The 245,000-nt window shown below is 38.4% G+C and overlaps 8 protein-coding genes and 5 long non-coding RNA genes across 23 annotated transcripts in view; 9 read left to right on the top strand and 4 right to left on the bottom strand.

Annotated features, from left to right (window-relative positions):
- LOC139984374 (sodium-dependent phosphate transporter 1-like) overlaps window positions 1–10,904 on the top strand; it is a 17,302-nt gene extending 6,398 nt beyond the window's left edge. Inside the window, exons 3-9 of one of the 2 annotated variants that reach the window (XM_071998266.1) lie at window positions 129–269; window positions 1,207–1,292; window positions 1,629–1,725; window positions 2,024–2,191; window positions 2,883–3,033; window positions 3,585–3,770; window positions 3,989–10,904. In XM_071998266.1, coding sequence (XP_071854367.1) covers window positions 129–269; window positions 1,207–1,292; window positions 1,629–1,725; window positions 2,024–2,191; window positions 2,883–3,033; window positions 3,585–3,770; window positions 3,989–4,235 — 1,076 coding nt within the window. In that variant the 3' untranslated portion in view covers window positions 4,236–10,904. The remainder of the gene's footprint in view (window positions 1–128; window positions 270–1,206; window positions 1,293–1,628; window positions 1,726–2,023; window positions 2,192–2,882; window positions 3,034–3,584; window positions 3,771–3,988) is intronic. The other variant, XM_071998267.1, reaches the window with a different exon arrangement.
- LOC139984375 (uncharacterized) lies at window positions 10,204–61,369 on the bottom strand. Of its 2 annotated transcripts, none has more exons than XM_071998268.1 (7): window positions 61,226–61,369; window positions 50,461–50,903; window positions 36,629–36,726; window positions 24,727–24,887; window positions 21,670–21,909; window positions 14,020–16,634; window positions 10,204–12,882 (listed from the first exon to the last, which is right to left on the bottom strand). In XM_071998268.1, exons 2-6 carry the CDS (start codon window positions 50,790–50,792, stop codon window positions 16,536–16,538), a joined length of 930 nt encoding a protein of 309 aa, XP_071854369.1. In that variant the 5' UTR covers window positions 50,793–50,903; window positions 61,226–61,369; the 3' UTR covers window positions 10,204–12,882; window positions 14,020–16,535. The 2 variants fall into 2 exon arrangements, with proteins under 2 accessions (XP_071854369.1, XP_071854371.1); XM_071998270.1 differs by lacking the exon at window positions 61,226–61,369 and adding an exon at window positions 51,862–52,196.
- LOC139984376 (uncharacterized) lies at window positions 21,937–24,695 on the bottom strand. The gene is made up of 3 exons (XR_011799062.1): window positions 23,297–24,695; window positions 23,189–23,224; window positions 21,937–23,154 (listed from the first exon to the last, which is right to left on the bottom strand). It is a non-coding gene; the product is annotated as an uncharacterized lncRNA (long non-coding RNA).
- Window positions 61,370–76,800: 15,431 nt separating the features above from the next.
- Window positions 76,801–134,529, bottom strand: LOC139984291 (uncharacterized). Of its 4 annotated transcripts, XM_071998140.1 has the most exons (20): window positions 134,243–134,529; window positions 130,298–131,051; window positions 127,467–127,736; window positions 127,257–127,315; window positions 126,633–126,744; window positions 125,148–125,309; window positions 123,306–123,398; window positions 117,473–117,647; window positions 117,204–117,264; window positions 112,338–112,424; window positions 105,323–105,456; window positions 104,563–104,749; window positions 103,834–104,171; window positions 100,781–100,909; window positions 89,223–89,388; window positions 87,442–87,526; window positions 87,016–87,138; window positions 83,202–85,703; window positions 80,905–81,012; window positions 76,801–78,278 (listed from the first exon to the last, which is right to left on the bottom strand). In XM_071998140.1, the coding sequence occupies exons 1-20, from the start codon at window positions 134,254–134,256 to the stop codon at window positions 78,186–78,188; spliced, it is 5,652 nt and encodes a 1,883-aa protein (XP_071854241.1). In that variant the 5' UTR covers window positions 134,257–134,529; the 3' UTR covers window positions 76,801–78,185. The 4 variants fall into 4 exon arrangements, with proteins under 4 accessions (XP_071854241.1, XP_071854240.1, XP_071854242.1 ...); XM_071998139.1 differs by lacking the exon at window positions 127,257–127,315 and having other exon boundaries at window positions 127,405–127,736; window positions 134,243–134,528; XM_071998141.1 differs by lacking the exon at window positions 127,257–127,315 and having other exon boundaries at window positions 127,405–127,736; window positions 134,299–134,528.
- A 5,212-nt stretch (window positions 134,530–139,741) lies between these two features.
- LOC139984417 (T-complex protein 1 subunit alpha-like) lies at window positions 139,742–165,909 on the top strand. The gene is made up of 12 exons (XM_071998331.1): window positions 139,742–139,987; window positions 142,717–142,802; window positions 143,604–143,732; window positions 145,175–145,272; window positions 153,069–153,179; window positions 154,877–155,058; window positions 156,382–156,508; window positions 157,124–157,299; window positions 158,678–158,801; window positions 160,583–160,775; window positions 162,190–162,353; window positions 165,553–165,909. The coding sequence occupies exons 1-12, from the start codon at window positions 139,921–139,923 to the stop codon at window positions 165,725–165,727; spliced, it is 1,632 nt and encodes a 543-aa protein (XP_071854432.1). The 5' UTR covers window positions 139,742–139,920; the 3' UTR covers window positions 165,728–165,909.
- On the top strand, window positions 160,782–162,183 carry LOC139984419 (uncharacterized). Its single transcript, XR_011799075.1, has 3 exons — window positions 160,782–161,536; window positions 161,735–161,916; window positions 161,947–162,183. It is a non-coding gene; the product is annotated as an uncharacterized lncRNA (long non-coding RNA).
- A 459-nt stretch (window positions 165,910–166,368) lies between the features above and the next one.
- On the top strand, window positions 166,369–167,980 carry LOC139984418 (uncharacterized). Of its 2 annotated transcripts, none has more exons than XR_011799074.1 (2): window positions 166,369–166,503; window positions 166,768–167,980. It is a non-coding gene; the product is annotated as an uncharacterized lncRNA (long non-coding RNA). The 2 variants fall into 2 exon arrangements; XR_011799073.1 differs by having other exon boundaries at window positions 166,592–167,980.
- A 285-nt stretch (window positions 167,981–168,265) lies between these two features.
- LOC139984285 (uncharacterized) lies at window positions 168,266–175,955 on the top strand. The gene is made up of 3 exons (XM_071998131.1): window positions 168,266–170,807; window positions 174,260–174,550; window positions 175,160–175,955. Exons 1-3 carry the CDS (start codon window positions 170,805–170,807, stop codon window positions 175,673–175,675), a joined length of 810 nt encoding a protein of 269 aa, XP_071854232.1. The 5' UTR covers window positions 168,266–170,804; the 3' UTR covers window positions 175,676–175,955.
- A 3,040-nt stretch (window positions 175,956–178,995) lies between these two features.
- LOC139984284 (uncharacterized) lies at window positions 178,996–182,975 on the top strand. The gene is made up of 3 exons (XR_011799031.1): window positions 178,996–180,618; window positions 180,706–182,756; window positions 182,906–182,975. It is a non-coding gene; the product is annotated as an uncharacterized lncRNA (long non-coding RNA).
- Window positions 182,855–197,264, bottom strand: LOC139984283 (mediator of RNA polymerase II transcription subunit 30-like). Its single transcript, XM_071998130.1, has 5 exons — window positions 197,122–197,264; window positions 193,532–193,678; window positions 190,036–190,194; window positions 187,473–187,580; window positions 182,855–183,008 (listed from the first exon to the last, which is right to left on the bottom strand). The coding sequence occupies exons 2-5, from the start codon at window positions 193,661–193,663 to the stop codon at window positions 182,901–182,903; spliced, it is 507 nt and encodes a 168-aa protein (XP_071854231.1). The 5' UTR covers window positions 193,664–193,678; window positions 197,122–197,264; the 3' UTR covers window positions 182,855–182,900.
- LOC139984503 (uncharacterized) lies at window positions 195,819–196,685 on the top strand. Its single transcript, XM_071998417.1, has one exon. It carries the CDS (start codon window positions 195,819–195,821, stop codon window positions 196,683–196,685), a length of 867 nt encoding a protein of 288 aa, XP_071854518.1.
- Window positions 197,265–197,625: 361 nt separating the features above from the next.
- LOC139984281 (heparan sulfate 2-O-sulfotransferase hst-2-like) lies at window positions 197,626–228,097 on the top strand. Of its 5 annotated transcripts, none has more exons than XM_071998126.1 (10): window positions 197,626–197,763; window positions 206,841–207,002; window positions 207,714–207,817; window positions 208,202–208,342; window positions 212,053–212,135; window positions 213,487–213,637; window positions 215,930–216,030; window positions 217,308–217,465; window positions 220,716–220,900; window positions 225,255–228,097. In XM_071998126.1, the coding sequence occupies exons 2-9, from the start codon at window positions 206,858–206,860 to the stop codon at window positions 220,883–220,885; spliced, it is 1,053 nt and encodes a 350-aa protein (XP_071854227.1). In that variant the 5' UTR covers window positions 197,626–197,763; window positions 206,841–206,857; the 3' UTR covers window positions 220,886–220,900; window positions 225,255–228,097. The 5 variants fall into 5 exon arrangements, with proteins under 5 accessions (XP_071854227.1, XP_071854228.1, XP_071854226.1 ...); XM_071998127.1 differs by having other exon boundaries at window positions 197,639–197,763; window positions 206,822–207,002; XM_071998125.1 differs by having other exon boundaries at window positions 197,684–197,728; window positions 206,822–207,002.
- Window positions 228,098–239,922: 11,825 nt separating this feature from the next.
- The window catches only part of LOC139984746 (uncharacterized), a 14,945-nt gene continuing 9,867 nt past the window's right edge, over window positions 239,923–245,000 (top strand). The window contains exon 1 of the long non-coding RNA XR_011799174.1: window positions 239,923–240,226. This is a non-coding gene — a long non-coding RNA (uncharacterized lncRNA). The remainder of the gene's footprint in view (window positions 240,227–245,000) is intronic.

Genomic DNA, 245,000 nt, shown 5'->3' with positions numbered 1-245,000 from the left:
TTTTAGAACAACTTCTTTATGCCCTGATTGAGAATATTCGTGTATAGTACCATGACAGCAGTATTTGTATATTAATACAGGATGATGACGATAATGATGACGATTATCATAATTTTATCTCATTACAGCTAGTGGTACGTGGGTCATTATAGCTACTGTAATGCAGCTACCTGTTGCAGCTACTCACGGTGTAGTGGGGGCCATTATTGGTTCTCATGCGGTTGTTATGGGCTTTAACGGTATTAATTGGGAGACGCTTGGATATATTGGTGAGACAAATCAACATGTGATGTTAACTTTAGTCAGTCTGTATATATATTCTGCAAAATCTAAAGGGGTCTTTGTCTACCGACGAATTCAGATACGAAGATTGAGCAAAATCCTTGACGTTACCACTGATACAACTAGAAAGAAGGGGGAATACCGATAAATAATGTACATATAGGGTCTAAGGTTCATGTAATGTCTAACTATACCAAACATAGAATGTATAGTGCTGCTAGATAGTATACAAATATGGTCTAGGGTTCATGAGATGTCTAACTACCAATCATAGAATGTAGTGCGGCCATAGTATATATATAGGGTCTAGGGTTCATGAAATGTCTAACTACCAAACATAGAATGTATAGTGCGGCTAGATAGTATACATATAGGGTGTAGGGTTCATGAAATGTATAGTGCGGCTAGTAGAGTCATACCGAGCCGTCGGATTCACGTGTCTCTTGAATCATTGCTCTTTAGTACAGACTGCAAAATACGGTTAGAGTTACTTTACAAAATCTTAGCTGGCTAAATATCTTAGGATTCTTGGAGAGTTTCTTTCTCTCAAAGGATTATTGTAGCTGAAACTTTTGACTATTCAATGCACTTATAATAATTCTGAAAAATCAGTGTTTACAGAACAGTACAGTATTTTTACAGTATGCACCTACAGTATACAGTACCTCAGTTAACATTGCAATAAGTTCGCGAACATGCATGGAGTTGGGAAGAGGGGAGGGGGAGGGGGCAGGGAGTTGGGAAGAGGGGAGTAAAACCACGATATGTCCCAGAAAGGTATTGGTATATGAATTTTGACCCGGAAAGATAAAACAGCTTTTTAAACAGATTTCTCAACATATTTGGGAGTAGTGAGTAGGAATTCATCGGTTATTTTTACTGTTCAGTGAGTAATTTCAACCAAATATGTGGTTCTGATTTCAGCGTTAGCTTGGGCTGCATCGCCATTCCTATCCGGGATCCTGGCCATTGTATTTTACAATGTAATTCTATACACAGTGCTCAGAAGGGTAAGTTAATGCGATGTCTTTTAGAACGGTAGGCCTATAGTGTACTGTTAGCTAAATTTATTTATGTGAAGGTAAGTACAGTTCGGTTAATACGCATAAAGTAACAAACAATAATAACGTAAAGCCAGCAGTCCAGTTATTCTCCTTGTCTTACTATCATTGTATTAACTTATCTTGTATAACATTAATTGTTTTATGCTCAATATGACTGCCGTTGTAAGACCAGGGAGCTCCCTGGTGATATTTTCCATTTATGAATATTATGAGAGGTTACTTTCTAATAATTTAATAATACCATGAGAGACTATTTCATTGACTGTGGTTTTACTTCCTTAGAACAGTCCATACAAGGCAATGGTAATGAGTTTGCCAGCTTGGTACTTTTTGGCGATTTTCTTCAATCTCTTGATGGCCTCCGTACTTAACAAAGCATGTAAGTGGTGGCTCAGTCTCTTTGGAAACTAAACAAATAGCGATGGGGGGGGGGGGGGGCTGGGGAGGTAGGCCACCATCGCCTGCTGTGATAGAGCTTTTAATAACCGTTTCGCTCTCAAAAACATATCATCGCTTATTAATCTTGTCCTCTCCTTATTGTGTAACATTAACATTGTGACATTAGCAGGAGTATTATTTTCATATTTTAATACATCTTTCGGGAGAAGGTCAGGGATACTACTTGTCTTTATCAACCACATCTTAATTTCTAGCATCTTCTCTTTCTTTCTTTTCAGGGTTTGACCTAGTAGGCATTTCTTGGTATTCGGCGTTAGTTTGTAGTCTGTTTATTGCCATGGTGATCGCTTTGTTTGTAAGACTTGTTATTATACCGAGGAGTTATCCAGGAAGCAAAAACAACGCTGCGGAGATGGCCTCTCTCGTTCAATTAAACGACGCTCCCAGTAAGGAAATTAAAAAAAAAACAGTTCATCAGGCTCGTTAAGTCAGTACATTCTCCTTATTTTTATGGATACCAAGTTTTGAATGGTTACAGTTGGTTAGTTTAAGTTGTTAAAGAAAGCGGTGGAATCACCCAAAGAGTGCTAAAAGAACCTGTCACTGCTTTACAACATACAACAACTAATATTGTGTGTGATGGCCTTTATTTATTCTTACACTAATCCTGCAGCATACATGTGTTTATATGTATTGAGGCAGACAATAAACGATATTACTATTTGTTCATAATAAATTTGTGATTATTATCAGATAATAAATTCAAAATTCAGTTTATTAACTGCATCAGAAAAGATTTCACGCGTTAGAGATACCAAGGAGATCAAAAATATGAAAATAGTTTTAATGCTTGCATGTTTTCATACTAAAACGAAAATGTTGCTTAGACAACCAATTTGCTTTAGTCATCTGAAATCATTAATAAGTTGCTAATTTATCTTCATTAGGTGAAACACTTTCGAAATGTGTTTTACTTTGATTAAATTTCATACTCTGTAGGTTTAACTACTGGGGGCCAAAAAAAAAATTAACCACGGTAGATGTATATAGAGACTTCATTACAATTGATTGATATATTGTAACGGTGTCCACAGAAACAAACAAAATACTCAAATTATCGTTATTTTTCTTCCGTAGAATCTGACGAAAGCACAAAATCTAAGGACAGAGGATTTCAAAAGGAAGAAGTAAACGAGGCTGACGATGAAGATGTAGAGGGAGTTTTTAAACCTTTACTAATTATGGTTGTTGTTTTATCTTCATTTGCATACGGCAGTATCATAGTAAGGTAAAACTGTTCCTATTTACTACAATTTAATTTCATTATAAAACCAGTGAATTTCATAACGAATCTATTCGTCTGTCGGTCTAATAGCTTATAAATTGTTTCGTACGAACGCTGACACATTGGAACTTAAGGAATAGAGCAGAATTGTGTCAATCAAGAATAACAAGCAATCGTCAGTTTGTTGGTTACTTAGTGAAAGTCAGGCTTAGATTAATAGTAGCATTGTGTGTATGCCGTCGGATTCGTGATAGGTCTTAACCAAAACTAGTAATACAACAACAGAGAGATTATACGCTCTTAGAAGACCTGCGAATGCCAATCATGGTCCTCATGGTGAAAAGAAAGGCAAGCCTGGGCACGATAAAAAAAAACTTTATTCATTGTTCACCTCAATTTCCTTATATTGAAACTGTAACCGAATCCAATCAATTCCTCAATTTCCGTATACAGAGACTATAACATACACCAATCAATGCCTCAATTCCCTTATATAGATACTGTAACAGACACCAATCAATGGTAGTCTTCTTCTTCTTCTTCTTCTTCTTCAGTATCTCCGTAGAACCCCTCATCACCATCTGGAACGTGTATCAAGAAGCGGATGGTCAAGCTAATATAGAGGTCCCCTTTTGGATGTTTCTCTTCGGAAGCATTGGTGTGTCGTTTGGATATGTGGTGGGTGGCAGAGAAGTTACCAAGACCATGGGAGAACGCCTTACTCCCATTGTGCCATCAAGGTAAGCAGCTGATATATGTTATCTGCATGCTTAATCTGTCACTACAATAATTAAAACTTTGGTGTTCTGCATAGCAGATCATTGTAACTTGTTATTGGGGTTGGGGGCGGTATCGGCAAAACAAACAGAGGTGGCTTGTTTCTCAATATACCTACATTCAAGAAGACTATAGACGAAGGGAAAATCATGTTGTTATCTTTCTTCTTATATTTCGCCAGTGCTTTCCCGATGGAGCTTGGTGCTACCACCATCATATTGTTGGGGTCTAATCTAGGCTTGCCAATTAGTTCCACACAATGTAAGGTTGGTGCTATAGCTGCTGTGGGTTTGTTTGATAATATTTCAGCTGTTGACTACAGAATAATGCGTGATACTCTTCTGGCGTGGATTGTTACGCTGCCAGTTTCGGGTGTACTAGCCGCTGGAATAACGGCCCTTCTCGTGTTATTCGAGCCTTTATTATGAAACTTGAAAGGGTCCTGGTTGACGAAATGGAGAATAGAGAGGCGTGTTTTCATTTGGCAAATAACAGCCGGCACTCAGCAAAATTCTAGGTCTTTGGTCCGCTGTTAATATTTAATTCACAGGCTGTTCCCTTAGTTTTGTTACGGCAAAACTGAGTAAACTTACATGACCAATCGACCAGTTCAGAATATTACCAGTCATAGAACTCCAGTTCTAACTGCTCGGGCAATGAATGACTGGCGCCTCCGTGTATGTTATCTACATATCGGTCAAGCAAACTATCGATGGACGATTCACCAAATAGTAATAATGTAACAGGAACATAACGTTCTAGTCATCACCGGATCTCATCCCATTTTGAAGATGATAGTGTGGCTCAGTGTTTTAGTATTAAATTGACACCCCGTATGACTCACACTCCTGCCACCCTTGTCGATCAATTCGAGGACCAGGCGAAGGACCGTAAATATGGTAATTTAATCCGGTCTCTACTATTCGCTTTACAATGTAGCGTGGCAGTGAGAAACTGTCTCAGCTTGGCTGTGCTCAACTTTAACATCGATGTACTGTTCTATAGCGCCTACTGTTGTTACAAAGCGAAGGAAAAACGCTTTGTATAACGCAAACACGTAGTATCGTATTGCACATGAAATGCAAATACGTAGTACCGTATTGCACATGCAATTCAAATACGTAGTATCAATACTGGACACTGGAATATGAATCCATTAGATATCTCGACATATATGAAATTAATTTTTCGTACAATTGTGATCATTTTGTAAGGATTATAGCCTTATGATTTTGTGAAGTTTGGGTCAAAATCACGACATTTTAAGATTTTCTTAAACTGATGAGGAAAAGTAATGGTGCCATGTAGGATTTACATCAAACTATAATTGTGTAATATTAGTGCCATATTCTTTAAAGGGACAGTTCAACATGTTGATGTGATAATTCAAGGTGTAATATATATATTCGGAGCAGAAAAAATCGATTTGAATGCGCTATTAACATGAAAAATTTGTCTTATTAATTTCAATTATCCCATTATAAGGCATCGTCAATGGAATATGAGAAAATTGATTGTGCGTATAAATTTTATCAATTTGTAAGCCTTATGATTTTGTCAAATTTCGGTCCAAATCACCACTTTGTAAAATCTTCTCAAATGATTATTCGGAACAGAAAATAATCGAGCATATTTTCGCTTTTAACATGAACAAATTGTCTTATCAATTCCATTTATCCCATTATTAGCTTCGACAATGGAATATGAGAAAATTGATTGTTCGTATGAATTTTATCAATTTGTAAGCCTTATGATTTTGTCAAATTTCGGTCCAAATCACCACTTTGTAAAATCTTCTCAAAATGATGAGGAAAAGTAACGGCGCCATTTTGGGATTACATCAAACTATAATCGTGTAATATAAGTGCCATATTCTTTGAAGAGAGAGTTTAATATGAGTATTAAATCTTCATGTCATTATTGATGTATAGTGTATTCGGAGCATAATAAAATCAAGTAGAATTTCGCTTTTTACACGAGAAAATTGTCTTGTTGATTGGAATTTATATATAAAAAATATAGGCACTGGAAAATGATTATATTAATTTTTCGTACAAATTTGATCATTTTGTAAGGCTATATCCTAATGATTTTGTCAAATTTCGCCCAAATTCACGACTTTTTAAAATCTCTTCAAACTGATGAGGAAATGTTATGGCGCCTTTTAGGATTTACATCAAACTATAATTGTGTAAAATTAATGCCATATTCTTTCAATGGACAGTTTAATATAAATATTAGATCTTGATCATAATTGATGTATAGTGTATTCGGAATATAATAAAATCAAGTAAAATTTCAATTTAACACGAGAAATTGTCTTGTTGGTTTTAAATAATGTATAAAAACAAAACTGGCACTGGAATATAAAAAAAAAATAGATTTTTCGTACAAATTTGATCATTTATCCCATAATTAGCTTCGACAATGGAATATGAGAAAAATTGATTGTTCGCATAAATTTGATCATTTTTTAAGGCTATAGCCTAATGATTTTGTCAAATTTCGGCCAAATCTCTTCAAACTGATGAGGAAATGTTATGGCTCCTTTTAGGATTTACATCAAACTATAATTGTGTAAAATTAGTGCCATATTCTTTCAATGGACAGTTTAATATAAATATTAAATCTTGATCATAATTGATGTATAGTGTATTCGGAATATAATAAAAAGTGGTTTGAAAAGTGGATTTATATCAAACTATAATCGTGTAATATTGGAGCCATATTCTTTAAAGGCACAGGGACAGTTTAACATCTTGATGTCATTATTTAATGTGAAAACAATCGATTTGAATTCGCTTTTTACATGAAAAAATTGTCTTATCAATTTCAATTATCCCATTACAGGCATCGTCAATGTAATATGAGAAAATTGATTGTTCGTATGAATTTTATCAATTTGTAAGCCTTATGATTTTGTCAAATTTCGGTCCAAATCACCACTTTGTAAAATCTTCTCAAAATGATGAGGAAAAGTGACGGCGCCATTTTGGGATTACATCAAACTATAATCGTGTAATATAAGTGCCATATTCTTTGAAGAGAGAGTTTAATATGAGTATTAAATCTTCATGTCATTATTGATGTATAGTGTATTCGGAGCATGTATTCGGAGCATTTTGTACAAATTTAATCATTTGTAAGGCTTATAGCCTCATGATTTTGTGAAATTTGGGTCCAAATCATGACTTTTGAAAATCTCCTGAAACTGACGAGAAAACTTATGGCGCCTTTTGGGGTTTACATCACACTATAATCGTGTAACATTACTAGTGCCATGTTCTTTAAAGGGACAGTTTAACATCTTGATGCCATAATTTAAGGTGTAATATATTCCGAGCAGAAAAAAATCGATTTGAATTCGCTTTTACATGAACGAATAGTCCCATCAATTTCAATTAACCCATAATAGGCATCGACAATGGTATATGAAAAAATAGATTTTTCGTATAAATTTGATCATTTTGTAAGGCTATAGCCTTATGATTTTGTCAAATTTCGGTCCAAATCACCACTTTGTAAAATCTTCTCAAAATGATGAGGAAAGTGATGGTGCCATTTTGGGATTACATCAAACTATAAAAATCGTGTAATATAAGAGCCATATTCTTTAAAGGCACAGTTATCTTGATGTCATAATTTAATGTTTAATGTATTCGGCACAGAAAAAATCGAGCATATTTTCGCTTTTAACATGAACAAATTGTCTTATAAAATTCCATTTATCCCATTATTAGCTTCGACAATGGAATATGAGAAAATTGATTGTTCATGTAAATTTGATCATTTTGTAAGGCTATAGCCTTATGAATTTGTGAAATTCCGGACCAAATCCACGACTTTCCAAATCTTCTCAAACTGGTGAGAAAAGTTTATGGCGCTTTTCTGGATTTATATCAAACTATAATCTTGTAATATTAGAGCCATATTCTTTAAAGACACAGGGACAGTTCAACATCTTGATGACATAATTTAATGTGTGATGTATTCGGCACAGAAAATATTGAGTACAGTTTCACTTTAAAACGAGAGAATACTCCTGATTCCAATGAATCTTTGATAAACATCGACACTGGAATATGAGAAAATGGATTTTTCGTACAAATTTGATCCTTTTGTGAGACCATAGCCTTGTGATTTTTTGTTCTTCAAATTTCGGCCCAAATCACGACGTTTTAATATCTTCTTAAACTAATGCGGAACAGGGATGGCGCCTTTTTGAATTTACATCAGTCTTTGGTCGTGTAAAGCCGGGACATAAACATCGAGAATTTCACTTTAGCATGAGAAAATTGTCTTGTTGATACCAATGAAGACATTATAAACATCGTGATAAACGCGAAAACGAATTTCTTCTGTCAAGATAGAGCCTGGGCACGAAAACCAAATACCCTGATCCACTCTCAACCCCAGTCCCCATAGTGTTACCCGAAGAGAAACCAACAACTAATAAATGCATGAAAAGTATGACAATAGAGAAAGTACGCAATTTTCGGAATAACTTGATCGTTTATTGCGACATTGGCAGTAGATCGCTGGTAATATCGAAGTATTTCTCGTAATTTCTCGTAATAACTCAAAATTCAACATTTTATCTTGAAGTCCTCTTTATCATATTAGAAAATATTTATGAAAATAGATTTGAAATTCTTATTCTTAATTTGTTTGAATCTCCTTTCTGCTCTACTTAATAAGCAATTGTCTTATTTATAATTCTCCCCTTTCTGCTCTGCAATTGTCTATTATATAATTCTTTCCTTTCTGCTCTACAATTGTCTATTATATAATTCTCTCCTTTCTGCTCTAAAATTGTCAATTTTATAATTCTCTCCTTTCTGTTCTGCAATTGTCTATTTTATAATTCTCTCCTTTCTGCTCTACAATTGTCTATTTAATAATTCTCTCCTTTCTGCTCTACAATTGTCTATTATATAATTCTTTCCTTTCTGCTCTACAATTGTCTATTATATAATTCTCTCCTTTCTGCTCTGCATTTGTCTTATTTATAATTCTCTCCTTTCTGCTCTACAATTGTCTATATTATAATTCTCTCCTTTCTGCTCTACAATTGTCTATTATATAATTCTCTCCTTTTTGCTCTAAAATTGTCAATTTTATAATTCTCTCCTTTCTGCTCTGCAATTGTCTATTTAATAATTCTCTCCTTTCTGCTCTACAATTGTCTATTTTATAATTCTCTCCTTTCTGCTCTACAATTGTCTATTATATCATTCTTTCCTTTCTGCTCTACAATTGTCTATTATATAATTCTCTCATTTCTGCTCTGCAATCGTCATATTTATAATTCTCTCCTTTCTGCTCTGCAATTGTCTATTTTATAATTCTCTCCTTTCTGCTCTACAATTGTCTATTATATAATTCTCTCCTTTCTGCTCTGCAATTGTGTTATTTATAATTCTCTCCTTTCTGCTCTGCAATTGTCTATTTTATAATTCTCTCCTTTCTGCTCTACAATTGTCTATTATATAATTCTCTCCTTTCTGCTCTAAAATTGTCAATTTTATAATTCTCTCCTTTCTGCTCTAAAATTGTCAATTTTATAATTCTCTCCTTTCTGCTCTACAATTGTCTATTTTATAATTCTCTCCTTTCTGCTCTACAATTGTCTATTATATCACTCTTTCCTTTCTGCTCTACAATTGTCTATTAAATAATTCTCTCCTTTCTGCTCTAAAATTGTCTATTATATAATTCTCTCCTTTCTGCTCTGCAATCGTCATATTTATAATTCTCTCCTTTCTGCTCTGCAATTGTCTATTTTATAATTCCCTTCATTCTGCTCTACAATTGTCTATTATATAATTCTCTCCTTTCTGCTCTGCTAGTCTTATTATAATTCTCTACTTTCTGCTCTGCAATTGTCTATTATATAATTCTCTCCTTTCTGCTCTGCAATCGTCATATTTATAATTCTCTCCTTTCTGCTCTGCAATTGTCTATTTTATAATTCTCTCCTTTCTGCTCTACAATTGTCTATTATATAATTCTCTCCTTTCTGCTCTGCAATTGTCTTATTTATAATTCTCTCCTTTCTGCTCTACAATTGTCTATAATATAATTCTCCCCTTTCTGCTCTGCAATCGTCATATTTATAATTCTCTCCTTCTGCTCTGCAATTGTCTTTTTTATAATTCTCTCCTTTCTGCTCTACAATTGTCTATTTTATAATTCTCTCCTTCTGAGGCCACTTTACGTAAATGTCAATTTGTCTTTTTCATAAGTTTATAGTAATTCTCTTAAATTGTATTAATCAATAACTTAATATTCTCCAGTATTTACACCTATGCCAATAATGTGGACAATTTGGCAAAGCTCCATTCTTGTGCGGTGTCATATTGTATTCTCAAAACACTGAAACAAATACTAACCAAGGACAATTTTTATTTTTTATTCTCTCCAAGTTGCCATGGTAATAATTAATTATACACAAATTACAAGACAATGATACAGTGTGGACATTAAAATGATTCTGAGTGATTCTGTTACAGATCTGGCTTAAAGCCATTAGTTAGGCAAATAACAAAATACCTTTCACAATAATAAGAATGATACACTAAAATCTTGATAAGAAGTATTGACCATTATGTCAGCCATACATCATTAGGCAGTCATGCTTTGCAAAACATCAGTGAATATTGTTTTAATATTTAGATCAGCTCCGTCTTCATTACAATCACGAATCTTTTGTACATTCAAAAATACTTTTATTACACAGAAGTTATTCAGCATTATTCTGATGGTGCTCTCACACCACAGTTCTACTCATGGTTCAAATATAGAACTCCACTCCTGCACACCACAGTTCTGCTCATGGTTCAAATATAGAATTCCACTCGTGCACACCACAGTTCTACTCATGGTTTAAATATACAATTCCACTCGTGCACACCATAGTTCTACTCATGGTTTAAATATAGAATTCCACTCGTGCACACCACAGTTCTGCTCATGGTTCAAATATAGAATTCCACTCGTGCACAAGAAAAGTTCTGATCATGGTTTAAATATAGAATTCCACTCCTGCACACCACAGTTCTACTCATGGTTTAAAGATAGAAGTCCAATCGTGCACACCACAGTTCTACTCATGGTTCAAATATAGAATTGCACTCATGAACAACATAGTTCTACTCATGCACTCTACTCATGCACTCTACTCGTGCACACCACAGTTCTACTCATGGTTTAAATATAGAAGTCCAATCGTGCACACCACAGTTCTACTCATGGTTTAAATATAGAATTCCACTCGCGCACACCACAGTTCTACTCATGATTTAAATATAGAATTTCACTTGTGCACACCACAGTTCTGCTCATGGTTTAAATATAGAATTCCACTCCTGCACACCACAGTTCTGCTCATGGTTTAAATATAGAATTCCACTCGTGCACACCACAGTTCTACTCATGGTTCAAATATAGAATTGCACTCATGCACAACATAGTTCTACTCATGGTTCAAATATAGAATTGCACTCGTGCACACCACAGTTCTGATCATGGTTTAAATATAGAATTGCACTCCAGCACACCGTAGTTCTACTCAGCAACATTCCCTTCCTATCAACCCTTCCCTAGCAACACTCATATTAAAACGAAATATTTTCAAAAGATGAAGAAGAATCTGAAGTTATTATTTACAATGATTTAAACATAGATTGAAAGCAACAATAAAATTCAAATGAAAGAAAAATTAAAATATGAAGTGGACCTCCCCATCACCTTGAATTTAAGTCACATTAAATAGCACTACTACATATGTACATGGATTTCCAGCTATCGATTTTATTGATATTATACATATTTTTACTTAGAAATATCGAATGAATAAAATTGCACTAAATAATTTAAATAAAAACAATTTGTGATGCAACAATCAACTTTCACTATTTATATTTGTGTTTGTTTCAAGCTATGGAAACACTGCAAGTTTGTGAACTTAATTTAATGGCTTCAAACATTAGTCTGAAAGTTTTGTTTCAGGTCTGTTGCTATAGGAGAAGAAATATCATTATAGAAACTGGCTGACACAATAACAGACAAAATCTGTCATTCTGTCATAACACGGAAACTGTCATGTAACTTATGGTAGATATACAACAAGTTGAACCGATACACTGGAACCCCAAACCTCTGGACATCTCTGATATCCTGTGCATAACACTGGTTCGTCACCCCTAACCTCTGGACATCTCTGATAACCTGTGCACAACACTGGTCCGTCACCCCAAACCTCTGGACATCTCTGATATCCTGTGCACAACACTGGTTCGTCACCCAAACCTCTGGACATGTCTGATAACCTGTGCACAACACTGGTCCGTTACCCCAAACCTCTGGACATCTCTGATAACCTGTGCACAACACTGGTCCGTCACCCCAAACCGCTGGACATCTCTGATATCCTGTGCACAACACTGGTCCGTCACCCCAAACCTCTGGACATCTCTGATAACCTGTGCACAACACTGGTCCGTCACCCCAAACCTCTGGACATCTCTGATAACCTGTGCACAACACTGGTCCGTCACCCCAAACCTCTGGACATCTCTGATATCCTGTGCACAACACTGGTCCGTCACCCCAAACCTCTGGACATCTCTGATAACCTGTGCACAACACTGGTCTGTCACCCCAAACCTCTGGACATCTCTGATAACCTGTGCACAACACTGGTCCGTCACCCCAAACCTCTGGACATCTCTGATATCCTGTGCACAACACTGGTCCGTCACCCCAAACCTCTGGACATCTCTGATATCCTGTGCACAACACTGGTCCGTCACCCCAAACCTCTGGACATCTCTGATATCCTGTGCACAACACTGGTCCGTCACCCCAAACCTCTGGACATCTCTGATATCCTGTGCACAACACTGGTCCGTCACCCCAAACCTCTGGACATCTCTGATATCCTGTGCACAACACTGGTCCGTCACCCCAAACCTCTGGACATCTCTGATATCCTGTGCACAACACTGGTCCGTCACCCCAAACCTCTGGACATCTCTGATAACCTGTGCACAACACTGGTCCGTCACCCCAAACCTCTGGACATCTCTGATATCCTGTGCACAACGCTGGTCCGTCACCCAAAACCTCTGGACATCTTTGATAACCTGTGCACAACGCTGGTCCGTCACCCCAAACCTCTGGACATCTCTGATAGTTATCCTGTGCACAACACTGGTCCGTCACCCCAAACCTCTGGACATCTCTGATAACCTGTGCACAACGCTGGTCCGTCACCCCAAACCTCTGGACATCTCTGATAGTTATCCTGTGCACAACACTGGTTCGTCACCCCAAACCTCTGGACATCTCTGATAACCTGTGCACAACACTGATCCGTCACCCCAAACCTCTGGACATCTCTGATATCCTGTGCACAACGCTGGTCCGTCACCCCAAACCTCTGGACATCTCTGATATCCTGTGCAGAACGCTGGTCCGTCACCCCAAACCTCTGGACATCTCTGATATCCTGTGCATAACGCTGGTCCGTCCCCCCAAACCTCTGGACATCTCTGATATCCTGTGCACAACACTGGTCCGTCACCCCAAACCTCTGGACATCTTTGATAACCTGTGCACAACACTGGTCCGTCACCCCAAACCTCTGGACATCTCTGATATCCTGTGCACAACACTGGTCCGTCACCCCAAACCTCTGGACATCTTTGATAACCTGTGCACAACGCTGGTCCGTCACCCCTAACCTCTGGACATCTCTGATAGTTATCCTGTGCACAACACTGGTCCGTCACCCCTAACCTCTGGACATCTCTGATATCCTGTGCACAACGCTGGTCCGTCACCCCAAACCTCTGGACATCTCTGATAGTTATCCTGTGCACAACACTGGTCCGTCACCCCAAACCTCTGGACATCTCTGATATCCTGTGCACAACACTGGTCCGTCACCCCAAACCTCTGGACATCTCTGATATCCTGTGCATAACGCTGATCCGTCACCCCTAACCTCTGGACATCTCTGATATCCTGTGCACAACACTGGTCCGTCCCCCCTAACCTCTGGACATCTCTGATATCCTGTGCACAACACTGGTCCGTCACCCCAAACCTCTGGACATCTCTGATATCCTGTGCACAACACTGGTCCGTCACCCCAAACCTCTGGACATCTCGATATCCTGTGCACAACGCTGGTCCATCACCCCTAACCTCTGGACATCTCTGATATCCTGTGCACAACACTGGTTCGTCAATTTATTCCCAGTGTGTTGCATGGGAACTGAAAAGTTGACATCTCCATTACTTTATTAACGTTAGTACCAACAGGTGACTGCTAACATTGAAGGGGATGATGTCACATTGAGCAAGTAAGTCAGTTCATTAGCACTTTGACTAGTAATATACTTGAAAAGAATAGATAGGTAAAACTACATGTTGAAAGCAGTCATACCAAGATTCTCCTTTGACTTTACTTTCTGTAAGGGAAGCCTCCCAAATCTAACCGCCATGTCCAGGCCATTGTAATCTCGCACCACTTGCTCATTATGCATGTGCATAGTGGTCCCATGGCTGAATGCACACCAGCTGATAGCCAGCCTGAGTAATGTGGACAGCATCATGCCATCACAAAGCTGCTTATTGTTCACAAACAATGAGCAAAGAACTTTTGGCGATTTGACTGTTTTTGTCAGTAGCGCTGTAGTTTATGTACGCCACTACCAAACTGTCTGAGATTCACTACTTTATATTATTCATGAAAATCTTCCACGTTAGCAAACCTCACAAATAAAATTTCTTGGTTATTTATGGACGATCGTGATAATCGGCTACTCAAAAGCTTGATAAAAAAGCACATAATTATAGCCTTTACCCTGGCCTGTACATTATTAGCCTTGATCAACGAGTGGTAGGTCTATGTAACTAAAATTAAAAAAGTGAATCAGCCATTGCATTAAAAATATGCGTACCAAGAACTTCGGAAAACCCATATTGACATACCAAAAGTCAAGCAAAACAATAATTAAGGACGTTACACATGTATGCTATCTACAAAGACCATCGACTGTAACGTTGATCTCTGCATAACAGTAGTACATCCCTCTAAACTGTGGATAATTTTAGTGCCAGCAAACTGCGATTCAATTTTAGCGAATAAACAAATGGTTAGGCTTGATTTTGCCATTGACTTAGTTTGTTGTTAGGCTGCCATGTGGTTAGAAATATAAGACATTTATTCCGTGAGAAATCTAGTGCGAGCTAACTGCGACACAAATTCAGCAAATAACAGATGGTTAGGCTTGATTTTATTTCCATTGGCTAGTGCGCTGTTAGGCTGCCACATGGTTAGAGATATAAGTAACAGTATTCAGTGAGAACTCTAGTGCAAGCTTATTCTCCATATAAGTTGAGCGAACAAACAGGGGTTAGACTAGACTGCTCCCATTTTTTTTTGCTCTACTGCCAAAATATATTTTCACCTGCTAGGGATTTCAGGTCTTGTTCTTCACATGTAGGATTATGCTAGAGCCTTCCTGTATGATAGACTCTGGTTCACGCTAATGTGCAAAATAAAATATGGCTTATAAACACACTATCTTTGCGGACCGTTTGGACACCTTTTAAATCTTAATTAAGAGTGCTCTTTTGTTCAACTCGCTATTGTGTTCAAATCGGCTTAGTAAAAGCTTGACAGCGGTGGTGAATGTAACTGTATAGCAAGGAGGGTAGTTTGGAGACAGTGTGCACTCAAGTGCTTCCCTAAGTTTCATTTTATATTCTGATTAGTATATTGGCTAGCATTTGGCTTTTTGTCTCATATCTTTAGAACATTAATTATTCCCTAAGAGCACCATCTCTCATTTTTCCCTTCTTATTATTACATCAATCAACGAACAATTGATCGTTCAATTGATAGATTGATTAAATAAGTCCCACTCAGTGGAACAACATTTTCACTGTTTAAATATTTTCTAGTAGGCGACTCAAAGGTGGTGATGTTACTGTGGTTTGTCTTTCCAAATGTATTTTTGTAAATTGAATTCCTAGAATGAGAAACTTCCAAAGAATGGCAGGAAAGCCCTGTGTTCACTTTAGAGCCGAACATACTTCACCGAACAGTATTTGGCGTGTTTAATACCACTTGAAGGATCCTTACATATATTCTAGGATGATCCCAATACCCTGCGAAGGCCTGTCCACTTTAGTACCACTTGCATCACAATAACATTAACTTTTGGAAGACCCTATTCATACCTCTTGGAGGATCGCTAGCTTTAATACTACTCACATTAACTCCGAGATGATCCTCTGATATCCAATCAAGAAGCTAATGCCTCAATACAATTATACAGATCCTATCACCAAGATCGTTACTGACTCCAAGATGGATACAGCCTCCAAGATGGTTACTGACTCTAAGATGGATGCAGCCTCCAAGATGGTTACTGCCTCCAAGATGGTTACTGCCTCTAAGATGGTTACTGCCTCCAAGATGGTTACTGCCTCTAAGATGGTTACTGTCTCTAAGATGGTTACCGCCTCTAAGATGGTTACTGCCTCCAAGATGGTTACTGCCTCCAAGATGGTTACTGCCTCTAAAATGGTTAATATCTCTGTCATGAGCAGCTACATTGAGAAGTGTACTATGTACTATTATATAGCTCCTTTCTTGTGGTAAGGTATGTAGGGAAGTGAAATATCATTTTCATTGGTCTTTTCCCAGCTTCCTAGCAGACTGCAGGAGTACTCAAGTGGAATGCATACACACACATTTCATTTTCTGCTAAGGACAGTATTTCATTGGTAACACCACAGACAAAGTAAATCTGTAGAAAAAGAAAAGACAGAAATGATGGCATATAGTGGTTCAGACATGTTGGTATACATATTATGGATTGTAGATGGCTGGATACTAGATATAGTGGTTCAGACATGTTGGTATACATATTATGGATTGTAGATGGCTGGATACTAGATATAGTGGTTCAGACATGTTGGTATACATATTATGGATTGTAGATGGCTGGATACTAGATATAGTGGTTCAGACATGTTGGTATACATATTATGGATTGTAGATGGCTGGATACTAGATATAGTGGTTCAGACATGTTGGTATACATATTAGGGATTGTAGATGGCTGGATACTAGATATAGTGGTTCAGACATGTTGGTATACATATTAGGGATTGTAGATGGCTGGATACTAGATATAGTGGTTCAGACATGTTGGTATACATATTAGGGATTGTAGATGGCTGGATACTAGATATAGTGGTTCAGACATGTTGGTATACATATTATGGATTGTAGATGGCTGGATACTAGATATAGTGGTTCAGGCATGTTGGTATACATATTATGGATTGTAGATGGCTGGATACTAGATATAGTGGTTCGGACATGTTGGTATACATATTATGGATTGTAGATGGCTGGATACTAGATATAGTGGTTCGGACATGTTGGTATACATATTATGGATTGTAGATGGCTGGATACTAGATATAGTGGTTCAGACATGTTGGTATACATGTTATGGATTGTAGATGGCTGGATACTAGATATAGTGGTTCAGACATGTTGGTATACATATTATGGATTGTAGATGGCTGGATACTAGATATAGTGGTTCAGACATGTTGGTATACATATTATGGATTGTAGATGGCTGGATACTAGATATAGTGGTTCAGACATGTTGGTATACATATTATGGATTGTAGATGGCTGGATACTAGATATAGTGGTTCAGACATGTTGGTATACATATATTAGGGATTGTAGATGGCTGGATACTAGATATAGTGGTTCAGACATGTTGGTATACATATATTAGGGATTGTAGATGGCTGGATACTAGATATAGTGGTTCAGACATGTTGGTATACATATTATGGATTGTAGATGGCTGGATACTAGATATAGTGGTTCAGACATGTTGGTATACATATTATGGATTGTAGATGGCTGGATACTAGATATGGTGGTTCAGACATGTTGGTATACATATTATGGATTGTAGATGGCTGGATACTAGATATGGTGGTTCAGGCATGTTGGTATACATATTATGGATTGTAGATGGCTGGATACTAGATATAGTGGTTCAGACATGTTGGTATACATATTAGGGATTGTAGATGGCTGGATACTAGATATAGTGGTTCAGACATGTTGGTATACATATTAGGGATTGTAGATGGCTGGATACTAGATATAGTGGTTCAGACATGTTGGTATACATATTATGGATTGTAGATGGCTGGATACTAGATATGGTGGTTCAGACATGTTGGTATAGATATTATGGATTGTAGATGGCTGGATACTAGATATGGTGGTTCAGACATGTTGGTATAGATATTATGGATTGTAGATGGCTGGATACTAGATATGGTGGTTCAGACATGTTGGTATACATATTATGGATTGTAGATGGCTGGATACTAGATATGGTGGTTCAGACATGTTGGTATACATATTATGGATTGTAGATGGCTGGATACTAGATATGGTGGTTCAGGCATGTTGGTATACATATTATGGATTGTAGATGGCTGGATACTAGATATGGTGGTTCAGACATGTTGGTATACATATTAGGGATTGTAGATGGCTGGATACTAGATATAGTGGTTCAGACATGTTGGTATACATATTAGGGATTGTAGATGGCTGGATACTAGATATAGTGGTTCAGGCATGTTGGTATACATATTATGGATTGTAGATGGCTGGATACTAGATATAGTGGTTCAGGCATGTTGGTATACATATTATGGATTGTAGATGGCTGGATACTAGATATAGTGGTTCAGACATGTTGGTATACATATTATGGATTGTAGATGGCTGGATACTAGATATAGTGGTTCAGACATGTTGGTATACATATTATGGATTGTAGATGGCTGGATACTAGATATAGTGGTTCAGACATGTTGGTATACATATTAGGGATTGTAGATGGCTGGATACTAGATATAGTGGTTCAGACATGTTGGTATACATATTAGGGATTGTAGATGGCTGGATACTAGATATAGTGGTTCAGGCATGTTGGTATACATATTATGGATTGTAGATGGCTGGATACTAGATATAGTGGTTCAGGCATGTTGGTATACATATATTAGGGATTGTAGATGGCTGGATACTAGATATAGTGGTTCAGACATGTTGGTATACATATATTATGGATTGTAGATGGCTGGATACTAGATATAGTGGTTCAGACATGTTGGTATACATATTATGGATTGTAGATGGCTGGATACTAGATATAGTGGTTCAGACATGTTGGTATACATATTATGGATTGTAGATGGCTGGATACTAGATATAGTGGTTCAGACATGTTGGTATACATATTATGGATTGTAGATGGCTGGATACTAGATATAGTGGTTCAGACATGTTGGTATACATATTATGGATTGTAGATGGCTGGATACTAGATATAGTGGTTCAGACATGTTGGTATACATATTATGGATTGTAGATGGCTGGATACTAGATATAGTGGTTCAGACATGTTGGTATACATATTATGGATTGTAGATGGCTGGATACTAGATATAGTGGTTCAGACATGTTGGTATACATATATTAGGGATTGTAGATGGCTGGATACTAGATATAGTGGTTCAGACATGTTGGTATACATATATTAGGGATTGTAGATGGCTGGATACTAGATATAGTGGTTCAGACATGTTGGTATACATATATTAGGGATTGTAGATGGCTGGATACTAGATATAGTGGTTCAGACATGTTGGTATACATATATTAGGGATTGTAGATGGCTGGATACTAGATATAGTGGTTCAGACATGTTGGTATACATATTATGGATTGTAGATGGCTGGATACTAGATATAGTGGTTCAGACATGTTGGTATACATATTATGGATTGTAGATGGCTGGATACTAGATATGGTGGTTCAGACATGTTGGTATACATATTATGGATTGTAGATGGCTGGATACTAGATATGGTGGTTCAGACATGTTGGTATACATATTATGGATTGTAGATGGCTGGATACTAGATATGGTGGTTCAGGCATGTTGGTATACATATTATGGATTGTAGATGGCTGGATACTAGATATAGTGGTTCAGACATGTTGGTATACATATTATGGATTGTAGATGGCTGGATACTAGATATAGTGGTTCAGGCATGTTGGTATACATATTATGGATTGTAGATGGCTGGATACTAGATATAGTGGTTCAGGCATGTTGGTATACATATTATGGATTGTAGATGGCTGGATACTAGATATAGTGGTTCAGACATGTTGGTATACATATTATGGATTGTAGATGGCTGGATACTAGATATAGTGGTTCAGGCATGTTGGTATACATATTATGGATTGTAGATGGCTGGATACTAGATATGGTGGTTCAGACATGTTGGTATACATATTATGGATTGTAGATGGCTGGATACTAGATATGGTGGTTCAGACATGTTGGTATACATATTATGGATTGCAGATGGCTGGATACTAGATATGGTGGTTCGGACATGTTGGTATACATATTATGGATTGCAGATGGCTGGATACTAGATATGGTGGTTCGGACATGTTGGTATACATATTATGGATTGTAGATGGCTGGATACTAGATATGGTGGTTCGGACATGTTGGTATACATATTATGGATTGTAGATGGCTGGATACTAGATATGGTGGTTCGGACATGTTGGTATACATATTATGGATTAGATGGTTGGATACTAGATATGGTGGTTCGGACATGTTGGTATACATATTATGGATTGTAGATGGCTGGATACTAGATATGGTGGTTCCGACATGTTGGTATACTTATTATGGGTTGTAGATGGCTGGATACTAGATATAGTGGTTCGGACATGTTGGTATACATATTATGGATTGTAGATGGCTGGATACTAGATATAGTGGTTCAGACATGTTGGTATACATATTATGGATTGTAGATGGCTGGATACTAGATATAGTGGTTCAGACATGTTGGTATACTTATTATGGATTGTCAATGGCTAGATACTTGATGGCAATCAGCAATACCAACTGACAATATATCTCATATTTTAATAAAAAAAATATGGATTATTGCTGGCTTACAGACCTGCATTAGTCTGCCATATGATTACATATGGCATACCTGTATGCACTACCACACCATAAAGCAGGCATGTTATTACAGTAAGTAGTATTTAAATATATCTCCTATGTAGTGTTAACAATATATTAATTGTATGTTAGTACAGTAAGTAGTATTTAAGTATATCTCCTATGTAGTGTTAACAATATATTAATTGCATGTTAGTACAGTAAGTAGTATTTAAGTATATCTCCTATGTAGTGTTAACAATATATTAATTGTACCATGCATGTTAGTACAGTAAGTAGTATTGAAGTATATCTCCTATGTAGTGTTAACAATATATTAATTGCATGTTAGTACAGTAAGTAGTATTTAAGTATATCTCCTATGTAGTGTTAACAATATATTAATTGCATGTTAGTACAGTAAGTAGTATTTAAGTATATCTCCTATGTAGTGTTAACAATATATTAATTGTACCATGCATGTTAGTACAGTAAGTAGTATTGAAGTATATCTCCTATGTAGTGTTAACAATATATTAATTGCATGTTAGTACAGTAAGTAGTATTTAAGTATATCTCCTATGTAGTGTTAACAATATATTAATTGCATGTTAGTACAGTAAGTAGTATTTAAGTATATCTCCTATGTAGTGTTAACAATATATTAATTGCATGTTAGTACAGTAAGTACTTATTTAAGTATATCTCCTATGTAGTGTTAACAATATATTAATTGTACCATTGTTCTTCTTTTCTTTCCCTGCGGGCAACGACTTCTCTCTCCTCCATTCATGACCAGGATGTCATCTCCCGTCTGTGGATCAGTTATCCAACTCCCTCCTTCTCCGATCAGAAATGAGTTACCCTCTGATTCTTGCATGCTCTCTTTATATGGACATACAGTGTACCTGATCCTTTCCTTCTTAAAGTAGAAACACTCTTGGCTTAGTAGATAGAATTCTCCTTGTTTACCATAAAGCTGAAATGAAAATAAAAAACTTACTCATTTAAACAGGTGTAAAACCAAATGGGGACCCATTTACGAAGCAAAGTTGGTAATTGGTGTGGTTAGTAGGTGTCAATGTGGTTAGTAGTAGATCGTGTGGTTAGTAGGTGCTGGTGTGGTTAGTAGTAGTCGGTGTGGTTAGTAGGTGTTGGTGTGGTTAGTAGGTACTTGGTGTGGTTAGTAGACCTGTAATTGGTGTGGTTAGTAGACCGGTAATTGGTGTGGTAAGTAGGTGTTGGTGTGGTTAGTACAGTAGGTAATTGGTGTGGTTAGTAGGTAATTGGTGTGATGAGTAGGTAATTGGTGTGGTTAGTAGTAGTTGGTGTGGTTTAGTAGGTAATTGTTTTGGTTAGTAGGTAACTGGTGTGGTTAATAGGTAATTGGTGTGGTTAATAGGTTATTGGTGTGGTGAGTACTTAATTGGTGTGGTAAGTAGGTACTTGGTGTTGTTAGTAGGTAATTGGTGTGGTTAGTAGGTATTTGGTGTAGTTAGTAGGTCATTGGTGTGGATAGTAGGTAATTGGTGTGGTAAGTAGTATACTGCGACACCAATGTTTTGAGTGAAGTCTGGGAAACACTCAAATCAAAGATACACCCTACTCCACCAACAGGGTAGTTTTATCTGTGAGACAAAAGAACATATTAAACATATAACCCTTGATTCTAAAACCACAACAGAGATTATTAAAACATATAACCCTTGAGTCTAAAACCACAACACAGATTAAACATGTAAACCTTGACTCTAAAACCAACTACACAGATTAAACATATAAACCTTGATTCTTATACAACAACACACATTATTAAAACATATAACCCTTGAGTCTAAAACCTCAACACAGCCAAAGCATAAAACCCTTGATTCCAAACTCTCAACACAGATAAAACAATAACCATTGATTCTAAAACCCAAACACAGACTAAACATATAACCACTGTTTCTAAACCTGAACACAGGCTGAACATATAACCACTGTTTCTAAACCTGAACACAGACTGAACATACTGTATAACCACTGTTTCTAAATCTGAACACAGACTAAACATATTACACTGTTTCTAAACCTGATATCACAGACTGAACATGTAACCACTGTTTCTAAACCTGAACACAGACTGAGCATAAAACCAGTTTCTAAACCTGAACACAGACTGAACATATAACCATTGTTTCTAAACCTGAACACAGACTGAACATATAACCAGTTTCTAAACCTGAACAGACTGAACATGTAACCAGTTTCTAAACCTGAACACAAGCTGAACATATAACCAGTTTCTAAACCTGAACACAGACTGAACATGTAACCAGTTTCTAAACCTGAACACAGACTGAACATATAACCAGTTTCTAAACCTGAACACAGACTGAACATATAACCACTATTTCTAAACCTGAACACAGACTGAACATACTGTATAACCACTGTTTCTAAACCTGAACACAGACTGAGCATATAACCACTGTTTCTAAATCTGAACACAGACTAAACATATAACCAGTTTCTAAACCTGAACACAGACTGAACATATAACCACTGTTTCTAAACCTGAACACAGACTGAACATACTGTATAACCACTGTTTCTAAATCTGAACACAGACTAAACATATAACCAGTTTCTAAACCTGAACACAGGCTGAACACATTTCTAAACCTGAACACAGACTAAATATATAACCAGTTTCTAAACCTGAACACAGGCTGAACATATATAACCACTGTTTCTATAAATGAACACAGATTAAACATATAACCATTAAAACCTCAAGACCTCATGAATCTGTAGAATTGTGATTCGTAAACTGCCAACATGCAGAACATTTTGTGACTCATCACTTGCCAACAATTATAAAAGCCACCCTCAATCCTGGCAACATACCAAACATGTATATCCATTATAACGCTACTGAGATAGCGTAGACAACATAAACATAATGTAGACAACATAAACATAATGTAGGAAAGAGGGGGTCGATAAATGGATACATCAACATAGCAAACAGCTCTTCCCAAACAAAGATTTCCTTATCTGGTGCCTTGAGAGGAAACAATCATCAGCCACTTGTACTGATAGCTTTGAGTATCAATGTTCAGAAAACAAGAGAATCTAGTCAACAGAAACAATACAAAAATGTTAATGCTAAAGCACTATTAATTATAATGTGGTGTGTAGCCTGAGTACTTAATCATATTGACAAAAGCACAATTGAATGGCTACACATCAGGTTTTTAGACTACTGTCATGTGTGAGGTGTTTGAATACAATGAGTGGCAATTTATATTAGAAGTACATTAAAACAAAGAGTAGAGCTATGGTCATGTGTGATATATAACAACACAATACCTATCATTATTTGTGTGGTATATTTTAACAGTCAAGATGAAAGAAAAACAATAACCTAATGTAACAAAGCTTAATGCTGTAGTGTAATCATGTATTTATCAGCCCTGGTTATACCTCTGTCTTAAGGTCTGGTAACAAGACAACGTAAGTACTACACAATACTAGTTTCAGCATGGAGGTAAAAACACCTCCTTGGTTGCAGTGAGGTCTGCTAACAAGGTTATATAATTAACTACTTAATGCTGTGTAGTGTAATGATATATGTAACAGGGTACGTGACACCTCTTTCTTAAGGTCTGGTAATACGCTTGGACTGAGTTGTGTAACAAGGTATAAAACAGGTGGAATTGTTCAAGGCCGCAAAAAGCTTGAAGTTTGTTACTGGAGTCTACTTGACATAAAGGTTGGAAGCAGGAGTCTAGTAGCTGAAACCACTTACACCATTTTTATATCCGATGTACGGCCTGCCTGCTTCAAGATATTCTTCTTTGACCTTTGAACCGTCTCTGATTATCATCTTCTTCCTTTCTAAAGCCAGATATATATCTTTACAAACATCCACACAAGGTACACTGCGGGCATTCCCCATAGCAGGGGGGGCTGAAATGAGATTAACAAAAATTATCTATTAATAAAGAATCCAAATTAAACAAACTAACTAGCACACTGCTTATCCACTGAAGAGCCTGTGAAAGAGAATGTGTAAAAAGTAAGTGGGCTGACATTTTGATCGTAGCAGGATCTTCTTCAAGAGGCTGAACACAAACAACATTGATGTAAGAGGAGTAGTTGACAAAGGGTGGAGAGAAAAAAGAAAAGAATATAATCAATAGAGGGAAGAGGAGAGGTAGGAGATAAACTGTAGAAGAACAAAGAGAAGATTAAAGGAAGAGAGTACAGTAGGGAGTAAATTCTTTAGTGTTCACCCTGCTCATTAACCTGCCTGTGTTCACCCTGATCATTAACCTATAGATCTGTATTCATTGCTTGTATTTTGTCCCTTGTAGTTTCTGTTACTTGTCATTCAGCCTATGAAGAAGATCCTGCTAGGATCAAAAGTCAGAACCACCTACTTTTACACATAAAAAAAATCCACCCTAAGTGAAACAGACTTTAGTGGCAATGATTTCATAAAACAATACCATCTAGTGAAACTGTGCATATGTTAAAACCTGATTCCATAGTTTGGGGAAATTCAGTGTGCTCAAAATATGACAAGGCTAACAAAGTGCAACACAGTAAAGATGTGTACTGCCCTGATGCATCAGCTGATTATACCTCCTTTGTGAGGTCTGATAATATTGATGCAACTAGTGACATATTTGTTTGTGTACTGCCCTGAAGCATCAGCTGATTATACCTCCTTTGTGAGGTCTGATAGTATTGATGCAACTAGTGACATATTTGTTTGTGTACTGCCCTGAAGCATCAGCTGATTATACCTCCTTTGTGAGGTCTGATAATATTGATGCAACTAGTGACATATTTGTTTGTGTACTGCCCTGATGCATCAGCTGATTATACCTCCTTTGTGAGGTCTGATAATATTGATGCAACTAGTGACATATTTGTTTGTGTACTGCCCTGATGCATCAGCTGGTTTATACCTCCTTTGTGAGGTCTGATAATATTGATGCAACTAGTGACATATTTGTTTGTGTACTGCCCTGATGCATCAGCTGATTATACCTCCTTTGTGAGGTCTGATAATATTGATGCAACTAGTAATATATTTGTTGGGTCTGATTTATACCTCCTTTGTGGGGATTGGTAACATGTAAAGCTGGTAATTGCTACTATACTGTAGAATGAATCACGGACTGTATCACTGTAACCTTGGTTACTATATTTACTAAACTCTTGAAAGTAGCAATGAGATTACTATAGAACTCTGCCATGTAAGTGCTTTTATCACAGTGGATAGAATCATATGGAAAACCAGCTGCTAAGGGAAAGGTCACAGCTTGTTTGATCCTGAGCCAAAGAATCAGCACATGAATGGAATCTTCATCTCCTTACAAACTGTTGTAAGTGATAAACCAATAAACCACTTAGGAATAACTTCCACCAACAGGTCTGATAAATCCATAGAGCAAAGATTTCCACAGTAATATCTGAATTGACCTAGCTAAAACAATAGGTAATTAAAACCTGGCACAAGCAGCAATTACTTAAGGATTAATGTGTTTTGTATATAACTACTGACATTATCAGTATATCATACCTAGACTGTTTACTTAATTTGCCATGTGTAGTAGTAGGATCAGCAGTGGACTATATATTACCTGTACATAAATACTAAACCATGCTTAAGAAGTACCACTGGATTGGGTACAGTAGCTCACTACCTGCAATGATCATTATAGGATTGATCTGCTATTCACCTCATCTAACGGTCAAAGGTCAGATATTCTCTGTTGAGACTTTATCAGTATCAGGTGTAGCAGATACAGTAGGCTACAATACTTGATATTCATGGTGATGTGTTGTTAATGAGGTGATGTGTTGGTCATGAGATGGTCATGTGTGGGCCATGAGATAGTCGAACTGGTCATGTGTTGTTAATGAGATGGTCATGTGTGGGCCATGAGATGGTCGAACTGGTCATGTGTTGACCAACACATGAATGACAACACATTGTCATGTAGTTTCACTGACCTAGGAAAAACAAGAGCTTCACTGAGCAGCATGGCAAACCTGTTTGAAGAGCAGTAGCAAAATTGGATCAATATCCCTTTTGGATTTGGAAATACTTCCACAGTGAGCTACAATTGGGGAATGCATACTGTATACTCAATAGTTGTGGTGGATTGGAAAGTATCTTTGTAGTCAGTTTGGATTTGATAATGCCTGGGTCACTTGATTCATCTCTTACTTGCATCTTTAAAGTTTGAGGTAGCTCAAATTTGACTTCAAACCAATACAAAATGCTCCAACCTATTTGCAACAGATGAATTGGTGTACTTTCTCACTTAATCCACCCTAAAAAAATCAAACTGTGGTCGGCTATGGAGATAAGTGCTTGTTATCCAGAGCTTCCTAAAACCAACAATACAGGAAGCATATCACAATGCAATTGAACTGAAGAACTAGTAATAAATAGCGAAGTATAAAAGGTAACCTCTTGTCAAACAAACCCTAACAAATATCAAACGGTTTCCATTTTCATGTCAACAAATATCATGCAATATATCCAATGCCTTTCAATGGGAGGAGGGAGAGGGGGTCAGGGACTCAGGGGTGATGCTGCTACTAAGAAAATGGTCTTGTACGTCAGGTGACATAAAGATGACGATGCCATTGGTTCGTAGGGGTTACTTGCCATGTCTCTGAGGTACGTTCATGCTCCAGGAGTGTGTTACTGTAGCTTCTGGACAACAGGTCTTAGATTAGTCATACCCCTGATTGGCCGCAGTTATAACATTGTTTGAAGCCATGATGGACCCGTCTGGGAACACTGAAAGGACTGCAGTAATTGCTGAACGATGATCGAACTGCTAGGCTAAACTTGGAGTCCTCACACCATCGGTAGAAGCTATCAAGTCTACATCATTCAGTCTGTGATCTGACTTATAGACGTTGAAGGTGGATCAACCTGGGAGTCCTCACACCATCGGTAGAAGCTACCAAGTCTACATCATTCAGTCTGTGATCTGACTAATAGATGTTGAAGGTGGATCAACCTGGGAGTCCCCACACCATCTGTAGAAGCTACCAAGTCTACATCATTCAGTCTGTGAACTGACTTATAGACGTTGAAGGTGGATCAACCTGGGAGTCCTCACACCATCGGTAGAAGCTACCAAGTCTACATCATTCAGTCTGTGATCTGACTTATAGACGTTGAAGGTGGATCAACCTGGAAGTCCTCACACCATTGGTAGAAGCTACCAAGTCTACATCATTCAGTCTGTGATCTGACTAATATATGTTGAAGGTGGATCAACCTGGGAGTCCTCACACCATCGGTAGAAGCTACCAAGTCTACATCATTCAGTCTGTGATCTGACTAATAGATGTTGAAGGTGGATCAACCTGGGAGTCCCCACACCATCTGTAGAAGCTACCAAGTCTACATCATTCAGTCTGTGATCTGACTAATAGATGTTGAAGGTGGGTCAACCTGGGAGTCCTCACACCATCGGTAGAAGCTACCAAGTCTACATCATTCAGTCTGTGATCTGACTAATAGACGATCAACCTGGGAGTCCACACACCATCAGTAAGCTATTAAGTCTACAAGAATAAGTTCTGACGGTGCCAGGCTTTCTTGCTGCTGCTGCCATATCAGTAACCTCCTCTTAAAATCCTTGTGCTCTGATGCAAGACTTGACAAGGGCCACACAGTCAGGTCAAGAGATCAGATATTGGGGTGGAAGATTCTCCCCATGGCTTGGGTAAGTAGGTGTGGGCAATGTAGGGTGTCTGGTACTTGGCAGAGATGGTTGAGGAGAAGGGGGTACCATGATCTCCTGTGGCACGTGGGAGCTATGAGGAGTAATCTTGTTCTGGACTTCTGCAGCTTTAGCAATATTTTGTGAATGAAGCACAGGGATGGTAAGACATACGCTTGCATTCTGTCCCATGATATTGCCATCTACCTGTTGCCCAGGCTTGTGGGTGGAACATCCTGGAACAGAAGGTTGGAAGTTTGGTACTCTGGACTGATGCGAAGTGGTCGATGTTCAGACATCTGAAAATGTTGAAGATTTTGTTTGCATGTCCGATGTTCTAGAGACCACCCTTTCGGGCTCATGCTTCTTCTGGAGAGGGCACAAGTCAGCTAATTTCTTTCCCTGCAATGGTAGAGGCCCACAGCAGGATATCATTCCCTGCAACGTCGGAGGGCCTGAGCAGGACCATGTAATATGGGAGGCTGTGAGCATGATATCGTTCCCTGCAATGTGGGAGGCCCTGAGCAGGATATCATACCCTGAGCAGGACCCTGCAATATGGGAGGCTGTGAGCATGATATCGATCCCTGCAATGTGGGAGGCCCTAGGCAGGATATCGATCCCTGCAATTTGGGAGTCCCTGAGCAGGATCCTGCAATATGGGAGGCTGTGAGCAGGAAATCCTTCCCTGCAATGTGGGAGGCCCTGAGCAGGATATCGTTCCCTGCAATGTGGGATGCCCTGTGCAGGATATTGTTCTGTCTGCACCAGTGAAGGAGGTTCCATGTTGCTTGACATAGCAGCATTGACCTGGTGCCCCCTGTTTGTTGATGTAAGTGACCACTATTGTGTTGTTGGTGACACTGATCGTGTAGCCTGAGCTGCTCCTGGAAGCGGTGTAGTGCTCTTGCTACTGCTTCGAGTTCAAGCTCATTGATTTATGGAGATTTTTGTAAGCTCAAAACCAGGCCCTGATACTGTGAGTGTCTGCCAAAACGCCTGTCAGCCTATCAATGACGCGTCCGATGTAAGAGGTTTTTCTTGGTGAAATGGCCTTCCCTTGGCCCAATTCTTGGAGGTTGCCCACCATAGAAGGTGTTGTGGGTCTAGTGGGGAAATTTGAACCTGCATTTCTAGGTCTGGTCTGTAGAATCTCCACAAATATATATCTGGATTGGTCTCATCCACAGCCGGCAGAATGGAATAATCTCTATTAGGCTGGCCATCAACCCTAAAAGTCATAAACAAGTCTTTGCCTTCGATGAACACTTGTGCATACATAGAGCTAGCGCTGTAAGTTGGGCAATGTTTTCTGGTGACAGGCAGGTGGTTCCCTTGGTGAGATCTAGTTGGGCCCGAGGTACTTGTTAACTCGGTATTAAGTTCCATTTCTCGTTGTTGATCTTCCATCCCAGGTGTGTCAGGAGATCTACTGTGGGCAACCCTTTCTGGTGATGGGCAGGTGGTTCCCTTGGTGAGATCTAGTTGGGCCCTAGGTATTCAGTTCTATTTCTTGTTGTTGATCTTCCATCCCAGGTGTGTCAGGAGATCTACTGTGGGCAACCCTTTCTGGTGATGGGCAGGTGGTTCCCTTGGTGAGATCTAGTTGGGCCCTAGGTATTCAGTTCTATTTCTCATTGTTGATCTTCCATCCCAGGTGTGTCAGGAGATCTACTGTGGGCAACTCTTTCTTGTGACTGGCAGGTCTCTCATCAACATAGACCCACAGGACTCATAATTAATAACTATAGAGTCGATCGTGTTGATAGTTTCAAGTATTTAGACCTGTGTTATAATTTATATTGATCACAAACTGGATTGGTCTGTTCATGTCAATAGCGTCTTTACAATATTAAAATCTAGATTGTATTGCTTGAGGAAATAGAATTCTTTCAATGTAGATACCACATTTTTTAAAAGTCTGTTTTGTGTGGGGTTTGGCATTATTGCCTAATTTGCTGGGGAGGCAATGCCACAATTAGTGGAAAGGAGGGTATTAATAAATGAATAAGAAGGGTGGGGAGGGTGATTGGTGAGGTACGGGAGGACGTGTACTGTGTTTACCATTGCCTTGTACATAGCAAGCTGGAGTCCCTTGGACTGACAGTAATCACCCCCTCCATGTCCAGCATATCAGACAAGTAACCCCGTGCAGTGGTAGGCTTAGGAAGTCTTCTTCTGTTACCAAAATCAGCTAGTCATCTTACACTTGTAAATTAAAAGTTCCACTTTATGAAATAAACACAAAGCTTAAAATGTGTTTGTCTTAAATGTTTAAAATACTGTAAGATCCAGAAGTTAGTGTGTGGATCAACCCCAGAGAATAAGGCATAAAGGACATGTATAAAACCATTGTCAACGTTACCACTAAAACGTAAACAATGAAATGCAAACTTGAAGGTGTATTGAAAAGTCAATAGACTTTAAAGTTTAAGGGTCGTTCTTCATGTTCAATGTTTAAATAAGAACACAAGCTGAGCAGCTTTATTAGTTCCAAGGCAGTTTCTCAGCTTAGAGTGGACCAGACCATATGATGGTTCAATTTTCTGCAGAATAGCCTGTACTTATATGTACACTATATCCAGGTTGTAGGTGTGCACATGTTTATCAGTGAGGTCAATATCTTTTTTGTATGGAGAGCAGGATTTAATTTAAAGAAAATAGGAAATCAAGCAGACATCCTATTGTTACTGTATGTAAAAAGTTGATTATGTTTTGTAACAAGATATTGAAAATACAGTAATACACATCAAGAATAATGTAAGTTTGTTGTATACTCTAGAACATCTAGTTGGTTCGCTACATATATTTAAACTAAAGTGTCATAAAAATATTGAAAATCATAAGATTTTTTCTTTCTCTAAATTGCATAATACATCCTGTAGGTTCACACCACTCATGGTAGTAATTTAGAGACTCTTAACTGCCTCAAAAGTTAAGTTACCTTGAAATTTGCATTCATCAAACACATGTGTATTACAAGACTAAAAATAAATCCGATATAAATTAAAAAAAATCCCATTTAAAATAAAATAATTTGATCCCCTTCCACTTTTTTTTTTAATTATAAAAAAATTACCAACCCTGGTAGGAGGAAATACAGCATGTTAGTTTCTGAACGCTGTTTGATTGTGTTTGAGTTTCACCCTATTTCTATATGCTTACAGCAGTCAGTTGGCACCATTAACAAGGCCATGAGAGGCAAGCTAGATGTGCCAAGCTGGGTGCTGTTTGCGATTTTAATTTGATCCAATAAATGATATACTTCATTCGTACATAATTTTACCCTCTATGTGAATTCCTACCTAGAAGGGAACAGACTACCACCAAACAACTTAGTCCCCCCCTGACTGATTCCAATGATCTCACCCTCATTGATTCAGCATACTGACTGATTACAATGATCTCACCCTCATTGATTCAGCATACTGCTGTCACACACTGACTGATTACAATGATCTCACCCTCATTGATTGAGCATACTGCTGTTACACACTGACTGATTACAATGATCTCACCCTCATTGATTGAGCATACTGCTGTTACACACTGACTGATTACAATGATCTCACCCTCATTGATTCAGCATACTGCTGTCACACACTGACTGATTACAATGATCTCACCCTCATTGATTCAGCATACTGCTGTTACACACTGACTGATTACAATGATCTCACCCTCATTGATTCAGCATACTGCTGTCACACACTGACTGATTACAATGATCTCACCCTCATTGATTCAGCATACTGCTGTTACACACTGACTGATTACAATGATCTCACCCTCATTGACTGAGTGTACTGCTGTTACACACCGACTGATTACAATGATCTCACCCTCATTGATTCAGCATACTGCTGTTACACACTGACTGATTACAATGATCTCACCCTCATTGATTCAGCATACTGCTGTCACACACTGACTGATTACAATGATCTCACCCCTCATTGACTGAGCATACTGCTGTTACACACCGACTGATTACAATGATCTCACCCTCATTGATTGAGCATACTGCTGTCACACACTGACTGATTACAATGATCTCACCCTCATTGATTCAGCATACTGCTGTTACACACTGACTGATTACAATGATCTCACCCTCATTGATTCAGCATACTGCTGTTACACACTGACTGATTACAATGATCTCACCCTCATTGATTCAGCATACTGCTGTCACACACTGACTGATTACAATGATCTCACCCTCATTGATTCAGCATACTGCTGTCACACACTGACTGATTACAATGATCTCACCCTCATTGATTCAGCATACTGCTGTCACACACTGACTGATTACAATGATCTCACCCTCATTGATTCAGCATACTGCTGTTACACACTGACTGATTACAATGATCTCACCCTCATTGATTCAGCATACTGCTGTTACACACTGACTGATTACAATGATCTCACCCTCATTGATTCAGCATACTGCTGTTACACACTGACTGATTACAATGATCTCACCCTCATTGATTCAGCATACTGCTGTTACACACTGACTGATTACAATGATCTCACCCTCATTGATTCAGCATACTGCTGTTACACACTGACTGATTACAATGATCTCACCCTCATTGATTCAGCATACTGCTGTTACACACTGACTGATTACAATGATCTCACCCTCATTGATTCAGCATACTGCTGTTACACACTGACTGATTACAATGATCTCACCCTCATTGATTCAGCATACTGCTGTTACACACTGACTGATTACAATGATCTCACCCTCATTGCTTCAGCATACTGCTGTCACACACTGACTGATTACAATGATCTCACCCTCATTGATTCAGCATACTGCTGTTACACACTGACTGATTACAATGATCTCACCCTCATTGATTCAGCATACTGCTGTTACACACTGACTGATTACAATGATCTCACCCTCATTGATTCAGCATACTGCTGTTACACACTGACTGATTACAATGATCTCACCCTCATTGATTCAGCATACTGCTGTTACACACTGACTGATTACAATGATCTCACCCTCATTGATTCAGCATACTGCTGTCACACACTGACTGATTACAATGATCTCACCCTCATTGATTCAGCATACTGCTGTTACACACTGACTGATTACAATGATCTCACCCTCATTGATTCAGCATACTGCTGTTACACACTGACTGATTACAATGATCTCACCCTCATTGATTCAGCATACTGCTGTTACACACTGACTGATTACAATGATCTCACCCTCATTGATTCAGCATACTGCTGTTACACACTGACTGATTACAATGATCTCACCCTCATTGATTCAGCATACTGCTGTCACACACTGACTGATTACAATGATCTCACCCTCATTGATTCAGCATACTGCTGTCACACACTGACTGATTACAATGATCTCACCCTCATTGATTCAGCATACTGCTGTTACACACTGACTGATTACAATGATCTCACCCTCATTGATTCAGCATACTGCTGTTACACACTGACTGATTACAATGATCTCACCCTCATTGATTCAGCATACTGCTGTTGAACACTGACTGATTACAATGATCTCACCCTCATTGATTCAGCATACTGCTGTTACACACTGACTGATTACAATGATCTCACCCTCATTGATTCAGCATACTGCTGTTACACACTGACTGATTACAATGATCTCACCCTCATTGATTCAGCATACTGCTGTCACACACTGACTGATTACAATTATCTCACCCTCATTGATTCAGCATACTGCTGTTACACACTGACTGATTACAATGATCTCACCCTCATTGATTCAGCATACTGCTGTTACACACTGACTGATTACAATGATCTCACCCTCATTGATTCAGCATACTGCTGTTACACACTGACTGATTACAATGATCTCACCCTCATTGATTCAGCATACTGCTGTTACACACTGACTGATTACAATGATCTCACCCTCATTGATTGAGTATACTGCTGTTACACACTGACTGATTACAATGATCTCACCCTCATTGATTCAGCATACTGCTGTTACACACTGACTGAATACAATGATCTCACCCTCATTGATTCAGCATACTGCTGTTACACACTGACTGATTACAATGATCTCACCCTCATTGATTCAGCATACTGCTGTTACACACTGACTGATTACAATGATCTCACCCTCATTGACTGAGTATACTGCTGTTACACACTGACTGAATACAATGATCTCACCCTCAATGACTGAGCATACTGCTGTTACACACCGACTGATTACAATGATCTCACCCTCATTGATTGAGTATACTGCTGTTACACACTGACTGATTACAATGATCTCACCCTCATTGACTGAGTATACTGCTGTTACACACTGACTGATTACAATGATCTCACCCTCATTGACTGAGCATACTGCTGTTACACACCGACTGATTACAATGATCTCACCCTCATTGATTGAGCATACTGCTGTTACACACCGACTGATTACAATGATCTCACCCTCATTGACTGAGCATACTGCTGTTACACACCGACTGATTACAATGATCTCACCCTCATTGACTGAGCATACTGCTGTTACACACCGACTGATTACAATGATCTCACCCTCATTGATTGAGCATACTGCTGTTACACACCGACTGATTACAATGATCTCACCCTCATTGATTCAGCATACTGCTGTTACACACCGACTGATTACAATGATCTCACCCTCATTGATTGAGCATACTGCTGTTACACACTGACTGATTACAATGATCTCACCCTCATTGATTGAGCATACTGCTGTTACACACTGACTGATTACAATGATCTCACCCTCATTGATTAAGCATACTGCTGTTACACACTGACTGATTACAATGATCTCACCCTCATTGATTGAGCATACTGCTGTCACACACTGACTGATTACAATGATCTCACCCTCATTGATTGAGCATACTGCTGTCACACACTGACTGATTACAATGATCTCACCCTCATTGATTGAGCATACTGCTGTCACACACTGACTGATTACAATGATCTCACCCTCATTGATTCAGCATACTGCTGTTACACACTGACTGATTACAATGATCTCACCCTCATTGATTCAGCATACTGCTGTTACACACTGACTGATTACAATGATCTCACCCTCATTGATTCAGCATACTGCTGTCACACACTGACTGATTACAATGATCTCACCCTCATTGATTCAGCATACTGCTGTTACACACTGACTGATTACAATGATCTCACCCTCATTGATTCAGCATACTGCTGTTACACACTGACTGATTACAATGATCTCACCCTCATTGATTAAGCATACTGCTGTCACACACTGACTGATTACAATGATCTCACCCTCATTGATTCAGCATACTGCTGTTACACACTGACTGATTACAATGATCTCACCCTCATTGATTCAGCATACTGCTGTTACACACTGACTGATTACAATGATCTCACCCTCATTGATTCAGCATACTGCTGTTACACACTGACTGATTACAATGATCTCACCCTCATTGATTCAGCATACTGCTGTTACACACTGACTGATTACAATGATCTCACCCTCATTGATTCAGCATACTGCTGTTACACACTGACTGATTACAATGATCTCACCCTCATTGATTCAGCATACTGCTGTTACACACTGACTGATTACAATGATCTCACCCTCATTGATTGAGCATACTGCTGTTACACACTGACTGATTACAATGATCTCACCCTCATTGATTCAGCATACTGCTGTTACACACTGACTGATTACAATGATCTCACCCTCATTGATTCAGCATACTGCTGTCACACACTGACTGATTACAATGATCTCACCCTCATTGATTCAGCATACTGCTGTTACACACTGACTGATTACAATGATCTCACCCTCATTGATTCAGCATACTGCTGTTACACACTGACTGATTACAATGATCTCACCCTCTGCTCTCCATTCGTCACTTCCATCACAGCAGTCACAGATGCCATCATTCACTCGATTTGATGGTAAGAGACGCTCCTCAGGTAGGCAGAAAAATCTGGAAAGTAGATCAACCTCAATACATTATTACCATGCCGAATAGGGTGGTGTTGAATGGCATAAACTTTCCTATTACCCCCACTAACACCTGCCCTCCCCCCAACCATACCCACTGTATGCATGCCGTTCACGACTACAACTTCTGGTCAAGTGTGAAGTATGATCTACGCAGGCAATCCCCAATTACAAAAACTGGTGGAGTGTGAAGTATAACCTATATGTGCTTCTACTACTGGTGGAGTGTATAGTATGACATATGTATGCCATCCCTGACTACTACTGTACTACTGGTGGAGTGTATAGTATGACCTATGAATGCCATCCCTGACTACTACTACTGGTGGATTGTGTAGTATGACCTATGAATGCCATCCCTGACTACTACTACAGGTGGAGTGTATAGTATGACCTATGAATGCCATCCCTGACTACTACTACTGGTGGAGTGTATAGTATGACCTATGTATACCATCCCTGACTACTACTACTATGACCTATGCATGCCATCCCTGACTACTACTACTGGTGGATTGTGTAGTATGACCTATGTATGCCATCCATGACTACTACTACTGGTGGATTGTGTAGTATGACCTATGAATGCCATCCCTGACTACTAATACTGGTGGAGTGTATAGTATGACCTATGAATGCCATCCATGACTACTACTACTGGTGGATTGTGTAGTATGACCTATGAATGCCATCCCTGACTACTACTACTGGTGGAGTGTATAGTATGACCTATGAATGCCATCCCTGACTACTACTACAGGTGGAGTGTATAGTATGACCTATGAATGCCATCCCTGACTACTACTACAGGTGGAGTGTATAGTATGACCTATGTATACCATCCCTGACTACTACTACTATGACCTATGCATGCCATCCCTGACTACTACTACTGGTGGAGTGTATAGAATGACCTATGTATGCCATCCCTGACTACTACTACTGGTGGAGTGTATAGTATGACCTAAGAATGCCATCCCTGACTACTACTACAGGTGGAGTGTATAGTATGACCTATGTATGCCATCCCTGACTACTACTACTGGTGGAGTGTATAGTATGACCTATGTATGCCATCCCTGACTACTACTACTGTTGGAGTGTATAGTATGACCTATGCATGCCATCCCTGACTACTACTACAGGTGGAGTGTATAGTATGACCTATGTATGCCATCCCTGACTACTACTACTGGTGGAGTGTATAGTATGACCTATGTATGCCATCCCTGACTACTACTACAGGTGGAGTGTATAGTATGACCTATGTATGCCATCCCTGACTACTACTACTGGTGGAGTGTATAGTATGACCTATGTATGCCATCCCTGACTACTACTACAGGTGGAGTGTATAGTATGACCTATGTATGCCATCCCTGACTACTACTACTGGTGGAGTGTATAGTATGACCTATGCATGCCATCCCTGACTACTACTACAGGTGGAGTGTATAGTATGACCTATGCATGCCATCCCTGACTACTACTACAGGTGGAGTGTATAGTATGACCTATGTATGCCATCCATGACTACTACTACAGGTGGAGTGTATAGTATGACCTATGAATGCCATCCCTGACTACTACTACTGGTGGAGTGTATAGTATGACCTATGTATGCCATCCCTGACTACTACTACTGGTGGAGTGTATAGTATGACCTATGTATGCCATCCCTGACTACTACTACTGGTGGAGTGTATAGTATGACCTATGCATGCCATCCCTGACTACTAATACTGGTGGAGTGTATAGTATGACCTATGCATGCCATCCCTGACTACTACTACTGGTGGAGTGTATAGTATGACCTATGCATGCCATCCCTGACTACTAATACTGGTGGAGTGTATAGTATGACCTATGCATGCCATCCCTGACTACTAATACAGGTGGAGTGTATAGTATGACCTATGCATGCCATCCCTGACTACTACTACTGGTGGAGTGCATAGTATGACCTATGCATGCCATCCCTGACTACTACTACCGGTGGAGTGCATAGTATGACCTATGCATGCCATCCCTGACTACTACTACCGGTGGAGTGCATAGTATGACCTATGCATGCCATCCCTGACTACTACTACCGGTGGAGTGTATAGTATGACCTATGCATGCCATCCCTGACTACTACTACCGGTGGAGTGCATAGTATGACCTATGCATGCCATCCCTGACTACTACTACCGGTGGAGTGTATAGTATGACCTATGCATGCCATCCCTGACTACTACTACCGGTGGAGTGCATAGTATGACCTATGCATGCCATCCCTGACTACTACTACCGGTGGAGTGTATAGTATGACCTATGCATGCCATCCCTGACTACTACTACCGGTGGAGTGTATAGTATGACCTATGCATGCCATCCCTGACTACTACTACTGGTGGAGTGTATAGTATGACCTATGCATGCCATCCCTGACTACTATTACTGGTGGAGTGTATAGTATGACCTATGTATGCCATCCCTGACTACTACTACTGGTGGAGTGTATAGTATGACCTATGTATGCCATCCCTGACTACTACTACTGGTGGAGTGTATAGTATGACCTATGTATGCCATCCCTGACTACTACTACTGGTGGAGTGTATAGTATGACCTATGAATGCCATCCCTGACTACTACTACAGGTGGAGTGTGTAGTATGACCTATGAATGCCATCCCTGACTACTACTACTGGTGGAGTGTATAGTATGACCTATGTATGCCATCCCTGACTACTACTACTGGTGGAGTGTATAGTATGACCTATGAATGCCATCCCTGACTACTACTACTGGTGGAGTGTATAGTATGACCTATGTATGCCAACCCTGACTACTACTACTGGTGGAGTGTATAGTATGACCTATGTATGCCATCCCTGACTACTACTACAGATGGAGTGTATAGTATGACCTATGTATGCCATCCCTGACTACTACTACTGGTGGAGTGTATAGTATGACCTATGTATGCCATCCCTGACTACTACTACTGGTGGAGTGTATAGTATGACCTATGAATGCCATCCCTGACTACTACTACTGGTGGAGTGTGTAGTACGACCTATGTATGCCATCCCTGACTACTACTACTGGTGGAGTGTATAGTATGACCTATGTATGCCATCCCTGACTACTACTACAGGTGGAGTGTGTAGTACGACCTATGTATGCCATCCATGACTACTACTACTGGTGGAGTGTATAGTATGACCTATGTATGCCATCCCTGACTACTACTACAGGTGGAGTGTGTAGTATGACCTATGTATGCCATCCATGACTACTACTACTGGTGGAGTGTATAGTATGACCTATGTATGGCATCCCTGACTACTACTACAGGTGGAGTGTATAGTATGACCTATGTATGCCATCCATGACTACTACTACTGGTGGAGTGTATAGTATGACCTATGTATGCCATCCCTGACTACTACTACAGGTGGAGTGTGTAGTATGACCTATGTATGCCATCCATGACTACTACTACTGGTGGAGTGTATAGTATGACCTATGTATGCCATCCCTGACTACTACTACAGGTGGAGTGTGTAGTATGACCTATGTATGCCATCCATGACAACTACTACAGGTGGAGTGTATAGTATGACCTATGTATGCCATCCCTGACTACTACTACAGGTGGAGTGTATAGTATGACCTATGTATGCCATCCATGACTACTACTACAGGTGGAGTGTATAGTATGACCTATGTATGCCATCCCTGACTACTACTACAGGTGGAGTGTATAGTATGACCTATGTATGCCATCCATGACTACTACTACAGGTGGAGTGTGTAGTATGACCTATGTATGCCATCCCTGACTACTACTACTGGTGGAGTGTATAGTATGACCTATGTATGCCATCCCTGACTACTACTACAGGTGGAGTGTGTAGTATGACCTATGTATGCCATCCCTGACTACTACTACTGGTGGAGTGTATAGTATGACCTATGTATGCCATCCCTGACTACTACTACAGGTGGAGTGTGTAGTATGACCTATGTATGCCATCCCTGACTACTACTACTGGTGGAGTGTATAGTATGACCTATGTATGCCATCCCTGACTACTACTACAGGTGGAGTGTGTAGTATGACCTATGTATGCCATCCCTGACTACTACTACTGGTGGAGTGTATAGTATGACCTATGTATGCCATCCCTGACTACTACTACAGGTGGAGTGTGTAGTATGACCTATGTATGCCATCCCTGACTACTACTACTGGTGGAGTGTATAGTATGACCTATGTATGCCATCCCTGACTACTACTACAGGTGGAGTGTGTAGTATGACCTATGTATGCCATCCCTGACTACTACTACTGGTGGAGTGTATAGTATGACCTATGTATGCCATCCCTGACTACTACTACAGGTGGAGTGTGTAGTATGACCTATGTATGCCATCCCTGACTACTACTACTGGTGGAATGTATAGTATGACCTATGTATGCCATCCCTGACTACTACTACAGGTGGAGTGTGTAGTATGACCTATGTATGCCATCCCTGACTACTACTACTGGTGGAGTGTATAGTATGACCTATGTATGCCATCCCTGACTACTACTACAGGTGGAGTGTGTAGTATGACCTATGTATGCCATCCCTGACTACTACTACTGGTGGAGTGTATAGTATGACCTATGTATGCCATCCCTGACTACTACTACAGATGGAGTGTGTAGTATGACCTATGTATGCCATCCCTGACTACTACTACTGGTGGAGTGTATAGTATGACCTATGTATGCCATCCCTGACTACTACTACAGATGGAGTGTATAGTATGACCTATGTATGCCATCCCTGACTACTACTACTGGTGGAGTGTATAGTATGACCTATGAATGCCATCCCTGACTACTACTACTGGTGGAGTGTATAGTATGACCTATGAATGCCATCCCTGACTACTACTACTGGTGGAGTGTGTAGTATGACCTATGTATGCCATCCCTGACAACTACTACTGGTGGAGTGTATAGTATGACCTATGAATGCCATCCCTGACTACTACTACTGGTGGAGTGTGTAGTATGACCTATGTATGCCATCCCTGACTACTACTACTGGTGGAGTGTATAGTATGACCTATGAATGCCATCCCTGACTACTACTACTGGTGGAGTGTGTAGTACGACCTATGTATGCCATCCCCTGACTACTACTACAGATGGAGTGTATAGTATGACCTGTGTATGCCATCCCTGACTACTACTACTGGTGGAGTGTGTAGTACGACCTATGTATGCCATCCCTGACTACTACTACTGGTGGAGTGTATAGTATGACCTATGAATGCCATCCCTGACTACTACTACTGGTGGAGTGTGTAGTACGACCTATGTATGCCATCCCTGACTACTACTACTGGTGGAGTGTATAGTATGACCTATGAATGCCATCCCTGACTACTACTACTGGTGGAGTGTGTAGTACGACCTATGTATGCCATCCCTGACTACTACTACTGGTGGAGTGTATAGTATGACCTATGAATGCCATCCCTGACTACTACTACTGGTGGAGTGTGTAGTACGACCTATGTATGCCATCCCTGACTACTACTACTGGTGGAGTGTATAGTATGACCTATGTATGCCATCCCTGACTACTACTACAGGTGGAGTGTGTAGTATGACCTATGTATGCCATCCATGACTACTACTACTGGTGGAGTGTATAGTATGACCTATGTATGCCATCCCTGACTACTACTACAGGTGGAGTGTATAGTATGACCTATGTATGCCATCCATGACTACTACTACTGGTGGAGTGTATAGTATGACCTATGTATGCCATCCCTGACTACTACTACAGGTGGAGTGTGTAGTATGACCTATGTATGCCATCCATGACTACTACTACTGGTGGAGTGTATAGTATGACCTATGTATGCCATCCCTGACTACTACTACAGGTGGAGTGTGTAGTATGACCTATGTATGCCATCCATGACTACTACTACTGGTGGAGTGTATAGTATGACCTATGTATGCCATCCCTGACTACTACTACAGGTGGAGTGTGTAGTATGACCTATGTATGCCATCCATGACTACTACTACTGGTGGAGTGTATAGTATGACCTATGTATGCCATCCCTGACTACTACTACAGGTGGAGTGTGTAGTATGACCTATGTATGCCATCCATGACTACTACTACTGGTGGAGTGTATAGTATGACCTATGTATGCCATCCCTGACTACTACTACAGGTGGAGTGTGTAGTATGACCTATGTATGCCATCCATGACTACTACTACTGGTGGAGTGTATAGTATGACCTATGTATGCCATCCCTGACTACTACTACAGGTGGAGTGTGTAGTATGACCTATGTATGCCATCCATGACTACTACTACTGGTGGAGTGTATAGTATGACCTATGTATGCCATCCCTGACTACTACTACAGGTGGAGTGTATAGTATGACCTATGTATGCCATCCATGACTACTACTACAGGTGGAGTGTATAGTATGACCTATGTATGCCATCCCTGACTACTACTACTGGTGGAGTGTATAGTATGACCTATGTATGCCATCCATGACTACTACTACAGGTGGAGTGTGTAGTATGACCTATGTATGCCATCCCTGACTACTACTACTGGTGGAGTGTATAGTATGACCTATGTATGCCATCCATGACTACTACTACAGGTGGAGTGTGTAGTATGACCTATGTATGCCATCCCTGACTACTACTACTGGTGGAGTGTATAGTATGACCTATGTATGCCATCCATGACTACTACTACAGGTGGAGTGTGTAGTATGACCTATGTATGCCATCCCTGACTACTACTACTGGTGGAGTGTATAGTATGACCTATGTATGCCATCCATGACTACTACTACAGGTGGAGTGTGTAGTATGACCTATGTATGCCATCCCTGACTACTACTACTGGTGGAGTGTATAGTATGACCTATGTATGCCATCCCTGACTACTACTACAGGTGGAGTGTGTAGTATGACCTATGTATGCCATCCCTGACTACTACTACTGGTGGAGTGTATAGTATGACCTATGTATGCCATCCCTGACTACTACTACAGGTGGAGTGTGTAGTATGACCTATGTATGCCATCCCTGACTACTACTACTGGTGGAGTGTATAGTATGACCTATGTATGCCATCCCTGACTACTACTACAGATGGAGTGTGTAGTATGACCTATGTATGCCATCCCTGACTACTACTACTGGTGGAGTGTATAGTATGACCTATGTATGCCATCCCTGACTACTACTACAGATGGAGTGTATAGTATGACCTATGAATGCCATCCCTGACTACTACTACTGGTGGAGTGTATAGTATGACCTATGAATGCCATCCCTGACTACTACTACTGGTGGAGTGTATAGTATGACCTATGAATGCCATCCCTGACTACTACTACTGGTGGAGTGTGTAGTATGACCTATGTATGCCATCCCTGACTACTACTACTGGTGGAGTGTATAGTATGACCTATGAATGCCATCCCTGACTACTACTACTGGTGGAGTGTGTAGTATGACCTATGTATGCCATCCCTGACTACTACTACTGGTGGAGTGTATAGTATGACCTATGAATGCCATCCCTGACTACTACTACTGGTGGAGTGTGTAGTATGACCTATGTATGCCATCCCTGACTACTACTACTGGTGGAGTGTATAGTATGACCTATGAATGCCATCCCTGACTACTACTACTGGTGGAGTGTATAGTATGACCTATGAATGCCATCCCTGACTACTACTACAGATGGAGTGTGTAGTATGACCTACGTATGCCATCCCTGACTACTACTACTGGTGGAGTGTATAGTATGACCTATGAATGCCATCCCTGACTACTACTACTGGTGGAGTGTATAGTATGACCTATGAATGCCATCCCTGACTACTACTACTGGTGGAGTGTGTAGTATGACCTATGAATGCCATCCCTGACTACTACTACTGGTGGAGTGTGTAGTATGACCTATGAATGCCATCCCTGACTACTACTACTGGTGGAGTGTATAGTATGACCTATGAATGCCATCCCTGACTACTACTACTGGTGGAGTGTATAGTGTGACCTATGAATGCCATCCCTGACTACTACTACTGGTGGAGTGTATAGTATGACCTATGAATGCCATCCCTGACTACTACTACTGGTGGAGTGTATAGTGTGACCTATGAATGCCATCCCTGACTACTACTACTGGTGGAGTGTATAGTGTGACCTATGAATACCATCCCTGACTACTACTACTGGTGGAGTGTATAGTGTGACCTATGAATGCCATCCCTGACTACTACTACTGGTGGAGTGTATAGTATGACCTATGAATGCCATCCCTGACTACTACTACAGATGGAGTGTGTAGTATGACCTACGTATGCCATCCCTGACTACTACTACTGGTGGAGTGTATAGTATGACCTATGAATGCCATCCCTGACTACTACTACTGGTGGAGTGTATAGTATGACCTATGAATGCCATCCCTGACTACTACTACTGGTGGAGTGTGTAGTATGACCTATGAATGCCATCCCTGACTACTACTACTGGTGGAGTGTGTAGTATGACCTATGAATGCCATCCCTGACTACTACTACTGGTGGAGTGTATAGTATGACCTATGAATGCCATCCCTGACTACTACTACTGGTGGAGTGTATAGTGTGACCTATGAATGCCATCCCTGACTACTACTACTGGTGGAGTGTATAGTATGACCTATGAATGCCATCCCTGACTACTACTACTGGTGGAGTGTATAGTGTGACCTATGAATGCCATCCCTGACTACTACTACTGGTGGAGTGTATAGTGTGACCTATGAATACCATCCCTGACTACTACTACTGGTGGAGTGTATAGTACGACCTATGAATACCATCCCTGACTACTACTACTGGTGGAGTGTATAGTGTGACCTATGTATGCCATCCCTGACTACTACTACTGGTGGAGTGTATAGTACGACCTATGTATGCCATCCCTGACTACTACTACTGGTGGAGTGTATAGTGTGACCTATGTATGCCATCCCTGACTACTACTACTGGTGGAGTGTATAGTACGACCTATGTATGCCATCCCTGACTACTACTACTGGTGGAGTGTATAGTATGACCTATGAATGCCATCCCTGACTACTACTACTGGTGGAGTGTGTAGTACGACCTATGTATGCCATCCCTGACTACTACTACTGGTGGAGTGTATAGTATGACCTATGTATGCCATCCCTGACTACTACTACAGATGGAGTGTGTAGTATGACCTATGTATGCCATCCATGACTACTACTACTGGTGGAGTGTATAGTATGACCTATGTATGCCATCCCTGACTACTACTACAGGTGGAGTGTGTAGTATGACCTATGTATGCCATCCCTGACTATTACTACTGGTGGAGTGTATAGTATGACCTATGTATGCCATCCCTGACTACTACTACTACTGCTGGTGGAGTGTGTAGTATGACCTATGTATGCCATCCCTGACTACTACTACTGGTGGAGTGTATAGTATGACCTATGTATGCCATCCCTGACTACTACTACAGGTGGAGTGTGTAGTATGACCTATGTATGCCATCCCTGACTACTACTACTGGTGGAGTGTATAGTATGACCTATGTATGCCATCCCTGACTACTACTACAGATGGAGTGTGTAGTATGACCTATGTATGCCATCCCTGACTACTACTACTGGTGGAGTGTATAGTATGACCTATGTATGCCATCCCTGACTACTACTACAGATGGAGTGTATAGTATGACCTATGTATGCCATCCCTGACTACTACTACTGGTGGAGTGTATAGTATGACCTATGAATGCCATCCCTGACTACTACTACTGGTGGAGTGTATAGTATGACCTATGAATGCCATCCCTGACTACTACTACTGGTGGAGTGTGTAGTATGACCTATGTATGCCATCCCTGACTACTACTACTGGTGGAGTGTATAGTATGACCTATGAATGCCATCCCTGACTACTACTACTGGTGGAGTGTATAGTATGACCTATGAATGCCATCCCTGACTACTACTACAGATGGAGTGTGTAGTATGACCTATGTATGCCATCCCTGACTACTACTACTGGTGGAGTGTATAGTATGACCTATGAATGCCATCCCTGACTACTACTACAGATGGAGTGTGTAGTATGACCTATGTATGCCATCCCTGACTACTACTACTGGTGGAGTGTGTAGTATGACCTATGAATGCCATCCCTGACTACTACTACTGGTGGAGTGTGTAGTATGACCTATGAATGCCATCCCTGACTACTACTACTGGTGGAGTGTGTAGTATGACCTATGAATGCCATCCCTGACTACTACTACTGGTGGAGTGTGTAGTATGACCTATGAATGCCATCCCTGACTACTACTACTGGTGGAGTGTATAGTATGACCTATGAATGCCATCCCTGACTACTACTACTGGTGGAGTGTATAGTATGACCTATGAATACCATCCCTGACTACTACTACTGGTGGAGTGTATAGTGTGACCTATGAATACCATCCCTGACTACTACTACTGGTGGAGTGTATAGTATGACCTATGAATGCCATCCCTGACTACTACTACTGGTGGAGTGTATAGTGTGACCTATGAATACCATCCCTGACTACTACTACTGGTGGAGTGTATAGTGTGACCTATCCCTGACTACTACTACTGGTGGAGTGTATAGTATGACCTATGAATGCCATCCCTGACTACTACTACCGGTGGAGTGTGTAGTATGACCTATGTATGCCATCCCTGACTACTACTACTGGTGGAGTGTATAGTGTGACCTATGAATACCATCCCTGACTACTACTACCGGTGGAGTGTATAGTATGACCTATGAATGCCATCCCTGACTACTACTACTGGTGGAGTGTATAGTGTGACCTATGAATACCATCCCTGACTACTACTACTGGTGGAGTGTATAGTATGACCTATGAATGCCATCCCTGACTACTAATACTGGTGGAGTGTATAGTATGACCTATGTATGCCATCCATGACTACTACTACTGGTGGAGTGTATAGTATGACCCATCCCTGACTACTACTACTGGTGGAGTGTATAGTATGACCTATGAATGCCATCCCTGACTACTACTACCGGTGGAGTGTGTAGTATGACCTATGTATGCCATCCCTGACTACTACTACCGGTGGAGTGTATAGTATGACCTATGAATGCCATCCCTGACTACTACTACCGGTGGAGTGTATAGTATGACCTATGTATGCCATCCCTGACTATTAATACTGGTGGAGTGTATAGTATGACCTATGCATGCCATCCCTGACTACTACTACTGGTGGAGTGTATAGTATGACCTATGTATGCCATCCCTGACTATTAATACTGGTGGAGTGTATAGTATGACCTATGTATGCCATCCCTGACTACTACTACTGGTGGAGTGTATAGTATGACCTATGCATGCCATCCCTGACTACTACTACTGGTGGAGTGTATAGTATGACCTATGAATGCCATCCCTGACTACTACTACTGGTGGAGTGTATAGTATGACCTATGAATGCCATCCCTGACTACTACTACTGGTGGAGTGTATAGAATGACCTATGCATGCCATCCCTGACTACTACTACTGGTGGAGTGTATAGTATGACCTATGAATGCCATCCCTGACTACTACTACTGGTGGAGTGTATAGTATGACCTATGAATGCCATCCCTGACTACTACTACTGGTGGAGTGTATAGAATGACCTATGCATGCCATCCCTGACTACTACTACTGGTGGAGTGTATAGTATGACCTATGAATGCCATCCCTGACTACTAATACTGGTGGAGTGTATAGTATGACCTATGTATGCCATCCATGACTACTACTACTGGTGGAGTGTATAGTATGACCCATCCCTGACTACTACTACTGGTGGAGTGTATAGTATGACCTATGAATGCCATCCCTGACTACTACTACCGGTGGAGTGTGTAGTATGACCTATGTATGCCATCCCTGACTACTACTACCGGTGGAGTGTATAGTATGACCTATGAATGCCATCCCTGACTACTACTACCGGTGGAGTGTATAGTATGACCTATGTATGCCATCCCTGACTATTAATACTGGTGGAGTGTATAGTATGACCTATGCATGCCATCCCTGACTACTACTACTGGTGGAGTGTATAGTATGACCTATGTATGCCATCCCTGACTATTAATACTGGTGGAGTGTATAGTATGACCTATGTATGCCATCCCTGACTACTACTACTGGTGGAGTGTATAGTATGACCTATGCATGCCATCCCTGACTACTACTACTGGTGGAGTGTATAGTATGACCTATGAATGCCATCCCTGACTACTACTACTGGTGGAGTGTATAGTATGACCTATGAATGCCATCCCTGACTACTACTACTGGTGGAGTGTATAGAATGACCTATGCATGCCATCCCTGACTACTACTACTGGTGGAGTGTATAGTATGACCTATGAATGCCATCCCTGACTACTACTACTGGTGGAGTGTATAGTATGACCTATGAATGCCATCCCTGACTACTACTACTGGTGGAGTGTATAGAATGACCTATGCATGCCATCCCTGACTACTACTACTGGTGGAGTGTATAGTATGACCTATGAATGCCATCCCTGACTACTACTACTGGTGGAGTGTATAGAATGACCTATGCATGCCATCCCTGACTACTACTACTGGTGGAGTGTATAGTATGACCTATGAATGCCATCCCTGACTACTACTACTGGTGGAGTGTGTAGTATGACCTATGTATGCCATCCCTGACTACTACTACTGGTGGAGTGTATAGCAGTGGCGTAGGAAGGTACTTTTGAGTGGGGGGGCTGAAGACTGACGGCCGGCATGGGGGAGGGGTCTAAGGGGAGGGGGTGTCCCCCTCCCCTTTGGAATTTTTTTGCATTTACAGGTGGCCATCCATGACTACTACTACTGGTGGAGTGTATAGTATGACCTATGTATGCCATCCCTGACTACTACTACTGGTGGAGTGTATAGTATTTCCTAGATGCATGCCATACCCCTATCTTAATGATGTACCGTATGGGTCTATTTTTGCTGGCTGATAGTCCCATCCAGTAATTACCTGCTGCTCATCACCTCACAGCTTTCACTGCATTGGCTGGTGTGTTACTGGTTGTTAATACCATACAGTAGTCAGTAAACATCCCCTCCTCCTGCCCTTGTAATTACCATTTAATCCTACTTTAACACTTACTTGCCATTAGGGCAGGCTTCTGTCCCTGGTTCATCAGTAGTCAGTAAACATCCCCTCCTCCTGCCCTTGTAATTACCATTTAATCCTACTTTAACACTTACTTGCCATTAGGGCAGGCTTCTGTCCCTGGTTCATCAGTACTCAGTAACATCCCCTCCTCCTGCCCTTGTAATTACCATTTAATCCTACTTTAACACTTACTTGCCATTAGGGCAGGCTTCTGTCCCTGGTTCATCAGTAGTCAGTAAACATCCCCTCCTCCTGCCCTTGTAATTACCATTTAATCCTACTTTAACACTTACTTGCCATTAGGGCAGGCCTCTGTCCCTGGTTCATCAGTACTCAGTAAACATCCCCTCCTCCTGCCCTTGTAATTACCATTTAATCCTACTTAAACACTTACTTGCCATTAGGGCAGGCCTCTGTCCCTGGTTCATCTGATCCATCAGACTGGCAATCACAGTAGTCATCATTTATCTGATTCAAGCGGATCACCGCGGACCCATCCGTACATTTGAAAGTATTTTCATTCTCTAAAATGTAGTGTTGTCTGTCTTTTGTTCGGACTCCACGAATCCGTTCATTTGGTGTGGTCTTTCTGTTTAGTGAGTTGCTGCTTGATAAGTTGATCAAACTGACACTAAGGAACTGAAGTAGGGCACATATTAGAAGTAATATGACCACTGATATGAAGTAACGGTAAAACTTGCGCGGTGGTAACATCAGTTTCCTCATGCTAAGCTGTCCTAATAACTAAAATTCTACCTTCTAACAAAGTCATAGTGCTATGGAGCACATATTAATGGTCTCTCGATATGGCAAGTACAGTATCTGTCATTCACTGATCTGAAAAATGAAAGAGATTGTAAAAATAAGTATAATTGAAGCACAATACATCCAGGGACACAGTGACACTATATTACTGTCCTCTTATTGCCCACTCGACAGTGCACCACATTCATGCCAATGATGTTAACTTAATATGCTGGTAATTATAATGCATGCATGACCATAAGGGCACACATCTATAAAACTAGTGTATGTAGGACCATAAGGGCACACATCTATAAACTAGTGTATGTAGGACGATTAATGGCACACATCTATATAGCTCTGTACGTTGGACCATGGAGGTAAAAACAGACCATAAGGGCACACATCTATAAACTAGTGTATGTAGGACCACAAGGGCACACATCTATAAACTAGTGTATGTAGGACGATTAATGGCACACATCTTTATAGAGCTCTACTGTACGTTGGGCTATGGAGGTAAAAACAGACCATAAGGGCACACATCTATAAACTAGTGTATGTAGGACCATAAGGGCACACATCTATAAACTAGTGTATGTAGGACCATAAGGGCACACATCTATAAACTAGTGTATGTAGGACCATAAGGGCACACATCTACAAACTAGTGTATGTAGGACCATAAGGGCACACATCTACAAACTAGTGTATGTAGGACCATAAGGGCACACATCTATATAGCTACTGTTCGTTGGGCTATGGATGTAAAAACAGACCATAAGGGCACACATATAAGCTAGTGTATGTAGGACCATAAGGGCACACATCTATAAGCTGTATGTAGGACCATAAGGGCACACATCTATATAGCTCTGTACGTTGGACCATGGAGGTAAAAACAGACCATAAGGGCACACATATAAGCTAGTGCATGTAGGACCATAAGAGCACACATCTATAAGCTAGTGTATTTAGGACCATAAGGGCACACAAATATAAGAATATTCATAAAACAGTATTAAGCCAGCAAAATCAAGATTAAACTCACCTTAAGTTTCTACTATAAAACTTGTTATATATACTGACTGGTTAGATAAACAGATACACAGCTCAAACGTAAATTAATTCCAGGTCTTCAACATTCAACTTGTAATTAAAAATTGAATATTGGTAATAAGTTGGCTTCATTTACTATTGAAGAATGTCTTCCAAGCAGATACATTGTCAAATGATTACATGTTTGACAGATCTGATGAGTCACATGACCAGAGGGAATAAATCCACAACAAACACTTGCACATGAATGTATCCTTTAGCCTTGATAATGAACCATTGATTGATACAAATCAAACTCCTTCCTTTAGTCTCTCTCCGTGCTCTGTTATTTTCCATCCACAACTAAGACAACTGGAGTTGCATACAACTCTCCAGTTATATGTTCTGGTAAATACGTAATTGATGTGTACGATCTTTGATCACTTCCTATAATAGTTACGATAACATCAACGAAGGGGAATCGGAAGCAGTAGGAGGTCGATAACTTCAGAGTAAATAAACTTGTCCCGCAAACTTGCTGTTGCTACTACGATAGTATTAACATGTAAACAAAGAGGTGCTAGAAGGCTGGAGCTGATTAATGTGCTTCTACTACTATAGCACTAAAACATGTATACATAGAGGTGTGCTAGAAGGCTTGGAGCTGATTAATGTGCTTCTACTACTATAGCACTAAAACATGTAAACACAGAGGTGTGCTAGAAGGTTTGGAGCTGATTAATGTGCTTCTACTACTATAACACTATAACATGTAAACATAGAGGTGTGAGCTAGAAGGCTTGGAGCTGATTAATGTGATTCTACTAAAATAACACTATAACATGTATACATAGAGGTGTGCTACAGTACAAGGCTTGGAGCTGATTAATGTGCTTCTACTACTATAACATGTAAACAAATAGAGGTGTGCTAGAAGGCTTGGAGCTGATTAGTGTGCTTCTACTACTATAACACTATCACATGTAAACATAGAGGTGTGAGCTAGAAGGCTTGGAGCTGATTAATGTGATTCTACTAAAATAACACTATAACATGTAAACATAGAGGGGTGATAGAAGGTTTGGAGCTGATTAATGTGCTTCTACTACTATAACACTATCACATGTAAACATAGAGGTGTGAGCTAGAAGGCTTGGAGCTGATTAATGTGCTTCTACTACTATAACACTATAACATGTATACATAGAGGTGTGCTACAGTACAAGGCTTGGAGCTGATTAATGTGCTTCTACTACTATAACATGTAAACAAATAGAGGTGTGCTAGAAGGCTTGGAGCTGATTAGTGTGCTTCTACTACTATAACACTATAACATGTATACATAGAGGTGTGCTACAGTACAAGGCTTGGAGCTGATTAATGTGCTTCTCCTACTATAACACTATAACATGTAAACACAGAGGTGTGCTAGAAGGCTTGGAGCTGATTAATGTGCTTCTACTACTATAACACTATCACATGTAAACATAGAGGTGTGCTAGACGGCTTGGAGCTGATTAATGTGCTTCTACTACTATAACACTATAACATGTATACATAGAGGTGTGCTACAGTACAAGGCTTGGAGCTGATTAATGTGCTTCTCCTACTATAACACTATAACATGTAAACACAGAGGTGTGCTAGAAGGCTTGGAGCTGATTAATGTGCTTCTACTACTATAACACTATCACATGTAAACATAGAGGTGTGCTAGAAGGCTTGGAGCTGATTAATGTGCTTCTACTACTATAACACTATCACATGTAAACATAGAGGTGTGCTAGAAGGCTTGGAGCTGATTAATGTGCTTCTACTACTATAACACTATCACATGTAAACATAGAGGTGTGAGCTAGAAGGCTTGGAGCTGATTAATGTGCTTCTCCTACTATAACACCATCACCATTGCATAGATTCCACTTACCTTTGGCAAGGATTCAATGAATGGGCCAGGTTGCATTCAAATATTATTTACCGGCTTTAACAATAATTAACTCTCTTTATGAAGTTTAGTGAACCCTATCTAACTTCTTTAATATTCTGTTTAAAAGCTCAGTGCTAAACAATATCTATGTAGAGTTACTTACAGAGGGCAGGATATAGGGGAACTGATAAAGTGATTCTGAGATGTCATAACAGTGTTCCTAAGATCTGCAAAATGTTGCTCAATTTGTAAAATTATATATTCTAAGCAGATACTGTACAATAGTTTGAAGTCACTGGTAGGCAAAGTCTAGATGATACCTTAGTGAAGTAATTAATGGCACCGATACCATGTACAGCACCGATACCATGTACGGCACCGATACCATGTACAGCACCGATACCATGTACGGCTCTTCAGAACATCCACCCAGAAAATACATCGACTCTGGCAACATTGGTCATATAGTAATTAATGGCACCGATACCATGTACAGCTCTTTAGAACATCCACCCAGAATATACATCGAATCTGGCAACATTGGTCATATAGTAATTAATGGCACCGATACCATGTACAGCTCTTTAGAACATCCACCCAGAATATACATCGAATCTGGCAACATTGGTCATATAGTAATTAATGGCACCGATACCATGTACAGCACCGATACCATGTACGGCACCAATACCATGTACAGCACCGATACCATGTACAGCTCTTCAGAACATCCACCCAGAAAGTACATCAAATCTAGCAACATTGGTCATATAGGAAATCAGCCATTGGAAAGAGTAGTATTTATTGAGGTAACCAAGTTTGTGGTTACATGTTTCTGACCCATTATTAAACACCAAGGTGAATTACTCCAATGTTGTGAACATGGACAAGTAGCTTCCACTTTGCATGCAAACAATCAATTGGTTGGGGAATGTCTCCTGATATTTAACCTTTCATCTTGAGCACAGCAATACTTAAGGGACTGAATTGCCTAGGCACAAAAACACTGTAACTACCCAGTATATATGCTGCAATGCTAATATATGGAATGCCTTTTCTTAAGTTTCATAAACTAAATAATGTTAAGCACAATATAATATTGAATTGCTTTCCCTTCAAAGAATACACTCTTGTAGTAAACTACATTCCAGGTTAAGTCATCTGTGCTGATAATTACAAACAAGTTTGTTTGTATTTCTGCCATCTGTTCTTTCATTTAATAACATTTTATTATCAATGTTTGGCATAAAATAAATCAAAAGGAAATGGCATTTCCATGACTTTTGTTTAATTTATTTATATCATTTACATACAGTATATATCCTTCCTTCATAAACAAAATGATTTCCTATTGACGTTTAAGAGTGAGGATGTGGATCATAACGTGGGTACTATTGAATGTTATAAGTATGGATTATTGGGAACTATTGAATGCTATACTATGGATAATTGGGAACTATTGAATGCTATACTATGGATAATTGGGAACTATTGAATGCTATACTATGGATAATTAGGAACTATTGAATGCTATACTATGGATAATTGGGAACTATTGAATATACTATATGATAATTGGGAACTATTGAATGTTATACTATGGATAATTGGGAACTATTGAATGCTATACTATGGATAATTGGGAAATATTGAATGCTATACTATGGATAATTGGGAACTATTGAATGCTATACTATGGATAATTGGGAACTATTGAATGCTATACTATGGATAATTGGGAACTATTGAATTACTATATGATAATTGGGAACTATTGAATGCTATACTATGGATAATTGGAAACTATTGAATGCTATACTATGGATAATTGGGAACTATTGAATATACTATAGATAATTGGGTACTATTGAATGTTATAAGTATGGATAATTGGGAAGTATTGAATGCTATACTATGGATAATTGGGTATTATACAACACCTAATTGTATTCTGGTCATTTGATTGGTCAATTGCTCATTGATTGCATGCAAAATCAGCTCTATTGCACTCTATGAAATAGAACCATGAGTTATATTCTTTTGGTAGCACTTTTATCAATGGTAAGAGAGCAGAGAAACCTGTCTGTTCAAAAATTCGTTGAAAGATGTAATTTGTTCCATTCTCTCTTTGAATGGGACATTCCATCTTTCAACTCATGAAATATTTGCACTACTGCACTCATAACCATTCATTATTTGTATACTATTGAATGCTATAATAGCATCAGTAGCATTTCACTATATCTGCACATGTTAGTAGAGATTGTACAAGTACATGTGTGTAAATCTAAGAAGGAATTGCTTTCCTGTGTAGTACAGAATGTCAATGTTAGGGTTTGTTGCTTAGTAATTTATCTTGTAAAGGTATTGGTCAAGCGGTTGAAAGAGCATTTTACTGTATGCAGTAGTTTTAAGATGATAGCCTGTAGAGCATGTTACCTTATATTATTTGGGGCTATCACATCTCTGTCTATAAAAGGAACTCTGTTATTAATTTACAATTTGTGAAGTGAAAACATGTCTTATCATTCACCTCTGTTGTCAGACAGCTGGTTTACAGTAACACTGTCAAATTCACATACAGTTTAATAAGTCTGTGATTATTGTACCAAACAAGAATCTCAAATGGAACTTAGGTATCTTATTGCATTTGGCTTGTATACACCTGGCAGATTGATTATTACCAACATGGTCTGACTTCAACTGACCTGAAATGATCACATGCAAAAACATGTAGTCAATGTTGCCATGTTTACTTCCTCAGTTACCAAGCAAAACTCTCTCTATATGAGTTCTTTGTACTTTCACAGGCTTTGTACACCAATTGTCTGTTAACAAAATAAAGGTTTGGCTGCTTAACTAATCATCTGCCCTAAATACAGAATGACCAAATGGAGCTAGAAGCAGCAGGTGAAGACTGCATAGTGGTCCAAGGCATGTTTGCTAACAGGCTAGCATATAGCAATATTGTAACGAGGCTACTACTGTATATATATACATGAAGTTACTACTGTACTGTGTATGGTATGGTTATGTTGTAAACAGACTACTATACATGAAGTTACTACTGTACATGGTATCGTTATGTGGTAAACACACCAAAGTTACTACTGTACATGGTATGGTTATGTTGTAAACAGACTACATGAAGTTACTACTGTACATATAGCAATATTGTAAAGAGGCTACTTTATATACATGAAGTTACTACTGTACATGGTATCGTTATGTTGTAAACAGACTACTATACATGTAGTTACTACTGTACATGGTATCGTTATGTTGTAAACAGACTACTATACATGAAGTTACTACTGTACATGGTATCATTATGTTGTAAACACACTAAAGTTACTACTGTACATGGTATCATTATGTTGTAAATAGACTACTATACATGAAGTTACTATTGTACATGGTATGGTTATGTTGTAAACAGACTACTATACATGAAGTTACTATTGTACAAGGTATCGTTATGTTGTAAAGAGACTACTATACATGAAGTTACTACTGTACATGGTATCGTTATGTTGTAAAGAGACTACTATACATGAAGTTACTACTGTACATGGTATCGTTATGTGGTAAACAGACTACTATACATGAAGTTACTACTGTAGATGGTATCGTTATGTGGTAAACAGACTACTATACATGAAGTTACTACTGTACATGGTATCGTTATGTGGTAAACAGACTACTATACATGAAGTTACTACTGTAGATGGTATCGTTATGTGGTAAACAGACTACTATACATGAAGTTACTACTGTACATGGTATCGTTATGTGGTAAACAGACTACTATACATGAAGTTACTACTGTACATGGTATTGTTATGTTATAAAGAGACTACTATACATGAAGTTACTACTGTACATGGTATCGTTATGTGGTAAACAGACTACTATACATGAAGTTACTACTGTACATGGTATCGTTATGTTATAAAGAGACTACTACATGAAGTTACTACTGTACATGGTATCGTTATGTTATAAAGAGACTACTATACATGAAGTTACTACTGTACATGGTATCGTTATGTTATAAAGAGACTACTATACATGAAGTTACTACTGTACATGGTATCGTTATGTTATAAAGAGACTACTATACATGAAGTTACTACTGCACATGGTATCGTTATGTTGTAAAGAGACTACTATACATGAAGTTACTACTGTACATGGTATCATTATGTTATAAAGAGACTACTATACATGAAGTTACTACTGTACATGGTATCGTTATGTTATAAAGAGACTACTATACATGAAGTTACTACTGTACATGGTATCGTTATGTAAAGATTAGATTTTGGGGAAGTTTATGGTTGAAATTTCTCCAACCATCCTCCTTGCATGTTTAGAGCACCATGAAATATGCATAACTCTTCTCATTGTTGAATAATTGTTTGATTTATGACCATTTGAAATTTAACAATTTACCGGCATTTTAGCAAAACTTTCTTGACTTTTGAAGTTGTATTACCGAAACATATAGAGCTTACAACATCACACTATCTTCCTATTACAGAAACATAAAGAGCCTACTCCATAGAAAGGATAACTAATTTAAGATTCTAACATTGCACTGTGGAGTTAGTTCAACTACAAATGCCAAATATTTGATTTTTGTATTTTTCACTACTGTGTGCCATTTTGGGTGATTAATTCCTGCCAAAGTAATGCTTTTTGAATGGTTATTATGTACTACCCAGACATCACCAGCACAAGTATATGATTTCCTGTCTTATAGTATAAGTATGCAACTGCTAATTTATGCAGTGATTCAGTACAGTGAAGGGTTTATCATGCCCAATTATCTCCAACATAGCCATGTGATAGCTGTGCATTTTTTCTACTTTAACTGTAAGGTTCAACATTTTTCCATCATTATTGAATTTATTATGTTGCAAAGTTGTTCTAATGTGCTCATAAGTTGAAATAGGTCAGGTTAATAACAGCTTTTTTTCTAGAACAGGTCTAGTACCACCCTGTGTGTACAATAAATTTCAGGAGGTTATTTTGCCAAAACACTTAATGGCAAATCCTCAAAGTTTCAGACTTTGACTGTACAATTTTGTCGGTTGTACTGTTTACACAGGCTTTTGAGCCCTGGTAATGTACGTCAAGGTCAACCGGTGAACCCTTTTCATGCTTTTTTCTGACTTATCCTTGACACCTCACAAAGTTCCAGGACTACTTGTTTAGTTTTAAATTAATGTTCAAGTTTAAAGGCACACATGACTTTTAAAATGTTCAGTTGTCAAGGTTCTCTATATTAAGAATTTCACAAAATGCAACTGTCTGGTAGAAATAGCATTTGCTCTGCCGAAAGATTTAGGCTATTCCAACTTTGTATTTTCAAATTACAACTTAGGTCAAGTTCAAAATGTATAAATATTTTATTATTTAAGTATTTTCGCTAAAAAATGTGCCATTTTTGGTGAGTAATTGCTTCTAAGGTATTGCGTCAGGAACTCAGGATGCTTGAGTTTTTATAGATTATTATGCTTCTTTAGCCAATCTATGGGAAAGGCATTATAAGTTTCTGTAAGAGGGTAGTACAGTAAGATGCTCAATTGCTGAGAAATAAGACCTCAAAAATCAAGAAAATGCCAAAATACAAATTTTCAGTGTATGCTTATTTCATGGTGTCCTAATCATATAAGGAGGATGGTAATTTTGGAAGTTGAACTACAAACTTTCCAAAATCTGTTATGACCCTATGGTATGAAAAAAGGCATCACTGTGGCCTGCATTAAAACAAACCACTAAGTTATACTGGGGCTATTGTTAGTGATGGGCTGAAGTGGATATAAGTTTATTGTACACCTAGCAGTTGCTACAGTATAAGGTTTTCAGAAAGAACTCCCAGTTTAAGACATTTGGTTCCAAAAAAAATTTTAATCATACGAAATCTAATAAATGTCCATGTAATATTTTCACAGCTAATCATGGCAATCATTTGGACAATTAATATTTTCACAATATATTCACCACCTGACTGTAAAGTAGGCCTTGCCCGGAAAACGCATCACCCTGCGTAAACATATCGTGCCAGTCTTCTGCCAGAGGCATAGTTTGTCTGTTTGCACAGCATTCCCCACACACTAATGTTTGTTTAAGTGAACAGTTTTGTTCTTGTTCAGTACCTGATCACGTTCATCAGCAGCCTCAAGACATGTTAGTAAGAGCATTTGCCACATGCCTACATGCAGACTCACTACGTGCGTGATACATGTTATCAGGGGGTCACTGTTGTACAGCCACTCTATGCATCCAGTCTACCATTATTTGCTTGCTGATAATATCCAGGACAACGAGTTCCATAGCCGGCAGCAGTCATAGTGATAGCCTTAGACTGTACAGTACATCCCTGTTAGGGGCATGACTAGGCACTTCTATACTAGTTGTGTATTAGGCATGTACATCCCTGTTAGGGGCAAGACTAGGCACTTTTTTTTTTCCTAATTTTTTTTCTCCAGCCAGGCTGGATTTACTGCGAGCATTAAGGATTTCCCGCGAACCTGGTTCGCACGGTTCGAAAGGTTTTCCAGCCCTGCACTCCTCTTCTCATACTGTAGCTCTCCTCCACCCTTTTTTCTCCACACCTTTCTGTCTTTGTCCTTCTCCAGTTTATACCTTACCCCTTCCCTTAATCCTCTCTTTGTCCCTCCACTGTTTATCTCCTACCTCTCCTCTTCCCCTGTTAGTTTCTTTCTTTCTTCTCTCTATCCCTTGTCTACTAATCCCCTTACATCTATCTCTTTGTGTTCACCGTGCTCATTAACCTGTCTGTATTCTGTGCGTGTTTTGTCCCTTCTGTTACAGTTACTTGTCATTTAGCCTTTGAAGAAAATCCTGCTAGGATCAAAACGTCAGGCCAACGTATTTTTACACATTCTCCTACACCGGCTCTCTAGTGGATAAGCAGTTTGCTAACAGTTTTATTTTACTTTTTGTTGGTATCAGATTGTCTTTATTAATTGATACAAGATTTTTAATGATTTTATAAAGCATTTGTAGACATGTGTGCACTCTTCTTGTTTTTAGCAGGGGCCAATCTAATTCCTCAAGCATATTTGTCACACTGGATTTATAAGAGTAGTCTGCCATTCAGTTAGTACTGCAGCTTAACTTAAAAGCGTAACGTCAGGCCCTACCTCAGTTTATAGGCCTACATATGTTCAGCTTTACATTTCATGCTAACTAAACCGTGATCCACCTACTGTAGTGTAATCTAGGGAAATGTATCCTAGGCCTAACCTAGGCCTACTAACTCTAGTCTAGATAGGCCTAGCCTATGCATGTATGGCTTAACCTTAGGGGCCTAGTTCTGCGACAGTGCTTTATGTCATACGACTTAGGCTACGGGTGGATTTCATAATTGTTTTTCCTTTTTATTGTATAATAACGAAGCATGCGCATAGGAACTTACACTTGTATCTCATTTTAAGAGCGCTTTATGATAATTGTTAACATGAAGGTGATTCGGTTGGGAAAATACTGGCACCTTGCTGTTCACGGGGTAGAGCCCAGCGTCTCCGATCTGTTTTTTAAGTTTGGTACGATATGTACTATGCCCTCTCTATAATCGCCATCCCCACACGTACTACCCACAAGGCTTACGGCGGGCCATCAGTCTCAAATGGTGGGAATAGACTTATACCGATTTAAATCGACATATACCAATTTCCTTCGACTTATACCAGTTTCCAGCAGCTTAAATTGACTCATACCGATTTAAATCGACATATACCAGTTTAGTTCGACATATCATCGATTTAAATCGACATATATAGGCCTACCAATTTAAATGGACATAGGCTATACCAAATTAAATCGACATATATCAGTTTTAATCGATGATATGTCAAAATAAATCGGTATATGTCATTTTAAATCGACATATAGCAATTTAATTCGACTTATACCAGTTTAAATTGACATATACCGATTTAAATCGACATATATCAATTTAAATCGATGATATGTAAAATAAATCGGTATATGTCAATTTAAATCGACATCTACCAGTTTAAATCGATCATACCGTATGTCTTATTAAATGGGTAGAAGTCAATTTCCTTGGACTTATACCAGTTTCTAGCAACTCAAATTGATATATCCCTATTTAAATAGACATATCATCGATTGACATATACCGATTTAATTTGACATATCATCGATTTAAACTGGTACCGTATATGTCGATTTAAATTGGTATATGTCGATTTAAATTGGTATATGTCGATTTAAATCGATGATATGTCGAATGAAACTGGTATATGTCGATTTAAATCGTTAGAAGTCAATTTAAGCTGGTGGAAACTGGTATAAGTCGAAGGAAATTTGTATATGTCGATTAAAATCGGTATAAGTCGATTCCCCATGATTTGAGACTGATGGCCCGCCATACATATCATCGATTTAAACTGGTACAAGTCGATTGAGATTGGTATATGTCGATTTAAATTGGTATATGTCGATTTAAACTGGTATATGTCGACTTAAATTGACATATACCGATTTAAATTGACATATCATCGATTTAAACTGGTACCGTATATGTCGATTTAAATTGGTATATGTCGATTTAAATCGGTATAAGTCAATTTAAGTTGCTGGAAACTGGTTTAAGTGGAAGGAAATTGGTATATGTCGATTTAAATCGGTATAAGTCAATTCGCCACGATTTGAGACTGATGGCAGAAGTATATAAGCCAGGGGAAAAGGGAAGGGTAATAAGGTTACCAGCGTTAGCGTTTTTACACTAGATCTAGCGTTTTTTCTTTCAGTTTTCTAGGTTCTAGCGTACGCTTTTTCAAATTTGGCGGAATCGAGCGTTTTTCGCCCAAAATTGGTAATTCACAAAATAATTACTTGTTAAACTTTCGAGACCAAATTACCACTTGGCAACCTAATAAAATCTATTTATAGGTTTCCGTGGCTTTAACACTATAATACCGCAAAAACATATTAATCATGAGAGACCTACCCGACCAATGGCTCATTACTTTTCACGGATCAATAGGCAAGATCTGCGTAATGCCAAGGGCAGCACCCCCCCCCCTTACCTTTATCAAATCCTTGACTCGCCGTTGGTCTTTCCATACTAGGTTCAGGCTTCTACCTCAATTAGTCGAGCAGGGAACTCTGAGTCCCCCTTCCACTCATTATCCTGTGAAGACCTTGGCAGTTAAGACAAATCGTTCTTTCGTCATACCAGGGTTCGAGCTACTCTAGCAGCGCCCTGATCATGGATCATCGATCGCAGCACCAGCGTACTGGGAGCTAAACTTGCAACTGACAATGTCATGATTCCATTCACCTGAGGTAGGATCATATGTAAGACAATGCCATATAACCTATGGTATATGACAATGTCTCTCATCCCATGTAAGACAATGCCATATAACATATGGTATATGACAATGTCTCTCATCCCATGTAAGACAATGCAACATAACCTATGGTATATGACAATTAATGTCTCTCATCCCATGTAAGACAATGCAACATAACCTATAGTATATTATAATGTCTCTCAACCCATGTTAGACAATGCCACATAACCTATGGTATATGACAATGTCTCGCATCCCATGTAAGACAATGCCACATAACCTATGGTATATTACAATGTCTCTCGTCCCAGGTACTGTATGTCATTCACCACAGGTATGCCATTGACAATGGTAATCACCGAAGGTAATTCCATCAACTTTTGTAGGTTATTACTATTGAGTAGGATTAAATCATTTCCCTTTCTAGTGATGTTAGACAGCATAAAATTGATTGATCATTACACGAATTTAACAACTTCCGGTCACTTTTTGATTTTCAAACAAGGACTTTTTAATAAGAGGTCAACGAAAAGTTGTCTGTTAAAATCATCTAACCAATTGATTTGTGACGGGTGGTATGCATATGAGATTATGAGTGCAAAACAGTAAAACCAAACATGAGATGGAAGGTGGGAAGGGGGGGGGGGGTGCAGCATACTATTTAAGGGACAAAAGAAGCATGGTAAGTACGTCCGTACACCCATAGCATCATATGTGTCATGGTGACAGGCTGACGTAGCATCACGTGCTACAAACTTTGTTAGGCCAGGGATGGGGATGTTTCTAATTATAGGGATTTTCATAACGATCCTTGAGCACTTTCAGCATATTTTGATGCTCTCATGGCGATTTTGAGGCATAAAGATACATTTCAGAAGAGGAATTATTCTGAAATTTCTCTGGAATGTAGACATATAAGAGGAGAATCATGGTCAATGGTTTGATATGCTTTGTATTCGTTTTATTCAGTAGTGCTCTATTTCTCTTACGTTCATTACACGTGTAAAATCACGTTGAATTCGATTCCGGTTTGAAACTGATCGACTTGCTATTGATTTGGGTAAGACTTGACAGATTTTCATCCCGATTGCAATCTTAAACCCACAATAAGCCCACTTATACTTAAACCCACAATAAGCCCACTTATACTTAAACCCACAATAAGCCCACTTATACTTAAGCCCACAAAACTTCAGAATTTGCCCGAACACCATTTTGAGATATCTAGTTTGACCTTTAACGTAGCAGTGGAGATGTTTTTGTTTCAATTTCTTGCTCATTCCTCAAAAATACACCAGTCCCGAAAGGGCTCCATTGTTTTGTTTTTTACCAAATAATAAAGATTATCTAAATAATCCCTTGATCGTCCGAATATCTTTAAGTTTAACTTAGGTACATCCGCGTAAGGAAGGGGGAAAGGTGGGAGAGGGCGATGGAGGAGGGTCTTAGTTGCCTCCAACAATGCGAGTGTTAGTCACCTGCAGTCGTTCCTCAATTGTGTTTCTGTCTCGTATGACTTTGTTATATCCTTTCTGTCTTAGAGGTCTCACATTCCAATATTTTATGTTTTGTGTTTGTGAATGTTGTCTGGCGTCAGTTTTGTTTAAATCGTGTTTAGTACTTCGGCCGGGAGACTAACTGCCGATTTTTACTCTCATAATATATTCCTGCTGCTAAATGAGTACCGCATATTAATTTATATCATCACTGTTAAATGATCAGATCCGCTACTGCGAGTGCCGATCTTGTTCCAATTTTCCATTAACAAAGGGATACATGAAAGTTATCTATTGGTGGTTAGTACCATCCAGTCAGTCCGTCTTCCTCAGACCTTAAACAAATTAATGCAAATCGGCACATTCAGCCGGATTGCCAAAAGTACAGAAATTATGAAACAGTATTGTTTGATTTTCCTTTATCTGGAATAAATTAAGAAAACATAACCTAACCCGGTAAATACATTTGGCGTCCAGAATCGATGTGCCCCAAAAAAACAAAACAAAAAACACGAGCGGGTTGACAGGAAGAGAGAACGTCCTGTTGTGTAGCGACTTGGAGAGAGCTGTTTCTTTCACTGAAACACACGTTTGCATAGCGTGCAAGTGTAGGAGCATATGGTAAATATTTATAGTGAAGGATCCGAAATGAAAGCATGTTGAATTAATATCTGTAGTAAGCGATTACACAGCCGTGAGCTATTTTAATACAATCAAGTAAGGCTCGCATGTGGATGGTGAATTAGCTTACAGGAACTATCAGTATATGAATATGCATAACCACGTGATATTCCTTCATATGACACCCATCATCATATGACACACTGCATCATATGACACCCAGCATCATATGAAACCCAGTATGATATGACACCCAGCATCATATGACACCCAGCATCATATGACACCCAGAATGATATGACACCAAGCATCATATGACACACAGCATCATATGATACCCAGCATGATATGACACCCAACATCATATGATACCAAGCATAATATGACACCCAGCATCATATGACACCCAGCATCATATGACACCCAGCATCATATGACACACTGCATCATATGACACCCAGCATCATATGACACCCAGCATGATATGATACCCAGCATGACATGACACCCAGCATGATATGACACCCAGCATGATATGATACCCAGCATGACATGACACCCAGCATCATATGACACACTGCATCATATTATACCCAGCATCATATGCCACCCAGCATGACATGACACCCAGCATCATATGACACCCAGCATGATATGATACCCAGCATGATATGACACCCAGCATGATATGAAACCCAGAATGATATGACACCCAGCATCATATGACACCCAGCTTCATATGACACCCAGCATCATATGACACCCAGCATCATATGACACCCAGCATGATATGACACCCAGCATCATATGATACCCAGCATGATATGACACCCAGCATGACATGACACCCAGCATCATATGACACACTGCATCAGATGACACCCAGCATCATATGACACCCAGCATGATATGCCACCCAGCATGACATGACACCCAGCATCATATGACACCCAGCATGACATGACACCCAGCATCATATGACACACTGCATCAGATGACACCCAGCATGATATGACACCCAGCATGATATGACACCCAGCATGATATGACACCCAGCATGACATGACACCCAGCATCATATGACACCCAGCATCATATGACACCCAGCATCATATGACACCCAGCATCATATGACACCCAGCATGATATGACACCCAGCATGATATGACACCCAGCATGATATGACACCCAGCATGATATGACACCCAGCATGATATGACACCCAGCATCATATGATACCCAGCATGACATGACACCCAGCATCATATGACACACTGCATCATATGACACCCAGCATCATATGACACCCAGCATCATATGATACCCAGCATCATATGACACCCAGCATCATATGACACCCAGCATCATATGACACCCAGCATGATATGATACCCAGCATCATATGATACCCAGCATCATATGACACCCAGCATCATATGACACCCAGCATCATATGACACACTGCATGATGTGACACCCAGCATCATATGACACCCAGCATGATATGACACCCAGCATGATATGACACCCAGCATGATATGACACACTGCATGATGTGACACCCAGCATCATATGACACCCAGCATCATATGACACCCAGCATCATATGACACCCAGCATCATATGACACCCAGCATCATATGACACACTGCATGATGTGACACCCAGCATCATATGACACCCAGCATGATATGACACCCAGCATGATATGACACCCAGCATGATATGACACACTGCATGATGTGACACCCAGCATCATATGACACCAAGCATCATATGACACCCAGCATCATATGACACCCAGCATCATATGACACCCAGCATCATATGATACCCATGGGTGACAGTTCAATACTTGATGGTTAATCATGTATGGCATGGTACGCTTGAGTATGGTGAATAATAGAACAGGTTATACTGTCAAAAACAGATAAAAACAACAGCATGCTCAAAACAAAGCAGACTGACGAAGAAAACTTTCATAGTAGATGGCGCTAGATTCAACTCACTGACATCTCGTAATATTTCAATTGATAATACACTGAAGCTTTATCGCATACCAACTCTACGGTGATTGATGGTGCGGGAGGTGGAGGATAGGTTCGGCACTGCTACATCTCAGCAGTGGCGCGTAGCCAGCCATCACGGCTTAGTTTAGTTTAGTTTAGTAGAAAAAAGGATCAGGAGGGACACTTAAGTCCCCCATCAAGGACCCTATAAAGAGAGGGGAAAAACTGAAGACACAAACACTCAGACCCGATTACAATGCTTAAAGTGCTTGCCCAAAGCATTCTTAAACCCATTGACACTACTTGCAAGTACAACTTTCTCAGGCAAACCATTCCACTCATTCACAACCCTATTAGAAAAAAAGTTATGCCGAATATTAATCCTACTATGCGACTTTTGAAGTTTAAGACAATGACCTCTAGTACAACTACTGTTTGCAAACATGAAAAAGTCGGTAAAGGATAAATTGTCGAAACCATACACAATCTTGAAAACCTGGATCAAGTCCCCACGTAACCTCCTAAGCACCAGTGTTGTGAGATTCAACAGTTGTAACCGCCTATAGGCAAAGTGAGAGGCAAAGTGAAACCTTTGTCCCCATTTTATCAGTCAGGAAATATAATTAATGCCAGCTGTATCGACATGACCTTTCCTAAAACCATATAGCCTTTACTCTCTGTTACGATTCGATTTAAAAGGGGGAGGGGGTGTACAACAGTTGGCTGAGGAAGTTTTGTTTTGGTACCAGGTTTACGTGCAAAAAGGTGCTATCAATTCGATAATGTAAACTACATTGTGTGTTCTTGCTCCATGTGTAATAAAATCTAAGGCCCATGGGAGGTAGTTTAGGTTTTGGGGAGGGTACGTGGTGGCACATATCCCAATTATCGCCCAGTGGCTAAAAGTCTCTGTATATATTGCCGATGGAAGACATTTTCAAGTACATACTAGTAGGCTATATGTGACTAGGTATTTCATATCTCTATATATTATAACATATTTCTTTTTCCTTTGTAATTTAATTATTGCCATGCCAGTGTTGTCCCTGATTTTTTCTGAGGTAATGTCCCCTTCTTCTCTGGCCACGCCACTGCCTCAGCATGTAATTTCAGATTGGAAATTATAAACCAGTGGATTAAAGAATCACCAGCCCTATACTTAAACTGTGAGTGTAATAGAAAAATGTATTCACCGTAAAATGGCATCGATCTTGTGTTCATTGATCTTTACAATTACTACTTTTACGACAGCGAAGAGTACTCAGTGGTCAGCCCATGCTCAGTGGCTCTCCGTTTGCCGATAGGACGATTCTTAATCCTCAGTGGTGACTGGTGGCAGAGTTGTCAAGATATTTAACTCAAGAAAATGTTAAAATGTCTGGAATGCTGCTTTACACCGGTACTTAGCCTAATGTTTGTTCAACAACTTCAGCAAACTGGCAGAGTAATATTCAATATGAGCAATTCACCGCACTAGCACAAGATCATTTTGTCCACAAAGTAAGCAACATGTCACTTTCTTTTGTCAGTATCATAAAATTCAAAGATAAGAAAACTTCAGAATCATTCGCTTTTTTCTTCATTATCTGAACTGAAGCTGGTGAACTATACTGTTATTGGCTATTGGTCTACTTCAAAACAAGGAGTCCACATCAAATATATGTTGGCCTTCACCACACAAGAGAAGTTTTTTAATTCATATTTGAGTTACTGTATCCTCATAATAAGAATAAGAACCACACAGAATTTACAAACTTGATACGTTATAGTTTTCACTAACTCCCCTAACAATATCAGACTTCGTTTGATATGGGAAAGATGACAATTATGAGATGCATTAAATTGTATCCATTAACAATATCATACTTCGTTTGATATGGGAAAGATGACAATCATGAGATGCATTAAATTGTATCCACTAACAATATCAGACTTTGTTTGATATGGGAAAGATGACAATGATGAGATGCATTAAATTGTATCCACTTACAATATCAGACTTCGTTTGATATGGGAAAGATGACAATTATGAGATGCATTAAATTGTATCCACTAACAATATCAGACTTCGTTTGATATGGGAAAGATGACAATGATGAGATGCATTAAATTGTATCCACTTACAATATCAGACTTCGTTTGATATGGGAAAGATGACAATTATGAGATGCATTAAATTGTATCCACTAACAATATCAGACTTCGTTTGATATGGGAAAGATGACAATGATGAGATGCATTAAATTGTATCCACTTACAATATCAGACTTCGTTTGATATGGGAAAGATGACAATCATGAGATGCATTGAATTGTATCCACTTACAATATCAGACTTCGTTTGATATGGGAAAGATGACAATCATGAGATGCATTAAATTGTATCCACTTACAATATCAGACTTCGTTTGATATGGGAAAGATGACAATGATGAGATGCATTAAATTGTATCCACTTACAATATCAGACTTCGTTTGATATGGGAAAGATGACAATTATGAGATGCATTAAATTGTATCCACTAACAATATCAGACTTCGTTTGATATGGGAAAGATGACAATTATGAGATGCATTAAATTGTATCCACTAACAATATCAGACTTCGTTTGATATGGGAAAGATGACAATGATGAGATGCATTAAATTGTATCCACTTACAATATCAGACTTCGTTTGATATGGGAAAGATGACAATTATGAGATGCATTAAATTGTATCCATTAACAATATCAGACTTCGTTTGATATGGGAAAGATGACAATGATGAGATGCATTACATTGTATCCATTAACAATATCAGACTTCGTTTGATATGGGAAAGATTACAATTATGAGATGCATTAAATTGTATCCACTTACAATATCAGACTTCGTTTGATATGGGAAAGATGACAATGATGAGATGCATTAAATTGTATCCATTAACAATATCAGACTTCGTTTGATATGGGAAAGATGACAATTATGAGATGCATTAAATTGTATCCATTAACAATATCAGACTTCGTTTGATATGGGAAAGATGACAATCATGAGATGCATTAAATTGTATCCATTAACAATATCAGACTTCGTTTGATATGGGAAAGATGACAATTATGAGATGCATTAAATTGTATCCATTAACAATATCAGACTTCGTTTGATATGGGAAAGATGACAATCATGAGATGCATTAAATTGTATCCATTAACAATATCATACTTCGTTTGATATGGGAAAGATGACAATTATGAGATGCATTAAATTGTATCCACTTACAATATCAGACTTCGTTTGATATGGGAAAGATGACAATGATGAGATGCATTAAATTGTATCCATTAACAATATCAGACTTCGTTTGATATGGGAAAGATGACAATTATGAGATGCATTAAATTGTATCCATTAACAATATCAGACTTCGTTTGATATGGGAAAGATGACAATCATGAGATGCATTAAATTGTATCCACTTACAATATCAGACTTCGTTTGATATGGGAAAGATGACAATCATGAGATGCATTAAATTGTATCCATTAACAATATCAGACTTCGTTTGATATGGGAAAGATGACAATTATGAGATGCATTAAATTGTATCCATTAACAATATCAGACTTCGTTTGATATGGGAAAGATGACAATTATGAGATGCATTAAATTGTATCCATTAACAATATCAGACTTCGTTTGGTATGGGAAAGATGACAATCATGAGATGCATTAAATTGTATCCATTAACAATATCAGACTTCGTTTGATATGGGAAAGATGACAATTATGAGATGCATTAAGTTGTATCCATTAACAATATCAGACTTCGTTTGATATGGGAAAGATGACAATCATGAGATGCATTAAATTGTATCCACTTACAATATCAGACTTCGTTTGATATGGGAAAGATGACAATTATGAGATGCATTAAATTGTATCCATTAACAATATCAGACTTCGTTTGGTATGGGAAAGATGACAATCATGAGATGCATTAAATTGTATCCATTAACAATATCAGACTTCGTTTGATATGGGAAAGATGACAATTATGAGATGCATTAAATTGTATCCATTAACAATATCAGACTTCGTTTGATATGGGAAAGATGACAATCATGAGATGCATTAAATTGTATCCACTTACAATATCAGACTTCGTTTGATATGGGAAAGATGACAATTATGAGATGCATTAAATTGTATCCATTAACAATATCAGACTTCGTTTGATATGGGAAAGATGACAATTATGAGATGCATTAAATTGTATCCACTAACAATATCAGACTTCGTTTGATATGGGAAAGATGACAATTATGAGATGCATTAAATTGTATCCATTAACAATATCAGACTTCGTTTGATATGGGAAAGATGACAATTATGAGATGCATTAAATTGTATCCATTAACAATATCAGACTTCGTTTGATATGGGAAAGATGACAATGATGAGATGCATTAAATTGTATCCACTAACAATATCAGACTTCGTTTGATATGGGAAAGATGACAATTATGAGATGCATTAAATTGTATCCACTTACAATATCAGACTTCGTTTGATATGGGAAAGATGACAATTATGAGATGCATTAAATTGTATCCATTAACAATATCAGACTTCGTTTGATATGGGAAAGATGACAATTATGAGATGCATTAAATTGTATCCACTAACAATATCAGACTTCGTTTGATATGGGAAAGATGACAATTATGAGATGCATTAAATTGTATCCATTAACAATATCAGACTTCGTTTGATATGGGAAAGATGACAATTATGAGATGCATTAAATTGTATCCATTAACAATATCAGACTTCGTTTGATATGGGAAAGATGACAATGATGAGATGCATTAAATTGTATCCACTAACAATATCAGACTTCGTTTGATATGGGAAAGATGACAATTATGAGATGCATTAAATTGTATCCACTTACAATATCAGACTTCGTTTGATATGGGAAAGATGACAATTATGAGATGCATTAAATTGTATCCATTAACAATATCAGACTTCGTTTGATATGGGAAAGATGACAATTATGAGATGCATTAAATTGTATCCACTAACAATATCAGACTTCGTTTGATATGGGAAAGATGACAATGATGAGATGCATTAAATTGTATCCATTAACAATATCAGACTTCGTTTGATATGGGAAAGATGACAATGATGAGATGCATTAAATTGTATCCATTAACAATATCATACTTCGTTTGATATGGGAAAGATGACAATTATGAGATGCATTAAATTGTATCCACTTACAATATCAGACTTCGTTTGATATGGGAAAGATGACAATCATGAGATGCATTAAATTGTATCCATTAACAATATCAGACTTCGTTTGGTATGGGAAAGATGACAATTATGAGATGCATTAAATTGTATCCACTAACAATATCAGACTTCGTTTGATATGGGAAAGATGACAATCATGAGATGCATTAAATTGTATCCATTAACAATATCAGACTTCGTTTGATATGGGAAAGATGACAATTATGAGATGCATTAAATTGTATCCACTTACAATATCAGACTTCGTTTGATATGGGAAAGATGACAATTATGAGATGCAGTGAAGTTCTCTTCTAAGACTTCAATGTTTTGTCGACATATTTTCTCCATGACGAGTGGGCCAGCCTGCCTGTTGTGATGAGGCAATGACAAATTTATGTCCCCATTTTAAGTCAAGAAATTAAAATCACATAAAGGCTGTACCTTCTCTTACGCTGCAATAATTGTAATGGAAAATTACAACTAAAATGCTCATCCTACAGCCCAGTTGGGTGAAAACACCACTCTCACTATAATTTATCAAGAACAAACATTTTGTGTCTACACAATGTATATCAACATATTAAGTAGTATTCCTGTTTATATACCACATACATTATAATCACTTTGTTTGTATATATTCAGGCACGCAGTCAGAGAGGGTGAGGTGGGGGTGGGGGGGTCAAAATTTGGCAGACTTCCATCCTGGGGGAGGGGTCTCCTCTTATTTGAGAAGCCTTTCGGTATTAAGGGGCATTAGATGGAAAATGTTGCCATTTGTTCCATCAGTTTGACTACACGTGTCGTGTGTAGTACTTTCAAATGTTGACAGTGCGTGTGACTGTGTGTGCGTGTTTGGGTCCGTGTTTGCATTTGTCTGCGTGTTAGTGTGTGTGTTATCTAAGCCATTTGGAAGAGAGTAAAGAAATATATGATACATTGACGTTTCTGGTTACTCCTATTTTATTGATGACAATATTTACAAGATTTCTGGGTTCTATGTTTTATTATATTTCTTCGTACTTTTAACTGGGTTTCCTGTTAACATATTATATATTGACACAATATTTACAGGGTTTCTGGGTTATATGTTTTATTATGTTTCCTCATATGATCCACCTTTTCCTGTTAACATATTTTATACATTGACCAATATTTACAGGGTTTGGGGGTTCTGTGTTTTATTATGTTTCTTCATATGATCCACCTTTTCCTGTTAACATATTTGATATATTGACACAATATTTACAGGGTTTCTGGGTTATATGTTTTATTATGTTCCTGTAGATGATCCAACCTTAACTGTGTATCTGGGTACTTTATTTTACATTTCAACAGGTGACACCACATTAGGAATGTTATGGAGCATGATTTGTTGTACTATAGAAGCAAAGTAACATCATTTCTAGATAAATTAGACAAAAGTGTTCCTGTGATTGTGTCCTAACATACAAGATCTCATGGCAAATGGTGCAAATATTGATTTTGGACACTCACAGAGGCACAACAACATGCTCAGGCATACATGCACCATGTTTAAGTGCATGAGACTTGAAGTTATGAGTTAACAACACACATTTCTGAACCCTTGACCTTATAAACTTGAGATATTACATTAATGTGATCAGTGGTGTAGGAAGGTACTTTTGAGTGGGGGGGGGGGGCTGAAAACTGATGGCCGGCCTGGGGGAGGGGTCTAAGGGGAGGGGGTATCCCCCTCCCCTTGGAATTTTTTGCATTTCCAGGTGGCCTCAGATGCAATTTGGTGCAATATAGCACACTTCAACACCCACTCCATTTTGTAAAGAATTTTGCATTTTCACCTGGCCTTAGATGCAATTTGGTGCTTCAAATGAGATTTTTTTCTCATTTGGAAATGAAAAAGGGGTTTTCTGACTTGCTGAGCGGGGGGGCGGGGACATACTCACAACAACTCATACCAAGGGACATACTCACATCAAAAGATGTCAACAACTCATACCAAGGGACATACAACAAAAGATGTCAACAACTCATACCAACAACTCATACCAAGGGACATACTCACAACAAAAGATGTCAACAACTCATACCAAGGGACATACTCACAACAAAAGATGTCAACAACTCATACCAAGGGACATACAACAAAAGATGTCAACAACTCATACCAACAACTCATACCAAGGGACATACTCACAACAAAAGATGTCAACAACTCATACCAAGGGACATACTCACAACAACTCATACCAAGGGACATACTCACAACAAAAGATGTCAACAACTCATACCAAGGGACATACTCACAACAACTCATACCAAGGGACATACTCACAACAAAATATGTCAACAACTCATACCAAGGGACATACACACAACAACTCATACCAAGGGACATACTCACAACAAAAGATGTCAACAACTCATACCAAGGGACATACTCACATCAAAAGATGTCAACAACTCATACCAAGGGACATACTCACATCAAAAGATGTCAACAACTCATACCAAGGGACATACTCACAACAACTCATACCAAGGGACATACTCACAACAAAATATGTCAACAACTCATACCAAGGGACATACACACAACAACTCATACCAAGGGACATACTCACATCAAAAGATGTCAACAACTCATACCAAGGGACATACAACAAAAGATGTCAACAACTCATACCAACAACTCATACCAAGGGACATACTCACATCAAAAGATGTCAACAACTCATACCAAGGGACATACTCACATCAAAAGATGTCAACAACTCATACCAAGGGACATACTCACAACAACTCATACCAAGGGACATACTCACAACAAAATATGTCAACAACTCATACCAAGGGACATACACACAACAACTCATACCAAGGGACATACTCACATCAAAAGATGTCAACAACTCATACCAAGGGACATACTCACATCAAAAGATGTCAACAACTCATACCAAGGGACATACTCGCAACAAAAGATGTCAACAACTCATACCAAGGGACATACAACAAAAGATGTCAACAACTCATACCAACAACTCATACCAAGGGACATACTCACAACAAAAGATGTCAACAACTCATACCAAGGGACATACTCACAACAAAAGATGTCAACAACTCATACCAAGTGACATACTCACAACAAAAGATGTCAACAACTCATACCAAGGGACATACTCACAACAACTCATACCAAGGGACATACTCACAACAACTCATACCAAGGGACATACTCACATCAAAAGATGTCAACAACTCATACCAAGGGACATACTCACAACAAAAGATGTCAACAACTCATACCAAGGGACATACTCACAACAACTCATACCAAGGGACATACTCACAACAAAAGATGTCAACAACTCATACCAAGGGACATACTCACAACAACTCATACCAAGGGACATACTCACAACAAAATATGTCAACAACTCATACCAAGGGACATACACACAACAACTCATACCAAGGGACATACTCACAACAACTCATACCAAGGGACATACTCACATCAAAAGATGTCAACAACTCATACCAAGGGACATACTCACAACAACTCATACCAAGGGACATACTCACAACAAAATATGTCAACAACTCATACCAAGGGACATACTCACAACAACTCATACCAAGGGGCATACTCACATCAAAAGATGTCAACAACTCATACCAAGGGACATACTCACATCAAAAGATGTCAACAACTCATACCAAGGGACATACTCGCAACAAAAGATGTCAACAACTCATACCAAGGGACATACAACAAAAGATGTCAACAACTCATACCAACAACTCATACCAAGGGACATACTCACAACAAAAGATGTCAACAACTCATACCAAGGGACATACTCACAACAAAAGATGTCAACAACTCATACCAAGTGACATACTCACAACAAAAGATGTCAACAACTCATACCAAGGGACATACTCACAACAACTCATACCAAGGGACATACTCACAACAACTCATACCAAGGGACATACTCACATCAAAAGATGTCAACAACTCATACCAAGGGACATACTCACAACAAAAGATGTCAACAACTCATACCAAGGGACATACTCACAACAAAAGATGTCAACAACTCATACCAAGGGACATACTCACATCAAAAGATGTCAATTGGACTAAAGAAGAAATCTTATCTCCATTAAGGATGTGACCTATCAATGTCAAATAAATGCTTCTTACATTAATGGTGCTTCCTAAAGTTCTCTAAATAAGGAAAGAGTGAATGACAGCTTCAATTTACTTTAATTCAAACTACAAGCAAAATAGAACTAAAATGTTATGTTTATATTTATAACTTGATGAATTGGCAAAGAAACTGATGAAGAAATAAATTATTTGTAAAGAAATGACTATTGTATACAAAAATACAAATAATGCAAATACATTCCATCTGATGACTTGTTTGAAATTTAAAACTGCAGTAAGCAAACAAGGACATACCCACATGCAATAAACATATTACCCGCAGAGTCCCACATGCAATTAACATATTACCCGCAGAGTCCCACATGCAATTAATATTACCCGCAGAGTCCCACATGTAATTAACATATTACCGCAGAGTCCCACATGCAGTAAACATATTACACGCAGAGTCCCACATGCAATTAACATATTACCCGCAGAGTCCCACATGTAATTAACATATTACCCGCAGAGTCCCACATGTAATTAACATATTACCGCAGAGTCCCACATGCAGTAAACATATTACACGCAGAGTCCCACATGCAATTAACATATTACCCGCAGAGTCCCACATGTAATTAACATATTACCCGCAGAGTCCCACATGTAATTAACATATTACCCGCAGAGTCCCACATGTAATTAACATATTACCCGCAGAGTCCCACATGTAATTAAAATATTACCCGCAGAGTCCCACATGTAATTAACATATTACCCGCAGAGTCCCACCACCAAGGTAGGCAAACTCATCATTGATATGAGCAATTGATCACTAGTATCTCTAGTATATCACTAGGTATCACTAATAGATCAATAGGTAAATTACTAGTACCAATGCTGTATGCCAAGGTTAGGCACATTATGTGATATACTACTCAATATAGTCAATACTACATAGACTAGTTGACAATACCTTTGGCTGCTTAGCAATTAACATATTCTTGTACACATACTCAGCTAGTTATATACAAGCCACAGCTGTTTGTCAGAGCTGTCAGAGTGGGAATGTCAAAGGCCTACAAGTACAACTGGTAGGATACTATAAAGGACACAGCCTTGCACAACTAAAGCAATAGTAGAGATGTAGTTAATAACATATAAATATATTATTGAGAGTGAGTACACTACTATCACCTAACCAGGCAGGAGTACTGCCAGTACTTCTTACTCAATGATACTACACTAGATTGGACACTGCTCTACATAGCAACAGCATTAGTCAATGTAGTGAATTTCAACTCAGGTTAATGTTAATATGAAGCAAATAACACTGTACAGTCTGACTGCGGATGTTCACACTGTCTGCTCCTTTCTGTGGGATTGTACAGTAGAGTATTGAACATGGCCCATGTTACCATGTGTGTAGATGGTAGAAACAGCTGAGGAATCTAACTACAGAGTTACCAATTGATAAAATAATAGACTCAAAAGCAATGGAACTGGATTGCTCTGATGATACCATTTCTGCCAGCGACAAGAAGCCATTTACGGGAACGGTAGTTAGGACTCCATACAAGCTGCAGGAAGAAACAGAAGAAACCTTTACATATAACATAAAGTATTACATAATCATTCAGGTCACTAGTACATGAAACATAGCAATGATACAGTATTACATAATCAGTCAGCTCACTAGTACATGATACATAGCAATGATACAGTATTACATAATCAGTCAGCTCACTAGTACATGACACATAGCAATGATACAGTATTACATAATCATTCAGGTCACTAGTACATGAAACAGTGTTACATAATCATTCAGCTCACTGGTACATGAAACAGTGTTACATAATCATTCAGCTCACTGGTACATGAAACAGTATTACATAATCAGTCAGCTCACCGTGTACATGATACAGTATTACATAATCAATCAGCTCACTAGTACATGATACATAGCAATGATACAGTATTACATAATCATTCAGCTCACTAGTACATGATACAGTATTACATAATCAGTCAGCTCACTAGTACATGATACATAGCAATGATACAGTATTACATAATCAGTCAGCTCACTAGTACATGATACATAGCAATGATACAGTATTACATAATCAATCAGCTCACTAGTACATGATACAGTATTACATAATCAGTCAGCTCACTAGTACATGATACAGTATTACATAATCATTCAGCTCACTGGTACATGACACAGTATTACATAATCAGTCAGCTCACTGGTACATGATACATAGCAATGATACAGTATTACATAATCAATCAGCTCACTAGTACATGATACAGTATTACATAATCATTCAGCTCACTGGTACATGATACAGTATTACATAATCATTCAGCTCACTGGTACATGACACAGTATTACATAATCATTCAGCTCACTGGTACATGATACATAGCAATGATACAGTATTACATAATCAGTCAGCTCACTAGTACATGATACATAGCAATGATACAGTATTACATAATCAATCAGCTCACTAGTACATGATACATAGCAATGATACAATATTACATAATCAGTCAGCTCACTAGTACATGATACATAGCAATGATACAGTATTACATAATCAGTCAGCTCACTAGTACATGATACATAGCAATGATACAGTATTACATAATCAGTCAGCTCACTAGTACATGATACATAGCAATGATACAGTATTACATAATCAATCAGCTCACTAGTACATGATACAGTATTACATAATCAGTCAGCTCACTAGTACATGATACATAGCAATGATACAGTATTACATAATCAGTCAGCTCACTAGTACATGATACATAGCAATGATACAGTATTACATAATCAATCAGCTCACTAGTACATGATACAGTATTACATAATCAGTCAGCTCACTAGTACATGATACAGTATTACATAATCAGTCAGCTCACTAGTACATGATACAGTATTACATAATCAGTCAGCTCACTGGTACATGATACATAGCAATGATACAGTATTACATAATCAATCAGCTCACTAGTACATGATACAGTATTACATAATCAGTCAGCTCACTAGTACATGATACAGTATTACATAATCATTCAGCTCACTGGTACATGATACAGTATTACATAATCAGTCAGCTCACTAGTACATGATACATAGCAATGATACAGTATTACATAATCAATCAGCTCACTAGTACATGATACAGTATTACATAATCAGTCAGCTCACTAGTACATGATACAGTATTACATAATCAGTCAGCTCACTAGTACATGATACAGTATTACATAATCAATCAGCTCACTAGTACATGATACAGTATTACATAATCAGTCAGCTCACTAGTACATGATACAGTATTACATAATCATTCAGCTCACTGGTACATGATACAGTATTACATAATCAGTCAGCTCACTAGTACATGATACATAGCAATGATACAGTATTACATAATCAGTCAGCTCACTAGTACATGATACATAGCAATGATACAGTATTACATAATCAATCAGCTCACTAGTACATGATACAATATTACATAATCAGTCAGCTCACTAGTACATGATACAGTATTACATAATCAGTCAGCTCACTAGTACATGATACAGTATTACATAATCAGTCAGCTCACTAGTACATGATACAGTATTACATAATCATTCAGCTCACTGGTACATGATACAGTATTACATAATCAGTCAGCTCACTAGTATATGATACATAGCAATGATACAGTATTACATAATCATTCAGCTCACTAGTACATGATACAGATCAATATTTCAAAAAGGACCATTACAACCTAAATTTTTGGTTACTGTAATATTGTGCAGTTTCAAATTTATATTTTTTCTAGTAAGTTTAAGGCTTGTAAGCTAGCACAGCCTAACCATGCCCCTCCTCCCCCACTGTATAATTACTGCATAGAAAGGATCTGCTCAGCTGCACAATTAATTTAAATTGAAAGGAATGTCACTACCACTGAGCTTTTCTGTTAGGTAGTGTACAGGCTTCCTTACTTGACAAATGGTGACATCTCCTTGTTTACAAGCATAACGCTCAGTTCACACATATAGTTACCTTAGCGACAGCGTTCTAATATGCAATTCACATATATATTACCGTGTTACAGTATTCAAATAAGGAATTCAAACTTATAGTTACCATAGTGATATGGAGTTCTCCCATATATTTACCTTAGTGACAGCATTCAGAGGATATTCCTCTGAGGACTTTTGAATATCCAGATGTTTGGTCAGAACCATCTTAGACGAAGTTTTCCAAGACTCACTCAGAAAATACCTCTGCAAACGAAACACAAGTTGGGAAATTATCACTCAATTTCCATTTATTTAATCAATGGTAATGTTTGGTGGTTTGACTGAAAGAAAGAGTTTTGTTATCAATGCTACTGTTTTGGTGGTTTGACTGTATGATAGTGTTTTGTCATCAATGTACCTGTTATAGTGGTTTGACTGTATGACAGTGTTTTGTCAACAATGTACCTGTTTTGATGGTTAGACTGTATGACAGTGTTTTGTATCAATGTACCTGTTTCGGTGGTTTGACTGTATAACAGTGTTTTGTCATCAATGTACCTGTTTTTGGTGGTTTGACTGTATGACAGTGTTTTGTATCAATGTACCTGTTTAGGTGGTTTGACTGTATGATAGTGTTTTGTCATCAATGTACCTGTTTTTGGTGGCTTGACTGTATGACAGTGTTTTGTATCAATGTACCTGTGATAGTGGTTTGACTGTATGATAGTGTTTTGTCATCAATGTACCTGTTATGATGGTTAGACTGTATGACAGTGTTTTGTCATCAATGTACCTGTTATGGTGGTTTGACTGTATGACAGTGTTTTGTCATCAATGTACCTGTTATGGTGGTTTGACTGTATGACAGTGTTTTGTCATCAATGTACCTGTTATGATGGTTAGACTGTATGACAGTGTTTTGTCATCAATGTACCTGTTATAGTGGTTAGACTGTATGACAGTGTTTTGTCATCAATGTACCTGTTATGGTGGTTTGACTGTATGACAGTGTTTTGTCATCAATGTACCTGTTATGATGGTTAGACTGTATGACAGTGTTTTGTCATCAATGTACCTATTATAGTGGTTTGACTGTATGTCACTGTTTTGTCATCAATGTACCTGTTTTAGTGGTTTGACTGTATGACAGTGTTTTGTCATCAATGTACCTGTTATAGTGGTTTGACTGTATGACAGTGTTTTGTCATCACTGTACCTGTTATGGTGGTTTGACTGTATGACAGTGTTTTGTATCAATTTACTGTTATGGAGGTTTGACTGTATGACAGTGTTTTGTCATCAATGTACCTGTTATAGTGGTTAGACTGTATGACAGTGTTTTGTCATCAATGTACCTGTTATGGTGGTTTGACTGTATGACAGTGTTTTGTCATCAATGTACCTGTTATGGTGGTTTGACTGTATGACAGTGTTTTGTATCAATGTACCTGTTATAGTGGTTTGACTGTATGACAGTGTTTTGTCATCAATGTACCTGTTATAGTGGTTTGACTGTATGACAGTGTTTTGTCATCAATGTACCTGTTTTGATGGTTAGACTGTATGACAGTGTTTGTATCAATGTACCTGTTATAGTGGTTTGACTGTATGACAGTGTTTTGTCATCAATGTACCTGTTATAGTGGTTTGACTGTATGACAGTTTTGTCATCAATGTACCTGTTATAGTGGTTTGACTGTATGATAGTGTTTTGTCATCAATGTACCTGTTATGGTGGTTTGACTGTATGACAGTGTTTTGTCTTCAATGTACCTGTTATGGTGGTTTGACTGTATGACATTGTTTTGTATCAATGTACCTGTTTTGATGGTTTGACTGTATGACAGTGTTTTGTCATCAATGTACCTGTTTTGATGGTTTGACTGTATGATAGTGTTTTGTATCAATGTACCTGTTTTGATGGTTTGACTGTATGACAGTGTTTTGTCATTAATGTACCTGTTATGATGGTTTGACTGTATGACAGTGTTTTGTCATCAATGTACCTGTTATGATGGTTAGACAGTATGACAGTGTTTTGTATCAATGTACCTGTTTTGATGGTTTGACTGTATGACAGTGTTTTGTCATCAATGTACCTGTTTTGATGGTTTGACTGTATGATAGTGTTTTGTATCAATGTACCTGTTTCGGTGGTTTGACTGTATGACAGTGTTTTGTCATCAATGTACCTGTTATGGTGGTTTGACTGTATGATAGTGTTTTGTATCAATGTATCTGTTATGGTGGTTAGACAGTTACAATGTGACTGTTTAGGTGCTTTGACTATATGCCAGTGTCTTGTTATCAATGAACCTGTTTCAGTGGTTATATGACAGTGTCTTGTTATCAATGAACCTGTTTCAGTGGTTATATGACAGTGTCTTGTTATCAATGTACCTGTTTCAGTGATTATATGACAGTGTCTTGTAGATTAGATTCTGCACACTTACCTCAAAGTAATCTCTGTATATCACACACTTCTCTGCGACAGCGCTCTCATATTTCTGTCTGTATCTTTCAATTTTTGATCTCAGATTATCTGCTTTGTCATCTTCTCCCATCTTCCAGTTTAGTCTCTGTGTGTCTTTTGAGTAATCACCCAGAATATCCTTCATGTTAAATTCTTTATCTTCAATACAAAGTTTCTTTTCCAGTGGATATTGCATTTGACTTAATTGCTTCCTCTTTGGAGTCATTGATCCTTTCTTTGTCATGGACTCATCCTTGGCTTGCTTTCCCTGCAAATTCTCCAAGGAATCTTCCAGTATAGTACGGCAAGAGAGCATTAAGTTGTCAATTTTATGCCGCAGTTGTCCAGGGTCAGCATCAGGGTTTTCTGTGTTTATCTTTTCATGTTTCTGGCTTTGGTTGTTCAGTGATGTTCCATTTTCCTGGTTAGATATCAATATCCTTTCATCTTTCATCTTTTCATATTTCCTCCTGCCAATGACTGAATTAGTATTATCTTCATCTTCGTTGGGATGAAGTTGGTTTACAGCATCAGCTGCTTGATATGTCAATTCCTCTTCATTACTCTCTTCATCTTCTGGTTCATTCTCTACAATTTCATCATCTTCATCAGATAGTAACTTATTCCACCTCTTTCCTATCTCAGTCCTTAGTGGATCTTCCTTACTTTCATGCATATGACTTAAATTTTCCATTTGTTCACTAACATGAATAGACTCCATGGCTTCTATAACATCCTTTTGGGATGCACTGTCCACATTATCATGAGGTATGTTACTATGAGGGTAAGTAAGGTCTCCATCACCCTGCTGCAACCTATCTTGCTCCTCCACAGACTCCCTGGCTTCTGTAACATCCTTTTGGGATGCACTGTCCACATTATCATGAAGTACGTTACTATGAGGGTAAGTAGGGTCTCCATCACCCTGCTGCAACCTCTCTTGCTCCTCCACCACAGACTCCCTGGCTTCTGTAACATCCTTTTGGGATGCACTGTCCACATTATCATGAGGTATGTTACTATGAGGGTAAGTAGGGTCTCCATCACCCTGCTGCAACCTCTCTTGCTCCTCCACAGACTCCCTGGCTTCTATAACATCCTTTTTTGAAGCACTGTCCACATTATCATGAAGTATGTTACTATGAGGGTAAGTAGGGTCTCCATCACCCTGCTGCAACCTCTCTTGCTCCTCCACAGACTCCCTGGCTTCTATAACATCCTTTTTTGAAGCACTGTCCACATTATCATGAAGTATGTTACTATGAGGGTAAGTAGGGTCTCCATCACCCTGCTGCAACCTCTCTTGCTCCTCCACCACAGACTCCCTGGATTCTGTAACATCCTTTTGGGATGCACTGTCCACATTATCATGAGGTATGTTACTATGAGGGTAAGTAGGGTCTCCATCACCCTGCTGCAACCTCTCTTGCTTCTCCACAGACTCCCTGGCTTCTGTAACATCTTTTTGGGATGCACTGTCCACATTATCATGAAGTATGTTACTATGAGGGTAAGTAGGGTCTCCATCACCCTGCTGCAACCTCTCTTGCTCCTCCACCACAGACTCCCTGGATTCTGTAACATCCATTTGGGATGCACTGTCCACATTATCATGAGGTATGTTACTATGAGGGTAAGTAGGGTCTCCATCACCCTGCTGCAACCTCTCTTGCTCCTCCACAGACTCCCTGGCTTCTGTAACATCCTTTTGGGATACACTGTCCACATTATCATGAGGTATGTTACTATGAGGGTAAGTAGGGTCTCCATCACCCTGCTGCAACCTCTCTTGCTCCTCCACAGACTCCCTGGCTTCTGTAACATCTTTTTGGGATGCACTGTCCACATTATCATGAAGTATGTTACTATGAGGGTAAGTAGGGTCTCCATCACCCTGCTGCAACCTCTCTTGCTCCTCCACCACAGACTCCCTGGATTCTGTAACATCCATTTGGGTTGCACTGTCCACATTATCATGAGGTATGTTACTATGAGGGTAAGTAGGGTCTCCATCACCCTGCTGCAACCTCTCTTGCTCCTCCACAGACTCCCTGGCTTCTGTAACATCCTTTTGGGATGCACTGTCCACATTATCATGAGGTATGTTACTATGAGGGTAAGTAGGGTCTCCATCACCCTGCTGCAACCTCTCTTGCTCCTCCACAGACTCCCTGGCTTCTGTAACATCCATTTGGGATGCACTGTCCACATTATCATGAGGTATGTTACTATGAGGGTAAGTATGGTCTCCATCAACCTTTTGAAACCTTTCAATTGACACATTTCTCTCTTCAAAGTCAATCAATGGTGGTAGTATTGCACTGTTATTACTTTTTAGACAGTTGTCTTTGGTTTCTAGGATAACCTGATTCAGCTCCTCCTTCAAATTCTCCTCATTAACTTCCCCATCTTTCATACTTTCATATGTGTGCTTCATCTGCAGTATTGCAGATTTATTCTCCATAAGTATGTGGGTTACAACCTGCAGAAAACAAATTGTGGTTATTACTGGTAAGTTTATTATTCTGTGTGAGTAAACCAACAACAACAAAATCATTGGGAAATTATATAAGAAAAGAGTTGAAAAGAGCAAATAAATTTAAGCTAGAACAGGATTGGAACCAGTGACCTGAAGATAACAAATCCTGTGCTATACCAACTTAGCTATTCAGTCATGAGTTGGAAGCAGCCCATGTAGGGATATAAGGGTGAGGATAATAGAATAGGAACCAGTGACCTGAAGATAACAAATCCTGTGCTATACCAACTGAGCTATTCAGTCATGAGTTGGAAGCAGTCCCTGTAGGGATATAAGGGTGAGGATCATAGAATTGGAACCAGTGACCTGAAGATAACAAATCCCGTGCTATACCAACTGAGCTATTAAGTCATGAGTTGGAAGCAGTCCCTGTAGGGATATAAGGGTGAGGATCATAGAACTTGATGATAACAAATCCTGTACTATACCAACTGAGCTATTCAGTCATGAGTTGGAAGCAGTCCCTGTAGGGATATAAGGGTGAGGATCATAGAATTGGAACCAGTGACCTGAAGATAACAAATCCTGTGCTATACCAACTGAGCTATTCAGTCATGAGTTGGAAGCAGTCCCTGTAGGGATATAAGGGTGAGGATCATAGAACTTGATGATAACAAATCCTGTGCTATACCAACTTAACTATTCAGTCATGAGTTGGAAGCAGTCCCTGTAGGGATATAAGGGTGAGGATCATAGAACTTGATGATAACAAATCCTGTGCTATACCAACTGAGCTATTCAGTCATGAGTTGGAAGCAGTCCCTGTAGGGTTATATGGGTGAGGATCATAGAATTGGAACCAGTGACCTGAAGATAACAAATCCTGTGCTATACCAACTTAACTATTCAGTCATGAGTTGGAAGCAGTCCCTGTAGGGATATAAGGGTGAGGATCATAGAACTTGATGATAACAAATCCTGTACTATACCAACTGAGCTATTCAGTCATGAGTTGGAAGCAGTCCCTGTAGGGATATAAGGGTGAGGATCATAGAATTGGAACCAGTGACCTGAAGATAACAAATCCTGTGTTATACCAACTGAGCTATTCAGTCATGAGTTGGAAGCAGTCCCTGTAGGGATATAAGGGTGAGGATCATAGAACTTGATGTGATTCAAGGAAACTTACATTGTTTTTATGGCATAACAGGTACAAGAATAGGGAGCTAGTATTTAGCTGGAAGTGATAGAAATCATGTCAATGAAGAGATTACAATAAAGTGAGGAAAGAACCTTAAAAGTCCAGCAGACTTACCGCAACCTTACTACGTGGCTTATAGATCCTCATCCCAGTATCTGCATTGTTCAATGTAATTGCAAGTTTACCATCTTCATCACCAGCTGCCACACATTGAATCCAATCAGATATGCTGATTGACTAAGGACAAAGAAAGCAATAGCATGAAAGACTTGCAGAGATCAAGGTGGGATGAGGGTCATGAAAGGATGGGGATGGAAGAGGGGAAGGAGAAGAGAGGAGAAGTGAGCAGGACAGGCAAAAATAATACTTAGCTGTCTTTCACAACCATGTTAACAAAGAGAGCAGTAATTGTACTCTGAACCATATTCTTATTGGTTCTATTCACACACAATTTGACTGAGATACAAGTTTATGTTTGAACTTTGAGTCTCTTCAAAGTCTACCAAGGGCATGCAATGAGAACAACAAGAATTTGCTTACCCAAATGATATCATGCAAGGGAAGTATAGTAGATCTATATTTCAGTAAGCCAGCATCAAGCATGTACACATTACAGCCTTTGGAACTGGAAAATCAGAAACAAAAGAAAGTAATATCGTGTTATAAACTTCAGTTCATAGTGTTACCATTGTGATCTGCCACATCATGCAACAATCTTCTGATATCAACATAATGTTCCCGCACAGTATACAACAATCTCCTGATATCAACATGTTCCCGCACAGTATACAACAATGTCCTGATATCAACATAATGTTCCCACACAGTATACAACAATCTCCTGATATCAACATAATGTTCCCGCACAGTATGCAACAATCTCCTGATATCAACATAATGTTCCCGCACAGTATGCAACAATCTCCTGATATCAACATAATGTTCCTGCACAGTATACAACAATGTCCTGATATCAACATAATGTTCCCGCACAGTATGCAACAATCTCCTGATATCAACATAATGTTCCCGCACAGTATGCAACAATCTCCTGATATCAACATAATGTTCCCACACAGTATACAACAATCTCCTGATATCAACATAATGTTCCCACACAGTATACAACAATCTCCTGATATCAACATAATGTTCCCGCACAGTATGCAACAATCTCCTGATATCAACATAATGTTCCTGCACAGTATACAACAATCTCCTGATATCAACATAATGTTCCCACACAGTATACAACAATCTCCTGATATCAACATAATGTTCCCACACAGTATACAACAATCTCCTGATATCAACATAATGTTCCCACACAGTATACAACAATCTCCTGATATCAACATAATGTTCCCGCACAGTATGCAACAATCTCCTGATATCAACATAATGTTCCTGCACAGTATACAACAATGTCCTGATATCAACATAATGTTCCTGCACAGTATACAACAATGTCCTGATATCAACATAATGTTCCTGCACAGTATACAACAATGTCCTGATATCAACATAATTTTCTGGCACAATATATGTGCAATGTCCTGATATCAACATTATGATCTGCCACATTATGCAAAAATGTCCTGATATCAACAGAATGTTCCCGCACAGTATACAACAATGTCCTGATATCAACATAGCATTCTGTCACACCATACAACAATGTCCTGATATCAACTATATGATCTGTCACACCATACAATAATGTCATGATATCATCAACATGTTTTGTCACACCAAACAACAATGTCCTGATATCACCAATATGATCTGTCACACCATACAACAATGTCCTGATATCAACATTATGTTCTGTCACACCATACAACAATGTCCTGATATCAACATTATGTTCTGTCACACCATACAATAATGTCCTGATATCATCAATATGATCTGTCCCACCATACAACAATGTCCTGATATCATAAACATGTTTTGTCACACCATACAATAATGCCATGATATCACCAATATGATCTGTCACACCATACAACAATGTCATGATATCATCAACATGTTCTGCCACATCATCCAACAATGTCCTGATATCATCAATATGATCTGTCACACCATACAACAATGTCCTGATATCAACATTATATTCGGTCACACCATACAACAATGTCCTGATATCATCATGATCTGTCACATTATACAATGTTTTTTCTTTAATATTATTTCTGTGAATGCATAGACATCCAATTACCACTTAGTTTTGTTCCTACAGAAACACAGTCATGTCATATTGCTGCTGCACCACTCTGAAGATGCTGCAGATGTTTTAATAATTCCCATAGTATTACCTTTCACTTGTCTTCTCTGTGGAAACAAAGCCAACATTATGATAGAGAGGCCAATGGCAGTCCACAGAAGTACAGTATGAAACATCATTAAGGGCACAGTCAGGGTTCCTTGTATCCCATATAGAGGTGAGTCTATCAGAACCAACCACTAACAGGTAGTGATCATCTGTGGACAAAATTAGAACATCAACATATTGTAGCGCAATTGACTTTTACAAAGTGACTTTCACAAACTTTTATAGTTCAAACACCATGTTGTCTGTGTGTAACAAAATGATAAACCAATTTGAGCCATTGCTGCTTGTCACAACAGTGCCATTCCATGTTGTCTGTGTGCAACAGATAATAAACCAATTTGAGATACTGTTGCTTGTCACAACAGTGCCATTCCATGTTGTCTGTGTGCAACAGGTAATAAACCAATTTGAGATACTACTGCTTGTCACAACACTGCCATTCCATGTTGTCTGTGTGCAACAGGTAATAAACCAATTTGATATACTACTGCTTGTCACAACACTGCCATTCCATGTTGTCTGTGTGCAACAGATATTAAACCAATTTGAGATACTGTTGCTTGTCACAACAGTGCCATTCCATGTTGTCTGTGTGCAACAGGTAATAAACCAATTTGAGATACTACTGCTTGTCACAACACTGCCATTCCATGTTGTCTGTGTGCAACAGGTAATAAACCAATTTGATATACTACTGCTTGTCACAACAGTGCCATTCCATGTTGTCTGTGTGCAACAGGTAATAAACCAATTTGATATACTGTTGCTTGTCACAACACTGCCATTCCATGTTGTCTGTGTGCAACAGGTAATAAACCAATTTGAGATCCTGTTGCTTGTCACAACACTGCCATTCCATGTTGTCTGTGTGCAACAGATAATAAACCAATTTGATATACTGTTGCTTGTCACAACAGTGCCATTCCATGTTGTCTGTGTGCAACAGATAATAAACCAATTTGATATACTGTTGCTTGTCACAACACTGCCATTCCATGTTGTCTGTGTGCAACAGATAATAAACCAATTTGATATACTACTGCTTGTCACAACACTGCCATTCCATGTTGTCTGTGTGCAACAGGTAATAAACCAATTTGATATACTGTTGCTTGTCACAACACTGCCATTCCATGTTGTCTGTGTGTAACAGGTAATAAACCAATTTGAGATACTACTGCTTGTCACAACAGTGCCATTCCATGTTGTCTGTGTGCAACAGGTAATAAACCAATTTGAGATACTGTTGCTTGTCACAACACTGCCATTCCATGTTGTCTGTGTGTAACAGGTGATAAACCAATTTGAGATACTGTTGCTTGTCACAACACTGCCATTCCATGTTGTCCGTGTGCAACAGATAATAAACCAATTTGATATACTGTTGCTTGTCACAACACTGCCATTCCATGTTGTCTGTGTGCAACAGGTAATAAACCAATTTGAGATACTACTGCTTGTCACAACAGTGCCATTCCATGTTGTCTGTGTGTAACAGGTAATAAACCAATTGGAGATCCTGTTGCTTGTCACAACACTGCCATTCCATGTTGTCTGTGTGTAACAGGTAATAAACCAATTTGAGATACTACTGCTTGTCACAACAGTGCCATTCCATGTTGTCTGTGTGCAACAGGTAATAAACCAATTTGATATACTGTTGCTTGTCACAACACTGCCATTCCATGTTGTCTGTGTGTAACAGGTGATAAACCAATTTGAGATACTGTTGCTTGTCACAACACTGCCATTCCATGTTGTCTGTGTGCAACAGATAATAAACCAATTTGATATACTGTTGCTTGTCACAACAGTGCCATTCCATGTTGTCTGTGTGCAACAGGTAATAAACCAATTTGATATACTGTTGCTTGTCACAACACTGCCATTCCATGTTGTCTGTGTGCAACAGATAATAAACCAATTTGATATGCTGTTGCTTATCACGACAGTGCCATTCCATGTTGTCTGTGTGTAACAGGTAATAAACCAATTTGAGATACTGTTGCTTATCACGACAGTGCCATTCCATGTTGTCTGTGTGCAACAGATAATAAACCAATTGGAGATACCGTTGCTTATCACGACAGTGCCATTCCATGTTGTATGTCTGTAACAGGTAATAAACCAATTTGAGATACCGTTGCTTATCACAACAGTGCCATTCCATGTTGTCTGTGTGCAACAGGTAATAAACCAATTTGATATACTGTTGCTTATCACGACAGTGTCCTCTTTCAGGTGATGGAATCTTGTCAGTAACTTCCAACATAAATATTCTCTTTGGAATCTGAAAATGATTTAGTTTAGTTTCATTCTGAAGAGAAATGAGCTTGGCCTCCTTCTCCAAGTTTATCATTTCCAAATTTGTGCAGACATGAAACAATTGTCTTATATCCAGCAAGGAAAACATTTGTTGCAATTGACAGAATCCATCCACTGCATTGCAACTAACTCCTAATGTAGACCACTTAACTAATACAGTAGATGGGCTCAAACCCATTCTTCACTTAAATGTTTGACAGTTAATAACCCATAAAGATAAATTTTCATTTGATTGACATCAAACCTGGGCAGTTTGACCACTGGATTTAACTTATCTATGGGTAATGCTTTGGTTCCCTTGACAAATTTTGACCCTGTTGACCTCAACAAAGTGAAGAGTCTGTCAAAGAGAGGCACAACGACTGAGATAACTTGCCATGTACTGTAACCAATGTCATGTGTCCGCCTGTATCATTTCCAAATGAGCTCTGAACTATATTGCATACTGCTTAAGACAGGGATCAGACTCAAAGAGCTTGGTTTATTTCTGGTTCCTCTACTTCCATTTACATGACTTATTTCTGGTTCCTCTACTTCCATTTACATTTATATCAATTGTATTATTTGCTGTTCAATTTTCTGTTCAACTGTGGTGAATTCAATTGTTACTCCTATGCACTGTTATGGTAGCATTCATATGGAATTGATATGGAATGTAGAAATAAATAATCTTCTTCTTCATATTGTTCCACTTGAAGACTGAATTGTTTAGATCAAGGTTGCGAAAGTCTGAGCAAGCCTCCACAAAAAATGCAGGTTAAAGCCACCTTCCGTTTGCCAGCTTATAGCATCATATAATCTTTGAACTTCCATTACTGCACACTTTCTTTTAACCCACTATCAGCTGACTATTGTTACCAACTTAGGTCAAAGTTAGATTTACCCCAAACAAAGAATATTTGTTTGAAAAATAATTCACTATTTCATTTAATAACTTTGTGAAATGACCTTGGACCTGTTACCATTGTACAACTGTTGTGCCCCTTCATCAACTGACCAACTGACACAAATTTTCATCCAGATCAGATTACACCATAGGAAAATAAGCATTTTAAAGGATTTAAAGTTGGATCTGCCTTGACCCCAAATGACATTGACCTACTTTATGTGTAAACGTAAGCAAAAGCCCCTATGATCTTGACTGAGCATATGGCCTGTAAGCAACATACTTTTAGGTACTGTTGACAGACAGACAGACAATAAATAGATAGATAGATAGATAGACAATAGATAGATAGATAGATAGACACTGTGTATTAGCTCCACTGGCTGTGCCAATTATGCTAACAATTAGATCATCAATGATATTGCAGCTAAATTCTTACACAATATGGTAGCATAGACACCATCAAGGATCTGAAAGTGTAACCCTTCTCTTAAATGGAGGACAGTTATAGAACTGATACAGTTAAGTAATCCAGTTAACTAATACAGTAATCTAATCCAACTTAATTCTTACACAATATGGTAGCATAGACACCATCAAGGATCTGAAAGTGTAACCAACTCTAAAATGGAGGACAGTTATAGAACTAATACAGTTAAGTTATCCAGTTAACTAATACAGTTAAGTAATCCAACTTAATTCTTACACAATATGGTAGTATAGCAAGTGTTGCAACCATCAAGGAACTGAAAGTGTAACCCTTCTCTTAAATGGAGGACAGTTATAGAACTGATACAGTTAAGTAATCCAGTTAACTAATACAGTTAAGTAATCCAACTTAATTCTGACACAATATGGTAGTATAGCAAGTGTTGCAACCATCAAGGAACTGAAAGTGTAACCTTCTCTTAAATGGAGGACAGTTATAGAACTGATACAGTTAAGTAATCCAGTTAACTAATACAGTGAGGTAATCCAACTTAATTCTTACACAATATGGTAGTATAGCAAGTGTTGCAACCATCAAGGAACTGAAAGTGTAACCCTTCTCTTAAATGGAGGACAGAACTATAGAACTGATACAGTTAAGTAATCCAGTTAACTAATACAGTTAAGTAATCCAACTTAATTCTTACACAATATGGTAGTATAGCAAGTGTTGCAACCATCAAGGAACTGAAAGTGTAACCCTTCTCTTAAATGGAGGACAGTTATAGAACTGATACAGTTAAGTAATCCAGTTAACTAATACAGTTAAGTAATCCAACTTAATTCTTACACAATATGGTAGTATAGCAAGTGTTGCAACCATCAAGGAACTGAAAGTGTAACCCTTCTCTTAAATGGAGGACAGTTATAGAACTGATACAGTTAAGTAATCCAGTTAACTAATACAGTTAAGTAATCCAACTTAATTCTTACACAATATGGTAGTATAGCAAGTGTTGCAACCATCAAGGAACTGAAAGTGTAACCCTTCTCTTAAATGGAGGACAGTTATAAAACTGATACAGTTAAGTAATCCAGTTAACTAATACAGTTAAGTAATCCAACTTAATTCTTACACAATATGGTAGTATAGCAAGTGTTGCAACCATCAAGGAACTGAAAGTGTAACCTTCTCTAAAATGGAGGACAGTTATAGAACTGATACAGTTAAGTAATCCACTTAACTCATACAGTTAGGTAATCCAACTTAATTCTTACACAATATGGTAGTATAGCAAGTGTTGCAACCACCAAGGAACTGAAAGTGTAACCCTTCTCTAAAATGGAGGACAGTTATAGAACTGATACAGTTAAGTAATCCAGTTAACTAATACAGTTAAGTAATCCAACTTAATTCTTACACAATATGGTAGTATAGCAAGTGTTGCAACCATCAAGGAACTGAAAGTGTAACCCTTCTTTAAAATGGAGGACAGTTATAGAACTGATACAGTTAAGTAATCCAGTTAACTAATACAGTAATCTAATCCAACTTAATTCTTACACAATATGGTAGTATAGCAAGTGTTGCAACCATCAAGGAACTGACAGTGTAACCCTTCTCTAAAATGGAGGACAGTTATAGAACTGATACAGTTAAGTAATCCAGTTAACTAATACAGTTAAGTAATCCAACTTAATTCTTACACAATATGGTAGTATAGCAAGTGTTGCAACCATCAAGGAACTGAAAGTGTAACCCTTCTCTAAAATGGAGGACAGTTATAGAACTGATACAGTTAAGTAATCCAGTTAACTAATACAGTTAAGTAATCCAACTTAATTCTTACACAATATGGTAGTATAGCAAGTGTTGCAACCATCAAGGAACTGAAAGTGTAACCCTTCTCTTAAATGGAGGACAGTTATAAAACTGATACAGTTAAGTAATCCAGTTAACTAATACAGTTAAGTAATCCAACTTAATTCTTACACAATATGGTAGTATAGCAAGTGTTGCAACCATCAAGGAACTGAAAGTGTAACCCTTCTCTTAAATGGAGGACAGTTATAGAACTGATACAGTTAAGTAATCCAGTTAACTAATACAGTTAGGTAATCCAACTTAATTCTTACACAATATGGTACTATAGCAAGTGTTGCAACCATCAAGGAACTGAAAGTGTAACCCTTCTCTTAAATGGAGGACAGTTATAGAACTGATACAGTTAAGTAATCCAGTTAACTAATACAGTTAAGTAATCCAACTTAATTCTTACACAATATGGTAGTATAGCAAGTGTTGCAACCATCAAGGAACTGAAAGTGTAACCCTTCTCTTAAATGGAGGACAGTTATAGAACTGATACAATTAAGTAATCCAGTTAACTAATACAGTTAAGTAATCCAACTTAATTCTTACACAATATGGTAGTATAGCAAGTGTTGCAACCATCAAGGAACTGAAAGTGTAACCCTTCTCTTAAATGGAGGACAGTTATAGAACTGATACAATTAAGTAATCCAGTTAACTAATACAGTTAAGTAATCCAACTTAATTCTTACACAATATGGTAGTATAGCAAGTGTTGCAACCATCAAGGAACTGAAAGTGTAACCCTTCTTTAAAATGGAGGACAGTTATAGAACTGATACAGTTAAGTAATCCAGTTAACTAATACAGTTAAGTAATCCAACTTAATTCTTACACAATATGGTAGTATAGCAAGTGTTACAACCACCAAGGAACTGAAAGTGTAACCCTTCTCTTAAATGGAGGACAGTTATAGAGCTGATACAGTTAAGTAATCCAGTTAACTAATACAGTTAAGTAATCCAACTTAATTCTTACACAATATGGTAGTATAGCAAGTGTTGCAACCATCAAGGAACTGAAAGTGTAACCCTTCTCTTAAATGGAGGACAGTTATAGAACTGATACAGTTAAGTAATCCAGTTAACTAATACAGTTAAGTAATCCAACTTAATTCTTACACAATATGGTAGTATAGCAAGTGTTACAACCACCAAGGAACTGAAAGTGTAACCCTTCTCTTAAATGGAGGACAGTTATAGAACTGATACAGTTAAGTAATCCAGTTAACTAATACAGTTAAGTAATCCAACTTAATTCTTACACAATATGGTAGTATAGCAAGTGTTGCAACCATCAAGGAACTGAAAGTGTAACCCTTCTCTAAAATGGAGGACAGTTATAGAACTGATACAGTTAAGTAATCCAGTTAACTAATACAGTTAAGTAATCCAACTTAATTCTTACACAATATGGTAGTATTGCAAGTGTTGCAACCATCAAGGAACTGAAAGTGTAACCCTTCTCTTAAATGGAGGACAGTTATAGAACTGATACAGTTAAGTAATCCAGTTAACTAATACAGTTAAGTAATCCAACTTAATTCTTACACAATATGGTAGTATAGCAAGTGTTACAACCATCAAGGAACTGAAAGTGTAACCCTTCTCTTAAATGGAGGACAGTTATAGAGCTGATACAGTTAAGTAATCCAGTTAACTAATACAGTTGAGTAATCCAACTTAATTCTTACACAATATGGTAGTATAGCAAGTGTTGCAACCATCAAGGAACTGAAAGTGTAACCCTTCTCTTAAATGGAGGACAGTTATAGAGCTGATACAGTTAAGTAATCCAGTTAACTAATACAGTTGAGTAATCCAACTTAATTCTTACACAATATGGTAGTATAGCAAGTGTTGCAACCATCAAGGAACTGAAAGTGTAACCCTTCTCTTAAATGGAGGACAGTTATAGAACTGATACAGTTAAGTAATCCAGTTAACTAATACAGTTAGGTAATCCAACTTAATTCTTACACAATATGGTACTATAGCAAGTGTTGCAACCATCAAGGAACTGAAAGTGTAACCCTTCTCTTAAATGGAGGACAGTTATAGAACTGATACAGTTAAGTAATCCAGTTAACTAATACAGTTAAGTAATCCAACTTAATTCTTACACAATATGGTAGTATAGCAAGTGTTGCAACCATCAAGGAACTGAAAGTGTAACCCTTCTCTTAAATGGAGGACAGTTATAGAACTGATACAATTAAGTAATCCAGTTAACTAATACAGTTAAGTAATCCAACTTAATTCTTACACAATATGGTAGTATAGCAAGTGTTGCAACCATCAAGGAACTGAAAGTGTAACCCTTCTCTAAAATGGAGGACAGTTATAGAACTGATACAGTTAAGTAATCCAGTTAACTAATACAGTTAAGTAATCCAACTTAATTCTTACACAATATGGTAGTATAGCAAGTGTTGCAACCACCAAGGAACTGAAAGTGTAACCCTTCTCTAAAATGGAGGACAGTTATAGTACTGATACAGTTAAGTGGCTGCAATCTACAGAAAAGTTGACAAACGGAAATAGTGCATGAATCTTTTATAGATTACTGTACATGTGTGGTACCAGGCTAGAGTTGGAAAAATGATTTCATGAACTGGGTATGTGGGAAACAAAGATATAACAACAGAATACTGTACATGTGTGGTATCTACAAGAATTGGACATTTTTGCACTGATTTGGGTGTGATATTGTAGCTGACTGGGGAAAAGCATCCAACTGATCAAAGATCAACTACTTAATCACTGAAACCATGATTTTATGATCCCTCTGACAAGGTTTAACAGCATCATACACAAAGTGTAAGAAATGTATGTTTTTAACTAACCTTTTACCGCCTTGATTATGTGAACTTTGGCATTTTATATTCATTGACTTGCAGTCTGATAAACCACATTGGTTATAGGATTTCGGCTATTCTATCATATGGGCATAATGGTTGTTTGACCTGTGAACCGTGACAGTATGACATCATAAGTCACCAAGGCACTATATCCCACACCCATGGATGCCCACCATGTTTGAAGGCAATGGGCATCAGGATTTGCTTGACACACTTTTCTTTTTCACACACATACACATCTTATCTTATTATCTTATAAGAAACAAAGATTCCTTTTGCCTCAATAACAGCCAGGAATCAATTACAACCAGGAATCAATAACAGCCAGGAATCAAAAACAGCCAGGAATCAAAAACACCTAAAACAAAATTCAAAGTATCAATCTGGTATTGAGCTTGTTGAATTACAAAACAAGAATAATTTCATAAATATTGAAGGTACTGTATAAACAAAGCCAGAAAAGGAGCAACAAATAGTGCATGATACTGTTAAAGAAAGAAACAACAAACAGTGAGTTTCTTAAAGGAACAAAGGGAAGTAACAGTTAATCATCAATCCCTATTTGAAACAAAGAGAATAAACAACCAACAGTGATTCTCTAATAGAAACAAAGAAACAAACAACCAACAAGGATTCTCTAATAGTAACAAAGAACAAACAACCAACAGTGATTCTCTAATAGAAACAAAGAAAGAAACAACCAACAGTGATTCTCTAATAGTAACAAAGAAACAAACAACCAACAGTGATTCTCTAATAGAAACAAAGAAACAAACAACCAACAGTGATTCTCTAAATAGAAACAAAGAAACAAACAACCAACAAGGATTCTCTAATAGTAACAAAGAAACAAACAACCAACAGTGATTCTCTAATAGAAACAAAGAAACAAACAACCAACAGTGATTCTCTAATAGAAACAAAGAAACAAACAACCAACAGTGATTCTCTAATAGAAACAAAGAAACAAACAACCAACAAGGATTCTCTAATAGTAACAAAGAAACAAACAACCAACAGTGATTCTCTAATAGAAACAAACAACCAACAGTGATTCTCTAATAGAAACAAAGAAACAAACAACCAACAAGGATTCTCTAATAGTAACAAAGAAACAAACAACCAACAGTGATTCTCTAATAGAAACAAAGAAACAAACAACCAACAGTGATTCTCTAATAGAAACAAAGAAACAAACAACCAACAGTGATTCTCTAATAGAAACAAAGAAACAAACAACCAACAAGGATTCTCTAATAGTAACAAAGAAACAAACAACCAACAGTGATTCTCTAATAGAAACAAAGAAACAAACAACCAACGAGGATTCTCTAATAGTAACAAAGAAACAAACAACCAACGAGGATTCTCTAATAGTAACAAAGAAACAAACAACCAACAGTGATTCTCTAATAGAAACAAAGAAACAAACAACCAACAGTGATTCTCTAATAGAAACAAAGAAACAAACAACCAACAGTGATTCTCTAACAGAAACAAAGAAACAAACAACCAACAAGGATTCTCTAATAGTAACAAAGAAACAAACAACCAACAAGGATTCTCTAATAGTAACAAAGAAACAAACAACCAACAGTGATTCTCTAACAGAAACAAAGAAACAAACAACCAACAGTGATTCTCTAATAGAAACAAAGAAACAAACAACCAACAGTGATTCTCTAACAGAAACAAAGAAACAAACAACCAACAAGGATTCTCTAATAGTAACAAAGAAACAAACAACCAACAAGGATTCTCTAATAGAAACAAACAACCAACAGTGATTCTCTAATAGTAACAAAGAAACAAACAACCAACAAGGATTCTCTAACAGAAACAAAGAAACAAACAACCAACAAGGATTCTCTAAAAGTAACAAAGAAACAAACAACCAACAGTGATTCTCTAATAGAAACAAAGAAACAAACAACCAACAGTGATTCTCTAATAGAAACAAAGAAACAAACAACCAACAAGGATTCTCTAAAAGTAACAAAGAAACAAACAACCAACAGTGATTCTCTAATAGAAACAAAGAAACAAACAACCAACGAGGATTCTCTAATAGTAACAAAGAAACAAACAACCAACGAGGATTCTCTAATAGTAACAAAGAAACAAACAACCAACAGTGATTCTCTAATAGAAACAAAGAAACAAACAACCAACAAGGATTCTCTAATAGAAACAAACAACCAACAAGGATTCTCTAATAGTAACAAAGAAACAAACAACCAACAAGGATTCTCTAATAGAAACAAACAACCAACAAGGATTCTCTAACAGAAACAAAGAAACAAACAACCAACAGTGATTCCCTAATAGTAACAAAGAAACAAACAACCAACAGTGATTCTCTAACAGAAACAAAGAAACAAACAACCAACAGTGATTCTCTAACAGAAACAAAGAAACAAACAACCAACAAGGATTCTCTAATAGAAACAAACAACCAACAAGGATTCTCTAACAGAAACAAAGAAACAAACAACCAACAGTGATTCCCTAATAGTAACAAAGAAACAAACAACCAACAGTGATTCTCTAACAGAAACAAAGAAACAAACAACCAACAGTGATTCTCTAACAGAAACAAAGAAACAAACAACCAACAAGGATTCTCTAAAAGTAACAAAGAAACAAACAACCAACAGTGATTCTCTAATAGAAACAAAGAAACAAACAACCAACAGTGATTCTCTAACAGAAACAAAGAAACAAACAACCAACAGTGATTCTCTAACAGAAACAAAGAAACAAACAACCAACAAGGATTCTCTAATAGTAACAAAGAAACAAACAACCAACAGTGATTCTCTAACAGAAACAAAGAAACAAACAACCAACAAGGATTCTCTAAAAGTAACAAAGAAACAAACAACCAACAGTGATTCTCTAATAGTAACAAAGAAACAAACAACCAACAAGGATTCTCTAATAGAAACAAACAAACAACAGTGATTAATAAAAGCCAAGAAACAAACATCAATTGTCAGTACTGCAACATCTAGCACACAGTGACAAGTAGTATGCTATGAGAACAAGCATTTGTTGAGAAATGGTACTAGAACCTGGGATTATCTTTTATGAACTGATTTTCTTGCTAATGTGATTGAAAAGAACTGTTAGGTTGGAAATATTTGCTAACTATATAGCAGCTCCTACCTGATGGATTGAGTGACACTGAAGACAGTATAGAATGCCCCACATGTAACAGCTGCACTGGATACAAATGGCCACTGTTGTCTCTCAAAAGGTGTGAGGTTTTACAAATATTCCAAATGGCAACAGTTCCTGTGAAAATGAGTACAACTTGTTTAAAAACAATTTTTTATCAGTTCCAAAATATTTTGGGTATATTTATAACTTACATGAAACCTGACACCCATAAAATAGGACAGCAATTTAAAACATGGTACAGATGATGATATGCTACAATAGTAAGATAACTAATAGACTATGATGTAGCGACATTAGGTCACACAGGTAACTTTTACACTATGATCTAGTTATACTAGGAAAGTAAGATAACTTATATGCATACTTAACTTGTACAATATGATGTAGCTTTTCAAGGCCAGATAGTTAACTTGTACAATATGATGTAGCTTTTCAAGGCCAGAGAGTTCACAAGCTATCTTGAGGGTATGTCATGAGTTAGGTTGAAAGCTACATCAGGCTTAATGAACTAACCATGAGGTTTCAGGTCTAGATTGAAGCCAGGCTATGCAAAGAGAGTAACTTTGTTTTAGTTTGGAGTCCATTAAACTATACAGATAAAGAGACTTGTACGACTTAGCTTAAACCTAGCTAGCTAGAGAATAGACCAGGGTTATCATTAGAGGCAATCAGACTACACACTAAAAAACAAATAGTTTAGAGTGGAATGAAGTTATCTAGGGAGAAGATAATTGTTTTGAATACAGGCTGCCAGGTAAATAGACAGAGAGATTTGCACAGGTTAGATTGAAGCCAGGCTATCCACACAGAGTAAACTATGGCTAAGTTTGGAGACTGACAGACTATACAAAGAAACTAGAATATAATCAATAGAAATCTAGCTATCCAGAGAGTAGACTATGGTTTAGTTTGGAGACTGACAGACTATACAAAGAAACTAGAATATAATCAATAGAAATCTAGCTATCCAGAGAGTACACTATGGTTTAGTTTGGAGACTGACAGACTATACAAAGAAACTAGAATATAATCAATAGAAGTCTAGCTATCCAGAGAGTACACTATGGCTAAGTTTGGAGACTGACAGACTATACAAAGAAACTAGAATATAATCAATAGAAGTCTAGCTATCCAGAGAGTAGACTATGGCTAAGTTTGGAGACTGACAGACTATACAAAGAAACTAGAATATAATCAATAGAAGTCTAGCTATCCAGAGAGTAGACTATGGTTTAGTTTGGAGACTGTCAGACTATACAAAGAAACTAGAATATAATCAATAGAAGTCTAACTATCCAGAGAGTAGACTATGGCTAAGTTTGGAGACTGACAGACTATACAAAGAAACTAGAATATAATCAATGGAAGTCTAGCTATCCAGAGAGTAGACTGTGGTTTAGTTTGGAGACTGACAGACTATACAAAGAAACTAGAATATAATCAATAGAAATCTAGCTATCCAGAGAGTAGACTATGGTTTAGTTTGGAGACTGACAGACTATACAAAGAAACTAGAATATAATCAATAGAAATCTAGCTATCCAGAGAGTAGACTATGGCTAAGTTTGGAGACTGACAGACTATACAAAGAAACTAGAATATAATCAATAGAAATCTAGCTATCCAGAGAGTAGACTATGGCTAAGTTTGGAGACTGACAGACTATACAAAGAAACTAGAATATAATCAATAGAAATCTAGCTATCCAGAGAGTAGACTATGGCTAAGTTTGGAGACTGACAGACTATACAAAGAAACTAGAATAGAATCAATAGAAATCTAGCTATCCAGAGAGTAGACTATGGCTAAGTTTGGAGACTGACAGACTATACAAAGAAACTAGAATAGAATCAATAGAAATCTAGCTATCCAGAGAGTAGACTATGGCTAAGTTTGGAGACTGACAGACTATACAAAGAAACTAGAATAGAATCAATAGAAATCTAGCTATCCAGAGAGTAGACTATGGTTTAGTTTTGGAGGCTGTCAGACTATACAAAGAAACTAGAATATAATCAATAGAAATCTAGCTATCCAGAGAGTAGACTATGGTTTAGTTTTGGAGGCTGTCAGACTATACAAAGAAACTAGAATATAATCAATAGAAATCTAGCTATACAGAGAGTAGACTATGGTTTAGTTTGGAGACTGACAGACTATACAAAGAAACTAGAATATAATCAATAGAAGTCTAACTATCCAGAGAGTAGACTATGGCTAAGTTTGGAGACTGACAGACTATACAAAGAAACTAGAATATAATCAATAGAAATCTAGCTATCCAGAGAGTAGACTATGGCTAAGTTTGGAGACTGACAGACTATACAAAGAAACTAGAATATAATCAATAGAAATCTAGCTATCCAGAGAGTAGACTATGGCTAAGTTTGGAGACTGACAGACTATACAAAGAAACTAGAATATAATCAATAGAAGTCTAGCTATCCAGAGAGTAGACTATGGTTTAGTTTGGAGACTGACAGACTATACAAAGAAACTAGAATAGAATCAATAGAAATCTAGCTATCCAGAGAGTAGACTATGGTTTAGTTTTGGAGGCTGACAGACTATACAAAGAAACTAGAATATAATCAATAGAAGTCTAGCTATCCAGAGAGTAGACTATGGTTTAGTTTGGAGACTGACAGACTATACAAAGAAACTAGAATATAATCAATAGAAGTCTAGCTATCCAGAGAGTAGACTATGGCTAAGTTTGGAGACTGACAGACTATACAAAGAAACTAGAATATAATCAATAGAAATCTAGCTATCCAGAGAGTAGACTATGGTTTAGTTTTGGAGGCTGACAGACTATACAAAGAAACTAGAATAGAATCAATAGAAATCTAGCTATCCAGAGAGTAGACTGTGGTTTAGTTTTGGAGGCCATCAGGTTAGTCTAATAGAATAAGAGATGAGCAAACAAAACAGGCTATCCCATCAGAGATTATATTAACATTAGAGACATCAGCTATACAAACTCAAAATTCTGCTTGACAGAATAATGGCTATTACCAAACTGAAGCATAAATTACCATTGCCAAAACCAGCTGCTATCTTAGCATGACCTTTTTGTCTTGACCAGTCCAAACATAAGCACTGTCCAAACCAGTGGTCACTTCTAGATGGTTTAAAGATTGCTATCGGGCTTGGCCGATAAATTGCTTGCCGACAGCCATCAAGGAGAGGAACAGCATATATTACAATACATCCAACCGAACAAGCAGCTCCCAGAAGCCCAAGACGGGGAAGATCTTTACCACCAGAGGTATTGCCAGGGATCTGGTAACCCCCTGATGGACACCACTGGAGAGCATTGGTGTACCCAAAGTCATGTGCAATGCCTAGAACCATTTCAGGCTGAGGCTGAATTCTGCAAAAAAGATAATAATGTAAAGTAAAAACACATGATGTACACTTACAGAGAAACAGAAGGGTCATCATTATGTATTGCTCTTGCTGGGGCAAACTTTTATTGCAGAAGTTTCTAAGAAGTGTATTAATTTACAAAGGTCATTTAATCTGAAGAATGCTTTTAGTTATCATGACCTCAGATACCCTGTTTAGTTTAATGGGTTGGATTCCTTCACATAAGTGACATTTCAGACATCCTTGCTCATTTATTACTGTACATTTTTGACCAGTGGAAAAACACTTCTCTCTGCTTCCTGCTACTACACAACTACTTTCTTGAATAATTACTTGACAAAACATTTATGATCTTAACAAAGACGTCACAGCTCAGGTACATGCATTTTGAGTACCTGTTCTGTATGTTACTGAGGTCCCAAATTTGTATGAGTCCAGGGCATGGTTCAACTTCATCATAGAATTGGCACTGGTCCATGTCCCTGTAACAGCTAATGGCTACATACTCGTTAAGGACATCATTAGGCATCGGACACCAATCCATAGCCCATGCTGGCCCACCAACAAAGAAAACAGGAAGTCCTACAGGAAAGAACAGGAAACCTTGAAAGAGTAATCAAGCACCAAGAAGTCTATTTGAAAAGGATTTTGCCATTAATTTCTTTCTACACATATTATTCTGTGCTATTGAAAGGAGGCAAAACAGGAAACAAAGTACCATTAAGTCCGCAGTAACAGCCTTCCACACTCATTGACAAAATAAAATAAGTCTGAAAAAATGTAAACTGGAAGTTACCAAAATGTTAGCTTGCATAGTATTACCAGCACCTGTTTGCTTGCATCTAACAAGATGACCTCCAACTATGACATAATTACTAAACATAGCATCATTTCCACTTTTCTCAATCCGGAGGGAAGAATGAATCATAGATTTTTGTAGATTCACTAGGTTTGTTAGTATAGAAGAATTATGGCTCTCCACAAAATGCATACACAAATAGAGTTAGGCTTGAAGTTCTGAGGTACAAATGAACAATTTTATTATTCACCCAAGTAATATTGAGTTTACTATCACTTTCCACTCCAACATTTCCTGTTATTCTCCCCCCCCCCACCCTCCCCCCATCCAATCTGTTATATGTTAATTCATTGTACCTTTGTCTTCTGAAAGAGCTCCATAAAGGGGTAACGTCTGAACATCACCTCTCTTGCTTGTCTTTTCTCCTTTGCACTGTTCAAGAACAAAGGAACACGATTCTTTCGTCCAGGGCTGGTATTTGTAAGCTGACCTGAGGATGCATAGTCTGAACATTAATAACAGTTTGTAGATATTCTGCAGGTCATAATATACATCATCCTACCAATGGTAACATTAATAACAGTTTGTAGATATTCTGCAGGTCATAATATACATCATCCTACCAATAGTAGAGAGGAATGAATAAAACTCAATATGCACAACCCTAATATACATCATCCTACCAATAGTAGAGAGGAATGAATAATACTCAATACGTACAACCCAAATATACATCAACCTAACAATAAGTAGAGGAATAAATAAAACTCAATATGTACAACCCTAATATACATCATCCTACCAATAGTAGAGAGAAACAGATAAAACTCAATGTGCACAACCCTAATATACATCAACCTAACAATAAGTAGAGAGGAACGGATAAAACTCAATATGTACAACCCTAATATATGTCATACTACCAATAGTAGAGAGAAACAGATAAAACTCAATACGTACAACCCTAATAAACATCAACCTAACAATAAGTTAAGAGGAACGGATGAACTCAAATTGTACAACCCTAATATACATCAACCTAACAATAAGTAGAGAGGAACGGATAAAACTCAATATGTACAACCCTAATATATGTCACCCTACCAATAGTAGAGAGGAACGGATAAAACTCAATATGAACAACCCTAATATACGTCATCCTACCAATATGTAGAGAGGAACGGATAAAACTCAATATGTACAACCCGAATATATGTCACCCTACCAATAAGTAGAGAGGAATGAATAAAACTCAATACGTACAACCCTAATATACATCAACCTAACAATATGTAAAGAGGAACGGATGAAACTCAATATGTACAACCCTAAAATACATCAACCTACCAATAAGTAGAGAGGAACGGATAAAACTCAATATGTACAACCCTAATATATGTCACCCTACCAATAAGTAGAGAGGAACATATAAAACTCAATATGTACAACCTTAATATACATCAACCTACCAATAAGTAGAGAGGAACAGATAAAACTCAATATGTACAACCCTAATATACATCATCCTACCAATAGTAGAGAGAAACAGATAAAACTCATTATGCACAACCCTAATATACATCAACCTAACAATAAGTAGAGAGGTGTGTAAAAGTAAGTTGGCCTGACGTTTCGATCCTAGCAGGATCTTCTTCAGAGGCTAAATGACAAGTTACAGTAACAGAGGGGACAAAAACACGCACAGAATACAGACAGGTTAATGAGCACGGTGAACACAATGAGATGGATGAAAGGGGATTATAAGTAGAAAGCAACAGGAGAAGAGGAGAGGAAGGAGATAAACTGTGGAGGGACAAAGAGAGGATTAAAGGCACAGGGTAAGGAATAAACTGGAGAGGGACAAAGACAGAAAGGTGTGAAGAAAAATGGAGGGGAAGAGAGCTGTGAGAAGAAGAGTGAAAGGGGGGGGGGGAGGGAGAAAGGGGAGAAGGAGTAGGGAACAGAGGAAAGTTAGTCATGTCCTTCCTGAATGTTCAGCCCATGAGGTTGAATGGTACGAAGGCGTTGCATCCAGAGCCTCTCTCTGCTGATTCGTACAAGGTCAGGACGGCTACCTAAGGATTCAATCCCCTGTAGGGACATGTCGTTAATGGTATGGTTGGGAAGGTTAAAATGTTCTCCAACTGGGGTCTCAGTCTTCATGGTGTTGACTGTGGATCTGTGACCATAGAATCGCTTCTTGAGGGTGGTTTTGGTTTCGCCAACATACTGGATGCCGCAAACTCTACAAGAGATCAGATAGATGACATTGGTGGTAGTGCAAGTGATGTGACCCTTAGTCTTGTGTGTGAGTTGCATGCTGTGGCTGGTGATGGAATTGGATTCAACAATGTGGTGGCTGCAGACGATGCATCTCGAAGTACGATCACATTTGAAGGTCCCATGCTGAATGGGTGTGGGGTTAGAAGTTAGAGGTGGAACAGCAGCACGTACAAGAAGGTCTCGTAGGTTGCGTGGTCGCCTGTAGGCGATGATGGGTTTTTCAGGGACGGCTCGTTGGAGTCTATCTGAAGTGAGGAGAATGTTGTGGTTGTTAGAGGTGATTTTCTGAAGGGGAGGAAGATTTGGGTGGAAAGTAACAACCAGGGGCAGCTTGTTGTCGCAATCTCGTCCCTTTTTGTCCTTCACTGCCAAAGTAGATGATCTGGAAAGGGAGCGGACTCTCTGAATGGCTTCACGCACCCTTCTGGCACTATGGCCCCTGGCAATAAGGTGTTTTTCCAAAGCATCTGTATGGCGAATGAAAGAGGAATTGTTAGAGCAAATGCGACGAAGACGAAGTGCTTGACTGTAGGCAATTCCAGACTTGCAGTGACGGGGATGGCAGCTTGAAGAATGGAGATACTGGTGTGTGTCTGTGGGCTTGGTGTATAAGTCTGTAGAGAGAGAACCGTGTTCCTTGCGAACAGTCACATCGAGAAAGTTAACCTGTTGGTGAGAGTAATCAGAGGTGAATTTGATGGTGCTGTGGAAAGAATTGATGTGATGGATGAAGGTGAGCAGGCTATCCTCATCACTGGTCCAAATGAAGAAGATGTCATCAATGTAGCGCCACCAGATAAGGGGACGGCAGGGAGCCGTACTGAGCATGCGTTCTTCAAGGCTAGACATAAACAGACATGCAAAGGAAGGAGCCATCCTGGTTCCCATGGCAGTCCCGTGTCTTTGAAGGTAATGCTTGTCCATGAACGTGAAGTTGTTTTTGGTGAGAACCTGTTGCATGAGAGCTTTGATGTCAGAGATGGGTGGACAAGGGTGGACCTTCTTAGACAGGGCTGCACACGTGGCTGCGATACCTTCAGCATGAGGGATGTTAGTGTACAGAGAAGTGACGTCAAAAGTACCGATGATGGCTGTACTGGGGATTTGGTTTTTGATATCTTCAAGTTTCCTGAGGAAATCTGGAGTGTCATGGATATAAGAATTAATCTGAGGAACAAGAGGTTTGATGAAGTGGTCCACAAACAAGGATATAATTTGAAGAGTAGAGAGAAACAGATAAAACTCAATATGCACAACCCTAATATACATCAACCTACCAATAAGTAGAGAGGAATGAATAAAACTCAATATGTACAACCCTAATATACATCAACCTACCATTAGTAGAGAGAAGCAGATAAAACTCAATACGTACAACCCTAATATACATCAACCTACCAATAAGTAGAGAGGAATGAATAAAACTCAATATGTACAACCCTAATATACATCAACCTACCAATAAGTAGAGAGGAACAGATAAAACTCAATATGCGCAACCCTAATATCCATCAACCTATCAATACGTAGAGAGGAACGGATAAAACTCAATATGTACAACCCTAATATATGTTACCCTACCAATAAGTAGAGAGGAACAGATAAAACTCAATATGTACAACCCTAATATACATCACCCTACCAATATGTAGAGAGAAACAGATAAAACTCAATATGCACAACCCTAATATTCATCAACCTACCAATAACTAGAGAGGAACGGATAAAACTCAAATATGTACAACCCTAATATATGTCACCCTACCAATAAGTAGAGAGGAACAGATAAAACTCAATATGTACAACCCTAATATACATCAACCTACCAATAAGTAGAGAGGAACAGATAAAACTCAATATGTACAACCCTAATATACATCAACCTACCAATAAGTAGAGAGGAACAGATAAAACTCAATATGTACAACCCTAATATACATCAACCTAACAATAAGTAGAGAGGAACAGATAAAACTCAATATGTACAACCCTAATATACATCAACCTACCAATAGTAGAGAGGAACGGATAAAACTCAATATGTACAACCCTAATATACATCAACCTACCAATAGTAGAGAGGAACGGATAAAACTCAATATGTACAACCCTAATATACATCAACCTACCAATAAGTAGAGAGGAACGGATAAAACTCAATATGTACAACCCTAATATACATCAACCTAACAAGAGTAGAGAGAAACGGATAAAACTCAATATGTACAACCCTAATATACATCAACCTAACAAGAGTAGAGAGAAACAGATAAAACTCAATATGTACAACCCTAATATACATCAACCTACCAATAGTAGAGAGGAACGGATAAAACTCAATATGTACAACCCTAATATACATCAACCTACCAATAAGTAGAGAGGAACAGATAAAACTCAATATGTACAACCCTAATATACATCAACCTACCAATAAGTAGAGAGGAACAGATAAAACTCAATATGTACAACCCTAATATACATCAACCTACCAATAAGTAGAGAGGAACGGATAAAACTCAATATGTACAACCTTAATATACATCAACCTACCAATAAGTAGAGAGGAACAGATAAAACTCAATATGTACAACCCTAATATACATCAACCTACCAATAAGTCGAGAGGAAGGGATAAAACTCAATATGTACAACCCTAATATACATCACCCACAATAAGTAGAGAGGAACAGATAAAACTCAATATGTACAACCCTAATATACATCAACCTACCAATAAGTAGAGAGGAACAGATAAAACTCAATATGTACAACCCTAGTATACATCAACCTACCAATAAGTAGAGAGGAACGGATAAAACTCAATATGTACAACCCTAATATACATCAACCTACCAATAAGTAGAGAGGAACAGATAAAACTCAATATGCACAACCCTAATATCCATCAACCTACCAATAAGTAGAGAGGAACGGATAAAACTCAATATGCACAACCCTAATATACATCAACCTACCAATAAGTAGAGAGGAACGGATAAAACTCAATATGTACAACCCTAATATACATCAACCTATCAATAGGTAGAGAGGAACGGATAAAACTCAATATGTACAACCCTAATATACATCACCCTACCAATAAGTAGAGAGGAACAGATAAAACTCAATATGTGCAACCTCTGCTTGGAGTAGACAGTCATGGAAACCTCACTTATTTATAGACCTGTGGGAATAGACTTATGGCTGCTTGGAGTAGACAGTCATGCAAACCTCACTTATTTATAGACCTGTGGGAATAGACTTATGGCTGCTTGGAGTAGACAGTCATGCAAACCTCACTTATTTATAGACCTGTGGGAATAGACTAATGACTGCTTGGAGTAGACAGTCATGCAAATCTCACTTATTTATAGACCTGTGGGAATAGACTTATGACTGCTTGGAGTAGACAGTCAAGCAAACCTCACTTATTTATAGACCTGTGGGAATAGACTAATGACTGCTTGGAGTAGACAGTCATGCAAACCTCACCTATTTATAGACCTGTGGGAATAGACTTATGACTGCTTGGAGTAGACAGTCATGGAAACCTCACTTATTTATAGACCTGTGGGAATAGACTTATGGCTGCTTGGAGTAGACAGTCATGCAAGCCTCACCTATTTATAGACCTGTGGGAATAGACTTATGACTGCTTGGAGTAGACAGTCATGCAAACCTCACTTATCTATAGACCTGTGGGAATAGACTCATGACTGCTTGGAGTAGACAGTCATGCAAACCTCACTTATTTATAGACCTGTGTGAATAGACTCATGGCTGCTTGGAGTAGACAGTCATGCAAACCTCACTTATTTATAGACCTGTGGGAATAGACTTATGGCTGCTTGGAGTAGACAGTCATGCAAACCTCACTTATTTATAGACCTGTGGGATTAGACTTATGACTGCTTGGAGTAGACAGTCATGCAAACCTCACTTATATATAGATCTGTGGGAATAGACTTATGGCTGCTTGGAGTAGACAGTCATGCAAGCCTCACCTATTTATAGACCTGTGGGAATAGACTTATGGCTGCTTGGAGTAGACAGTCATGCAAGCCTCACTTATATATAGACCTGTGGGAATAGACTTATGGCTGCTTGGAGTAGACAGTCATGCAAGCCTCACTTATTTATAGACCTGTGGGAATAGACTTATGGCTGCTTGGAATAGACAGTCATGCAAACCTCACTTATTTATAGACCTGTGGGAATAGACTTATGACTGCTTGGAGTAGACAGTCATGCAAGCCTCACCTATTTATAGACCTGTGGGAATAGACTGATGGCTGCTTGGAGTAGACAGTCATGCAAACCTCACTTATCTATAGACCTGTGGTAATAGACTTATGGCTGCTTGGAGTAGACAGTCATGGAAGCCTCACTTATTTATAGACCTGTGGGAATAGACTAATGACTGCTTGGAGTAGACAGTCATGCAAGCCTCACTTATATATAGACCTGTGGGAATAGACTAATGACTGCTTGGAATAGACAGTCATGCAAACCTCACTTATTTATAGACCTGTGGGAATAGACTTATGGCTGCTTGGAGTAGACAGTCATGCAAGCCTCACCTATTTATAGACCTGTGGGAATAGACTAATGACTGCTTGGAATAGACAGTCATGCAAACCTCACTTATTTATAGACCTGTGGGAATAGACTTATGGCTGCTTGGAGTAGACAGTCATGCAAGCCTCACCTATTTATAGACCTGTGGGAATAGACTAATGACTGCTTGGAGTAGACAGTCATGCAAACCACTTATTTATAGACCTGTGGGAATAGACTAATGACTGCTTGGAATAGACAGTCATGCAAACCTCACTTATTTATAGACCTGTGGGAATAGACTAATGACTGCTTGGAATAGACAGTCATGCAAACCTCACTTATTTATAGACCTGTGGGAATAGACTTATGGCTGCTTGGAGTAGACAGTCATGCAAACCTCACTTATTTATAGACCTGTGGGAATAGACTAATGACTGCTTGGAGTAGACAGTCATGCAAACCTCACTTATATATAGACCTGTGGGAATAGACTTATGGCTGCTTGGAGTAGACAGTCATGCAAACCTTTCTGATAATTCTATCCACTCTGTCGGATCCACTTTCCATTCATGGAAGAGACTTTCATGACCTGGACAGTATGATAGTTTACGGCTGTGTAAAGAAAGAAAGAATGAGAACATGTTGATGTATTTCAGCTAATCATGAAAGATTATCCTCCCCCTGCACAGTAGTAGCAAAGGTTAATATCAAAATGGATAGTCAGGAAATGTGCCTGAGATGTTGGAGTAGTCAGAAGTGTTTGCTGCTGGGATAAAGATATTTACCAATTTACTACCGAGAGCCCCAACTTTATTCTACAAAGCCTATATATACACTTTACACCTTTTGCACCAAAATGCCTCCTGGAAGACCAAAAGGTAGCCTAAGAAAGAAAAAAGATCAGGAGTCTGTGACACAACCCTGTGTAGGGCAGAGCCTAGACTCCAGCCTAATGCACCAGCGGCTAGGTGAGTCGGACTCAGACACATACTGTAAGGCAAAAATTTGGTAAGGGATTTTAACCTTACAACAGAACGATTGCGGAAAACCTTCCTTAAAGAGGTACAGTCTTTACAGGATGACTTTAACAAGGCAATTCTAGACTTGCGAGAGGAAACAACAATCTAAAAAAAAAGGCGTGACAATCTCGAGGAGAAAGTGAACCAACTTGTCGATGAAAAAGATCTTCATGCCGCCCAAATTAACAAACGAGAACGTTTCTCCAGGAGAAATAATTTACGTATTGTTGGATTGAAACCACTCAGGGAGAGGACTGTATCGACATGGCGTCGAAACTCTTCGAGGAAGTCAGAATTAGTGCTTGTAAGATTGAAAGGGCGCACGGGGACGGCAAACTGGTAAGAGGAAGGGACATACACCTCCTAGTGAAGGTCTCTTTTTTCCAGGATAAGATTAACATTTTAAAGAAAGCTAGACAGGCCATATCAACTAAAGATTATTATATACTAGACGATTTCCCTACGACCGACTTGAAGGAGTAGAGGAAGTGGGCCTCGCAAGTTCAAGAATTGTACCAGAATGGAGTGCGCTTGAGATTCTCTTGGGGTTGTTGGAGGGGCAGAGAAGGGAAGCCATATTTATTCAAGTAACTTCACATATGTATTGCATTAAAGCCATCTCCTTTTTTCCAGAACCTTTGCTGTCCTAATCCTCTTAGTAGTGAACACGCCAAGGTTTGTGATGGCGAGCTTTCAAAGGAGGAATGTAGTAATGCTTTATTTACTTTTAAAGATAATAAGATCCCATGGAGTGATGGCAAAACAGCTGAATTTCATAAGTTTTTTTGGCCAATTATATCAAATCTGGTTACGAATTCGCGCAATCTTTCTTACAATCATGACACCTTGTCACAGGAACAGTCTTGTGGCATCATCACTCTTCTGCCCAAACCAAATAAGGATCTTGCTTTAGTTAAAAATTACTGTCCCATCAGTCTGCTGAACGTAGACTATTAAAATTTTTTCGAAGGCCCTAGCTTTTAGAATTAAATATGTCATCAATAAATTAATCGGTCCAAATCAAACAGGGTTTATTAAGGGTCACTCCATTGGAGAAAATATTCGTTGTATTTTAAATGCGATTGATTATATGGATACCATGTCGACTCCAGGGTGCTTAGTGTTTGTTGACTTTGAGAAAGCGTTTGATAAGTTAGAATTGGAATTTGTGTTTAAAACTCTGAGTTTTTTCAAGTTCGGGAATGACTTTTCTCGCTGGATTCGTACTTTATATCTCACCGCCACTGCTTGTGTGTGTAACAATGCTTTTTCTTGCCATTCGTTCCCTATTTTCAGGGGAGTTAGACAGGGTTGCCAATTAAGCCTGTACATTTTTATTTTATGTGCCGATGTTTTTGCATTAAAAATTTTGAGTAGTCAAGTTATTAAAGGTATTACAATTGACAACAATGAAATTCGTATTCTCCAGTATGCTGACGACACGACGCTTTTCCTTGAGGGGAGTGAAGCCTCTTTGGTTGAAAGAGTTACAATTTTTAAGCTTCTTGAGAGTACTTCAGGGCTAAGTGTAAACTATGACAACTCCTATTTATCCCTTGGGTCCTTTTATAAGGAGAAAACCAAACTTCTTTGACATGTATTCCTTTAAATGGACAACTGGTCCAATTACTGTGTTACTTGTTACTTTGAAGAGGGGAGATGAGAGTCTTTCCCAGCTTAATTTTATTCCCCGACTCTCACGTCTTAAAGGCATTCTTCGTATGTGGTCACAGCGCGACCTTACTCCTATCGGCAAGATAACGTTGATCAAGTCTATTGCCCTTTCTAAGTTGGTGTTTTTTTTCAAGTTCTTCCTAACCCCCCTCTTCATTTTATTAAGAGCCTCAAGTCAATTTTCTTCAATTGTATTTGGTCTGGCATGCCGGATAAAGTTCAGCGTAGTACGATGATAAATCCTATTGCTAAAGGTGGTTTAAATGTTACTCATATTTCTAGCTTTATCCATAGCTTGAAGTGCACATGGGTAAAACGTTATGTCGGTTGCAAATACATTCATTGGGCTAAGTTTTTTATATTTTTATCTAAGAAAATATGGCGGGTCCTTCCTTTTTCACTGTAATTTTCATAAAAATGACGTAAAAACCCGCAATGTTTTCATTGACGAAATTTGTCATGCTTGGGCAAGTTGTAATTTCTGCGTCCCAAGTGGTTCTTATAAGAAGCAGATCTTATGGAATAATTCTAATATTAAAATAAATAATTCGATTACATTTTATGAGTCATGGTATGGGAAAGGTATTGTTTGTATAAAAGACCTCTTTAATGATAACAAGGAGCTATTGAGTTTTCAGCTTTTTAAGAGTAATTTACGTTGCTCCTTTTTGCAACATTACAGTATTATTCATGCTATTCCTGGTGAATGGAAACAAGAAGTAAATAACAATCTTCATGAGAATAGGGAGGGCTCAAAGTTCAAATGAATTATATTCTCTACTGACAATGTTTTCATGTTCAAATACGTAGGTGTAAGATAAGGTATAAAATTTCTATTTGCTTTTGTTTCTTTCATTAACTTGTTAATAACTTCATATAATTAACATCACAACTAACAGTGCACTGCTGCCGCTGCTTATGCTTGCTCTCCACCTCTAGTGGATCAGACTGTGTAAATATCCAATTTAGCTCTTAAACAGTTGGTATTCCTACTATCTATTATGCAGGCCCAGGGTTCGCATTAGTCATGAGATTGTGTGATTCGCGCAATTTGATCGCATTTGGAATAAACGATTAGTAAAAAGCCACTTGCGATTATTCTTTTTTTGTTATCCAGTCGATAATCCATTAACATCTCGTAAAATTCCTTGCCTCCCTTTCCTTCTATGAAATAAACGAATGAATGAATATTAATTGTGAGAATTCTTTCAATTTCTTCCACATGGTAGCCTAACACCACACTAAGTCAATGAGAAATCTAGCTAAGCCTAACCATCTGTTTATTCGCTGAAATTGTGACACAGTTATAAGATATCCATGGAATACTTTCATTATTGCTGTTACGTTCGACCACATGGTTGCCTAACACCACACTAAGTCAATGGGGTAAATCAGCCTAGCCATCTGTTTATTAGCTGAAATTGTGACACAGTTATAAGATATCCATGGAATACATTCATTATTGCTATTATCTTCGACCACATGGTGGCCTAACAACACACTAAGTCAATGGGAAATCTGCCTAACCATCGGTTTGCAAAGAAAATTTTTAAAAAAAAATCACACTTTGTGTAGGATTCGGGTAATAAATTAGGAACTGGGTAGTATCGCGTCAAGAGGGTACCTTTGTTATTGCTGTTATCTTCGACCACATGGTAGCCTAACACCACACTAAGCCCATGGGAAATCTGCTTAATCGTCGGTTTGCAAAAACAAAAAAACACACACTTTGCGTAGGATTCGGGTAATAAATTAGGAACCGGATACCCTGTGCAAACACTAATTTAGGAATTACATTAAAGGGAATTTCAGATAACAGCATGTGAAGTTGACATTGTTTGTGTCAAAAGTGAACTTGAAGCAAATATTTGTGATGTCATAGATGCAAATGTGTTTCTTTGAAATGTATATCCAAATTTCTCTTACCAAATTGGGATGCATTAACATATGAATACACAACAGTCATTTGGGGTATTCATAAATTCATCCCTAAAAAACCATCCCTAAAAGCTTTATAGGAACACTGTACAATCCAACATCAAAGCAATAAAGTGAAAATAGTAAAAACAATACATTCTGCTCTCAGTGTGAAACTATGAAATCACACATGTTTGCTTCAGGTTCACTTTATATGGTACAAATTGTGATGTTTTCAACTATCAGTATCTCATATACAATGTAGGAATTGAATGCAACTTTCACCAAGATGCTTAGTATGCTTATCTTTCATTGGCCAAAATATTTTTTTTTATCTCTGCCCTACCCATTTAATACTTTGACATGTCATTAGCATATTCCATTGCAAGTGTAAATTGTGACTGTATAAATAATCAGCTGTATATATACATGCAGCCACATCTGACTGATGTTATAGTATGAACAGCTAGGAGGAGTTATTCATAGTCTATTACTGTATGCAGGATAATTGACAATGTCATGTTTGATGCATATCAACACACTCAGTGGTGCTGGTAATGTCACCCTATTCGTAATCATTGTCAGTGTCTACCAGACAGTGTTGTACAAGTTATCACTTGAGTCACTAAATTTCTAATGTGAAGTGATTTGAAGTAGTTGGTGAAGTTTTTCCTCATTTACATAATGAAGATATGATATGCATTTAACTTGCACTGAAGATATGATGAATATGCATTTTTATTACACTGTATTGGAATTTTCACTTATTTCTAATACTTACAAATCTTCTGCCACTTGCATTGGCTTTGTGATTTGTGCAAACTGGATTTTTCTGAAGTGCTCTGAGGGGAAATATAAATCAAACTAAACAATAAAATCACTTAATACTGCAAAGTATTCAAACTTTCCAAAGACATGTAAAGAAATTAAATAATTAAATTGTCATTTAAATGTTAATCACTGCTTGGATGGTACATTATATAATATCCATGACAACACATACTGCATCTTCTATGACTTTACCATAATAATGATCTGGTGTCCTTTTACCTCTGTCTACCTCATCCTCTTCAGATTCCATATAATCATCAATATTGTCCTCATTGTCTTCCACATTACTCTCTTCATCATATTCCTCCTCTTCTTCCTCCTCTTCCTTCTCTGCCAGACCCTCCCATTGTTCTTTCTTCTCCGCAAACGCTTCCTTCATTGCCAAATTTACCAGCTGTTTGAGAAAATACCAAAGACCTGCACATGAGTTTGCAACATCAGTTTTCTTCTGAAAATGAACCACTGAGTGAACTACAAGTGAGCTGTGTTGCTCTACCTTCAGGTCAATGGAATCCATTATTCAAACAATGATGAACAAAGCTTACTAAAATCATTTTTTGCTCATTGATATGCAACCAGAAAAAGGTAAAACTACAAGTTATGCTGGACAGGCACCTTAAATCTTTAAACTTGTTGTTAGATGTACTCTCATAGCAAAAAGGATTTCAAGGGATAACCCAGTGCCAGACAATGCAACAGTTATCTAAGCAAGAAACAAATTAATACCTTGTCAATAACTAGGGATACCGATGATTGAATAGCTGAACCCTTAATTCATTCCAGCGATAGTTAAACTCCAATCTCAATATCTTGTCAGAACTAGGGTTACAGATGATTGACTGGCTAAGCCCTTGATTCAGCCCAGCCTTAGTTAAACCCCGATCTCAATATCTTGTCAGGACTAGCGATACAGATGATTGAATTGCTGAACCCTTGATTCATTCCAGCGATAGTTAAACTCCAATCTCAACATCTTGTCGGAACTAGGGATACAGATGATTGATTGGCTGAACCCTTGATTCAGCCCAGCGCTAGTTAAACTCCAATCTCAACATCTTGTCAATAACTAGGGTTACAGATGATTGACTGGTTAAGCCCTAGATTCATTCCAGCGCTAGTTAAACTCCAATCTCAATATCTTGTCAATAACTAGGGATACAGATGATTGACTGGTTAAACCCTAGATTCATTCCAGCTATAGTTAAACTCCAATCTCAACATCTTGTCAATAACTAGGGATACAGATGATTGACTGGTTAAACCCTAGATTCATTCCAGCGCTAGTTAAACTCCAATCTCAACATCTTGTCAATAACTAGGGATACAGATGATTGACTGGTTAAACCCTAGATTCATTCCAGCTATAGTTAAACTCCAATCTCAACATCTTGTCAATAACTAGGGTTACAGATGATTGACTGGTTAAACCCTAGATTCATTCCAGCTATAGTTAAACTCCAATCTCAACATCTTGTCAATAACAAGGGTTACAGATGGTTCACTGGCTAAGCCCTTGATTCAGCCCAGCGCTAGTTAAACTCCAATCTCAACATCTTGTCAATAACTAGGGTTACAGATGGTTCACTGGCTAAGCCCTTGATTCATTCAAGCTATAGTTAAACTCCAATCTCAACATCTTGTCAATAACTAGGGTTACAGATGATTGACTGGTTAAACCCTAGATTCATTCCAGCGCTAGTTAAACTCCAATCTCAACATCTTGTCAATAACAAGGGTTACAGATGGTTCACTGGCTAAGCCCTTGATTCAGCCCAGCGCTAGTTAAACTCCAATCTCAACATCTTGTCAATAACTAGGGTTACAGATGGTTCACTGGCTAAGCCCTTGATTCATTCCAGCTATAGTTAAACTCCAATCTCAACATCTTGTCAATAACTAGGGATACAGATGATTGACTGGTTAAACCCTAGATTCATTCCAGCTATAGTTAAACTCCAATCTCAACATCTTGTCAATGACCAGGGTTACAGATGATTGACTGGCTAAGCCCTTGATTCATTCCAGCGATAGTTCAACTCCAATCTCAACATCTTGTCAATGACCAGGGTTACAGATGATTGACTGGTTAAGCCCTTGATTCATTCCAGCGCTAGTTAAACTCCAATCTCAACATCTTGTCAATAACTAGGGTTACAGATGATTGACTGGCTAAGCCCTAGATTCATTCCAGCGATAGTTAAACTCCAATCTCAACATCTTGTCAATAACTAGGGATACAGATGATTGACTGGCTAAGCCCTTGATTCATTCCAGCGATAGTTAAACTCCAATCTCAACATCTTGTCAATAACTAGGGTTACAGATGATTGACTGGTTAAGCCCTTGATTCATTCCAGCGCTAGTTAAACTCCAATCTCAACATCTTGTCAATAACTAGGGTTACAGATGATTGACTGGCTAAGCCCTTGATTCATTCCAGCGATAGTTAAACTCCAATCTCAACATCTTGTCAATAACAAGGGTTACAGATGATTGACTGGTTAAACCCTTGATTCATTCCAGCGCTAGTTAAACTCCAATCTCAATATCTTGTCAATAACTAGGGTTACAGATGATTGACTGGTTAAACCCTTGATTCATTCCAGCCATAGTTAAACTCAAATCTCAACATCTTGTCAGAACTAGGGATACCGATGATTGACTGGTTAAGCCCTTGATTCATTCCAGCTATAGTTAAACTCCAATCTCAACATCTTGTCAATAACTAGGGATACAGATGATTGACTGGTTAAACCCTAGATTCATTCCAGCGATAGTTAAACTCCAATCTCAACATCTTGTCAATAACTAGGGATACAGATGATTGACTGGCTAAGCCCTTGATTCATTCCAGCGATAGTTAAACTCCAATCTCAACATCTTGTCAATAACTAGGGTTACAGATGATTGACTGGCTAAGCCCTTGATTCAGCCCAGCGCTAGTTAAACTCCAATCTCAACATCTTGTCAATAACTAGGGTTACAAATGATTGACTGGTTAAGCCCTTGATTCATGCCAGCGCTAGTTAAACTCCAATCTCAACATCTTGTCAATAACTAGGGTTACAGATGATTGACTGGCTAAGCCCTTGATTCATTCCAGCGATAGTTAAACTCCAATCTCAACATCTTGTCAATAACTAGGGATACAGATGATTGACTGGCTAAGCCCTTGATTCATTCCAGCGATAGTTAAACTCCAATCTCAACATCTTGTCAATAACAAGGGTTACAGATGATTGACTGGTTAAGCCCTTGATTCATTCCAGAGCTAGTTAAACTCCAATCTCAACATCTTGTCAATAACTAGGGTTACAGATGATTGACTGGCTAAGCCCTTGATTCATTCCAGGGATAGTTAAACTCCAATCTCAACATCTTGTCAAAAACTAGGGTTACAGATGATTGACTGGTTAAACCCTAGATTCATTCCAGCGATAGTTAAACTCCAATCTCAACATCTTGTCAATAACAAGGGTTACAGATGATTGACTGGTTAAACCCTTGATTCATTCCAGCGATAGTTAAACTCCAATCTCAATATCTTGTCAATAACTAGGGTTACAGATGATTGACTGGTTAAACCCTTGATTCATTCCAGCGATAGTTAAACTCAAATCTCAACATCTTGTCAGAACTAGGGATACCGATGATTGACTGGTTAAGCCCTTGATTCATTCCAGCTATAGTTAAACTCCAATCTCAACATCTTGTCAATAACTAGGGATACAGATGATTGACTGGTTAAACCCTAGATTCATTCCAGCTATAGTTAAACTCCAATCTCAACATCTTGTCAATAACTAGGGATACAGATGATTGACTGGTTAAACCCTAGATTCATTCCAGTGTTAGTTGAAACTCCCACATTAATACCTTGTCAATAACTAGGGATACAGATGATTCACTGGCTAAACCCTTGATTAATTCCAGCCAGTTAAATATATTGCTCTATTATTGAATGACAAGCAGAAACCAGATCCCTGTCCAGGTTATGAAACTATGTGTGATATATATTGCTATATTATTAAATGACAAGCTGAAACAATGGCCCTGTCCAGGTTATGAAACTATGTGTGATATATATTGCTAAATATTATTAGAAACCATGGCCCTGTCCAGGTTATGAAACTAGGTGTGATATATATTGCTATATTATTAAATGACATGCTGAAACCATTGCCCTGTCCAGGTTATGAACTATGTGTGATATATGATATTGCTATATTATTAAATGACATGCTGAAACTAGGGCCCTGTCCAGGTTATGAACTATGTGTGATATATGATATTGCTATGTTATTTAATGACAAGCTGAAACTAGGGCCCTGTCCAGGTTATGAAACTATGTGTGATATATATTGCTATATTATTAAATGACATGCTGAAACCATGGCCCTGTCCAGGTTATGAACTATGTGTGATATATGATATTGCTATATTATTAAATGGCATGCTGAAACTAGGGCCCTGTCCAGGTTATGAACCTATGTGTGATATATGATATTGCTATGTTATTTAGTGACAAGCTGAAACTAGGGCCCTGTCCAGGTTATGAAACTATGTGTGATATATTTTGCTATATTATTTAGTAACAAGCTGAAATTAGGGCCCTGTCCAGGTTATGAAACTATGTGTGATATATGATATTGCTATGTTATTTAATGACAAGCTGAAACTAGGGCCCTGTCTAGGTTATGAACTATGTGTGATATATGATATTGCTATATTTTTAAATGACATGCTGAAACTAGGGCCCTGTCCAGGTTATGAACTATGTGTGATACATGATATTGGTATGTTATTTAGTGACAAGCTAAAACTAGGGCCCTGTCCAGGTTATGAACTATGTGTGATATATGATATTGCTATGTTATTTAGTGACAAGCTAAAACTAGGGCCCTGTCCAGGTTATGAACTATGTGTGATATATGATATTGCTATGTTATTTAGTGACAAGCTAAAACTAGGGCCCTGTCCAGGTTATGAACTATGTGTGATACATGATATTGCTATGTTATTTAGTGACAAGCTGAAACTAGGGCCCTGTCCAGGTTATGAACTATGTGTGATACATGATATTGCTATGTTATTTAGTGACAAGCTGAAACTAGGGCCCTGTCCAGGTTATGAACTATGTGTGATATATGATATTGCTATATTTTTAAATGACATGCTGAAACTAGGGCCCTGTCCAGGTTATGAACTATGTGTGATACATGATATTGCTATGTTATTTAGTGACAAGCTAAAACTAGGGCCCTGTCCAGGTTATGAACTATGTGTGATATATGATATTGCTATGTTATTTAGTGACAAGCTGAAACTAGGGCCCTGTCCAGGTTATGAACTATGTGTGATACATGATATTGCTATGTTATTTAGTGACAAGCTAAAACTAGGGCCCTGTCCAGGTTATGAACTATGTGTGATATATGATATTGCTATGTTATTTAATGACAAGCTGAAACTAGGGCCCTGTCCAGGTTATGAACTATGTGTGATATATGATATTGCTATATTTTTAAATGACATGCTGAAACTAGGGCCCTGTCCAGGTTATGAACTATGTGTGATACATGATATTGCTATGTTATTTAGTGACAAGCTAAAACTAGGGCCCTGTCCAGGTTATGAACTATGTGTGATATATGATATTGCTATGTTATTTAGTGACAAGCTAAAACTAGGGCCCTGTCCAGGTTATGAACTATGTGTGATATATGATATTGCTATGTTATTTAGTGACAAGCTAAAACTAGGGCCCTGTCCAGGTTATGAACTATGTGTGATACATGATATTGCTATGTTATTTAGTGACAAGCTGAAACTAGGGCCCTGTCCAGGTTATGAACTATGTGTGATACATGATATTGCTATGTTATTTAGTGACAAGCTGAAACTAGGGCCCTGTCCAGGTTATGAACTATGTGTGATACATGATATTGCTATGTTATTTAGTGACAAGCTGAAACTAGGGCCCTGTCCAGGTTATGAAAATACTGTATGTGTGATATTTGACAGGCAACTGTCTCATATATATTTCACTCACCTCTTCATGTGCCTGTTTTAAGTGCCTCAGCATCTGTTTCTTAGTCTTACATTCAGTGTCACACTGCAAGCAACTATACAAGCCACTGGGTCTCTGTGGGATTAAAACAATACTATTTCAGGTGGGCTCTTACACCTTCACTATACATAGCTACTTCCACTATACATCCTCACTAAGTGTTAAGATTAGGGCTAGGGGTTTGATGGCTTCTAGGATTTGCAGGAGATTGATGGCTAGCCAGACAGGTAAATCATCAGTGCAAGCACACATGTTTTATCTTCATTTTCAAAGAGACTGCTTGATATTGTGATTGATTCAGCCTTTAACACCTTTGAAATGCACCAAATTATCTGCTAACAGTTCAGTGCTACCTTGTGTAGTGTAGGCAATAGGTCAGTATTCAAAAATTCCACTTTCTTCAAGCAAAGAATAGTTGTTGAAACAGGACAACTCTAACATCCTTTAACCACACACATACTTGTGTGTGTCACTAACACATGCTTCAACCATGCACATACTTGTGTATGTCACTAACACATCCTTCAACCATGCACATACTTGTGTGTGTCACTAACACATCCTACAACCATGCACATACTTGTGTTTGTCACTAACACATCCTTCAACCACATCCATACTTGTGTATGTCACTAACACATCCTACAACCACGCATACTGGTGTTTGTCACTAACACATCCTTCAACCACGTCAATACTTGTGTGTGTCACTAACACGTCCTTCAACCACGCACATACTTGTGTATGTCACTAACACATCCTTCAACCACGCAAAAACTTGTGTATGTCACTAAGACTTCCTTCAACCATGCAAAAACTGGTGTTTGTCACTAACAAATCCTTCAACCAAACACATACTTGTGTTTGTCACTAACAAATCCTTCAACCACGCACATACTTGTGTAGAGAATAGTAAGGGGATTGTCCATGTCATAAGCTTGTTACTGGGTTTGCTGGGGTTAGGGTTAGGTCACTTAGCTGATATTGATAACCAGAATGCAAAAAGGTGTAGTAATTCCTTACCCACTTTTATAAAGTGGATCCATATACCATACTGTGTGAATTAGTACTGGAAATCTTGTACTCAGTAAGGTGGTTTACACCATGTTTAAAGTTCATCATGGTTACTTTAATAACAGTTGGTGTAAACTTTGACCTTCATCAATTGAATAGGGTGTTTTGTACTCAATATGGTTCATCTACATGCCAAATATGTTCATCCATCATACAGTTTTCTAGTTATTATGTTTATAAGCCATGGCATCACACACAGACACATGCCATCACCATGGCATCACACACAGACACATGCCATCACCATGTCATCACACACAGACACATGCCATCACCATGGCATCACACACAGACACATGCCATCACCATGGCATCACACACAGACACATGCCATCACCATGGCATCACACACAGACACATGCCATCACCAAGGCATCACACACAGACACATGCCATCACCATGGCATCACACACAGACACATGCCATCACCAAGGCATCACACACAGACACATGCCATCACCATGGCATCACACACAGACACATGCCATCACCATGGCATCACACACAGACACATGTCATCACCAAGGCATCACACACAGACACATGCCATCACCATGGCATCACACACACAGACACATGCCATCACCATGGCAGGGATTTATTTTGCCTTTGGCAAGGAATAAAGAAACATCCACAGATTTGACCACACCTTTTTAAAATATTCATATATTATTAAACCAAACATCTTAAGGAAATTGTGCTGCAATGTTTGCAGTTTTAGATTAAGCCCTTGCTTCAGTCATGCTTGCCTCTTTACAACTGCTGATGGTATGAAGCTTGATGAACTTGAGTCCATAAAGAATCTTTTTACAGAATTGACAGGAGACATATCCAGATTCTTCCAGCTCAGATGACCATGATAGAACATCCTCTGGGCTAGGTTTATAGCTGCTTGGAGCTTGGAATAGTTTCTGTTTGAGATCAAACAGCAGAAAGAATCAAAAGAGTAAAGAAATGTTTACTAATGGATCTCTTTGTCTTCTTTCAGTGCAAACCTTTCAACCATAAATATGTAAGGTAAGTGCTGGTACTCCATGTGTACTAATGGATCTCTTTGTCTTGTCTCAGTGCAAACCTTTCAACCATAAATATGTAAGGTAAGTGCTGGTACTCCATGTGTACTAATGGATCTCTTTGTCTTCTTTCAGTGCAAACCTTTCAACCATAAATATGTAAGGTAAGTGCTGGTACTCCATGTGTACTAATGGATCTCTTTGTCTTGTCTCAGTGCAAACCTTTCAACCATAAATATGTAAGGTAAGTGCTGGTACTCCATGTTTACTAATGGATCTCTTTGTCTTCTTTCAGTGCAAACCTTTCAACCATAAATATGTAAGGTAAGTGCTGGTACTCCATGTGTACTAATGGATCTCTTTGTCTTCTTTCAGTGCAAACCTTTCAACCATAAATATGTAAGGTAAGTGCTGGTACTCCTGTTTACTAATGGATCTCTTTGTCTTCTTTCAGTGCAAACCTTTCAACCATAAATATGTAAGGTAAGTGCTGGTACTCCATGTGTACTAATGGATCTCTTTGTCTTCTTTCAGTGCAAACCTTTCAACCATAAATATGTAAGGTAAGTGCTGGTACTCCATGTTTACTAATGGATCTCTTTGTCTTCTTTCAGTGCAAACCTTTCAACCAGAAATATGTAAGGTAAGTGCTGGTACTCCATGTTTACTAATGGATCTCTTTGTCTTCTTTCAGTGCAAACCTTTCAACCATAAATATGTAAGGTAAGTGCTGGTACTCCATGTGTACTAATGGATCTCTTTGTCTTCTTTCAGTGCAAACCTTTCAACCATAAATATGTAAGGTAAGTGCTGGTACTCCATGTGTACTAATGGATGTCTTTGTCTTCTTTCAGTGCAAACCTTTCAACCATTAATATGTAAGGTAAGTGCTGGTACTCCATGTGCTAATACATTGCTAAGCTAGATGTCATTAAATCAACTTCAACATGAATTTCACAATATTAGCCAAAATCATTCCTTACATATTATTGTTGTCATTCTGGTGCTTATAGAAGCCAGAAACCAAGTCAATATGCATAGTGATTCTTTCCACACTTTTTCAAGCCTTACTCAGGCCAAGGTTGGATCCACATGTCCACCTCATATGACCTCCGTCTTCACCAACTTCAATCACCATGGCAACAAGCCAACAACCTTTTGTGCTCTAAATATCAATTTGACATAATTCAACATTCTATACTCAATCAATATGATACAAACCAATACACTCTTAGCTGATGCCATTTCATCCATGAATTCACTCTCGTCTGTCACTGCAGATTCTCCCTGGACTTTAAACTCATCAGCAATTTCATGCAGCTTCTCAATTGCCCTGACAATGACAAAGATAAATATCTCATTACTCCTCCCTTATGAAGGCTTTGTTGTCTCTACTGTAGTTGCACTTAAACTTACTAGCAGCAACTAATGTTTTAGGAGCAGCAGTAGTATTCTGTTTGGGATGGTGTTTGACATGTGACTTACCCCTAACCCTCAACGTAGCACCAAACTATGAATAGATACATTCTTACCTTGGTGCAGCCCATCGTCTCTGGAAAGGGATGGGAATGTTTTTCTCCTGTGTAGCAGCTATAATATACATACATTCTCTTTCTGATTGTGTGTTGAGGTAATGTGACATACCCTTAACCCTACAGTAAGTGTAGCATAAAACTATGAGTAGATATTATTCCTACCTTGCTGCAGCCCGTCGTCTCTGGCCTGGGATGGGTATATCACTCTCTTCAGTAGCAGCAGTATTATTCTGTTTGTGATGGTGTTTGACATGTGACTTACCCCTAACCCTAAGTGTAGCATAAAACTATGAGTAGATATTATTCCTACCTTGCTGCAGCCCGTCGTCTCTGGCCTGGGATGGGTATATCACTCTCTTCAGTAGCAGCAGTAGTATTCTGTTTGTGATGGTGTTTGACATGTGACTTACCCCTAACCCTAAGTGTAGCATAAAACTATGAGTAGATATTATTCCTACCTTGCTGCAGCCCGTCGTCTCTGGCCTGGGATGAGAATATCACTCTCTTCAGTAGCAGCAGCTGTAGATTTCTGTTTGTGATGGTGTTTCAGGTGATGTGACAGTCCAGGCCAGGATCCATACCTCTTCTTACAATGTTCACATGAATAGTTCAACTCAAGTTCTTTACCGCATCTATTGATATGATATAGCAGACCTTGTCGGGTCGTAAATGACCTAATACAATTTGGATTAGGACATCGAATTCTTCCTCCGCTCTTTTTGGCAAGACGCTGGAAATCATGTATGTCCATTTCTGCAATGGATGCTTTTACTATGAGGGGTTTATCGCCCTGTTTTGCAAAGAAAAAGAATTCATATACATTGAAAGAAACACTAGCGCAAGAACTAGGGTTAGGGTTAGCACCCTAACCCTAATCACTTCATCACAATATTCATAAGGTTCTCTCAGTTCATTGCTGTCCCCTATTTACTCACTCCAAGTACCTGCTATGGTGACTAGATATACTGCTGGGTACTGTGACTTTTGATAATAACCAGAATAACTTCATCACGATATTCATAAGGTTCTCTCAGTTCATTGCTGTCCCCTATTTACTCACTCCAAGTACCTGCTATGGTGATTAGATACACTGCTGGGTACTGTGACTTTTGATTTACCTGAATAACTTCATCACAATATTCATAAGGTTCTCTCAGTTCATTGCTGTCCCCTATTTACTCACTCCAAGTACCTGCTATGGTGATAAGATACACTGCTGGGTACTGTGACTTTTGATTTACCTGAATAACTTCATCATGATTTTCATAAGGTTCTCTCAGTTCATTGCTGTCACCTATTTACTCACTCCAAGTACCTGCTATGGTGACTAGATATACTGCTGGGTACTGTGACTTTTGATTTACCTGAATAACTTTATCACGATATTCATAAGGTTCTCTCAGTTCATTGCTGTCTCCTATTTACTCACTCCAAGTACCTGCTATGGTGACTAGATATACTGCTGGGTACTGTGACTTTTGATTAACCTGAATAACTTCATCACAATATTCATAAGGTTCTCTCAGCTCATTGCTGTCCCCTATTTACTCACTCCAAGTACCTGCTATGGTGACTAGATATACTGCTGGGTACTGTGACTTTTGATTTACCTGAATAACTTCATCACGATATTCATAAGGTTCTCTCAGTTCATTGCTGTCCCCTATTTACTCACTCCAAGTACCTGCTATGGTGACTAGATATACTGCTGGGTACTGTGACTTTTGATTTACCTGAATAACTTCATCACGATATTCATAAGGTTCTCTCAGTTCATTGCTGTCCCCTATTTACTCACTCCAAGTACCTGCTAAGGTGACTAGATATACTGCTGGGTACTGTGACTTTTGATTTACCTGAATAACTTCATCACGATATTCATAAGGTTCTCTCAGTTCATTGCTGTCCCCTATTTACTCACTCCAAGTACCTGCTAAGGTGACTAGATATACTGCTGGGTACTGTGACTTTTGATTTACCTGAATAACTTCATCACGATATTCATAAGGTTCTCTCAGTTCATTGCTGTCCCCTATTTACTCACTCCAAGTACCTGCTAAGGTGACTAGATATACTGCTGGGTACTGTGACTTTTGATTTACCTGAATAACTTCATCACGATATTCATAGGTTCTCTCAGTTCATTGCTGTCCCCTATTTACTCACTCCAAGTACCTGCTAAGGTGACTAGATATACTGCTGGGTACTGTGACTTTTGATTTACCTGAATAACTTCATCACGATATTCATAAGGTTCTCTCAGTTCATTGCTGTCCCCTATTTACTCACTCCAAGTACCTGCTAAGGTGACTAGATATACTGCTGGGTACTGTGACTTTTGATTTACCTGAATAACTTCATCACGATATTCATAAGGTTCTCTCAGTTCATTGCTGTCCCCTATTTACTCACTCCAAGTACCTGCTAAGGTGACTAGATATACTGCTGGGTACTGTGACTTTTGATTTACCTGAATAACTTTATCACGATATTCATAAGGTTCTCTCAGTTCATTGCTGTCCCTATTTACTCACTCCAAGTACCTGCTATGGTGATTAGATCTACACGTACTACGTGGCTACTGCATTGTTGAGTTTCCTGCAAAAATGTGCAGCCTGCAGGGTAACATATTTAGTTCAAATACTCACTGATTCAGAAAGATTTCTACTCAGGTGACGACTCGTTCCACGTCTGCAATTCCTTTGATCTATTCTGCATGGACATGCCCCTCTACCACTTTTTGTGGAACAGTTTGACCGACAACTACATACTACAGGGTCAATTGTAACTTCAAGTCCATCATTTGAGAACTCAATTACTGATGGTGCAGCTGCCATATTGTTGAAGTGGTAGCCTAGATTTGGTTTGGACTGAGAAAACCATTCTTCTTCCAGCAAAGCATATACTGTATAGCTCTAGTATACTGCAAGTATGCCAAGCATTTGCACACAATTGTACACATTATTACACGTATAGGACGAATGCTACATTGTTTAGGGCCTGGAGTAGAGCACAGTAAAGCTGTAGATCGTAGTTGTCAGTGTGTCTGACTCGCGGAAGGTCAAAGGTTATTTAAACCTTTTCATGTGCAAAATTGTTGCAATGGCGATATCAGCATTTTATGTTTAAATATACATTTACAAAGGTGCTAGTGCCACCAATTTTACTCAAGACAAGGGTTAATACTGTATATAACAGTGTAACAGTTACCATTACCCATAGTTCAATCAGTCATACATATTAGACATCTATTACTAGAAAACAAATTAATGAGGTAGCAAGAATAACAACAGTATATGAAAGGATAGTAAAGTTTAGCAACCTTTAGGGTGACCAGAGGGTTGAGCTTACCTTCAAGTCATGGATGACTGCACGTTTCAGTTTCTTCTTCTTCTTGGAAACCTGCTTCTTGACTTCAACTTCCATATTCAGTTGCTCCTCTCTTGAAGTGTCACAATCTTTAGTTTTGTCTTGGTTGCTCTCCTTGCGTGCTCTTTTACTTCTTTTATTGTATTTTGAGGTTTCTTCATTCTCCTCAGAATCTGATCCTCCATTTATCATCTGGAGATAATTCACTACCTTGGATCTTCTCTGAGATCTCCTGGTCTCACTCATTTCACTCTCTCTGACATCTCCAGCTCCATCCTCCTTTTCTCTGCCTCTAGTCCTCTTCTTACTTCTACTACCCTTCACAGAAGTTTCCTTAATTTTCCTTGGCCTTCCTCTACTTCTTGGATGTTCTTTATCAACATTCTCTTCTGCAAAGTTGCTATCTCCTCCTGCTATACTAACATTCTGATTTTTACCTTGTAAAGGTTTTACTTTTTCATCCTCATTATTATGCTTCTTGGTCAAAGGCCTGCCCCTTCCTCTTGGCCTGCCCCTTCCTCTTGGCCTGCCCCTTCCTCTTGGCTTGCCGCTGTGCCTGCCCCTTTTTCTTGTTCTGAGATTTTTTTCACCATTAGTAGATGAAGCAGCAGCATTAGTCTCTTCATCTTGGTCTGAGGTTGCTCCAGACATCCCTCCCAATGACGTTTTCAACCTCTCATTCTTTAAAACATTTTCTGAAAGTCTTGTACTTCTACGTGTCATTGTAAAGCATAAACTGTAAAAAGAAAAGAGCCTTATGAAAAAGTATTCAATGTCAACTGTCATGTCTTAATCTACACAATATTTCACCCAACCTGTTAGTTTTAGGAAATTTCTGGCTATTGTACTCCAACTTGATAAGAAATAAATGTATGTTTCTATTAAGTTTGTTAAACATTCACACTTGATCTTAAATGTAGCTATGTTGAAATGTCATCAGCACAGACAGCTCTGGTCAGCTGGAACACCCGGCTGGACATGGAGAAAATCATCCGGTCCAACTCCAGATCTTTCTCCAAATCTGACCAGAATTATCTCTAAAAAAGATGATGTGATTAAAATATGTTTGTAACTATTACAATAATTCTTTACAATCTTCAGGTATGTTCATTCACGGTGATACCTGGTATATCTTTATCTCAGATGTCAAACTGTTAAAGCTTTTCTCCTATTAATCATTTTGACTGCAGACACCTCCATGTAAAGCATTTTGACTGCAGAAACCTCCATGTAAAGTCTGTGAACAACAAACATTCACTTGTAACTATCATGGCATTTACACAACTGATGTAAATCTGATTGGGATGTTTCATATTCTCATAATCTGTTCTTTTGTTTGAAGGATGAGTAGTATCTCAATTTTATACATATAATTTTTTGTTAATGATTCATTTTCTCTTGGAAATATTTAGTCTGGCTGTTTTGTAGATTGCATTAGATCAAGAATAGATTTTGATCTGGTTTATCCTTAAAATTTATACTGCTAAAATTGGCTGAATGATTTGTAAAGGTATTAATCTGGTGTTTCTTGCCTTTCAATGAAGAACCTAGTCTTAAATGTATTGAGAAAACAGTAGTTTAAATCAAGGAGCAGAAATGCAATGATGCCTGAAGTAAAATGGTTAAGGGGAACTCAATTTCTTGCCTCCCTGTACAGGTACCATAAATTCATTATTGCAGGGGAGGTAGCTTCAGATCTATTGTGTTTGGGTGAAAGAACAATTCTTCTTACATTTTACCAGTCTGATTTTCTTTGATAGATAATTTCCCTTCTTTTCTGTTATTTTTACTTGTTCTATTTTGGACAAACTTCATGGAGACTGACAAGTATTTGTGTTAAATAACTTACAGTTACAGTACAATATACAGAAATATAAGTCAAACATGACAATAAAACTATTGATACCTAGAGTTAAGGGTTATTAGTCCATATGCTACTGATGTCCTTTGTATGCAATTTACACACATTTCATAATGTCATTTTTACTGCTAACAACTCACTTTTCATAGAGTAATAAAAGCTGCCATTTATATGCTATGCCATAACTTACAAGGATTAAACAGTTTGCAACATTTTAATTTTCTTATTGTAAGGGACATATTCCTTTTCAAAATTCTGTGAGATTTTTCTACGATTCCCTAGTGGTCAACAATTATTATCTACAATTGGGAGGATTGTTTGCAAGTACTTGCTTCCCTCTTCATTTGATGATTTTTTTTTCTTAATTTAAGTAATCATGTTGACAGACATTTAAGTGCCATCCATAAGAATTATTGTCTTACTTAGTATAATTTATTTGACTAATGTTAATTTTGACACAACACCAAGAAGTCTGAAACAATTTTCTGGTACTCTCTTAACCTCACAACTGAAGGCTTATGTATTTCTGTACAAGTGGATGATTCATATTTTCAGTAAAATTAATTTAGAATTTGGATAAACCTAAAATAAAAAAAGTACAGCCATGGGATTTTGACAATTGGGTTTAGTTTTTTGTTCTTTCAATTGTTTTGTCTGAAGTTCTCATTTTGGCCTGGACTATTCTTTCAACAGTACAATTTAGGCTATATCATTGTCTATTACTTACTATAATTATGATTTAAAATAAATTTGTATATGAAGCTTCATCGAATTTGACTACATTCACTCAGAACTGTCTGTCCAGCGCCATAGTCCATCAGTCAATATTTCTGTGAGGCCTATTCTAACAACTGATCAGTCTGTGTGAGTTCAATGTGTGATGTTGAAATTACATAATATATCATACTGCATCCTCCAAGTAAAAATATTGGAATAACGTCGGACGGTCAATATAACGATAGTATAAAGTTATAAACATACTCATGATATAACAAGCATGGTAGCAGGTTATCTCATTGGGTAGCATGTGTGGAGAAGGGAGGGGATAGAGGGGAGACTTGCAGCACGAAAGAAAGCAAAATGATAGGATTTATCGTGAGACGCAATTGTCTGGTATTTATTTGAGAGCTCCTACCAACTACTAATTAACGTCAACCATGAACTGGTTTAACCAAGCCTTTAAATGCATTTTGTAATTTCGTCCAATATTTGTTCTTACCACCACTGTAATTTGAGGAGGGGGGGAAGTGGGACAAAAGTGGGGGATAAGACATTTGACTGGGGAACCTCACCCCCTCCTGGTTATGCCACTGTTTAAACTGAAAGAGGGTAACCTGGGACCTTAGATTGTTCAAGTATGGTTGATCTTCCTCCGATTTCTCCTGGTTCAAATAATGGTTTAATAATAAAATTATTAACTAATTTGGTAATTAGTTCTTGTCAAGTTTTGAATTGTGATAGTAGTTGATCGTGAATCTCCCACCAAATGCAAAGTGTCACTTGTGTTTCAGAAAACTGTTAATATGTGAATACTGCTCAGATTGAGTATTGAGTGCTTGACACACACTTCTTCACCTAGGCCTTATGTGGAAATTGTGTGCTCTGCACTATGATTGGTTAAACTGCCAGATGAATAGTGGGGATACATTGAACATATTCACCTTGCTAAGGAACAATAGCATTGATTTACTTAAGTTATGTATTACTATTTGCCAGTATTGTCACCTATTCTTATTTCATAGGTTGATCTGCTTTGTACACGCGCCCTACATTTGCTATTAAACCGTCGTTACGTTTACAAAATATGTTTCTTTGTAAAGTGAACTGACTATACTAAACGAAACACATTTACATTTGACCTTCCGCGGAAATTATAATTCGCGGAACCTATCCCGTATGTTAAGTATGGAGGTCTATATTGAAGGTTTAACTTAGGCCTACGAAAACACAGAAACAATGGAAGTTATGAAAGTTCAACGGACTGTGACAATGAGAGCTCCTTCAGTGTTAAAAAGTATCATAAAGAATAAATTTTATGGAAAGTTAAAATTGGCCAGGAATCGAACCCGAGCGGCGGCATCAACGTTGACGCTATACTTCCTTTCAACTCGTGCAACCTTACCGAGTTGACAAATGTGGTCGTCACCGTCAAAGATTATAGTTTGATGGGCCTGTGCTTATTGCTGATACTACAGTCTTGGGCTCCGTGAACCCGGAAACATAATATTCTAACAGTGTTCGTCCTTTGTCATGTATCCTACAGTTTGGTTAAAAACTTTATCATGGCTGGGGTGGCTTGAGGGATTACATCGGCCGTCACGAAATACATGCGACATATGCATTGTACACGTAACGAAATTATCTCACAATGTACTGCTGTAATGAGGAATAACGCCACCTATTTGGTGGTAGGCAGCCAAGTATCATTATTATACAATAATACAAATGATCCACATGATATTAGCCAGTGGTGGGAGACCAAGGTGGAATTCAGTAACCAATGGTACCCATTTGGAACTGGTTTGACGAGTTTTGTATGTCAATGTTTCGGTACGGGGTTTGCTTTTGGCCTTTTTGATGGCATTTTAATAGTACCCCGAAAATACTGTCTGTTTAGGAGGGGTTGTGACAGTTCTTTGGTGCGGGAATCATGGGCGTCAGCAGGTTTCAGAAAGTGAGGGGGACACTATACTATCTAAGCGGAGCGTCACCATTGGTTGGCGCGTAGCGTACCAGAAAATTTTGGGTACATAAGACCCCATAGATCGCAGGAGACGGCCTTCCTGAGTCGTTTTTAGTTACATCAGAACCAGATCTGTGAGGAGAAATTTTGTCTCACAAAACTAAATCCCGACAGAAAGTACTGGTAGAAAGATGCCGTTCTGACACCAAGGGAGACGAATTACACAGCGTCCATCTCAAACGAAATATTGAAAAAGTGGCGCCGTCACCTCCGGGATGAGTGGAGTGGTATATATAATACATGCATGTAGGTGCGAGACGTCAGTTGTTATGTGCCCAGGTACTTTAATAATAATAATCAGAAAAAGGCACCGCGCGCAGAGCGTGTGTAGCGCCTAGCCGGCACTCAACAATAAAGATCTACCATATCCCGCGAATACATGTAGCCTTAATTACTTAACCCCTACACCCCTATTCGTCCGTCCAGTCCAAGCTAGGGACTGGAGGTAGTGATATGAACATAGTAACTCATCACCATCTACCTGTATGGCTTACCTAATCCCTTGGAACCCATACAAACAACATGTGTGCAAGATTCAATACACTTTCGAATGGTCTCCCCCCCCCCCAACGAATTAAATGGGCAGATTTAGGATATTGGGAGAATGGGAGATAAATGGCGGTGCAAGTGATAGATAGCAGGGGCCCAGGAGTCCAGATTTCTTGACCTTAAATAGAAAATCGCGCATATGCATGTGATTTTTTTTAATAACTACTCTGAAAAGTGGGTGGGACAAATGATATGATATCCCCTCCACTTTTGAAAGTGGGGGGGACATGTCCCCCCCGTCCCCCACCTGTTGACGCCCATGGCGGGAATCAAAATCGACTTCAGAGGAGCAAATGCGTCGAATGCGCAACGCCATGACTGCACGGAATATTTCTGGTACAGTGACGTGTGGCAACTGCTTGGTAAAAGGTAGTTGTGCTTGTTCGTGGGTTATTTGAACAAGTCTGTATTGAGTGAACCATTTCGTAGGGTCACAGTGGTGTCCAGGAATTATAAGTGAACGCCATGTCCAGAAAAATCTGCAGTAAATTTGATAGTGTGATGAAACGAGTTTATGTCATCAATGAAGAGTTTTAGATTTGCCTCATCATGGGTCCATATCATGAAGATATCGTCAATGAAACGTAACCATGTGTGTGGTTTCAAGTATAAATTCTTTCTCGAGGTTTCCCATAAAGACAGTGGCGGCGGAACCGGGGGGGCTTGGGGGGGTGTAATAATTTTAGTAATTGCTGGGGACCCTCGGCCCGTCCCCTGGCTATTGACCACATTGTCACCCCAACCGAGTCCTCACGCCCCGTGAAAAGTGGAAGCAGTGAGTGTGAGTACCGGTAAGCGTAACACAACTTCGTCTTAGGCCAATGACTTGCCTCATTTCAGCCAGTTCTCCAACATACCCTTACTTAGTGGCGGAGCGTCCATATATAATACAGTCAGGGGGCGGATGCCCCCCCCCCCCCCGAAGGACTCAAATGGACTGCTGGCGCCCTTTTCAGCTTTTCACTACTTGTTTACTTATTCGCGATTATTGACTATTTTATTGCGCTCTCATATACCTATTGACATTTGTCATATTCTGTTGGTGTAATTTTCCAACAAAATGGCGACGACACCTATTTATTCTCCGTTTATCTGCAAATAAGCAAGGCCCGGAAAGGGTCATTTCCTGCAATCTAGGGAGTATCTTTACTCGAAAATTTTCTGTACGCTCCGCGCCAACCTTTGGTGGCGCTCCGCTTAGATAGTGTGGAAAGCGCCCCTACAGACCATTCTTGCACCCCCCCCCTGACCAAAACCCCCTAGCTCCGCCACTGCCCTTACTACACTCAAAAACGTCTTTGCGGGTACACTACGAGTTATAGCTACTCTCTTAAACACCATCGAATATACAAATTACAATGTTTTCACAGACTTTTACGGAATCTGAGAAATTGCAGGCTTGAGACCCATATTTTAGGGCTAGGTATTCGCAGCATAAAACACTCGGGAAGTGCCGTTTCCGGCCATCTGGGGGTTTGAAAAAAAAAAAAAATTCTTGTACGCTCCGCGCCAACCGATGGTGGCGCTCCGCTTAGATAGTATCGACACATTAGCCCCCCCAATAATTTTTCCGTTCCGCCGCGCCTGCATAAAGATGTTATCATGTTGGCAAAAGACGGTGCCATTTTGGTACCCATTGCGGTGCCATGAATTTGGGGGTAATGTTTGTTGCCAAATACCAGATTATTGCTGGTCAAGATTAGTTGCATCAATTCGGCCAATTCTTTCGTCGTGGGGATTTTGGGGACAAACTAAAACGAATGACCGAATGACAATTGACTTTGTACAGGGTTAAATATCATTCGCGAATGACAACGAAGGACAGTGGTGAGCAAGGGCGGTGGAACTTTTCCTCATGTTAAAAATGTGCCCTTTTTCTACATAAAAATTGGGGTGTCTCAAGTTAGCAAGAGGCCAGGTAACCAGAATGAACACCCGGGAAGGGCCGTTTCCGGGGTGTTACTAAAACGAATGACAATTGCGTTACACGTAACGAATGACAATATGTTTTACACACTAAAAAATTGCGTTAACTAACTTGAACGAATGACAGTAATGACAGCACAGACATTTGCTTCAACCGGATATCACAGTTCAGACTTCGTGGGTATCTAGATCTAGTATAGTACGGACAAGATAAAAACGCACCTTATAGCAAGCGAAATTGTAAGTCTGATTTTAAAAAGTAAATTTAACGTCATTTTTCCGATATTAATTGTTAGAAACTAACAATACTATAATCTTAAACGGCTTCAGTTATCTTTCTATATAAATCTACAGAGGTAAAAGCACAGCACTCAAGCGCATTCTCACACAAAATCTTTCTTGTGGTTTCTATCCGTAACTTACACCAAAACCCTGCAACCACGTAACATGCGATTTTCCTCAAATCATTTTTGCGCAGAAAACCAATAACCGCATTTACTCCACTCGGTTAATCATTCATTCCGATTCTGATTGTCGATTTAAATGACCGATTTTGTGGATTTTGCGGCCTAGCCGGGTAGAGTGACGCGAAACAATATACAGTACATATAGTTTAATTAATGCACCCACAATAATGTGTTCTTTCCGCCATAAAAAAAGTGCTTTGGTACTTTTTCTATGGTGGAAAGAACACATTGTCTAGTGGTGGAAAGTACCGATGGAGGACAGGCGCGTAGCCAGGGGGGGGGGGAGAAGGGGCAGTTGCCCCCCCCTTGAGAAATATGATTTGATTTTTTTTTTGTTTTTGATTTTTTTTAAATGTTTTTATGATATCGCTAGTAATTTCATCAAGCGAAAATGCTAAGATGCAACTTACAGGGCCTGGGAAGTGCCATTTCCAGCGATCTGGGAGGCATTTTCAGCCAAAATTTTCTTGTACGCTTCGCGCCAAACATGGTGGCGCTACGCTTAGATAGTTTGCAATGCCATATCTACGGCTCTGATAATTTGCCTACAGTTTCGCGCCTCCCTTGGCAAATTCCTGGCTACGTGCCTAATGGAGGAACGACATGGCCCGCGTGCGCGTATTAATAACAACGTGAAGAAGAGAATAGTGTTTGCTGTCACGTCCAGAGCCGTAAACAGACGGCTCTGGTCACGCCTAAATTGTAACTAACGTGATGCCGGGATGGGCTCCAAGAACATAGAGGCAAGTATCTCAATTAAACTGAGCTATGTTTTCTTGTCTTGAATAACCCATGGTGTCCCGCAGGGTTCGGTCTTATAGCTAGGACCGGTACCGTATCCTTCAGTTTATAAACTGCACGGCCCGGGATGATATCAGATCCGTCATGGTTTCAAGTATATAGGCTATACATACTCATATGCCAAAGAGTCTGGGCCTATATTTGAAGCAATGAGTCGCTGGATGCGTTATTTCATGCTTGTTTTGAATACCGAAAAAAAGAACTGAGATGGCGAATTTCACTTGGAAGATTGGCAGTAGGCTAAGGCAGATGTTTCTCCTCCTTGTGATGTACGTATTGGTGGCGGCAGTATTGATCCTTCTGTGAGGTACGTTTGTACTTGGTGTAATTTGTTTTATTGATTTCCTTTATATAAAACGGAGGCATGTCTGCTCAAGTAGCTACGAGTGATTTTAGGTCAGGAACATTGGTAAAACTTCTTATAATGTTCTTCACTAGTATTTTCCTGGAATATTGGTTCATTTGACATTCATTTCTACATCTGATCGTTTAGAGTACTACAACAGTTTTACTCGCTTCGGTCTCGCTGCCTGTGCCAGAAACTCCACCTCAGTTCAGAATTCTGCTGCTCGTTTAATAACGAAGACAAAAAGCAATACACCGATGTCCAGATTGAGAGTACTCCATTAGCTATCATTTCAACAGTGGTCGAATAAAATTCAGAAGCAGTCTAGCTCTTGACGTTGTAAAAATCACACTTTGTCGAGCCTTTTGGTCCAGTCAAGTTTGACATTCTTTTTTGCCAATACGGCAGGCCTTCTATACTAAAGTTCTAGAATAGTCGATTGCACTGAGAGTATGTATTAGCTTTCAACAGTCGTTATTACACCCCCTCCTACTGTTTTAAAGTATAGAAGAAAGATTGCGATTTTTTCGGGTGTAAGCATTATCAACTACAGTATGACTTATAACTGTATTTCAAATAAGTAATTTACTCTGAGTGTATTAATTTTGCAATGAAAATATAGATTTCTTAATAAATGTCAAGATTATAGACTATACCAACATGTTCAGAGGGTGACAGATTTACGCGAAGTCGCGAGAGCTGCATTGAGCACATGGCACACTGTGTGTGGTTTGAAATGCAAAACTGTTGTATATACTACATGTACTGTTACCACAGCTTGCATAGCGCCTAGTTAGTTGCACCCAACAATTAACCGTCTCGGGACTGAGAAACAACATCGCCTGTCAAAAGATAAAGCCTAAACGTTCTATACCTGTTATATAAAAACAGAACGGTACGCAAATTACTGAAATGGCAACGACCGCTTTAACGATCGGTGGCCAGCGGACATCTGGAGAAAGTGTTCGAACTCAAAATGGTAATAATGTGTTGTGGTTTTTGTTACTAGGCTAAGTTCGGTAAGGACTAATCTACGGTAGGCTACGACTACAAGGCGTGACGTTAGACCTCAGTGTGCAAAATGTTAGGTCTATCGTACGAGTCATCATTCACAATAGTTTATGCCGTGTGCTTGGTTGAAAATCCAACATACAGTAAGCAAATGTTAGGCTTGCCTTATGTAAACTAAAATACCACCACTGTATTAAGACACGGCCGTACATTGACTTTAATTTTTAAAGCAACTTGCCCAGATAATTTTTACTTGTCAATTTATTTATTAACTTTATTCGTAACCAGGGATCCTGTCACCGGTGAACCAGTGTTCTCCCCAGGATCCCTGCACATATAAATCATACACAATATAACAAACAGAACACATAAATAATTATTCTGAATATCAGTAATGAAGATTGCTTCACCTTGCTTTTGAAAAGAGAAACAACCTATCTATCACATACCTTGGACTCTTTCAGTACTTACTAATGTTTACACGGGTCCAAAAAACGGGAACCGGGTACCCGAGAGCCGTTTCCTGTCGGGTATCCAGGTACCCGAAAAAATGGTTTACCCTTGTGTAGTGCAATTTTCCAGAAATTACATATTGGATGCTATACTAAATGAATTATATTCTCCACTGACAATGTTTTCATGTTCAAATAGGTGTCTGTTTGATAAGGAATGAAGCCTTCCTCAATAATTTCTATTTGCTCTTTTTCTTTCATTAACTTGTTTAACATCACTACTAACATCTCACTGCCGCCGCTGCTAATGTTGCTTTCCACCTCTTTTGGATTAGACCATAGAAATATCCAATTCAGCTCTTAAAAAGTGTTACTACTACTATATTATGTAGGCTCAGGGTTCGCATTAGCTGCTGAATTAGGCGATTCCCGCAATTTGATCGCATTTGGAATAAACGATTAGTAAAAAGCCACTTGCAATTATAATTTTTAGTTATCCCGTCTATAATCCATTAGTAACATCTCGTAAATTCCTTGTCAGTCTTTCCTTCTATAAAAAAAAAGGAATGAAAAATAATAACAGAGTTTTTTCACTTTCTTCCACATGGTAGCCTAACACCACACTAAGTCAATGTGAAAATCTAGCATAACCATCTGTTTATTCACTGAAATTGTGACACAGTTATTAGATATCCGTGGAATACTTTCATTACGGCTGTTATCTTCGACCACATTATAGCCTAACACCACACTAACTCAATGGGGACATCTAGCCTAACCATCTGTTTATTCAAGTTGTGGCGCAGTTATAAGATATCCATGGAATACTTTCGTTGTTGCTGATATCTTTGACCACATGTTAGCCTAACACCACACTAAGTTAATGGGAAAATCTTGCCTAACCATCGGTTTGCCCCAAAAAAATCACACTTTGTGTAGGATTTGGGTAATAAATTAGGAACCAGGTAGTATCGCGCCCGTTGGGCACCCGGGTATCCAGATAACCTGTGCAAACACTAGTACTTACATTCGTTATATCAGACACTTGTTAAATTGGCAGAAAATGAGAGTACTCCATATTCACAAACAAAGGCATGTTTGAGATTTAATTTGCATATGATCCTTGTCCAGTGGTAGTTGTACTGGAAAAGTGCAAAAAAATAGTCCAGCAGGTCGTATGTTTTACGAACAGCGCCCTTAAGCTTAAAAAATCTTACTTCTGTGGGTAAATTTCAATTTTTCTTTAAATACCAATTTTCAGGAGTGTTTTGACCCTATTTTAAAAAAGAAGTAAAAAAGATGTGTATTTTATGTTATCTACTAAAATTTACGAAAATCACGCACTTCATATGTATGAAACTGCTTGCACAAGACGATTTGTAGTAATTCAAACATCAACTTCTTAGCATAAGTATACAGGTGCTTAACAATTAAGACACTAGCACAAGGAATACCAATAAACAATCAAAATGTAGCTACTCTTACTTGACATTTTCATGTTTTTAGTCAGTTTCATGACAATGTAAATTGAAAATTTGTCAGCATTTTGCATATGCAGCTGTGATTTGTTTGTCGCCAGACATTCAAATATACCAAAATTTTGCCCCCGTATGGCTAACCCCTGGACCCAACACCAAATTCTTTGTGGGTGAACACCAGCGGGAAATCAACAGTTGTTTGAAGTGTGTTCATTTGAAATCAAGCAAGGTTTTCCAACACTGAAACGAATGTGCCTTCAGGGGTCATTAGCGCTACGCATGCTCTGTTACTGTACAAGGAAGTTTAAAATGCAAGGTTTTATGCCAGATTGCAGGGACGAGCGTTTGGATCTTCTTTTGGATGTGTTCCCGATGTGCAAGTTTTGAAAATCCTAGTTATGATTCTGCTTTCCACGGCCAAAAGTATCGTTCTCAATATAATGTGAGCATGAAAAAACCGGATTGCCAGTGCTTCTGATACAAAAATTAATAGCCCAAATGCTATTTGAACTCATTGAAAAGTTAATTTGAAAAATGCCAAATATGTCGTTTCTTGGGGCTTGTAAAATGCCAAACTGGCATCCCTGGACAAAACACCTGACTTCTGAAATCGTTTGTCAATCTCATTTCATGAATAATTAAGCTACTGTATGTACTTATGAAGTGTTTTACTTAATTTGAGCTCTGATAGAATACTTTGTAATATATTCAGGTTGATCATATCATTCATGAAATGAGACAATGCTTTTACTTTCTTTACCTTACAGTGATGGCGGCATCGTCCATAGCCAACATTGTCAAGAGTTCTCTTGGTCCTGTTGGACTTGATAAGATGCTTGTGGATGATGTTGGGGTAAGTAAAGATTGCAACTTACTTTTGTATTTTAATTCTATGTTTATGTTTCTATGTTTTTTTTTTTAAATCACTTAGTAAATGAAGGTGCACTAGCCAAGCTAATGAATTGTATTGTTATTGGATTTCAGACAGCTGTCATCAACCAAAGAAAGAAAAACCTGTGGGTTGTCCATTCCATCAATCCTGTAGAGCAAAGTTAACTGAGTAGTACTGTGTTGATAGAACTGCTAAGACTTTGCTTACCAATTATTGTTTTACCAACGTTTGCCAAAAACATGGACATTTGCCAGTGTGAACAGCAGTAGAGATGAGGCTGACTTGAATGGAAAATTGACATATACACACCTTAACTTTCCCTGTAACCCTTACAAAGCATTCATTAAACTTTAACCTTGAATCAGGAAAGTCCTGCAATACTTAGAATGTCATTAAAGTGAATAAATTGACAAGGAAAACCAAATCTGTGTACTTGTAGCAGACTTGGGTAAGTCTGATTAAGACTGGTTAAGTTCATACATACAGAATGGCAGCAGACTTGGGTTAAGTCTGAGAGAGACTGGTTAAGTTGATACATACAGTGTATATATGGTAGCAGACTTGGGTGAAGTCTGAGAGAGACTGATTAAATTCATACATACATGTCATATGGTAGCAGACTTGGGTGAGTCTGTGGGAGAATGGTTTAGTTCATACATGTACATATTGAACATTATCTTATTATGAAAGACTGATAGGAATGCATAACCAGTACTGTCACTTCTAAAGAAAGAACTTAACAACTCATTCTTTCTTTGTCAGGATGTCACAGTTACAAATGATGGGGCAACAATTCTGAAATTATTAGAGGTAGAACACCCATCAGCAAAGATATTGGTGGAGTTAGCTGATCTCCAAGATCAAGAAGTAGGAGATGGAACCACCTCAGTGGTAAGTCCTTTATCAAGCATTCATGCAATCATTAAACCTGTCATCTTACATGGTAATCATGCAAGTATGCAATGGTGTAATGTTAAAAAATAATACATATAGGCAGACTGGGGGAGTACAACAATGCCAAAGTCCTATTTAGCGTACACTCTTCCAAAGTTGTACATACTGTAGTAGTACTACAGTAGTGGTACTACAGTAGTACTATTCTCTCCTGCAGTGTGCATCAACCTTCATCTCCTCCAGGGCATGTATGTGCAATTATTGGAAATGCATACTGACCTATTACTGAAGCATGTGTTATATAAATATTTAGTGCTGATGCTGTGCTTTTAAAATGCTACATTTCCATTAACTCTTTCATCACTTGTTGTGGGTCTTTGGAGGAAAGTTTGTATTGCCTTCCTAGGGATGCCAAGAAGGCAAAGTACATGCTGGGAATGGCACCCTAAAATCATCAGGTATACTTGGCCAAGACAATGCACCATTCTCTGAGTTTCTCATGAAGTTAATTTTAACATCAACTTGCATCTCTGACCTCTCCATACTAGTTCCAATGTGTCACTGATTATCATATAAACATGCTATGTAAAGGCCAAGCTGATATAGAATATGAGATGATGCTTCAGATGATTGTTCCCGTAAGTCTGGGTGCAAGTTAACAATGGTCTTCCTAGTAGAGCTGTATCTGCAGAAATGTGGCCTCTCCATACTAGTTCCAATGTGTCACTGATTATCATATATACATGCTATGTAAAGGCCAAGCTGATATAGAATATGAGATGATGCTTCAGATGATTGTCTCTGCAAGTCTGGGTGCAAGTTAACAATGGTCTTCCTAGTAGAGCTGTATCTGCAGAAATGTGGCACATCTTCTGTTAAGGGGACAAATGAATGGTGGGACCTGGTTCCTGGAACTGTTTTTACAAAGACAACATTGAAGCAAATCCTTGTCATATTTTGCTGATTTTGCTGAAAATGATAGATTGATTGTTCAAGATGCAGTACAAGGGCATCACTGAGATAACAGCCAAGCAATCTTTTCACCCTTAATTAAGTTGTGTACTACAAATAAAAAATGTCACAAAATCCATGAATATTTAGCAGTTCATACCTTCATTGCAAAGGTATGCAATCACCTAAAGGAGGTAATATTACATTTGAATGATGGTGCAATATGAAAACGTTATCAAACTTTGTTGTCATGAAAAAGATTTTGGAGTCCGAGCAACATGGAATTTCTTTGCTACTGGCCACAGTAAAAGCCCTTGTGTACAGTATTGGAGGAACAGTGAATAGGTTGGTTGCTCTAGCCATCTTGCAAGCCCCAGTAACAAGCCAAATTTTATCTACAAATGTTTGAGTGGTGTGTTACTAGCATTACAAGTATAATACCAAATTATAATATGAGGCTGGTATCATGCTTTTTGTTTGTTTTCCAGGTTCTTATAGCAGCAGAGCTACTAAAAAATGCCGATGAATTAGTGAAACAGAAGATTCACCCAACTACAATCATCAGTGGCTACAGATTAGCATGCAAGTAAGTCAACCTTCACCACACCAGATTCAACCATTTCTGATGTGTACAGAACCTATAAAGATTTAAAATTAATCTTAATTAGCCTTAAAATTTTGTACCTGGTTTATAATGAATCATAATTAGACTTAAAAGCTTGCAACTGGCTTAAAATGAATCTTAATTAGCCTTATAAGCTTGCACCTGGCTTAAAATGAATCTTAATTAACCTTAACTTTAAAAGCTTGTACCTGGCTTAAGTTTAATAAATCAGCTTACTTCAGATCTAAGGAGGACTTAAGTCTAGTTATGTGTGTATTAGGCCCTTAAAGGTCATGTTCTTGTGACATCAAGATCGATAAGTAATATCTTCTACAAAATTTAATGGGCTAAATAAAATTAGTTAAAGTGAAGTATTTTTATTCTTGCATTTTCTCTCTAGGCACTGTTACTTTACATTGATTTCCGACATCACAGTGTATTTATAGCCTATAACATTTTAACAGACGTTATGAAAGTTGCATACCATACAGTAGTATACATTGTGTCATGTCTATACCATCATATGTACACTACTGTAAATAGTGTATGGCAAAAGGAGGACTTTAGCTCCTTATGTGTGCAGGCCATAAATCAAGTTTCTGCCAGATTTAAGGAGATACTTAGTCAATGGAAATCTTAGCTTACTACAGATCTAAGGAGGACCTTAGCTCCTTATGTGTGCAGACCATAAATCAAGTTTCTGCCAGATTTAAGGAGATACTTAGTCAATGGAAATCTTAGCTTACTACAGATCTAAGGAGGACCTTAGCTCCTTATGTGTGCAGACCATAAATCAAGTTTCAGTCAGATTTAAGGAGAAACTGAGTCAATGGAAATCTTAGCTTACTACAGATCTAAGGAGGACTTTACAGTACTGATTTCGCTTAACTCCCGTTGAAAAAAAATCAACGATCGATAACAAACGTTGAAAATCGATAAAAAACGTTGAAAATCGGTTAAAAACGAATAATTTCGTTGACAAGATTTAGACTACTGCGGGCACGGTTGTCAACGAAGTTTCAACGAAATTTCCACGAAAGTTATCGCGATCAAAAACCGCAAAGGCAATTCTAGACATATCAAGGTTGTGACTTGCGTTGAATCCTTAGTTTAACTACAGCCGTTTTCAGACTCTACCAGAAGTTGTAGAGGAATATTACAAATGTTACAAAAGTTTGATTGTAGATACAGTAGAGTAAGTTCTGTACTAGGTGTTTGAAAAATGATTTGGCTAGGATAATAAAAACTAGTCTTGATCGATCGTAATAAGCACATTCTACGACTCTTAAGTTATAGGCTAGTATTAAACTAAGATAAGTTTAGGTTAGCTCACCAAGGAACGCAGCGTCAGAAAAACAAGAAATAAAAAAAAATATCCACAATGAAACAGTCGTAGCTGGATATCAAAGAGATCTTTATTTCCAATAAATTCCTGTGTTACTTGACGTACTACAGTACCGTTTACTACAGAACCGCACTCACTTTCAAACTTTTCTCAGAGCGCATTCCGTCCCAAAAATCTCCCCCAGCTTCAATGCACGCAAAATAAAAAACATCCTGTTATTTTCCCCCTAACCCGTTACTGTAAGTTGCCCGCGAATGCAGATGGACTGCCCTGGTATTTAGGTCGCAGCCTGGGTCTGGGCCACCTGCAGTTTGCTGCTAACATGTGTATTCCCTACCCTGGATATCCCCACCACCAAACTTTTTTTGAGAGGCTTAGTCCAATCATAAACCTGGCTTTGTCAAATTCACGCCTACCATCTGTTAATTAGCATAGTATTTTTCTGAACCTATGGCTGGCTGCCTCTAGAAGCAAACATTATTTTACCCCTACTGTTCGTAATGGAATGGATGTTACCTGAAAACCAAATATTCATTCATATTATAAGTAGAACAATCCAGCAGGGATAGAAAGTTTATCTTGAATGAACCAATCAGAAGTCGTGCTATTAATAAAACTTGAAAACACCTGGCCAGCAAGAGAGTTGCAAACAATTGTTTCCATGACTACTAAGAAAATAAAGCAGTGACTTGAGGCCCATGTTGGGTAGAAATCTGTGGAAAATGAATATATTTTCATTGCTTATTTGAGTATTGTATATTGGGAAGAGCTGATCAAACATTAGTAGGGAGGGCTTTCAACTGGCCTAACGGCTTTCAACTGGCCTGACGGCATGTACATTTAATTTAATGAGAAGGGGGAGTTTTTATGAGTCTCCCGGTATGCGTCACATGAGAAGTAGATGTTTTGTTTTTCGGTTTTATCATCGTTTTTCAAGTGGAACAGCTCATAAAATCATATCAAATGAAAAAAGTACATATTTGAATATCCTTCCTTAGTTTTACTTATCAGGAATGTTTAATAAAGCATGCAATGCATCGTTCGAAAAAGGTAATTTTAAAGTAAAATTGAAAATGAACGACATAAAACAATATCTGTGAAGCGTGTGGAGCACAACTTTGAATATTCGTTGTGAAAGAAAACATAACGAACGATGCTTATTGCGTACAGTAAATAAATTTCGCGGAACTGGTATAGAGAAATTACGTACTGCAGCTTACGTCAGAGAAGCTCATAAATGACACAGGTGGATAGAGCGCATCAAAATTCGGCTTAGGAAATCCCTATACAGCCGACAAAAGTCGATATCTCCTTCCGTTTTCGAGTTATAAGCGATTTTGTGTTTTTGCGATATGGTTTTTAGTATATTTTCATTCAATAAGATCGTTTTTGTGTGTGTTTAAGTAAGGGTGTGACCTAACAGATATTTCGCTAACCGTTTCACCGTATCGCCTGCCGGTCGGTTAAACGTTTAAACGCTGTTTCCCGATCAGGGTTTTTTCGACGCACGGTCACTCGACTATTAATGAAAATAGGACATTATGAGTACAATAATTAAGTTTTTTTCCAGCAGGTAGCAATTCAGGCAACAAGACCAATGTATGTTAATTACTAATTAGGCCCAATAATATTGCGAACCTTTCGTGTAATAATTGCTGAAAAGAATAACACACATGATCAGTATTCGTGGTCTTCAGAAGTTCAGATCACTGAATTTATATCACTCGGCCTTCGGCAACATCGTAACTTTTGAAGAAAAAAAAAACAATATATTTGTCTATCTATCACAAGATTTTAAACAAAAACTCGCCTAAATTAGTAAACTTACCCACCTTTCCTGCCTACTTATTAAAAGTCATGTTAAGAAAACAAATTACGCAGGTTAAGTTTTAATCGCGCTGCGCAGTACCATTCATAATTTGCATATAACATCAAAATTTACACTCGGCGTCCAGATGGCGGGAGATGTAACATCATGTTCAATGTGTTGTGTCGTTCCCATGGTGCGATGAACTTGGGCAAAGTTCAATGACCTACTTATGTTCTGTGACCAATGTCAGTGGGAATTATGTGTGTAAAATCTCGGGTTTTTCCATGTGTTATATATATAGAAGTTTTACGTAAGCGGAGCGAATTTTAGGGCGGCTCGTTGATTGTGAGGAAGCACTTATCTAAGCATCAATATTTGTGAAAAATATCGTAAGTTTTTCATTTTCATTCATTTTCTTTTATGTTTGCCGCAATCCCGCCCGCAATGCATGCACAGCATAATACCATGTGTGAAAAAATGGATGTACACGTGCAGACCTGAGAGAGCAAACTGGCCTTGTGTTGTTAATGTTATGACGGTACTTTCTAGAACGACCATTTGCGTCTTTTGGGGTCAACATATTTTCACACGGGATTTCAACATGCCATTGATCGATGTACACGGGTGATATATGTCTCAAATATAAACTGAGAAAACGAATTGACGACACTATCATGAGCTTATGACTATTGGCCTACTACTTTAGTTATATTGAACACATTATTCATGCCTAAAACATCGTTTTTCTGTTTTTTATAGATAGTTTGCAGTACATTACTCAGTTCTTCACATATTTTTAAATAATTTTCATGTTTAAAATGTTAACAAAATAGAAAAAATAAAAAGAGAAAACGCCTCTTTGAAAAATGGAAGCGTCCTCGCAGAATGGGCGGGGCATCTTTATTTTGCTTCAAGTAATATGTTTTCGCTCGAAAACAAAGTTTCATACTTCAACTCTCATAAAAAACCAAATTTACATCTCTTAAAAATAACTGTTTTTCGTAATCTGCAAGTAAACCAAGTTTATATGTCCATTCATTGTTATTTAAATGGTTAAACAGAACTTCAACTTATTTGGTAGGGTGCCTCGTGGTACATAGCTTGTACTGCAGCCTCTCGAATTCCTGGCGAAGTTAAGACTTATGTCACTGTGTTTGGGGTTCACAGTCAGAAAACGTCCCCCGTCAGTTTAACTACACGTTTCTTTGAGTGTTACTACTCATTTAAGCATGAGAATGCTTTTGTAAATATTCCCTCTTTCAAACGACTGAACCAAAGTCTAACTGATATTAATAAACGAAGTTACGCGTTTTCCGACGTTTCGCGTAACCACATATTGACCTTCTATTTCGTTTAAAAAAGAATTTCAACGCATCGTTGAAAATTCCGCGAAGGAAATGACTGGTATAACCAATCGATAAAATTCGATAAAAATCGATAAAAATCGGGGAATTTCGATAAAAAACGAAGAATTTCGGTTATTTTTCTTTCAACGAATTTTAACGGGAGTTAAGCGAAATCAGTACTGTAGCTCCTTATGTGTGCAGACCATAAATCAAGTTTCAGTCAGATTTAAGGAGAAACTTAGTCAATGGAAATCTTAGCTTACTACAGATCTAAGGAGGACTTAAGCTTCTTATGTATGCAGACCATAAATCAAGTTTCAGTTAGATTTAAGGAGAAACTTAGTCAATGGAAATCTTAGCTTACTACAGATCTAAGGAGGACTTTAGTCTCCTTACGTATGCAGACCATAAATCAAGTTTCAGTCAGATTTAAGGAGAATCTTAGAAATCTTAGCTTACTACAGATCTAAGGAGGACTTTAGTCTCCTTATGTTTGCAGAGCATAAATCAAGTTTCTGCCAGATTTAAGGAGAAACTTAGTCAATGGAAATCTTAGCTTACTACAGATCTAAGGAGGACTTTAGTCTCCTTACGTGTGCAGACCATAAATCAAGTTTCAGTCAGATTTAAGGAGAAATTTAGTCAATGGAAATCTTAGCTTACTACAGATCTAAGGAGGACCTTAGCTCCTTATGTGTGCAGACCATAAATCAAGTTTCAGTCAGATTTAAGGAGAAACTTAGTCAATGGAAATCTTAGCTTACTACAGATCTAAGGAGGACTTAAGCTTCTTATGTATGCAGACCATAAATCAAGTTTCAGTCAGATTTAAGGAGAAACTTAGAAATATTAGCTTACTACAGATCTAAGGAGGACTTTAGTCTCCTTATGTTTGCAGAGCATAAATCAAGTTTCTGCCAGATTTAAGGAGAAACTTAGTCAATGGAAATCTTAGCTTACTACAGATCTAAGGAGGACTTTAGTCTCCTTACGTGTGCAGACCATAAATCAAGTTTCAGTCAGATTTAAGGAGAAATTTAGTCAATGGAAATCTTAGCTTACTACAGATCTAAGGAGGACCTTAGCTCCTTATGTGTGCAGACCATAAATCAAGTTTCAGTCAGATTTAAGGAGAAACTTAGTCAATGGAAATCTTAGCTTACTACAGATCTAAGGAGGACTTAAGCTTCTTATGTATGCAGACCATAAATCAAGTTTCAGCCAGATTTAAGGAGAAACTTAGTCAATGGAAATCTTAGCTTACTACAGATCTAAGGAGGACTTTAGTCTCCTTACGTATGCAGACCATAAATCAAGTTTCAGTCAGATTTAAGGAGAAACTTAGAAATCTTAGCTTACTACAGATCTAAGGAGGACTTTAGTCTCCTTATGTTTGCAGAGCATAAATCAAGTTTCAGTCAGATTTAAGGAGAAACTTAGTCAATGGAAATCTTAGCTTACTACAGATCTAAGGAGGACTTAAGCTTCTTATGTATGCAGACCATAAATCAAGTTTCAGCCAGATTTAAGGAGAAACTTAGTCAATGGAAATCTTAGCTTACTACAGATCTAAGGAGGACTTTAGTCTCCTTACGTGTGCAGACCATAAATCAAGTTTCAGTCAGATTTAAGGAGAAACTTAGTCAATGGAAATCTTAGCTTACTACAGATCTAAGGAGGACCTTAGCTCCTTACGTATGCAGACCATAAATCAAGTTTCAGTCAGATTTAAGGAGAAACTTAGAAATCTTAGCTTACTACAGATCTAAGGAGGACTTTAGTCTCCTTATGTTTGCAGAGCATAAATCAAGTTTCTGCCAGATTTAAGGAGAAACTTAGTCAATGGAAATCTTAGCTTACTACAGATCTAAGGAGACTTTAGTCTCCTTATGTTTGCAGAGCATAAATCAAGTTTCAGTCAGATTTAAGGAGATACTTAGTCAATGGAAATCTTAGCTTACTACAGATCTAAGGAGGACTTTAGTCTCCTTATGTTTGCAGAGCATAAATCAAGTTTCAGTCAGATTTAAGGAGAAACTTAGTCAATGGAAATCTTAGCTTTCTACAGATCTAAGGAGGACTTTAGTCTCCTTATGTTTGCAGAGCATATATCAAGTTTCAGTTAGATTTAAGGAGAAACTTAGTCAATGGAAATCTTTGCTTCCTACAAATCTAAGGAGGACTTTAGTCTTCTTACGTGTTCAGACCATAAATCAAGTTTCAGTCAGATTTAAGGAGAAACTTAGTCAATGGAAATCTTAGCTTACTACGGGTCTAAGGAGGACTTTAGTCTCCTTATGTTTGCAGAGCATAAATCAAGTTTCAGTCAGATTTAAGGAGAAACTTAGTCAATGGAAATCTTAGCTTACTACAGATCTAAGGAGGACTTTAGTCTCCTTATGTTTGCAGAGCATAAATCAAGTTTCAGCCAGATTTAAGGAGAAACTTAGTCAATGGAAATCTTAGCTTACTACAGATCTAATGAGGACTTTAGTCTCCTTATGTTTGCAGAGCATAAATCAAGTTTCAGTCAGATTTAAGGAGAAACTTAGTCAATGGAAATCTTAGCTTACTACAGATCTAAGGAGGACTTTAGCTCCTTACGTATGCAGACCATAAATCAAGTTTCAGTTAGATTTAAGGAGAAACTTAGTCAATGGAAATCTTAGCTTCCTACAGATCTAAGGAGGACTTTAGTCTCCTTACGTGTTCAGACCATAAATCAAGTTTCAGTCAGATTTAAGGAGAAACTTAGTCAATGGAAATCTTTGCTTACTACAGATCTAAGGAGGACTTTAGTCTCCTTACGTATGCAGACCATAAATCAAGTTTCAGTTAGATTTAAGGAGAAACTTAGTCAATGGAAATCTTAGCTTACTACAGATCTAAGGAGGACTTTAGTCTCCTTACGTGTGCAGTGAAGTAAGTATGCAGCAGACTGGACAGCTACAACACTCTGTGAAAGTGAAAAGTCTTTCAGTTATCATTTTTTGTATAAACATGCAATCAAATATTTTAACCAGTTGTCTTTTTATAACATATTTAACCTTGACACCAGTAGAAAGTTTTTGTATGCCTCATTTATTCTCACTTCATATTAAACCAACCTCAAATATGTGTAGCACAAGGTTCTGCAACCTTTATTACTTGTATGTTTGTTATTTCAGTGTCGGTGCAAACATTACTGTTTGGAGTGAACCTTTATTATAGAAATAAAGACTTTTATATCCTGATTCAAGATACTAAATGGTTTAATTGTTTGTTTTTGTCTTTCCAGAGAAGCCTGTAGGTATATTAATGAACATCTTACCATCAGTGTTGATGAGCTGGGAAGAGACAGTGTTGTGAATGCTGCAAAGACCTCCATGTCATCCAAGCTCATTGGCAGGTGAGATACAAGAACCACTCTATACCTCATAATACTCTTATGTGATTTGATCAAATGCAGAAAATGCTTGACAATAGAGTCACCTTGCATCAATTTGGTATAACAAACACATAGCAACAACTCCACCATACAGCCACCTTGCAACAGCTTCACATTACAAACACATAGCAACAACTCCACAGTACAGCCACCTTGCAACAGCTTCACATTACAAACACATAGCAACAACTCCACAGTACAGCCACCTTGCAACAGCTTCACATTACAAACACATAGCAACAACTCCACAGTACAGCCACCTTGCAACAGCCATTACAGCCACATATGCAATAGCTTGAACACATTATAGCCACATTGCAACGCTTCACATAACTGAGTTGTTTCAACAAAGCAAGTTTCATCAGTCCTCTGCCGTATCAAGTTGCTAAAGCCTGAGCAGAATAACCCTGAAGGCGTCTCAAGTTAAACATCAAGTTTAGCATCATCAATGTTCGAAATCATCAATCAAGCCAAATTAGCAAGATTCTGTTCTCACAACTTCTAAGTAATTCACTCAGGCTGCAGGAATTGTTTTCATTGCATACTCTTTCATGCGATGATGTAACCTGAGTATACAATTCTACAATATGTGGTTGAACATCGTTATTGTTGCATTGGTTTGTATACATATGTGTGTGCAGCAGTAGCATTTTTAACAGCACAGAATAGCTGATATTTTCTGTAGGCTTGATAACAAAATCAGCAAAAGGTAGAAGTCATAAGATCTAAATAGGCAGTAGAAACTTCCTTTATATAAATTTATTTATCATGGTCTGATTTTCATACTTAAAATTATTAGAGGCATTGTGAGAGGAATATGGATGGTGTACATGGAGTATAAGAAGCCTCTTTTTAGAGTGTAGTGCAACAGATGAACAAGGATATTTGTTAAAAGGCAAATTGGAATTGGATCAACCTAATAAGTATTGTATGGATGCCTTGTATTGAGTGCAAGATACCTACAGTGGTTCTATGGATGCCCTGTGTTGAGTCCAATATACCTACAGTATTGTATGGATGCCCTGAATTGAGTGCAAGACACCTACAGTATTGTATGGATGCCCTGTGTTGAGTCCAATATACCTACAGTATTGTATGGATGCCCTGCATTGAGTGCAAGATACCTGCATTATTGTATGGATGCCCTGTGTTGAGTGCAACACTCCTACAGTGTTGTATGGATGCCCTGAATTTAGTGCAAGACACCTACAGTATTGTATGGATGCCCTGAATTGAGTGCAAGATATCTACATTATTGTATGGATTCCCTGTGTTGAGTGCAACACCCCTACAGTGTTGTATGGATGCCCTGAATTGAGTGCAAGACACCTACAGTATTGTATGGATGCCCTGAATTGAGTGCAAGATACCTACATTATTTTATGGATGCCCTGTGTTGAGTGCAAGCCGCTTTGATTTGAGTGCTCTAAAGTCTGCAAACTTTGTAAACATGATATCTCAACATGGATGGATTGTCTACTTGGTCTGTTTGAGCCTCGTATTTAGTAGATGGAACTGATTGTGATTAGTGGAAGTTGAAGGTCATTTGAGGTCAGCAGAGTTCAAGATGTATAAACGTTGTGAACATGCTATCTCAAAATTGCACTTATTATGTCTTGGAAGCAATGCATGTTTTCCATTTCTGACTTATTTTGCAGAGATGCTGATTTTTTCTCTAACATGGTGGTTGATGCTGCCAATGCTGTGAAGATGACAGACAACAAAGGAGTTGTCAAATGCCCAATCAAGGCCATAAATCTTCTTAAAGCTCACGGCAAGAGTGCCAAGGATACTATCTTGGTAGATGGCTATGCTCTTAACTGCACAGTTGCCTCTCAAGGTGAGTCCCTTTCCTTATGTAAATGTGTATGTTTGTGGCAACCTGTTGAGTGAGGCAGACTGGCAGCACATTTACAGGGCAGCCTGTGGATGTATGTGGCAGGCTGATAGCACATGTGTACACGTGTTAGTGGCAGCCTGTGGATGTGTGAGGTAGGCTGGCAGCACATGTATATAATCGTGGCAGCCTGTGGATGTGTGTGGCAGGCTGGCAACCCATGTGTATGTTCGTGGCAGCCTGTGGATGTGTGAGGTAGGCTGGCAACCCATGTGTATGTTCGTGGCAGCCTGTTGAGTGAGGCAGGCTGGCAACACATGTACGGGGTAGCCTGTGGTTGTGTGTGGCAGGCTGGCAACCCATGTGTATGTTCGTGGCAGCCTGTTGAGTGAGACAGACTGGCAGCACATGTACGGGGTAGCCTGTGGATGTGTGTGGCAGGCTGGTAGCACATGTGTGTGTTAGTGGCAGCCTGTGGATGTGTGAGGTAGGCTGGCAACCCATGTGTATGTTCCTGGCAGTCTGTTGAGTGAGGCAGGCTAGCAGCACATGTACGGGATAGCCTGAGGATGTGTGTGGCAGGCTGGTAGCACATGTGTGTAAGTGGCAGCCTGTGGATGTGTGAGGTAGGCTGGCAGAATATGTACGGGGTAGCCTGTGGATGTGTGTGGCAGGCTGATAGCACATGTGTACACGTGTTAGTGGCAGCCTGTGGATGTGTGAGGTAGGCTGGCAACCCATGTGTATGTTCCTGGCAGCCTGTTGAGTGAGGCAGGCTGGCAACACATGTACGGGATAGCCTGAGGATGTGTGTGGCAGGCTGGTAGCACATGTGTACACGTGTTAGTGGCAGCCTGTGGATGTGTGAGGTAGGCTGGCAACCCATGTGTATGTTCCTTGCAGCCTGTTGAGTGAGACAGGCTGGCAGCACATGTACAGGGTAGCCTGTGGATGTGTGTGGCAGGCTGGTAGCACATGTGTACACGTGTTAGTGGCAGCCTGTGGATGTGTGAGGTAGGCTGGCAGCACATGTGTATGTTCGTGGCAGCCTGTTGAGTGAGGCAGGCTGGCAGCACATGTTTGGGGTAGCCTGTGGATGTGTGTGGCAGGCTGGTAGCACATGTGTGTGTAAGTGGCAGCCTATGGAAGTGTTTTAGACTTACTAAAGTATGTAAATGTTTTATTAATCCTAAAGGAGTGCATAAATATTAATGTTTTGTTGCATCTCTTTTGTTCTAATTTGTTGCTCAGTTGTAGTATTAGTAGCTATATATAATCTACAATGGAGGTGAAAATCTGTTATTATTTTTATTGTCTTTCTTGCAGCAATGTTGAAGAAGATTACGGGCGCTAAAATTGCATTCTTAGATTTTAGCCTTCAGAAAGCTAAGATGCACCTGGGAGTTCATGTCATTGTTGACAATCCGGAGAAACTAGATGCGATTAGACAGAGGTAAGGAACTACACATAGGAAGGAGGGGTCAGCATCAGGGACTGAAGTGGGGGTGTGGGGAGTTAGTAGGGAGACAACTTGCAAGTAGCTGGATGGTCAAAACACAGAATGATCCGGAGGAGGAGGATTGGTATGTGAGGAATGGTCAATGGGAGGGGGGGGATAGGGGGTGGAGACAACAGGAAGGGTAGAAGGGTTAATAAGCAGTCCAAGATTATCAATAGAGCATTATCAGTGGGGGAGGGGAAACATCATCAGTGGGAAAGGGCAACATCAGTGGGAGGAAGGGAACATCAGTGGGAGAGGGGAACATCATCAGTGGGAGAGGGGAACATCATCAATTGGGGAGGGGGGCATCAGTGAGGGAGGGGAACATTATCAGAGGAGGAGGGAACATCATCAGAGTGGGGAAGTGGGGTTGTGGAGTATTGAATATTTTGATAAATGAAAGTTAAAGAGCTGTGCTGAAGCTTTGCTGTGCATATAGTTTTGTCCACTGAAAGTATTGGGAGAATGATTGATTCATTCAGTAGTGCAATTTAATTAACTGTTAGATAGTTAAGCACAGTTTAATATTTCTACTTAAAGCTAAATCTGCCTTTGTTTGGTATCCAGGGAGGCTGATATTACTAAAGAAAGGATTGAGAAGATCTTATCAGCAGGGACAAATGTGGTTCTATCCACTGGAGGTATTGATGATCTCTGCCTAAAATACTTTGTGGAAGCTGGTGCTATGGCTGTCAGGAGGTGCAAAAAGGTTGACCTAAAGAGAATAGCCAAGGCAACTGGAGGTAAGAATAGTGAAACAAAGATAACATCACTGTTTTAATGAATGCATGCCATATGCACAGTGTGGAACAAATGATAACATCAGTGTTGCGGGATGTCTAACCCATGCATGCCATATGCACAGTGTGGAACAAATGATAACATCAGTGTTGTAGGGATGTCTAACCCATGCATGCCATATGCACAGTGTGGAACAAATGATAACATTAGTGTTGTAGGGATGTCTAACCCATGCATGCCATATGCACAGTATGGAACAAATGTTAATATCAGTGTTGTAGGGAAGGTCTGACCCATGCATGATGGATGCACAGTGTGGAACAAATGATGACATTAGTGTTGTAGGGAAGGTCTGAACCATGCATGCCATATGCACAGTGTGGAACAAATGATAACATTAGTGTTGTAGGGATGTCTAACCCATGCATGCCATATGCACAGTGTGGAACAAATGATAACATTAGTGTTGTAGGGATGTCTAACCCATGCATGCCATATGCACAGTATGGAACAAATGTTAATATCAGTGTTGTAGGGAAGGTCTGACCCATGCATGATGGATGCACAGTGTGGAACAAATGATGACATCAGTGTTGTAGGGAAGGTCTGAACCATGCATGCCATATGCACAGTGTGGAACAAATGATAACATTAGTGTTGTAGGGATGTCTAACCCATGCATGCCATATGCACAGTGTGGAACAAATGATAACATCAGTGTTGAAGGGATGTCTAACCCATGCATGCCATATGCACAGTATGGAACAAATGTTAATATCAGTGTTGTAGGGAAGGTCTGACCCATGCATGATGGATGCACAGTGTGGAACAAATGATGACATCAGTGTTGTAGGGAAGGTCTGAACCATGCATGCCATATGCACAGTGTGGAACAAATGATAACATTAGTGTTGTAGGGATGTCTAACCCATGCATGCCATATGCACAGTGTGGAACAAATGATAACATCAGTGTTGAAGGGATGTCTAACCCATGCATGCCATATGCACAGTATGGAACAAATGTTAATATCAGTGTTGAAGGGAAGGTCTTAATCATGCATGATGGATGCAGTGCGGAACAAATGATGACATCAGTGTTGTAGGGAACATCTGACCATGCATGCTGTATGCACAGTATGGAACAAATGATAACATCAGTGTTGTAGGGAATTTTTGACCATGCATTCCTGATACAAGATGTCTACAGGGTTTAAAAGGTTTTGAAACTGCATGAATCGCCCTGAAATCTTGCTACTGTTGTATCACATATTTAAGTTTGCTAATGCATTCAAAATGACAACTGTGAGTGAAATTGTCTTTATTCAACTTAAATTGCAATGGTAGTGTGTAATTGCTTAAACTTTGTCTTTTTCTGCAGGCCAACTTCTGGTTACTCTGGCAAACTTGGAAGGAGAAGAGAGTTTTGACCCAAGTATGATAGGACATGCAGAGGAGGTTGTCCAGGAACGGATATCTGATGATGAACTTATTCTTGTGAAAGGGTGAGAAGCACCGAGGTATAAGAGGGACTGGCTTAAGTGGATATTAGTAGCACACAGTTAAAGTTACCTGGACTGTTAAATCAACTTAAATGAGGTTGACTACTGTAACCACATTACTAGCCTAAGCCAAGTAGTAAAGGGAGCTTGGCCACTGTAACATTACAAGCCGAAGCCAAGTACTAAAGGTAGCTTGGCTACTGTAACATTACTAGCCTAAGCCAAGTAGTAAAGATAGCTTGGCTAGTGTAACATTACTCACCAAGCCAAGTAGTAAAGGTAGCTTGGCTACTGTAACATTACTAGCCTAAGCCAAGTAGTAAATGTTGCTTGGCTACTGTAAGATTACTAGCCTAAGCCAAGTAGTAAAGGTAGCTTGGCCACTGTAACATTACAAGCCGAAGCCAAGTACTAAAGGTAGCTTGGCTACTGTAACATTACTAGCCTAAGCCAAGTAGTAAAGATAGCTTGGCTGCTGTAACATTACTCACCAAGCCAAGTAGTAAAGGTAGCTTGGCTAATGTAATATTACTAGCTAGAAGCCAATTAGACACTGATTAAGGAATATCACATGTTTATGACTATTCTTCAAGTTCTTTGTATAAAAATATCCTCAAGATTGGTTCTTGAATGAAAATGATGATTTTAGGCCAGAACCAAATATAATTCATCAATGGTGAGTTTGACAAGTGTATTTAGCACTGCATTTGTTAGAAGTGTACATTCAGAGATATGCATTAACAATAGGGATTACCATACATTATCAATATGGATTAACATACATTAACAATAGGGATTAACATACATTAAAATAAAGGTAAACATACATTAACAATAGGGGTTAACATACATTAACAATAGGGATTAACATACATTAAAATAAAGGTTAACATACATTAACAATAGGGGTTAACATACATTAACAATAGGGATTAACATACATTAAAATAAAGGTAAACATACATTAACAATAGGGGTTAACATACATTAACAATAGGGATTAACATACATTAAAATAAAGGTAAACATACATTAACAATAGGGGTTAACATACATTAACAATAGGGATTAACATACATTAAAATAAAGGTTAACATACATTAACAATAGGGGTTAACATACATTAACAATAGGGATTAACATACATTAAAAGAAAGGTTAACATACATTAACAATAGGGGTTAACATACATTAACAATAGGGATTAACATACATTAAAATAAAGGTTAACATACATTAACAATAGGGGTTAACATACATTAAAATAAAGGTTAACATACATTAACAATAGGGGTTAACATACATTAACAATAGGGGTTAACATACATTAAAATAAAGGTTAACATACATTAACAATAGGGGTTAACATACATTAAAATAAAGGTTAACATACATTAACAATAGGGGTTAACATACATTAACAATAGGGATTAACATACATTAACAATAGGGATTAACATACATTAAAATAAAGGTTAACATACATTAACAATAGGGGTTAACATACATTAACAATAGGGATTAACATACATTAAAATAAAGGTTAACAACATTAAAATAAAGGTTAACATACATTAACAATAGGGGTTAACATACATTAAAATAAAGGTTAACATACATTAACAATAGGGGTTAACATACATTAAAATAAAGGTTAACATACATTAACAATAGGGGTTAACATACATTTTGCAAGAAATAATTGATAGGCTAGCTATATAACTAAAATATTTGAATACATTTAATCCTCTGTTAACACCTTTTGGATTTAACTTTTTTTCTAGACCAAAAGTAAAGAAGGCTGCCTCTATCATCCTGAGGGGAGCAAATGATACACAGTGTGACGAGATGGAAAGGTCTATTCATGATTCACTGTGTGTTGTGAAGCGAGTTCTTGAGAGTAAGACAGTAGTAACAGGAGGGGGAGCTGTTGAAGCTGCCCTTTCTATCTACCTTGAGAACCTTGCTACATCACTGGTAAGTAGCAGCTCACTCTTTATACATCACTGGTAGTAGCAGCTCATTCTTAATACATCAATGGTAGTAGCAGGTCACTCTTAAGACATCACTGGTAGTAGCAGGTCACTCTAAAGACATCACTAGTAGTAGCAGGTCACTCTTAAGGCAATAATGGTAGTAGCAGGTCACCCTTAAGACATCACTGGTAGTAGCAGGTCACTCTAAAGACAATGCTGGTAGTAGCAGGTCACTCTCAAGACAATGCTGGTAGTAGCAGGTCACTCTCAAGACAATGCTGGTAGTAGCAGGTCACTCTCAAGACAATGCTGGTAGTAGCAGGTCACTCTTAAGACAATAATGGTAGTAGCAGATCACCCTTAAGACATCACTAGTAGTAGCAGGTCACCCTGAAGACAATGCTGGTAGTAGCAGGTCACTCTCAAGACAATGCTGGTAGTAGCAGGTCACTCTCAAGACAATGCTGGTAGTAGCAGGTCACTCTTAAGGCAATAATGGTAGTAGCTGATCACCCTTAAGACATCACTAGTAGTAGCAGGTCACCCTTAAGACATCACTGGTAGTAGTAGTAGCAGGTCACTCTCAAGACATCACTGGTAGTAGCAGGTCACTCTTTAGACATCACTAGTAGTAGCAGGTCACTCTTAAAACAATGCTGGTAGTAGCAGGTCACTCTTAAGACAATACTGGTAGTAGCAGGTCACTCTTAAGACAATGCTGGTAGTAGCAGGTCACTCTCAAGACAATGCTGGTAGTAGCAGGTCACTCTTAAGGCAATAATGGTAGTAGCTGATCACCCTTAAGACATCACTAGTAGTAGCAGGTCACCCTTAAGACATCACTGGTAGTAGTAGTAGCAGGTCACTCTCAAGACATCACTGGTAGTAGCAGGTCACTCTTTAGACATCACTAGTAGTAGCAGGTCACCCTTAAGACATCACTGGTAGTAGTAGTAGCAGGTCACTCTTAAGACAATGCTGGTAGTAGCAGGTCACTCTTTAGACATCACTAGTAGTAGCAGGTCACCCTTAAGACATCACTGGTAGTAGTAGTAGCAGGTCACCCTTAAGACAATGCTGGTAGTAGCAGGTCACTCTTAAAACAATGCTGGTAGTAGCAGGTCACTCTTAAGACAATACTGGTAGTAGCAGGTCACTCTTATACATCACAGGTAGTACCATGTCACTATTTAGACATCTTGGTAGTAGCAGGTTCTTTTCCCCTATATTTTTAATTACTAGTTGCAGCTCATTCTGGCTGTGCTTATTGGTAGTAGTAGCTACTCATGCATGAAACCGTATATGACTATGGTTGATGAAACAAGTGACTTTAAATTACAGATGTCAAGTATAGTTGGTGTTCTTACTCTCCTTAAAGTTCATGTGTCATGTGATATGTTTTCCTCTCCTCACAGAGCTCCAGGGAGCAGCTGGCCATTGCAGAGTTTGCCAACTCTTTGCTGGTCATCCCAAAGACCCTGGCTGTAAATGCAGCTAAAGACTCTGTTGATCTAGTGGCTAAACTCAGAGCATTCCATAACACTTCTCAGTTACAAGGAGAGAGGGCAGACTTAAAGTGGTGAGTTTTAACTAGTATAACTTATCTAGGCATAATCCCTGTAATCTGGTTGTTGTTTGCCCTATCATGGTGAGTTTTAACTAGTGTAACTTATCTAGGCATAACCCCTGTAATCTGGTTGTTGTATGTCCTATCATGGTGAGTTATAACTAGTGTAACTGATCTAGGCATAATCCCTGCACATAGTCTGGTTGTTGTACGCCCTATCATGGTGAGTTTTAACTAGTGTAACTTATCTAGGCATAATCCCTGTAATCTGGTTGTTGTATGCCCTATCATAGTGAGTTTGATCTAGTATAACTTATCTAGGCATAATCCCTGTAATCTGGTTGTTGTATGCCCTATCATGGTGAGTTATAACTAGTATAACTGATCTAGGCATAATCCCTGCACATAGTCTGGTTGTTGTACGCCCTATCATGGTGAGTTTTCACTAGTGTAACTTATCTAGGCATAATCCTTGTAATCTGGTTGTTGTATGCCCTATCATGGTGAGTTTGATCTAGTATAACTTATCTAGGCATAATCCCTGTAATCTGGTTGTTGTATGCCCTATCATGGTGAGTTTGATCTAGTATAACTTATCTAGGCATAATCCCTGCATATAGTCTGGTTGTTGTATGCCCTATCATGGTGAGTTTAACTAGTGTAACTTATCTAGGCATAATCCCTGCACATAGTCTGGTTGTTGTATGCCCTAAGGCTATCATGGTGAGTTTTAACTAGTATAACTGATCTAGGCATAATCCTTGTAATCTGGTTGTTGTATGCCCTATCATGGTGAGTTTGATCTAGTATAACTTTTCTAGGCATAATCCCTGCACATAGTCTGGTTGTTGTATGCCCTATCATGGTGAGTTTGATCTAGTATAACTTTTCTAGGCATAATCCCTGCACATAGTCTGGTTGTTGTATGCCCTATCATGGTGAGTTTGATCTAGTATAACTGATCTAGGCATAATCCTTGTAATCTGGTTGTTGTATGCCCTATCATGGTGAGTTTGATCTAGTATAACTTTTCTAGGCATAATCCCTGCACATAGTCTGGTTGTTGTATGCCCTATCATGGTGAGTTTGATCTAGTATAACTTATCTAGGCATAATCCCTGTAATCTGGTTGTTGTATGCCCTATCATGGTGAGTTATAACTAGTATAACTGATCTAGGCATAATCCCTGCACATGGTCTGGTTGTTGTATGCCCTATCATGGTGAGTTTGATCTAGTATAACTTATCTAGGCATAATCCCTGTAATCTGGTTGTTGTATGCCCTATCATGGTGAGTTTTAACTAGTGTAACTTATCTAGGCATAATCCCTGCATATAGTCTGGTTGTTGTATGCCCTATCACGGTGAGTTTTAACTAGTGTAACTTATCTAGGCATAATCCCTGTAATCTGGTTGTTGTATGCCCTATCATGGTGAGTTTGATCTAGTATAACTTATCTAGGCATAATCCCTGTAATCTGGTTGTATGCCCTATCATGGTGAGTTATAACTAGTGTAACTTATCTAGGCATAATCCCTGCACAGTCTGGTTGTTGTACGCCCTATCATGGTGAGTTTTAACTAGTATAACTTATCTAGGCATAATCCCTGTAATCTGGTTGTTGTATGCCCTATTATGGTGAGTTATAACTAGTGTAACTTATCTAGGCATAATCCCTGCACATAGTCTGGTTGTTGTACGCCCTATCATGGTGAGTTTTAACTAGTGTAAGTGTAACTTATCTAGGCATAATCCCTGTAATCTGGTTGTTGTATGCCCTATCATGGTGAGTTTTAACTAGTGTAACTTATCTAGGCATTATCCCTGTAATCTGGTTGTTGTATGCCCTATCATAATGAGTTTAATCTAGTATAACTTATCTAGGCATAATCCCTGTAATCTGGTTGTTGTATGCCCTATCATGGTGAGTTTTAACTAGTGTAACTTATCTAGGCATAATCCCTGTAATCTGGTTGTTGTATGCCCTATCATGGTGAGTTTGATCTAGTGTAACTTATCTAGGCATAATCCCTGCATATAGTCTGGTTGTTGTATGCCCTATCACGGTGAGTTTTAACTAGTATAACTGATCTAGGCATAATCCCTGTAATCTGGTTGTTGTATGCCCTATCATGGTGAGTTTGATCTAGTATAACTTATCTAGGCATAATCCCTGTAATCTGGTTGTATGCCCTATCATGGTGAGTTATAACTAGTGTAACTTATCTAGGCATAATCCCTGCACAGTCTGGTTGTTGTACGCCCTATCATGGTGAGTTTTAACTAGTATAACTTATCTAGGCATAATCCCTGTAATCTGGTTGTTGTATGCCCTATTATGGTGAGTTATAACTAGTGCAACTGATCTAGGCATAATCCCTGCACAGTCTGGTTGTTGTATGCTCTATTATAGGTGAGTTTTCACTAGTATAACTTATCTAGGCATAATCCTTGTAATCTGGTTGTTGTATGCCCTATCATGGTGAGTTTGATCTAGTATAACTTAACTAGACATAATCCCTATAATCTTGAATGTTGTATGCTCTATAGTGGTGAGTTTTATCTAGTATAACTTAACTAGGCTGATAGAGCACCAGCAAAGTATCATGGGAAACTAAAAAGGTAAACAATCCAGTGATGCTGTAATCTCTTGAATTTTATGGTAGTCAAGAAACAGTGTAATGTTAAAGTGCTGAGATGATAGCAATGAATGGTGTGAATCAGTTGTGTTTGTGTAGAGATCAAGGGTCATTTGAGGTTACCAGAGGTCAAAATCTTAGAGTTAGGTTGTAAGTGAGGTAGTTCTAAAAGTAAAGCTTGCATATATTCATACTTTGTATGTATATCTCAAGTCTGAAACCTGGAAAAGGTGATTTAATCTAAGTAAAGCTGCAATGAAATTCATAATTAGTGTAGTTTCACATTAATGAGTACCAGAACTGTAATCTATGGCCATCAAAAGTTCTTTTTAGATCAAAACTGAAAAACCTATATGTAGTTACATGAAATGTTCTCACCTTCAATGTGCAAGTAATTACTGCACATGTTAGTCTTAAGATTCAGTAAGTTCTCTAGTTACGATACCAACTAAAACCCCCCAAAATAAATTTCAAATTTGAGGACCAGGGATTTGCAGTATCAGCATGCACCCTACTGCCTCAATGGGTGAAGGCCAATCATTTAATATCTCATTTATATTTCTTTCTTCAGGGTTGGATTAGACTTGGTGGAAGGAGTTGTCAGAGACAACAAAGCTGCTGGAGTCTTTGAGCCAGGAATCTCTAAAATCAAATCATTAAAATTTGCAACTGAAGCTGCAATAACAATCCTGCGAATTGATGACTTGATAAAGTTGGATCCAGAAAAACAAGAGGAGAGGCATTGAAATCAAAATAATTTGTTTAAATAACAGGTTAAGGCTTTTGATGTTTACAACCCTGCTTGTCTCGCCATACGCTCATCAGGAAGTCTGGTGCAGAAGGTTTTCCCCCTGCATCTTTACTATCAGTTATCCAACACTGATTCTTACCTATGTTGGCAGTGAATAAATTAGTTGTTCATATTTTGTGTAGCATTTTTCAACTGAAGAAATTTGATTCCCCAAAATACTGTGTACACAATCTGCTGTTCATATGTGAGGTAAAATGCCAATTTTACATAGCATTTATGGTATGTGGAACCAGATAAAGTATTGTAAGAATCACTCTTGTGGATATTGAGGTATCCAGAAGAGTGATTCATGCCTCCAATCAAGGTATCCAGACCACTAACGCTTACCAATACCTCCTTTCAAGATACTTTGAATACTGATCTGTACCTCATTACTAGGTAACCTGAATGCTGATCTGTACCTCATTACTAGGTATGCTGATCTGTACCTCCTAACTAGGTATCCTGAACGCTGATCTGTACCTCCTTACTAGGTATCCTGAACGCTGATCTGTACCTCCTAACTAGGTATCCTGAACGCTGATCTGTACCTCCTTACTAGGTATCCTGAATGCTGATCTGTACCTCCTTACTAGGTATCCTAAATGCTGATCTGTACCTCCTTACTAGGTATCCTAAATGCTGATCTGTACCTCCTTACTAGGTATCCTAAATGCTGATCTGTACCTCCTTACTAGGTATCCTAAATGCTGATCTGTACCTCCTTACTAGGTATGCTGATCTGTACCTCCTTACTAGGTATCCTAAATGCTGATCTGTACCTCCTAACTAGGTATGCTGATCTGTACCTCCTTACTAGGTATCCTAAATGCTGATCTGTACCTCCTTTCTAGGTCTCCTGAATGCTGATTTGTACCTCCTTACTAGGTATGCTGATCTGTACCTCCTTACTAGGTATGCTGATCTGTACCTCCTTACTAGGTATGCTGATCTGTACCTCCTTACTAGGTATGCTGATCTGTACCTCCTTACTAGGTATCCTGAATGCTGATCTGTACCTCATTACTAGGTATGCTGATCTGTACCTCCTTTCTAGGTCTCCTAAATGCTGATCTGTACCTCCTTACTAGGTATGCTGATCTGTACCTCCTAACTTGGTATGCTGATCTGTACCTCCTTTCTAGGTCTCCTAAATGCTGATTTGTACCTCTATACAAGGTTTCCTGATCATTAATTTGTACATTCTTCTGGGGTATCAATGACAATTCATTCCTTAATCTGATAATGAGAGGATGTGCTTCTTATACCTTGTGAAATTTGTTGAAATGTGTAAAATATGTAAGGAAAATACTTATACGTTACAAAAGTTGCAGTTTAATTAAATGTTACATTGTGAGGTTGCCTATAATATTTTAAGCAATTAACATACATTGTAAAGAAGTTATGAACATTGTAAGTGAATTACATACATTTGTAGAAAATTTACATGTATCTGAGGTCTTACCTAAAAATGTGCGAGCTGATGAGCTTACACATTTTATGTAATATTGGTGATTTGGACTCCACTGATTTATCAACTGTGCACCATTCCTGAATATTTCAATTTGTCACATATAGTGTGAATCACATATTGATAAGTCTGCAGTGTGATTCACGTATTGATAAGTCTGCAGTGTGATTCACGTATTGATAAGTCTGCAGTGTGAATCACGTATTGATAAGTCTGCAGTGTGAATCACATTGATAAGTCAAGAGTGATTCACGTATTGATAAGTCTGCAGTGTGATTCACGTATTGATAAGTCTGCAGTGTGAATCACATTGATAAGTCTGCAGTGTGAATCACATTGATAAGTCAAGAGTGATTCACGTATTGATAAGTCTGCAGTGTGATTCACGTATTGATAAGTCAAGAGTGATTCACGTATTGATAAGTCTGCAGTGTGAATCACGTATTGATAAGTCTGCAGTGTGAATCACGTATTGATAAGTCTGCAGTGTGAATCACGTATTGATAAGTCTGCAGTGTGAATCACATTGATAAGTCAAGAGTGATTCACGTATTGATAAGTCTGCAGTGTGAATCACGTATTGATAAGTCAGTGTGAATCACATATTGATAAGTCTGCAGTGTAATTCACATATAAGTAAGTCAGCAGTCTGATACCTTAAATTTATGTAGTTTTGAAGTTGGTTCTGTATTGCTGTGATGTAATACCTTGTTGTAATAAATGTAAACCCAATCAAGAGTATACTGTGTCTTTAACTATTGTATCTGTTATCTTTTATAAGTTTGCAACTTGGCTGTTGATTGAACTCACAAAACTAAACTTTTGTCTATATTTACATAACTCCCTAATCGTAGTTAAATAGTTTCTTGTCGATCATTTGGTTTTGATGTAGTAGTCAATATTATGAGATAAAATGTTGCAATTTCTGTATAACATGTCTAAGTTAATAGAAATTTTGAGAACGTAGTTTAGAGAAAGTAGTTTAGAGAAAGTAGTCTTAAACAAACAGTCAAAATTGTGGTATCATTTTATTTTTTTAAACTTTTCAGCAAACATTTTGAGAGAAAATAGAAGAAATGAGAACTTGGTTGACAGTTTGTGATTCAATATTCAATAGATTAAGTCCAAATTTCTGTACCAATCAAACTTATAAGGAACAAGTCAAACATTTGATGAAGTAAATGGTAATTTCAAGAAGGTACTTTCAACACTTTGAGGCAAAAATGTCAATTGAGATATAAAGATAAATTTCCAATCTCCAATATGGACCACAACAGATAAGTAAAAAGAAGTGTTCTGGGGAAGATCCCCAAATCCCGCTGGCTTTCTGTCCCAGGCCTATCCAAGGAATAGATACCTGCTTATCCCTGAACTTAAAGATTGTCTTAGCCCTGCATAGAATATATCAATCTGATATATAGCTAATTGGAGAATGCTAAAGCAAGGGAATAGTCATCTGACATGACAAGAATTAGCCCATTAACCATAGGTCGCATTTTTTCAGCTCTCTTGACCTCAATTTACTGAAACTTTATCTCTCCTGCAAACAAACTGGGATCTGTGAGTTGAAGAGTTGATTTGTTAAGGCCTTGCCATGTCTCCTATCATTTTGCCAGAACTACTTGTAAGAAATCGCTTAATGTTTGAAACTACCGTGTAATTACACATGTAACATGTACAGTGCATAGAACCATCTCCATTATAGCTATTAATCTGCTGCAGGTTTTAGTTACACATATTTTGCAGAGATGAGATTGTGGAGGTTTTAGATTTTTTATAAAGATTTTGATATGAATTCTTTTCTTCTTCGAAACATATTTTTAAACTCTTGCGGAAGTTTGATAGATTTGCACCATAAAAATATATAAAACATTTGCATTATCAAGTTTATTACTACATTATGACTGTATAGCATGTGGAAGAATACGTGCACTGCACGAAAACTGATTTGGCTACTAGCCTTGTGATGAGTTGCGTAACAGATGGATAGGCAGCTCAACTAAGGTGAGAAAAGATGGGACTCAGCACAAACGGCGGAATTTGGGGTGCAACCTATAGCTAATGGACACTTCAGCGGCATGGATATTGCCCAGGCTAGTTAAAACGGAGAGTTGCAACTTGCTATGGTTCCATAACAACTCCCTAGATTAAAACTGCTCTAGTCAGGGAATCTCTAGCATACCTTTCTAGGGAATAGTCATCTGATTTAGTCCAGGCTAGTTTAAAACTGCTCTAGCCAGGGAATCTCTATCATACCTTTCTCAAATTCAACCACTGAGTTATTCCGTTAGCCGATTTCAGCCATGGGAATATACATAGCATGTTCTACTGGCTGGTTCATTTCAACCACTGAGTTATTCCGTTAGCCGATTTCAGCCATGGGAATATACATAGCATGTTCTACTGGCTGGTTCATTTCAACCACTGAGTTATTCCGTTAGCCGATTTCAGCCATGGGAATATACATAGTATGTTCTACTGGCTGGTTTATTTCAACCACTGAGTTATTCCGTTAGCCGATTTCAGCCATGGGAATATACATAGTATGTTCTACTGGCTGGTTTATTTCAACCACTGAGTTATTCCGTTAGCCGATTTCAGCCATGGGAATATACATAGTATGTTCTACTGGCTGGTTTATTTCAACCACTGAGTTATTCCGTTAGCCGATTTCAGCCATGGGAATATACATAGTATGTTCTACTGGCTGGTTTATTTCAACCACTGAGTTATTCCGTTAGCCGATTTCAGCCATGGGGGTATACATAGTATGTTCTACTGGCTGGTTTATTTCAACCACTGAGTTATTCCGTTAGCCGATTTCAGCCATGGGGGTATACATAGTATGTTCTACTTGCTGGGATATTCCAACGGAGTATACATAGTATGTTCTACTTGCTGGGATATTCCAACCACTGAGTTATTCCGTTAGCTGATTTCAGCCATGGGGGTATACATAGTATGTTCTACTGGCTGGTTTATTTCAAACACTGAGTTATTCCGTTAGCTGATTTCAGCCATGGGAATATACATAGTATGTTCTACTGGCTGGGTTATTTCAACCACTGAGTTATTCCGTTAGCTGATTTCAGCCATGGGAATATACATAGTATGTTCTACTGGCTGGTTTATTTCAAATCTGTCCTATTCCCTTTTGATAATGCAAAAAGTATTTCTGCTTGTCTAGAGAGATAACAGCTTTACAAATAAGTTTGTGTAAATAGCAAAGGGTTGCCAAAAAAACAAAAACTGGCAAATTAGCAGCAACCCCTGTATGGTGTGTAAATATTTAAAGCAAATAATAACAGGTGCAGAAAACTGCCTGGTAAGCGAGCTGCCACATCATAATGTGATCAGTTAGTTGGTTATTGCAAGAGAACTATGTACCTTGGTGTAATGATATATAATTCCAAGGAATACTTACACCAGCAAGTGAGTTTCAAAAAGTCTACCCAGCTCAGTGAGTATAGCAACTTATATAGTTAACTACATGTGGTCTACCCAGCTCAGTGAGTAGTAACTTATATAGTTAACTACATGTGATCTACCGGGCTCAGTGAACATGGTAAGTAATATCATTCACTGTTATTCAATGTTCCAGTGCTATGCTCAGTAAGTGATAATGATTTCTAACATATTTTCAGTGAGTAGTATGTTGTACCGGAAGCAGGACACTTCGCCCAACAACCATTTCGCCCAACTGCCATTTCGCCCAACCAGCCTGGTCATTTCGACCAACCAGCCTGGTCATTTCGCCCAACCAGCCTGGTCATTTCGCCCAACCAGCCTGGTCATTTCGCCCAACCAGTCTGGTCATTTCGCCCAACCTTGATAAATATGATATTTCAAAAGGAAACGTTCGGGAATTGTTAACGTTACAGGATACGAACCGAATATTAAGGAAACTTGAGGATTGGTCAGTGTGTTAGGGGTAAGGTATGATAGTAAACGTTCGAATATTAAGGAATATTAAGGAAACTTGAAGTCCTTTACTTTGTATAACTTTAGTAAGGAAACGTTCGGGAATTTTAACGTTACAGGATACGAACCGAATATTAAGGAATCTTGAGGATGGATCAGTGTTTTAGGGGTTAGGTTTGATATAGTAAACGTTCGGGAATTGTTAACGTTACGGGATACGAACCGAGTATTAAGGAAACTTGAAGTCGTGGTTAAATTGATTACATATGTGATTACATATGTGGTTACATTGATAAAGTGGTTACATTGATTAAATGGGCCATTCTCGGTCACGTGTGTGACGGAAAAATGGGGAGATTTGCACTTTACCACTAAGTAACTACTTTTAGGTAAAGAAAGTTAGGTTGATTGTAGTACTTAAGTATGCACTAGGGGACTCTTTCACAAAACAATATAGCTTAGCCAAATTCAGAACATTCATGTGCTGGCAGAGGTCATATAAAGGTCGGTCACGTGTGTGACGTGAAATGAAACTGGCTTTTTTGCACAAAAAAACATTGGCAAATTCCTCAGTTTCTAACAGGGCTGGATAACCCTAATTTATCAAGTTTCTACCTTAATGTGTTTCCATTCTAACAAGACATTTCACCTAAATATTTCACTTCTTAAAATTAGCATAATACTACATAAGCTAAAAAAATCCGGTCACGTGTGTGACATTGTTGGGTCACGTGTGTGACATTCTGAATTTTCAGTCCATAATATTCAATTTTTGCAGTGCAAATGTGACTCTAGTAATGACCAAAGAACAGCACTGATGTTGATATTCCATAGGAATTACTTTAAAACAGTTTTACTGCCATTACTTGGAGGGTCACGTGTGTGACATTTTTTGGTCACGTGTGTGACATTCTGCATTTCAATGGATAAATGTCACACACGTGACCATCGGTCACGTGTGTTACGACTAATAAGAGGCTATTAATTAATCGTAGGAATAATTATTTGACTGGATATTTTGCAGAACTAACAGTCTGTACCAAGAACGGTTGCATATCAAGTGTGGACATCATAAGGCACGTCAGTTACTTTTTATGAAAACTTTTGTGTTATTTTGGTCACGTGTGTGACATCACAAATTATGCTAATTAGCACCCATTATTAACGAAGAATTTAAGATCAGGAACCTCTGCTTTAGGAATGAAATAAATGAACCCATGTATAACTGCCTCCATGTGACAGTTGATAACTGAAATATTATTTCTATAGATACTCATGTAGAAAAAACAAATATACAGTTATAAACTACAAATTTTGGCTACAACTTACAATAATGCAAATTTATGCAAATTAGTATGTTATGGTTGTAATTTTAAAGAAAAAAATATGAAACAGGAAACTTGAGGAATCCCTCTAAAACAAAAAGTATAGCACTTGGTCCTGCTGAACACTTTAATTTTTTCATGCCAGTTTCATTTTCCAGAGAATGGCCCAAATATAGTAATTCAATATTACGAACGGGTTTTATATATATTTTTTTTTCCATTTAATAAGGAAACGTTCGGGAATTGTTAGTCAGTAGGATGGATCAGTGTTTTAGGGGTTAGGTTTGATAGGTTTTTATGAAGACCGATTGCACTGTGTTTGTATAATAATATAACTTCCATTGTATGCGTAAACGCCTAAAGTAGTGTAATCCTCCCATTATACCCGAAATAACTGCTCAGACTCCGATCGATATCGAGCGAACCTCACTTTTTTATTTACCTATTACGAAGTAACCTAACCCAAAATAAATCAAATTGAACTAGTGGAATAGAAAAAGTAATATTATTCTGACAGAATATTAGTAAAAATAAGGTTGGGCGAAATGACTATGATGGTTGGGCGAAATGACCATGATGGTTGGGCGAAATGACTATGATGGTTGGGCGAAATGACCAGGCTGGTTGGGCGAAATGGCAGTTGGGCGAAATGGTTGTTGGGCGAAGTGACTAGAAAGCGTTGTATCTACATAGTTTTAGGTTATTAATGGTCTAGCTACTTATTTAGAAGTAAAGTTATATATATATTAATTTTAAGGTTAACATGTAGTCTATCCTGCTCAATGAGCATGGTTATTGATATCTATACACATTGGCAGCCAAAAAAATTTAAATAGGGGGAAGCAAAACATTTGAGAGGGTTGGCAAATATGCACCTGTATAAAGTGCACATCATTGGAAGTTTAGGGGGCTAGGGAACACGTCCTACCCCTCCCCCCTCATTGGTGAAACAAATTTTAATATTTACATGCAAATCAATATTATGCAAAAACTTTAATGTCATATATGTAGGGTTGTACATACACCATTTTCAAGAGGGATGTTCATTTCGAGACCAACTTGCAGTGTCTACCAGAGCAACATTTTGAAAAATTGCAGCAAAAACTTGCTTTATTCATAAACTTTACACACTTTTGTCTGGAAGTGCAGGGCCCCAAGAAGGTGAAGCACTTCTAGATCCTTGTCACAATTTTTGTGCAAATAAGTATGTCAGAAAGAGGAATTACACTTACAGTATATCTCTCCAGGGCAAGCCTCCAGAAATTTAAGTATTTTAAAATATTCCTTGTTCTCTTGTAGCAAGTATAAAGCATAAACTGCATGTGAGAGAGTATATCAAATTCAATGGAATTTTTTTAAAAGACCTGGTTAGGTATATATATATATATATATATATATATATATATATAGATATATTTAGACATATATATAGACATATATAGATATAGATCTATATATATATATCTATGTATATCTATATATATATATATATCTATCTATCTGTATATATATATATATATATATATATATATATATATATATATATAGATAAATATTTTATTTATATCCTGCTAGGTGAACATGGTAAGTTACATTTACTATATATTAACTTCATGGAATCACAAATATGAAAGGGACATTCGTATACTACAAGTTAATAATCAGCTGTAAATGATAAGAAATTTATGAATACACCATATACGTATTGGGCCATCAATCACGTCAAAAACAACAATAATATTGGCGATCTGTAATATTTATTATCTTGCAGTCAACATCAATGGAGGAAGGGCAGATCCAAGCCACAAACAAATCAAAAAATAAATCAAAGGACAATGGAACAAAGACAAAAGGTGAAGATGGTAAGGACTACAAAGCAATTACTCCAATGCAGCAGAAAGACAGGAAGATTCAAGAACTGAGAAAGAAGATCAAATCCTTGGAGGGAGAATTAACTGATAAAGAATCTGATCATCGAGAGCTGAACCAACAGAATCAACAACTAAATGACAAACTTAAAGATCTTGATGATAAGTTAACAGCCATGGACAAGCAACATGATGTGAGTATCATCACAGTTATGATTACAGTAAACTAATAACAGTGTATAATTCTATTCAATGAGCTTCAGTTTACACAAGGGTTAACAGTAGCCTGAGTGTGAACAGTAAACTAATAACAGTGTATAATTATTTATAATAAGCTTCAGTCTACAAAAGGGTTAACAGTAGCCTGAGTGTGAACAGTGAACTAATAACAGTGTATAATTATTTATAATAAGCTTCAGTCTACAAAAGGGTTAACAGTATTGTGAACAATAAACTGTTAGTGTATAATTCTTTACAATAACTTTCAGTCTACACAAGGGTTAACAGTATTGTGAACAGTAAACTGATAATAGTGTAGGCCTATAATTCTTTACAATAACTTACAGTCTACACAAGGGTTAAGAGTATTGTGAACAGTAAACTGATAATAGTGTATAATTCTTTACAATAACTTTCAGTCTACACAAGGATCATATTGACACTATCAACTATCATCTTACTCCACAAATTTGTCAGTTTTTGTTAGATATTTCTCTGCCCTTCATTTAAGTAAAATGATTAGCTGCATAAGTCAGCAAGACCCAAAGTAAGGGGAATATCAAACACCTCTGCCCTTTCCTCAGGACGTAACAACTAAACTGGAAAAGCTAACTGAACACACAGAAGATGTAGAATCGACACTGCAGGATAAGATAGCAAGGATCTCTGAGATGGAATCAAAACTGGCTCAGGTGACGGATGACCAGAACCAGAGAGAAAAAATACACCAAAGAAGATATCTAGAACTCTATCAGAAAGGACAAGAAGCTGTCTTAATAGAACAGGAGGAAGAGCTAGTCAGAAGGTTTGCCATGGAGAAGGGAGATCCCCTCACCCAGAAACTAGTTGAGAAATTATCAAGAACAGAGAGAAAGCTCCAGAAAATGAAAGATTCTAAGAGGGAAGAGACGTACAAAAAGGGTCCAAATGTGGCCAGCATTGATGATGCTAAGATTGGTATGTTAAAGAGTGCTGTGTTCTATTATCTGACAGGTCGGGAAAAAGAAGGCAATCTGGAAATGATCATGACATTATTAGAATTCTCTGAAACACATAGAGAATTGATTAACCATGCTGTAAAAGATAAGAAAGCTAAGTGAAACACATAGAGAATTGATTAAACATGATGTAAAAGATAAGAAAGCTAAGTGAAACACATAGAGAATTGATTAAACATGATGTAAAAGATAAGAAAGCTAAGTGAAACACATAGAGAATTGATTAAACATGCTGTAAAAGATAAGAAAGCTAAGTGAAACACATAGAGAATTGATTAAACATGCTGTAAAAGATAAGAAAGCTAAGTGAAACACACAGAGAATTGATGAAACATGCTGTAAAAGATAAGAAAGCTAAGTGAAACACATAGAGAATTGATGAAACATGCTGTAAAAGATAAGAAAGCTAAGTGAAACACATAGAGAATTGATGAAACATGCTGTAAAAGATAAGAAAGCTAAGTGAAACACAGAGAATTGATTAAACATGCTGTAAAAGATAAGAAAGCTAAGTGAAACACATAGAGAATTGATTAACCATGCTGTAAAAGATAAGAAAGCTAAGTGAAACACACAGAGAATTGATGAAACATGCTGTAAAAGATAAGAAAGCTAAGTGAAACACAGAGAATTGATTAAACATGCTGTAAAAGATAAGAAAGCTAAGTGAAACACACAGAGAATTGATTAACCATGCTGTAAAAGATAAGAAAGCTAAGTGAAACACATAGAGAATTGATTAAACATGCTGTAAAAGATAAGAAAGCTAAGTGAAACACAGAGAATTGATTAAACATGCTGTAAAAGATAAGAAAGCTAAGTGAAACACATAGAGAATTGATTAACCATGCTGTAAAAGATAAGAAAGCTAAGTGAAACACACAGAGAATTGATGAAACATGCTGTAAAAGATAAGAAAGCTAAGTGAAACACACAGAGAATTGATTAACCATGCTGTAAAAGATAAGAAAGCTAAGTGAAACACACAGAGAATTGATTAAACATGCTGTAAAAGATAAGAAAGCTAAGTGAAACACACAGAGAATTGATTAAACATGCTGTAAAAGATAAGAAAGCTAAGTGAAACACACAGAGAATTGATGAAACATGCTGTAAAAGATAAGAAAGCTAAGTGAAACACACAGAGAATTGATGAAACATGCTGTAAAAGATAAGAAAGCTAAGTGAAACACACAGAGAATTGATGAAACATGCTGTAAAAGATAAGAAAGCTAAGTGAAACACACAGAGAATTGATGAAACATGCTGTAAAAGATAAGAAAGCTAAGTGAAACACACAGAGAATTGATTAAACATGCTGTAAAAGATAAGAAAGCAAAGTGAAACACACAGAGAATTGATTAAACATGCTGTAAAAGATAAGAAAGCTAAGTGAAACACACAGAGAATTGATTAAACATGCTGTAAAAGATAAGAAAGCTAAGTGAAACACACAGAGAATTGATTAAACATGCTGTAAAAGATAAGAAAGCTAAGTGAAACACAGAGAATTGATTAAACATGCTGTAAAAGATAAGAAAGCTAAGTGAAACACACAGAGAATTGATGAACCATGCTGTAAAAGATAAGAAAGCTAAGTGAAACACACAGAGAATTGATGAAACATGCTGTAAAAGATAAGAAAGCTAAGTGAAACACACAGAGAATTGATTAACCATGCTGTAAAAGATAAGAAAGCTAAGTGAAACACACAGAGAATTGATTAAACATGCTGTAAAAGATAAGAAAGCTAAGTGAAACACACAGAGAATTGATGAAACATGCTGTAAAAGATAAGAAAGCTAAGTGAAACACATAGAGAACTGATGAAACATGCTGTAAAAGATAAGAAAGCTAAGTGAAACACACAGAGAATTGATTAAACATGCTGTAAAAGATAAGAAAGCTAAGTGAAACACACAGAGAATTGATTAAACATGCTGTAAAAGATAAGAAAGCTAAGTGAAACACACAGAGAATTGATTAAACATGCTGTAAAAGATAAGAAAGCTAAGTGAAACACACAGAGAATTGATTAACCATGCTGTAAAAGATAAGAAAGCAAAGTGAAACACACAGAGAATTGATTAACCATGCTGTAAAAGATAAGAAAGCAAAGTGAAACACACAGAGAATTGATTAAACATGCTGTAAAAGATAAGAAAGCTAAGTGAAACACACAGAGAATTGATTAAACATGCTGTAAAAGATAAGAAAGCTAAGTGAAACACACAGAGAATTGATGAAACATGCTGTAAAAGATAAGAAAGCTAAGTGAAACACACAGAGAATTGATTAAACATGCTGTAAAAGGTAAGAAAGATAAGTGAAACACACAGAGAATTGATTAAACATGCTGTAAAAGATAAGAAAGCTAAGTGAAACACACAGAGAATTGATTAAACATGCTGTAAAAGATAAGAAAGCTAAGTGAAACACACAGAGAATTGATTAAACATGCTGTAAAAGATAAGAAAGCTAAGTGAAACACACAGAGAATTGATTAAACATGCTGTAAAAGATAAGAAAGCTAAGTGAAACACACAGAGAATTGATTAAACATGCTGTAAAAGATAAGAAAGCTAAGTGAAACACACAGAGAATTGATTAAACATGCTGTAAAAGATAAGAAAGCTAAGTGAAACACACAGAGAATTGATTAAACATGCTGTAAAAGATAAGAAAGCTAAGTGAAACACACAGAGAATTGATTTTAACATGCTGTAAAAGATAAGAAAGCTAAGTGAAACACACAGAGAATTGATGAAACATGCTGTAAAAGATAAGAAAGCTAAGTGAAACACACAGAGAATTGATGAAACATGCTGTAAAAGATAAGAAAGCTAAGTGAAACACACAGAGAATTGATTAAACATGCTGTAAAAGATAAGAAAGATAAGTGAAACACACAGAGAATTGATGAAACATGCTGTAAAAGATAAGAAAGCTAAGTGAAACACACAGAGAATTGATGAAACATGCTGTAAAAGATAAGAAAGCTAAGTGAAACACACAGAGAATTGATTAAACATGCTGTAAAAGATAAGAAAGCTAAGTGAAACACACAAAGAATTGATTTTAACATGCTGTAAAAGATAAGAAAGCTAAGTGAAACACATAGAGAATTGATTAAACATGCTGTAAAAGATAAGAAAGCTAAGTGAAACACACAGAGAATTGATTAAACATGCTGTAAAAGATAAGAAAGCTAAGTGAAACACACAGAGAATTGATTAAACATGCTGTAAAAGATAAGAAAGCTAAGTGAAACACACAGAGAATTGATTTTAACATGCTGTAAAAGATAAGAAAGCTAAGTGAAACACATAGAGAATTGATTAAACATGCTGTAAAAGATAAGAAAGCTAAGTGAAACACATAGAGAATTGATTAAACATGCTGTAAAAGATAAGAAAGCTAAGTGAAACACACAGAGAATTGATGAAACATGCTGTAAAAGATAAGAAAGCTAAGTGAAACACATAGAGAATTGATTAAACATGCTGTAAAAGATAAGAAAGCTAAGTGAAACACATAGAGAATTGATTAAACATGCTGTAAAAGATAAGAAAGCTAAGTGAAACACATAGAGAATTGATTAAACATGCTGTAAACGATAAGAAATCTAAGTGAAACACATAGAGAATTGATTAAACATGCTGTAAACGATAAGAAATCTAAGTGAAACACATAGAGAATTGATTAAACATGATGTAAAAGATAAGAAAGCTAAGTGAAACACATAGAGAATTGATTAACCATGCTGTAAAAGATAAGAAAGCTAAGTGAAACACATAGAGAATTGATGAAACATGCTGTAAAAGATAAGAAAGCTAAGTGAAACACACAGAGAATTGATTAAACATGCTGTAAAAGATAAGAAAGCTAAGTGAAGAAATCAGCATATCAATGTCAGGGGTGTCCTAGATATTGTCCAAACTTATCTACACTAATATCATTCACTGAAAATATTGCAGACTTTACCCGACTCTAGAATTTGTTTGCTGTCATAATAATATCCAAACTTATTCAAGTGCGCTTGTGAGTCATGGCGTGAAAGAAGACTTTTGAGTTAGTAGATGTTGTTTGTAAGATCTTTGGTGTGAAGATCGAGGTATTTAATATGACATTATACGCAACTGATGGCATTCATTTCAACAACATAATTAAGTTTTCTGGTAAAATCATGGGCATATTGTTACATTTCAAAAGAATACTTTGTTGACTTTTAATTTGTGTGACAAGTACAAGGCATCAGTGGCGGAGCTAAGGTTATTGGTCAGGGGGCGAGAATGGTCTGTAGGGGCGCTTTCTACACTATCTAAGCGGAGCGCCACCACAGGTTGGCGCAGGGCATACAGACATTTTTTGAGTAATGATACTCCCTAGATCGCCGGAAATGACCCTTTCCGGGCCTTGCTAATTTGCAGATAATGTGACAAACGTCAATAGGTAGATGAGAGCGCAATAAAAAGGTCAATAATCGCGAATAAGTAAAAAGTGGTAAAAAGCTGAAAAGGGCGCCAGCAGTCCATTTGAGTCTGTCAGGGGGGGCATATGCCCCCCCACCCCCTTGACTGTATGGACGCTCCGCCACTGATAGGCATATTTCTCTGCCCATGGCACAGTCACTGCTCTCTAACATGTCATGAACGATATTCGTTTTACTTGTATGACCAATAACAATAGGCATATCACTCTGCTCATGGCAGTCACTGCTCTCTAATGTGTCATGAATGATATTCATGAAGACTGTATGACATGTAATTCCTTGCTAATGTTAATCACATTAATGTCAGGTGCACACATGCAGCTTGTCTTCATGATATGAAGACTGTATGACATGTAATTCCTTGCTAATGTTTATCACATTAATGTCAGGTGCACACATGCAGCTTGTCTACACGATATGAAGACTGTATGACATGTAATTCCTTGCTAATGTTAATCACATTAATGTCAGGTGCACACATGCAGCTTGTCTACACGATATGAAGACTGTATGACATGTTATTCCTTGCTAATGTTAATCACATTAATGTCAGGTGCACACATGTACAGTACCGTGTCTTCATGATATGAAGACTGTATGACATGTAATTCCTTGCTAATGTTAATCACATTAATGTCAGGGGCACACATGCAGCTTGTCTTCACGATACAAAGGACTATATGAACATGTCATTTCTTGCTTTTATTCCACCAGTCAGAGACATAATTTGCGATCTATAGGTCTCGGAATTTCTGTTTTTTTCTCTTCACTATCAGTCTGATCAAGATTGTTGAATAATTTGTAAATGTTTTTTTGTGTAGGGCTTGGAATCTAGGTGTTTTAATTTCACTTGCAGTTTTCAAAGGAAAATCACATTTCTAATATCTGTTCAGCTTCCTTATCTTATAAGTGTAAGTTAGTCATTCTTATTTAAGTTAGTGCATGTTTGTAATTGTTCTGGTTTAGATGGATGTAATTTGTTATTGGATGGTTTATCTGCGAATCACTCAAACCTCTCATTTGTGCGCATCATACTATGGATACTGCAATCAAACTGACTTGCCATAAGGTCATTTGTGTGACCTTATTGAGTCGTATATTCTAAGCATAAGTTAAGGTCTGATTCTAAATTTCTTTGTTCAAACAAGAGCTGTAAAGAACTCTTGTTCAAGTAAATGTCAATACTAAGACTGTTTCTTTGTTATTCTGGATCCATAGCATGTCAACAATTCACCAATCTTTGTTTGTTCAAACCCATTAGTTGAGATTTTAAAGTGTAGACTTAAAACTCATCTATTTAATAATAATATAGTGTATATATCAATATACTTGTCATTTATTTTTACTATTCTTGTCCTTCTGCTTTAGACTTTAAAGTATTTACTTTTTGGTTGTTTTTTGCTTTAAATATTTATATGTTTGCTTCTTTAAATTGTCACCTTGGATCATTTTATTGTGGAATTGTGCACTTTGTCAAATACACTTATTTAACATTACTAATATTAGAACATACCATCAACTGACCATCACAGATTAACAGCTGAACAACATAAACAAATCTTTTACAATGTCCTTTCAACTTTCATTACTATAAATAAAAAAAACAAGAGGCTTTGTTCCAATTCAACATGTGCCTAGCCAAACTGCTGAGTTTATTTAATTAAAATTCAAAGGAATGACGCTCCTTCAAAAAGAAGAAATTTATTAATGAGCTACCCAATTGTTCACATACAAATTGTTGGAATCTTTCCATCAGACAGTAAATATCATTCATACCATGGACCTGGTGTTACAAGAGCTGTCACCTTAATGTTTCTTATGATGGGTGGGTATGCTTCATTGCCATCATGGTGTTCATGTCCCATATAAGCTGTGGGAATCTTTCCATCAGACAAATATCATTTGTACCATGACCCTGGTGTTACAAGAGATGCCATCTTAATGTTTCTCATGATGGGTGGGTATGCTTCATTGCCATCATGGTGTTTATATCCCATATAAGCTGTGGGAATCTTTCCATCAGACAAATATCATTTGTACCATGACCCTGGTGTTACAAGAGATGTCATCCAAATGTTTCTTATGATGGGTGGGTATGCTTCATTGCCATCATGGTGTTTATGTCACATACAAGCTGTGGGAATCTTTCCATCAGACAGTAAATATCATTCTTACCATGACCCTGGTGTTACAAGAGATATCATCTTAATGTTTCTTATGATGGGTGGGTATGCTTCATTGCCATCATGGTGTTTATGTCCCATATAAGCTGTGGGAATCTTTCCATCAGACAAATATCATTCATACCATGACCCTGGTGTTACAAGAGATGTCATCTTAATGTTTCTCAAGATGGGTGGGTATGCTTCATTGCCATAATGGTGTTAATGTCCCATACAAGCTGTGGGAATCTTTCCATCAGACAAATATCATTCATACCATGACCCTGGTGTCATCTTAATGTTTCTCAAGACGGGTGGGTATGCTTCATTGCCATCAGGATGGGTGGGCATGCTTCATTGCCATCAAGATGGGTGGGTATGCTTCATTGCCATCATGGTGTTTATGTCCCATATAAGCTGTCGGAGTCTTTCCATCAGACAAATATCATTCATACCATGACCCTGGTGTTACAAGAGATGTCATCTTAATGTTTCTCAAGATGGGTGGGTATGCTTCATTGCCATCATGGTGTTTATGTCCCATACAAGCTGTGGGAATCTTTCCATCAGACAAATATCATTCATACCATGACCCTCGTGTCATCTTAATGTTTCTAAAGACGGGTGGGTATGCTTCATTGCCATCAGGATGGGTGGGCATGCTTCATTGCCATCAAGATGGGTGGGTATGCTTCATTGCCATCATGGTGTTTATGTCCCATACAAGCTGTCGGAGTCTTTCCATCACCTGTCGTAGCTGTCTGTTTTTAGCTTGAAGTTTCTGCAACAAGAAATGAATGGCTTATTATCACTATGATTGTGCATAGTAACTCAAATGGTCTTCAAATCAGCTAGTGGAAAATTCTAGCAGTAAATATCAGAATTAGGCCATATTGTGCTTAAATTACCCTTTTATTTTTTTTGTTACATGTTTTCTGTTTTGTGTTGTATATTTTACACCAATTGAGGAGGAATTTGAGGGTTTGTATTGAACTGTTACATCTTTTGAGGGTTATTATTAAAAATCACATGTTTTGAGGGTTCTTGTTGTAACTTATACATCTTTTGAGGGTTACTTTTAAAAATGACATGTTTTGAGAGTTATTATTAAAAATGACATGTTTTGAGGGTTATTATAAAAAATTACTTTTTGATGGTTTGTGTTTAAACTGTTACATATTTTGAGGGCTGTTAGTATTAGGTGTTACTTATTTTGAGGGTTTGTGTTGTAACTGTTACATGTTTTGAGAGTTATTATTAATTGTTACATGTTTTGAGGGTTTGTGTTGTAACTGTTACATATTTTGAGGGCTGTTAGTATTAAGTGTTACTTATTTTGAGGTTTGTGTTGTAACTGTTACATGTTTTGAGAGTTATTATTAATTGTTACATGTTTTGAGTGTTTGTGTTGTAACTGTTACATATTTTGAGGGCAGTTAGTATTAAGTGTTACTTATTTTGAGGTTTGTGTTGTAACTGTTACATGTTTTGAGAGTTATTATTAACTGTTACATGTTTTGAGGGTTTGTGTTGTAACTGTTACATATTGTGAGGGCTGTTAATATTAAGTGTTACTTATTTTGAGGTTTGTTTGTAACTGTTACATGTTTTGAGAGTTATTATTAATTGTTACATGTTTTGAGGGTTTGTGTTGTAACTGTTACATGTTTTGAGGGCTGTTAGTATTAAGTGTTACTTATTTTGAGCCATATAATGAGGTACAAGTAATGACATGTTTTGGTAACATAATGCATTGGTCGCCTCCCTATGCACACTTATAGGTACAAGTAATGACATGTTTTGGTAACATAATGCATTGGTCGCCTGCCTATTAATGCACTAATAGGTACAAGTAATGACATGTTAGGGGAACATAATGCATTGGTCGCCTGCCTATGCACACAAGTAATGACATGTTTAGGTAACATAATGCATTGGTCGCCTCCCTATGCACACTTATAGGTACAAGTAATGACATGTTAGGGGAACATAATGCATTGGTCGCCTGCCTATTAATGCACTAATAGGTACAAGTAATGACATGTTAGGGGAACATAATGCATTGGTCGCCTGCCTATGCACACAAGTAATGACATGTTTAGGTAACATAATGCATTGGTCGCCTCCCTATGCACACTAATAGGTACAAGTAATGACATGTTTAGGTAACATAATGCATTGGTCGCCTCCCTATGCACCCTTATAGGTACAAGTAATGACATGTTTAGGTAACATAATGCATTGGTCGCCTCCCTATGCACACTTATAGGTACAAGTAATGACATGTTTTGGTAACATAATGCATTGGTCGCCTCCCTATGCACCCTTATAGGTACAAGTAATGACATGTTTAGGTAACATAATGCATTGGTCGCCTCCCTATGCACACTTATAGGTACAAGTAATGACATGTTTTGGTAACATAATGCATTGGTCGCCTGCCTATTAATGCATCAATAGGTACAAGTAATGACATGTTTAGGTAACATAATGCATTGGTCGCCTCCCTATGCACACTTATAGGTACAAGTAATGACATGTTTAGGTAACATAATGCATTGGTCGCCTCCATATGCACCCTTATAGGTACAAGTAATGACATGTTTAGGTAACATAATGCATTGGTCGCCTCCCTATGCACACTTATAGGTACAAGTAATGACATGTTTTGGTAACATAATGCATTGGTCGCCTCCCTATGCACACTTATAGGTACAAGTAATGACATGTTTTGGTAACATAATGCATTGGTCGCCTGCCTATTAATGCACTAATAGGTACAAGTAATGACATGTTTAGGTAACATAATGCATTGGTCGCCTCCCTATGCACACTTATAGGTACAAGTAATGACATGTTTAGGTAACATAATGCATTGGTCGCCTGCCTATTAATGCACTAATAGGTACAAGTACTGACATGTTTAGGTAACATAATGCATTGGTCGCCTCACTATGCACACTTATAGGTACAAGTAATGACATGTTTTGGTAACATAATGCATTGGTCGCCTCCCTATGCACACTTATAGGTACAAGTAATGACATGTTTTGGTAACATAATGCATTGGTCGCCTGCCTATTAATGCACTAATAGGTACAAGTAAAGACATGTTAGGGGAACATAATGCATTGGTCGCCTGCCTATTAATGCACTAATAGGTACAAGTAATGACATGTTAGGGGAACATAATGCATTGGTCGCCTGCCTATTAATGCACTAATAGGTACAAGTAATGACATGTTAGGGGAACATAATGCATTGGTCGCCTGCCTATTAATGCACTAATAGGTACAAGTAATGACATGTTAGGGGAACATAATGCATTGGTCGCCTGCCTATTAATGCACTAATAGGTACAAGTAATGACATGTTTAGGTAACATAATGCATTGGTCGCCTCCCTATGCACACTTATAGGTACAAGTAATGACATGTTTAGGTAACATAATGCATTGGTCGCCTGCCTATTAATGCACTAATAGGTACAAGTACTGACATGTTTAGGTAACATAATGCATTGGTCGCCTCCCTATGCACACTTATAGGTACAAGTAATGACATGTTTTGGTAACATAATGCATTGGTCGCCTGCCTATTAATGCACTAATAGGTACAAGTAATGACATGTTAGGGGAACATAATGCATTGGTCGCCTGCCTATTAATGCACTAATAGGTACAAGTAATGACATGTTAGGGGAACATAATGCATTGGTCGCCTGCCTATTAATGCACTAATAGGTACAAGTAATGACATGTTAGGGGAACATAATGCATTGGTCGCCTGCCTATTAATGCACTAATAGGTACAAGTAATGACATGTTAGGGGAACATAATGCATTGGTCGCCTGCCTATTAATGCACTAATAGGTACAAGTAATGACATGTTAGGGGAACATAATGCATTGGTCGCCTGCCTATCAATGCACTAATAGGTACAAGTAATGACATGTTAGGGGAACATAATGCATTGGTCGCCTCCCTATGCACACTTATAGGTACAAATAATGACATGTTTAGGTAACATAATGCATTGGTCGCTTGCCTAACCATGCACTAATAGGTACAAGTAATGACATGTTTAGGTAACATAATGCATTGGTCGCCTCCCTATGCACACTTATAGGTACAAGTAATGACATGTTTTGGTAACATAATGCATTGGTCGCCTCCCTATGCACACTTATAGGTACAAGTAATGACATGTTAGGGGAACATAATGCATTGGTCGCCTGCCTATTAATGCACTAATAGGTACAAGTAATGACATGTTTAGGTACAAGTAATTATGCATAAGTGTGGAATGTGAAACTGCACTGGTAACAAGCTGACAACAGAGATAAGGGCGCTATTTCACTTAACGTAATAAAGAAATAACACATCGAGGTAGTAGATCGCTACGGCGATAGCTTTTCAAACAAATTGTCATCCAACGGCATAAGTTCATGTGACAATGTAATATCATGCAACAAAGTGATGGCGCAATTATACTTTTTGGGCCAGAGCAGTCTCAGTTTTCTTATTTGGGCTAGCGGGAGTTATTGTTTCAAGCCCACCGAATCATCGTTTGCATAATCAACACGGAATTAAAAGTAGAAAATGGAGATGCATTCTTCAAGAATTAGGATATGGGGAAGATGTTATTCTTAATTTCAAACCAGAAGGAGTGAGTTTTGCTGTTATAGATCTAATTATGTTGTCATATGCACTTTACCCTTCATTAAAATAATTAACGACGACATTACAGAATAAATGACGTCATACTGAAATATGATATTAATGTATACTTTTGCGACATTGTTTAACTATTTTATGTAGCTGTTGTAGACATTTATGTTGTTGCACATAGTATACCATCATTACATCATATATCATCTCATCGTCATTTGAATTTAAATATATTCATCAATCATGTAATAAATGTTGTTGTTGTTTGGTTTTGCCCTTTCTGCATTCCATACATTAGTAGCCTGTAGACCTCATGCATTGAAAGGTACAAGTACTTACATCTAAACGATGGAACTGCAGGCTCCATCTTCAGCTTCTTTGTTTGAATGCTACATATTTTAAGGACTTTTTATATATTATTATAAGGACTTTCATATATTATTTTAGGGTCTTTTATATATTATTTTAGGTTCTTTTATATATTATTTTAAGGTCTTTTACATATTATTTCAAGGTCTTTTATATATCATTTTAAGGTCTTTCATTATAATTTAAGGTCGTTTGTATATTATTACCTCTATCAGTTCTTTCTTCTCTTCCCCAAGATGTTGAGCCCGTTCCTTGTAACCAGATGATATGAGATCTGACCAGTTTGTAGGACCTCCGACTAGTGGAATATAATCCTAAAAACAAAGTCAACCATGTTCAAGATAACCTTAAGTTGGATTCATCTAATACAACATGGAAGATGTCAACATACTGAATTGAGCAACAGAACTTTTTATACTCTGACAGCCTTATACTAATTTTGTATCATTCATCAAAAATACATAAACCTAGGCAGCCATATACCATTTAACAAATTTAAAACTAGACTGGAAAACATTCCACTAGTTCCTTTTGCTAGCACCATCAGCAATGTTACCATACAAACTAAATTGAAACTTGACTGATAATCGTTCCCCTTAGCCCTTAACCCAGTAACAGCCGAGTAACCACCATGTACCTTAGTTGCTAGTACCATCCATCTCAACAACTGGTATTTTTAATTGCAGATCACTCCCCCAGGCCCTATGCTAGCACCATCCTATAAAGTGTAAGCTGGGCAGCTACAGTAACCACCATGTACAAAAGTTGCTAGTACCATCCATCTCAACAACTGGTATTTTTAATTGCAGATCAATCCCCCAGGCCCTATGCTAGCACCATCCTATAAAGTGTAAGCTGGGCAGCTACAGTAACCACCATGTACAAAAGTTGCTAGTACCATCCATCTCAACAACTGGTATTTTTAATTGCAGATCAATCCCCCAGGCCCTATGCTAGCACCATCCTATAAAGTGTAAGCTGGGCAGCTACAGTAACCACCATGTACATTACAGTAGGTGCTAGTACCATCCATCTCAACAACTGGTATTTTTAATTGCAGATCACTCCCCTAGGCCCTATGCTAGCACCATCCTATAAAGTGTAAGCTGGGCAGCTACAGTAACCACCATGTACATTAGGTGCTAGTACCATCCATCTCAACAAATGGTATTTTTAATTGCAGATCACTCCCCTAGGCCCTATGCTAGCACCATCCTATAAAGTGTAAGCTGGGCAGCTACAGTAACCACCATGTACATTAGGTGCTAGTACCATCCATCTCAACAACTGGTATTTTTAATTGCAGATCACTCCCCTAGGCCCTATGCTAGCACCATCCTATAAAGTGTAAGCTGGGCAGCTACAGTAACCACCATGTACATTAGGTGCTAGTACCATCCATCTCAACAAATGGTATTTTTAATTGCAGATCACTCCCCTAGGCCCTATGCTAGCACCATCCTATAAAGTGTAAGCTGGGCAGCTACAGTAACCACCATGTACATTAGGTGCTAGTACCATCCATCTCAACAAATGGTATTTTTAATTGCAGATCAATCCCCCAGGCCCTATGCTAGCACCATCCTATAAAGTGTAAGCTGGGCAGCTACAGTAACCACCATGTACATTAGTTTCTAGTACCATCCATCTCAACAACTGGTATTTTTAATTGCAGATCACTCCCCTAGGCCCTATGCTAGCACCATCCTATAAAGTGTAAGCTGGGCAGCTACAGTAACCACCATGTACATTAGGTGCTAGTACCATCCATCTCAACAAATGGTATTTTTAATTGCAGATCACTCCCCTAGGCCCTATGCTAGCACCATCCTATAAAGTGTAAGCTCGGCAGCTACAGTAACCACCATGTACATTAGGTGCTAGTACCATCCATCTCAACAACTGGTATTTTTAATTGCAGATCACTCCCCTAGGCCCTATGCTAGCACCATCCTATAAAGTGTAAGCTGGGCAGCTACAGTAACCACCATGTACATTAGGTGCTAGTACCATCCATCTCAACAAATGGTATTTTTAATTGCAGATCACTCCCCTAGGCCCTATGCTAGCACCATCCTATAAAGTGTAAGCTCGGCAGCTACAGTAACCACCATGTACATTAGGTGCTAGTACCATCCATCTCAACAACTGGTATTTTTAATTGCAGATCACTCCCCTAGGCCCTATGCTAGCACCATCCTATAAAGTGTAAGCTGGGCAGCTACAGTAACCACCATGTACATTAGGTGCTAGTACCATCCATCTCAACAACTGGTATTTTTAATTGCAGATCACTCCCCTAGGCCCTATGCTAGCACCATCCGATAAAGTGTAAGCTGGGCAGCTACAGTAACCACCATGTACATTAGGTGCTAGTACCATCCATCTCAACAAATGGTATTTTTAATTGCAGATCACTCCCCTAGGCCCTATGCTAGCACCATCCTATAAAGTGTAAGCTCGGCAGCTACAGTAACCACCATGTACATTAGGTGCTAGTACCATCCATCTCAACAACTGGTATTTTTAATTGCAGATCACTCCCCTAGGCCCTATGCTAGCACCATCCTATAAAGTGTAAGCTGGGCAGCTACAGTAACCACCATGTACATTAGGTGCTAGTTCTTACCATTCATCTAAAATGTTAGCTTCTATGGAGAATACCAATGTTCTCAGTTTACACTGACATCACTAAATCAATCCTATAGCTTGTGTTGATTAGTTGGCCAGTATGACATTAATAGAGTTTTTTTTAAAGCATGTACTTACTTGGGGATTGTTCTGTTCCAAGGAGATAACTATTTGGTTACATCTGTCATATAGGGCTCGTAGAGACTTGAAGGATGTTGTAATGCTCTTGATGATGTCCTTCAGTTTGTCTTGCTTCTCCTTGTATGACTGCACTGTTACACTTGCACCATTAGGAACCTGTATAAGTTAAATCAACAAACTCACCATGACACTCTCATACACTAGTCCATTATTGAATGTTTGTCAGCATCACGATCACTAGGTGTACTGATGACAATCTTGCACTTCATTTCCCACCAGTGACATAAACACCAGAGTAGTATGGTGGTGTACAGTGACTTCATGTGTCCCCTAAATTCACTACTGTGTAAAATGTATGTAGCTGCACAGATAGACACTGTAGTTGCCATGTTTGTTACTTTGTTAGTCAAATTGTATCCTCTTTTTCAACCGCAGTTTTAAAATACAAAGCCTTAACGAAAATGACCAAACTAGGCATAGTGAAACATAAATTTTGTATTTTGAGACACTTTTGTGGATTATTCCCACATTTAGTGGAATTATACAGTTCACTTCAACGCATGCACAAAATTTGGGACATTTTTTCTTGCTTGGAGCAGTTTGGCTCCCAACCTTTACAAGTATAATTCTATTTCTAATCTTGTTAAACCATTGATGATATCACATAGTTGAAGGAGAGAAATAAACCACTGATCAAATTCAGTGAGATCATCATCACTGAGCACTATCCTTAAAAAGAACATTAATGGCCTTACTATATAATTTACTGTATACTGTACCATCATAGAACATATCACAGTGACTTCAATACTGGAGGAGTACTGTGGTAGCATTGCTAATACTATCCATCATGCACAGTACAGAGTTTAACGTAAAATTATTAAAGTATGTTCCTTAGCACGCTGATAATATAGCTTAAATTCATAAAAGCAATTCTAAATCCTAAACCAAACATCTCTAGTGTAATGCAAGTGTACAGTGTAACTAGGTAAAGTACAGTATGTGATGTGAAAGGCATTGGAAGCTACACAATGTAGGGCATTAGAAGCTACACAATGTAAGGCATTGGAAGCTGCACAATGTAAGGCATTGGAAGCTACACAATGTAAGACATTGGAAGCTACACAATGTAAGACATTGGAAGCTACACAATGTAAGGCATTGGAAGCTACACAATGTAAGACATTGGAAGCTACACAATGTAAGGCATTGGAAGCTATACAATGTAAGGCATTGGAAGCTATACAATGTAAGGCATTAGAAGCTGCACAATGTTAGGCATTGGAAGCTGCATAATGTAAGACATTGGAAGCTGCATAATGTAAGACATTGGAAGCTATAAAATGTAAGGCATTAGAAGCTATACAATGTAAGGCATTGGAAGCTACACAATGTAAGGCATTGGAAGCTATACAATGTAATGCATTGGAAGCTATACAATGTAAGGCATTGTAAGCTACACAATGTAAGACATTGGAAGCTGCATAATGTAAGACATTGGAAGCTATAAAATGTAAGGCATTAGAAGCTATACAATGTAAGGCATTGGAAGCTATACAATGTAAGGCATTGGAAGCTACACAATGTAAGGCATTGTAAGCTACACAATGTAAGGCATTGGAAGCTACACAATGTAAGACATTGGAAGCTGCATAATGTAAGACATTGGAAGCTATAAAATGTAAGGCATTAGAAGCTGCACAATGTTAGGCATTGGAAGAGCTCTATATAATGTAAAGCATTGGAAGCTATACAATGTAAGGCATTATAAGCTATTAAATGTAAGGCATTAGAAGCTATACAATGTAAGGCATTGGAAGCTGCACAATGTAAGGCATTGGAAGCTACACAATGTAAGGCATTGGAAGCTACACAATGTAAGGCATTGAAAGCTACACAATGTAAGGCATTAGAAGCTATATGTAAGGCATTGGAAGCTGCACAATGTAAGGCATTAGAAGCTATACAATGTAAGGCATTGGAAGAGCAGTAAGGCATTGGAAGCTGCACAATGTAGGGCATTAGAAGCTGCACAATGTAAGGCATTAGAAGCTGCACAATGTAAGGCATTGAAAGAGCTCTATATAATTTAAGGCATTGGAAGCTATACAATGTAAGGCATTGGAAGCTACACAATGTAAGGCATTAGAAGCTACACAATGTAAGGCATTAGAAGCTGCACAATGTAAGGCATTGAAAGAGCTCTATATAATGTAAGGCATTGGAAGCTATACAATAAGGCATTGGAAGCTACACAATGCAAGGCATTATAAGCTAAAAAATGTAAGGCATTAGAAGCTATACAGTATAAGGCATTGGAAGCTATACAACATAAGGCATTAGAAGCTACATAATGTAAGGCATCGGAAGCTGGAATACAATGTAAGGCATTGGAAGCTGCACAATGTAAGGCATTAGAAGTTATAGATACAATGTAAGGCATTAGAAGCTACACAATCTAAGGCATTATAAGCTATATGTAAGGCATTGGAAGCTGCACAATGTAAGGCATTAGAAGCTATACAATGTAAGGCATTGGAAGAGCAGTAAGGCATTGGAAGCTGCACAATGTAGGGCATTAGAAGCTGCACAATGTAAGGCATTAGAAGCTGCACAATGTAAAGCATTAGAAGCTATTCAATGTAAGGCATTGGAAGAGCAGTAAGGCATTGGAAGCTGCACAATGTAAGGCATTAGAAGCTATACAATGTAAGGCATTGGAAGAGCAGTAAGGCATTGGAAGCTGCACAATGTAAGGCATTGGAAGCTACACAATGTAAGGCATTAGAAGCTACACAATGTAAGGCATTACAAGCTATAAAATGTAAGGCATTATAAGCTATACAATGTAAGGCATTGGAAGCTATACAATGTAAGGCATTGGAAGAGCTCTATATAATGTAAGGCATGGAAGCTATACAATGTAAGGCATTGGAAGCTGCACAATGTAAGGCATTAGAAGCTACACAATGTAAGGCATTAGAAGCTACACAATGTAAAGCATTGGAAGCTGCACAATGTAAGGCATTATAAGCTATATGTAAGGCATTGGAAGCTGCACAATGTAAGGCATTAGAAGCTATACAATGTAAGGCATTACAAGCTATACAATGTAAGGCATTGGAAGAGCTCTATATAATGTAAGGCATGGAAGCTATACAATGTAAGGCATTGGAAGCTACACAATGTAGGGCACTTGAGCCTATACAATGTCTAGTCAACACATTATTGATTGATTCAGCACATTTTCGATTGGTTATCCATACATGTTCAATATTCAGTCATCATATGATACAAACTAAACGGAATCACCACCCACCAATCTTTAACTTTCATGATGAGATATATGAGGGTAAAGAATAATAACCAGCATTAGAACACATGGCAAACACTCACTGCTGTATAAAATATAAACACATTGAAACAAACAAATATTCTACACCCTATTGAGAAAGCACACAGATGTCAGATGCTGTAAGAAAATTCTTCAAACCTGTAATGACTGCAAAGTAGCAAAGAGGTCTTGAGTTCTATTGACAATCTCCTGAACTGTAGCTTGTCCCATCTTACAAAGAACTAATGGTGTGACTTCTCTGGAACTACTCCCACTCTGTGGACCTGACATCTTAAACTCTGGAAACTTGAAAACAAGAAGATCGTCACTGTTAGGAATATTGTGTCCATATTATGACTTTGTCTGGAGATCATTTTCACCTGCTGTCTCCTCCAAATGTTCAAGTGGATACACACACCCCAAGATGGAGAGGCCCAGCTCTACGTGTCCTTCATCATTAACTAGCAGGCCTCAAATTTCACAATTTTTAGGGCAAGGCCACTTTGGCCTTCAATGGGGCAAAATTTTAAAGGGCACCAAGGCCATGAGGAATGGCACCAAGGCCAACTTGCATCTTTACGAAGGGCACCAAGGCAATAAAGAATAAACATCATGAAACAATTTCTGTCCCAGGTCCTGGCGGCTGTTTTAATGAAGCAGAACAGTAGAAGGTAGTCTCTCTCACTTTGCTTTCCTTCTTGTGAAATAGAATTATTTAACCCCTACTCTTATTCAAATCCTTCCTCACCCTTAGCAAAATCAACCATCATTATGGTAACTCAACTCATAAATGTATGGAAAGACTCTGATTATGGGGGTATCTCATGTAACTGTTAACCCTTATCAGTTTACTGGAGTAGTCCTCAATCCATGCCAATACTATTTGAACAGAACAATATTCAACCAAAAATGCCTCTTTGAGTTTGATGGGTTGTTATAGGGGTGGTTAGGCTTATAGGGTTAATGTTGAAAATGTAACTAACAACAGCAAGTTCTTTTTTTAAAATTATTAAAAAAACAGCAAGTTAAGTCCAACCGACGTGCTCTGTGCGTGTGATCATAGAGCATGTGATGTGCGTGTTCGGTTATATTCCCGTTTTTTTTTTTTGTGGGGAAATTTGATTTACACACGAAACACTCCCTGCAGGGTAGGAATTAAGATTTGGCATTGGGGGGCTATTTTGGAAAATGAAAAGTTAAAAACGCCCCTCTTAATGTATTTAAAGAGGGCTTTTTGAAGGTTTAGGGGGGCTCTTTTCCAAAGTTCAATATGCTGTTTACAGAAATGTTGTAAGCATTCAACAGGATAAAGTAAGCACAATTACCCTCTTCCTAGTGCTACAACCGTATAGCAAATTCGTTAAAAGTTAAATCGCAAAAATTTGCGATCGTTTAGCAAATAAAGTAAAGCCACGGAATATATGACGAAAAACCAATAACCCATCAACTGAAATAGAAAAGGGTTTACTTCGCTGGAGGTGCCCTTTCCTTAAATCATGTATTTTTTCATGTGCGGATAAAATCACTCACCACCAAATAAGAAACCATTATACCGCTAAAAAGTAATCAAAGTTAAAACCTTCAATCCATAGCAACAGCAACTGTGTACGTAAAATACAACATTCCCTCTTTAAGACATAGCACATATCTTCCAAACAACTGCCGATTTCCAGCAAATTGAAAGTTGTAAACAAAGCTACGCAGTTTTTTTTTTTGTTGCAAACCGATGGTTTGGCTACATTTCCCATTGACTTAGTGTGGTTGTTAGGCTAACATGTGGTCAAAGGTTGCAGTATTTCATGGATATTTTGATTTATTATTTGCGACACAACTTGAGCGAATAAACAGATGGCTAGGTTAGATTTCCATGTTCACAAAGTGTGAAGTTAGGATACCATGTGGTCGGAGATTTGTGGGGATTTTAGGTTATTGTCGCTGGTACTGAAATTGCTTAGTGGAGGCCTTAATTTGCCAGTGACTGTGCGAGAAGTTCCGGGTGATTGTGCGCGACCCTCCTGCACTGCTTCAAATTTTATGCGGGGCTGTGAGAACTATTTGCGCTGCTACTGTTAACCCTAGCCAAGGCAAAACCATGTCACACTTTATTTTACACAGACACCTGATATTACGTGGGTGATTTTCTTATATTTCTCTTTTCTTTTTCGCCCTCGCAATTGTGCTTTAGGAGGGCTTTCTTAGCACCTGCGAGGGCGAATCGCCCGTCACTCCCGCTTATTTAAAAGCATTTGACACGGTTCCACATAGACGGTTGATTACAAAACTAAGAGTACATGGAATTGATGGCCTAATATTGAACTGGATTGAAGAATGGTTGTGCAACCGACAACAGAGAGTAGTATTAAGTGGGGAAGTATCCCAATGGACAGAGGTGATAAGTTCGGTGGTACAGGGATCAGTGTTGGGACCTGTGTGTTTTACAATTTATATGAACGACTTGGACATCGGAATGCAATCTGAAATCAGCAAATTTGCTGATGACACGAAAGTGATGTGCCCAATCAGAAATATAGGAGATCAGCAAAAATTACAACAGGATCTGATTAAGTTGATGATATGGACAAAGAAATGGCAAATGAAATTCAACGTGGACAAATGTTCAGTAATGCATTTCGGTCATGCAAACCCAAAGTTCAAGTACAAGATGGGAGATCAGGAATTACAGGAAACAGAGGAAGAAAAGGATTTGGGAGTGTATGTCAACTCATCTATGAAGTTCAGCAGACAGTGTGCAGAATCGGTAAAGAAAGCAAACAGAATGATAGGCATCATCAAGCGAAACTTCACAAACTTTGACCGCAAAGTGGTGTTGAATTTATATAAAGCCCTGGTTAGGCCTCACCTAGATTATTATGTACCTGTCTGGAAACCATACTTGAGAAAGGATATTCAACTACTAGAGGGAGTACAGCGGAGAATGACGAAAATCATCCATGGTATGAGAAATAAGACATATGAAGAGAGACTGAAAGAGTTGAGACTGATGACAATAGAGCAACGCCACCTTCGTCAAGACATGATAACATTTTATAACATAACACAAGGAAGTATAAACATGCAAGTTGATAACTATGTGGACATCTTGAGGGAGAGCAATACCAGAGGACACACAATGAAAATTAGGCCCTCAAGAGTACGGTTGGAAGTACGAAGGAACTCTTATTTTAAAAGAATTTGGAAGGCATGGAATACACTACCACAGGAAGCAGTGACAGCCCAGACACTCAATAAATTCAAGAACAGTATAGCAGATTGTGGGATCTTTAAGGGTCGTGGAGACCTCCTATCCCGATGAGCCATTCCTTCAAACAGACTTGACTGAAGTTGAGGGGATGGCTGTCCAGGTAAATCCAGACTTAACAGACTTATTTCGAACCCCGACTCCCTGTCTGGCTGCCGCCGTGTGCCATTTAATATCACTGACATAAAACTTGAGACCTGAACTAGGCGTAACATAATTAGTTTCATACAAAATTAATATTAGTACTTATTGCTTAACTTTGGCCAAGTACTTGACCACCAGTTCGGCCTAGCCTATCTTTACTGTAGGCCTATGATATTGATAACACATTGTCAGACTAGTGCCACAAAGGAAATCTCTGGCTCAAACAAGAAACATAGTTCAACAGTAGGCCTAGCCTAATTGACGAAGTATCTCCTGTCATTTACACAACACATGCCATGAGATCAATTTGATACTCCTTGGAATTTTTGAGATTGTGTATAGGTACCAGAACCGAAGGTGGAAAAGGCTTCGGAATATATGTGGCGTCTGCATCGGTTTATTCCCTGGTTAATACGTTTCTTGCACGTTTCAATGGCGTAGATTAACCATCGGTGTGTACAATAATCTCCACCGACTGTACGCAAAGCTAAAGGCATATAGAGAAACGTACAAACCATGGAAGGTCATGTGACGTGATCCCATGTAGCATTCAACTCTTATAGTTCTCTTTAAAACGATATACTACAATAACTTTGGTCATGATCTCATAGCTTACACATTCCTTCTGAAGCTTAGCGAATAATGTAATCTAGATAAGTGTTGCATTTCCTCAATGTTCACCGCATGTTTCCATTCCAAAATTGTTATTTTGAGAATTTTCTTAAAACAAATCGAACTGCAGCTGAACGCAGGCTGCTTATCAAGGACTGTACACAAATGTACATAGACACAAGATGCAGACGACATGATTCGTTGTTCCTTAGCAACGGAAGTCTCCTTGCCATTTTTTTGCACGTAGCATGATGCCGCAAGTAATCGAGTATTATACTCTAACAAGTAACAAGTGACAGCTGCCAGGGTCCATGCAGATCAAGCTTTTCATTAGACAGAAGGTGAATCTCAGCAACGTTGTCACTCAATACCTTAGGTATTATTCTCAAATTAACCGTCAATGCCCGTACGCTTATCATTTCGAACTGACAAAGTGTTAAAAAAGAGTTCGTACATGGCAGTATAATGCCAAGGCCTTATCCAGGTTAGCCTATTGTTCATATACTAGTATAGTATACCTATGATACTGGGTAGAAAGTCACTAAGTATGTAAGTACTAAGTTATCCTAAGAATAGCTAAGCCTACATTATGTAATCCTAAGTAATACTAAGTATGTATTGTATGTAAGCTGTACACTAAGGAATGTCATCTGTCTCTGTGACAGATGAGAAGTTGAGAGTGATATATCAGTAGAGCATACACTACCAAGGTGTGCTGTTGTGTATTTCCTGAGTTGTCTCTACAACATATGTGTAAGCCTCCATAGCTGGTACGTGTTCGAAGTGGAGTGCTCCTTCGATGGTCGATGTTGGCTAGTGGCATAGACCTAGACCCAGGCTTAACTGCTTTCCTCAACGGCTTGATGAAGCCTCAGTCCACTGACATAACTGTGGTCCTCGGTAATCAGGTAATTATTAGACAAGCCATGCAGGCTCTATCTCAGGTGACTTTTCTTAATAAGTACCAAAATTAAGGTTGTCACAATTCCTATTCCAAATCAAATATGTAAAGAGAATTTCAAGTCTACCAGTATAGTTAAGGCTACATAATTGACGCACCTTCGTAATTGATGCACCTTCAAATACCATATATACTAGCAACGATACAGCAGGCAACACAAAAATTTTGCAGTCAAGCAGAGTTATACATTTGATAAGTTTAATCCATTTCAGGTTTACCGTTTATGTCAACTGATCAAATTGTGTTTTTTTTAAGCTTTTATCACCCTCCCCCCAGTTTTGCACATGTTTTGGGCATTTGGAAATCTTACTCCCTAAAAATAACCAAAATTACCTCAGTATGATACTACTTTCTGGGTCAATGGATGCATACTTAGACTTACACTGCAGTTAGCTTATCGACGAATGTGTCAATTTAGGTGTATGAAAGAACTTGACAAGGCAGACATTTTGTGGTCAAATTCTGCTCTATTGTACGTTGCGTAGGCACAGAACAATAAATATGTTGAGATCATTACATTTCTGAGGAACTACACATTGTAAAAAGCATAAGCATGAAAAACGCATTTGAGGGCAATAATAAACAATACAGTTGAGTGATTTTGATATTTTGTTGATAGACATCTTTAATCTAATCCTTAAGTGCGTCAATTATGAGCCCACTATGCTACTAGTAGTAGTAGTGCTCTCAGACTATAGAGATAGCCAAGTTCTGTATTGTTTAGGCCCTGCGGACGAATATAGCCTAGCCTCAGCCAGTATAATGTAATGTTAGGCTTCAAGTTTACTTGAAATCCAAATCAATCTCAAAGGATTGTTTTTAATTGGAGCTAAAACAGGATCAGAAGCTACTCTTTTGAATCATTGAACTTAAGCAAAGGTATGACCCATTTCTTACAGTATGTCAGGTCAAAGCAAGTTAAAGATGCGGTTGTTTCTCTTACTAAAGGAGCTGCTTTGTCTAAATGTGTCTAAAGCTCCTGGGCCTGATGCAATCCATCCGTATTTGTTGAAGACTTATGCACACCATTTCTGTGTTCCACTCTCATTGGTTTTTAGTAAATTTATGAATGAAGGTTATGTTCCTCAGGACTGGAGATTTGATTTGATTTTATTTTATTCGGCAAAATATCATTCTTCATCTACATCCAAAAAAAATTGCACATAAAGATAAACATTTAAAATACAAGAAGGGAATATACTTAAAAAGTACTTATAACATGCCAAGGATAACCCGTTAAGCTAAAAGCTTATTTCCAAAGGGGTCCTTATAACCTTAAAAATACGAAAGATAAGAAATAAACTATTAAAACATCTAAAACATGCATACAAACACTGTAAAAAATAAAAAGAAAGAAAGATATTTACAAGTATAGACATTCATATGCATTAAAAGGTAGGCTTTGGCATCTTTTTTAAAATTGTATTTCAGCAGGATGGATTTTATGTTTTCAGGTAGCCTGATGTGCTAATATTACCCCCAATTTTCAAGAAGGGTGATAAGTCTAAGCCATGTAAATGCAGGCCTGTTAGTCTCACTAACTGTGTTGTTTGTAAGGCCATGGAGTCTATTGTTAAAAAGTCTATGGTCAGTCACTTCAGTAGTACTTCAGTCTTTGATCAGAGAGTCTCAACATGGCTTTTGTCAAAAAAGGTCTTGTCTCACTAATATTCTTGAGTTTATGGAAGATGTAACAATCTCACTAAATAAATAGGCAGAAGTCTGTAGATGTTGTGTTCCTGGATTTCCAGAAGGCCATTGATAAAGTTTCCCACCAGCGTCTTTACTTAGGCTGAAGGGTATGGGTGTCAATGGGAATTTACTGTCTTGGATCGAGAATTGGCTTGGTAATAGGAAACAGAGGGTGGTAATTAATGGCTGTGCTTCTCCTTGGCAGGACATTACTAGTGGGGTTCCACAAGGGTCTGTTTTGGGTCCCTTGTTGTTTGTTGCCTGTATAAATGACATTGACGGACATATTTTATATACAGCCAAGAAGTTTGCTGGTGACACCAAACTGTAATCTGAGGTCTCTTCCAAAAGCAAAATTTTCTGAGAACTTTCATATGGATTTGGATAAGGTTTTTCCTGGTCTCATAAGCAGTTGCTTCTAGGCCTCATCTGGAGTATGCTGTGCCGGCTTGGCACCCATATTTTGCTAAGGATAAGCAAGTACTCCAGAAGCTCCAGAGGAGGGCTACTAGGATGATTAGTTCCTGAAAGGGTGTTCCTTATTATAGGCGGTTACAGCTGCTGAATCTCACCACACTGGAACTTAGGAGGGTACGTGGTGATTCAGGTTTTCAAGATTGTGTATGGTTTTGACAATTTATCCTTCACTGACTTTTTTGTGTTTGCTAATAGAAGTTGTAACAGAGATCATTGTCTTAAACTCCAGAAGTTACAAAGTAGGATTAATATTCGGCATGACTTCTTTTCTAATAGGGTTTTGAATGAGTGGAACGATTTGCTTTCAGGAGCAAGTTGTACTTGTAAGTAGTGTGAATGAGTTTAAGAATGCTTTAGACTGTAAGCACTTTATGCATTGTAATCTGGTCTGATTTTTTGTCTTCAGTTTTTTTTCCCTCTCCTATAGGGTCCTTGATGAGGACTTGAGTGTCCCTCCTGATCCTTTTTTATAGTTAACTTAACTATATCCTTACATCCTGGTATTTGTATATTATATGACCATCTTAACATTCTGGTATTTGTATAGCTCTCTGACCAACTTAACATCCTGGTATTTGTATAGCTATCCATCTTTACATCCTGGTATTTGCATCTAGCTATATGACCATCGTTACCTTCTGGTATTTGTATAGAAATATGACCACCCTTACTGTACATCCTGGCATTTGTATAGCTGTATGACCACCCTTACATCCTGGTATTTGTATAGCTTTAAGACCATCTTAACTTCCTGGTATTTGTATAGCTATATGACCATCTCAACATCCTGGTATTTGTATAGCTGTATGACCACCCTTACATCCTGGTATTTGTATAGCTTTAAGACCATCTTAACTTCCTGGTATTTGTATAGCTATATGACCACCCTTACATCCTGGCATTTGTATAGCTTTAAGACCATCTTAACTTCCTGGTATTTGTATAGCTATATGACCATCTCAACATCCTGGTATTTGTATAGCTGTATGACCATCTTAACTTCCTGGTATTTGTATAGCTATATGACCATCTCAACATCCTGGTATTTGTATAGCTGTATGACCACCCTTACATCCTGGTATTTGTATAGCTTTAAGACCATCTTAACTTCCTGGTATTTGTATAGCTATATGACCACCCTTACATCATGGTATTTGTATAGCTTTAAGACCATCTTAACTTCCTGGTATTTGTATAGCTATATGACCATCTCAACATCCTGGTATTTGTATAGCTGTATGACCACCCTTACATCCTGGTATTTGTATAGCTTTAAGACCATCTTAACTTCCTGGTATTTGTATAGCTATATGACCATCTCAACATCCTGGTATTTGTATAGCTGTATGACCACCCTTACATCCTGGTATTTGTATAGCTTTAAGACCATCTTAACTTCCTGGTATTTGTATAGCTATATGACCATCTCAACATCCTGGTATTTGTATAGCTGTATGACCATCTTAACTTCCTGGTATTTGTATAGCTATATGACCATCTCAACATCCTGGTATTTGTATAGCTGTATGACCACCCTTACATCCTGGTATTTGTATAGCTTTAAGACCATCTTAACTTCCTGGTATTTGTATAGCTATATGACCATCTCAACATCCTGGTATTTGTATAGCTGTATGACCACCTTTACATCCTGGTATTTGTATAGCTATATGACCATCTCAACATTCTGGTATTTGTATAGCTGTATGACCACCTTTACATCCTGGTATTTGTATAGCTATATGACCATCTCAACATCCTGGTATTTGTATAGCTGTATGACCACCTTTACATCCTGGTATTTGTATAGCTATATGACCATCTCAACATTCTGGTATTTGTATAGCTGTATGACCACCTTTACATCCTGGTATTTGTATAGCTATATGACCATCTCAACATCCTGGTATTTGTATAGCTGTATGACCACCCTTACATCCTGGTATTTGTATAGCTTTAAGACCATCTTAACTTCCTGGTATTTGTATAGCTATATGACCATCTCAACATCCTGGTATTTGTATAGCTGTATGACCACCCTTACATCCTGGTATTTGTATAGCTTTAAGACCATCTTAACTTCCTGGTATTTGTATAGCTATATGACCACCCTTACATCCTGGCATTTGTATAGCTTTAAGACCATCTTAACTTCCTGGTATTTGTATAGCTATATGACCATCTCAACATCCTGGTATTTGTATAGCTGTATGACCACCCTTACATCCTGGTATTTGTATAGCTTTAAGACCATCTTAACTTCCTGGTATTTGTATAGCTATATGACCATCTCAACATCCTGGTATTTGTATAGCTGTATGACCACCCTTACATCCTGGTATTTGTATAGCTTTAAGACCATCTTAACTTCCTGGTATTTGTATAGCTATATGACCATCTCAACATCCTGGTATTTGTATAGCTGTATGACCATCTTAACTTCCTGGTATTTGTATAGCTATATGACCATCTCAACATCCTGGTATTTGTATAGCTGTATGACCACCCTTACATCCTGGTATTTGTATAGCTTTAAGACCATCTTAACTTCCTGGTATTTGTATAGCTATATGACCATCTCAACATCCTGGTATTTGTATAGCTGTATGACCACCTTTACATCCTGGTATTTGTATAGCTATATGACCATCTCAACATCCTGGTATTTGTATAGCTGTATGACCACCTTTACATCCTGGTATTTGTATAGCTATATGACCATCTCAACATTCTGGTATTTGTATAGCTGTATGACCACCTTTACATCCTGGTATTTGTATAGCTATATGACCATCTCAACATCCTGGTATTTGTATAGCTGTATGACCACCCTTACATCCTGGTATTTGTATAGCTTTAAGACCATCTTAACTTCCTGGTATTTGTATAGCTATATGACCATCTCAACATCCTGGTATTTGTATAGCTGTATGACCACCTTTACATCCTGGTATTTGTATAGCTATATGACCATTTTAACATCCTGGTATTTGTATAGCTGTATGACCACCTTTACATCCTGGTATTTGTATAGCTATATGACCATTTTAACTTCCTGGTATTTGTATAGCTATATGACCACCCTTACATCCTGGTATTTGTACAGTAGCTATATGACCATCTTAACATCCTGGTATTTATATAGCTATATGACCATTTTAACTTCCTGGTATTTGTATAGCTATATGACCACCCTTACATCCTGGTATTTGTAGCTATATGACCACCCTTACATCCTGGTATTTGTATAGCTATATGACCATCTCAACATCCTGGTATTTGTAGCTATATGACCATCTTAACATCATGGTATTTATATAGCTATATGACCATTTTAACTTCCTGGTATTTGTATAGCTATCTGACCACCTTTACATCCTGGTATTTGTATAGCTATATGACCATTTTAACATCCTGGTATTTGTTTAGCTATATGACCATTTTAACTTCCTGGTATTTGTATAGCTATATGACCACCCTTACATCCTGGTATTTGTATAGCTATATGACCACCCTTACATCCTGGTATTTGTGTAGCTATATGACCATCTCAACATCCTGGTATTTGTAGCTATATGACCATCTTAACATCATGGTATTTATATAGCTATATGACCATTTTAACTTCCTGGTATTTGTATAGCTATCTGACCATCTTTACATCCTGGTAAGCTTGCACGGTTTCGTGAAAACTTACAACCGGTTTTTCTCTAGCAAAAAACCGAATCTGGCTCAAAAACCGGTTTTTTCCCCCTCCTGAATTGCATTGAAAACATCCAAATCTCGATCGCTAAGATGCGTATTTTTGAAGCTTTATCAACAGCGGGTTTCAAGTCTGTTCGTTCGCAGTAAATTGGTAAAAATAAGAAGAATAAATTCAAGAAATGTTACTGCCTTCATGACTCTCATTTTATAACCCACGTTAACTAAACTGAAGTAAATATGTCGAAAAGAAATGTGTAGTGAATTTTTTTCTTAAAGTTTTAACATCACGTACACGTATCGTTTGTCTTGTGTTTACTGTACTTCACGAAGTTCAAATTCGTGTTCAGAAAAAAATATCACGGCCATGTTATATTATATGTTATATTTTCGGAGATGAGGGCCGAGCGTAAACCCCACTATGACCAATTGGAGATCGTAAAAAAAAAAAAAACCTTTACAATATGATTGGTCCAATGAAGGTACCAAATTGCACGAGGCTCTAGCCATGTTCGCGGGTGGTATCTTGGCGGTAAAATAAATTTCTCTTCAAGGAGTTAAGAGAATTTACCGTCTACACTTTCAAGTACAAGTTGAAAAATATCACTGGCAAAAGCGGGATTAGGTCGGCAAAGAATGTAAATTTTATTTATTTTATTTATTTTATTTAAACTTTATTTTGAGAGGGTAACTCGTTTAGCCGAAGCTAATCTTCCACGAGGCCCTCGTACAATACAAAAATGGATAAATATCAAGTAAAATATAAAAGTATAAAACTAGAAGGTAGCAAATTAAAAATGCTAAATGAAGTATGAAGTATGAAATTATGAATGGGTATAAGCGAATAAGATTCATAAACTACGATCAAGATGAAATTGTTAACGTTTAAGTTGGAAACATGTGTTCATCAACGTAAACGAAAAACCAACTGAGAGACGCCTTGTCTGATAACTGATAAGAAGAAATGTTTAAAGGATACTTACAAAGAAAATAAAATCTATTAGCGTACAAAGGAGAATTGTCCCAACAGCAACATCTGTAATTTCCAGCCATGTATGCAACATTTTTACTCCTTTAATATTCCTTGACTCAAGCCTGACGCCAGGTGTCTCTTGTGAATAATGGACTGTGATTGTTACTTGTTGCATCTTAGTTGTTAACCTCAACCCCCCCCCCCCCCCCCGTGATTGTTCTAAAGTTACTTGTTGCATCTTAGTTGTTAAACTCAGAGACCCCCCGTAATTGTTCTAATGTTACTTGTTACATCTTAGTTGTAAAACTCACAGAGCCCCCCCCCTGCGACTGTACATGTCGTATTGTATTGTGGATTGCGCAATGTACCTTTCAAGTTTTAACGTTCATTTTTTGAACACGAACTGTGATCAATGTGTTTGAAAAGATTTTCTCCATATCCTCTACTATTAAATTGAAGTTAAATAATAAGAACAACATAATGAGGACAAACACTTTGGATGTAACAATTTATTTGGAACTGCATCTCGTCATTTGAGTGTGTACTTCTCACAACTACTAACGTTGGCCACCAAGGTCAGTTCAATACTACAAGGTACCTAACTGATGCACGCATATATGGGCTGCATAGCCTAATGTTAGGCCTAGCTATCCACCCTCAAGCACTGGTTATGGCGTGTGCGGATCGTAGCTGACAATGTCGTCTATCAGAAAAGCTTTCTCTTGTTGCAATTTACTTTCATATTGCAAAAAGAACAGTAAAAAGGAGAAACCAAAGTCAACAAACTTTTTTTTTTCCAGTATTTGCAATTCACATTTCGGTTTTTTTCGGTTTTTCGGTTTTCTTAAAATAAAAAATAGTACCGAAATTCGGTCGGAAAAAACCGGTTTCGGTACTAAAACCGGTTTACCGTGCAAGCCTACATCCTGGTATTTGTATACTGTAGCTATCCATCTTAACATCATGGTATTTATATAGCTATATGACCATCGTTACCTTCTGGTATTTGTATAGACATATGACCACCCTTACATCCTGGTATTTGTATAGCTATATTATCATCTTTTTATAGACTATGTAACCATCTTGTATGGCATTTTGCAATGTGATTCTGGATTAATCAAATTTTTCAATATTAACAGCAGGACAACACAACTTGAAATCTTTTCTTGTATATATGTGTACTATAATGGCCTGTGTTTTAAATATGCATGGCAGTGTACAGTAATTTTACCAGTTCCTAAATTTTGCACATTAAAATTAAATGTAGCTGCACTGATACACTGCATAAATGTCAGTTAGTATCACTGAATCCTAACTGAGGCAAAGAGCACGTATGCGATGATGACATGTGTGTTTGCATGGGTGTGTGTGTGTTTGCATGTGTGTGTGTGCATCTGTGATGTCTTGAAAGGGTTGTAAACTTGATAAGTCAAAAAGTATATGTTGGTAGAAAAGGTTAGCAGAGATCAAAGTGTGTAAAGCTGTTAAACACTTGAATTCAAAGAGTAAAGCTTCACATATATACTTCATAGAAGGGGAAAAGATATCTTTAGCAATGAGTCAATTGAGTGACAAGCATTCATTGCAGTTTCAATGATGTGATTGATTTGTGTTTCATTGCGCCAGGTTTCTGTTGCTTTTGAAGGCTGCTACAGAAGGACAATGATGAGAGCTAGGTACAAAAGGAACTCTCTACTTGTCTGGTTGTTGGTGCTCATTGCATTTGCCATCATCCTTGTTAGACTTGCAATGGTACAGCAAAACCCTGCCATCAGTTTCTTTAAAAAGGACTCTTTGAATGAATTTGGTGAGTAGAGTAGAAATAACTAATTAATAGAATCCAGACAATGATTATGAATAGAAAGTGACCCTTTGGTCAAGTTTGATACTCGGAACAAACTTGATAAAAAATTTAGTAACCCAAACAGAAGACTTTGGTTGTTGATGCCGTAGTCTCATTATTTATCTCCTACTTAGCTTGACTATTCAAGTGCCAGTGCCAGATAATCCAAAACTTGTTGTATCAAGGTACTTTCTTCTTTGAGTTTGCATTGCAAATAATTCTCTGACCAATTGTGAGTAACTACCAGTTATGACACAGTGATCTGATTTTGACATGGAACTCATTATTGTTCAGACAGCAGACTAAGAATTTGTTATAACCACTGTTTGGTTGTCAAATGGGTGAGAATCATGAAATTGTACAATACTCATGAATATTGTTACAGTAATTGGTGTAACTGTACTCTCTCACTCTAGGTTGGCACATGGTTGCCACATTACTCCCTTTTCCCAACTGACTCCCTTGCCCCACATTCCTGCATTGTAAGTGTTATGCTTACTGAAAAGTCTCAAATTCCTTTCTGTGTAGATGTAGCCATACTCCCTCCATGATGCTATTAGGTAACTGTGATAGACAAGAAAATGGCCAAAGTACTGCAGTTACTTGCCCAAATATCAATGACAGGTAGTGAACTAATACCAATGTTCTAACCTGCGGTAATTATGTTACCCACAGATATACATTCTGGATTGAAGCCAACAATGTGTTCACCAGTGAAGGAAGGGGATCTTGTGCCTCCTGAAGCTGGTGTTAACTATGGACAGCCAATCAGGCAAAAAGTATGTTGTATGTAACTGGTGTAGCTTGTTAGCTATGTACAGTATTGTGGAGCTTCCATATAGTGTGTTCTACGGTACTTTGAACAGTATCCTTTAACTGGACGATGTGCTGCAGTCATTGCTTTTCCCAGAAAAGGAACTACTGTTTTACTCATACTTAACTAAGTAGAGTCATATCAACAAATGATGCAGGGAATGTTGTGTACACTAAACAAGTATAATAAGTATATACATCAAGAAGACTTGTTTGTCAAACTGTTATCTTACAGTGTAAGTTTGCTGACAATAAATAATATAAAGCTGCTCAGACAATGTACCAGTCCACATTTCTAAAAACCTTTGTTTAATTTCTTGCTAACATATGAATACATTCTTTAACTGCAGAAACATGTCATGTACACAAGTGTTCCAAAATGTGGTAGTCGCAGCCTTATCTGGATCATGTGGGAAATTCTTGGTCACTTCAATAGCTCAGATATTCAGGATTTTGAGTATCGACTGGATGACTCCATTGTTGAAAAAGAGGTGAGGTATACAACAAAGTGGGTTGAGTAAGGTGAGAACAGATGAGGTATCCAATAAAGTGGGCTGAGAAAGGGTAAAAGAGGTTAGGTATATAAGAAAGTGGGCTTTGAGAGGGAAGGTAGGGTAAGGCATACAATAAACTGGGTTGAGAGGGTAAATGAGTTGAGGGAGGAAAAGGAGGTGAGCTACACAATAAAGTGGGCTGAGAGGGTAAATGAGACTAGGTATACAATAAATGAGTTGAGGCAGGAAAAGGAGGTGAGCTACACAAGAAAGTGGGCCGAGAGGGTAAATGAGTCTAGGTACACAATAAATGGGTTGAGGGAGGAAAAGGAGGTGAGCTACACAGTAAAGTGGGCCGAGAGGGTAAATGAGGCTAGGTATACAATAAATGAGTTGAGGGAGGAAAAGGAGGTGAGCTATACAATAAAGTGGGCCGAGAGGGTAAATGAGGCTAGGTATACAATAAATGAGTTGAGGGAGGAAAAGGAGGTGATCTATACAATAAAGTGAGCTGAGAGGGTAAATGAGCTGAGAGGGTAAATGAGTTGAGGGAGGAAAAGGAGGTGAGCTATACAATAAAGTGGGCCGAGAGGGTAAATGTGGCTAGGTATACAATAAATGAGTTGAGGGAGGAAAAGGAGGTGAGCTATACAATAAATGGGCCGAGAGGGTAAATGAGGCTAGGTATACAATAAATGAGTTGAGGGAGGAAAAGGAGGTGATCTATACAATAAAGTGAGCTGAGAGGGTAAATGAGCTGAGAGGGTAAATGAGTTGAGGGAGGAAAAGGAGGTGAGCTACACAATAAAGTGGGCCGAGAGGGTAAATGAGGCTAAGTATACAATAAATGAGTTGAGGGAGGAAAAGGAGGTGATCTATACAATAAAGTGGGCCGAGAGGGTAAATGAGTTGAGAGGGTAAATGAGTTGAGGGAGGAAAAGGAGGTGAGCTATACAATAAAGTGAGCTGAGAGGGTGAATGTGGCTAGGTATACAATAAATGAGTTGAGGGAGGAAAAGGAGGTGAGCTATACAATAAAGTCACAATAAACAATGCAGCCATTGTTTTACTTTTTTCTCCTCCCTTCAAATGATGCAACTTGATTCAACACCATCATTTAATCATTTTTCCAAAGATAAGCAAGAAGTTTTTGATAGAACTCTAGTGGAAAAAAGAACTTGTGTTAATAAAATAACCAAAGGAATTAAAGCCTACGTATTTGTACCAAACGTTTTTAAGTATCACAATATAACTGCTGTGATTGTTACGAAGTGTAGTGTTTGAAATGAAATGGGTTGAGAGAAGGAAAACAGGGTGAGGTATGGCATGAAGTGGGTTGAGAAAGGGAAAACAGGGTGACGAAGGACATGAAGCGGGTTGAGAGAGGGAAAACAGAAGAGGTATAACATGAAATCGGTTGAGAGAGGTAAAACAGGGTGAGGTATAACATGAAGTGGGTTGAGAGAGGAAAAACAGGGTGAGGAACAACATGAAGTGGGTTGAGAGAAGGAAAACAGAGTGACAAATAACATGAAGTGGGTTGAGAGAGGGAAAACAGGGTTAGGTATAACATAAAGTGGGTTGAGAGAGGTAAAACAGGGTGACGAATAACATGAAGTGGGTTGAGAGAGGTAAAACAGGGTGAGGTATAACATGAAGTGGGTTGAGAGAGGGAAAACAGGGTGAGGAATAACATGAAGTGGGTTGAGAGAGGGAAAACAGGGTGAGGAATAACATGAAGTGGGTTGAGAGAGGTAAAACAGGATGAGGTATAACATGAAGTGGGTTGAGAGAGGGAAAACAGGGTGAGGAATAACATGAAGTGGGTTGAGAGAGGGAAAACAGGGTGAGGAATAACATGAAGTGGGTTGAGAGAGGTAAAACAGGGTGAGGTATAACATGAAGTGGGTTGAGAGGGAAAACAGGGTGAGGAATAACATGAAGTGGGTTGAGAGAGGGAAAACAGGGTGAGGAATAACATGAAGTGGGTTGAGAGAGGTAAAACAGGGTGAGGAATAACATGAAGTGGGTTGAGAGAAGGAAAACATGGTGCGGTATACCATGAAGTGGGTTGAAAGAGGGTAAACAGGGTGAGGTAGGACATGAAGTGGGTTGAGAGAAGGAAAACAGGGTGAGGAATAACCTGAAGTGGGTAGAGAGAAGGAAAACAGGGTGAGGAATAACATGAAGTGGGTTGAGAGAAGGAAAACATGGTGCGGTATACCATGAAGTGGGTTGAAAGAGGGTAAACAGGGTGAGGTAGGACATGAAGTGGGTTGAGAGAAGGAAAACAGGGTGAGGAATAACCTGAAGTGGGTAGAGAGAAGGAAAACAGGGTGAGGAATAACATGAAGTGGGTTGAGAGAAGGAAAACATGGTGCGGTATACCATGAAGTGGGTTGAAAGAGGGTAAACAGGGTGAGGTAGGACATGAAGTGGGTTGAGAGAAGGAAAACAGGGTGAGGAATAACCTGAAGTGGGTAGAGAGAAGGAAAACAGGGTGAGGAATAACATGGAGTGGGTTGAGAGAGGGAATACAAGGTGAGGTATAACATGAAGTGGGTTGAAAGATGAAAACAGGGTGAGGAATCACATGAAGCGGGTTGAAAGAGGGGAAAGGGAAAACATGAAGTGGGCTGAGAGAAAGAAAATATGAAGGGATACAGAGCATGTAGTATGAAATGAGTCTTGTGGCTGATATGGTGTGTATTAGTATATTGTGGAATATGAAGGGATACTGTACATTGTATGAAATGAGTCTTGTGGCTCTTATCGTGTGTGTCACAATATAACTGCTGTAATTGTTACGAAGTGTAGTTGTATGAAATGAAATGGGTTGAGAGAAGGAAAACAGGGTGAGGTATAACATGAAGTGGGTTGCTAGAGGGAAAACAGGGTGAGGAATAACATGAAGTTAGTTGACAGAGGGAAAACAGGGTGAGGAATTACATGAAGTGGGTTGCTAGAGGGAAAACGGGGTGAGGAATAACATGAAGTGGGTTGAGAGGAAAAACAGGGTAAAGTATAGCATGAAATGGGTTGAAAGCTGGAAAACAGTGAGGTATAAATGAAGTGGGTTGAGAGAGGAAAAACAGTGAGGTATAACATGAAGTGAGTTGAAAGAGGGAAAACGATTTGAGGAATAACATGAAGTGGGTTGATAGAGGGAAAACAGGGTGAGGAATAACAGGAAGTGGTTTGAGAGAGGAAAACAGGGTCAGGAATAACATGAAGTGGGTTGAAAGAAAGAAAGAAAATAGGAAAGTATTCAGAGCATATAGTATGAAATGAGTCTTGTGGCCTTTATCATGTGTATTAGTATATTGTGGAATATGAAGGGATACAGAGCATTTATTATGAATGGGTCTTGTGGCTCATATGGTGTGTATTAGTATAGTGCTGAATATGAAGGGATACCGAGCATGTAGTATGAAATTGGTCTTGTGGCTCTTATCATGTGTATTACTGTAGTACAATATGTTTTGGAATACATGAAAGAATACAGAGCCTGTAGTATGACAAAGGCCATGTGGTTTTTATTTTCCTTGATAATATCTAATAAAGGAGTGAAGTTTTGTTTTGGCTGTGGTAAAAATAAAGAAATAACATCAGTTAGATGCTAAAAGCAAGCAAGTGATGAGTTTATGGTTGCCGTAGGAGATAGGTAACATTCAAGTTACAACAGCTTATTCACTTTTCTCTTTCAGAGAACTTTCTTAAACAATCTGCTTAGCCAAACATCGCGACCAACTTTCTTCCATGGGCATCAAAGATTTGTGGACTTTGAAGGGTAAATTATGAATGCATAAACATCAAATGTTTTATGGATGATGAACTTGGCTCAATTAAGAAAGACAAGTTTTAATTTCAATAAATGTTCAGCTTCAGTGGTTTTGCTTGATTACTGTTAAATGTCCTTGTAAGCCATTCATATTGTTGAAGGTCTCTAAGGAAACAGATGTTTATTACAATGTTACTACATAGATGTTTAGTACAGACATTGTTTATGTTTAATACCTAGATGTGCAGTACATGTGGGTCATACCTTGTCAAATGTTAGAAATGACTACATCCACCTCTTTCCCCTCCCACCACCTCCCCTCTCAGCACAGGTGGAGGGAGGGGAAAAGGGTGGATGTAGTCATTTCTAACATGTGAGAGTGGATCGACATGTGTGCTGAGAGGGGAGGTGCTGGGAGGGGAAAGAGGTGGATGTAGTCATTTCTAACATGTGAGTGTGGATCAACATGTGTACTAAGAGGGGAGGTGGTGGGACGGGAAAGAGGTGGATGTAGACATTTCTAACATGTGAGAGTGGATCGACATGTGTGCTGAGAGGGGAGGTGCTGGGAGGGGAAAGAGGTGGATGTAGTCATTTCTAACATGTGAGTGTGGATCCACATGTGTGCTGAGAGGGGAGGTGGTGGGAGGGGAAAGAGGTGGATGTAGACATTTCTAACATGTGAGTGTGGATCGACATGTGTGCTGAGAGGGGAGGTGCTGGGAGGGGAAAGAGGTGGATGTAGTCATTTCTAATATGTGAGTGTGGATCGACATGTGTGCTGAGAGGGGAGGTGCTGGGAGGGGAAAGAGGTGGATGTAGTCATTTCTAACATGTGAGTGGATCCACATGTGTGCTGAGAGGGGAGGTGCTGGGAGGGGAAAGAGGTGGATGTAGTCATTTCTAACATGTGAGTGTGGATCGACATGTGTGCTGAGAGGGGAGGTGGTTAGAAATGACTACATCCACCTCTTTCCCCTCCCAGCACCTCCCCTCTCAGCACACATGTCGATCCACACTCACATGTTAGAAATGACAACATCCACCTCTTTCCCCTCCCTCCACCTCCTCTCTCAGCACACATGTCGATGGACACTCACATGTTTTTCCTTCCTAATGCCCCTTTCTTTCTCCCCTTCACTCATTAACTCCCATTGTTGTTGTTACACCCTTCTGCAGATTTTATCTCCCCAGCTCTTCCTTTTCCTAAATCCTCTCATCACCTCTTCCTTAACATCCCGGTATCCTTTGTTCTGTCTAATTTTACACTATTCATTGTTCAATATTTAAGTTTTACACTGCTCATTATAAGCCGACATGAGTATGCACTATATCATAATGATGTGATATTTTCCTGCAGGGAGGAAGGACCTATTTACATCAGTGTAATCCGGGAGCCCATCGCTCGATATGTGTCATGGTACTACTTTATGAGACATGGAGATTCCGATATGAACAATACTCAGCAATTACAGAATATGTTAGGGCGGAATGCCGCCCTCCCAAATGAGGTAATAACAGCTCATATTGAAATTTATTGTCTACACAAGTTGCTAGTGATCGCTGCTAGGTACAGAACTGTGCTGTTCCAGAAAACATAGCAGGGGTCATTGCTTACATGGAAGATCCTTTTGTGTTGCTTATAAAACTTAGTTACTACATGAAAGATCCTTTTTGTGTTGCTTATAAAACTAAGTTACTAGTCAATAAAAATGCTAATGCTCTTTTCTAACATGATCAGCTTCATTAATTCTACCCAGATCTTAATATGTTAGTTAGTTTAAGCCGTCTGTGGCTATGCTGAATACAGAATATAACTGATTAAGTGTGTTTGATACCGTCATAGTGTTAGCCAACTCCTACAGAATATACTGATTAAGTATGATTAATACCTAATAGTGTTCACCCCCTCCTACAGACATATTGATTAAGTATGATTGATACCATTATAGTGTTAGCCAACTCCTACAGACATACTGATTAAGTGTGATTGATACCATTATAGTGTTCACCCCCTCCTACAGAATATAACTGATTAAGTGTGATCGATACCCTCATAGTGTTCACCCCCTCCTACAGACATATTGATTAAGTATGATTGATACCATTATAGTGTTAGCCAACTCCTACAGACATACTGATTAAGTGTGATTGATACCATTATAGTGTTCACCCCCTCCTACAGAATATAACTGATTAAGTGTGATCGATACCCTCATAGTGTTCACCCCCTCCTACAGACATATTGATTAAGTATGATTGATACCATTATAGTGTGTATCCCTTCCTACAGAATATAACTGATTAAGTGTGATCGATACCCTCATAGTGTTCATCCCCTCCTACAGACATATTGATTAAGTATGATTGATACCATTATAGTGTTCACCCCCTCCTACAGAATATAACTGATTAAGTGTGATCGATACCCTCATAGTGTTCATCCCCTCCTACAGACATATTGATTAAGTATGATTGATACCATTATAGTGTGTATCCCTTCCTACAGAATATAACTGATTAAGTGTGATCGATACCCTCATAGTGTTCATCCCCTCCTACAGACATATTGATTAAGTATGATTGATACCATTATAGTGTGTATCCCTTCCTACAGAATATAACTGATTAAGTGTGATCGATACCCTCATAGTGTTCATCCCCTCCTACAGACATATTGATTAAGTATGATTGATACCATTATAGTGTTGCACCCCTTCCTACAGAATATAACTGATTAAGTGTGATCGATACCCTCATAGTGTTCACCCCCTCCTACAGACATATTGATTAAGTATGATTGATACCATTATAGTGTTAGCCAACTCCTACAGACATACTGATTAAGTGTGATTGATACCATTATAGTGTTCACCCCTTCCTACAGAATATAACTGATTAAGTGTGATCGATACCCTCATAGTGTTCATCCCCTCCTACAGACATATTGATTAAGTATGATTGATACCATTATAGTGTGTATCCCTTCCTACAGAATATAACTGATTAAGTGTGATCGATACCCTCATAGTGTTCATCCCCTCCTACAGACATATTGATTAAGTATGATTGATACCATTATAGTGTTCACCCCTTCCTACAGAATATAACTGATTAAGTGTGATCGATACCCTCATAGTGTTCACCCCCTCCTACAGACATATTGATTAAGTATGATTGATACCATTATAGTGTTAGCCAACTCCTACAGACATACTGATTAAGTGTGATTGATACCATTATAGTGTTCACCCCCTCCTACAGAATATAACTGATTAAGTGTGATCGATACCCTCATAGTGTTCACCCCCTCCTACAGACATATTGATTAAGTATGATTGATACCATTATAGTGTTAGCCAACTCCTACAGACATACTGATTAAGTGTGATTGATACCATTATAGTGTTCACCCCCTCCTACAGAATATAACTGATTAAGTGTGATCGATACCCTCATAGTGTTCACCCCCTCCTACAGACATATTGATTAAGTATGATTGATACCATTATAGTGTATATCCCTTCCTACCGAACAAAACTGATTAAGTGTGATTAATAATAGTGTTCACCTCCTCCTACAGACATACTGATTAAGTATGATTGATACCCTAATAGTGTTCACCCCTTCCTACTGAACAAAACTGATTAAGTGTGATTAATACCCTCATAGTGTTCACCCCTTCTACAGACATACTGATTAAGTAGGATTGATAACTAATAGTGTTCACTCATCCTACAGCTAATAACTGATTAAGTGTGATTGATACCTTTATAATGTGTAGTGTTTAATTTTTTTTACAGACCATAGATGATTGCTTTAAGAACAAGAGAGCAGACTGTACAACAGATTATCACTTCATGCTTAATGTTGTGATGTTTTGTGGTTATCATAAGAAATGTAGGTAAGTCAAGGTTTGTTTAGTGAGAATTGTAAACAAGTCATGGCTTGTATACAAGAAATGGAGTCATAGTATGTTTAATGGATTTCCCCCCCTTATTAATTAGGAATAGCTTTGGCACTATTTAGCTCATTTGGATATGGCAATGCATCTGTCTGTCTATTGTGTTCTGGCATAGCCCTGCTAAATGTAGGCCTAATGCTGTTACTTATGTCACTGGTTTGAATAACCAGAGAAAGAGGTCCAAAAAGAATTTAACATGAAATAAACTGTTTTCCTTCAAGGAATTTAAATGATCTAGATGCAACTAACAACCTAAAGGTGGATATCTTTTGGTTTAACTGGTTGATTGTGTGACCCACAAAGTGATATGTTGTACAAGTTAAAGGGCAAACAGATTAATTACAATCAACAAGATTGGAAACTCTTAGCATTAAACTATCATACTTAAGCAGATCCTGTCAATGCATTAATTATCCTTTTGATGTCTGAGCAGCCAGTGTCAGAATATTGTAGCAGGATGCCTTCTCGTGTCTGTGCCCTGTACTAACATTGTAGCAGGATGCCTTCTCTTATCTGTGCCCTGTACTAACATTGTAGCAGGATACCTTCTCGTTTCTGTGCCCTGTACTAACATTGTAGCAGGATGCCTTCTCGTGTCTGTGCCCTGTACTAACATTGTAGCAGGATACCTTCTTGTGTCTGTGCCCTGTACTAACATTGTAGCGGGATGCCTTCTCATGTCTGTGCCCTGTACTAGCATTGTAGCAGGATGCCTTCTCCTGTCTGTGCCCTGTACTAGCATTGTAGCAGGATGCCTTCTCGTGTCTGTGCCCTGTACTAACATTGTAGCAGGATGCCTTCTCTTGTCTGTGCCTTGTACAAATATTGTAGCAGGATGCCTTCTCTTGTCTGTGCCCTGTACAAATATTGTAGCAGGATGCCTTCTCATGTCTGTGCCCTGTACTAACATTGTAGCAGGATGCCTTCTCTTATCTGTGCCCTGTACAAATATTGTAGCAGGATGCCTTCTCGTGTCTGTGCCCTGTACAAATATTGTAGCAGGATGCCTTCTCTTATCTGTGACCTGTACTATCATTGTAGCAGGATGCCTTCTCATGTCTGTGCCCTGTACTAACATTGTAGCAGGATGCCTTCTCTTATCTGTGCCCTGTACTAACATTGTAGCAGGATGCCTTCTCTTATCTGTGCCCTGTACAAACATTGTAGCAGGATGCTTTCTCATGTCTGTGCTCTGTACAAATATTGTTTTCTTTCAGCCAAGATAGAGCATTTGCCTTGACTGAAGCCAAGAAGAACTTGGATAAGTATTTGTTTGTAGGTATCATGGAGGACTTTGATGGGATGGTACGAGTCCTTGAGAAGCTGATGCCTTCTTTCTTTGGTGGTGGAGTTGTTATTTACAGAAAGATTAAGGGTGAGCTGGTACCACTAATTATATACTAATCTTGCTACTTTTAGATACTAATCACATACTCATCCTGCTAAGTACTACCGACTAATCACATTCTAATTACATACAGATCGTAAGAGTATTATGTAGTAATGTTCAAACAGTAATTCATGCCAGCTAACACTGTAGCAGCACATTCGATCCATTAAAACAGTAATGCATGTCAGCTAACACTGTAGCAGCATATTAGACCCTTACAAACAGTATTACATGTCAGCTAACACTGTAATCACATTCGACCCATTAAAACAGTAATGCATGTCAGCTAACACTGTAGCAGCACACTACACCCATTCAAACAGTAATGCGTGTCAACTAACACTGTAGCAGTACACTACACCCATTCAAACAGTAATGCGTGTCAACTAACACTGTAGCAGCATATTAGGCCCTTACAAACAGTAATACATGTCAGCTAACACTGTAGCAGCACACTACACCCATTCAAACAGTAATGCGTGTCAACTAACACTGTAGCAGCACACTACACCCATTCAAACAGTAATGCGTGTCAACTAACACTGTAGCAGCATATTAGGCCCTTACAAACAGTAATACATGTCAGCTAACACTGTAGCAGCACATTCGACCCATTAAAACAGTAATACATGTCAGCTAACACTGTAGCAGCACACTACACCCATTCAAACAGTAATGCATGTCAGCTAACACTGTAGCAGCACACTACACCCATTCAAACAGTAATACATGTTAGCTAACACTGTAGCAGCACACTACACCCATTAAAACAGTAATGCATGTCAGCTAACACTGTAGCAGCATATTAGACCCATTAAAACAGTAATACATGTCAGCTAACACTGTAGCAGCACACTACACCCATTCAAACAGTAATGCATGTCAACTAACACTGTAGCAGCATATTAGACCCTTACAAACAGTAATACATGTCAGCTAACACTGTAGCAGCACATTCGACCCATTAAAACAGTAATACATGTCAGCTAACACTGTAATCACATTTGATCCATTAAAACAGTAATGCATGTCAGCTAACACTGTAGCAGCACACTACACCCATTCAAACAGTAATGCTTGTCAACTAACACTGTAGCAGCATATTAGACCCTTACAAACAGTAATACATGTCAGCTAACACTGTAGCAGCACATTCGACCCATTAAAACAGTAATGCATGTCAGCTAACACTGTAGCAGCACACTACACCCATTCAAACAGTAATGCTTGTCAACTAACACTGTAGCAGCATATTAGACCCTTACAAACAGTAATACATGTCAGCTAACACTGTAGCAGCACATTCGACCGATTACAACAGTAATGCATGTCAGCTAACACTGTAGCAGCACACTACACCCATTCAAACAGTAATGCGTGTCAGCTAACACTGTAGCAGCACACTACACCCATTCAAACAGTAATGCATGTCAGCTAACACTGTAGCAGCACACTACACCCATTCAAACAGTAATGCATGTCAGCTAACACTGTAGCAGCATATTAGACCATTACAAACAGTAATACATGTCAGCTAACACTGTAGCAGCATATTAGACCATTACAAACAGTAATACATGTCAGCTAACACTCTAGCAGCACATTAGACCCTCTGAAACTGTTATGAATGTCTATTTACACTGTAGCAGCACATTACACCCATTAAAACAGTAATTCATGCCAGCTAACACTGTAGCAGAACATTAGACCCTTTCAAACAGTAATGCATGTCAGCTAACACTGTAGCAGCATATTAGACCATAACAAACAGTAATACATGTCAGCTAACACTCTAGCAGCACATTCGACCCATTAAAACAGTAATGCATGTCAGCTAACACTGTAGCAGTACATTAGACCCTCTGAAACTGTTATGAATGTCTATTTACACTGTAGCAGCACATTACACCCATTAAAACAGTAATTCATGCCAGCTAACACTGTAGCAGAACATTAGACCCTTTCAAACAGTAATGCATGTCAGCTAACACTGTAGCAGCATATTAGACCATAACAAACAGTAATACATGTCAGCTAACACTCTAGCAGCACATTACACCCATTCAAACAGTAATGCATGTCAACTAACACTGTAGCAGCATATTAGACCCTTACAAACAGTAATACATGTCAGCTAACACTGTAGCAGCACATTCGACCCATTAAAACAGTAATGCATGTCAGCTAACACTGTAGCAGCACACTACACCCATTCAAACAGTAATGCTTGTCAACTAACACTGTAGCAGCATATTAGACCCTTACAAACAGTAATACATGTCAGCTAACACTGTAGCAGCACATTCGACCCATTAAAACAGTAATGCATGTCAGCTAACACTGTAGCAGCACACTACACCCATTCAAACAGTAATGCTTGTCAACTAACACTGTAGCAGCATATTAGACCCTTACAAACAGTAATACATGTCAGCTAACACTGTAGCAGCACATTCGACCCATTAAAACAGTAATGCATGTCAGCTAACACTGTAGCAGCACACTACACCCATTCAAACAGTAATGCTTGTCAACTAACACTGTAGCAGCACATTCGACCCATTAAAACAGTAATGCATGTCAGCTAACACTGTAGCAGCATATTAGACCCATTAAAACAGTAATGCATGTCAGCTAACACTGTAGCAGCATATTAGACCCTTACAAACAGTAATACATGTCAGCTAACACTCTAGCAGCACATTCGACCCATTAAAACAGTAATGCATGTCAGCTAACACTGTAGCAGCATATTAGACCCATTCAAACAGTAATTCATGCCAGCTAACACTGTAGCAGAACATTAGACCCTTTCAAACAGTAATACATGTTAGCTAACACTGTAGCAGCACACTACACCCATTCAAACAGTAATGCTTGTCAACTAACACTGTAGCAGCATATTAGACCCTTACAAACAGTAATACATGTAAGCTAACACTGTAGCAGCTTATTAAACCCTTCAAACTTATGCATGTTTATTAACACTGTAGCCTTACATTAGGCCCAAACAGGTTGTATTTGAGAAAGAGCTGCCAAATGCATCTTACTTTAACTGGCAGACATTTCTGTTAATTTTTTATATACCACACTAAGTAGGTTTACCTTGTCTTACACACAAAGAAATTCCATTTTCATGAACACTTTGTGACCAATATGTAAGGCTACTTCTGGTGACGAAATATATTTTTATCTGCTCTTCTTCTTCCCTATGCTTCACAAATTGTCTTTTCAGCTGAATCTGTTAGTATCTCAAAGACAAAGTTCAAGGCAGCGCCCTCTCAAGAAACTGTAGCTTTGATGCGAACAAAGATGAAGGAGGATATAGAGTTTTATGAATATGCAAAACAAAAGTTCCTTGACCTCAAAGATGCATTGAAAATTGGCACAACAGGAAACTGTTAGGGTTGAAAAGAAAAGGTGAGCTGTGATATGGGTACTGCAAGTATGCAGGGAGCTGTGAGTGAGCTGTGGTTTAGACAAAATGTATGTTGTTATGCTAGTTAGGGTGAAACAAGTCTATATTATGCTTGTATATCACTGATTTGTGGTTAAATGCTTTGTGGTGTGTCTCATGGATGAGGTAGCTGAATTGCCAGTGTGCACCATGGATCAGCCACCAGTTGCAGCTAGGAAAAACATGTAAACTGTTATGCTGGTTTGGCAAAGACATATTATGCAAGCTGTAAGGGTGGTGTGGTTATGGCAACAGGAATACCAACCTGTGTTGCTCTACTTGATATATTAGAGCTGAAAGGTTGTGAGCTGTAAGGGTGGTGTGGTTAAGGCAACAGGAATGCCAACCTGTATTGCTGTACTTGGTATATTAGAGAGCTGCAAGGTTGTGAACTGTAACGGTGATGTGGTTAAGGCAACAGTAATGCAAACCTGTATTGCTGGACTTGATATATAAGGGAGCTGCAAGGTTGTGAGCTGTATTAGGTTGATGTGGTTAAGGCAACAGGAATGCCAACCTGTATTGCTGTACTTGATATATAAGGGAGCTGCAAGGTTGTGAGCTGTAAGGGTGATGTGGTTAAGGCAACAGGAATGCCAACCTGTATTGCTGTACTTGATATAAAAGGGAGCGCTACGTTGTGAGCTGTAACGGTGATGTGGTTAAGGCAACAGGAATGCCAACCTGTATTGCTGTACTTGATATATTAGAGCTAAGAGGTTGTGAGCTGTAACGGTGATGTGGTTAAGGCAACAGGAATGCCAACCTGTATTGCTGTACTTGATATTTTAGGGAGCTGCTAGGTTCTGAGCTGTAACGGTGGTGTGGTTAAGGCAACAGGAATGCCAACCTGCATTGCTGTACTTGATATATTAGGGAGCTGCTAGGTTGTGAGCTGTAACGGTGATGTGGTTAAGGCAACAGGAATACCAACCTGTATTGCTGTACTTGATGTATTAGAGTTGCAAAGTTGTGAACTGTAACGAAATGTGGTTAAGGCAACAGTAATGCAAACCTGTATTGCTGTACTTGATATATTAGAGAGCTGCAGCCTGCAAGGTTGTGAGCTATATTAGGTTGATGTGGTTAAGGCAACAGGAATGCCAACCTGTATTGCTGTACTTGATATATTAGAGAGCTGCAGCCTGCAAGGTTGTGAGCTGTATTAGGTTGATGTGGTTAAGGCAACAGGAATGCAAACCTGTATTGCTGTACTTTATATATGAGGGAGCTGCTAGGTTGTGAGCTGTAAGGGTGGTATTGTTAAGGCAACAGGAATACCAACCTGTATTGCTGTACTTGATATATGAGGGAGCTGCTAGGTTGTGAGCTGTAAGGGTGGTGTGGTTAAGGCAAAAGGAATGCCAACCTGTATTGCTCTACTTGATATATGAGGGAGCTGCTAGGTTGTGAGCTGTAAGGGTGGTGTGGTTAAGGCAACAGGAATACCAACCTGTATTGCTTTACTTGATATTTTAGGGAGCTGCTAGGTTGTGAGCTGTAAGGGTGGTGTGGTTAAGGCAAAAGGAATGCCAACCTGTATTGCTGTACTTGATATATTAGAGAGCTGAAAGGTTGTGAGCTGTAACAGTGATGTGGTTAAGTCAACAGGAATACCAACCTATATTACTGTTCTTGATATATTAGAGAGCTGAAAGGTTGTGAGCTGTATTAGGGTGATGTGGTTAAGGCAACAGGAATGCCAACCTGTATTGCTGTACTTGATATATTAGAGAGCTGCAAGGTTGTGAAGCTGTTTTAGGTTGATGTGGTTAAGGCAACAGGAATGCCAACCTGTATTGCTGTACTTGATATATAAGGGAGCTGCAAGGTTGTGAGCTGTAAGGGTGATGTGGTTAAGGCAACAGGAATGCCAACCTGTATTGCTGTACTTGATATAAAAGGGAGCGCTACGTTGTGAGCTGTAACGGTGATGTGGTTAAGGCAACAGGAATGCCAACCTGTATTGCTGTACTTGATATATTAGAGCTAAGAGGTTGTGAGCTGTAACGGTGATGTGGTTAAGGCAACAGGAATGCCAACCTGTATTGCTGTACTTGATATTTTAGGGAGCTGCTAGGTTCTGAGCTGTAACGGTGGTGTGGTTAAGGCAACAGGAATGCCAACCTGCATTGCTGTACTTGATATATTAGGGAGCTGCTAGGTTGTGAGCTGTAACGGTGATGTGGTTAAGGCAACAGGAATACCAACCTGTATTGCTGTACTTGATATATTAGAGCTGCAAAGTTGGGAACTGTAACGAAATGTGGTTAAGGCAACAGTAATGCAAACCTGTATTGCTGTACTTGATATATTAGAGAGCTGCAGCCTGCAAGGTTGTGAGCTGTATTAGGTTGATGTGGTTAAGGCAACAGGAATGCCAACCTGTATTGCTGTACTTGATATATTAGAGAGCTGCAGCCTGCAAGGTTGTGAGCTGTATTAGGTTGATGTGGTTAAGGCAACAGGAATGCCAACCTGTATTGCTGTACTTTATATATGAGGGAGCTGCTAGGTTGTGAGCTGTAAGGGTGGTATTGTTAAGGCAACAGGAATACCAACCTGTATTGCTGTACTTGATATATGAGGGAGCTGCTAGGTTGTGAGCTGTAAGGGTGGTGTGGTTAAGGCAAAAGGAATGCCAACCTGTATTGCTCTACTTGATATATGAGGGAGCTGCTAGGTTGTGAGCTGTAAGGGTGGTGTGGTTAAGGCAACAGGAATACCAACCTGTATTGCTGTACTTGATATATGAGGGAGCTGCTAGGTTGTGAGCTGTAAGGGTGGTGTGGTTAAGGCAAAAGGAATGCCAACCTGTATTGCTGTACTTGATATATGAGGGAGCTGCTAGGTTGTGAGCTGTAAGGGTGGTGTGGTTAAGGCAAAAGGAATGCCAACCTGTATTGCTGTACTTGATATATTAGGGAGCTGAAAGGTTGTGAGCTGTAACGGTGATGTGGTTAAGGCAACAGGAATACCAACCTGTATTACTGTTCTTGATATATTAGAGAGCTGAAAGGTTGTGAGCTGTATTAGGGTGATGTGGTTAAGGCAACAGGAATGCCAACCTGTATTGCTGTACATGATATATTAGGGAGCTGCAAGGTTGTGAGCTGTAAGGGTGATGTGGTTAAGGCAACAGGAATACCAACCTGTATTGCTGTACTTGATATATTAGAGAGCTGAAAGGTTGTGAGCTGTAACGGTGATGTGGTTAAGGCAACAGGAATACCAACCTGTATTACTGTTCTTGATATATTAGAGAGCTGAAAGGTTGTGAGCTGTATTAGGGTGATGTGGTTAAGGCAACAGGAATGCCAACCTGTATTGCTGTACATGATATATTAGGGAGCTGTAAGGTTGTGAGCTGTAAGGGTGATGTGGTTAAGGCAAAAGGAATACCAACCTGTATTGCTGTACTTGATTTATTAGAGAGCTGAAAGGTTGTGAGCTGTAAGGGTGATGTGGTTAAGGCAACAGGAATGCCAACCTGTATTGCTGTACCTGGTATATTTGAGAGCTGAAAGTTTGTGAGCTGTAAAGGTGGTGTGGTTAAGGCAACAGGAATGTCAAACCTGTATTGCTGTACTTGATATATTAGAGAGCTGAAAGATTGTGAGCTGTATTAGGGGGAGATGTGGTTAAGGCAACAGGAATACCAACCTATATTGCTTTACTTGATATTTTAGGGAGCTGCTAGGTTGTGAGCTGTAAGGGTGGTGTGGTTAAGGCAAAAGGAATACCAACCTGTATTGCTGTACTTGATATATTAGAGAGCTGAAAGGTTGTGAGCTGTATTAGGGTGATGTGGTTAAGGCAACAGGAATGCCAACCTGTATTGCTGTACTTGATATATTAGAGAGCTGCAAGGTTGTGAAGCTGTTTTAGGTTGATGTGGTTAAGGCAACAGGAATGCCAACCTGTATTGCTGTACTATGACATGTCAGGTACACCAGTTTGGTTAATCCATTTGTGTTGTGTAGCTTTAACTGTGCTGGTATACCTGATGTGTCGGGTATACCACTATGGTTAGTTCTTCTGTGTTGTGTTGCTGGTATACCTGACATGTCAGGTGAGCTGTATTATTGATATTCACAGGCTCATCTGACATTCCAAGCACCATGGTGCAGCAATTGCATACATGTTGCCTTAGCCATACTAACCTTACAGTTGTTATAATATTTCAAGTACACCTGTACAGTTAAGGAATAGCTTTTTTGAAAGCAGACAGTAAGAATGTTTACTCAAAAAGGGAACTTTCAACTCAAGCAGCTAATTAAGTCATTGAAATCTTTTTTTTTTTTTTTTCTTTAACAGGAACACTGAGGATTGATGCCACACTGCTTGAATACAATCACTTCTTTATTATAGTCTGATTTCTATCTTGTAGTATCTAATGTGCAATTAAATTTTGTGGAACAGACATTGGTCATTGTTCTATGATGTGGTATCTGGCATGTATTTCTCTCTGTACACAATACACAACTTTCTATCCAAGAAGTGCTCTGAGGATTCCACTATGTACAGCTTAAGTTTTAGTTTGCATACTAAATGTATATATGCACATATGTTATGATGAAGATGCAGGAGAACTTGGTATGTAGGTGATTCTGATAAGAAGTGTCTTGTGAAATGCACAAGATATGAGGAATAGGAGATTGTTAGTTCTAGGGTCTTGTGGGATGCTGTAAATGCAAGCTTTGATAGAACATGGCATTTAGGAGATTGTCAGTTGTAGGGTCTTGTGGGATGCTGGAGATGTGGTAAAATATGGAGTGTATGAGACCGTTAGTTCTACGGTCTTGTGGGATGCTGTAAATGCAAGCTGTGATAGAACATGGCATTTAGGAGATTGTCAGTTGTAGGATCTTGTGGGATGCTGGAGATGTGGTAAAATATGGAGTGTATGAGACCGTTAGTTCTAGGGTCTTGTGGGATGCTGGAAATGTAAGATGTGATAGAACATGGCATTTAGGAGATTGTCAGTTGTAGGATCTTGTGGGATGCTGGAGATGTGGTAGAATATGGAGTGTAGGAGATTGTCAGTTCTAGGGTCTTGTGGGATGCTGTAAATGCAAGCTTTGATAGAACATGGCATTTAGGAGATTGTCAGTTGTAGGATCTTGTGGGATGCTGGAGATGTGGTAGAATATGGAGTGTATGAGACCGTTAGTTCTAGGGTCTTGTGGGATGCTGGAAATGCAAGCTTTGATAGAACATGGCATTTAGGAGATTGTTACTTGTATGATCTTGTGGGATGCTGGAGATGTGGTAGAATATGGAGTGTATGAGACCGTTAGTTCTAGGGTCTTGTGGGATGCTGTAAATGCAAGCTTTGATAGAACATGGCACTTAGGAGATTGTTAGTTGTAGGGTCTTGTGGGATGCTGGAGATGTGGTAGAATATGGAGTGTATGAGACTGTTAGTTCTAGGGTCTTGTGGGATGCTGTAAATGCAAGCTTTGATAGAACATGGCATTTAGGAGATTGTTAGTTGTATGATCTTGTGGGATGCTGGAGATGTGGTAGAATATGGAGTGTATGAGATTGTCAGTTCTAGGGTCTTGTGGGATGCTGTAAATGCAAGCTTTGATAGAACATGGCATTTAGGAGATTGTCAGTTGTAGGATCTTGTGGGATGCTGGAGATGTGGTAGAATATGGAGTGTATGAGACCGTTAGTTCTAGGGTCTTGTGGGATGCTGTAAATGCAAGCTTTGATAGAACATGGCACTTAGGCGATTGTTAGTTGTAGGGTCTTGTGGGATGCTGGAGATGTGGTAGAATATGGAGTGTATGAGACCGTTAGTTCTAGGGTCTTGTGGGATGCTGGAGATGCCAGCTGTGATAGAACATGGCATATGGGAGATTGTTAGTTATAGGATCTTGTGAGATGCTGGAAATGCAAGATGTGATAGAATATTGGGTGTAGTTCTAGGTTCTAAGTAGGTAGATTCAAGGTGTAGAAATGTGCATAAGAGGTACCTTGAACTGTGCTTTGCAGAAATTCAACACATTCCATTAACATTTAAGGTAAACATTGTCAATATTACAGCTTTGTACTTATTTCTTTGTTTTAGATGTTTTTGTCTATTTTATAATTATTACACTTCTTTTCCTTTGTGCTATCCTTTCTTAACAAATTTAGCTATGGATATCCAACCAAATGGCTGGTGTGTTTGAAATTATCATGGAACATATCTTGGAATATATTTGATTTTCCTTTTGTTTAATCTATGGCTGCCATTATGTCTAATTCTAAATTCATGTTGCTGCATTTTAATTAGAGCTATTAACTTTACTTAATATTCATTTATTTATTATTAGTTACAAAATTATCAACTTTCTAGTTTTTTTTTTTAAAGATTTCAGTTTTGTTAATTGGTTTAGAATTTGTTTTTATTAATAATATATATATAATATTTTTTTTCCTATCTATATCATCATGTGTTAACTTTCTTTTTTTGCTAAATGTTTGTATTTAGGGCAGGTCACAGCCTGTACCTCATCAAGTAGCTAGGAACAGCAATTTTCATAATTCCCTCTGTAGAGTTCATGAATGTATTTTGATACAAAGGTTATATTAGTCAATATGTCAAGTGCTAAAAATAGTTATTAGGTAAGGTCATTTGATAAGACCTTTGAGAGCAAGGTTATTGCAACTGCTGCTTTCAGCTTGAAGATGTATATAGGTGAGGTGATAACATTGATATTAATTGATAACACACTAGAAGCTGTATTTGATGTATTAAGTAGTGATGATTGTGTATGATTTGAATTTAATTTTGGCCAGGAGGGTAACATGTATGTACCAGTGGTTTCATAGTTGGGAAGATTGTATCCTCTGATTGCAATGATGTTTGCTAAGCAGCTGTGGGATTGAAAGAATGCTTCCCTTTGATGAAGAACAGGATATTTTAGTGGGGATCACAATTTATGATTGTACTAGTTGAAATATTACTTTAATAATCAACATGTTATGCATTAAACATTGGGAGTACTATATTTGTAATATATTTATGCCACTTACCATTTATATACCTTTTATACATTTATATCAAACATACTGATTAGCCTTGTTTTACTAACTGATAAGCAATAATTATTTTGAATATTATAAAATTGTTTTCTTGAATAAAGTTGCAAGATGAATGAACAGAACTCCTGCCAGTGTTTATTCATTTTGTTTTCTAATCTGCAGCCTGTGATATCCTTCAGTGTTAGGTAAGGGCATGTATATGCAGGGGCATATCCAGGATTTTCTAACCTGGGGGGCACGAATTACTATCTAAGTGCAGCGCCACCATTGGTTGGCGCGCAGCGTACAAGAAAAATTCTGGTTTTGACACCCCCCAGATCACCGGAAATGGCACTTCTCCTCGGGCTTGAAATGACCAACCAGATGTACACTTTTGCCTGAGAACCAAGAATATCCCAATATTTTTTTTTTTTTCATCTATAACATTTTTATCTCAATACATTACATGTATAGAGATATTGTAACAGTACGTGGGACTCTCTCTTCTCTTAAAAATTTTTCAGCGTCTTCATACAAAGTTCTTTTTCTCATGAATTTCCAGAGCAAGCATATATCATATAGGCCAACAAAAGTTACTATTTTTTATTCCAGAATTGTATCTCATTCTATGACTTTTTCACCGATTTATGTCCAAATTTGGCCAAATCACTCTGAAAAACAGTTGAAATAAGGCCTTTTTGCACACGCTCCAAAACTTGTTTGTTTCATTGTTTTTGATGATTAAGCCCCGCCTCCAAGTCTTGTGTAGCAGATTGGCTATGACTCAAGCCCCGCCTCCAAGTCTGGTTTGTAGCAGATTGGCTATGCCTCATGGCAGCTACATGTTAGATATACGAAAATGGTCACCCTCACGACCAATTTACTGTACTGTTGTGAGATGCTGGTACTGGTCGTGTATTGCACACTAATTCCATATACACATTGTTGTGCATTTAATTGATATTAGGACTTCGACTGTTTATAGCTCCATGGTTTTAGTAATATCAATTTAAGGATTGTTCTGTTGTTCAGGTAGTTTTTCAGAGCAAGAGTCATGATAAGTTTGTTTGATTGCCCATCAGGTATTTTGTATAATTACGTATACACTTGTGCTGCTGAAGGCTACAAGTTTAGGCTAGGCATAATGCATTCTATATTAGGCCTTCATTTAGTAATAGCCACATTAGCATTGTACTGGTGGTGTTCAGGCAGTTTTGGGCCAGGGTACAGTAAGTTTGTTTGATTGCCTTACAGTGTGTTTTAATTTTTAAGTTAAGTTTCCAACTTATATATTAACTGTGACTCCATAAATTTAACATAATGTTAATGGGATAATACAACAACTATTCATTTGGAATAGAGTGTATATTGTGCATTTCTAGAATGAAGCATCATTATGAATTAACAGCTTGTTTGGTATATTTCTTTAACCCCCCCCCCCCCCAAAAAAAGAATTAAAAACAAAAATTATAATCTATCACATTTTATATTTTCACTGGAGTATGTATAAAAGAGGAGCCGGCCATAACATCACAACTTTTATAAGACTATAAAAATTGGATAAGGTTATGTTTTATTTATAAGGATATAAAAAGGTTATAAGAAGTATGTTTAGCTTTCTTTTGAACCTGTGATGTTTGACATCAAATATACAAAGAATTAAAAGAAAATACTAAAGTGGAGAGGAACTGGGGTGGCTATTAGGGGAGGAGGAGGCCACCCATCACTTTCAATTTAAAACTTATATTCTACATATGTACATTATTTTTTCCCAGTCATAAATCCACGAAATCTTCATGTCAAAATTATTGAGATGGAAAAACGTGGGTTGTTTTGATAATTGGAAGTGTACACAGTTTTGATGGTAGTCACCACTACAGTCTACAGTAACCTACAGTAGGTCGATAGGCCTAGCTTTCTCAAGGCGGGCATCAAGAATATGGTCGAGTTGTTCGCCTCTTCTTATTTGACTGTTGTCATTGACGTCAAACTATATGACCAAAAATATTATATATATTGATATTGATAATTGTAGAGACAGAGCAAAGATAAGAAACTAGGAATCGAAATTAGAACTTCCAGTATTGAGATACTGCGTCATTGATGCTCTTGTTGAAGATTGTTACCAGTCACACATCACAGTGGCGGCGGAACCGGGGGGGGGGGGCTTGGGGGGGGGGCTCAGCCCCCCAATGAAAAAGTTGAGGGGGCAAATGCATGATAAGCCCCCCCAATAATTATTAAGGCTCCGAAACGTGTATCTGCCCATTTTTCAATGCATACGTGTCGATCTGTCCGATGCACACGTATACTATATAGGTGTAATAATTTAAGTAATTGCTGGGGGACCCTCGGCCCGTCCCCTGGCTATAGACCACATTGTCACCCCAACCGCGTCTTCACGCCCCGTGAAAAGTAGAAGCAGTGAGTGTGAGTACCGGTAAGCGTAACACAACTTCGTCTTAGGCAAATGACTTGCCTCATTTCAGCCAGTTCTCCAACATCCCCTTACGTAGTGGCGGAGCGTCCATATATACAGTCAGGGGGCGGATCCCCCCCCCCCCCCCTGACGGACTCAAATGGACTGCTGGCGCCCTTTTCAGCTTTTCACTACTTTCACTTATTCGCGATTATTGACTATTTTGTTGCGCTCTCATATACCTATTGACATTTGTCATATTCTGTTGGTGTAATTTTCCGACAAAATGGCGACGAAACCTATTTATTCTCCGTTTATCTGCAAATTAACAAGGCCCGGAAAGGGTCATTTCCTGCAATCTAGGGAGTATCTTTACTCAAAAATTTTCTGTACGCTCCGCGCCAACCTGTGGTGGCGCTCCGCTTAGATAGTGTCGAAAGAGCCCCTACAGACCATTCCTGCCCTCCCCCCTGACCAATACCCCTAGCTCCGCCACTGCCCTTACTAGACTCAAAAACGTCTTTGCGAGTACACTGCGAGTAATAGCTACTATCTTAAAACACCATCGAATATACAAATTACAATGTTTTTACAGACTTTTTTACGTGCAATCTGAGAAATTGCAGGCTTGAGACCCATATTTTAGGACTAGGTATTCGCAGCATAAAACACTCGGGAAGTGCCGTTTCCGGCCATCTGGGGCTTTGAAAAAACCCAAAATTTTCTTGTACGCTCCGCGCCAACCGATGGTGGCGCTCCGCTTAGATAGTTTCCACACATTAGCCCCCCCAATAATTTTTCCGTTCCGCCGCGCCTGACACATCATGTTCAACCTCATCGCATCTCCTGTGGATCATTGCTTTTTGTAGGTAATTCTACGTCGTCGCGGCCCACAATACCCGTAAGCCGTCAAGGTATTAAGCCCATTATTTGTTCAGAATTTGAAAATACACAATTCTCGTGAGTAAATTCACTTCAAAACGTACCCATAATGTTGCACAAAAATTCATCTATGAACAACCAATATAGAAAAACCTCCTTCAACCCCTAACAGACCGGTCAAAATTGCACGAGTAGAGGGAAGTATGTTAAGGTGGTCAGGGAATTTTCGAAAATTCAGACACAGTTAATTTATTGGTGTACAAATATTAAAACCTCTTATAACGGCTACTATAAAACTTCGTTGAAGGAAATGAAAATATACCAGATATTTCCGAAACCGAACACTTCACACATCTACAGTTTGGAGGCTGTTCATCCCGGAACGCCATTTTCATGCTCACTGATATGATGTGATATCGGTTGTTTCCTTAAAAATTCGAATAATTAAATGAGACTGAAATAAATAGCTATTATCTGTTTATTGTGCAATGCTCTACCAGTGGCGTAACGATGAGCCTGGAGGGTGGGGGCTCCTGGCCCAAAGGGGCCTCCTATCAGAAGGTCCAGGCAAGAGCGTCCGCAGAAATGATTACAAAAGGGGGGAGGGGAGGGTCAGTAGGTCATGTAGGTGTAACATACTCCTTGATACTATCTAAGCAGAGCGCCACCATCGGTTGGCGCGGAGCGTACAACGATTTTTTTACCAAAAAATACTCCTAGATCGTCGGAAAAGACACTTCCCGTTCAAGTTGCATTTACACATTGGTTATTTTGAGATCTCATGTCTTAGGATTTTGACTTTCAATAATTTCAGTAATGCATTATAGGACCGTATGCAATGAACATAACTGTTGGTTGGGTGAAATAATTGAAATGTCAAATGCTTAACCTTTTTCCAGGGGAGGGGGTGGGCAAGTGCCTACTGAACAAATAAAGTAATCAAACCTAAGCATAGGCCTAATTTCGGCTGAAACTTTGTCTACATCTTAGCCTAATTTCCTGTGCTTTTTTACTTACCAGATACACCGAAGGCATCTTTATTCTTACCTTTTATTATTATATTTATATGAAAGCCCTGTCTTCTTTTTCAAACGAACGCAGTTTCAAGTCTATTGAGTGTTGGGTTATTATTTTAGAATTTTTTCAAAAAATCATGTCCCGATGTTGTACTCAGTACAACATTGGCTGGAATTAGGTTTCAAATTTTATACTTTGTTTTCATTATAATAATAAATAACACAACTAGCTCGATACAGACATTAATACCCAAATGAGCCCATGATCATGATGTCCGTATCACGTGAAAATATGTATATTGTCTTGTTCAGTCTTGCATGAGTGTTTCTTTCCCAGTAAAACGGGCCCTCCCTATCCAAAGAGGTACCCTTTCTCTGTGCATCAGTATAGCGGGGGCCCCCTTTTGGTCGGGGCCACCGGCTCAGCACGGTCCGAGCCCATAGGAGTTACGCTACTTTGCCCCACATTCTTTTCATTTCGAAAGACGCACAGTTTCAAGTTCATTACACACTGACGGCTTCGATTCTCTATCTGCCTTCAGTTTAGGGAAGATCTTTGGATTTTCATCCCTAGATATCGCTAGATATCCATATAGTACAGTGCCCTTGGGATTTTTCGGGGCCTGATCTTGGGAAATTGCAAAGTCGGGAGTGGTCACACTCCATGTAGGTCAATGCACGACCTCTAGACGTCACTAATGTACAACCCGATCACTTCTTATCAATGAAGTGGTGTGTTACCGGATTTTGTCAAGGTCTTGGTACTACGGGCGAAGGTCATTAATTAAGTTTCGTAACTCATCGGGAAGCGATTAGAGGGATGGGGCACATGGGTACAATCTCAAGAAGTGATGGGTGCGTCGCCCACCCCCTCCGCCCCACCCCATGATACGCCCTTGGATCCACTACATGATTTTGGGGTAACAATTAGCGTTCAGGTCGGAATGTATAACATTTTATTTCTGGATGGCAGTGTTGCACCGAAGGACATAGGTCTAGTGCAGTTCGCATATAGATCCTGGTCTAATGCCGAAATACTCGGTCGAGTTCGAGACCAGCCACAGTTGGTTTCATAGCACAATTGTACAATTGATTAAGGCGTCCATACACACATACGCGTTATGATAGACCATATATAGTATATACATATATATATATATACATTAGTGAGAGAGGAAAAACGGAAACGAAAAAAAATGGAGTTGTCGGTGTAAGGGGTAGGGTGAGGCGCCCGCCTCTAGCTCTGTAATCCTCGATCCGTCAATGGCTACCCTGTGTATATAATATTGATCAGCGCTGTAATTATGACTGTTCCTCTTCCCTTCCCGGTGTCTTGGCGTTTATCTTCTACTCCCTCCTTTTCTCCTTATTCTCTCTTCTTTTTCTTTTCCCTTCCTTCCTTCCTCTCCTTCCTCCTCTTTTCCCCATCTCTTTTTTCTCTCTTTTCTTCTCTTATTTTCTCTCCTCTTTTTCTTACCCGGGGGCGCGCGCCCCCAACGCCCCAACGCCCCCTGGATACGCGCCTGATATAGAATGAACAAAGAAGCAGAGAGCAAACAAGAGACGTGTGTTATGATGCTCTACATACTATATTGTAATCTTCACATCTGTCCGTTATCGTCCAATACGGTATCTAAAGTTAATAGCAAAATGGTGGCGGTATACTACATCTTTACTACATTACATAGCCTGATCAGGTAAGTTCTAGTCTGCTCTGGTTAGGTCAATACTGATCTAGTTTGACTCAATAGGTCAATTAAAGACTCATTAGGTCAGTACAGGTCTCAGATCAGCCAGCTCAGTTCTGATCTGGTTTGGTCTAATGGTTAATCCTGATCTGATAGGGTCAGACCAGTGGCGGAGCGTCCATATAGTCAGGGGGCGAATGCCCCCCCCCCCCCCTGACGGACTCAAATGGACTGCTGGCGCCCTTTTCAGCTTTTTAACAGTTTTTACTTATTCGCGATTATTGACTATTTTATTGCGCTCTCATCTACCTATTGACATTTGTCACATTTTGTTGGTGTAATTTTCTGACAAAATGCTCTAACGGCGGTCTTTAATTTATCGGCACTTCCGTTGTACGAAGCTATTTCCAAGAACTGTACGGGGGTTTCGATCTATTTTTAGACGATACGCCACGCGTAGTGGCTGAAATAGTAATAAACACCAAACTTTAAGTCGACATGCAGTGTACGTTATACGCCGCTCCATGATCAGTGTGTTGATTAGTGCAGTGGGTTACAACAGGCACAACAGGCATTGTGTCAGGGCTACGAAAACATGAGCACTCACAAAGATACCACAGGGATTGTGATGAAGCGCATGTACTTTCAACACCCATATAAACTTCCGAGTTGTCTCAAATGGCGATGAAACCTATTTATTCTTCGTTTATCTGCAATTTATAGCAAGGCCCGGAAAGGGTCATTCCGGCGATCTAGGGAGTATCTTTACTCAAAAAAATTCTGTACGCTCCACGCCAACCTGTGGTGGCGCTCCGCTTAGATAGTGACGAAAGCGCCCCTACAGACCATTCTCGCCCCCTGACCAATACCCCTAGCTCCGCCACTGGGTCAGACATGAACTGCTCCAGTAAGGTCGGTTCTGATCCAATTTAAGACTCGGTTGTTCTGTACAGGTCTCAGGTCAAGCAGCTCAGTTCTGACCTGGTTTGGTCTAATGGTTAATACTGATCTGATAGGGTCAGCCCTGATCTGATCTGGTTTGGTCGGTTCTGATCCAATTTAAGACTCGGTTGTTCTGTACATGTCTCAGGTCAAGCAGCTCAGTTCTGACCTGGTTTGGTCTAATGGTTAATCCTGATCTGATAGGGTCAGCCCTGATCTGATCTGGTTTGGTCGGTTCTGATCCAATTTAAGACTCGGTTGTTCTGTACAGGTCTCAGGTCAAGCAGCTCAGTTCTGACCTGGTGTTGTCTAATGGTTAATACTGATCTGATAGGGTCAGATCTGGTTAGGTTCCTTCTGGATCAGGTCAGTTCTGGTGTGGACTGATCTTATCTGGTCAGGCCATTCCTAATCTGGCTTGGACAGAACATTTCCGTTCAGCTGTGGTCCGTCAAACCAGTTCTGACCTGGTGAGTTCTGGACAGCATTTCATCCACAATTCTTCAAGAAAAACATGTATCGCTGTTTGTTTCATAATTGCGCCACCTATTGCATATTGCATCGCCATGTTGATATGATCATAGTACAGTTGCGAAATTTTGGTAAAGACAAAAAGATGTATGACCTGGTGTCACCCGAATAACGCGATTATCAAACGTCACCTATGCTCTACAAATATTGAAATTGTAACGATCAGTTTATGACCTTAGTATCGGCCACTGGAATTTTCACACATGATTATCCACACGGTGTACGTTCCCCATCGCAACGTTTCAAAACCGGCTGCTTTGGAACTTTCAGATGATTTTCATGAGTTTGAGGCCTCTGCCTATATCTCATATTCATTTCCAGATATCTGTAATTGAAACATATTTGAGATATCAAAAATTGAAATCGAGATATCAAGAATTCGATTTAGAGATATCCAAAATTGAATTAGAGATATCAATAATAATAATTACAGATATCTTTAATTCGAATTCTTGATATCTCTAATTCAATTTCTGATAACTCTAATTCGAATTCTTGATATCTCTAATTCAATTTTGGATATCTCTAATTGTATTCCAGATATCTATAATTGTATTCCAGATATCTCTAATTCGAATTCTTGATATCTTGAATTCAATTTTGGATATCTCGAATTCTTTTCTTGATATCTCGAATTCAATTTTGGAATCTCTAATTCAATTCGAGATATCTTAAATAATGTTTCCTTTTTTGATATCTTTAATTTATTTCTTGATATCTTCAAATCAATTTGAGATATCTTAAATAAAATTCAAGATATCGAAAATGCAATTTCTGATATCTCAAACTAAATTGAAGATATCTTCAATAATTAGAGATATCTTTAATTTAATTCGAGATATCTGAAATTAATTGAAGATATCTCTTTATAATTATTGAATAAATGTTAACATGGCGTTACATACGGACGCTCTTACCATCATTAATTATTGTGGTTTAAAGAAAAGCAGTGTGCATTAGTACCAACATGTCTAGTGTGCAACCCTAAATTATGTTACCCTGGACCTGCTGTACTCGAATGTGAAGAATGCTTCTCTATTCAAAACCAAACCTTGGAAAGGCCGATCACAACTAAGTTCATCTCATACCGAAATACAGATCTATTGTGAAAAGACAAAGGCCCTCCTCTATAGCTGCAGTTCAACAGTGGACTGATAATGCCCTGGATCAACTAAGTGGGGAGCTCGATTGTACAGACAAAGGACCTCCTCTATAGCTGCAGTTCAACAGTGAACTGATAATGCCCTGGATCAACTAAGTGGGGAGCTCGATTGTACATACAAAGGACCTCCTCTATAGCTGCAGTTCAACAGTGAACTGATAATGCCCTGGATCAACTAAGTGGGGAGCTCGATTGTACAGACAAAGGCCCTCCTCTATAGTTACAGTTCAACAGTGGACTGATAATGCCCTGGATCAACTAAGAGCGGAGCTCGATTGTACAGACAAAGGCCCTCCTCTATAGTTACAGTTCAACAGTGGACTGATAATGCCCTGGATCAACTAAGAGCGGAGCTCGATTGTACATACAAAGGACCTCCTCTATAGTTACAGTTCAACAGTGAACTGATAATGCCCTGGATCAACTAAGAGCGGAGCTCGATTGTACAGACAAAGGACCTCCTCTATAGTTGCAGCTCAACAGTGGACTGATAATGCCCTGGATCAACTAAGAGCGGAGTTCGATTGTACAGACAAAGGCCCTCCTCTATAGTTACAGCTCAACAGTGGACTGATAATGCCCTGGATCAACTAAGAGCAGAGCTCGATTGTACAGACAAAGGCCCTCCTCTATAGTTACAGTTCAACAGTGGACTGATAATGCCCTGGATCAACTAAGTGGGGAGCTCGATTGTACATACAAAGGACCTCCTCTATAGCTGCAGTTCAACAGTGAACTGATAATGCCCTGGATCAACTAAGTGGGGAGCTCGATTGTACATACAAAGGACCTCCTCTATAGCTGCAGTTCAACAGTGAACTGATAATGCCCTGGATCAACTAAGTGGGGAGCTCGATTGTACATACAAAGGACCTCCTCTATAGCTGCAGTTCAACAGTGGACTGATAATGCCCTGGATCAACTAAGTGGGGAGCTCGATTGTACATACAAAGGCCCTCCTCTATAGCTGCAGTTCAACAGTGGACTGATAATGCCCTGGATCAACTAAGAGCAGAGCTCGATTGTACAGACAAAGGCCCTCCTCTATAGTTACAGTTCAACAGTGGACTGATAATGCCCTGGATCAACTAAGAGCGGAGCTCGATTGTACAGACAAAGGCCCTCCTCTATAGTTACAGTTCAACGGTGGACTGATAATGCCCTGGATCAACTAAGTGGGGAGCTCGATTGTACATACAAAGGCCCTCCTCTATAGTTACAGTTCAACAGTGAACTGATAATGCCCTGGATCAACTAAGTGGGGAGCTCGATTGTACATACAAAGGACCTCCTCTATAGCTGCAGTTCAACAGTGGACTGATAATGCCCTGGATCAACTAAGTGGGGAGCTCGATTGTACATACAAAGGCCCTCCTCTATAGCTGCAGTTCAACAGTGGACTGATAATGCCCTGGATCAACTAAGAGCAGAGCTCGATTGTACAGACAAAGGCCCTCCTCTATAGTTACAGTTCAACAGTGGACTGATAATGCCCTGGATCAACTAAGAGCGGAGCTCGATTGTACAGACAAAGGCCCTCCTCTATAGTTACAGTTCAACGGTGGACTGATAATGCCCTGGATCAACTAAGAGCGGAGCTCGATTGTACAGACAAAGGCCTTCCTCTATAGTTACAGTTCAACGGTGGACTGATAATGCCCTGGATCAACTAAGAGCGGAGCTCGATTGTACAGACAAACGTTCGCGAACGGTGACGACACACAGAAGTATGGTGATGTTAATTAGAGTGCGACACTCATGTAGCATATAAAAAAAGTAATGACATGCATACCGTTAGTGAGTTTTTATATATTACAAGTCGAGAAATAACTGGACCGGAGCTACTTCGTGACTAATTTTATTTTAATAACATGAAGCAGTTGTTAAATTTTTAGAAACGTTTTTCGTTGCTCTTTATTGTTTATTATTACTTCATTTAATGTATTCGTCCTGAATGCTGTTTACTCCGAAATATGTATTTTTTTGCTATGTATCAAAGGTATCATATTTAGACCAGCTTTTGTCTTCAAAAGGTCAATGTTTTCAAATCCGTGAGAGAATTATCATTACATTTGTTTGTTTAACGTTTTTTCCATTGTATCATCGCTACAAAATACAGAACAAAATGCCGCCCCTCTTCCAACAAGAAAAGAAAAAGAAACTAAATCTTGCATGAAGGTGATTGGCAAGACTCAATTCTGTCGATTATGTATCATTCTTTCATTGCTTTCTATTTATTAGTCTTTAACGCTTTGACTACTTCGTCCAGCTGCGACGATTCAAAAACGTCTGTATTTAGTAGCATTTCATCATAAGGTCGCATATGACTATGTAGATAAGGTATATGATTTAAACAGTTTACGCCTCTGATTTGATAAGCTCATTCTGTAATACCGCCGCCACTTTTGGAACTTTAAGCATATGCAGTTTCCGTTTACAATTACTATACAATATACTTTACAATCTACAAAATATGGATTGGTAATAATATGTCGTCGGCTGCACATTCTAAATGTTTCAGATGTATGAGATGGCCGTAATATTTTGGACAGTTGGTATGCCTATGTGGGCACCATGCCTAGTCATTATAACAAGTTGACTGTATTTAAAAAGGTTATAGCTTCACTTTGACGGTGTGTATAAAGGTAACATATAGCTTCACTTAGCAGTCTAGCAGTAGTTTTTGTGTCATAAGTCAAAATCACGTCAGATAAATTGCAGCGCGTGATGCATATCGTCACCGATACTCAATACACCAAAAACCGTTATCAGGATTCAAAAGTGACTTCAATGCTTCATTTTATGCTTAATTGTTTGACAAATTAGCCATGTAATATTCATGTGAAATAATGGATTTCTCCTGAGACAGAGCTTCAACCGATTGGCTGTTACCTGTTTTGTTTCATATTCGCCAAATTTTCAAGTCTGAAGTTTGATGTAATTTCACAGTCCCTATTTTTATTTGAGTGGAATATAATTATGTTTTTCTTTAACAGTCGATTTTTCTTAACAGAAGGATAGCTTATAATATTGATATATCTGGTCCCGTAACTTTGTTCCTGCTAAACCCATTTCTGTTGATTCAATTTGTATCTACCTGAACTTCCTGAAGAATACAAATCAAATTATAAGGTATGTGTTCTACTTTGCTTGTAGTCACGACCACTTGAGACAAACGTTCATACTACGTGTTGCATATTTTATTGACAAACCACTGCGTTTTGACCTTAGGTTCAAAATGAAATTTTCCCGTTACTACCAGCTGTTTATGATAATATCGCCCTGGGACAGTTATGGTTGTATTTGTTTGCCTCGTTCGCTGTTTGATATTGTAACTCATATCATATATAAGTAGCAGCGAGGATTCCACCCTATAATACCGTCACTTCAGAGATGAACAGATTAAGGCAATAGCACAGATTGACTTAAGAAAGAATTTGATAAACAAAACGGATATCTGTTTTGAGATATTCCATAGACAATCTATCTAGCCGTATGACCAGAAAGGTCACGTGATCAATTAAAACTATCATATTCCATGTAGTTAGTGCCTGGTAAGATGATTCGCTTTATTTTTGTAGTTCTCGTGTCTAACACAATTTGTCACGGAGCCGGACAAACAGACAACTTTGGTGAGTACATACTTCGAATGAATTACTTTATATATCTAAGAATGAGGACATTTTGCAGATTGTATTTAGGTGTAATTGCATGACCTCACGAAACACCTTCGACCAGTGTGGTATTTGTATCATACAATAAGTCAGAACCGGATTAGACCAATATTCCTAACTGATAGCCTTATTGTCAGAGGGCCTCCAATTTATCCCTTTCGCCATTCCACAGTCATGTACAGCGGCCTGAGTGGACAGCACGGCCGTACACCCGTGAGTTTATTCGTTACAATGTTTTTTCGGCATTGAAAGAGAGGCAGTCGTCATAATTGTAGTTCAGAAATTTTCTTTTTCTTTTCAACTCTTATATCACGGCCACATATTTGTAGTTTTAATGGCTTTTGACGTAAAACAATAAAATTGAAAAACTTAGACAAGAATAATTCTTTAAGGTTCCCATGGATGGATGGGAGGGGGGGGGGTGGGGGTGATTGAAGTTCACGAACTTCGATGGGCGTGGGACGTGACTCATTTGATCCCAAAACTAATTCAGCAAAAGAGCATGTTCTTCTGTTATAAAAAAAAACCCAGAAGAAACTGAATTAAAGACCTGCATGAAATATAAATATAACACATAGTCCATTCATAAATAGTGTTAGAGCCAGGCGTGTAGCACTGGAGTCCGTACTCATGCTTATACTCGAGTACATTTTGATTAACTCCTACTCGTACTAATATTTTTTACTCCTACTCGTATAGGCTACTCATGTCTTTGTTATCCTACACGCACTCAGGACTTTATTCCTACTCGTACTCATTGCTTAATTTGTACTCATATTCGTATTCATTGCTTAAATTGTATTCCTACTCGTACTCATTGCCTAATTTGTACTCATATTCGTATTCATTGCTTAAATTGTATTCCTACTCGTACTCATTGCTTAATTTGTACTCATATTCGTATTCATTGCTGTATATTCCTATTGCTTAAATTGTATTCCTACACGTACTCATGGCTTTAATTTGTATTCCTACACGTATTCATTGCTTTGCACTCCTACTCAGAGTCATGGCTTTATTCCTACTTGTACTCATGAATTTGTATTGCTACTCGTACTCATGGTGTGTACTCCTCCTCGTTTTCATAGCTTTGTACTCCTACTCAGACTCATAACTTTACTACTACTCGTATTCATCTAACCCTACTCCTATACTTACTCATGGCCTTTTATTCCTACTCGTACTCATGACATTATTCTTACCCTTACTTGTAGTAATGGCTTTGTACTCCTACTCTGACCCATTGCTTTATTCATGCTTGTACTCATGGCCTTTTACTCCTCCTCGTACTAATGGTTTTTATGCCTACTCGTACTCATGACAATATTTTTACTCGTACTCTTGGGTTTATTCCTACTCGTACTCATGACATTATTCTTACCCTTACTTGTAGTAATGGCTTTGTACTCCTACTTTGACCCATTGCTTTATTCATGCTTGTACTCATGGCCTTTTACTCCTCCTCGTACTAATGGTTTTTATGCCTACTCGTACTCATGACAATATTTTTACTCGTACTCTTGGGTTTATTCCTACTCGTACTCATGACATTATTCTTACCCTTACTTGTAGTAATGGCTTTGTACTCCTACTTTGACCCATTGCTTTATTCATGCTTGTACTCATGGCCTTTTACTCCTCCTCGTACTAATGGTTTTTATGCCTACTCGTACTCATGACAATATTTTTACTCGTACTCTTGGGTTTATTCCTACTCGTACTCATGACATTATTCTTACCCTTACTTGTAGTAATGGCTTTGTACTCCTACTCTGACCCATTGCTTTATTCATGCTTGTACTCATGGCCTTTTACTCCTCCTCGTACTAATGGTTTTTATGCCTACTCGTACTCATGACAATATTTTTACTCGTACTCTTGGGTTTATTCCTACTCGTACTCATGACATTATTCTTACCCTTACTTGTAGTAATGGCTTTGTACTCCTACTCTGACCCATTGCTTTATTCATGCTTGTACTCATGGCCTTTTACTCCTCCTCGTACTCATGATTTTATTCCTACTCGTGCTCATGGCTTTGTACTCCTACTCAGAGTCATGGCTTTATTCCTACTCGTACTCATGAATTTGTATTGCTACTCGTACTAATGGTTTTAATTTCCTCATCTATCGTACTGCTCTTCAGTTTGTTCTGGTACCTTCAATACTAACCTTAATAAGCTTGTCATTCTCCAAAAACGGGCTGTGAGGCACATGACGTCTTCAGCTCCACGTGAAAATACCAGTCATTTATTCTCCTTCTTAAACGTGCTCAAGTTCACTGATCTCATTTCTTTAAATGTTCTGACGTTTACTTATCGTGCTATGAGCAATCTGCTTCCAAGTCGTTTTGCTACCTTTTATACAATTGGTCACTCTATTCACAATTATAATACTAGACAAGCTGGTCATTTACATGCTTCTTTTTGTCGTAATTCAAAGAGCATGCAAAGCCTCCGTTATCGATCTATTTCTTTGTGGAACAATCTTCCGATCAACTTGAAATCCTATACTTCCGTGGCTTCATTCAGGCGACATCTGAAAACTTACTATGAAAGCCTTTATTGATTGTATCTGTTGTAAGGGGTGGGAGTAGGTGGTGGTAGTTGGGGGGGGGGGGTAGTGTTATTTGTCTTATTTGTTAAGGTTATCTGTTTTTTTGGGGGGGGGTGGGTTCTTTGTTAGGTGTTAAGGTTTTCTATTTTCTTTGATGGGAGTACTCTATTCGATTAAGCCCACAAGGGTTTCTTAGTTTACTTCCTTTCACATATTTTACTTATTTGCAGTTATATTGTCTTGTTCACTTATTACTATTCCTACTCGTGAGTCGTAGTAATGGCTTTGTACTCCTACTTTGACCCATTGCTTTATTCATGCTTGTACTCATGGCCTTTTACTCCTCCTCGTACTCATGATTTTATTCCTACTCGTGCTCATGGCCTTTTACTCCTCCTCGTACTCATGGCTTTATTCCTACTTGCACTCATGAATTTGTATTGCTACTCGTACTCATGGTTTTTATGCCTACTCGTGCTCATGATAATATTCTTACTCGTACTCTTGGGTTTATTCCTACTCGTACTCATGACATTATTCTTACCCTTACTTGGGAGGGTTACGTGGCGCTGCACAGTGGCGACATCCTGTTAGCAAAACTCGGTGTTCAACTCACATTTTATCATGGATATTTGTCGTTTTAATATTTTGTTTGGTGGAAGGTGTTGTTATATGTTCAAAGTGGTGTATGTTGTGTTCTTTATCGTGCTTTTGACTCTCCCTGGAGCATTTTCTAATGATGTTGGCCTTGTATCGAGGCTTACTTACAGCGCTGCTGAACTCATACGGCTACAGCCTAAGCGGATGCTTAGGCCATTTGATTACGACTATTACCCAAAGGACATAAAGAAGCGTAAAAGAGGTAGGAAAGGTGGCGTACGAGCTCGTTTAAGACGTGTAAGTCATAACACCCCTCTACCCTCGATTATACTTGGGAACGTTAGATCCCTTCAGAATAAAATTGACGAACTTTCAATCTCAACGCGAGGTAAGCATGAGTTTCGCGAATCTAATGTCATGTGTTTTACCGAGACGTGGCTTAACCCGAACATACCCGACAGTGCAGTTGACATTGATAATTTTACTCTTATCAGGTCGGATCGTTCTCACAACTCCGGAAAATCTAAGGGAGGTGGTGTTTGTCTCTATTTTAATAATAACTGGTGCAATAATTACGTTGTAAAGGAGAAGTTCTGCTGTGAGAATATTGAATTAATGACCGTCGGAGTGCGGCCATTTTACCTTCCCCGGGAATTTAACCAGTTGTTCATCACTGTTGTTTATGTTCACCCGAAGGCGAATAATAGTAGAGCGATTGAAGCCCTTTCTGATAGAATCCAGAATATCAACACATTAAATCCTGAAGCTGTACAACTTATAATGGGAGATTTCAATAAATGTGACTTTAGTTATCCTAACTTTGTACAGTACATTGACAAATGTACAAGAAGGAATGCTATCCTAGATAAATGTTTTGGCAACGTTAAAACTCAATTCAAGGTCAAACTCTGCTCACCCCTTGGGAATTCCGATCACAATACCATGTACTTACTTCCACTTTACAGACAGAGGGTCAAACAAAAGAAACCGATTAAGACTACATACCATGAGTGGTCGGATGAAGTCACTGAGACGTTGCGTGGGTGCTTTGAAAGCACCGACTGGGGCGTGTTCCAAGATGACGACACCAACAATAGGGTTACAGCTGTCAGTGAATATATTAACTTTTGTGTTGCATCCATTGTACCAACTAAAACAAGATGGGTATTCCCGAACAGTAAACCGTGGTTATCTAAGGATTTGAAGGTATTGATGAAACAGAAACACGTGGCCTACCATAACAAAGATTACGAAACAGCGAGAACTCGTCAAAGGGAAATTAAAAGAGAAATCAAACGGTGTAAATATCAGTATGGAAAGAAACTTGAACGTAAATTTCAGTGCAACGATAGTCGAGCAGCGTGGAAAGTCATGTCCACCATCACTGGTCATAAACTGAAAAAGTCAGACACTGCACATACTACTATGGACTTCATTAATGAACTCAATCAGTTTTATTGTAGATTTGACGAGATCGATTTTAATGAAGAACAGCTTTCTCTTCGTGCAATTCTATTTGATAAGTGCAATGATTTAAACAGGGTTATTTTATCAGTTGACGAGGTCCATACGCTAT

This window comes from Apostichopus japonicus, chromosome 17, assembly GCF_037975245.1.
Source record: "Apostichopus japonicus isolate 1M-3 chromosome 17, ASM3797524v1, whole genome shotgun sequence".
NCBI lineage: Eukaryota > Metazoa > Echinodermata > Holothuroidea > Aspidochirotida > Stichopodidae > Apostichopus > Apostichopus japonicus.
This window is presented reverse-complemented; position numbering and strand designations above follow the sequence as displayed.

Excerpts from the sequence above, each read along its gene's own strand:
- LOC139984291 (XM_071998139.1), bottom strand. Across the intron at positions 105,457-112,337 it reads TGGATAGAATTATCAGAAAG|GTCAGCTTACAAATACCAGC; the intron begins GTTTGCATGACT and ends ATGCATCCTCAG. Across the intron at positions 85,704-87,015 it reads AGCCACGTAGTAAGGTTGCG|GTTGTAACCCACATACTTAT; the intron begins GTAAGTCTGCTG and ends TGTTTTCTGCAG.
- LOC139984503 (XM_071998417.1), top strand. The coding sequence starts at position 195,819 with ATGAACGACTTGGACATCGGAATGCAATCTGAAATCAGCAAATTTGCT.
- LOC139984375 (XM_071998268.1), bottom strand. The coding sequence starts at position 50,792 with ATGAGGAAACTGATGTTACCACCGCGCAAGTTTTACCGTTACTTCATA. Across the intron at positions 21,910-24,726 it reads ACATCGGATATAAAAATGGT|CTTTATGGTAAACAAGGAGA; the intron begins GTAAGTGGTTTC and ends TTTTCATTTCAG. Across the intron at positions 16,635-21,669 it reads GAAAGAAAAGAAGAACAATG|ATTTACTTTGTCTGTGGTGT; the intron begins GTACAATTAATA and ends CTTTTTCTACAG.
- LOC139984417 (XM_071998331.1), top strand. The coding sequence starts at position 139,921 with ATGGCAACGACCGCTTTAACGATCGGTGGCCAGCGGACATCTGGAGAA. Across the intron at positions 158,802-160,582 it reads GAACTTATTCTTGTGAAAGG|ACCAAAAGTAAAGAAGGCTG; the intron begins GTGAGAAGCACC and ends CTTTTTTTCTAG. Across the intron at positions 162,354-165,552 it reads GAGAGGGCAGACTTAAAGTG|GGTTGGATTAGACTTGGTGG; the intron begins GTGAGTTTTAAC and ends TTCTTTCTTCAG.
- LOC139984283 (XM_071998130.1), bottom strand. The coding sequence starts at position 193,663 with ATGTCAGGTCCACAGAGTGGGAGTAGTTCCAGAGAAGTCACACCATTA. Across the intron at positions 190,195-193,531 it reads CTACTTTGCAGTCATTACAG|GTTCCTAATGGTGCAAGTGT; the intron begins GTTTGAAGAATT and ends TAACTTATACAG. Across the intron at positions 187,581-190,035 it reads TGGAACAGAACAATCCCCAA|GATTATATTCCACTAGTCGG; the intron begins GTAAGTACATGC and ends CTTTGTTTTTAG.
- LOC139984285 (XM_071998131.1), top strand. Across the intron at positions 174,551-175,159 it reads CCATGGACAAGCAACATGAT|GACGTAACAACTAAACTGGA; the intron begins GTGAGTATCATC and ends CCCTTTCCTCAG.
- LOC139984281 (XM_071998124.1), top strand. The coding sequence starts at position 198,194 with ATGTTGGCTAGTGGCATAGACCTAGACCCAGGCTTAACTGCTTTCCTC. Across the intron at positions 198,296-206,821 it reads CTGTGGTCCTCGGTAATCAG|GTTTCTGTTGCTTTTGAAGG; the intron begins GTAATTATTAGA and ends TCATTGCGCCAG. Across the intron at positions 207,818-208,201 it reads GACAGCCAATCAGGCAAAAA|AAACATGTCATGTACACAAG; the intron begins GTATGTTGTATG and ends CTTTAACTGCAG.